We start from the raw sequence: 288,358 nt of genomic DNA, 5'->3' as shown, positions 1-288,358 counted from the left end.
TATAAATATTTGCATAAATGGCAAAATAATTTTCAAATAAATGTACATACATACATATACATATACCTAAAATGTAAAGCAACGTATCATCACTTTTGATAAGTTTACAGCCGAAGGAAAAACGATATATTAGAAGCCACTCATACTGAAACAAAATTTGGGTTTTGGTTATAAAACGGTTATATGTTGGTTATAAAATGGTTATATATCGGTTATTATATCTGACCGCGATTTTCAATTTTTTTTTTTTTTTGATGATACGCTGTTTTGCATTTTAGGTGACGTTATGTCATAAAAAGTTTCGAAGTTGAGTTTCGTTAACGATCTGGAATTTTGAACACGGCCTCGAGAAGCTGCTTATTAGTCGGAAGCGGCAGTATCAGACCACTATAGCATATAGCTTTCATACAAGCTTAACGATCAAAATCGTGTCTTGTGATGTGATAAACTTTGTTAAAGCCAAAAATTTTGTTGTAATTTCTATTTTATATCGTTTTTTGTTGCTCATGTATACTTATGAAAAGTGTTATTCCGTTATATTGCCTTTTAGGTAACGGTATTTATTTATAGTATATATACATTTTGCATATACAGACTTATGTCGATCTATTACACAAAAGTGGGCTCCTTCATACCTTCTTTGCTAATCGCTAATGATCCACATCCGATGTATCATTCGTCACGCTCAGTTTCCTGCAAGTCTTATTAAAGTGCCAACAAATTGGTCACTAATCTTTACCAACCGCGCCAAAGTCATCAGCAGTCGTGGAAAGCACAAAATATGTGAATAAAGTGTATTTGTCAACATTAGGGTGTGATTTGTCAAGCAAATTAAAATTTAAAAAATTTTTATAATTGAAAAAAAAAGTAAAAAAAAAAAAGAAACACTAACAACTATTATTATTTGCTAAACATTTTAGCGTTTGTAATTATTCATTAAATTATCGAGGGCTCAGGATTCGAATTTTGAGTGCAGAAATTTTTTTAAACTAACTTTTTCAGAACAAAAAAATTGTAGTAAGAAAAATAGTATAGTTAATAAAAAAATCTACGAAAATTTTACGAAAATATGCGGCCACTAACGGAAGGTTTTAAGACCGGAGCAAATTCTTGTAGAACGCCCAAAGGGGATCTAGTGACTAATGCCCAGAGCATACTAAAATTATAGGGCGAATACTTCTTCTGCCTGCTGAATGGCTGTGAAGGCATAACACCAGGAGAAGGCGAACCCGATTCCTGTCTGACGATGACGATGGAGCAGACGTTCCATTGACTGACCATTGAAAAGTCCGAATAGAAATTACCCGGCTGAATGGCAAGAAAGCTGAGGCGGTCGTAGAATGCCGACTGAGCTATTAAATACGGCGGCGAAGAATTGATAAGAAGCACGCATCAGCTTCTTTGTAGAATATGGTCGGACGAAAGCCTGCACGACGATCGGAATTTAAGCGTGCTCTGCCCAATCCACAAAAAGCGAGACCCACCAATCTTAACATTGCATATAAGGTTCTATCGAGCATATCGTGTGAAAGATTAAATCTCAACGACAACAAACTGATTAGTTCTTATTAGTGTGGCTTTAGACCTGGCAAATCAACGGCCAACCAGATATTCACCATGCGCCAAATCTTGGAAATACCAATGAAAAGACGATGGACACACCACTTTTTCGTCGAGCTACCTTTATCAATTTGGTATCCCCGCAAAACTATACGGTACGGGAAATATCCCTCCGAGCCGTTCGATACCAAACGAGGTTTCAGACAAGTTGACTCCCTATCGTGCGTTTGTTCTGCTTTCACCATACTGGATAAGGAAACAAATCAAATGGGTGAACAAGGGCAAGACTAAATATCTCCTGTCATCGACTAGCGCACTGTTGTAAACTCGGCTATAACCGCGTAGGCGGTGTCTATGCCAACAAAAAAGAAGAAGAACTGTCTCTTCTAAAAAAGGATAGCCATCCGCAGTTGGAAATTGGATTCAAATAGTTGTACATAGGTGCTATAAAGGGTCATTAGTCGTTCTTCGAAATTATATTTATCCGATCAACATTAAAAAAAAAAATCGAGAAAATCAGTGATTTTTCGGAGGGTCACACTGAGACGATCCCTTAACGTCCTTCTATAATTCGAGATATTATCAATAATTATTCTTATTATCAAAAATTCGATATAAACTAGAAGTTTACAGAAAAAAAAAGAATTATCCTAATATAATAAAAATATATGTATACACTCATGTAAATATATTGGCACCTATGCACTTGTATGTGCGTCCATATGTATAGTGTAATCACTCGCTAATGGGAGGCGTATTCTACGCCGCCGCAGCGTACGTGGACATTTTATTATAGCGCGTCTCAAGCAGAAAGCAATTATGGAGTGGAAGCAAACGGAAAACAAAATAACAACCAGCAACAACAACAGCCAGTTTACTAGAAGTGAGGAGAGACAAGCGTATCAACAGCGACGAGCACCGATTATAGGCAATTAGCTAACTCTTTAGCGCTATATAAACACGCACAATCGCACAAATTGCCATGAAATTATACACATGTGTGTGTGCGTGTGTTTATACACGCATATGCGGCAGCGACCAATGCCAATTGGTGATCACTAGCTCGCCGCTCTCAATTGTCTCGCTCATTGGCATACGCCATATTGGATTTAGTGTGCTGTTAGGCGGAGGCTTTACTCGTTGGTGGTTTTTGTTGTGCGCAATGCAATGAAGGTGCGAAAACAGTGGCACAAGCGTGATAGCGATAGTCACTCACACCATCCACCCCCGTAGAGCATAGTAAAATTGATGTACGCAGCCAACCAAATGCCTCACTTGGCTCGAGTACGTGATGTGTCTGCGGGGCCGCAAACAGCGACATTTATTTATTGTCATGTTTGCTTGCGTTTGGGCCCTTGGCAGTGTGTCAGCGCTGGGAACAGTCGCTAGCGGTGAGCGACAGTTAGTTTGCTGTCGACTTTTCAACGGTTCAGTGCTTCGGGTTTTACGGAGTAGCTCGTAATTTTGTTATTATTGCGGTTTATACACAAGGCATCTGCAATAGATTTATCAAATAATAGGAGATCTCTCGAAAGAATTGTAAAGTGAAGTGGAAAACCGTTATACTTATGCAAATAAATAGTTAATTTGTCAAAACTGCAGTCGAAAAAAGAATTGGTTTGTGCCAAAGTGTTTATTGTGCTGAAAAAAATATACCTACACATGAAAAAAAACTTATTGAAAATAATAACTGTAAAATAATTCCCTCTCATCTTAACTTAAAAGTGCCACTCTCCAATATGGAGAGCACTCGACCCCTGGCCGCGGAAACTGCAAGCAAGCTAACCAAATTTTCAACACCTTTCTCCATCGAGAGTCTGATCGCCAACCATCAACAGCAGCAACAACAACAACAAGAGCTCGAAAGGAGTACACAAATTTTAGCACCCACCAGCAATCGCGAGCAGGACGAGTTAAACGCACGCGCTTTGGTCGCCACATCGGCCTTGAGCCTCGCCAATTTTCCCTTCTACAATCCGTGGCTGCACGGCTACTTCGCACAGAATCACGATCGACTGACGCAGCTGATCTCCAGCGGCAGTTACCTGACCAATTTTGCCAAACCCGAGCAGAGCGTAGGCTCAGCGCCCACATCGCTACAGCCACAATTAGCGTCGAAAAACGCCACCACATTGCCACCAGCCCATCCGCATGCCTTGCCACCGGCTGCTAATTTCACGGGTAACAGTGATCATGCACGTACGCTGCCGTCGGGGTCTGCACATGCTTTCGAGCCACAAATAGCAACGCGCTTTCTCCTTAATCCGTCGGATGCGAATTACCGCGATAAATTATTGCTGAGTGGCTTCGGCGGTGGCCTGGTTGGTGGTACACATGCAGCACCAACAAATGTGGCACCAGCGGGTCTGGCCAGTGATACCACCGGTGAACAGCAGCGTTCAACCATGGAATATGTTGGCGATGATTATGTGCACAATTTAACAGTACATACGCGCCTGCATAGCCCCCCGTCGAGTAGAGCCAGCGCGTTACCATGCGAACAAACTGTAAATGATATGAGCATGGTGGCTTCGTCCGCCTCAAGTTGTGCGAATACGAATAGTCGCGATTCGCTGAAATCGCACACGTCCGAAGCGCTCTTGGATGTGGGCATGGATGAGGATTTCGACTGCAGCGGTGATTCCTGTAGCGATATTAGTCTAACAATGTCACCGAAAAATTACAGCACTGATATGGATAAGAGCAGAGGTAAATAAAATTGCATAGTGTTATATATTCGCATAAGAAAATAGTCTAACTCCGAGAGTCTTGTAAATGAATGAACGCAACGTTGTTTCTAAAAAAAAGGGGATTCAACTTTAATGCTAAGCTTAAACTTGCTTACAAACAAGTCTTACGAGCTCAGTATTTTTTCGATTTCAAGATGTAATATACAGTAGTAGATATAAGTGACTTTCTTGCAAGTGACCTCGTGCTTGGTGGGAAAGATCGAGAATCTGTAGAATGGTTGCGGTATAGTTGATTAATCTCGTAGGAATATTTTGCTCTCTAACTCATTCTGGACAAGAGAAAAATTATGGGAAATAAATGGAAAACAAAATAATATCTTGAAATGCGATTTCGATTATTTTCGTCATAAATTGTTTTTCACTTATAAAGAATGATTTGCATATTTTTGTAAATCTAAATTAAGATTTCTTCTTATTCGAGGTATACGAATCTATGCTGTGAGGAGAGACTTCGAAGTATGTCAGCATCTGTTCTGCAGTGTACTTATAAATGGACGCATATTACTTCCTCTACAGACTTCGTGTTGTTGTAAGCAGTGCTTGCTCGACTATTAGAAACTAGGGTTATGTTTGTAGTTTTGTGTTATTAATTTCACACATTTCCCAGAGAAGTTCGTAGAATGCCACAAAGAAATGTTTGCAAAAATAATAGAAAAGTCTTCACAAAAATCGGAGAGTAAAGAAAATAAAGCTCATTTCAGTAAGGAATTTGTGTGGAGCACCTTTCTGGAAGATTTCGAAAAGACTGATGTGTAAATAATGCATTGATCCATGTTCTAAGTCCAATGCATATATTGTGACAAAAAAGTACCGGGAAATTGTAAATATGCATTTTTTGTCGCCTTCAAAATAATCCCAACCCGGGTTCCATTCCGATGATTGTTGACTTGACCGGCAGTTATAATTGTTATACTTAAATCGGTCGATCAAGCATGTCCAAAGAGACATGTTTACGGTACTCTTTTTTTAAAAAAATCGGCTTCATCGGGGCGAGTAGAAAAAAAGCGCGTTTCATACCAAAAATATTCACCAAAATCACCAAAAAACGGACTCGCGAGAGAAGCTGCGCTCTCTTGCCATCTCTTTAAAAGTTGCCTGACGATTTTCAAGCAACACATCCTTCACTTCGTTAATATTTGCACCAGTTGAAGAGGTCGAAGGTTGTCCAGAACGATACATGTCTTCAACGATCTCTTGATCGTCTTTAAAGGCTTTGTACCACCGGTAGGCTTTTGATTTTGATAAAACTGAATCACCGTAAGCTTTTTCCAGCATTCGCAACGACTCCGCACACGAAATTTGGTTAGAAATAAAAATTTGCGACAAATTCTTTGTTCGATATTTTTATCTGTTGTTAAAATCGCAACGCACTACTGAGGAGTAGCGCCTTAAGCAGCTCCTATAAATAAACTGGTTGGCAGACCGCTCTCATATTTGGCATCGTAATTAAAGACAGTCCTACCAACTTAGCAAAACACATTTTTTAAATAAAATTTACCCGGAAATTACGAGTTCCGGGTGCTTTTTTGTCACAATGTATGTATGTATATGCCTCTAACATTACGTTAAAACCAAGCATAGCACCTGTGATTTATAAAAAAATAAATTGGTACATAATTTGAATTCATACCCAGTAAAATAAGGTCTATAATCTCACTTTTTTATCGCAATCGCCTTATAAATTCTATCCTTTCTTCTATTAACTGGATGAAAAATCTCAAGTTCTTGTATGAAAAAGTTTTTCATTTGATGAGATATATTCACAAAGTTCAAAATTGTTCAGATCGGACCACTATATAGCTGCCATACAAACTGAGCAGTCGGAATTAAGTTCTCGTAGGAAAAATTATTTATTTGCCAAGATATTTTTTTTATTTTTTCTGACCACTATCGCATATAGCTGTCATAAAAACTGACTGATGAAAATTAGAATAAAGATCCTTTATACCATTTATTTTTAATGCTTTAAAAAATGCAACTGTGAAGAATATTATAGCTTCACTGCAGCCGAAGCCTTTGAGGTTCGCATTGAAAATTGGCAGCGTTCGGGCTGTAGGTGTAGGATCAATCACTGTTTGTTAGCATTTAAGCCAGCTTTAAATAACTTATATTAGGGCCAGAACTAACATTTATTATGTGTCCACCTTTTCTTTTTACCAGAATTGGGTTTTAAACTTTCGAGAAATGAACCATTGCAACTCATCGAACACCTGAGCTTTTTCGTAACCACTAATTGCGGTGTTAACTTAAACACTTTCATATACAAATATACATATACTAATTCTGGCAGTCCACTGTCGCCACTTGTCCATAGAAATCACAATTCTAAGCGAGTAAGTTTTCAGTTCCGGCTTTCAACGCAATTGGCTTTCGTAGTATGCACCATTTCTGAACGATTTGTTGCGCGCTTCATGTATGCACACACAGGCACACACATCAACAACTTCTTAATTCGCCACTTCGCACTCGCCTTGCTCATTTGCATTTAAGCCAAGCAAGTACAGCTTGACTAGAAATGGTTATGGCTAATTAATATGAGAAAACACAAGCGCACAAACATTTCCATTAGATTTTCCGTTCCGCAAACAATTATGATTGTGCACGGGCATTTGCATAAAAGCATTTAAGCTTCAATGTTAGGCGTCAATCAAAACTTTCAACTCTTCTTTCAAACGACCACCACAACAACAATAGACAATAGCGTGAACGCATCACGAGCGGCGCAGGACGCGGCAGCGAGTGGACTTTTCATATTTTTAACTGACACTTTGACATTTGCAGCTCTGCTCAGTGTTGAGTGAGCGTACAAAGGCAGAGAGAGCGCATTTGCTATTGTGTGTCATTTTCTATTTCAAAATTGTGCTGTCGTCAGTCAGCGTCACACACACACCGAAACATACACATATATGTACATATGTACATATGTATGTACATGCATCCATTGGTGTTGTTCGTGGTGGATTTTCATTTCATATTTCTTTCTTTATCCTTGACAATAACAGCATAAAACGCGATTTCTCGCTCCACCATCAACAAGGCGAGGGGTAGGAGTGGGAGTCGTGATTATTGTTGTAATAAATTCATATAGAAGGCGTAACTAATCGCAAAGCAGGGGAAAAGTCATATGCATTAATATTTCATTTGACAGAGCAATCATCATCATCATCATCGTTATTTCGCCACTCCGTGCCGTTCTACTCTGCTTTGCTGCCGTTGAAAATGTGCATTAAATAGAGGGGAATCAGTTTCTTCCATCCAAAGTATAGTAAAATTGTGCGTTCTTAAAGAGCTTAAAATGAGACAAATTTTAAAATGAATGATTATATTGAGAACATTTTATTTAAAAACTTTCTTCGGTGGCATCAAGCCTATAATATCCTTCATAAACCCTAATGTTTGCATAAAAGATCTTCATTTTGATCGGCCAGTTTGTATGGCAGCTATATGCTATAGTGGTCTGATATCAATGGTTCCGACAAATGAGTAACTTCTTGGGGAGAAAAAACCGTGTGTAAACTTTCAGATCGATTTCTCAAAAATTAGACTAGTTTTAAAAACTAAGACATAACTAAATCGACTCAGCTCGTCACGCTGATCATTTACATACAAATGGAGATTTATTTTGAGATTCCCTACTTTTTTAAAGAAAAACATACACAAACTTTAAATTTAATGGGGAATCTTTATTATCATGCTAAAGAACATTATTTGTAATTTATTTTTTGAAGATTATTTCTTCCAAATGTATGCCACAGCTACATCTTACTAGTTATCACATGATCTTGGTAGCAAATCGAACGGCCTAAAACGTGAAAGTATCTGCTCACCGAAGTGTTCTTTCAATAGATCTATTGATCGATCCGTTGTGTGGGAAGTGGCGAGGTCTTGTTGAAACCAAATGTCGCCGAGATCACGAGCTTCAAATCCAGCGATAGTCGGTTATGATGGCACGATAACGATCACCATTGACGGTTACGTTCTCACCGACATCATTTTTGAAGAAATAGGGACCGATGATTCCACTGGCCCACAAACCACAACAAACTGTTTTTTTTTCTGGATGAAATGACATCTCTTGAATCTCTTCAGTTTGCTCTTCGTCCCAAATGTGGCAGAATTGCATTGGTCAATAAGGCGCATTAATATTGATTATTGCTTATTGTACCAAGATCAAGATCCCAAAACAGCGGTTGGTCTCAAGTGGGTAATGATTATCCAAGCAGAGTTGCCGTAACTCTTATCAAGGTTTAGCTTTGTATCAACTGTGATTTTTCCTCAATATGAACAAATGTTCTATCCAAGCACCTAATTCACTTTTTTCAATTGTGAAGAACAATAGCAAAGGAAACGTCATTATGAGACCAATAACTTGAGAACGATTGAATGAAATGCCATGAAAATTCGATAGTATTCAAGTTTAAGTAAGTATCTAAGGTCTTAGCACAATAACCCTAACTTCCGTCTTTTCTGTGTTTGTTGGACAAAAGTCTCTAAATATTTCTACAGCTTACTTTCGCTCAGTCTTTAAACTAAAGCTCTCTAGAAGCCTTAGTTAATTTTGAACATCGTTTTTTCCTTTTGAATACCTTTTCAAAAACCACATGCCTCGTAAAGTAGTAGATCTCTTCTCAAAGTTAACTTCCTCAAATTCTCAAATTAACTCAAAACACCGAATGCGGTCGACAAAATCGTGAAATCTTCAAAATCTTCACCGAAGACAAATCATAAAGCCCGTTTGACCTTATTTGTTGTGCTCTGATATTTATAGCATTAAGATGCAGGAACTTTTGTAAAACCTTTGTAGCTTCAGAACACAAAAAGATCGGATTAACAGTTGTTTCTAGCATACTCCATGAACCAGAAACATATGTATATTGCATCTTTGGTATGTTAGGGATATCTCAACTAAGTTTGCAGTCCAAAGTATTCCTTTTTTCCAAATAACGTAATAGATTTATAACTTGTTTAGGTTCTAAAATAGAGCATTTATCAATAATTTTGTTTACGAACAGACAAATTATGCTAGTCAAGGGTGATAAAGATGAAGATGGGAGTACTTGAACATCAAGAAGTTTTTTATAGTGCTATAGAATGTTTGGACCGATACCACATTTAAACATTCGGTCAAGAGAGTGTCTTTCTTACTCCTTACTCTTTACTTTGTTTGGTTTTGAATACAAAAGAAGAGTTTTTGTGTCAGAAATACATTTTGACATTCAAGGCTGTCAGTCAGAAAAGACCGCAATAAGAATTTTTTTTATTATTTTTGAATCTCGGCCGGTAAAAAATAAAAAAAAGCAAAACAAGCTCTATTTTTCAATAACCAGCCTTAGCCTTGGTATAAATTATACATCTCATTATGTAAGTAGGTCGAGTGGCTTTCTAACGACATACCTATGTCTTTAGCAGCCACATTGTGAAACCACCACAACTAAAATTCCCTCCTTCTATTGCCTCCTCTGTGAACCTTCGCGTGTTTCTGGTCCACCTCATTAACTATTCAGTAAAAAACTTCTAATCAATCAGTCGCCGGAACTCCTTACATTACACCCCAGAACTTCATAAAGCTTATCCATTATACTTTTCGGCAGATTTATGTGTGGCGCGTACTGCCTAATCGCTGTCTCTCATCTAAAATTAGATGATTTAAAGTTTTAATATTTTCTTTTTCAGCTAATACAATATCATACAGCATCTGTATTGTGCCAATTAATAAATTGTCTGTATTTTTAATTAATTGAGTCAATTAATCGATAATCTACTGTGGTACATTAAAATATTCCGAATATAAAGATCATCAAAAGAGCATCTATATTGAGGCAATAAATAAATTATCTGTATTTTGAATTAATTGAGTCAATTAATCGATAAACTACTCTGGTCCATAAAAATATTCCATATAAAAATATCATCTAAAGACCAACTTTATTGATACAATTAGTAAATTGTCAATTTGGATCAATCAACTTTGAATTAATTGAGTCAATTAAATAATAATTGAGTCATTTTAAAGTTCATAACATTATTTCGGCTTTAAGGATCAGAAAATGAGTAAGGTTTTTCTAACTGTTTGCAAATTGTTGAAGCTTTTAAGCTTTGTCGTTGAAGATAACATCAAAACAGATACATATACATTTACTTGTACTTATATATGCACATACATAGATCCTAATTCCTTAACAAATTGTGTACACAATTATTGAGCGGTTGAGCTCAAATATTTCACAGTTATTTTGCTTTCTTGAACTTTGTTGCTTTGACTTTATGGTCCTTGCGAACCACAGCGCGCTCGCTTCATAAATCAAAGTGCTGAGCAATTGTCTGCAGATACGCCGTCGCCACTCAAGCATACAAGTGTTAAGAAATATTATAAACTCGTGTTTGGAACGATTCAGTTGGAGAGCAGAGAATCACTACAACAACAAAAGCAATAACATGTACACTCGTGTCATCCGATTATGACTTCATTTGCGGCGATTTTCAACATTCAATTTGTTTAACTCATTTAAGCCTTGAAAAAAATCACAACAACAACAAGCGATTTGTTGATAATTTCGTAGAAGCAAATATTTTGCGCATTGTTTGTTGGGATTTCACGCTTAAGTGCCAGTGATTGTCGCAGAGCGTTTGGTTTTGGGGAAGTGCAGGGTGTGGGGGCTGACTGTAGTTGTTGTGTTGTTGGTTGTCGGCAAGTGGGTGTCATATTTCAAACTGCCGCAGCGAATTCAACCGAAATTGATGCGGCGATCGCCACAAAACAGTGTCACACACACATGCAAATAAGTACAGCTGCTGGCATTCCCCACTTGGCGTTGATGTTGTCTTTATTGCTGTCATAATGCTTGCCACAAGCTTTGACACACCCCATTAACCTCTCGCAAGCAAGATGTTGCCTTTGCCGTTATGTTATGCGGGTGTTTGTGTGACTTTGTCCATAATTTTATTTAACAGGATATTATGGGCGGTGCAATCGTCCGGCTGTTTGTGCGCACACATACTCATATACATATTCATATATAAATATGTGTATGTGCGTATGTATCTTCGTGTGCGCTCTCGACAAGCTTCAATTGCAATTCTCTGTAGTAAAAGTCATTCATTTCTTTGTGACAGCACAGATTACTTAACTGCGCTTAATTTAATTCATATAAATATTTTCGAAATTATTCGAAAATCCAGTTTGTGGAGTGGGTGCTTAAGAGCATTTCTAAGTTCATAGCAAGTGGTAGGGTGGACGGTTTTGAAGTATTTCCGTTTTGAAAATTTGCATATTTACGCTTGCGGTTGACAATATGTAGTGTGCAGAGATAATTAAGAGACTCAAAGACTGGAAGATAATAAGAAAGTTTGAAAGACGGCTTGTTATTATAAGAATACACATACATACAGACATATGTATGTGAGTCCAACCTATTTAAACCATTAAAATAGCTGAAACTGACTTTAGCTGTCACAACAAATTTGTGATAGGCTCAAAGCACTTTGCCGATTTGTAAGGGTCTTAAGATTTATTTTAATATATAGGAGTTTTAGGTACCCCAACGGACCGTAGTTCTAATGCTATCCAAGTGAGATCCTTGTTAGAATCGACATCTTTACCTAACCGAGTTCCAAGTGAACCTTTAAGCTGCTGGAATACTGCAGTATCTTCCAAGCAGAAGGCCATGCGGCAGCAAACCTGCTGAAATAGGCAAAAACATGGGAAACAACATAAAGAACATCAATTAGTATATAAGGAAAACGACTGCATATGTTTGTCCGAAAAATAATAGGAATGAGTCGATTTAAAAAAAAAATATTGCTTCTTACAATGTTTTAAAAACGTTCAAAATAAGCGCCTTCTGCATCGATGCAGCGCGATTTTCAAGCATTGAAGGCGTCACGGAGGGGAAATAGCCTTAAGAACTAAGGTGCATGCTGCTTGGATCCCCTCTGTCGTCTCAAAATGCTTGCTTTTCATCCTCCTTTTCAGGCAAGAAAACAACAACAAACTCCGGGGGAATCACATTTGGGCTGTAGGGCGACTGCGGAAGCGTTGGGATACCGGCCTTGGTTAGGTAGCTGTTCAAAAGAAAGGCGGTGTGAGCCGGGCGTTGTCGTGGTGCTACTTACAATCGGCTGCGATGTCTTGCCGGACCCGATTGACCATTCGTTTGAGTTGTTTGAGGACTTCCACGTAAAACTGAGCGTTGACGGTTTGTCCAGGAGGAACAAATTCATGGTGGACGATGCCTTTGGCGTCAAAAAAGAAACAATGAGCATCGTTTTCACTTTTTCATTCATCCGGTCTTCATCAGCGACCCTTTCCAGGCTCTCCAAAGGGGCTGGTGTCACCGAGACACACCACTCCTTGCTAAAGCAACATCTGGGTAAGCCAGCTTGATCATATCAAACATCTCTGTCGCAGACTTACGGAGTTTCACAAAGAGTTTACTCTCTACTCTAACGAACGTGCATTTTCGGTTTGCACCACTCACAGAAATACGTCGCGCGGTAATGTTTGTCCTGATGCTCAGAGACAACTGACCAGTCGCTCGTTCGTTAGCTAGGAGCGCCCTCTACCGAATCCAGTTGGTACGCGCACGCTCTGAAGTACAGTCGCGGCGGAAGAAAATCAGTCCCTTTACTTTCCGATCAAATCATGTACTTGTTTCTTCGCCAAATGGGACCGTCTTTTGCATTTCGACGTCATAATTCTTCATAGTGGAGCCCTGTGACCGTTCTGCCTTCCAATATTGGTCATCAGTTTTCTAGTCAGCGAGTGAAATTAACGGTTTCTGTTCCATCGATCAGAAACACTTCCGGACAGCGCTTAAACCGCTTTACATATGTACATAGTTGATGTGGTGTCATGGTTGTTCGTAGTAAGCGTGGATAAGTTCCTTGTGTACAATATTTCGTACACTAAATTAAATCCAACGTACTCTGAAAATTCAACTGTCTCAGCTATTTCTCTGCCAATGCGATACGTAGCCGTATCAGAAAGCTAATACTTGGTTGAAACTGGTTAACCATATTTTTGACCTTGTCGAATTGCCAAGCAATATTGCCCCATTTTCATTATTTTATGCGTGGATACGTCCACTGCTACATGTCCTCTTCTATAGATCACTAATAGTGAAAAAAGGCGATTCCCTTCATTTTAAATATAGTCTCGGATGAAACTTAAGTCTCTCTCTCTCCGTCGTATGTTAGTATAAGCTCATTCCCACAGAATTTTATTTAATTCCTCTTTTACTCACAACGATTTCGAATTATACGGATTTTGTTTTACAAATTTCAGGCTATACACACTCTGACAGTGAAGACTGTTCCGATGATGAAGCGACGAGCGGACCAAACGACCCCAATAAGGATTCCTCCAGTAATTGCGGAGGAAGTAGCTCGAAATCGCGGCGTAGACGTACAGCTTTCACCTCCGAGCAACTATTGGAACTGGAAAGAGAGTTTCATGCGAAGAAATATCTCAGCTTAACGGAGCGGAGTCAAATAGCGACGACACTTAAACTCAGTGAAGTGCAGGTAAGAACTTTTTTGTTATAAATAAAATATGATATTAGAAATACAATCGCAAAAATAGTAAATTTCAAATAGCAATTGAAAAAATTGGTTAATATAGGTTATACATATATTATATTTTCTTAGATTCTCAACTCTCTCATATATATAATTTAATAAAATATATAATATCCATACTTAATTAAAGCTTTTATAATAAACTATTTATCCCCTATCTTCCTCTCTCCCCTCACATTGGCAGGTGAAAATCTGGTTTCAAAATCGTCGCGCCAAATGGAAGCGCGTCAAAGCCGGTCTCACATCACATGGCCTCGGTCGCGGTGCTGGCGGCGGCACCAAAATAGTCGTGCCCATACCGGTGCATGTGAATCGCTTTGCGGTGCGTTCGCAACACCAACAACTGGAGAAAATGTGCCTGAGTGGTCCAAAACCTGATCTGCGCAAGAAAATGCCCACCGAACTGAGCGGCTTCGAGAAATTCAATGCCGCCAATGGCGTGGTCGCGGGCCTGAGCAATGGCAGCGCTGCCACTGTGCTCAGCGCGGCGGCGACGCCGGCAGCATTAATGGCGGCAGCGAATATAGCGGCGGCGACGAACACGGTGACGGGCACTTTGGCCTTGGCGAGGAGTATTTATTGATTGCTCGCCGTATTTATTCGCTCATAATTTAAGACTTAAGTTTCATGTTTGTTTTGAGATTATAATTGAATTAAGTGACTAATTTAATATTAATTTATTTGTTTTTTCCTTTTCAATTAAAGTCAGTTTTAATTGAAATTTTAATTTCTTTTGAAAAGTAAGTGAATGTAAATGAAAATTTTAATAATAAGATTAGTTTAAAAAATTTAAAATATTTTTTATTAATTTCGGTTGGTATGCTTGTCAAAAAGGAGGACGACATTGGCTATGAACTAACGGCTAGAATTTTTACATAGCTTCTTTTGTATAGTATTGAAAATATTATATAATTAGAATAAACTTCTTAGATAAACCGTAAGTAAGGGATCGTTAGTGCGGTGTTGAAGTTTTCAGTGGCACGACCAATTAATCCGTATAGCCAAGTAAATCTAGACAGTGCTCTGGATAAGATTTATTTTATATGGAACAATCCTTGGATTGATTTTAAGTTTATGTAACTTCTTCAGGGTGATGCTGCTTACCCTTACTTTAAAATCGTTCAAATATCTACAAAAATCAAAAAATCTCACAGATCTTTCTTCTACTAACATCTGCAAGTAAATTCGTGTGGTGAATGCCTCCAGTTTATTTTTAGAATACTAGTGAATCCTATTGGTGTTGTAATCTCAGGGCAGACCCGAGACAATTTACTCCCCTAGGTGAAGTTCTGCACTCTTTCTAAACCTATTTTGCCATAACAGCCTGTTCAGGGTGTTAATATATAAAGAAAATAAGTAAGGAAGGGCTAAGTTCGGGTGTCACCGAACATTTTATAAGGTTTTTGGTCCATAAGTGGGCGATGCCACGCCTATTTTCAATTAAAAAAAAAGCCTGGGACCGCTTCCTTCAGCCATTTCTTCAGTAAAATTTAGTGTTTCTGACGTTTTTTGTTAGTCGGTTAACGCACTTTTAGTGATTTTCAACATAACCTTTGTATGGGAGAGGGGCGTGGTTATTATCCGATCCACCCACTATCCGCCCACTTTTCCAAATAAATTACGTCCAAATATGCACCTTCCTAATGCGATCCTTTGTGTCAAATTTCACTTTAATATCTTTATTTATGGCTTAGTTATGACACTTTATAGGTTTTCGGTTTCCGCCATTTTGTGGGCGTGGCAGTGGGCCGATTTTGCCCATCTTCGAACTTAACCTTTTTGTGGAGCCAAGAAAGTTTTATCATAATATCTCAATTTTTACTCAAGTTACAGCTTGCACGGACGGACAGACAGACATCCGGATTTCAACTCTACTCGTCACCCTGATCACTTTGGTATATATAACCCTATATCTGACTTTTTTAGTTTTAGGACTTACAAACAACCGTTATGTGAACAAAACTATAATACTCTCCTTAGCAACTTTGTTGCGAGAGTATAATTAACCAAAATGTTGCCCTAAAAGTATTGCGCCCTCGCTATTCGCTATTCTCTACTTTACGGGAGAGCTACGAAACACTCCAACTGCTACAGGAGAAAGGTTGCTCAACCTACCACCAAGCGACACTGTAGTGGAAAGCTCTTCAGCAAAATCAGTTGCAAGATTGGCCGCGTTAGGGGAATTCTTCACGAGGATCATCGGGCATAGCCCAATAAGTGGGATAAAATAGACCAGCTGGAGGGTATAGCTTTATTTGGAAGAGAAGGTTTCAAGTTACACTAAAAGAGGTTGGATGGCACAGAAGCATGCGGATCGTCAACGGAACTTACAACATTTATACAGACGGTTCAAACATGGCTAATAAAGTGGACGCCGGAATTGACTCTGGCGACCCTTCAAGCTTCCAGAAAACCGCTGTATCTTTCAAGCAAAAGTCTTTGCGATCAGAAAACGACTGAGATAGCTAACAAAGCAGGAAACAACTTTAAGAACATTAATACAAGGGGCATTCCAAAGTAAACAGGACTTTTTGAATCTAGTTCCCCCTGGTGGCGCCATCTATATGTCGACTGGTGCGTTAGAATCTGCTATCTTTATTGATTGTCCAGTGATTGTCCTGATATTTCATCGATTAGAAGTGAAGTTATTGCGTTTTAAGTGTCAGTATGTTTGTGTTATCGGTGCGAAAATGAGCTTCGAACAAAGAGCCAACATTAAATTTTGTTTTAAAATTGGTAAAACTTTTACCGAAACGTTTCAATTGATGAAACAAGTTTATGGCGATGATTACCTATCCCGTTGCAGAGTGCACGAGTGGTTTCAACGTTTTCAAAGTGGTCGTGAGGACATAAATGACGATCAACATGTGGGCCAATCAAAATCCGTATTCAACGGAAATTCCATCGAAACTGTGCGTGAATTCATCAAATATTAGCCGAAACCATCATTAAAATTCATGGAAATGGAATAGAACATCTCCATAACATAGATTTATCGCATTTTGAGCGAATATTTAGGTTTACGAAAGGTGTGTGCATGGTTTGTTCCGCACAAATTGACTGATGAGCAAAAATTGCTCAGAATCTAACATTCGAAGCACATCATTAAAGAGGTCATAAAAGACAAAAACTTCCTTTATAATATTGTGACTGGTGACGAAACGTGGTGTTTCCAATATGATCCCGAAAAGAAACGCCAGAGTGCTGAATGGAAGGCACCGGACGAGCCGAAACCCAAAAAATTGCGCAGGGAGAAGTCAAAAGTGAAGACAATGCTGAGTTGTTTTTAAGATTTCAACTGCAATGTCCACAAAGAATTTGTTCCAACTGTCCAAAACGTGAATGCGGTATTCTACCTTGGAGTTTTGAAGCGTTTGATGTGCCGTATTCGACGTGTTCAGCACGAATATCGCGAAGATGATAGTTGGCGTTTGTTGCACGATATTGCGCCGTCTCAACGATCGACGCTTGTGACCGATTATTTGACCAAAAATTACATTTTAACCATTAACCACTCCCCGTATTCACGTGACTTCTTCCTTTTCCGAAAAATGCATTTGCCCATGAAAGGAAAGCGTTATGCAGACGTAGGTCATTCAAAAGGCTTGCACCGGCATACTGGCGGCCATACCGGCCAAGTAGCTAAAACACTCGTTCGACATGATTTTGGACCGTGCAAAAAGCTGTACTGAAGCAGAAGAAGGCTATTTTGAATAAAATAAATTGATTTTGCCGAAAAAACCATTTGTTTTGTTTTTTATTTAAGTCCTGTTTACTTTGGAAAACACCTTGTATATATTGTACATACGTCGATAGCCAGGCGACAATTAAAGCAAAAATCTCACAAAGAACTGCATCGGAGAATGTACCAGAAGCAGGGAGACAGTAGATAAAGTGGTTACCGAAAAACGGCTGCATAAATACTGGATTCCAGGCCGCAAAGAAATACCGGGAAATGAAAAAGCTGATGAGATTGCCAAAAGTGTCATCCAACTGGCTACCTAACATGTGAAAAAAATATGGAAGTCTCTAAAAACAATATACAATGAAACTTCCGAAAGGGATCAAGGTGAGATGGAATGCCTTAAGGATATATAGAATCGCCAAAATCATGTGTGGAAGCTGGGTTCAACTCCATGAGCTGTATCTAGTACGAAAATAAGGTCATGACTATAGGTGCTCGTTAGATAGGGTTTAAGGACCGCGATATACAATATTATAGTGAATTAGGGCAAGACAAAATATCTCCTGTCATCAAAGAAACAGTCGTCGCACTCGCGACTTGGTTCCCACGTCACTGTTAATAGTCATAATTTCGAAGTCATAGATAATTTCGACTATCATGGAACCAGTATTAATACCAAGAACAACTTCAGCCTCGAAATCAAACGCAGGATAACTCTTGCCAACAGGTGCTACTTCGGACTTAGTAAGTATTTGACAGGTAAAGTCCTCTCTCGACGCACAAAGACCAAACTATACAAGTCACTCATCATCCCCGTTCTGCTAAAAGGTGCAAAGGAATGGACTATGACAAAATCTGATGAGTCGGCTTTACGAGTTTTCGAGAGAAAGGATCTGCGGAAGATTTATGGTCATTTGCGCATTGACAACGGCAAATACCGCAGTCGATGGGACGATGAGCTGAACGAGATATGCGACGACATTGATATAGTTTAGCGAATTAAGAGATGGCACGGATGGAAACACTTCAACTCTGAAAGTATTTGACGTAGTACCCGCCGAGCGAACCCCACTCCGTTGGAGAGATCAGGAGGAGAAGAACCTGGCTGCAATTGGTATCTCGAATTGACGCCAAATAGCGAAAAGAAGAAAAGCGACTGGCGAGCTGTTGTTTGTTTTATTCGATAAATTATTGATTCAACCGACGGAGTCGCTAAGTAACGATGTAGAAGCTCGGTGTTGGCAGCCTTGATGCTCTAAAGGTGATATTTTCTAAATCATTTCTATAATTGACCCAAACGCTAACATCAATTAATCAGCCACTTTATCAAATTTATCACGCATAACAATTCAGCCCAACTGGCTGATAATCGGTAATTTCAAGTGTTAGAACAACATAACCTAAAACCGAATCCGGCAGTTGGTGCGTGTGAATAACTGAACGGGCAAAGAAAGGTGGAAAGCGAGAGCAGAAAAGTCAACTGTCAATTTCACACATCGGAAGTCCATGACGAATAATGCAATTTAACGCACCAAATTGTAACAATTCACGATTTCAAGAGCCTGAAGAGCCGAGAAATAACAAAAACGCATCGCTGCTAATGGACGAGAGGCAGCCGAAGTGCTTGGCAAGTATGTATGTATGTGTGCGCATATGAGGATAACGCTGGCACGCAGCAAAGTTTGACTTAATCGTAGGCAATTTGTGTGACATTATACACACACACACACAGTTATGTCGTATGTGGCATATAATTTAGGCGCTCATTTACAGCATCAGCGTGAGCAGCGGCAAACAATCACTCCAGGTGTCTCACGTGTCACGCCCCAAAACGGCACTAACTGCCAGGCGGCGGCGCAGCCAGTTGCCAGCCGATTAATAGGGTGCGCTGCAGCATTGACGACGAAAAGGGGGCGATTTCCTGTACACGCACACACACATACATATGTACATACGCACTTAGAGTGATTTGTAAGGAACAACTACAGCAGCTAACGGTGGCTTATAAGCGATTGAGGTTGACTTATTAGCTGCGTAATGAATTGTGTTTTGAGCGAATTGAGCGTACACGCACACATCCACATACTTTTATACGCAGTCACACACACACATTTCCTTTGAAACATTCAATTGTACTGCATGCCATGGAATTAAAGGACTATGCGCTGGCTGCTCTGCCGACTGCGCTGCCGCTTTCGCTGCATTTTGTTGTTGTTTCGAAAATTGTAAGTAAAGTGTCGTTTAAATGCGTCAAATTGCCATTGTTAGGCGAGATTTTTTTTCTGGCTTTCAAACCGCTTTTCATTTGAACATACAATTTTGTAATTGTTATTCTTATTGTTGCCGCTGACTGCAAAGTGAGCAGCATTTTTGCCATGTCGTTTGTGTTGGTCTGCCGACAAATTAAATTTGGCGTTAATCGTCAAACAACCCCCGACAGCTATTGCTACTGCTATTTGTGGCTGCTGTGTTATTGTTGTTCGCTGCGTGTCACGCACTGTGCTGTTTTATGTTGTGACACGCCTCCGAAAGCGCGCACATTTGCACTACATTTAAATGTACACAAAGCAAATTGTATAGAATTGCATAAATTGCTTTGCCATGTTGTTGTTGTATATTTGGTTCTTTGCGTGGCATTCCGGTTGCTCTTTGCCAGCAGCAGCTTAATGCAACACTTTGTTAATTTGTTTCATTTAATGATTTTCTATTTTTTTGGATTTTTTACTATTTGTGGCTTTAAATGTTGCACAGTGTGCGACAAAATATATTTCTGTGCACAGAACTTTTGAAATTGCTCATTTTGTAGCTTTATGCAACATGTTGCAAGTGTATTGTGACTGCGGGTAATTTCGTTAGTAACGTAAGAGCTCGGCTTCAGCGCGCCAAACAAGTCTTATAAGAATAATATGGAAAATTGGTTTAAGTTCTGTATTAAAATACGTGAAAATGTCAGTCCGGGTCAAATTTGATCGAGTGGTATAAGACATGCTATGGAGCTAATTTTGAGGGCAATTGTAAGGATTTGAGTTAAAATACAGGAAAATGTAGTTTTTTTTCGGTTCGGTTCAAATTTGATCATATGGTATGAGACAAGCAGCCTATAAAGCTAGTAATTTCACTTCTGGTCTTCAATAACGTTTATCATTGATTTCAGATTTAGCAAAATTATTAAAAAAAAATGCAAAAAAAACGTTAATCTCAATTACACCGAAGCTATAATACAGTTCACAAATATATACAACACCGCCTTAAAATAACTTGATTTTGATCGCTCAGTTTGTATGACAGCTAAATGGATCCGATCAGAGCAACTTCTTCGGAGATTCCATTATTGCCTTTGACAATAACCCATGCCAAATTTCGTGAATACATCTTGTCAAATATAAAAGTTTCTACACAAACAGTCGAATATCGGTGGTTCCGCAAAGAAGCAGTTTCTTGTGAAGAAATGGCCGTGAGCAAAATTTTAAATCGATATCTCAAAAACCTGAAGGACTAGTTCACATATATACAGACGTACGGAACTAAAACGACTCAGTTCCTCATGCTGGGTCTTCGTGGCTGTTTCAAGCTTCATGGCAAACTTAATATAGGGATATAAAACTTAATGAAGGGAATAAAAATTGCATATCTGATCTATTGGATTTTCAATAATCCATTTCCAGCTGAGAAAGACAGTCAAGACTACGGCTTAAGCATTAACGACTTCTACTTCTATAAAAGAGGAAGCTGCAGTAACATTGTAAAGCCCATCACTGGACACTCATCCGTGAAATCTCACATCTAATACCTGGTAAGAAATAGAGTAATCGCATAGATGAGCAGTTTTCTCTGTGGAATCAAACACAATATTTCATGATTCATCGATATTTTTCAATCCTACGATTTTTCTAGTCTTCGTATCACTTTTTATAAGAACTTTTTGGAATAACCTTCAGCTCCTTCAGCGAAACTTGTTTTATCTCTTCGATCCATTAAAACTAGGTTCCACGAAACGGCAATTTAAGTTTGGGGAACAAAAATTTCACACGAACACAAATCTGGTGAATACGATTTTTGATCGATGGTATTCATTGCGTTTCGTTTTTGACTTTAAATTCGGTCACAATGGTGGCTCGATGTTACATTATAAAATCCATGAATTGTTCTTCAACCATTCTGGGCAATTTCGACGGATATTCTTACGCAAACGCCTCAATACAGCCAAATCGGACTACATATTGACCGCCGGATAGGCGGAGGGACACTCCGGAACAAGTTCATTATGCCTTTAAAGCACGAATATCAAAAAAAAAAAATCAAAGAGCATAACCTTGATTTGTGCGCGGCTTTGGCGTGGTCTTTTTAATTTCGGCTCGTTTTTTCCTCCTTACCGATGATTGTTAACTTTTTTGTACTCAAACTCATACACCCATGTCTCATCGGCAGTTATAATGTTCTCCATGAATGTGGTATAGGAATTCGCACGACCAAGCATGTCCAAAGAGACATGTTTACGGTACGCTTTTAGAAAAAAGTTCAGCTTTATCGGGACGAATCGAGTAAAAACATCTTTCATACCCAAAATATCATTCGAACGTATACGCGAGAGATGCCGATTTTCCTTGCAATCTCTCTAACACCTGTCTGACGATTTTCAAATAACATTTTCTTCATTTTGTTTATATATTTATCAGTTGAACATGTCAAAGGTTTTCCAGAACGAGACATGTCTTCAACGATCTCTCAACCGTCCTCAAAGGATTTGTACCGCTGGTAGGCTTCTCAACGATTCCTCACACGAAATTTGGTTGGACAAATTCTTTGTTCGATATTTTTATCCATTGTAAAAATCCCAACGCATCACTGAGGTGTACCGACTTAAACAGTTATTTGGGATAGTAATTATGGACAGTCCTACCAACTTAGCAAAATACGTTTTTTTGAAATATCATTATCCGGGGAATTTAATTTCAATTTAAGGGTACTTTTTTGTTACAATTTATATGATAATCATTATCAGTTTCATGAATTATGAGCACAAATAAATCCAAAATTGATCTTGTATGCAGGGCAACAAAACCACTATAGAGCAGTGTAATCAGCCTTTTGAGTTTTATAAGGCTTCAAATTTTCACGATGAGTGAGTGACATTATTCAACAAAGAAGTTCCCATAAATTTTATGAGCGGAATCAAATTTCTGATGCCGAAACATTCAAAATGTTAGAAAAGGCCTTCGGTGATAATTGTTTGTCGCGAGAAAGTGCTTTTGATTGTTACAAATTATTCAAAGAGGGTCGAGAACGCGCTGACGATTAACCACATCCAGGACGGCCATCAACATCAACTGAGGATCAACATGTCAATAAAATAAAGTAATTGGTGCTTGAGAATATTGGAAGGATGAGTTAAAACCATTTTGTAAGATCCTTTGAGCTTAAAAAGGTTGAAAGCACGAGATTGATTCCGTAATCTCCCAATTTTTTCGAAAAACAGAGTTGCGTTAACGTCTGTGAAACTACCAGAATGTCATGAAACGTAGGGATTTAACTTTTGGTCTCTAGACAAAGTTGTTTAGAATGAACCGTAGAATATTTGCATTCATTATTCATATCATTTTTTTTATAGGAGATTGGACCTTATAAAGTTGGGTTGTTTTTTGACAAACACCAAATCCACTAAACCGAATTTTATTCAAGAACAAAGAAAGTATTTTATTCGTTAGGAAATTTCAATAAAATTACCATCAATATTTGTCACGATAATTGATCAAATGATGCCACTGTGCAGTAGATTTATGAACAGCTTTATTGCAGATTTGCTACTCCCCTTAAACTATTAGCATTTGTCTGTGATTCCTGCTAATGTATCACCTTGCTGCTTGTGGTAGGTATAACTCTACTATATGTATGCGTGTGTGCGTGCGTGGCTCAATGTAAAAGTGAATTATTTCAAGAATTATTTGTTCTTGTGGGAAATTAAAATGCGTTTATTCTTTAAAATGCAAATATGGCACATTTTCAATTGTTCTTATTGCCCTCGTTAACCGCCACCGTCGTGTATACTCGTAAGTTTATCGTTTTACATTATTTTGCCATTAATTATGGCAGCGTACGAGGCGATGTGGCAGCACTACTACCTACGGCGTGAGGAGTGTTCGTTAATGCCACATTATGTTGCACTTTAATTTTGTGCGACACATTAACACTACGTCAGCAACAACAACACACAAGAGAGTTTCGAAGGCGAGGCGGAAGGCTGATCAAATACATATGTGAATATGAAAACGGTTAAACAGAGTCACAGCGACGATTAACACGCTCCAGTCGACAGCGTCGGCACTCAACCGCGCTTCGGAGGTACTCACTCGTCCATTTTGGCTCGTTAAAAAGCAGTTTCCGAATGAACTAGCACACACCGGAGGTGCCATATGTGTGTGTGCTGCTGTGCGCGTCACTGGCCATATGCCCAAAATGTTGCAGCAAAGCAACGCCTTTCATCGCTCCTCTCTCTCTCTATGTCAGTTGTGCGTTTTTAAAGATTTTATTTTAATTTCAATTTTTTTTTTTAATTTTTTTTTATTCACTTTGCAGCATTTTCTATCGTGCCGCACCACCCAAAGCAATCGCTGCCAATGACAATAACAACAAAAGTAACAGCAACAACAAAAGCAAAATTAACAGCAACAACTTCAAGCATGTTAACAGCAACAACAAGCAATTTAGCAACAAGAGCATTAGTACCCGCAGCAGTGGCAATGGCAACAAAGTCAAGTCAAATCGGTCGTCAGTGTTGACAGCGACCGCAGCATCGACGCATCGCAACGGTGGCATCGGCAACGTAATAAATCACAACAAATGCGTGCTGTCATAATTTGTCATTGAGGCGTGGTAACGCCTTCCTTTTTGCTGCTGTTCCGTTCACTATATTCTCTGCTTTAGTGTTTTCAAAAAGACGAAACATCGATTACTCGTGCGAGCAACTTGGCGCAGAAGGGTGTGCGGCAGGCAAATGTTGCAAGATTTGTGCTTATGTTGCAAATAACAGAATTCTTCCATATGCGAATGAGTGAATGCATAAAGGGGTTTAGGTAAGAACAGGGGTGCGGAGAAAAAATCGGAGCTCGAGGAAGATTGTAGTCACTTCTTTGAGAAAAAAATCTACCAAATATTGTTGCAGGTAAAGTGTTCTCCCTCAGAACCCCATTCCCGGAGAAATAGTCCCCAATCCCCCCGTTCTCTTCTTCAATGGATAAGATCGCGTCGAAATTGCAAAGAGCTTGTGTACAAAGATTGTATTTTTATACCAAGTCCACACAGGTCAGCAGGTATCGTTGGATCCAAGTGGTCTAATACCTATTCTGGTGATACTACGCTCAAATACTCGTAGGTCTATGCTTCACTTCACCAAAGAAAAGGGCTAATATCAATTGTATTTGGAGGAACTGTGTATGTAATGATTTTAATTTGAAGTTGAAAATCTTTACAGATACCTGGTAATATATCTGCATGGAAGAGCAGCTCCGCTCCGTTTTATGTTTGGCACTGCCGAAAATCTGGTTGACGTGGTCGAAGATGGTGGATTTAGACCATATATAGCGAAAACCTGGAACTTGTGTACCATTAAGAATTTTTTATTCTACGTTGTTCCAGTGTTATGGTTGCGACATGTCCACTTTTTCCAACAAAACAAGCAACCATTTGCTTGGAAGTGCTTCAAGCGCGACAACTTTGGTTGAATTCGGCTCATCTTGAAAAATCCACACAATCGACGGCTGCTTATTTTAGGGCTCATACGCGTAAATCTATGATTCATAACCTGTCCCGATTTCATAGAAATGTTTCGAAGCATCGCTCTCGTATTTTTTTTTTTTCATATTTCTCTCGACCAATCGACACGAGCATTTTTTTGAGCGATTGACAAAATATGTGGGATCCATCGTCAACCATTTTTTTTACAGCCAACTGTTAAAGTAATATTGAATACATGCTCTCAATAGTGCCTCATAATAGTTCACAAAACGATCTTTTTGATCGAGTTGAATATTTTAAGTTACTGTAAGAAAAACAAACAGTGCTTATATGTCAAAACGTTCTGCGTATGTATAACATCAAAAATGCCAAACTTTGCGATAAAGTTGTGAGTTCCTGCAGTATTCTCTTCCGTTCGAACAACATGAACTAGCCAGCGTAGCCGCAGTCTCTCGATTCGCGGTACTTTCGCAATGTCGTCGTATATCTGGTACAGTTCATCGTTCCATCGACTACGGTACTCGCCGTTGCTAATGTGCAAAGGACCATAAATCTTTCTCTTCGAACACTCTTAAGCCCGACTCATCAGATGATGTCATTGTCCATGCCTCCGCCCCATATAGCAGAATGGGGATGATGAGACTTATTAGTTTGGTCTTTGTTCGTCGAGAGAGCAATATTTAAGTTGGCAAATCCCGAAATATAAAAGACAATCCACGTACTTTTCCTATCCAGGCCTATAGTGATAAATAACGGGCAAACCATTAGTGAGGCAGACCAAAACAATCGCGCAGTACTAGACAACTTTAATTGCTAAAATGGCAAATAGAAGCAAGAAAATGACATTACATAGTTGCAAGATCTTAAAATGCTCTCATTAACTGAATACTTTACACTCTTCCCGACTACTAACCTTTGGAGAGCTCTTGGGGCATGAATATAGGTGCATGTGAATGATATGATAGCGGAAGTATCCATCTATTTAAACTTCCGCAATACTGAATTGCTTTTAAATTCGGTGGCCGAACAGCTCCAGATGTTCAAAACTTCGGGAATCCTCTAATCATTGCGAAATCTCAAATAGTAAGAAGAGGTCAGATAAGCATACTTGGAGATTCTAAGGCCAAAACTCCGCAGAACCTTGGTCTCGAAAACTCATAACACTGACTGTTGTAATCGTCCATTCTTCTGCACCATATAGCAGAACGGTTACTGTTACTAGACCCCTTAGCTTCGCTTCCTTATTCGGTCGGGAGAAAACAAAACTAATTGGCATTGGCTGTTGAGGCCAGTGATATCAATATCACTTGTAGCAACTGTACACTCTACCTTCTTTGTTCAAATCTGCTGCTCGAATTATTTTCTCTTGGAGTGGATTGAAGAAATCACACGATAGGGACTCACCTTGTCTGAAACCTCGTTTGGTATCGAACGGCTCGGAGAGGTCTTTCCCGGTCCAGACGAAGCTTTTGGTGTTGGTCAACGTCAGTTTACACAGCTGTATTAGGTTTGTGGGGATACCAAAATAAAAGCTAGGTTTCTAATGAAGACTAGATTGATCTAAATATGCCACATACCATTCCTAAGCCTTAATAATAAATCTTTAGGTTTTTTCTTGTTCAGGATCCACGCTAGTCATCAAGGGTTACATATTTATTTTATGGATATCCGTCTTCAACATTAATTCTCTGTGTAATGACTTCATTACAAGCCATCGCATCATAATTGAGGAAACACCTGCTGGCTGAGCATCGGATGCACTTGTCATTATTAAAACATAAATAATAATAAGAATAACAACAAAAAATTTCCCAAGTATATCACCGATTAAACCAAGCTTCAAAAGTTATACCGACATATTTGCATTTCGTGGGGGAAATTTGTTTGTCGGCGTCGTCAAGGAAAATCATTTCACTTTTCTTCCAATGCACCGCAAACATGCATACAAAACCTCTTATGTATACTTATACACGATCTCGCGTCGTGTCCATACATTTCACATTCAACATTGGAAGGGTTCGCCAGACATCCGGACACCCGCTTTTAATTCCTCCAAACACATGACTCGCAGCTAGGTGAGCATTGTTTACCAAATAATTAATAAAAATTATAACCATTACATTTAATTGGCTTTCATAAACTAATGTGACGTATTTTGACAAATGGCTTCCGCGTCAAAATGGCAGACGAGAGTTGAAGAACCGACTATTGGCACTTCAATTTACTCGTGCAGAGGGTAAAATCAAATCAAATATTCACCGGCCATGCTTCGGCGATGGTGCCGATTCTGAGTAAGAAAATTTACGTGAAAATGGAAAATATATAATTTGCTTGCATATATGTATACATACATTTACACATATTAAAATGCAATAAAATGTACATGAGCAATAATACGTGGGCAGTTCGATAAGTCTGTGTTACAAGTGTTACCTTTTTCAGAAATACAGGTGTACTAGTTTACTCTTCTTGGCTGGATAGAGCATTGTACCAAGAAAGAGGGAGGTAAAAAAAAAGGTTGCACAGCCAGTAGCTCCTTTGGCTCTCAATGGGATATATTGGCTCAGTATTACTGAATATTTTGGCTCACTTGCATCCGCAAAAAGTTTTATAAAGAAAAAATCTTAAGGCTCCTCAAATTGTGTTATGTTGCGGCCGATAGGGTGCGTGTGTCAAATTTTATAGTGATCCTTTACGCTGAACAACCTTTCGTAAACCTATTATCTTCAAGTTCTCTAATGAAAAAGTGAGTTTAATTATCAGCTAGTTCCTAATAACTAGTGAATTGACTAGAACCACAGGATATGTAAATTGGCCCTCATAACAGAATCAAGACTTAGCTTCAAAAGAACGTTTCAACAGCTTTAAAATAGAAATAGATAACGGAAGATCTCCTGAATATCTTGAATCCTCAGTCTCAAACCTCTCAAAAAATCCAACTCCTTCGTTTTATTTCTCTAGATTCTATTCTGAATATTCTATTGATCTGAATTTGCCATTGTTTTTAGTCAATCTGAAGGTTACCAGTCTTAAACCTGTCGAAATAACCCAACTCTTTGGTTAGGTTTCTAACGGAAATTCAATTGATCTGAATAAGCCATTGTTTTTAATGATCCTGAAGATTCCCCGCCTTAAATTTTTCAAAAAATCCAACTCATTCGTTTGATTTCTTCCGGAGACTCAATTGATCTGAACATATCATTGGTTTTAGTGATCCTGAAAATTCCCAGTCTTAGATCCCTGAAAAAACCCAACTCTTTCCTTTGGTTTTTCTCAGAGATTCAATTGATCTGAATAAGCCATTGTTTTCAGTGATCCTGAAGATTCCCAGTTTTAAATCTCTCAAAAAAACTTAACCATTTGGTTTGGTTTCTTCCGTATATTTTGTTGATATGAATGTGTTATTGTTCTTAGTGAATTATCACGGTTCATCTTCTATCTAGAAACTCGTAGATACTTGAACAATAGTACAAAGTATTCAAACACTCTTTTATAACGAGCGTGAAAATTCATGAAGTCTATTGAATGGAGGGCACTGACACAATTCCCAAGACAGCGCGTTCTGCCTTACCCGAATCGACCTGGATTTTATCCGACCAATGGCTGTTATTTCGTCGATCTAACTCTGTTTGAACTCCGTCACCCTGCGTCCAGTCCGATGGAAAGAGAAAGATGGAGTAGGACCTAGCTACATTTGGAATCTCCAATTGGGGTCAAGCATTAAAGGAAGAACGACTGGTACGTTCTTGTAAACTCGGCTATAACCGGCTATAAGAAGAAGAACACTGTTCGGATCGGTGAGTTTTAGTTTAAGATCAGAGGACGTCCTCAGTTTTTTCTTCAAAAGATGTCAATTTCTATTCCTCTTAATCCTTCCAAAGAAACGTTTCACTAAGTACATTTTAGGAATGATACTGAGATTGTATTCTTTGGTAGGCTATAAATCAGTTTTTTTGTCCGTTACGTAAACCCAACTGCCTTGAGGAGGTACAATAATGGTGTCGTCAGGTAAATACTTTGTGGAAATTTCTAAAACTTTTCGAACCGTCCTCGTTGGATACGACATTGCGTTGCAGCTCGCTGACCACAACAGCAACACATTGTTGTAAATGGCAGGCGAGCGGTCGGCGGTTGTAAGAAGCCGACGTAAAGAACGTCGATCGACAGCGCTGATGACGGTGATCACGTGGAATTATTATAAAGCAATAATTGAACGTTTCGGCAGTTCTAAAAGAATACTATTTGTCATAAAGCAAATCACATAGATGACAACAAATACGAGCAAGCCTACGACGAGTACGCTGCACGAATGTTAGACCGCAAACGGGTAGGCAGCAATGAACGTAGGACATCAATGAGAACCACTGGAAGGCGCTGAATTGAGACATTAAGTCGCTCATTGGGGCATGCAAGCATTATAAGTATGAAAACAACTAATATATAATATTATTGTGTATGAAAAATGCATAACGGCAGGCGTGCGCATGCGTTTCAACAACTAGGGGACACACGAACGTATGTACGTGCCTATAAACCCTGGGAATGAGTGTCGCTTACAAGCAAGCTGAACACGGCGGAGCATTATGATCAGCGTACAAGTGGAGAAGCGGCAAGATTTTCGACAACAAAGGCATACACGCACACACATACGCTCGCCGGAGGCATGCCCGTCGCCGGCTGTAAGGAATTCGGCTTATGAACTGTAGCACAGCGCCGAAATTATGAATCGCTTGGGTTCCCATACTCATTTCGACTAATAAAACAATATAATGCCAGCAATAAAATTGTAATTAATTAATTCACGAAGTTATTGTGTGCGGCTCGTCGCCAGCCGACTGCCGATCAATGCAACAAGCGGCGCAGACAAAAACACAGGAGACACTGGCTAATTAGGGATTCAGGTGGGTGAGTGCATTTTTCGGATTTCAAGAGAATACCCGAGCGGCGGGTGCATACGGCAGCACGTCTCGTAGGTGGGGGGGAGGACGGTTATGGCAGCGCGGCGACTATTCAAACATGCACGCATCGATCGTTGATCGGAGATCATTGATCGCGCGCTTTGGGCAATATTGTGCGCGCGAGCGTTTTTGGCGGCGTATCGCAGTGGCAGTGACAGCCGTCAGGCGCTGCTACTGTTCCCACCTCGCCGCTGACTCTTACGGATCCACTTATACCATGTGTGTGTGTGTGTGTTTGTGTTTGCAGTCAGATCAATCGGCCGATCGGCAATCAATGAACTGCAGCGTCGTGAGAGCACCACAGCGTCGTCGATCGCGCTTGTCATGTGCAATGTTTGGGCTCATCATTCAGCGCAGCTGTCAGTGGTTGCGCAGCGTTGCATTCGGGCTGCTTTCTTTACGCTGCGCTTATCGCCAACATGATCGCTAACAGCTCGCAATACAAATTTATATATTTTTAGTATATAAAGAGACAGTTATGTGTATGTAATGGAGTATGTATGGAATATTTGTGAATATTCGCAAATTTGCATATGGCAATCGCCCAACCGCCGTCTGACATTTCAACATTAATGAGTTGTAATAATGTCTTCATGCGGCTCGCGGCTCTCGGCTTTCAAGTCGCAAATGTTCGTTCTGTGTAAATGATAATCGATAGTTTATTGCTGTTTTAAATGCGCGACGAGTGCAATAACGACTCTTGGGAATGATGTCGCGAATTCTCTCAATCAATAAATGGCAATTAATGTAGCAATTTGTATTTTTTAATTGATTTGGTTAACTGGTAGTAAGCTTGTATGCGTGTATGTGCAATGCAACAACAATTTCATTAGTTAGACGGTACTTTATTGACTTTATTTGCTGTTCAATTTGTGCGACAACTTTTTTCCTCAATTTCTTCACAATACCAACAATAAATTAAACATGTAAGGTAGGGTTAAGTTCGGGTGTGACCGAACATTTCATACCCTTGCAACCAACCATGATCAAAGCCCGAGAAATACTTTCAGGTGCAAAAGTTTGTAAGTCATATGAGGTATAGGGCCTCTCTCATTTCGACTACGACCCTGACAGCTTCGACCACCGCGCTGCGGAGCCTAGTCCTAGCGGAATCTTCTCTGCCTACATACCTGTGAGAGAGGGAGATATGTGGCTGAGATGGAGTCGCTGGAGAAAAGACGCAGTCAGTTTTTTCACAAATGAATCGAATCTCAAGCGAAAGGTTGGTGGGAAGTCTGCTATTGGGAGCTTTCAATCAACTCTTGTTTCAGATAGCCAGATCATTGTAGTGTCTTTCAAGCAGAAGAAGCAGCCATCAACGTATCAGCAGATATATTTCAACGAAGTGCAGCTTCTTTTTGGAAAGCAGAGCTGGTATACAGGCCTTGAGCTTATTGATAGTGAGCTCAAAGCTAATCAAGAAGTGCATAACCTTACTAGCAGTTGCATCAAGCTACTTCCATATGTATTAAATTGTCTAGGCGCCACAGCGGAATCGTCAGAAATTGTAAAGCCGATGAGCTACAAAGAAAAAACACCCCAACCCAAATTCCATCAGGATGGCAACGCGTTAGGGGTTCTCTGGATTCGGGTACTGGAACTACAGGCCTCGCGCGAGTTCAACCAGCTTTGGTCAACAACCAGTCCTTGTGGATTTGCTAAAGCCTTCTAGCCCAGAGTGGAACGTAAAAGGTCCAGTGAACTGCTATACCCTATCAAGACTCATAACGCCAAAGTGATAGGCATCCTAACTGGGCACTGTCCAATTGACACTCACGGCTAAAGATTTTGGAGTACGCAACTTGTCAAAGTTACAGAGAGGAAGTTGAGGTGGAAACATCCTCACATCGTCAGACTAAGGACTAGGCCTCAGTTGCGAGTCCTTTTTCGAACCCGGCGAATTGGCTGGAATAGATATTTGTCGTTCGGGATAAATGTATCTTAACAAGAAGGCGCAGGAAACGTGCTTTTCGATTGGATCGGATTATTAGGAAAATAGTATTAGATGAGTTGCTTTCAAAAAACATGTTAAGAGATGCATAAAGTCATGCGGGGACTAATTGAATGCAGGACATAAATTGGATAAGTCGGTGCGATTCTGGATAAGTACAGTTGCACAGGGCTCAGTCTGGATTCACGAGGCAACTCAAACTCTTCTTCCGCTATGTATGATGATTTTACTCCCAGCACGTCATTCACCACAGTTACGTTTGTACGCACAAAACGATCACAAGCTAATCACATTTCGAGCTATTGAACTTATATATCATTGGCAGAATCAAGAATATTGTACTTGGCTACGATCCAATAATATGTCCTACGGGTCTATAAGTAGCATTTGGAACGAAAATACGAGTCAGTTACGGTTACGTGTACCCGACTGTCGTCAGAACGAACAATCAGTCAGGTGCTCTCTTTGTGCAGGTGCTCTCTTCAAAACTTTGAAACAGTTCGTCATCAGACCACAGCGATCTCATCAAAGTCGCGTTGTTGTTTCACGAGGCGAAGAACTAAGAATATAAAACTCCGCGCCGTGGGGAACACATTTACATACCGACTTTTTAGCAGAGACGACTTTTGGTTCATATGTAATACCAAATTTAGACTACAGTGGAACTGTAAGCCGTACTTATATACAGAAGATTATTTTCTGAAGTTGGTTCTCATTCAACGTAAACTCAAAACTATACGCGAACTGATTTCTATTTCTTGAAAGAATTGCTACTTTTAATCTAGGTTCCTAAATTTAGACTCCAGAATTTTCTCCGCACAATAAATTTGAACAACATGATTTGATAGAACATGTTAGAGTTTGTGGGTTAAACTATCTGAGGCTAAACTGAACCGTAACTTGTAAACACTTTAAAGAGGGGATTTCAAACCCAGCGCACAACCTGGGGGTGGGATGTTTCGCTTTCCCACTTTAACTCGGCTTGTTTTTTGGCTACCCAGAGAATACTTGGTCTGAGACCGGAAGTCGTGAGCTGCTTGAGCCATTCATAAAAACTTGATTTTGGCCACTCCCAAGTGAATGGCGTTCAGAGGACTTTCCTCACTTGCGTGAACTTCTATACATGGACCCATCTTCGACACAGTACCCGCCGGGGGAAACAAGAAAGAGAAAGGCCTCCACTGCGTTGGAAAAGCCAGGTGGAGAAGGACCTGGTCACATATGAAATATCCGCTGTCTGTACCAATAAAGAAGAAGAAACACTTTAAAACTCATTTATTTAATCCAATTTAACCATTTAAGCTCGCTAACGTGTTTCCGATATGCCATTGCTCGAATTTGCTCGCAGCAAAAGTGAAAATTAAGGCATCAAACATATTTATGTTCGTAAGTAAGCTCCCCTTCGGCTGGCTGCGCTTTTTTATCCACACCCTCATCTCATTATGTTTTATTCATGGATTATTGTTGTCGATTTAGTTGTAGCTTACAAATTGTGCTCGCAGCGAAGTGGGCGGTGCCAACAGTTTCGACGTCACACGAACGTCATCACTTTTCCTGCTCCGTAAGTGCTTTTGTTGGAATGGTGGAAGTGGCATAGTATTGTTGTTGTAAGCGTGGCATTCGCTATGAGACTTAAGGTTAGCACTAGTGGGTGTCGCATTGCCGCTAAAGATGAGTGGAAACACATTTATGAGTGTTGGTTTCTTCGTTTTTTCTCGTGTTGGTTTGGAGTGTGAAAATTAGACAAGTAAATAAAGTGTGGTTATGTTTACACACTTATATCTTAATTTTTAGATGGGTGAAGAATAGAAGCCATAGTAGATATTTTAGTTGGACGGTAAGATCGCAGCTAAGTAACAGCATTGTTGTGGAACTGACTAGTCGTTTTATCATTTTTCTATACGGCCGATTGATCGTCTGTTCCAATCCCAGATTCTTCGCCAGTAATAATACGTTGTATGACATTCTGGTAGTCGGAAAGCATTGTTTCACAGACGTTAACGCGACGCTGTTTTTCGAAAAAACTTGGTGATTTTGGAACCAATCGTGCTTTCACTTTTCTTAGGCTAAAATGATCTTTAAAAATGGTTCTTCGTTCCAATGATTTCAGTAAGATCTCTGACTGTTAATCGTCGATATTGATGGCCGTCCTGGACAAGATTCGTCGTCAACGCGTTATTGAATAGTTTCACTCATCGTAAAAATCGCCGAATGCACTTTGTGTACTTCAGAAAGACACCAACACACCAAAGACACCAAACACCAATGATAATTTGATGCGACATTTGGCACAGATGTCAACGACAGCCATGTATGGCAGTCCTCAAGTGGGTCGCATTCGCGCGACAACCAAGAGCAAGAACCTGATTTGCAGTCAGGAGGTTTATTCAGCGGAGCTTTCCAAAATCCGGGCCGCATTGAGAAGTAACGGTGGTCTTTCCTCATCATTGGGGTTTAGCGCGGCAGCGTTCCTCTTTATAAACAATGACAACTCACCGTGATAATACAGATGGACCACATTACAACAACAACCACAAACAAATAGACAATGAGAACTCCTGTGCAGCTAAGAGTGACCCAAGAACTAAACGAAACGAGCCTCCTGGATGGGACTTCACCAGAAGAGCAAGCATCATTTGAGGAGAGTGTGAGACGATCACATGACCTCATGCAGCGGCGCTTAACAGACAGTATATACTGTAGCCGGAATATACAGCGCAATCCTCAGTAAAATTCCGCCACACGGGCTTGTACTGATAGTACTTAAGGCGCTTTCAGGATCGAAGAATTCCTGAGGAAGCTCGCTCGAAACAGAGTTAGAGGCAGCAGTGCTTCCCCTGCCTCAGAGAGACAGAATGTGCCAACACCATGTTCGGTCTATACGTAGCATGGCTGTGATTTTCAAGAAGATACGGCAAGCCATACGAGTTCGCTTTCGGAGACTCATTAGGAACCCAAGGGCATTGATATCTGGGTCTGCTGGATTGTTGGCAGCAACGTGGGGTTTGCCAAATGGAGACTCAATATCCGTGAGGAGGGGTTTAAGGGCAAAATAAATTCAGGGGAGGGTTTGAGCCTGAACTATTGGTTCAGCGCCATATGTAGTTATGAAGTGCTCAAGCCTAAGACTAATGATGAGAGTTGATACTAAACATGGAAGTTGATGCAAATCATGGAGTTAGTGTTCTTATGATGACAGCATAAGCCACAAAGAGTTTTAATTATCATGGGGAGTGCTAGTATAGCAATTGGAACGAACCTTGCAAGCTTTTAATTGACCATCTAATTTATGGTCCTGCTTGCAGCTTGAGGCAGTCTTCCCAACCTCACTAAACTTAGTCAGCGGCACTAAGTGTGTTTTTATTATCGTTATTTATACCACTTTCCCCCTCCACATTTCGATTTCTTCTATAGCCGCGGGTAAAAAATAATCACATTACATAAAATGTATGCAAAATGGAGATGCAGCAAACCGCAAGTATATCGACAGACAGCAGCAAAATCACCGAGCGGAAATCCGTGGGTGTAACTGGAGCAAACAGCGGTCGCAAGTGGCAGCCGCAGCAATCAACACATCTGCAGCGACAGCACGGCGCATGGCAAGCTGTTAACGGTCTCCGTCGTTGCCGTCTGTCTAGTAGGAGGTTTTCTTTTTTGAAAAACAAAAAAAAACTACAGAATATCCACAACAACAATATGTGAGCACAGCAGCCGTTGGTTACACACATAACAAGAAGTTGTGTATTTTTCTAGTGCCGCGGCTAACGGTACACTTTTTGGTGTCATACATTTTTGCGCAGTCACCAAATTGCGTGCAATAATGTCCAATCCAAACAAAAAAGTGAAAAAAATAAATAAATTTTTTTTGCTTGGTCGGGAAGTGTGCGTTGGTGGCATTTAATGCTGTTGTAATTGTGGGTGGACACCCACTGTGGCATAAATTGCGTCCGGTGCACGCACAACACGCCACATCACCGCTTGTTGTTGTTTTTTGTCGCATAGCCGTTTTTTAGCCACAAACGAAGCACATGCATGCGTGTTTGTATGTATATACAGTTATGGACAAAACAAAAGTGTCACCCAATGGAGTCATTGGAATTGGAGCGTTTCCATCCATTCGGACGACATTACCTAGCCAACGTAGCCGCTGTGTGTGTCAATCTTCTTTTCACAGATTTTTTTCAAAATTTGGCGCATAATGAAAATCTGGTCGATTGTTGATTTTTAGGTCTAAAGCCACACTGATAAGGTCCAAACAGTTTGTTGGCGGTGGGCTTTAATCTTTCAAACAATACGGTCGATAGAACCTTATACGCGATGTTGTCACGGCAGTTGGCACAAATTGTGGGTCTCCGTTTTTGTGGATTGAGTTTTTTTGATGGAAAGTTAGGGTTCTTCCGATATTAAGAAAATGTAAGGAGAAAAAATAATTATTTTCAATTGAAACAAGTAAGGAAGGGCTAAGTTCGGGTGTCACCGAACATTTTATACTCTCGCATGATAAAGTGACAATCGAGATTTCATTATTCGTCATTTACATGTTTTTTTTATTTTGCTGTAAAATTAATTAGAATTAAATTCTGAGAGATTTGCCGATATTTTCGGTGAAAAATTAGGTTAAGTTAGGTTAGGCACTGAGTTCTTCGTGTTCGATATCAGGGACCTTGAAAAGTTATAGTCCGATCACGACAATTTTTCCACAAGGGATACCTCAGCTCAAATACCGTATTTGTGTAAAGTTTTATTCCGCTATCATCATTGGTTCCTAATGTATATGTTATACAGAGAAGGCATCAGATGGAATTCAAAATAGCGTTATATTGGAAGAAGGCGTGGTTGTGAACCGATTTCACCCATATTTCGTACATGTCATCAGGGTGTTAAGAAAATATTATATACCGAATTTCATTGAAATCGGTAGAGTAGTTCCTGAGATATGGTTTTTGGTCCATAAGTGGGCGACGCCACGCCCATTTTCAATTTTTAAAAAAAGTCTGGGTGCAGCTTTCTTCTGCCATTTCTTCCGTAAAATTTAGTGTTTCTGACGTTTTTTGTTAGTCGGTTAACGCACTTTTAGTGATTTTCAACATAACCTTTGTATGGGAGGTGGGCGTGGTTATTATCCGATTTCTTCCATTTTTGAACTGTATATGGAAATGCCTGAAGAAAACGACTCTATAGAGTTTGGTTGACATAGCTATAGTAGTTTTCGAGATATATACAAAAAACTTAGTAGGGGGCGGGGCCACGCCCACTTTTCCAAAAAAATTACGTCCAAATATGCCCCTCCCTAATGCGATCCTTTGTGCCAAATTTCACTTTAATATCTTTATTTATGGCTTAGTTATGACACTTTATAAGTTTTCGGTTTCCGCCATTTTGTGGGCGTGGCAGTGGGCCGATTTTGCCCATCTTCGAACTTAACCTTCTTATGGAGCCATGTGTATACGGTACCAAGTTTCATCATGATATCTCAATTTTTACTCAACTTACAGCTTGCACGGACGGACGGACGGACAGACAGTCATCCGGATTTCAACTCTACTCGTCACCCTGATCACTTTGGTATATATAACCCTATATCTGACTCTTTTAGTTTTAGGACTAACAAACAACCGTTATGTGAACAAAACTATAATACTCTCCTTAGCAACTTTGTTGCGAGAGTATAAAAATACAGTACGTTTGGGACATAAGAAGGTAAGTTTAAACCAAATATCGTGAAAGAAAATAATGTTTGTACAAGATAACAATAAAGAAGCTAAAAACTAGGTTATGTGATTTTTTCATTCAAATTTTGAGATGATATGAAAAAAGACTGTATACAAAAGTCATGAATCTTCTCATTACTTACAATATAAATTTTTCTTATGGGACTTGTAGTTTTAGCAGAAATCGCGAAAACCCATTATTAACACTTAAAAATTGAACCACGGATTATAAAGAAAAAATGTAAGACGTTTTTTAGAAATAGAAATAAATTAAGGAATCCACCATGATCTAAGGGTCTAGTGTGCCCACCTCTATGTCACAATGAAACACATAGGCCCAGCATGCTGATAAATTCTAGTATCCTGCTGGGTGCTATTGAGATGATTAGCAACTTTGCCCACGCTCTTCTTCTTGCCGAGCAACTCCTTTATGGCATGGTGACCAACCGCAACGTAGGGCTTCGGCCCTTCCATCCTTTAGGCAGCTGCAGAGCGGGCAATATGCTTCAGCCATTTCATTCCCGATTTGATATCGTAAGCTAAGATCGCCCTAAGTACGACTTGACTATGGCTAAGTATGGCGATACTTTCATTGCGTTAGTTGCGTTGCAGTTTTATCGTTTCACACCATCCCATAGGTTTTGGTATGTAAATTTTGGTTCGCGGTTCTGCTTTCCGACATTCTCAAGTCGTCAGTGTACTACTTAATAATGCTGCCTTTTAGTAAAAGTCAAGCATGGAGTTACTCCATTCAGAGTTACGGACGAGACTTTGAATATCATAGTGAAGTTAACCCTTTTGATAATGCGTTCCCTCGGGAGAAGATCTAGTGGTGGTTTATCACATAACGTCTTAATTTGCTGGGATGTCATACCCTTCTGCTGTTCTTGAGTACCTTACCGAACTTCGTGAGATTTTGCACTGAAAAAGTTGGGGTATTCAAGTCCATAATCAGTATTGCCACATTTAGCGACAATCATCCGTACATCAACTGTTCTGCGAGCAGTAAGAGAAAACAAGCGCTCAGATGCTATTGCCTCAGATCCTTTAAGAGTATCGGCAGGTGTTGATGATATTTTCACAAGGTTATCAAATATTTCTGTCGTCTTATGTCACCTTCATCTGTTGGAATGTGGTTTTGCATTTATTTATCTTACCGCTTGTTTCGAGAACTCTCAAAAAAGTGTTTTTAATAACTGTGATGACTACTAATAACTTTCCAATAGTTGCCGTCCAAGGATCCAAATAATTGAACTAAATCTACATTTCCAAAAAGTGACCCTATTATTTTGACCATAACTGTATGCGTTTATTTGTGCATTTTTTGTGACTCTTCACTTTGTTGTTACATTTGGCAATCGCAAATTGCGTATCATAAGCGCCGCGGGTGGCATCTTCGGCAAATTCTTGTCGCTCTAATAGTTTCCGTCTGCAACGCCTACGACATAGTCGAACGGTAAATTGCTTGGACCGCTGTATTTGGCAAAACTAAACCCATGAATGTGTCTGTGTGTTTGTTTACATTTCTCCCCCGCATATCGACTTTTCTCATCAATACTCATATGTGTATGTAGTGACTTTTTTATTTCATACAAGATTAAAAAATAAGAAAAGGGAAAAAAATAAATTTCATTGCGCAATGAATTCTTAATATGCTTCCACTCTTCGTTTCCCCGAAATACTACGCGCCATTGTATCACCTGAACCTGCCGTGGGTAATTTGTGCGTTATAGCGGGTGGCTACCTTCATCATCGGGCAGCTCAGCGCTGTTCGTCATCGTCCTTGTATCGGCTAATCAGTGACGCGACCGTTCAACGGTGATTTATTTGTGGCATTTTTGACACTTTCCCTTTGTGGTCGAGAGATTAACTCAATGATACCCATTTACCTGCACCCCCGCGTGGCTGTGACCTCGTAAAGCAAAATACTACAAAATACTACCACCACATGGTATATATGTATGTATGTACATATAGCTCGTTTTGTACACGAACTGTCGGCGATATGTCATGCATGCCGCACACACCGTTTTTCGTACGTGTGATTCTAATCATTACAGTATTTAAAGTGCATTACTAAAAGGCAATTAATTTGTGACCAATGTGTGTGAGCACTTAAAAGGATACAATACACAGGAGAGCTTGGAAGGACAGAAAGAGAGAGATACAAAAAAATTTACTTTGATTGCAACATGGTGGCGATTATTATTTTTTATTGTATCGGCAAGGGAAAATCTCACGAATATGTACTTCCGTTAATTCATCCTTGGCAGGATATAAATCCGGTCGCTTCGGTAACAGAAAGCCGTCTATCTTGGGAATGAGTAACACCTGCTGACTGGGTTAATGCAAAATAAACTGATCAACTGTTGATTAATCACCAGTATGGGTTGTAGGCCTACCTAGCTAAGTCAAAAATCTTAGCTTTCAGTTAGTTTCATTGATTGCCAGGCAACCTTATAACACTTGAGTGGAAGTTTTTTTAATCTAACAGAAATATACGGTACGTACCTAGAGATTGAAGCCCATTGGTCGTTGAAAAAATTCATAAAAGATTATATTAAGATCGAAAGCTCGAAGAAATGTCTGGCGATATTCACACTTCTACAACATTTGGTTCTGCGTAACGGGAGGGAATCTATTTTTCCGGTCTTAAACAAGTTTTTGGCGGTGTTCCACTTTGGTCGCTTTGAGATTAAAACTATTACTACCCTCAGAAGTTATTATATTCATCATATTAAGACGGATGGAACAAGTTTATAAAGGTTTGTGCTAAAAACAGGCCTAAAATATTTGCTATATCGACTAATCTAATATACTTGTAAAAACAACCAGTGAAACCGAGATCCATATATTCGGATCATGGAGGTTATAATTGTATGCACTGTTTTCTATAATTTTAAAGGAGTTTTGCAATAAATATATATTTTTGCATATATGTATGTATACAGTATAATATACAAAATATTCATGTTTGGAATCGTAATTTTTGTAATTAACAATTTAACATACATAGGCAGTAGACAGAAGAACATTAAAGTTTATTTCACTTACCCTTACCCATTAGTTCGCAAAGTTCGTGTATGAATGTACGTATGTATGTATGTGCATACATATACTTCTAAAACGCAGCATGCAGTAGTAGGCAAGTTTCAACCTTCTTTCATTATCCACTCGACGTTTTCTCTAACATTATGGTAAAACAGCTTTGACCCAAGGCACACACCTGATCAATGATATAATTTTCAAGTATAAAGCCAACTTTTAAGGACAGGGTTAGCTGCTAACCAACATTTAGTATGTCCTGCATTCTTTTCTAACTTTCCGCAGACAATTTGTCATCCCAGCGTATATCTCTTATGGTAATTCTCATAAAAGTCCGTAGAAGATCGGATACGTCTTAAATGCTTGGATCATATTAAGATGTATACCAGTAACAATGGTGCAAGCGTTGATCACTATTCACTTTAAAATAACTATTTCCGGATTGAGAACATTCAAAATAATTTTCACTTTATTTCCTTCCGTCGCATAAGTTTTAAGCTTTTAAAATTCAATTTTTGACATTTTATGTCAATTCACTTGTGTCATATAGCAGCTGAGAGTTATTGCGCAATAATACTGAACAATATATTTCCTTAAATTTGAGTTAAATTTAACGAAAATCTAATATTTTGTAGCCCACTATATAAAATAGATAGACTGTTGTTAAAACTATTCATTTTATTATTAAAAACTATAGTAATAACATTAAAATATAATTATTTTTTAAATTACATATTTGGTATCACTAAAAGTATGTATTTAACTTGGCAATACTGAAAACTTTAGAGAAAGAAGCAACATTGGAAAGGGCGCAAAAATATTGGAAACTGCGAACAAAACAAAATAACAAAACAAAACAAATTCTGAAGAGAGAGATTTCTTTCCTTCTTGACGCCGCATTCCGAATGGCAATAATTATTGCGAACTTTGTGTTAGTTTTATTGCCAGATAGAACTTAGTAGTTAGATATAAAAATAATTGAAAAGAAAAAGGGTTTAAGAATTGGCCGCGCACCTTTTGAAATACAATTTTTTGAAAATTTCTTCAAAATGTGCAATGGCAGTTAGGAGATTTTAATAAATTTGCAGAAATGCCAGTGATAACATATTTGAGAAATCTTTTATTGCCTATGCAGGCAGCAAGTTATAGAGTCCACTGAAGTGCAGAATTCTTCCTCTGAGGAAACGTCAAACAGCTGCACAAAGCAACAGGAAACAATAACAACACAAATAACAACACGTTCAACAATTGTGGGTGCAGCTGCGGTTTCGGCCATAATATATTTTATATACATCTTCTTACTAATTCTCGAAGAAACATATTTGTTTGCAATTTCTTACTAGTGTAAAAAGCCGAAAATCTGAATAAAATAATATAATTTAGTAACTAGTATTAAGAAAAAGTGCTTAAAGAAAAAACAAGTTTGTAACATATTGAGTGTCGGAAGAACCTATTGAGTACGTCGAGAATTATGGTATAAGAAACAAGAGCTTAAGAAAAAAAGAGTATTAACAACAAAATATGAATACCTAGAGCGAAAGCATCAAAAGCTAGCGACCAGCGAGGCAGTGCTAGTGATAGAAGCGTCTTCAACAGTGGGTTGGCAAAAAGACAAAAATAATACAAACCGTTAATGTTGTTGTGCTACGAATTGAGATGGTGACGGTGACGGTGAATCGTCAGCTAGAAGTCATAATCTGTGAGTCTCAAACACTTGCGTTAGTACGTTTTGGCCACATCACGCAGACGGTCGGTTAACGACGGTTCAGCACGATCAATGCAAATACGCTAGGTAGTAGCGGTAAAACTGGATTTGGATTTCTACAAAATTGTGCCATAGCGAAAGAAGTACAAACTAAACGACGATTAAGCGCACTAGCCAAAAAGCTAATGAATTAACATTAGCATAAAATTCCATTTTCGATTGGTGTAGAATCAAAGGCGAAAGTTGTAAGTTACGACTGGAATTGTTGCGCCGCAATATACTACATATAAGCAACATAAATGAGAGCAGTTTATTTACTATCGGATTAATTTGTGCCGTGGTTGTAGCCTACGGTAATGCGTATACCGTTGACTTCGTTCTTACATCCCTGTTCCTTTAAGTTTGAATACGGCAACAAAACAACACCCACTCACCGTCATTATTGCACACTCAACCTCCCATCTACTGCACCTAGCTAGCCCTTAGCACGACACGATTAAACATGTTGCGTTCCTTGCGTCCCCTACGTTCCTGTTACGGCAAAACTATAATTTTCGCATTGGTTACACTCTGCTTTATACTTTACATTAAAGTGCTTCAAGTAGAGGACACCATACGAGAAGCTCAAAGTCAAAATGCAAAACTAAAAAGCTTACAGGAGCAAAACGATGTACTACCTAAAGAAGAAACATACAAACACAGAGCGCGCATCAATCCACGACATCGTGCGCTGGAACGTCCGCAAAATGAATTGGAACCTTCAACAGAATCAATATATGAGCTAAGCATACGTATGGATTTGCATAAGCAAGATCCAGCACTAGGAGCACTTGGAACGTCTGCACATTTGAGTGGTGAAGCAGCACGCCGTGGCGAGGAAATTTACAAAAAGATTTCACTAAATCAAGAAATCAGCGAAAGATTATCTTATAATCGAACTTTAGTTGATTCGCGCCACCCAGCATGCTTGCGACAGACTTTTGATATAAAAACGCTGCCTAGCACTAGTGTCATCGTTATTTTCTACAATGAACCCTACTCAGTGCTGGTCCGTACCGTGCATAGTACTTTGAATACGTGCAATGAAAAAGTGTTGAAGGAGATCATTTTGGTCGATGATGGTAGCACAAATGATGAGTTGCACGGTAAATTGGATTACTATATCAGTACTAGAATACCGAATGGAAAGGTGAAAGTGTTGCGTCTTAAAAATCGGTAAGTTTAAGTGTTGTTGTTGCAAGCATTGTAGCTATACAGCCTAAATATTCTTGCTTATATACAAATGTTTTTCTGTGCTTAGTATATGTACAAGTGTGTGTGTACTTTTGTGTTTTAGCGCAAATGAATATTTGCCGAATACACAATTATATTTCATAAGACGCTAAATTGTTGCGAAGATGTTGTTGGTCTCAGCTAACGAAGCATGACCACAATCTGTTGACCGATTGGACTTAGCTTGCGCAGTCAATGACAAAAGCGAACCATGCCGCTTAGAATGCGCAGGTAACGACTAGCTTGCTTAGAGCTGAAGAGAAGCACAAATGATTACAAAATTGACTTACCACATAAAAAGATAATTAATTGTAATTGCAAACGGAAGTGATGCTGAAGAGATTTCTAAAATAAACTACAGATCACATAAAATTATGTGAAAGTCGTTAGTCTGCTGACATTCAAATGTTCCTTTAATATATATGCATGTACATATGTATGTACATATGTTTTAAGTAGTTTTTCAGAATATTTGTATAATTAGTGGAAACATGTGTAAGGGACATTTCTCAATGTCTGGTTAGCAGCTATCTGTCTTTTAAGTTACAAAAAAAAGAACTGTTCTTTATTGAAAAAAAGTCTTGGTTAAATGAATTATTAATTCATTAAATTTAAATGCAAGTGTAATTTATATGTTTGTTGGAGTGATTTAACTGGAAAATTTTTGGTGAGCTCATTAAGTCCACAATATTTATTTTAGTTTAGATTTGTAAAAATTATATAAAACACAGAACTAAACACATACCACATTTAACCATATTTCTCAGTTGATTTTAAACACACAACAGCGTCAAGAATTCATAAAAGCCGTTACGCTACGTTACGTTAACAATCATATGGCAAGTCGCTTGTACAACATCTCGTTGCATCTTCCAAAGACTTCATGCCACATACATTTTTTTGTTAACTATAAAATAACGAAAAGTCATCTTGTTAAAGGTCAAAAAGCTGTTACCAGTCGTTTGGCCTAAATGCCACTTGTCAACATTTGTGGTGTTAAAAATGTGCCCATACAAAGTTGAACACTTTATGACCGAAACTGTCTCTGCTCGTAAACATACATTTTTATAGAGATTTTAGTTGTGTCTTCAGCCGAACTTAACCACTCATGATATAGTAAACATTTTCACAATTCAAACTTCAATTAAGGTGCGAGGCGTTCGTCTATACCAAGTTCGATAACACCAAAAGTCAAGCTTACAAGTTTTCTAAGCTGCTTTTCTATTAGCATCAACATAACTACTTGCATATCTATATACAATATTTTTGTAACTTAGCATGGTTTCGTGGCTAACTTGTTGCTGAGGTGTTTTGCTTAAAACTTTTCTTTTATTTTATTTTGTTTGTGTGGCTGCTTTTAATTTGAATACTTGATGCTGCGGAGGCTGAAACAGAGTTGATGTTGTATCATTTGTTTTGCTTTCTAAACGTCAGTGCACGCAACAGTGACCGCTTTACGCACACACACACTCATACACACAAGCATATCGCGTACAAGAACAGGAGATGTTATTGGCACAGCTGTTTGTTTTATTTTTAATTTTTCTATAAGTATCATATTCCAGTATTGTGTGTATTTTCGCTAATGCTGTTAGGTTTAATAATGAAATATAAGCCTTATAATATAATAAAGTCAAACATGATACATTGGCTGGTAATAGTTGTAGCCTGCAAGCTGCCCACTATCCACTGCTCTTTTGCGTAGATTTTGTTATCTGATATGCCATTTATTATAACTAAAAATAGCGCTCTTAACTATTTTTCTCCCATCCTCTTTCTAGTCTCGGTTTGATACGAGCGCGCTTGGCCGGCGCCCGCATAGCCACCGGAGACGTGCTCATCTTTTTGGACGCACATTGTGAAGCGAATATTGGCTGGTGTGAGCCACTGTTGCAGCGCATCAAGGAGTCGCGTACCAGCGTGTTGGTGCCGATAATCGATGTGATCGATTCGAAAGATTTTCAATACAGCACAAATGGCTATAAGTCGTTCCAGGTTGGTGGTTTCGAGTGGTCGGGCCATTTCGATTGGATTGAGGTGTCGGACCGTGAGAAGAAACGTCAATTACGTGAATGCGATCAACCGCGTGAAATATGCCCAGCCTATAGTCCGACAATGGCGGGTGGTTTGTTTGCAATCGATCGACGCTACTTCTGGGATAGTGGCAGTTATGATGAGCAGGTAAGTGGGGCTACACGAAAAATTTGTTTGGATTTATTAGACACAAAAACATATGTTTTATATAATAATTGGCAGTTTTTTTATTTGTAAACTTTTGGAATTACTAATGTATTTTTTTCGAGTCCAAAAATCTGTAATTTTTAAGTGTATTCATTATGTGATATAATAGCTAATGTAAACAATAATGTTATGATAATTTTATTATATGATTAATATTATTTTATTTCAGATGGATGGCTGGGGTGGTGAAAATCTTGAAATGTCCTTCAGAATTTGGCAATGCGGTGGCACAATTGAAACGATACCATGTTCGCGTGTGGGGCACGTTTTTCGCGATTTTCATCCATACGAGTAAGTAAAAAAAAAACACATTTGAACCGAAAGTATGCAAATTTATACGTAAATACATATGAAGATATATATGTCTATATTTTAATGCCTTTGAAACCGTTTATAGTTATTTAGGGTTAGTATAGCTTAACACTTGTTAAAACAGTGACTTCAAATGTTTACTCGTCTCAAAAATTAGGCCGACTTATATAACATCGTTTTTATTGTCAAGTGTGGCATCTAGTTTTGAGTCCAAATACGCAGTATAAAAAATATAACACATATGTAGCTCGAGAAATATTTTAAAACATTTTCGCCGATGTCACATACACTCATCCATAGACCTATTAATTGTGCATATTTCCGTGTATTTGATATAGTCGACCGTTCTGCTCATTATCGCCTGCTAAAAAGCTCACGTAGACTCTTTCTATAGACTTTTTGTTTTTTTTTTTTGAGTGGGAAAGGTTTTAAGGTTAAAAACACAGTAGCTATTATCAACTGTATAAAGAAAATATTGATTTGCAGTTACTTTTAACATATTTATTGTTTCTTTATTTATTTTCATAGCTGTATTTGGTTGAAGAAATTGTAAATATTTATACAATTGTTCTTTAGTTTTGTATGATGGGGGCTGTTAATTATTTATTATTGCCTAAAGCAAATACAATAACTTGACAATACACAGAAAATTTATATCTTTTAATAAAACATAAAAAAAACATTTTTCATAAGGCAATAAAGATAACGGAATGTTTGTCCAGCGGTTATATTACATATAGCGTTAATAATAATTGGATTTTTTTGCAATCCTAAATCATTTTAAAATTTTTAATCCCAAATATCGGATTAAAAAATGAAAAGTAAATTTTTAATTCGAAAAATCGGATTAAAAATTTAATTTTTAATCTTAAATACCGGAATAAAAGAATGTTAATAATTGTTTATAGCATTTTAAAATTAAAGAAATATTACACTCCAATTTGGGAATTAAAATTAAAATTTTCTTTACCCAATATTGAGAATTGATTTTTTTCTCAAATTTGAAATTAAAAATTGAAAATTGAAATTTCTTTTCTCAAAACTGGAATTAAAAATTTAAAATAAAATTCTTCTTCCAAAATATATCAACTAAAAAATTTCAACGCTGACAACTAGATAGTTTTTTATGAATTGTATTTAATTTTTGAATTTTTTTCTTACTTTTTTCTTTTTTTCAATCATTTTTTTTAGTTAACATTTATTTAATTAAAACTTTTCCATAAACATTAGTAATTACTCAGAACTCCATATACAGCTAATCATAATGAATTTCAAAATGTTTTATTTAATTTTCTTATTAAAAATTTTTTAATTATCATTTTTTTTAATTATTATTTAATTTTTTTTATTATTATTTAATTTTTTTTAATTATTTAATCTAAAATAAAATTGTTCTTAATTTGTTTTCATTTATTTATTATTTTTTTTAGTTTTTTTTTTACTTTTGTTAATCAATTTATTCTAATTAAATGTTCTCAATAAAAACTAGACAATAACCCGATTACTCACAACTGCGTCTGTAATTAAAAAAAGTAAATGATTTTTTACATTTATTTTCGTTTAAATGTTTTAAAATAAATTTTTTATAATTCCGTATTTTCGTAAGAAAAATAAATTTTAAAGTCTTAAAACTTTATTTTTTTTTGTTAAAATTTTTTTCATTTTTTTTCTGTTATTTAATTATTTAATTTTTTTGGTCTTATTTAAATATTTAATTTATTTTTTATATATGCATTTTTTAAAATATATTTTAAGTTTTTCAATTTCATTTAATTCATTTCAGAATATAGGAAACAAAACACAATTTTTAATTAAAATAAATGTGAAAACATTAAATATCTCTTTTATTTATTAAACATTAAATAATTGTGTACATTTATTTTCATTTAAATTTAAATTTTAAATTTAAGAACTAATTTTGAAGTCTTAACATTTTTTATATTAAATTTTTAAAACTATTTTTTTGTAATTTTTTTAAACATATTTTGTTTTTGCTATTTTTTTATATTCTGCTTTTGTTTTTGTTTTAATTTTTTTATATTTTGTTTTTTTTATTTTATTTATTTTTTAATAATTTTTTTCTTGTTATTATAATTTTTTTTATTTTTTATTTTTGTTTTTTTATTTATTTTAAGTTTTTTTATTATTATCAGAATAAAGCAAAAAAACACATTTTCACCCCCTATCCTCTCTTCCAGATTCCCCAACGATCGCGATACGCATGGCATCAACACCGCCCGCATGGCACTCGTCTGGATGGACAACTATGTAAATATCTTCTTCCTCCATCGTCCCGACCTGAAAAACCATCCGGACATCGGCGATTTGACACACCGCAAGCTGTTGCGTAAGAAATTGCGTTGCAAGAGTTTCAATTGGTATTTGGAGAATATCTATCCGGAAAAATTCGTACCGACCAAGAACGCGTTGGCCTACGGACAAATACGTGCGCTCAGTAAAGAGCTATGCGCCGACGATCTGTCGCAAAACAATGAGAAACCCTACAATTTGGGTATATTTTGGTGTGCCAAAAAACTAACGAAATCACAATTCTTCACGCTGACCGACACGCAAGTGCTGCGCAATGAGCTCAGCTGCGCCACTGTGCCACACGGGCGCGGCGATGGGCGCGTCGTCAAGATGGTGTCCTGCATGGACAACGACGACTACAACGAGCAGTGGAGTTACGAGAACGAACATCTGATACATCTGAATACGGGTCTGTGTTTGGATCATATGGGATTGCGCAGTTCCGATGAGTTACAAGTGACGCGCTGTGATAATGACAGTGAGACGCAACGTTGGACCATACAGCACGAAAAGTTGCTGTGAGGGCGTGTGGCGGCTGGGTAGCGGCAACAGGCCAACTAGTTAGTTCTAAGTCGAAAGTCAAAGCCATTGTGTAAATATTGAGTATAGCTTATATACATATTTATGTATACACATGTATGTATAGTGTGCACAAGTATACATATGTCTGTATGTCTGTTTAGCGCACATTTTTTTTTTATATTTTTTGATATTTATTTTTGACAACTTGACACTTTGTAAAGCAGTTAATGTTAGCTAATAATTTTGTGGCACTTAAGTTTTTTCACCTACACCGTTAGTTGCTGCTGAGGAAGCAGTTCTTGGTGTCGTGAAAATCTGTAATTATGTAAAAATAGCATTCCTAGCGGCACCGCTGATGTTGCAGCTTATCTAGCGGTGCTTATTCTGCATACACACACGAATGTATGTCTATCTCAGCGCATTGTAGTTAGCAAAAATATATTTTTATGTAATTTAAAGTAGTTAAAAATACCATAAAAATCACAAAAACTACAAAAACAATATTTCTTTGTTTCGAAAACTCAAAAACTACGCGAATTTTATAGTTACTATAACTCGATTTACTACATGACAATAAAACACTAATTTTTATGTACTATTATTGTTAATACAATATGTCGAAAAATATTTTTTTGTTTAATTTTTCATTTACCGCTATCTTTACCTACTAAGTAGAATGTTTATAAATATTTAGTTTTAATTATACAAAACTATAGCATAGAGTGTTTACTGTAAATTTAGCTATATATACACTGTAAGTATGTATAGTGCGCTGTGCCCGTCCTCGTATATATTTTAGACCTTCTCTTCATAATTTCAAAGCAAAGAATATATTATTGTTTAATAATTAGTTTATATAGAATTTTTTTGATGTTTAATAAAAGAAAAATTAAATGTGAACTTCTAAAGAATATTTTATGGTGTTAAATTTTTTTTTTCAACTTATATAACAAAAAACTTGAATGTAAAGTATGAAAAGTTCTATTTTTTATTATATTTTCGGAAGTTTAAAAAAGTTATTTGATTAATTTATAAAAAAAAAAAATTAATTGAAAGTATAAAAAATTGTTTTCGTGCATTAAAATTTTTTTTTATTATTAATTTATAACAAAATAATTGAATGTAAAGTATAAACAATATTTTCGGAAGTGTAAAAAATTCAGTTTTGAATTTATATAAAAGAAAAATTGTATGTAAAATATAAAAAAATATTTTCGTGCTTCAAAATGTTTTTTTTTATGAATTTATACAACAAAAAACTTGAACGTAAAGTATAAAAAAATAGTTTCGGGAACGTGAACTATAAATAATAATGTTTAAATTTTCATGCAACACATAATTTAATATAATTTTTTTTTAGCAATCATTATTATTATTTTTTTTTAATATATTTTTTTATATTTTTATAAAAATGTTAAAAAATAATTTTTGAATATATAAAAAAAAATTAAATGTGAACTATGAAAACTTATTTTCGAAAGTGTTAAATTTTGATTAAACAATTTACATGTGTATATAACAGAAATTCATGAAAACTATATAAAAATAATTTTTAAATTTTTAACCAACGCATAATTTAATTTTATTATTTTTTTTTTTATACAAAAAGTATACTTTTTATAAAGTGTTAAAAATTTTGTTATCGATTTATATAACAGAAAATAATTGTTTACATTTAATTTTTTATAAAAAGTGTCTTTATTTATATGTTTTTTTAAGTATTACAAATACTTTTATTAATTTATGTAACAAAAAAGTAATATTTCACACTTTATTTTTTTTTAATATTTTCAGAAATTATTAATTAAATTTTTTTTAATATTTTCCGAAATTCACATTTTTTTATTTAATATTTTTAGGTTTTTTTATTTTAAGTGACATAATATTAAATAATATGACAGATATGTCATATACTTTAACCCAGTGTTTGTTTTTAAGATTAATTTTGCTTCAAAACTTTAAAATTTTAGTTGTTCTACAAAAAAAAATATATAAATTGTATTATTATTGTTTATTTGTCAAGCAAAAAATATTTTATTTTTTATTTTTTAACATTATAAAAGAGATAATATTAAAAAATGTGACACATAAGTGCTAAAACTGAATTCAGTGCTTGTTTTTAAGAATAATATTTTTTCAACACTTTAAATTAAAAACAAAAACTTTATTCACACGTATTTTTCATAAAAATATTTTATTTAAAAAATCTAAAGTTCTATGCAACGCAAAATTTATTTTTATTTATTGATTATAATGTTGAAAAAATAAAAAATAATAAAAATTTTATATCAAAAATAATAATTTTTATTTTTAAGATTGTAAACTAAATAATATGAAATAACATGTCGCATAAATGATAAAATTTAACCCAGTGTTTGTTTTTTAAGCATAATTTTGTTACGAAACCTAATATTTCAATATTTTTTTGCGCATAACCTCAATTTTATTATAGACCTATAGCAAAATTTTGTTAAAGCAAATACTTTTTATTTACTTTTTTCATAAAATGTACCATAAAAACATTTGTAAACACGATTTATTTAAAAATACTCTGAAAGTGATTATGTAACCTAAAAAAATAAACACATAAATGTATATGATAACATAATTAACAAATCATAAATGTGAAAAAGTAAGTTTTCTACGCGAAAAAAACACTTAAGGCACTAAAAACTAATTAATTGCAACATTCAAACAGGCAAACAAAATCTATTGCATAAAGTAGAAGCAAAAATAAATATATTTTTTATATACAAGTGCATAAAAACTAGCTAGATATTAAAATAAAATAGTAACAAAATCAAATAAATAAATAAAAAATATTTATAGAACTATTTGGCACTGACAAAAATTTATAGAACTATTTGTATGTATGTATAAATTTTATTCAGATAAAAAATATATAAGAATTTATTTGTAAAATGTGCTTTAGAAATGCATATATATACATTTTCCTCACAGCAACAACAACTAAAATATTTACTGTATACACACATAAAATATATACAATGTACATGCATATTTACTGTTGTAATATATACTAATACTGCTCTAAGTTCCTTTTGATACAATTCCCTATAATAAAAATTGTAAACATTCATAATTATAAACATTAAAAAGAAATTAAAATATGCAATTGTGACAAAATTTAATGACAGTGACAGCTATAAATAAACCTAAATATATACACACATACAATATATGTATGTATATATTAATGTAGCAAAAATACTGACTTTTTTATATAAAATGAAATATAGAAAACTAAATTTTACTCACTCAAGCGTGTCCTATAAATATATCTATACATTGTACTTACGTATAAATGCAACACTGTGGTAAATTTTGTAAACTTGTCGAGTAAAATACAAAAAAAGTCAATTCATATGGCAAAGGGTCAGCGGTAGTAAATAACAACAAATTATGATATATTAATAAAATACAAAATAAATATACATATATACATATATAAAAAAATTAAATCTTACAAAAATTAAAAATTTCGGTATTTAAAATATAAAAAATAGCAATAAAATAATAATAAAAAAAAACTAAAAATTAAAATACAAAAATTAAAAGTAAAATTTAAAAAATAAATAAAAAATTTAAATCAAAAACTAAAATTAAAAATTAAAATTAATAAAGAAAATAAAATAAATTTTAAAATATAAAAAATAGCAATAAATAAATAAGAAAAAAACTTAAATTGAAATAAAAAAACTAAAAATTAAAATGAAAAAATTAAAAATTAAAATTAAAATTAAAAAAAAAATAGAATTCAAAAAATTTAAAACTAAAAACTAAAAATAAAATTATTAAAAAAAATTAATTAAATTTTAAAATATAAAAATAGCAATAAATAAATAATAATAATAAAAAAACTTAAATTGAAATAAAAAAACTAAAAATTAAAATGAAAAAATTAAAAATTAAAATTAAAATTAAAATTAAAATAAAAATAAAAATCAAAAAATTTAAAGCTAAAAACTAAAATTAAAAATTAAAAATAAAAAAAAAATAATCAAAACAAACTAAATTTTAAAATATAAAAAATAGCAATAAATAAACAAATAAAAAATAAAATAAAAAAATAAAAATGAAAATAAAAATAAAAAAATTTAAAATTAAAATTAAAATAAAATAATTAAAAATTAAAAACAAAAATAAAATTAAAAAAATTTAAAATTAAAATAGAAAAAATTTGAAAGTAAAATAAAAAAAAAATTATGATATTTTAATATATAAAAAAATTAAAAACTAAAATTAAAAATTGAAATTAAAATAAAAAATTAAGAAAATTTAGAAATTATTAAAAATTAAAATAAAAAATTAAGAAAATTTAGAAATTATTAAAAATTAAAATAAAAAGAAAATAAAAAAACTAAAAAAAAAAAATAAAAAAATTTAAAATAAAAATGAAAAAAAAAAATTTACAATTAAAATTAAAAAAAAAAATTTAAAATTAAAATTAAAAAAAAAAATTTAAAATTAAAATTAAAAAAAAAAAATTTAAAATTAAAATTAAAAAAAATTAAAATTAAAATAAAAAAATTAGGAATTTTTATTGCAGGTGAGGGGGTGGAAACGACTTCCGCATCATCAGAACTGTCATCACAGCAACGTTACGTACCACTTGCAGGCCACTAAAACCACCCCCGCACCCTCTAAGCAACTGTCGCCCACCCTGGAACCCCGTTTGCATTACTTCAGGTTCGCGTTACATTTTTCTCATTGAGAGTCTTACACCTGCTTTTTTCGCTGCGTATTTCTGGATAATCCCCCCTTTTTTCGCTTTCCAACAAGACGCTGATTAAATTGTCCTCATTTATTGGGTCAACCAGATCTTCTACGTCGTCTTCTGTCCCGTGGTTACATAGGCATGACGGTTCTTCGACGTTACCCATTCTATGAAAGTACTATCTGAAATATCCGTGTGCGGATAGCAACTGTGTTGTGTAGAAGTCAACTTCTCCAAATTTGAGACTTGTTCATAGGTTTAAATATCTTATAAGTCTGGCCGTCCATCTGTCACGACTCCCATTCTCCCATCTTTGTTGCCATGCGAGTATCGAGTCCTTTTTTATTCGGTCAGTAGCGCTCTTGTTATTTTCATCTGCTGTCTTTAGCTGCCACAGCTTTTTTCTTTGTGCGCAAGGTCAATGGTAGCATTACCACTTATCACCAATATTGCATCATCTGAGACAGTACGGTAAGCTGCTGCAAGTCTGAGGGCTGCGATGCGCTGTGCTCTGGCCTCTGGCCTTACGCCGGTTTTCCTTTTTCTAGCAGATCTACCCAAATCCCTGCCCCTTATAGTAAGATGCTGGTGGTTTTTGACGGTGATTTTCGCTTCCTTTCCTGTGGCGCGCTGGATTTATATCCAGAAGGTTATTCTGGGATTCAGTCTTACGCCTAGGCAATTCAGAGTTTTGAGCTTTTTGTGCCCTTAAAATATCCATAGTCGTTTGTATGCTTATGACGAGAGGTATGTGCTTGTTTGTCAGCAGCGGTACCTCTGTTTCTTCTGTAGCGAACTGCAGGTTATGTGAGTCATGCCATGCTTGCGTCCGATTCAGCTTTCTTTGGGCTTCCTTTGTGCCTCTTAACTTCTATTTGTCATGATCCTTTTCTAGTCTGGTACATAAGTTTTGAGGCCAGCAGTAGATTGAAGAAGTTTGAAACCTTGTTTGGTATCGAACGGCTCGGAGATCTCCTTCCCGATTTTGACGGAGCTTTTTGTATTGTTAAACGTCAGTTAGTTTACACAGCTTTATTAGCTTTGAACAGTGACTGCAGAAGTGTTCCCTACATAATTCCACCATGCTCTGGGCAGCGGTCATTAGATCATCTCAGGGGATTCTACAATATTAGTTATTGTAAAAATGTGTAAAAACATTGTGAATTAAAAATATATAAATCGGCAAAATTAACTAAAAAAAATTATATATTTTTTTCAAACTTTATTTTAATATAAAAATAAATAAATAAAAGCATTTAATTACAGTAATAAGACTTAAATCGGTGCAGCACAAAAAATAGATGCCATAAGTGCCAAGATTTTTAGAAAAGCATATGAAGAAAAAATAAAAAAAAAAATCCAATAATTAGTCAAATAAAAAAATAATTAAATAAAAATAATTAAATTAAAAATATTATAGTTAAATGACATAAAAAATTAATTAAATTACCAAAAATATTTATGTACATAAAAAAATCGATTTTTGGTTTACCATATAAACAAAAATTTTAAAATTAAAAAACAAAATCCCATAATAAAAAATAATCAAAAAAAAAACAAGTTTAATTATAAAAAAAAATAAAATTGCAAAAAAGAAAATAAACAAATATATATAAACAGCTGTCCTCCGTGCCACCACTATTGTATGTATACGCGCATCAACATATATGTATGTAAATTTATACTTGAAGAATATTTGCTGAAATGTCTACAAAAAGCACCTACTGTGTACTCACTCACCTAAAGAAATATTGAAATCAAAAAATATGAGAATATTTTCAATAAAATTCCATTTTTAGCAAGAAAAAAACGAGTGTGTGTTTTCATTTTTAATCACTGTATAATTTACTCTTTATTCTTCATATTTCATATTTTTATTTTAAGTTTTTGTTGTTTTTTTTTGGTTTTAATATATTTTTGTATTTATTTGTATGTATAATATTTGAGTTTGTTTTGCAATAGACTTTATTTTAAATATTAATATTTGACATTTTGTTTTTTTTTGTGTTTTTTGGGAGTTTTTGTTGTTTTTGCTTTCGCTTCTCTTTAAGACATCAAAATTGGAGTTCAATATTTATTTAAAAGTATAATGTATGTATAAGTTTTTGTTTTTTTTTAATTTTTCTTTAAATTTAATATAATTATTTTGTTAACATGTTTTTCAGATATTTTATTTGCGTTTGTATGTGTGTGTGTGTATTTATATGCTTTAAAATGCCAAATGCGCTGTCTTCATGTTGAGAATGATTGTGTGTGTGATTTATATGCATTTATGTGTGTATGTGTGTGTGTCTATGCTGGCACTTTGCGCTTCGTCCTTTGCTTGTGCCTGCCTTTGCTTTTGTTGTTGTTTTTTTCATATTTTTTTATGCAAACAACAAATAAATAAAGTGTTGCTCATCGTTGAGTTTATATGTAAGTATGTATGTATAACAACGGTAGTCAGTATTTCATAATTAATAAATAAATATTTTTTACATTTTATTTTTATTTAATGTTTTTTGTTCTGCTTTTTTTAATAATATTTTTTTTTTTAATTTTTATTTATTTTTCTTTGTTTTTTCTTTAGATATTTGCTTGGCTGTAGTTGCTGTTTGTTGTTGCTTTAGTTTTTATCTTTATTTTTCTTTGCTTTGCCGCTGCGTTTTAACGCCTATTTATCATATGTTTGTATGTAATATATTGTTGTAGTAAAATATTTTTGTTTGTATGTGTGTATATCAGTTTTTTGCCGCGTTCTTCGTTATACTTTTGTAGTTCTTTGCTATAATTCCAATCATGAAATGCAGTTGTATTCAGTTTTTAAATTTCAAACAATTAATTTTAAATAATTTTCTATTTAATTAATGCTTTGAAAATTTATTTTAATGTTTATTTTGCATATTTTTTTATTTCAAATGTTTTTTTAGGATTTAATTTTTAATTTTTTAAGTTTTTTTAAAAATTTTTTAATTATATGTTTATTAAAATTTATTTTTATTTTATTTTATTAATTCATTTTAGTTTTAACAATTTTATTTATTTTATATATACATATATGTATGTATGTATTTTGCATTTATTTATTTATATTTTTGTGGTGTTCAATTTATATTTTTAAGCTTTAAATTTATGTTTTTTATATTATGCTTTATTATATAATATATTTATTACATTTTTTATATTTTTACATTTAGTTATTTTTTTTATTTTTTATTTTTTTTATAGTATTTATTATTTATTTTTTATTTAGTTAATAAACTTAAAATTTTTTTATTTTGTTTTAGGATTTTGAATTATTATATATGTATATTTTTTTAAGATAAGTGTTTTTATTTTCTTCATTAATTTAGTTAATAAATTTTTTTTTTGTTTTTTTTTTAATCTTTTAAATTTTTTATGATTTTTTTAAAAAATATAGAAAATAAAAGTTAAATAGTTAATAAAAAACATAATTAATTTGAATGTTTATTTTTCATTTTCTTATTATAAATTAATTTTAATATTTTAATGCTTAAATTTTTAAATTTAAATTTATTTTATAGTTTTAATTTTTTTATTTTTTTATTTTTTTATACGTTTATACCTTTTAATTTTTTTATAAGTTTTTAAGAAAATTATTATTTTTCATTTATTTTACAATTTTTTTTATTAATTATAAAAAAATATATAAGTTAAAAAATTAATAAAAAAAACAGAGATTATATTTTTATTAATTTTTCAACTTTTATTTTTTTTTTAATATTTAAAACATCTTTTTATTTTTTTTCTATAATTTTTATTTAATATTAATAACATTTTAAGCTTTTACTTTTTTATAATTTTTTTATTATTACAAATATATATTATTTTATTTCACTTTTTTAATTTAAGTATTAATAATGTTTATTAATTATTTTTTTTTATTTTTAATATTAATAATATTTTAATTTATTCTTATTTTATTTAATTTGTTTGTATTAATAGCATTTTATTTTATACGTTCAGCTTTTATTAATTTTTTAGCATTTATATTTTTATAATTTTTATAGTATTTTAAACATATTTTTATTTAAACAATTGTTAGCCTTCATATTTTTTAATATTAATAATATTTAAATTTAACTTTATTTTGTTTTATTTTTTATTTAGTCTAAATATTTTTTAAATGTTAATATTTAAATTTATTTTTATTTTTGTATTTTAGCTTTTTTGTATTCATATTTTTTAAAGTTATATTTTACATTACTTTTTTTGTTTAAAATTTTTTATCTTAATTTTTATTTTTTATTATACAACAATTTTTAATTTTTTATTATGCTTCAATTTTATTTTTTTTTGTGTCATTAATTTCATTAATTTTTCTTTCCTCCAATTTCGCTAAAATAAATATTTATCTTCCTCATTGTGTTCTCTGCCTTTCTCATTTCTGTCGTCAAGTGAATATTTAATTCGTTTTCTCTGGCATCTTGTTATTTTTATTTTTGTATTTTTCTTCTAATTTTACTTTTCTACAATTGCGTGTTGCATATTTTCGTATCTCATCTATTTATTTTCATATTTCATTATATTTAGCAAGCTGAGCTACTCCAAGCCAAACGAACGAAAGACTTAAGCGACGAACTTGCTTTGCTCCTACACATTGTAAAGTAAATTATTTACATTTAGCGCTTATAGCCACTACATTTACACAACATAACGGTTAAATAAATTATTCAATTTTAATTTCATGTTTTTTTGCGCAAGCTTTCACTAAAAGCTTCAAGAAAATTTAATTTCTTATTTTTTATTTTGGAATTTACATAGAATTTGCTTTTCAACTCGCATTAATATTTATATTTTTTTGTATGTATGTGAATTTTGCTTTTTTCCAACTATATTTAATTTACTTATAATAAATTGCCAAATGCTTAAGCTTAAGTGCCAGTCTAATAAGGAGGAGAACGTTTCATGTGTGAGCGCTTGTGTGTGTGTGTGTGTGTCTAGGTGCTTGTGCGAAGCTGCTGTCTATATAGAGACAATAATCTACATATATTTATTTATACATACATATATATTATGTGTGTCTGATTTCCAAGCTTAGCTCGTGCAGAATTTGTTGTTGTTGTTTGCTTTGTTTTTTTTCTCTGTTAATTTCTTTATCTAAAATAATTTTAAGCAATATATTTACCTCTTGTGGTAATTTTTTCTTCTTCTTCTTTTTTCTTTTTCATTTTATTTTCTTTTTTCGTTATATAAATGTATATATGTATGTATATATTTAGTTTGTATTTTGCACTAAAACATTTCTACCATTTCTCATGTCCGCTAAAAGCTCGCAAAAACGCTTGCGTCCAACATTCACTGCTTGTTTGAGTAAAACTTTGTTGCTTCTTTTAACGCTCTTTTTACCATTGCTAGTTGCACACTGCTGCTAATCTATGCTAAATTCTAAGAAGAAGTTTACTTTATAAGTTTGTAAGTTTGTTTGTAGTTGTGTGTTAGATTTATTATAGCAACTTTATTATTTCATGGTTTCCAACGTGTGAACTTCTTTTATTCTAATTTTTACTTTACGCTTGTTTGCTGTCCGCATTTAAGTTAAGGTTGTTGGTAAGTGTATGTATGTATGTAATTTCGTCTAATATCTGATTATTTGCTTTGTTTTTGGTGCTTTATATGCTGGATTAATTTGCCTTAGTGGAAGAGACCAAGGCGCCTTAAAAAACACTAATATTTTGTTGTTGTGTTTGTAAAATAAAAATAATAAAAATGTCTTTTGTCGCTTGGTTTATGAGTTAGTATAGCATATACATAAAAAATGCATAAACAAATTTATGAAATTTTAACAGAATTTTCCAGAAAGCTCATTCCTATTAGGTTCACCTTCGTTTAGTTGGAGCATTAAGTTTTATATTACAATTATAAAGAAGTTATTGTGCTTAGAACTCGCAATAAAATTATCAAACCGCAACACAATGAGCTTTGGAAAAACTTTCCACTATGGGAATGAAAGCAAAAGCTTTGAAATCTGGAAAGCTCGTGGTTCAGAAAAGCTTTTCTGAACTCACTGAAGTTAAAAGTTAGCTGTGGAGACAGGTTGTTGGCTCGTTTCAGAGCCGCATGTTGCAAAAAACCTTATCATTAAAAGAATGGAAGCAAAAGCTTTAAAATCGGAAAACCTAGTAGTTCTGTAAAGCTTTTATGATTTAATTGAAGTTAAAAATTAGCTATGGACCCAAGTTGTTGGCTCGTTTCAGAGCCGCATGTTGCAAAAAACCTTATCATTAGGAGAATGAAAGCAAAAGCTTTGAAATCTGAAAAGCTCAAGGCTCAGAAAAGCTCTTCTGATTTTACTGAAGTTAAAAGTTAGCTATGGAGACAGGTTGTGGGCTCGCTTTATAGTCGCATGTTGTAAAAAACAAATTGTGTTTAAAAAATTTGTGATATGAAAAATGAAATTATCAGATCTAATGTCACCGGAATCAGCATTTATGCAGTCATAAGCATCAACTTTATAATTGTTAAAGTTACTTTTCAAATCGTTTAGCTGTCACTGAAATGAGCTTCAGAACAAAATAATTTGTGTAAGAAATAAACATTTTGACATACCCAATAAGTATTTTTCATTTACATTTTAATTTTTCAAAGCAAAGTTTTAAAGCTTTCACGCCCTGCTGAGCTTGATTAAAAAGCTTTCACTGAAAAAAAGCTTTTTGCATGCTTTTGGGTGTCAGAGTACAAGTATATAGTGATTTATTATATACATATTTCTTTAGTTCACACTTTGTACCGTTACAAATACGGCTGTGCTATTTAATTTATTGAACTGTTTATCGAAAGCTCTAAGTACGCGCATAGCAGATTTTTCATTACCACACATAAACAAAGCTTAAATTTCTTTAATACGTACATGGCTAATAGCAGTATTTAGTTTGTTTTAGTAATACTTTTATGTTATAGCAGGCTCAGGTCGAAGTATACGTATGGTTGTTGGTTTGTACATAAATATTTATGTACATATGTATGTACATATGTGTATATGGACCTCATCTGTTAAATGCATTGGAATTCATATGCTGAATGTACTTTTATATTTTAACTGTAGTGCAAGAAGTTGTTAAGATTTACAATATAGAACTTTGAACGTATTGCTATTAAGGAGTTTCGGGATCCCGATATTTTGAATTAGCAATCATAAATAAAAATTTACAATGAATGCATTTTTGTTAATATTTACTGGAAGTATAATGAAATTTCGCACGTTTAATTTTCGGGATCCCGATAGTTCGGGATTATTATGCTTTAAGCTCAAATGTTTCAATTTGTGTACTTTTGAATTTGCAATCATAAATAAAAATTTGCACATTTTTTATTATTTCGGGATCCCGATATTTCGGGATTGTTATTCTTTGAGCTCAGTTGTATGATTTTTTTAATTTCTTTTGAATTTGGAATTTTTATAATTTATAATATGTATTTTCTTCCAGTATTTTATTTTTCGTTTTTATATTCTGTACTTTACGCACACTAATGCTTCTTTTTTGAACTTCTATTTCGTGTTTGCAAAATTTAGCTCAAAGTTCATTGCACTCAAACTAGTGTATGCATGCATATGTACATAATGCATAATATATGCTTGTATACATAATATATAGTGCATTTAGTCGGTGTTATATAAATCAAAATATAGGTATATTTTAAATTACTCAAGAAGTAATGGAAAATTGATAACTCTAGAATTTTACATATGTACATACAAATATTTAAACTTTAAACTTTGCTTTTCGTTCAAGAGTTTTAATATTATTTTTTGTTGTTTGAAGTAAATAATTCTGCTTTGTTTATTTATTGTTCGCTTACTGTTGGTTTTTGCTTGTTTTTTGTATTCTTCAAGTATTCGTGTAAGTGTGTATAAAAAAATATCCATAAGTATATTATATACATGTATATATATACAATATATATGTATGTCTTCAGTAATTGTTTCTTCACATTTTGTCGTCTTTGTCTTTGTTTTTGTTTTTATATTTGTTTTCGTAAATTTGGACGTTTTGTTTGCAGTTGTTTATGAGATTTGTAGTTTTAAGGTTTATTTTATTTTTATTTTTTACAATATTTGTAAATATTTTCATGACTTTTGGCGTAGTATATATTTTAATTATATTTTATAAATAATTTTGGGCTTATCTTCATTTTTTACGTATTTAAATTTGTTAAATGATTTTTGAAAAAACTGAAATTATTATTTTTTAATTAATTTGTATACAAATACCGTTATTATATTTTCTTTGTAGTGTGCTTTTCCATTAAAATATTTGCTTTTTTTTGAGAATTTTTCCTGTATTTTTATTGTGAGCATTTTATTGAGATGAGATTTTAATATTTTTCTAAAATAATTAAACTTAAAAATTTCAAAATATTTTTGGCTTAAACATAAATATTTAGTATAATAAGTAAACTAAATTAAAATGAGTTAATTTTCTAGTGAGTCTGCGAAAACTTTAATACAATTTTATAAAAAAATGTTTTAATTCAAATTTTGAAAAAGCTTTCAAGCTTTTAAGAGGAATTAAAGCTTTAAACGCTTCCACATTTCAATAAAAACATTAGATTTTTATTTCATTTCAATAAAAAGCTTTTATCAACGCACAAATTCTAAAAGAGCTTTCATCAAAAATAATTCTACCTTCAAAATATACAAAAAAATATTTACAGAGTCTAAATGAATATATGTAGATACCAAAAAAGTTTTCCATGAGTTAAATTTATTAATTTAAAATTACTATAATGAAGGTAGAGAAATTATTTCAAGTTCATAGGCAATTGTAAAGTTTTTAAGCATTCATAATATGGGAGTAATAGTAAATATAAAAGCTTTCAAAGCTTTTAAACGAAATAAATTCAAGGCAAAATTGCCGAGAAAGGCTCTTAAAAAGCTTTTCTGAAAAACAAAACAGCAACAACCATTTTTAAATGAATTTTTTTTTAGAAATATGAAAGCTTTTGGAGCTTTTAATCGCATAAAAGTTCGAAGCTCTTTAGTACTATTAAGAAAAATTTTCCGAAAATCAAAATAGGCATTATTATAATAGAAAAAATTTTTAATACATTTTTTAGAAATATGCATAAAAGCTCAAAGCAAAATTGCTGTGAAAGCTTCTTAAAAAGCTATTCAGTAAAATTCCGAAAAACTTAATATGCTTTATTATAAATATTTTGAAAACATAAAATTTAGAAATAAAAAAGCTTTCGAAATTTTTTAAATTTAAAATTCCAGTGGTTGTCTCCAAACAAAAGCTTCTTAATACAACAATGATTGGTTAGATAGTCAGAATTTTCAAAAAATCAGTATTTTCTAATTCGGCAAATATTTTTCAACTTATTCGATAGTTAGCAGAGGGCTCTCGAACGCTCTGGAACGTCCGTGTAATCCTTCAAAATGTTCCTTTAAACTTTTTAAGTAGTAACTTCTTCAAAAGCTTGTGTGTCACTACAAATTTTGCAGCTATTTTGGTCTCTGTGAAAGATTTGCAGTATTTTTTTGTGTAAGTTTATTATAGTATATAAAGGTTAGGAAAGCTCTATACTCAGTTTCTGTTAAAAGCTCATGTAATTTATGAAGAAATCAGTATCTTTATATTGCAAAGAATTTCGCTCAGCAAGCTTTCACTTCGTTTACTGAAGCTTTCACTTGACTTATTTATTTGAATATTCCGTTTTCAGCAAACAAAACAAAAGAGATTATAAGACAATTTTTCTTCCTCTATTGAAGCTTTCACTTCGCTTAATGAAACTTTCACTTGACTTAATGAAGCTTTCATGCGCTTTTTAAACTGAATATTTTACTTAAAGCAAAAAAAATATTTAATATTGTATTTAAAGAAATTTCAATGAAGCTTATTTCAAGCTTTCGCTGTACCTAATAAAGCTTTTACTCGTCTTAATGAAGCTTTTAAGCGCTTTTTAAATTGAATATTTCGCTTAGAGCAAACAAAAAAACTAAGCGCGAGCAAAACAAAATACAAAGAGGTTTATTAAAAATTTTTAATTCACTTACTGAAGCTTTCACTTCGGCTAATGAAGCTTTCAAGCGCTTTTTAAATTGAATATTTCGCTTAGAGCAAACAAAAACTAATTGCAAAGAAGCTTATTTCAAACTTCCACCTTACTTAATGAAGCTTTCCCTTCGGCTAATGAAGCTTTCACTTGTCTTAGTGAAGCTTTTATACGTTTTTTAAATTGAATATTTTTTGCAGAGCAAAACAAGAAAATAGAAATAAAATTATTTCAAATTTTCAAAATTATAAATTAATAATAATAGCGTTTTTGTTGTTGTTTTTTTTTGCATCTGCTTTCTTCAGTAGGAAAAATGTTCTTTCAACGCAACTTCTTCAGAGTATTACATATGTATAGACTAGTTTAACAACCTTTAACATTTCTTACTTAACTTTCAGAATGTGCTTTTCATTTAATCGATTTACTATGAAAAGAGTAAAAGTAAGTTTTTAATTTTTGAATATTCTTTTATTTTAAATTTTATTATTTACATGTATTTGAGTGTGTCTGTGAGCCTTTGAATACTTTGTCAGTTGAGTTGAGTCTGTGTATTGAGTGGCATAATTATTATTTTAAATAAGTTACATGTCTTTTTAAGTTTTCACAACTGTATGGTGTCATTAAGATGGACAGAAATGTATGTATATATACATATATATATTTATTAGTGTGTGTTTGTGTCTTGCAAGTAGTTTAAGCCAAAAGAAGTACATATGTACATCTGTTTATTCAACAATTAAATATTGTCTGTCGGTTGGTCATTTGTCAAAGGACTGGCAAGGATACAATTTTCTTTGAGATATTTAATACAATACTCACACATATATTTGTTGTAATTTATTGAAATTTTTTATATTGTACGTGAACGTGTTACAAGTGAGCTTTTGAGCTTTTTTTTGTATACATATGTACATGGTTGTTTGATTTGTTGTTAAAAGCATACTTCATTTTTCGAAAGTTCAGAAATCATACACAAGTTCAGCTTATCTTCCATAACTTTATTATTCTCTTTTCTAGCAGCAAATACTACATATTGTATGTGTGTGTAGGCATATTGTGACAAACTCTATTTTCAAGTCTATATTTCTAAATTTTTAATTCTGAAATGTTCGGTTTTTCTAATTTTACTCGCTTTCATTGCTGCTTTCGTCTACTGTTGTTAGTTCATGCGCCCTAATATTTTTTTTGTATTTTGTTAGCTTTTCATGAGCTTTTATATTACTGCCACACTTATCTGGAGTCATTTTTAACTGTTTTGAAATAAGTATATATTTTTATCTGCTTATTTTCTTACCTGCGCTATTTTTTACATTAATCTTTTTAAGCACTTTTAATAGTCACACAATACACAATATTTATTGCCTTAGAGCTTTTGAATAAAAACTGGCTCAAGCCACTGCTTGAGGTATGTTTTCACATAAATCTTTCTAAGCCCGCCTTTTAAACTTTTACTAGCCTACGTAATATTTATTGCCATTGAGCTTTTGAAAAAGCTTCAAAGTTCACTGCAGCTACCGCCTGAGGTTTTCACACCAATCTTTTTAAGCCCACCTTTCAAACTTTTGCTAGTCTACACAATATTTATTGCCATTGAGCTTTTGAAGAAAAGCTCTCTCAAATCACTGCTTGAGGTAAGCTTTCACATCAATCTTTTTAAGCCCGCCTTTCAAACTTTTGCTAGTCTACACAATATTTATTGCCATTGAGCTTTTCAAAAAAAACTCACTCAAGTCACTACTTGAGTTATGTTTTGACAAGAATATTTCCAAACCCACCTTTTAAACTCTTACTTATCTGTGTAGTATTTATTGCCATAGAGCTTTTGAAAAAGCTCTTTCAAGCCACTGCTTAAGGTATGTTTTTACACCAAACTTTCTAAGCTCGCCTTTCAAATTTTTACTAGTCTACATAATATTTCTTCCCGTTGAGCTTTTGAAAAAAAGCTCTCTCAAGCCACTCCTTAAGGCATGTTTTCACACCAATCCCGCCCTTTCAAACTTTTACTAATCTACATAATATTTATTACCATTGAGCTTTTGGAAAGACTCTCTCAAGCCACTGCCCGAGGTAATCGAATGTCACTGCCGTCATTTTTAAGTATGACATACAAGATTGCTACATGATTTTAAATAATTTGTGGCAAAAGTCATTTAAAGCTTTTAAACTCCATGGAGCTTTAGCCAAACTTTGCCTAATTTTTCCATAGTTTTTAAACTTTTAATTAATTTGTGGCTAAAGCTCAATTAACACTTTTTATTTAATATTTACTGGAGTTTATCTGAAAATTTTAATTTTTACTAGAGCTTTAGCTAAGCTTTGCTTAATTTTTCCGCAGTTTTTAAAAGGCTTCCTTACACTTTTGAGCCTTTCCGACTCATTCATGCTTTTTGGTTGATTTTATCTTATTTCGTATTATTCTTCGTGCTTTAACCAAAGCAATTTTTGTTATTCCACAGTCATTTCTGGACATCAAAATTTCTATTTTTTCAAGTAGCTATATTTCAATGACTAGAAGTTAGTTTAAGCATACATTTTTGACTTTAAATATATTTACATATACATATATTTTTGCTTACAAAGCATAAACGCCAATGTCGAGTTAAGCTTTTTAGGCTACTACCGTTACACATATATTCCAAATTGGACATTTGTTTCAGTGTTGCTCCAATAGCTGAATTTTTGAGAGGGTTTCATCAATTAAAATCATAAAATTTGGCTATAGCCAACAAATGACAAGCTTTTAAGCGGTTTATTCAGTAGTTCTATTAAAGAGATTTCACTGTTAATGTTCATATGTGTATATATGGACTTTCTTTTTTCATTTCAACGCTCATCTTACTTCTTACTTTTCTCTTAACTATTTTAGCTCATATTGTACAGTTTTATTTCCATTTATTTATTGCACGATAGTTTAATTAATTAAATTATAATAATATTTGAAACAAAATGGCTCTTCTTAAAAAAATAGGAAGAAAAAATTCAGCCTAAAACTATGCTATGCTTTACCCAACCAATGAGCAACTTGCTTTAAAGAAATTATGAATTGCTTTGAATTCTATATTGCAATGCTGAGATTAAATTAATTCAAAATAATTATTTAAATACACAGAAAATTTTTGATGTGCCTAAAAGTATGCAACATTTCCGATATTTTTATATCAAGATAAATATTGTATATACATATGTATATCCATACATATGAACATATATAAAATTTTCCAGTAGCTTGCAGCATTTTCAGCTTCAGACAATATAATAATTTTAAATTGCGCCTAAAAATATGCACATTAATTTTCAAAAACTGCAAAACATCCTCTAAATGTTATTAAAAAAATTTTATAAATTAAAAAAAATTCTAAATTAAAAAAAATTGTATTAGATTTTATAGCCAGCAAAAAGCTTTGAAAAAAATTGTTTAAATATCAAAGACGCTTTGCGCTTCAGTAACACCCTTTAAATTTTGTTACGCTCAAAAATTCTCAGTAATATAAAACTTTACTCCGAGTACACACACTTTCAGCATAGAGTACAAAATCAACCTCAAATTTGGACGGATAAATTTATGCAAAATAATAAATTCTTCATTTAGTCGGTGTTTTGAGTTTCGTTAATGCCACAAAGTTGGCACTACGGACTTACAATTAGCGCTTGAGGCCACAAGTTGAGCAAATCTTGTACATTATTCTCAATTATTTTCAATTGCAGATATGTATGTATATTTGTGTGTGAGAGTGTGGAAGTCAATATTTTTATATAAATATATAATATTGTGATCTGAATTTTTTTTGTTTTTTCTTTATAAAAGTTTTGAAATTTTGGACGGGAATGCGAGAGAATAGATAAGTTGATATAAAATTTTCATATTTTTTAAGAAAATATATGTAATTATTTAAAAATTATTTTAAGACAAAAATATTTTTGAATAATAAAAATTATATGATATAAAAATTAATGAATTAAAAAATATTTTCATATTTAAATTTGAAAAAAAAATTATAATTTAACTAACATCTTTTGTTGTTTTTTACAATTTAATTTTTTTTAATAATGCAATTTTTTTTTTTATTTTAATATTATTTATTAAATTTTATTTAATATTGCTTTTATTTTTTTATTTTGGTTGAACTACTTCGCTATATAAATAATCAGTAGTAAAGTGGAGGTTTTGTTCCGTAAAATATATAAAAAAAAATAAGAAAACAAATAAAAAAATGAACAAATAAATTAAAAAATTAAAAAATAAAAAAAAAATTTTAACTGAAAAAAATAAATTAAAAAATTAAGAAAAGTTGATGGTAAAAAAAATTAAGAAAACAAATAAAAAAAAACAAAATTAAAAGAAAAAATAACAAAGTTAAAAAAATTTAAAACTGAAAAAATATAAAAATACAAATAAAAAAATTAAGAAAATTGTTAATTTTTGCAGTTGTTAATTATTACAATTTTTTAATCTTTTTTAGGTTACAAAAATGTCTGCGCTAAAAAATAAATAATATGAATACTTTTTTTTAATTTTTAAATTTGTGGGTATGAGTTCACGAAAAAATTTTCATTTCAAAATTAACAAAATTTATAAATGCATATATAAAATTCTTAAATATATTCGCTATTTTAGTTTTAGTTTTGAGGTTCTGTAAATGATCTTCGTTCGTAACAGATTTTTCTTATATTTTATAATTTATACTTTTTCTCGTAACTTTTTTTGGAGTTAACAAAATTAATTAGCATTGAAAAATATGTTAAAAAATCAGATTTTTTTTTATTTTTAAATTTGAAATTTTGAGGTTATGAAAACTTTTTCAATAAAAATTAAAAAATATGAATTTTTAATAAGTTGAAATTTCTTTTTAAGTTAAAAAAAATATATTGTCACTGAAAAATAAATAAATATATGTATTTCTGACTTGTTAGCTTTTATTTTGAGGTTATGTATACATTTTCGTATTTTAATCATTTAATTTTTAACTGGTTACAATCAAAAAATTTTAATTTATATTATTTGTTTTTACGTTTCCGAATTAGAGTAATAGCATTAAAAATAAATAGTATTTAGTTTTTTTTTTTTAATTTGAGGTTATGAGAAAATATGCATTGAAGAATAGGAAACATTTTAGATTTTTATATTTTTGAGTTTTTAAAATATATTTTCATTGCAAAATTGTTTTAGGTTATGAAAAATTTTTACTAAAAAAACAAATTTTAAGATTTTTGGTAAAAAATATTAAAACTTATTTTCATTTTAAAATATTTTTTAGTCTTTGTTTTGAGGTTATGTAGGTGTATGTAGTTTATAAAATATATTTTCACTGAAAAGTAATTATATCTCGGGTCCTTTAGTTTTTGTTTTGAGGTTATGTAAACATTTTCCTATCATGTATATAATCTTTTAATTTTTAACGGGTTAATTTTTATTGTTTTAATTTATGCAAAGTATTTAGCATTGCAAATAAATAAAATTCACATTTTTATTGTTTAAATTTGAAGTCTTTTTAAAAATGAAAAAATTTCACACAAAAAAAAGAAAAGAGTTTTTAGAGTTTATAAAATATATTCTCACCAACGAATAATTTTTTTTGTTAATTTTTGTTTTAAAAAAATAAATACCCATTTTTAAGTATACGAAAATATTTTTTTTACTGACAAATAAACAAAGTTTAAGATTTCTGTTTACTTTTTGAGTTTATATTTATTTTCACTGACAAATAATTTGAGGTTATGAACAATTATGTTTTCAAATCAAAAGAATTTTGAGTTTTTATTTTGAGGTTATGTAAAAAATGATTTTGATAAAAAATATAAATAAAAAAATTAATATTTTTCGTAAACATTTTCGTATTTAAGATTTTTTGTAAAAATATAAATTGGTTTTTTGGTAAAAATATAAATTTTTTTAATTTTTCAAAAATTATTTTTTTTTTTATTATGGAAAAAATTATTTTGGTAAAAAATATAAATACAAAAAAATTAAAATTTTTTGATAAAAATAATACTTTTTTTGGTAAAAATATTAATTTTTTTCATTGCCAAATAATTTTTAATATTTGTTTTGAGGTTATGTAAAAGTTTATAAAACTTATATGCATATTGCTATGCATTCTCAATTATATTAAAATTATGTAAAAAATCAATAAAATTTAAAATAAATACAATTAATTTTTATGTAAAATTATGTAAAAATTAATAAAATTTAAAAAAATACCAGTTCAATATTGAAAATAATACAATTAATTTTTGAAATAAAAAACAACAAATGGATTTTTTTCAATTACTGTCTGTTTATTTTGCAAAAAAGGGCAAATTAAGAAATACATCACATTAAATTAGTTTGCTTTAAGTTTGATTATCGTCGGTTTTACGCTATATGCTTTAACATTTTGATTGTTGTTGTTCATAATTCTTTCTGCTAACATATTTACGCTACACAACTTAGGCAAATTAAATATATATATGCTAAAAATTGATTTATTTTTAAGAAAACTACATAAAATATTACACAGAGTTCAATGTACAGCGTATAACGGTATTAAATTTAATAATTACAATTAATTTAAGCTAGTAAAATAAGAGTTACTGTAAAGTAGAACAAGCGCTAAATGTAAAAATCGTAAAATAATTGGTAAATGTACAATTAAATTAAGTTAAATTTTAATTTATTTAAAATTAATGGAAAAATTTATTTACTTTAATTAAGCATAAACACTTTCGATCTGTTTAAAACATAATGCTAGTGGAATTTGTTGTAATTTAAAGCGCTTGTACGGCGCTTGGCTAACTTTGTGGCATTACAAATACGGGGAATAAGTGCAAGAAGGCGCAAAATTGCAACAAGAAATTTACAATAAAAAGAAAACAATAAAATTTTTATATATAAATAGGCTACATTAAAATATTGTCAATAAAAAATGATATATTTTGAAATGTTTTTATTTCTGCTTTAATTTTAGTTGCTGCAAAGAGAACTGTTCTCTCTCTCTCTCACACACATTCTCTTTTGGGACAAATGTGAACAAATACTTGAGGGTACGACTGCAGCAAAAACAATTTGTTAGCTGTTGCTTGGTCATATGTTGGCAGCGCTTGCCATTGACAGCAACAACAATTGTGTAAATATGCACAAGACACGTGACAGCAGAGCATAGCATAAATATTGCATTAAATAAATCACACACTTTATTATTATTAATTTACTTAAATATGCGGCAACTAAACTAAGAAACATTTACAATACAATTATATAATGAAGTATATAAGTATGTATATAAAATAAACTTAATGTAAAAGAATTTAAATTTTTAAATTATTTTAATTATTATTTTTTTATACAGTTTATAGGAATATTATAGTAACCTGAAAGCAACACTAAATACAGCGTACAGCAACAACTACAACTACACTGCCGGTTTAAAAAAACTGTTATACATGTAAATATGTATAAATATCGTTTCAATACATACATAGCAACGTTACGCACTAAGCCAAGTTATGTAATAACTGTTTTGCACTACTTGCACACACACTTTTCGTAGTTACAGTTATTTGAATTTTACACTTAAACACTTTTTGCGGGGCGTAGGCGGCTGGTGGACACAAAATTTACATTAAATGGAATTAGAATTGAAATTTCTATTGCTTTTGCAAATATTGTTCGCCAGATATGTGTTTTGTTTTGGACGTATTTTTGTTGTATATTCTTTTCAGTACAATGATTTTCAAAATTTGAGCAGTTTTACGTACACATACATATACGCACAAGTACGTATGTATGTAAATATGTATTTATTTAGGTATATCAAGCGCAGCGAGAAGAGCGATGTTTTTAAGACGAGAAGGAAAAAATATTGCAAATAAAAATAAAAATAATATAAATATAGAAAAATTAAGAAAAAAAAAATTAAAAAAATAATAATTAAAAAAAAAAATAAAAAAAAATAACAAAAATAAATGAAAATATTGTAAATATAAATAAATATAATTAAAAATAAAAATTAGAATAAATAAAAAAATAAATAAAAATAAACACAATAAACTAATTAAAAATATACGTATAAAATAATTGAAGTAAATAACAAAGGGTAAAAATAGAAAAAAATATACAAATTAAAAATTAAAAAATATTGTATAACTAAAAAAATTTAATTAAAAAAGAATAAAATAAATAATAAAAAAAAATAAAAAATTAATTAAAAAAAAAAATAAAAAATAAATTAAAAAAAAATAAAAAGTAAAGGAATAAAGAAGTAAAAACAAAAAAGATCACAAAAAAAAATCAGCAAAATACAAAAACCAATTCGAATAAAATAATAACCAAAATTAATATTACTGAATGATTAAAATTAAAAAATAACAAAGAAGTAAAGGTAATATAAGAAACATAAAAATGAAAGATATAGTAAGAAAAAAATAAAAACAAATAGTTAGAAATAATAAATAATTAAAAAATTATTAAATAATAAAAATAATATTACATAATAACACGAAATATATATGTATATACATACAATTAAAAATAATTTAAAAAAATATTAATAAGAAGAAAAAAATATACATATAAATGTAAAAATAACCTAACCAATTTACATAGAGCTATGGAAAAAGATAATAAAGAATTGAAAAAGTATACCGTATTGCTTAATTTTTTCGAATTAGAGTTGTCTCCCAGCTTTTTGATAGCTTCTAAGAAACACAGCTTGGCAACAATTTTTTATAGATTTTTGCTCCAACAAATTACTATTACTACTTCAATCCACCCCAGTCCCTTTTTTTCTTCGTTTTTGTTGCTGTAGCGACAGAATTCTGCCTCCCGGTTTTCTCTCTACAGCACTGCAGTTGGGTAACGGTCTAAAGAACGGATTGTTCTTCATGCTAAATTTAGTTCCCAAACAAATGCTTTCCAAGTAAGTTGTTGCTGTTAAAACGCTACTAATTATTGCCCGAATTCTTGTAGTTCTAGCGATATATAAATCTATTTCTCAAACAATTTTTTAGAGTGCTAACGACTTGAAAGTGTGTCGGTGGATAAGAATCCGAATTAGATAGCACAGAATGCTGTGAGAAAGCAACAAGAAAAGCTCCGGTTCCTACGACAAACGATTTCTATCCGGTAGAGGTAAGCTCCGCAGCGTTCTTTATATTTATTTCAGGAATGCTTTCGCTACAACAACGACAACCACTGCAAGAGAGGCTCAACGGAGGCATTTCTTTCAAAAAAACCAGAACAATTACTATTTAGTTTAACTAATTTGTAGGCCTGTTATAGAACTGTCGGATTTATAGCACTTGGCTGAATATAAATCCTGGCCGTTCGGGATATTTACACCCTGAACAAGTATATTAAGCTTGCCACGATATTCGTAACCTCCAAGATGAAACGTCAGAAACCCTATAAAGTATAAATATAAACGATCAGCGTGACAAGCTGAGCCGATTTAACCATAACCGTCTGTCTGTCTGCATATAAACGAACTAGTCTCTCAGATTTTGAGACACCGATCTGAAAATTTTTCACCCGTTCTTTTCTTTCAAGAAGCTGCTTATTTGTTAGAATGGCCGATATCGGATCACTATAGCATATAGCTGTCTTACAAACTGATTGATCGGATTGAGGTGCTTGTATGGGAAACTTTTTTATTCGAAGAGGAATATTCACGAAATTTTACACAAATTATTATCCGAAGTATAGCTACTATTTCCGAAGAAATTGTTCAAATCGGACCACTATAACATATAGCTGCCATACAAACTGACCGCTCACAATTCTTGTACGGAATTGTTTATGATTGCGAAGGGTGTTATAGAGTCGGTGCAAGCGGAGTTAATGTTTTTTTTATTATTATTATTGTTGTTGGTTCATTTTTTCCTTACTTTTATTATTTATTGAACCGCCTGTCAAATGATTGTCGTAAAGACATTAAATATTTTAAACAACGCAATTCCCGCTGAGGACAACTCAATAAGCAACACATCGTTCAATATTGAAAAAATAAAAGAATATTAACAGAAGAAAAGGTATTTTATATACAGTTATTTTCCTTCCGCGCCTTTTAACTTCGCATACTTTACTTATGCACAAACACACACACAAACAATAAAAATTAAAAAGAAATAAAAAAAAAAAACAAATGGGAAAGAAATGCGCGTACTAGAAAGCGCAAAATCAACTTTACTTGTTCAAACTACAAAACGCACAGATTTCATTAAATTACGGTACATTTAATAATTATTTGCTTTTTTTTTAATATTTTTTTAACTGCCCAGGACAGCACTACTACGACGGCAAACACGTTCTAACGAAATGGGCGATTTTTGTTTGTTGTTTCTTTGTTTTTGGATGGAATGGGGTTGGGCGGAGTTTGGGAATGTGTGTGGAACGTGTTAACTACAATAAATTACAATCAAGGGGTCACAACGTGGCTGTACAATGTGATTATTTTTAATTTATATATAAGTATGTATGTATGTATGTATGTATGACATATTATATAATATAATACGTAATTATGTAATATGTATGCAATTGCAATTCGTTTGTTCGTTCTATGAAGCATACGTGTTCTTGTTGTTTTCTTTTTTTACGCATATAACTGTATATGCGTGCTGCATGACTTGGCGGTTTGTGATTTCTATGCTTCTATCTCTATTTTTTTAACCTCAAAATGTTTACTCCGTTCGAGCGTTCGTTGCGCACGCTACGCGCGGCATTTTACCAACGCAGCTGACATACAAACATACGCCTCGGTTGGTTGCTGCTGTCGCTGCTGCGTTGCCACTTAAAATGCTGTTGAGCGTCGCTTGAAACGTCTCGTGTTCGCATCGACGGCGGTGACGTGTGCCGTGGCCGTGGCCGTCACCGTCGCGACATTTGCTACGGCTGCTGTGCTGGTTGCACGCAATTTGGTGCATGTGCGCGTTGGTGCAGCAGCTCCTCTGCCGCCATGTGCTGCATTTGTTGGTGTCTTTGCTGCTGCTGCTGCTGCACCAGCTGTTGTTGTTGTTGTTGCGTTTGCAGTTGCTGTTGTTGCTTTGGCAGCAGTGGCTGCTGTCACCAATGTGGATTGCTTGCAATTAGCCCAGCGGTGCATTTGATGCGAACATTTTGGATATAATCATTTGCGTGACGACGCGGCGCCACCGACGCTGGCCAAGGATTCGCCGCGACTCTTTGAGCGTGTCATCATATTTGTGTCTAGGGAGAGTCAAGAGAAATATTGTGTGTAATAACTGTATTTTAGTTAGCGTGTGTGAGTGGTGGGAGTCTGCTGCTTACCTTTGCTGTTGCTTTTCTCCGCTTTGTAGGCGCGCATGGCCTTGCCACGTTTATCCAATATCAATTTGTCGTAGCGCACAAAGATGCCATGCTTCGGTTTGCATTGGAAATATTGTATGCCCTGTACGGTGCCGTCATTCTTGCCCGTCGGCGTGTCCAGTTCAACGCCAATCCAAGTGCCAGCTTGGAAGTGTGTGTTGCCGATGTAGCTGATGACGCCGCTCGTGTTGTAGGGACGTATTAGCACCGACTCGCCAACTAGCACCCAGTCGGGTAGAGAGGCTTCGGTTTCTGAGAAGAAACAAGAAAAAACTGTTTGGTTAGATAAAAAAGTTTTCCATACGAGGACTTGAGTTGGACAGACATGGCTAAATTAACTCAGTTTGGATCATTTATATGTACATATATATACTTTGGAATCTCTGACGTTTCCTTTTGGATAATAATAATGCAAAAACAAAAGCTCTCCACTTCATACCTGCATCGAGTTCCATGCTGCCGGTCATCGAAACATTCAACCGATCATTGGACGCCGTCAATATGCCCTCCATTTGTGCCACAGAAGCACGTTGTAGCTGCGCACGCGACGCACCGCCATTGTTGTTGGTGCTTATGACACTGCTGGACATGACGTTGGCACCACCTTGTGGTGGTGTCTTTTTGCGACGCACCACTTTGCCGGCTGGCAGTTGGCCGCGTACAATACCATTACCTTCTAACGGTTGTTGTTGCTGCTGTTGTTCAGCTTCGTTTGTTGTTGCTGTTGTTGTGTGATTTATCGTCTCATTGCCATTTTGATTGTCGGTAGCAATGTTGTTGCTAATTAATGTTGCTGTTGTATTTGTTGTATTCTTATTATTCTCACTATTGTTGTGATTGTTAATTAACTTGGCCGCTGCTGTTGTTGTTGTTGTTGCGCAATTGTTGTTGTTCTTCAGTTCAACAACATCATCATCGTTTATGGTGTTTGCCACATAATCACCGTTATCCGCAACAACATCTATCTCCATATCCATCTGGGCATTGGCAGCGCTGTATTGTGCTTTTGTTGTTATGTTTGGCAGCTTTGCATTAGTGTTGTTGGCCTCATTGTCGTTGAGTGTGTTGCGTGTTGTTCTGATTTCGTTAGTCGTCTCGGCGTTTGTTGCGCTTTCTGGTGCTGACTTCTGTTGTACTGGCGATGGATCGCTTTGCTCGTCGTTTATCGTCGAATGTGCTGTCGTTGTTTGCGCTGGCTGTTGTTGTTGCTGTTGATTCTGCTGTTTGTTATTGCCATTTGCCTTTGGCATGTCTTTTAGGAATGGATTGAAGCGTGTTTGCCGGTTGGGTGGTGAATTCGAATGAAAGTCTGCATGGAAAAAACATAATAAATATGGAATTTAGAGACGTAACGGTATTCTTTAATCAACCCTTTTCATGCATTACGGATAACTTATGAGTTATTAAGAACAAGTTGTCATATCCCAAAAAGAGGTTATGTTTTCAAGAGAACAGTGAGGTTAGAAACAGGCCCTATTATTATAAAAAAAACTGTTGTGGTTGTTGTAGTGGCAGAAATCTGTCGACTTGACAGTCTTTGGGTAAATAAAAATGCGGATCCGTTCCGGTTACATAGACCCGACTGTCGTGGGAAAGGACACTCGACTGTCATAGGAATAATTTTATACTATTTTTATGCTCTTGAAACATGTTGCTACAGAGTATAACAGTTTTGTTCACCTAACGGTTGTACATACGTTTCACCTAAAGCTAATCGAGATAGATATAGGGTTATATATACATATCAAAATGATCAGGATGACGAGACGAGTTGAAATCCGGTGACTGTTTGTCTGTCTGTCCGTCCGTGAAGGCTGTAACTTAGCAAAAATGGAGATATCTTGATGAAACTTGGTAAGCAGGTTCCTTAATACAAATTACGAGTTCGTAGAAGGACGTAATCGGATCAGAGCTAGAGTAACTCGGACTGACGTATGGAACGACTCGGCACATTTTACGTCGAGATCTTGATTTGAAAGCGGAGAAAATACATGTTGTGCACGAACTAAAGCCGCTCGATCTTTCCAAGCGACAGCGCTTCGCCTTATGGGCTCTTGAAAAGTTCCAAGAAGCTTCGACGTTTTCGAGCCAAATTTTGTTCAGCGATGAGGCTCATTTCTGGCTCAATTAGTATGCAAAATTACCGCATTTGGGACGAAGAGCAACCTGAAGAGATTCAAGAGCTGCCATTTCAGCCAGAAAAAAACAACGGTTTAGTGTGTTTTGTGGGCCGGTGGAATCATCGGTTCATATTTCTTCAAAAATGATGACGGTGGGAAAGTAACCGTCAATGATAACCGACTATTTGGTGCCTGAAATTGAAGCTCATCATCTCGGCATTTGATTTCAACAAGACGGCGCCACTTCCCTCACATTGCATCAATCAATGGATTTATTAAGAGAACATTTCAGTGAGCAGACTATCTCAAAATTTGGGCCGGTCGATTATCCACCAAGAACGTGTGATATCACGCCGTTAGACTTGCTCCTGTGGGCATATGTAAAGTCTGAAGACTATGCGGACAATCCCGCTTCGCTTCAGGCCTTGGACCAAAACAGTTACCAGTCGAAATGCTCGAGCGAATCAACGAAAATTGGACTTAACGGATAGACCAACTGAAACGTATTCATATTAACTTAACCCCGCTAACGACTCACCTGGTGTCTCATCAATGCTCATTGAACGCATAGAAGCGATATCATCATTCGTCAAATTGCTGCACGAAACCGCCTAAATTAAAAAAAAGTAGTTAGTAATTCGCAGCTGGGAAGAATATAAAATAATATTTAGTGCAAAATTCAACTAACCTGCGAACCATAGCCGCTCGATGTGGACGAACTCATGCTGGGCGTGGCCAGTCCGGTTAAATGCTTCATATTCGCATTGGCACTGGACGTATAACTTAAGTAGCTGTGATTGGAATGATTGCTGACATCCATGAATGAGTCCATGGTCTTCGAGGCTGTCAGGCGTGAACGTGTATGATAATTATTCTGTTGGTTCTTCTCCTGCTCGTACTCGTTATTGGTGTATTCCGAGTCGCTATAGCTGTCTTCGGGCTCCTCGGCGAGTGCACGATGCACGCCGAGCGGCTCTTCGTGTAGTGTGGTCATGCGCATGCCCAATAGCTTGCTGGTAGCCGGTGAAGCTGTGGGTTGTATGGGTGTAAATTAGCGGTATTTATTAACGAATGTGTGATAATTTGGTGCAAAGTGGCAAGTGTGAAAATTTAATACGATTTTTGACTTAAAAGTAAATATTTATTTTAAGTGTTTTGTTTAATTTTTTGTTTTTGTTTGACACCTACGCTTGGTCGGCGGATTGCGTTGATTGAAATTCAAGTTCAAATTCAAGAAAGTTGGACGCGCTGCATTCCGAAATGAAAAATTGCATTTGTTATTAGTATTTGCTTAATATATGCATGCATACATATGTACATACATATCACATATGTATATATATACCACATATATATGTATTGTTGTTGGGGTTATGGCGATTATTCTTCATATGTGTGGCAGAAACACAAAAAACTAAACTAAAATCACTTTGCTTTTGTTGCGGTGAACTGCAGTGGCATCGACAACAACAACAACAATAACAAGAACAGTAACAAACTAAAGATAACACACAACAACAATTCAAGGCGAAATTGGTGCGTGCTGCAAACAAACGCTAGGAAATGTTGAATATTAACAGTGTTCAAGTAAATTTCCACTAGAACTCAATGACGATAAATTAGAACTAAAAAATCTAGATTATAATCCTAAGTAATAACTAGAAATGCTAGAAACGTAATGCTACAACAATTAAAAATGTATGCGCATACTCAAAATGGTTAGGTCTTTGCTGAACGGCTAGAAATAATTTGGTGAAATTGAATTACAACACCGAGGTGAGTTTTAAAAATGAGGCGAAATGATGCTCGATGTGTTTGGAACAAGAAATTTTTTTAAATTCAAATCATAATTTTGTTTATGCACAAAATATAGCGCCAGAACATATTTTAGCGGCTGACCTTCAGTATTGACCTTTCTCCCAAAACAACTTTTAAATAATCTCGAAATGTTATTCAAAATAACATAATTGATTAAGACAACATAAGATGAGATAAGACAAGATAATATAAATAGATGAGGATTGCACCGCGACCCTAGGTCTATTGTGCCCTCTCCTAAGTCTCCAACGACCCAGCTGGCTCCAGCATCTTGATAAATTCCAATATACTGCCAGGTGCTAGTGAAGTGATGTGATCTCTACTTGGAAACATGGATCTAAAGGGTTTTATGTTTCGTCTGCAGACTGTGCTGTGCAATCAATTAGCAGGTACACTGTAGGTTCAGGCTCCCTGTCGCAGAACCGCCAATTTGCACAAGAACCTAAGCCCATGTTATACAAGTGCTTCTTGAGCTCACAGTGCCTAGTGTAGAATGCGACAAGTAGCCTAAGTTTGTTCCTAGGGAGGTTGATTACATATTTAAACCTGCTGCGGTCTGAAGACAAGACCACTTTATTTCAGATCTATACAGATCTTTCCATGTTTTTCAAAAGCAGATTTTGGTCAAAAATATTATAAAAATTTTCGAAATCATTTTGGTTCACTACCGAGATAATTATCTACAGCCTAGTTACTATATACATAGCTACATTGTAGTTCGGTGTTTCGAAGGCACAGTGATGTATTTTTGCACCAATTTTTCCAAAATTTGTTTATTACAAGCGAAGACCATAAAATTTAGATTTGCACGTGATGAAAACGAAATTATGGTCGACATATGTAAAACTAGTAAGAGCGATATTAACCCGTGCTTAGGTTAAGAGGTCGATCCCAACAGAAATCTAACTTTGACAGCTTAGAACAACGGAGAACGCGTCTATGGCTTCTGGTTTGGCGAAGGTAAGACTTCTGAGATGTTTTAGCCTCAGTCGTGGAAAGGATGGACAATGGAGGAAAAAGTACCTAGATCTTGCCACTATAAGCTCTTCCATACAACTTTGACAGCTAGCGTTCGGCTATTGTACAGTGTCCAGAACGAACCCAACGATTACGGCTAAATAACTTTTGCTAAAGATAAGTAGTTTAGTTTAGATCTTTTGCCAAAAGGATATCGCAGTTGCATAAGAGCCAGTGACTGCTAAGCGAATTCTCATCTGAGTAAGGCTTTGCAGTTGCCAGTCATTCCGCTGTGACCAGACATTCAAACAAGTTTATAGATGAAGTAACTTGATGTTATTTCTAGCGAGAACAAACACTCCTTGATTAGCTTTGAGCGCGCAGTTAGCAAGCTCAGCGCCAGTATTGATAGCCATGTGCGGAAGGATGGAGCCATGTGTTGTAGTTCATGGGAGTGAGTGAGGAAGGTGCCGCTGTCCAGCTGATTGATGTCCACGTTAGAGTAAAGATTGACATCACCCCCACCCAAGAAATGCGATGGACGGGATAAGGACTGAGGCGAGTAGGTTCTTGTGGCATTTACTACAGTGGCCATATAAAGCAGCGCAAATTCACTGTGGGATTTGTGGTGGATTAACGTCTAGCCACAATCCGCATCAAAGCGCAGTTTTTCAACATATCTCTGATTTGCGTCCACGCTTGGACGGAGGAGAAGTACGAAGTGACTATGATGAGCGCTTGGAGCGCACCTATGACAGCTTTCCCCGCCACGATTTTAAAATCGTGTTTGGCGACTTTAACGCCAGGATGGGCAAAGAAAGTACCTTTGGTAGTCAGTAAATTCAAAACGGGTTGAAGCTGATCGACTTCGCCGGGGCCCGAAATATTGAAAAAGCCACGTACCATATCGATCATGTTGCGATAGACGGAAGACACGTCTCCAGAGTTTTACACATGCGTACGCTTCGAGGTCCTAGCATTGGCTCGGGCCACTATCTTGGTGCAGCGAAGATACGCACCCGTCCCTGTGCAGCAAAAGCACTTCAACGAACGCAAGGGCGGTTCGACGTCGAAAAGCTGCAATCACAACCGACAGCTAAACGGTTTTCTACTCGGCTTGCACTCCTGCTCTCTCAGAGCACTCGTCAAAAACTCGGTATAAGGGAACTGTGAGACGGCATTTCAAACTCCTTACGTACAGCTGCAGACGAAACCATTGGTGCGTGAGTACGAAGAGCTTAACAAGCTGTCCGACAGGGGTAATGTTCGAAAATTCTATGAAAAGATGCGGTGGCTAACAGAGGGTTTCAAGACCGGAACATACCCTTGTCTGTAATGATCACCCAGTGTTGATCTAATGACTGATGCCCAGGACATACTGAAATTATGGTTTGAACGAAACTATGAAATGACATAGCAAGATTATAAAGGTTCAACGATATTGAATCAAATCGCAGATTAGATCTAATTGAGGCCAAAGGGGCCTACCTACAACCTAATCTAAATTACCTAGCATAAACCCTGCCTGAACGTGAAATCTTTTGACAAAATTTTACAGGTTTAAAGTTTTTAAAACCTGTCAAATTGAAATTAAAAATTTCAACCGTTTCAAATTTCCCGTTAAATTCCCAGGTTGATGATAAGGCCGCACGACACTGCCTACAAGTGTCATTTACAATGTCGACCTTAACATTCCATACTCACATAAATCATAATCAATCAACATACATAATTTATAGAAATGAGTAATTTAATACACATAACGGTATGTACTAATAGATGTAGTTCTCGCTTATTTACATCGATGTGTGAACTGACATTAATGGTGTAATGGTGAATGGAGCTAACAGCAAACTAAATTACCGCAAATCAATAACGTTACAACTCGGTAAATACGAAAAGAAGAGGAAAATAAATTTAGTTGCATAAATACATATGTAAGTAAATTACAAAAAAATGTTTCTATGTTTAACGGTAATTTCTATGATTTATGAGTATTTCGATTGGAGTGGAAAACGAGTTGGACAAGACGACGTTTGACTGCAATTTCATTAATAACGGTATTTGCAGTGTTGATTGCTGAATGGACGCTGCAATGTAAGATTTGTTATTGTTTTGTAGATAATGGTAGACTGGGCTGGACTGGACTATCATTGAACGGCATTTGTTGTATGCTCAACGGCACAGGTGGACTGCCAGGTATGGCTGTTGCTCGGGTATGTTTATAATTTCGGAATTATTTATCAATTTGTGGCCAAGTAATTGTTCGTTTATGACACTGACAGTGACACCGCAACCCATTAACCGTTATAAAAATGGTTTTTCATTAATAAAAAGGCAATTAACGTCAGCTATAATTAATTTTATAGCAAAAGCGTACACTATAATATTTCATAAGCGCTCGTTTTCGCCGTTACACACACATACAAACTTATATGGTGCCAAAGGATTTTGGGTTGCTCGTAAAAATTGTATAGCAATTGCTGAATAAAGGGGGAGGGGTGTTTGGTGGTCTTGTAATTAATTGCTGACCCATAAACGCACACACATTTACATTTTACAGGTGCGTGTGTGTGTATGTATTTGCATGTTTGTTTACAGTTATGACTGATTACAGTTTGCGCAGCTTGATTGGCTGGACTGTCGTGTTGATTTGCCTTTGTCCACCTTTTTTCAGGTAAATAAAACTCCGTAGCACTCATTTCACAATGATTAATTGGCGCAGGAAACGCAGGAGAATTGAAGGGCATACTAATAACGGGGGTTTATATGCAAGTTTATATGTATTCGTGTATATAAAAGATGTCATTCAGCTAATATAAACGTTGACATTTAAAAAAACACAGCGAATTTAAGTTGAATATGGTATCGGGTAATCCAAGTAGAGGTTCTTTTTCCAAAGCCTTTTTTTAACAGATAAAGCGTGAGTCGTGTCAAGCTGTGAAGTTACTTTTGTTCAGTATTCTTTGTCATTTTACAAATTGTTCAACTTTATTATGAAAATTCACGTTCATCTATAAAGAATGTATTTCGCACGCAGTGAAGAAAATATAGCAGCCGCAGATGAGAGTGTACACGAGAGGAGAGTCGATTCGACGACGTTCGCAGCAACTCGGACTGACGTATGAAACGACTTGGCACATTTTACGTCGAGATCTTAAATTGAAAGCTTTTGTACAGCTTATACAAGAACGAAGACTCTCGACTTTCTCAAGCAACATCGCTTCGCTCTATGAGCTCTTGAAAAGTTCCAAAAAGATCCGACGTTTTCAAGCCAAATTTTGTTCAGCGATGAGGCCCATTTATAGCTCAATGGATATGTATACAAGCATTTGGAACGAAGAGTAATCTGAAGAGATTCAAGAGCTTTCATTTCATCCACAAAAAAAAAAAAAAAAACGGTTTGGTGTTGTTTAGGGGCCGGTGGAATCAGCGGTCAATATTTCCTCAAAACTGATTCCGGTGAGAACGTAACCATCAGTGGCGACTGTTATTGTGCCATGATAAGCGACTATTTGGTACCTGAAGTTCAATTAATTTTTGATCTCTGCGATTATTGGTTTCAACAAGTCGGCATAAATCAATAGATTTATTAAGAGAACACTTCGGTGAGCAGATAATTTTACGTCTTGGGCCGGTCGATTGACCACCAACATCGTGTGATATCACACCCTTAGAATTTTTCCTGTGGAAACTAATTCTGTTTCGACTCAGGCCTTGGAGCAAAACAGCACGCGTGTCATTCGCCAGTTACCATTCGAAATGCTCAAACAAGTCATTGAGAATAGGACTCAACAAATGGACCATCTGAGACGTAAGCGTGACCAATATTTGAAAGAGACACCCCTCAACAAGTAAATACAAAAAAATGTTTTTTTTTTTCGAATAATAAACATTTCCCATTAAATATGAAGTTTCCGTGTTTTTCCTTTAAAAAAGTTGGGAACCTCAAAATGGATCACCTTTAATGAATGAATTTAAGTGACATCTCAATTGAAACCGAGAGACGTTAAAAAGCGATTTTGCATGCCAGAAATGATGCTTGAATGCTGAAAGGTTAATAGGTAGGGTGGCTGTCAGACGTCGCATCTAAGCATTTAGAAGGCTCATTGTGAAACTACTGGGACTAATATCGCCTCACTCTGAATTCTTATATGAACGAAAATTCTTTTCCTAAACAATTCCCACGATAGCCGGTTGTAGGTTACCGGAATTGACCCGGATTTTATGCGACTAAGGGCTGTTTATCCGAAGACCTAACACCGTTTGGAACGGTAAGTTAAAGATTTTATATTATTTTACCATAAAAAGCTTTTCATTTGCAAGATGTTTTGTAATCTCCTCTTTTTCTACCTTGTGACAGCTTCTACAATTAGATATTAGATAGTCGAGTTAATATCTAAAAGTAGCCAGCGGCATATAAATTCTCCCCTCCTACTGCTGACTAAGAGCAGCTAGAAAAAAGTTCCAATAACAACAGAGGTAAAAAAAAGTTGATACAAATTGGACTATTAGCTGAGCGAATAGTAGGATAAGCAACAAGTCCGTTCCCACGACAGTCGGGTCTACGTAACCGGAACGGAATCGGATTTTTAACAGGCTAAGGACTGTCAACTCGCAGAATTCCGCCACTACAACAACAATAATATAAGCAGCAAGTAAATGTACTTCTTGGAAGAAATGTTGAGATGGAAGTCTGTTGTTAGGCTTTAAGCCCGATTGGAGCTCATCAGCAGCTAACTACAATTCACAGTAATAAAAAAAAGAGTCGAAAAAGCGGCTCACGTGTAGTCCATTGTATTTTGTAATCAGTAAGGAGAACATCAATGGACTAGAAGCGGATTTCTTCTCCATACGTAATTATTTTGTAGTCATTTTACAATGAACTCCACTTCACATGATAAAAAAATTATTTTAATGTTAAAAAAATACATAAAACATTTTTAAAAACTAAAAATATTTACACGAAAACAATATTTCAAAAAAAAAAAATAAATATTTACAAAAAAAAAATTAAAAATATTTGTAAAAAATATTAAAAATATTTGTAAAAAATAAAAAATTGGTGTGAACAAAAAACATTCGATTTTATTTAGTTAAAATGCAGCTATAAAACAGAGTTGCCAACTAAAATGTGCTACAATCAACTAACACTAATTCGGCTAAGTGCTCAAATAATCAATGCAACAACATTCATGAGATGAGATGATGGAGGCGAATAATGCATAGACACCAATGGGTGATGAAATGACTCGAATGCGGGTACGAACGAAAGGCGTACGAAATGAGCGGGAATTAGAGAACTCGTATGTTGGTTATGTAGACACTAGCTTGCAACTGCGATAACCTGCGCTTCTTGAGGTTAGTTTCAATACGGATATTTATAGTATTTTTTTTTGTAATTTTTACACTGACAGTACATACAAACGCTTGTAGACAAGTGAGCGCTAAAAGGCTAGTGTGATTGTGTTAATTTTTTTTTAAATATATTTTTACGAGTGTGTCTGTGTGTACGAGCACGATGACGCGCACAACTCGGGAGGATAACTAGTTATGTACTAAGTATATAGCAACTGGAGTTATACACATACATACATATTTATTATGTTCAATGGTGTGTATTTATATAAGTTTTAAAGTTGTTTGTAAGAAAATAACGGTGCATTAGTATAGAAAGAAGAAAGAGATGGCACAACAGACGAGTGTGGTTTTTTACAGTTACGACGCGTTTGATTTGATTTGAGTTGAGTTTGTTTTGTTGTTATTATTTTTCGTGTAATTGATTATCTACTAGTAAACAGTTAGTATGACATGTAATGTTCAATTTGTTTTTGTTGCTTTTAATAATTTTCGTTTTCTTACGCAAAAGTTGAATATTTTGCAAAAAATGTATAAAAAATTAATAACTGTAAACCAACGTTACAACAAATTCAAATCAATTCAAATTAGTTAATACTGTTATTTTTGCATTGTGAACGAACGAACGAACGAGCGAGCGAACGAATGAACGTACGAACGATTGACGATTGTTGTTTTCGTAACTAATTGTTTGTTGCTTTTTTGCTAGCTGCACGCTAATAATTGCTTTTGTTGTTTACCTGACAGAATAGAGCCTGATGTTTTGGGTGAATTTATGCGTTTGATTAGTTGGTCGATTGGTTGGTCGGTTGTTTTGGTTGATTGGAAACAGAAACAACGTTGCATTAGAAGGAGGTTTCAGGTTTCGAATGAGTTAAACGTACAAAAACAACCAAAAGTGCGTTAGATAAGCGAGTTGTAGTTACATAGTTGTTGTAGTAGTTGTTTTTTGATTATTTTAATTTTTGTTTTGTTTTAAAAGTTGGAGCGGAGGAGCAGAAGTAGTAAGTACAATTGCAGAACGCGTTTAAAGAGAGCGATGTTAAGCGGTAACAAAGAGATAGAAAGTAATAATGATAAAAAATAAGTGTTAAAAAATTTCAAATTAATTATTTGAGCATTGAGATTTGCTTAAATTTTAAAATTAATGCAAAGAAAAGCGAGTTAATGGAAAAAAGTTAAATGGCATATAATTTTAGTTTAAGTTTGCTGGGTTTGAACAAAATTTTTTTAATTAATCTAAATATTCTATGTACTTATAATGTTTCTGATTATAAAAAAATAATATTTTTTTTTAACTTTTTTATAATAATACTTTTTTATAATATAATATTCTAATTAAAAAAAATATATTTTTTATCCCTTTTATAAATAGACTTATGACTATTTCTTATAAACAAAATATAGCACGAAACTACAGCTAGTGATGTTTGGAATATGACAAATAACAATTCGCTGGGACTTAAAGGAACTTCGTAACAAAAAAAACATAAAAAAAATAATAAAAAAATAAAATTTAGTTTTGACATCAGCTAAGCAACTTATAGCAAATATTTATAACTATATTATACCGATAATCTCTGCCAAATTTCGCGAGGATATATTGTCAATTGAAAACGTTTTCCTTACATTTGTATGGCAGCTATATTCTATAGTAGTTCGATCCGAACAATTTATACGGAGGTTACAGCTTTCACTAAAACAATGATCTGTGCCAAATTTCGTGAAGAAATCTTGTCAAATGAAAGTTTTCCTTGTAAGGACATGTTTTTGGTTGTTCAGTTTGTATGGCAGCTATATGCTATAGTAGACCGATCCAAACAATTTATACGGATATTATAGCTTTCACTAAAACAATAATTTGTGCCAAATTTCGCGAAGAAATCTTGTCAAATAAAAAAGTTTTCCTTGCAAGGACATGTTTTTGGTTGTTCAGTTTGTATGGCAGCTATATGCTATAGTAGTCCAATCTGAACAATTTATAAGGACACTATACCTTTTCATAAAAGAATAATCTGTGCCAAATTTCGTGAAGAAATATTGTCAAATGAAAAAGTTTTCCTTGTAAGGACATTACGCCGCCTAAATATAGGCAACAAATTTTTGTAATTTTGTATTATTATCAGTAAGATAAGACAAATGATAAGAATTGCACCGCATTCATCAGTGCTATGAATTATTATTTTTTTGTGTGGCTAATTTTTTTGAACTATAATTAAAGCTTTATGCCTACATTCTGATTTAAGTAGCTCCTAAATGTAGGCAACGATCTGTTTTGGCAGTGTTCAAACATTTATTTACAGCAATAATGTAGATTATATGGCTTTTTAAAACGAGAAAAATATAAATAAATTTATTTTGAAAATAAAAAAAATCGGTGGTCTCACATATTTTTTGCGAAAACTTGTAAAATATTATTTTAGAAAAATTAATAACCTGCAAATAACTCGGTTATATATATTTGGCGATGTTATGAGTCTATAAACTTTAGAAGACTTAAGAAGTGACTTATTTATTACTTTTTAGCAAATGCGCCTGAGTGTAGGCAATACCTTATATATTACGGGTGTATTAAACTTAGAAGAAAGTGGCTTGTTTATTATTTTTCAGCAAATGGGTATAGAGGTGGAAATACTTTATATGTTAGGAGCCTAAAAGCCTAAGACATAAGACGTGGCTTATTTGTAACTTTTAAGCAAAGGCGCCTAAATGTAGCCAATACCCCATATGTTATACATAAACCTAAGAAGACTTTAGAAGTGGCTTATTCATTACTTTATAGATGATGGCACTACCTTACATGTTGTGAGTCTTTAAATCTTAGAAGAAAGTGGCTTATTTATTACTTTTTAGCAAATGCGCCTGAGTGTAGGCAATACTTTATGAGTCTATAAACCTTAGAAGACTTAAAAAGTGGCTTATTTATTACTTTGTAGCAAAGCCGCCAAGATGTAGGCAATACCTAATTTTGTTTCACTAAATGTAGTATAAAAACTTTCAAAATGAAAGTTTGCCGCATAAAAAACTAAATCGAACTAGTAAATTACGGTTTCGTGTAGTTAAAAATAATCTTAAAAAGTGTACTTATATATAAAATAATTAAATAACTAGCATTTTTTAACTAAAAAAAAATACTTGTACAAAATATATTATAAATATTTTGACCTCATTTCTTGAATATCCTTAAGCATATAACATAAACATTTTTTTTTTTAATTTTAAATTTTTTTTATAAATTTTAAATTTTTTTTTTAATTTTCAACTGCATCGTTATAAATGTTTTTGGAAATATATATTTTTGCTAATTTTTCGATGAATGAAGTAAATGTTTTGAGATGTACGATTTTGATGGACTTGATACGTTAAAATAATTACTTTTAATTATAATTATTTATTTTAGTTTTTTTTTTTGTTTTTATTTGCAGAACAAGAAAGCAATTCATCAAATGCTTTAGCGAAATTTGGAAAAGCTGCATAAAAAACGGGGAAGCGTGTACATAAAAAGTAATGATTTGCAAAAGCACGTTAGCTATATATGTATGCATATATTATAACGGTTATACGTATAAAGTATGAAAAGTGAAAACGTACAACTCAATTACAGAGTGTTCTTACGGCAATCTTAAAAAGTGATTTTTTTTCAATACAAATTTTTTTACTTTCAAAACTGCTGTGGCAGGAAAAATGAAGGGGGATAAGGTAATTGGTTGACAGAACTGTGTGTAGATTGGTTGATAAACCGTTAGCAACTACAAATTGCATTTAAAATGTAGGATATATATAGAAATAGCGCAAGTAATGGTTACTACAGAAGTTGGGTTAGGTTGGGTTGTTAATGAGCGCATATTACTAGTGTTGATAATCGAAAAGTGGGGTTAGATATTATTTTGGCAGAGATTTCGACTTAATCTTCGGCTTATTAGATAAAGTGTTTTGTAGGAAGCAGGCAACACAGGAAAAGGCAAAATTTTTTAAAATTCGAACTACTGCAGCGACTCAAACTACCATGAAAGTGTTGCCAAGTTAAATAACTTTACAATAAGAAGAGTACGAGCTGGTATGAGAAGTCAAAATCTCGCTAAGTAATTTAATTAAGAGTTATTTTTTGAATTTTTGACATATAATCGACTAACTTTTGAAGAAGGAAATGTTTTTTTCTCAACTTTAGAGATAATATACGAAAAAAAATATTTTGTAAAGTTACATTTACAAAAAAAAAAATGAATGGTAGTACTTTAAAAGGGTGGTTTTGGGCTACTTTTCAAAGCTTTTTAATTTTTTCGAATAGGCAATAATTACTTCTCTACCATTGCCACTGACATTAATTAAATTGTATACAAAAAGTAGACTTTGAAAGTTAAATTCTCCAATATTGAACGGCCGTTACATATAAAAAATCTAAATGACGCTATGACCTGGTTGAAACCGACTAGAACACGCTAGGTTTTAATGAATACTAACATGATAAAAAGCAGTTTTACATTTAAAAAAATACTATGGTTACTAGGTTGGGACCTAATATTAAAAAGGAGAAAATCTAAATTAAGAAATTTGCCAGCAATTTTTTTTTTGTCGAAAAATGCAGTTTAAATTTTGCGCACAAGCAAAATTTGTAGCTACAATTCTTACATAATAAAAGTGAAACCAGAAACTAATACGTTAAACTAAAAATTACGCAAGTGGCATATTTTTGTAGAGTTGCTTGTCAAATTATGGGTGAAAAAAATACAAATTATGCACGAATTTGCGTGTGAGCAAAAGGTGTCAGAAATGACAAAAGAAAATTAAAAAAAAAATTAATTAATTAACAAAAAAATTAATTAATTAACAAAAAAAAATTTATTAATTAACAAAAAAAATTACAAAAAAAATAATAAAAATTTCTAAAATTATAAAAAATATTAAAATTTGAACAGCGCTTGCGTAAAGAAAAAAATATATATATAACTCGACTACAGTTAAAATATTGTAAATTGAAAATAGCGCTGTGCTTGAGCGCACATAAAGCCGTTCTTACCAATGCCAAATGGTTTGCAAGGCGGCTCGTCATTGCTGCCCTTGCCGCCAAAGCTGTGGCGATTGCGTGTGCCAAAGTCGCGTATGGCTGGATGTGCTGAATGGAAAAAATATAAAGAAATATGTAAATATATATTTCATTCCACTTATATAGCTTTTAACTACCTGGAAACTTGGAGTTCAGTGTTTGATTGTTGAGATCGGCGAAGGACTCGGAGCGTCCCACATTCAGCAGCGACTCCATGGACGCATCGAAACGCATAAGCTGCACAAGAAATTTTCAAATGGAAACAATATTGAATTACATATTATTTATTATGTGGTTTCCTTCAATAAAGTACGCTATTTATATGTGACTACATAATATAAGTTGACTACTTGCTTGGTAACATTACTTATAAAAAAAAAACTAAATACAACTAAAAAAGGAAACGGGTATCTAAAAAGTTTGTGTACCAAAGTAATTAGTAATTAAATATAGTTAAAAAGAATGAAACAAACACATACATACATATAAAACACACACATTTAAAAGTGTCACATAAAAAGTGGATTCGAAAGTGCACCTTTTGGGAACACTGAAATTTTCGAAGTGTCGATTATCAGTTTGTGGTTGTTTTTCCCACACTTTTTTCTTTTTTTTGTTTTTTGAATTGGTGATTAATGTATCATTTGCATTTGTGCTGCTGTGGTGAACACTTACGGGTTAAATTTACAACTTATGCCGGGTGTAATTCAGTAAACTAAGTAATTACGAGTATGTAGATAAAGTAAATACTTACGGTTTTTAATCATTTTTAAAGCTTTTTTTTTTCAAATTATTATATATATTTTTTATTCTTTATTTGCATAAACACCGCTTCCCGGTTATAGCCGGTATATACGATTTAGTAAATAATAAAAAATTAATGAAAAAGTCTCTGTATATTAAATTTTTTTGCTAACAAAAATTATAGAAAACAAAAAATGCTAACTTCAGTAGCATAAAGCTTTTGTACACTTCAGAAATACAAAAGTTTCCTTATAAGAACTTGATTCCGATCGTTCAGTTTGTATGAGAGCTATATGCCATAGTTGCCCGATCGGAATAATTTTTTTAGAGAATTTAGCGATGCCTTCGAGAACAACTCATGCAAAATTTCGTAAAAATATCTCGTCAAATAAAAAAGTTTTCCATATAAGGACTTGATTTTCACCGTTCAATTTGTATGGCAGCTATATGCTAGAATTGTCCGATACGAAACATTTCTTCGCAAATTGCACCATTGTATTCGAAAATAATCTATGTCAAATTTTGTGAAGATATCTTCTCAAATAAAAAAAATTTCCATACACTTTGTTCTGATCATTCAGTTACTATGACATCTATACGCTATAGCGGCCAGATATCGGCGGTTCCGACAAATGAGTAGCTTCTTAGAGAGAAAAGAACATGATCACAACTTCAGTTCGATACCTCAAAAACTGAGTGACTAGTTCCCATACGTAAGGACAGACGGACATGGGTAAATTGGTTCAGCTCGTCATGCTGCTCTTTTATATATTAACTTTATAGGAAAAATCACCAATTGTTGTTGTTGGAGCAGCAAACGACATTCTATATAATAATTTTGAGGAATTAAACCGAGTGAACAGTCAATGGTCAGTGAAAACTCAATGTCTGTTGGAGATTACTTTAACTCGAGTGTCGGAAAAACGGTACTCTAAGTGTGCATATACCAAGTCACCTGATAATTTGTATATTTTTTCAGTTAGCAAAATTAATGTATAATTAATTTTGAATAAAAAAAAGATAAAGAAATTTAATTAAAAAAAAAAATAAAAAGAAATAAAAAACTAAAAAAAAAAACAAAAATTATTTAAAAAAAAATCAAAAATCATTTATTAAAAAAAAAAACCAAAAACACTGTAACGAAAAATTAATAGTAATAAATGTATAAAAATTATTTTAAAAATTCAATATTCAAAGAAAATTACTCAATTTATTTAATAAAAAATATTTATAATAAAAATTTGGTGATTACCTTGACCCGAATATCGGGAAAACGGTAGCCTAAGTGTGTATGTAAGACACAGAAACTTTATTGTTCAATATTAAAAATTTAGTAGAATTAAATTTTAAAATATTTTATAAAAAAATAACAACAAAAATATTAAAAAAAAAATTATCGACAAGTTTTATGAAAATCTTAAAAAAATGATTGAGAAAATATATATAATAATTATTAAAAAAATTGTAATGAAAAAATAATAATAGATATATAAAATAATTAATAAAAATTATCAATTCATTTAATAAAAAATATTTGGAATAAAAAATATAAAATCATAATAATTAAAGAAATTTTTATAAGTAAAATTATAAGTAAAATTATAACAAAAATTATTAAAAAATAATTTTAAAAATTTTATAAAAAATAAAATATTAAGAAAAATTTATTCAATTTATTTAATAATTTTATAAAAAATAAAATATTAAGAAAAATTTTTTCAATTTATATAATAAAAAAATCATTTAATAAAAAAATATTTTTAATGAAAATTATAAAAAAAAAAATAATTAAAAAAATTATAAAAGAATTTTAGAAAATAGAATTACTTAGAAAAAAAATATATTGAAAAAATAATAATAGATGTATACAATTATTAATTTAGTAAAAAGAAAAATATTTATAATAAAAGTTATAAAAACATTTATAAAAAAATAATAATTTAAAAATATTATAAATAATTTTTTTTTAATAAATCCGAAACTAGTTTATGAGAAAAAATTATTAAAAAATTTATACAAATAATTTATAAAAAAATATAATATTAAGAAAAATTCATTCAAATCATTTAATAACAAAATATTTATATTAAAAATTATAAAAACATTTATAAAAAAATAATAATTTAAAAATATTATAAATAATTTTTTTTTTTTAATAAATCCGAAATTAGTTTATGAGAAAAATAATTATACAAAAAATGTATACAAATTATTTATAAAAAATATAATATTAAGAAAAATGTATTCAAATCATTTAATAACAAAATATTTATAATAAAAATTTTAAAAATTAATGCAGATGAAGAAGATTATTTTTTAAAAAAATCCAAAAATAGTATATAACAAAAATTATTAAAAAATGTATCTAAATTATTTATAAAACATATAATTATTAAGACAATTTTTTTCAATTCATTAAAAAAAAATATTTATAAATAAAATAATAAAAGGAGTGTAAGTAATCGAGCAGATTATTATCGAGTAGAAAAAAAATGTAACATAAATTAATTTTAGATTACATTTTTATACATATTTGCTAAATTTTATATTAATTTTGTATTTGTTAATTTTTTTTTTTAACTCAGCACTATTTTAGACATTCAAAATCCAAGATTTTTTTTAAAATTATTTGTATTTTCAATTGGAAAAATTTAGGTATAATTAATTTTTAATAAATTATAAACAAAATAATAAAAAAATATAAATAAATATTTAAAAAAAAATAAAGAAATATTTTAAAATTAATCAAAAAAAAAATTTATACTGCCGGTTTTGGATCACAAATTCATATATTTAAGCCGCTAAAAATTATTACTTTTTGTTGTTGCCATTAGAACGACACCACAGCGGCGCTAAAATGCCACGACAACACAGAAAAGCAAAAACAAAATAATAAAAATTTTTATCTTATTTTTGCCTGCCTTCAAATCCACTTTTAATGCTTGACTTTGTTTTTGTTGTCAAAAATGTTTTCAATTTCGTTTTGCACACTTCGCATACTTACACTTGCAGTTGTTGTTTCTTTAACCGTCTGTTGGACAGACGGAGAGTTACAAATTAACGGTACATTTACGTTCAACGTATATCGAATGTGTTTATGTGCAGACGGCGGTTATTTCATAATTTTTACGCACCAATTAATATTGCAACAATAAATATTGTTTGTTTCAATAATTTTTTTGTTGTTTTGATTGTTTTTTCAAATTTTGTTGTTGGTGGTTAATAAGTTTGTTAATAATTGTAGTACATAGGTGAGGTGGTAGAATTCAAATTTTGTTCGACATTTGGTGAGGACAATACACACATATTGATTCAAATTTGTTTGGTTAAGTTTTGGTTATTTGTTTTTGTAAATATTTTTTTTTTTTAGGTGAAAGCGCAAAAAAGTGAGAAAAAAGAAGAATTTTGTTTTAGAGCTTGGTAATATAGTTCATAGTTACGAATTCAAATTAGTAATCGGTTAAATAATTCATATACACACACATACATATATGCAGTGTAGTACATATGTATGCGTATGTAGTATAGTAGAAGCAGCTAAAATTGTGATACGAGAATTTGGCGGAAAATAATAAAGCTTTTGTGTCGAAAAACACAACTAACTACGATGTGTCTGGTAGTGACTGGTGGCGTAGCTACGAATAATTGTGAGCCGAAAGCTTGCGTGGCATACAGTACCTGTGAGAAGTTGGGCACGCTGACCGTCTTGCGCATCGATAGCGGCTGACCGTGCGCAGTCTCCAATTCTTTGACGGCGACGCTTTGGCGCAAGCGATCGAGCGTCAGTATGCTCTCCACGGCGGAAACGCCACGCGTGTATTTTTCTAAGCACAAAAAATTAAATTTAATTAATATATAACATAACAACAACAAACGACCACTCACCGATGTAGGTTTCGCCATCGCTTGCGGAGCAATCGTCGCCGCTGGCGGCCAGTTGAGCCAAGGATTCGCGATCCTCCAGCTCTTCGGATGCTTTTGGTATGTTGGAGACCACTTCGTAGGTGACGCCCGTCTGCAGTATGGCATTCTCGCCGCGCACCAAACGAAACTTTTTCAAGCGATCGGTAATACTTGGACCTTTCTTTATGTTTATGCTAATGCGTTTGCGCAACACCAAATCCATGGGTGCTGGATGTGAGAGTCGCACAGTGGTGCGCAGGATCAGGTAGACGCGCTCGTTCGCTTCGGTGACACGATTCAAAGCTTGACTGTCGTGCATGGACGAGTCCCAACTGGCAATCGAGCAGACATCCTTTTCGAGGTGTTGTAGTATTTGTAGCGTGTAGAATTTGTGTCCATGCTCTTTGGAGAGTATCGAATTTTGACCGGCAACAGAGAATTCGTCATTGGTATTTTGCGCCGACATATCGTCGGCATTTAGATCGAGAAACAAGACGGGCACGTGCGGTTCCATGCCAGCTGGTGGTTCCCAAGAGGCTGGCGCACCCGGTATGCCAGAACCGGGTGCGGGCACCAAAACGGCATTGCGTTCCTCGGTCAAGGAGACCCACTGGTGCACCAAACTCAACTCACGTTCACGTTCCTCCTCGGTCTTTTCCTCTTTCTTGATTAGTTTCTGTATCTGCTGATCGAGGTAGGAGCGTCGGCGGCCGAGCGCTTCACTCCAACGCTCACGCAGTACGGTGAGATCTTCTTCTTGATACGAGTCGAGTGGTCGCTGTAGACGTGAACGCACACTTATGCTACCGATTGCAATATTTACTATGGACTGACAGATGATCGGTAAGGTGCCGGAGTTTTGTACCGGCTTGACGCGCACATTTACGCGTCGTTGTTGGCCCTGACGCAACTGATAGATGCCACCGGTGAGCACTTCGGTGCGATTTGTCACCTCCACCGGCGAGTATTCACCGTTGTCATTCAGCTCATGTATTTCCACCCACAATTCGATCTTACGCGACAATTCCGCCCAGCGGTCGACTAGCGAACGCGCTTTAGCCTGCTGTTGCTCCACTTCCCAGCCTTTGGTCTTGGAGAAACCGGCGCTGCGGTGACCCCAAACCTCAACCGACAGCGCACCCTCAATACAGTGCTCTAGGAATTCCTCATTTATGGCGACGGTGAAGTCCTTGGTGTGCTCAAATTTAAATACTTTATTCTGATCGTGTGAGGGCGCTTCGGCATTGATTACTGGAACCACCGTCTCTTGGTGGCCCCAAAAGGTGTACTGGCAAAAAACGAAGTTGGATAGCGAGAGCGGCAAACCGGTGGCGCTCTTGATTGAGACACGGCAAGTGATTTGATTGGACATTGGATCGACGGGATCATCGTATTCGTCGCGTGAATCGGTCGAAGACTCGGAAATCGATTCGCACATGCGATCTTGTGGCATTTGACCGGCAATGCGTTGTACCTCGACCTGAAGTCGGCCAGCAACTTCACCTTGTTGACTTATAATGGGCGTATGATAATCCAGCTTAACATCGTGGAAGAGTACCTCAAGGAATATATTGGCGACACCGATCAGATTGTGATTCTCCTGCGACTCGTAGAACGGATCCAACGATTTGGAGTTTTCACTCTCCTGTAAATGGAGCAGAAGTTAGTAAAAGGCTTCAATAAATTTGTAGTTGTGTGTGTTGAAATATTAGGGGTATGCAAAGGAGAGAGAGAGAGAGTATTTGGTAGGCATATTCATGTGGAAGAGTATGTAGTAAGTAACAATTACCTCATCACTATCTTCATCGTCGGAGTATGTTTCAACGACAGGCTTTATTATTTATTTAGTTAGTTTTTTCGAGCAGTGTGTTTTGAGCGAATGGCAATGGGTTAGTTAAAATGGAGAAATGCAGAAATGTTGAAATGGAATAGCATTGTTAGCATACATACATACAAACTGGCTTATTTATTTATACAAGCTTTGAGAGCGCATAGAAGAAAAGAAATGCGTGGAGTGTGGCGAACTTACCAAGCCATTCAAAAGGCGCTCCTTGTGCTCCTGATACATTTCGCGCATGTCAATCAGCTTGTTCTCCAACTTCTCCATGGTCCAAATTTGACTGCCGGAATTCGTGCGTTTCACCAAAATGGCTGGTTCGCTGACGAAAGCGCCGCGCTGTAAAGCAAAAATAAATGAAAAGGAAACATTTAAATAGTTGTTGGAGAGAATTAAAGAAATATACACACAATATGTACTATATATAAAGGAGCAAAAATTCGTTGTGGGAGAAAGACTTATTCGTCGAATCCCAACAGTTAACTCCGGCGGATAACCGTCTAGCCACAATCCGCATCAGTTTAAATTAGTAATCGGGAAGGCCCTCTCCGAGCCATTTGATACCAAGCGAACTTTCAGACAAGGGGCCTGCCTATCGTAGAATCACTCTTGCCAACATGTGCTACTTTTGACTGAGTCGACCTTAAGAGTGTTAACTTCGAAGTCGTAGATAATTTCGTCTATCTTGGAACTAGCATTAACACAAACAATAATATCAGCCTCAAAATACTACGCTGAATAACTCTTGCTAACAGCTGCTACTTCGGACTGAGTAGGCAATCGAGAAGTAAAGTCCTCGCTTGACGAACAAAGACCAAACTCTACAAGTTACTCTTCATCCCGTCCTGCATTATGGTGCAGAGGTTTAGACGATGACAACATCTGATGAGTCGCCGTTACGAGTTTTCGAGAGAAAGGTTCTGCGGAAGATTAATGGTCCTTTGCGCATTGCCAACGGAGAGTACCTCAGCCGATGGAACGATGAGCTCCGCCAAATAGCGAAGAGAAGAAACGACTGACGGGCAGGGACCCTTGGAAAAATCTATGAGTACTTATAGATCCTACCTTACGATACCAAACAGGATATGTTCGGGAAATAATCATATACATATAGTTTGTATACGAAAGCTTCTTGATACATTAAATATTTTTCGGTATATAATGTTTAATGATGAAACAAATTTTTGTAAAAGCCCCTAACCTAATTAAATTTATGCGTGTATTAAAATTTCCGCTAAAAATTCTACACTTACCCGCCGATTTGGACTTAGATTGGCTGGCGGTATTTGTAGAGTAACTGAGAATTTTGTCTTCTTCTCCATCTCTTCGGCGAGGAAGTTGGCCTCCTGCACCAAAGCATTGGCGCGCATAATGTCGTTTTTCAATTGGCCCAGCGAACGCCTGAACATTTCATCACGCTCCTAAAAAACACAAATTGCCATGTAAATATTTATGTGTGTCTATACTTTTTGAAATTAATGTGTAATAAGCTAATAGCTGTTAATGAATCCAAAATAAATAACGGCATAACGGTACATACCTGTGCCCACTTCTCAACGCGCATTTGCGATGTGGGTGTGTTCGGTGTAATCTTACCCAAACGCAAGGGATCGTATGGTGTGTACGGGGCATAGGGTGTGCTGGGCGATAGGGTGTTACGCAACTGCTGGAACTGGCGCTCATACTCCTACGAATGGGTGTTAAAATAAATTAATAATAATAACGGCGTACACAAGTGTGTTGTTGGCTCTCACCTGTCGCTGCTTCTCCAGTGCCACTTGCTTGTCTTCCTCGTGTTGGCGCTCGAGTCGCGCGATGGCCGTTTGTATGGGATCATTGCTCAGTTCGTTTTGCATTATCTCATCGCGCGCAAAATTATAATCGATCAGCTGGGCCGGGGTTTGTGGTTCCGAGATCATGTTGGCATTGGCGCTCTTCGGACAATTAACACGGAAGAAATGATGATTACCCCAGAGTATGCGATCGCCATTGTGCAGTGGAATCTTCTCCAGCACCGCCGAGCCATTTACGAAGCAACGGGCACCCTGTATGGGTTCCATAAAGAGGCCACCATCTTCGATGACAATGACACAATGTTCAGGTTGTATACCAAGGCCGGATAGTTGTATGTCTGGTTGTTGGCCGGAAATGCTATGACCACCGATTAGGGTGCGTTCCTGGAAACAAAAGGAATGAGTTAAAATTTTTGTTAAACGGTTAAAGACTACATCAAAGAATATGCGGCAAATATTTAAGTCGAGATTTTCGAAGGTAAAAATATGAGTAACAGAGGTTCTTGGGGCAGCGTTCTCAAAGAATTTGAGGAATGTTGTTGTTGTTGTCCGGAACGGACCTGGGTTTTTATCCAGCCAAAGACTGTCTACTCGACACCATTTCTCGAATTTTAGGGATGTTTTCTGCCGCTACAAAAACAACAAGACTATTACGCCAACACAAAAAAATACTGGAACAATATAGAACCAAGATCCAATTGGAAGACAGTAATATCTATCGTTGTTGTTGTTATTGCAACGTTAGGTCTATGTAACCGGAACGGATCCGTATTTTGGTCCGGTCAAGGACTAACAACTCGGCAGAATTCTGCCGTACAACAACAACAACATTCTCAGAATATGTCTCGAGAATGCTGCGTAGGTGGAAATCTACGAACGTAAAGAGCTCTGAGTATGTTTCGGTTATGCGAACCCGATTGTCGCAAGAAAGAGACATGACCAACTCAAAAATAACTGTTCCGAATTATAATGCTCATATGACGACATATCCCCGCAAACCCAAACTTAAACCCAACAAAAACTACACCAACACAGCCAACACTCACCTTTAAATAGTAAACCAACAACTCATTCAGGGACGGATCAGCATTCAAATTGACTAAATAATATTTGTTCTTCTCCACTTTAATGCCGCTCGCCTGCACACTAATGCCCATCTTTTCGAGCGCCTGCTGACGTTCGTTTTGTATGCGTTCGGTTTTCACCAGCTTCTCCTCCCACGTTTGTGAGATTTGCTTCATCAGATTTTCACTTTCCGCGAGCTTGTCGTGTATATCGACGCGTTGTACATCGCCCACTGGCGAACCGGTCGCATGTTTCAGCATATTACGTAGCGCCTCCACTTCCAGACGCAATTCGCGTATGATGCGTGCGTTCGGATCCTCATTGACGACAGCATGATTGACAATACGCTTGGCACGATCGGCATAGCGCAGCGTCGAGAGTGTTTCTTCGTAATTATCGGCCGATGGTGATATTGTGGCAACCATAACGGTTTTTGAATTACCACCCAAATTGTCCTTCAACAGCCATGTGAGTACAGAGTCGCGATAGGGTACGAATTTGTCGTTGCCACTTTTTTTGCCATTCGATTGATCGGCCAGCTTCGAAATGACCAAACCCAAAGTGGTGAGTGATCTGGAAAATGTAAATTGAAGTATGCAGTAGTATATACATATAAGATTTTTAATAACTTGAATAAGCTTTCTGATACATAATGCCCCCTAACCCAAAAAACACAAAGACACAAACTCACTTATTAATGTTGGAGCCCTCCTTGAGTCGATCGCCAACAGCACCAGTCTTCACAGCGCGTTCGGAACCAGCCAAATCCACCAACGACATACGTGACACCTTCTCACCGCTCACACCGGTCGCCTGATCTGTCAGTATTTGTGTGAGCACCACCGAGAAAACAGCATGCGAACGTGACGATTCCGCATTCATATTCGTTGCGGCGACAGTACGCGATTTATTGCCCTCGGTCATGAGATTGTCAATATCCTTGTATGAGGAGACCGCCAGCTGCGACAGACCATCCACATATGGACCCAACACATTGTGTTCACGCACCTTGAGTGATTGTTTATTTGGTTTCGGATCGAGCAGATCGTGTACTTTCTCATTGTAGATCTCCATGTAGGACACCTCGACCTTGTACATGAGATCCTGTGTCGTTTTATTGGCTATGGCTGAGAAGAGCTCATCGCAGAGGCGTGGTATGATGCCTTTGGACTCAAGCGAACCCATCATTGTGTATGATTTGCCGGAGCCTATGAGGAAGGGATGGAAAATAAAACAGCAAATAAATAAAGTATTCAATATGTTAGTAAGAAATAAGTGTGTGTGTGTGTACTCACCTGTTTGGCCATAGGCGAATATGCAGGCATTGTAGCCTTGGAATGCATTATAGAGTATATCACGTCCCACACAGTCGAAGACGGACTCCTGTGAGGCGAAATTCTGGTCTTCGGGATTTAACGAGTAGAAGCAGTGATCGAATGCAAATGTCTTGGGTGGTTTTCTGCAACAATAAAAAAATATATAAATATAATTTATCCGAAAAAAGAAAGCGTGTACAAGCGCAAAGCAAGCAGCGACAATTTTCGCAATAATTATGGTCAAATAGGCTTAGTTATGCAAGGGAGCACGTGCGCGAGCATTAAATCAGAGACAGACATTACAATTATGTGCTGCAAGTGGTGTATACCCTGTAGGAAAATTTTAAGCAGATGCATTCAGAGGGCCATGCGTGGTAAGAAGGAAAATCAATCTAAGAAAGAATCTGAAGCCTGGATTAACCTCAACTAACGAAACGTCCCGGAGGTACTCTCAACCGTTAGGGTTATTGTCCAAACGGTCTTGCGACCTACTCCTAAGCCTATCATTTAGAAGCCTCTTGCTCCCTAGATATACCTCTCTCTCCACATCATCAGCTGCTTTACATTAATTTTTATTTTCTCCATGGATAAAATGGTGAAATGAACTAACGAAAACGGAGCTTCGAATTTGATTTTTTGCAAGTTTCTCCAACGACGCCGATAATATCAGAAGCAAAACTCTAAAATTACAAAACCTCCCATAGAATCTCATATAAACATATAGCCGTTCTGACACCTTTGTCAAGTCCTTTATGTGGTGGGGGGCTCAAAATGATACCACACTTGCAAAGAAACTCGAGAGCGTTCAACGGGCGGCGCTCATCAGCAAGTGATGAGAGTTAATAGTGCGTTCACGGTTTGTCAAAGACTGCATAACCTCGCTATCAATAGCATCGGATGTCTTTGTCATAAGACAGGGTGCCAGGCACCCTAGAACTGCTATCAGGAGAATGGGAGTGGGTCGGTGCTCTCGTTTCCTTTTGTGTTCAACTACTAGATATCTAGGCTTTGAGGGGGCTTGGTCAGCGCTAATCCACCATCGGTACATCTGCTTTCGACCCCAGATCAATCGAAAGAGTGATCTCTAGTGATCTCTTTGCCCTCAGTAAGGCTAGTCTCTCCCTAGTTGTGGGACTTTGATCCAGACGCCATTTGCAGAAGCTGTATGGAAAAATATGAGGTAGAAACAACTCAACACTTCCTTCCTGACTGTCCCACGGTTGGGAGGTCAAGACTTCAACTTGGACTTGAAAGCGCAGACCTTCAGACATCCCGAACTAACGGGAAAGGGAATTAAATTGTAACTGTATTGGCTACTAGGCGTTATGCTAATTTATAAGATCAAACTCAGGAGTTCTTTTTTATGACTGGGTCCTTTGTGACTTCATATAGCACTCCACGTGCGATCTCTCTCTAGGTCAGCCATCTAACCTAACGTAACCTAGTCTATACAAAATCTACATATTTTCCTAAGAGGTAGCTACTCAAATTTTCTACTAGATACATATATACTACTAGACCTTTTATGTATATATAGATACACATAAGAATATGCATATAACTAGAAACTGCATAAAAGCCGCGCTTACCTCTCCAATTTGTCCAGCGATGGCGGATTTTGCAGAATTGTCTGCTGTTTTTCCATCTCCACGATGCATTTTGTGCCCAACTCGATTTCTGCAAATAAAAGAACACAACATGAATTTCAATCATTTTGCAGAATATTGAATATTATATGTCATTTTGCGGACACTTTAATGGGCTGTTCTTGGTTTGTGCGGAAGTGAGGATGATTCATCGATAAGTATATAAAAATAAGTTATTTATGTTATCCTAGTCATAACCTAGTGCATGCGCCTGCAGTATATAGTATGTATATAAAATAAAATATTGATTATAAACGGGCACTTGTGATAAAGAAGATTATGTAATAATAAGGAAAGGAAAATTGCTTAAATGAGCTTATTAATAATAAATATTTATGTAGCTATAATTCGACTATTAATTGTAAGCGACGAATATTAGAGAGCACATTTTTAGACGTTAAGCATAGGCATACTATACATATGTATTTTAATGCATTAACTTGATGAGAATTACAGAAATATCGCATGGTTTTGTAATTAAATAATTTTTTACAAATTAATACGGTCGGAGCGGGAGCGAAGAAGAGTATCAAAGCATTAATTGCAATTTATAATCCATAAAGTTTCGAAAGTTTATATGGAGCGAAGTGACAGCCATCTCTCTCGTGAATTTTGAGACACTTACTCTGTAAGGGAGCAATATTGTACCACACTATCAGTTTAAAATAAATTTCGATACCTTGGAGACCTTGCAAAAGCTGAACACAGATTCCTTAAATCTCTTACAGTATCCAAAGTCAATCATTGTTAGTGCGAGTAATAGAAGATATTTCATGACCAAAGCTTCTGAGGTATTTAGGTTAGATTAACCTGTTTGAAGCGTGAGCCACGCTTGGGCCAATTTTGATCTTTAGTAATGCCATCTGCAGGCGTATGTCGCCATCAGACTGGAATCAGTGAGTATTCAAATCATTTTCCAATCATCTTCCATCAGGAGCGAAAAGGAACTTTGTGTATTTTTGATCTACCTCTTTGCATGATGCAGTTTAACATTCTAATAGATTATTCCACAGAATTTTAACCTTTCTTGTCTCAAGCTGCTGTCCAGATCGTGTTGGGTTTACAAATATCAGTCACGTTATCGAATGACAGACGACCACCACTCTTGGCAATCTCGTCTACTATCTCATTGCCATTGTTACCTGGAATCCGATGGAAGTAAAGTCGCTTGCTTCTGGCGACACTCACCACTGCTGTCCTGCTTCCCAAGACACTTCTGGCCGATATGCGTAATGAGTTTACCTTTTTGTCGCTACTTGGCGACTGGGAAGGTGCCTGGTGCTGCATTAGAGGCTAGCTCCGTAGGTTTCCCCCCAAAAACCAAGACGTATGCTTGAAATATACTGCAGTGGTCTGGAAGCATAAAAGGCTGACATCTTCTTAACGGTGGACAGTATATACATGCATCAACTCCTTGTATCTTGTAGTCAAAAAAATTTACCAACCGGCCATTATGCACCGAGGTTCTATATGTAAATTCTCTTGCAGCCAGTAGTCACCCCGCCGTTTTTACTGCGCAGTTTTTAGCGAAGAGGTCTATTGGTGTCGGTTTAGCAATAGTTCAAGAGCCATATTTGGAGTAATTCTTAGCGCTGCCGTTATGCACAGGGCAACGAACTCCTAAACCATTTCCATTGGCTTGCGATCAAATTTCCGTACGCCTGTCTACCATACTACTGCACAGCAGAGAAGAATTGATCTAACAATAGCTGTATAGCACCAGTGAATGAGACAGGGATAAAGTCCGTTCCTTTGACAGTTGGGTCTACGTAAGCAGAACGGACCCGCATTTTTTATCCGGTCCAGGCTTGTCAACTCGGCAGAATTCTGATGCTACAACAACATAGTGAGAAAGACTCCAGGTTGTGCCATTATCTGCCAACATACTTAAAGCGGATTGCTGGCCTTTCTTGCTCTTTCTTCCAAAGCAGTTTGCTGTCCAAGAATACCCGAAGGTGCTTGATGCAGTCCAAGAGAGCTATCTCCCATCTTCATCAGAAGTATTTACTATATATAGAAATTATTTTCCGAAGAACTTAATAAGCAATTCTCTGGAAGAAATGATACCTCTAAAGCCTTTGCGTATGTGTCTTTTTTATACAATTAAAAAATTATATATTTAATGTTAAGACTTTGCAAATTTAGTAAATTTAGAACAACTTTCAACATTAGTCCTCTTAAATGTGTCAACATAAATAAAGCGAAAGCGTGACAAAGTTCCTAAAAGTGTTCCATTTCACCAGGCTAACGGAATGTGGTGCGCTCCTTTTGTGTCCATGCAAAAAAGTTTAGAACATTGAATAATAAATCCTACATAAATTATTCTGCAAAAGAAGCACAATCTTCTTATCACATGAACACACTGCGCTGCGCTGCATACATGCTCGTTCCACGTCTCGTGCATACGAAATTGAACATTCGCCTTCGCTCAGTCTGCAGCAAAATGGTGACCCGTTAAAGTGGAGCAGCAGAATATTGATAAAGCAAAATGCATTTGAATTGCATAAGTGGCATCTTTTGCTGGGATTTCGAGAAATTTAATTGATAATTAGAAATCCAGCTTAGTTGAAGTAGAAAAACGTGCGATAAGCAGAAAGCGAATAATAGAAATTTTAATTGGAATTATGTGCATAGATAGTAAAATTGCCTTAATTGATATGAATTGATTTCATATTGAATAGCTTTGTGAAATTAGTACTGGAGAAAAGTAAGTGCCATTTAATTTAATTGATAATATTTGTGCGGGATTAACAGAATTTCTATTACACAAATGTACTTTGAGACGGTATTCAGCAGAAGCGTTTTTCCTTCTTACTCTATAGTACTTATTTCCAAACAACGTTAACTACTTCAAATCGATACTACATCGCCAATAATAATACGTTTCATGACGTCGTGGTAGTCTGAAAGCATTGTTTCACAGACGTTAATATGACGTTGTTCTCCGAAAAAAATTGAGTGATTTTGAAATCGAGATTTCATCTTTCTTAGACCGAAATGATCTTTCAAAATAGTTTTCACTGGTCCTTCCGATATTGCAGTAAGATCTCTGACTGTTAATCGTCAATTCTAAAGCAGCAATTCCTTTACCATATTGACGTATTGATCTTCAGTTGAAGTTGATGGCCATCCTGGATGCGGTTCGTCATCAACGCGTTCTCGACCCTCTTTGAATAATTTGTATCAATCCAAAACACAAAAACTCGCGATAGCGACATACGAGCGCTATTTGTGTTGTTTACAGTAACTTAAAATATTCATATCGGCAAAAAAATTGAATAAAATGGCGAACATTTTCGCTCGATTCTTTTTTACAACTTTCGACGTGGCTTATTTCAGCAACACAGCATATGAGCTTAATTAAATTTTTGACTTTGAGGCCCCTTTCTTAACCAGTGTTTATCGAGGACATAGAATACTCTAAAAGGGCTTTCGTGAAGGTCGTCCAAAAACCTGTTATTGTTCCAAAAACTATAGCATGCTGGGCGCTAGCTGATATTGCAAGATCGTAATGTGAACTATCAAGAGATTGAGGCATCTATAGGAATTAATGGGACAAGCATACGTTCAACCTTTCAATTAAAAAAAATGTTCGATTGGTCGAGTGAAATTTAAAAAAAATACGAGAGCGGTGCTTCGAAACCCTTTTAAGACATCGAGACAGGTGAGGAATCTTAAATTTACCATACCATAAGAACAACGCCGAACAGCAAATCCAGAGATTTACATAATCATTTGCAAGTTGTCTTTCAATAAATCAGGAAAACCAATCGCCGATGTAGGATCACTCTTCACCACGACAATACGACAAAACATCGATTTGATGAGTCATCGTATAGTCTTCCCTTGGCATCGAATGACTTTTTTTATTCTCTCTCATAAAAAAAAAACTAGCAGGTCAAGGTTTTTCGACACCTGAAAAAGCTGAGTGAAAAGAGTGGCACTACCTACTCTAAAAGTACAATGCTACTGGGATACGTACATATGTAGATGAAATCGCAGTTTTTTCAGCATAGAAAAAGAAAGGAAAGTCTTGTGATATATGATGCCAAGACAAAGTATCTGGATACCACACACAAAGCTTTCTCCCGTCTTGGGAACTATGTCAGTTGGCAAGCTGGTTTGAAAGCGTGAAGGACTTTACATATCTCGGAACTAGCACGAATTCCACTACCAATCTAAGCCTAGAGATCAAGCACAAAATAACTCTTGACAAAAGGTGCTACTGTGGGATCGATAGACACTGGAGAGGCAGATTCCTCTTTCAACAAACAAAAATTGCGCTCTAAAAGCCTCTTATTATTCCAGTCCTATTAAGTATACAGCGCAGAATCATGGACGAGACAAACCGAGATGAGAAAGATCTTGGAGCATTCGAGAGAACTGTTCTCTGCAAGGTCTTTTGAGCGATGAGAATTGAAGAAGTTGGAACTATGAACTGTATAAGCTCTGAGGCGACATAGAAATAGTTAAGCACATACAAATCCAATGATTAAGTCTTGCTGTATGCACTGAACCGCACAAACCGAAGTAAGTGCGCCCACGCATCCAATGGAAGAACCAAAGATAGCGGCAACTGACGAAGTTTTTGTGTACTCGTTCCTGACCGACCCACAATTGTGGTGTCAAAGTGGAAGAGGAGAGAATAATTAGGCATTTTAGTTTAGTGTTGAGCAGTTGAGAATAGAAAGTTCAACGTCTTTCCATACCAATGGGCACTCCCTACATTATGAAGCTTATTTCAGACCCAGTGAGCTATTTTCGAAATTTCTCAATCAATAAGCCATGCTCAGATGGTCCCTCCATTGAGGGGGGACAAAAAATCGCCGATCTCACAGTACAATTTTGAGAATTGTGTTTGAAGTTTTTGGGAGTAATAAGCTCGTTTGGTCGAATTATAGCTCACATTAAAGTTGTTTTAGTACCAGTTTTCTTTAAAAGAACTAAGGACAGCTGGGATTTTTTTGAAAGCTCCAATGACTACTGGTATTTAGCTCTGAGTATTTTAATTATGTATAAAACAAAAGACAGTGCATACGTGTGTCACAATTTTGAACTCCATTACAGCCTCCAAATACAGCCTTAATTAATCACACGATTAGATATGGTTTTTCCATTAAAAAGCTAAACAGGGTAAATTTTAAAACCTTCTAATTCGAACAATTAGTGTAAACAAAACTTGTCAAGGTTATGTATGCAACAACAACAATACGAGGAATGTGTTAATTAACTAGACTTTGTTCAAAAAAAGAATAAAATATATAAATATTATTTATTATTATTACGTACTTCCTTTTCGACGTATATACGTAAATATTTATGAAGGGCGAAAATTAACAAACGCTGAAAAATTCGATTTCTCTGGCGTTCAGTGTTGATTAATTTCGCATTACACGCTCGTTTAATCGCGTTTCGTGCGAATTCGCATACAGTTCGGTAAATATAAACAATGCTTGAGATAATACATTATATTCGCATTAAATATAACAAAATATTTCAATACTAAAAGTAGAACAAAAGGAGGGAAAAAAGGAAGGAAAAAAGCAACTGAAGTTCAATGTGCAGGCAAGATGGGGCCGAACTTAAATTTAGTCATGTGCTATCGCCGAAATGTAAATATGTATGTGTAAATGAGCTTATTTGGTACAAAATATATGTGCTTTTGGACTAGTGGATGGCACTCTCGAATTTATTTATAATTTTTTATTTCAGAAAATTTGATGAAAATAGTAAGACTTTGTTCATAATTTTAAAATTCTCAATTTGTTCTTCAAAGTCTTTCAAAGCCTCGAAACAGTTGTTAAGCTCGATTTCCGGCGAACCATCCCTACTCAGTGTTGTGCGCTGGGTTTGGGACCCGCGATGTAAAAAACGCCCCCAATGAAAACTAAACAACAGCCTCGGGAGACCCCCCTTTTGATGACGACCATGGCGAACGCATTAAGGATTACTATTTGAGGCCACGCACCTGGAATGTTCGGTCCCTTAATTGGATAGGTGCCGCTGTCCAGCTGGTTGATGTTCTCGTTAGAGTAAAGGCTGACATCACCGCCGTCCAAGAAGTGTGATGGACGGGACAAGGACTGAGGCGAGTAGGTCTTTCTGGCATTTACTGCAGTGGCCATAGAAGGGAACGTAATTGCTTACCAATGAAAACTAAACGACAGCCTTGCTGTTGTTAACACGGCTATAATCGCGAAGTTCTTCAACATATCGCTGATTTGCGCCTACTGCTCCACGGAAGAGAAGGACGATGTGACCAAAGATACCTTTTGTGTGCACTTGAAGCGCACTTATGAGAACTGTCTCCGCTATAATGCCAAAATTGTGCTTGGCGACTTTAACGCCAGAGTGGACAAAGAAGGTATCTTTAGCACAAAGGTCGGGAAATTCAGCCTCCATGATGAAACATCCCCAAATGTTTTGAAGCTGAGGCTGATCGACTTCGCCGGGAGCCGAAATATAGTTATTTAGTACTTGATTGCAGCATAAGAACATTCATCAAGCTACTCGGCTGTCTCCGGATCGAAAAGCCACCAACCAGATTGATCATGTTGTGATAGACGGAATACAAGTCTCTAATGTTTTAGACGTGCGTACGCTCCGAGCTCCTGACATCGACTCGGACCACTATCTTGTTTGCAACCAAGATATGCACTCGTCTCTCTTGAACAAAAAACGCACGTCAACAAACAGAAGTAAATGTTCGACGTTGAGAAGTTAATATCACAATAGACAGCGGAACGATTTCCCACTCGACTTGCACGAGCTATTTAAATATGGCGGCGAAGAACTGATAAGAAGCATGCATCAGCTTCTTTGTAGAATATGATCGGACGAAAGCATCTGCGCCAACTACCCTGGGGTAAGCCTCCTCAACATTGTATATAAGGTTCTATTGAGCGTATTGTGTGAAAGATAACTTTTATTTTTGACGTGTTTCGGCTTCGGCTCACCTTTGCCACGATATTTGTCCAATTGATCGTCTGTTTGCTGGTTATAATACGTTTCATGACATCGTGGTAGTCGGAAAGCGTTGTTTCACAAACGTTAACGCTACACTGTTTTTCGAAAAAATTGAGTTATTTTGGAATCAATCGTGCTTTCACTTTCCTTGGGCCCAAATAAGCTTTTAAAATATTTTTCACTGATCCTTTCGATGTTCTAACGATACCAGCAAGGGAGCCAAAAACCCTTAAAAATCGCGTATACGGGAAATGTGGATCATTCTAAACAAGTTTTTCCAAGAGACTATGGGTCAAAAACTGGTTTCGAGCCAAACATTTTTAAGGTGAAGGTTTTAAGGGACTATATATGTGTTCGCCAGTTTGAGAGATATTGCAATGAAATTTAATACGTAGGTGCATTTTGATATTATATTGATCATTTGTCGGAATCGGCAAGATCGGCCCACTATATCACATACATATCTCCCATAAAACCGACCATATCAGCGGTTCTGGCAAATGTGCAGCTTCTTCACCGAGAAAAAGTGAGTAAAAGTAAATAAAATATTTGTCAATTTAAAAAGATATATTTTATTTAAATTTACTTTAAAAATTGGTAAACAGTTGAATTATTGAATCCGTTAATTGTACTAAAGAAAATTGCTTTTTATTGCTCGCGTCATAAAATGCGAAAAATATTGGAATGCAGGCTAAACCACACATATGTACATACAAAATTAATCTTGCGTTTGTGTGTGTGTATGTTTGTTGTGCGGCAATAAAGTTTATCAATAGTCAGTTTATATGTCTGTCTGCACACACTGTGAGTTCATCGCAATAGCTTTGTTGTGCTTGTTGTTGTTGCTGTTGTCAAGTTGAGCTGTTGCAATTGTTTCGTTTCATTTCGTTCGTTTAATATCCAAATATCATGCAGCGCACGCGGCATAAATTGACATTTGACCTTCTCTCAGTGTGTTGCTGCAACAATCAACCAAGCAACCAACCAGCCAAGCAACGCAAATAGCCAAACAACAACGTAATAAATAAGTACAATAAATCACCGTTATTTTTTCTTCAATATTTTGTTTACTGCAATCGAATTTCTGTGCTAACTTGACTCAGTTTTTTATATTTACACTGCTCATATATTATATATATGTATGTATGTGTGGCATTATAATATTATTTCGAAAAAGTTGGGTCGTAATTGCCTACTGGGTATATGTCAGGTTATATGTGAAGACTGCATAATTATTATATTTTAAATACGATCCTTAGCTATATAGTTGGAAATTGCACGGGGAATCGAGATGAGCTCCAAAGGAACCACTCTCAAATTCATCGGATCAAAATTGATCGAGATTTGTTCACTGACCGCGTCAACTAAATCGATAAACTGTCCAACAATCTAAGCGTATGACGCTCCAAAAATAAGCCAAAACCAAAATTCGCTGATGGCACTGGGGGCCATCCCTGACTAGGCTTATAAGAAGTGTATGGAAAATTAGATAAAGCGTTGGCTGTATGACCTCACGGCCTATTTTGAAGGTGATATTTCAGATATATCTTGAAATTTAGTTTTTTTTTGGCAGTATAGGTTAAATTTGATAACATACGAGTATGGTAGGGGCAGAGATGATTCCACTTGAGAAATGAGAACAAATTACATATAACAAGCATATAAGAGCAGCCAAAAAACAGTTCATTGTTCCAAGACCGCTAGATGAACATAGATATTAAATATTTGTTACAGAGGTATTGCACTGCGACCTAGGGTCTATTGTGTCCTCTCCATCCTGGCATATGTTCACCAAGGTCCAGCAACCTTAATAATTTCAGGAGCCTGCTGGACGCTACTAAGGTGACGTGATCCCTGTGTATGTAATTGGAACCCAGAGCCTTAAACCTTCTGCTGCAAATTGCTGTACAATCCAGAATTAGGTGTGCAGGTGTTTCCTCGTCCAAGTCGCAGAACTTGCAGTTTGCGCAGGAGACTATGCTCATGTTGGACAAGTGCTTCCTGAGCCTGCAGTGCCCTGCGTAGAGCGCGACGAGGAGGCGGAATTTGTCATGGGGGAAGCTAATTAATTCCTTGAACCTATAGAGGTTGTACCCTCGTAGTAGCAGCTTGGCATGGCGCATTCCTGTTGCCAGTGCTGATCTCTCCCCACTCTCTCATCCGTGCGGAGCAGCTCCTTAAGAGTGTGGGATCATCTTGGACGCTGCCGCAGAGTGGGCTAGTTGGTCGGCTAGCTCATTTCCTGCTACTCCTTTATGCCCCGGCACCGAAATTAGGTGTACCGGGTTACACAAAGATAGGTTGTTCAGCCTTCCTATGCATTCCTCTTACTAAAAGCGATTTAGTCTCATATGCTGACATCGCTTTTAGTGCGGCTTGACTGTCGCTAAGAATGGCGATGGGCTAGTTGCGGTGGCGATTGCTTTCTACGCACTGACTTATAGCAAAAACTTCTGCTTGAAAGATACTTGGAAAGCGTCCCATTCGTATGGATGACTTGGTATACGGTCCCGCAATGCCTGCTCCAATGCCTTCCGGTGTTTTTGAGCCGTCAACGTACCACAGGATAGTACTGTCTCTCAGCAGAATGTCTTAATGTCTAGAGTAGCTCTAAAGTGCTTTGTGAAATTAATCCTCTTTGTAACGCCGCCACTTGGGAGTAGGGCCAGTGCTGTTTTTTCCCTTAATGCCTTCACCTGTTGAGACGACATTAGCTTTCCTATGCCGAAACCCTCTGTTGACATTAGCAGCGTGGTATGTTTCGCTTTCTGTTTAATCATTAGATTCAGCGGTGTGAGCTCTAGTATGACTTCAAGCACCGTAGTGGGGCATGTGCACATTGCCGCTGAGGCACAGCTTCAAAAAAAAAACTGTTAAAGGAGTTGAATTCTCTGATGCAGCTTAGGGGACTTGTGTTTCCAGCTACTCCTGAGCGGGCCAACTAAACTGCCTTTTAATTCCTTCTATTGATTAAAGCTACAAAAAGTCTAGTTATTGCCTACTCGCCTAACCTAACACAGTGAGGCTTAGTATTTGCGCTACGGATAGCTCCAATTATTAGATTAGAATCCGATTTAATGGGCGTGTCTATTTTTGTTGTTTCAAACGAAAACTGTTTAGTAAAGTATTGTCTCATGGACGGGCAAAAATTTGGGTGCAAAACTAATAGAGAAAAAGATACCGTTTTTTAACCACTTTCAAGATCGAATTGTGTTTATACGACTCTCTCTCACGGCGTTTTACCATTAAAAACAACTTTTAGTGCAATAAAACTGCAATCCCCATATATTATTATTGTGGGGACTTATAGAAATACAATAAAATATTATCAGCTGTTAGTGTAATTTCCATTTATTGTAAGCTCGACGCTAAAATGGTGTTGGGGAATGGCTACGATAGCGGAATGTGTGCTACACGAGCATATCGTACAGCTACTTAACGCAGCCGACAGATTAGCGCTTTGTCTTTCAATGTATTTGTCTAACCGTCTGTCTGTTTCACTGCACCACTAATGATCCGATCCGCCGGCTTGTCTATCAGCTTGGAAGTGCAAGCGCATGTCAACTCACGAAGTCAACTAGGCGTTCTAACTGTGTGCTTGGCGTTTGCTTTCGCACTCTATTTACGATGATATTTTTCACATGCACTTTTTACTATCTATATACATACATATTTGTTAGTGTGTGTATATATGCAGGGATATATTGTATATTGCCGCTGACACAATGTGGAAACCTTGAATTTGAAATATGAACATATGAAACAGAAAACAAAAACAAAACAAAGCAAAGCAAATACAAATGCATAAATATTACAAAAACACATATGTATGTACATATCTATACATATGTATATATGTGTGTGTATATATGAATGCATATAGGATAAGTAGAGTCAAATTGATGCATTGAAGGTTGGCATGGCAAAGCTGTGAATTTTAGAGCACGGACTACCGCCTGTATGTATGTAGTATATACATACATACATATGTATATATCAATGTGCGTACGTGTGTGGATGGGCCAGTGTGCTCGTGTTTTGATGAACGCTAGCGCTTAATCAAATAACAATGCCGCGATGCGACACTTGGCTCTGGAATGCTGATATTGATTTCAGCCGCTGAAGCCGGAAGGCGGGGCGGTGTGTGGGCTCCCTTGCGAGTGTGATAATTGCCATATTAGCGGTCGCATAGTACTATCAACAAATTGAACATATGTAGGTATGTGTGTGTGTCGGTCGCCTCCATGGTGGCAAGTGCGAACGACTCCGCGCCGTGCCGCGACTCCATGATAAAATCTACCAAAACTGCTGACACGCGCAAATAATAACGAAAAGACGTAGAATTCTATCACTAACTGTGAATTAGTATTCACAACAACTTTTCACTTTTTTGTTATGTAATCAAATATTTAATGTTGTTAACTCCGTTGCGGCAAACGGTATAAACAATGGGTTAGCTTAGTACCATGCTGGATCACTGCTTTCGAGACTATGTTGACCTAGTTACGAGTTTCTAGAAAATTTATGGCATGTGCCTGAAGAGTTAGTTAAAATCTCACCGAGCGAGAATCAGAAGATCGCCTACCAGAAGATATTTCTTAGCAAAAAAATAGTGGCCTGCTTGCCGGAGCCTACGCTGCAGCACTGTATATTTCAAACCAAGAGTTGCCGCAAGAAACGAAAGTGGCCCGTCCTCGTTCTGGAAAATGTAGCAGACTAAACTCCTGCTAATTCAGAATACACCCTGACTTATCAAACATATGTCCAGCGTGAAAGGATTCTCCGCGTGACACTAGCCACCTCTTTGCATGCTCTGCTAATCCTATACATCTGACACCCTTCTCCCTGTGGTCCGAACCCATCGAAACAGCACATTTCCTGGGCCTACCGTTTGGATCGCGTCGATGGCACCTTATCTAATCTTATCATCTTAACGGGGTTTAGGTACCCGTTATGACAACAACAACTTTGCTACAAACTTTCGCTTTCTTCCATCCCGATCGCAACAAAACTTCTCGAACCATCCGATTACCAATTTACCACCACGTAGAGTTTAACGAGCCGCCATAATACACCGAATATCCTATGCCCCGTAGCAGTAACTTTGGTCCGAAACTCACATCTTCTTCTTCTCTTCTCTGGCACTACAACTGTGAGTCGGTCAGGGTCGAGAACGCAAACCTTCGCCAGTTACCTCTATCCTTTACCACGAGCTATACGCGCTTCCTTCGGTTTTTGCCGAAATATCATCTTCCATATGTACGGCATGACCTAACCAGCACATTCGTTGGATTTGTATGTGCTTAACTATATCCATGTCACCGTAGAGCTCATACAGATCTTAGTTCCATATTCTTCAATACTCATCCCTCACCCAGACAGATCCAAAGACCTTGCAAGGAACAGTTCTCTCGAATGTTCCAAGTGCTTTCTCATCTCTATTCGCCAACGAACATGCTTCTGCGCGGTATAATACGACGGGAATGTAATATTAAAGTTGCCTTAGGAAAAAAATTTGAAAGATATTGACTTTTTCTCTAATCTATGAGTAATCCTAGAAATCCTCACCAAATAAATGAAAAATTATACAAAGCCTTGCATAAAAAAATTCTAAAAAATCAAGTTCTTGCTGGGCTGTTACGGTTTTTCAGTTTCCTTAGGGTCGAAGTTGGTTGTTAAAACTGTTCGAAGAAACCTACATAACCTCAAGGTATCGAAATTCTGCGAACCTTGGGGCCTTCCATTAACCATCCACGTCCAGTACACAAAAAGCAATTTCCTGCAAATTTCAATTATTTCGTTTGCCTAAAGACCGAAGAGACTAAGTAGGCTTAGAAGAATACATACCGACCAAAATTCCTAGAACTGTTTTAATAAATATTCAGACGAGTGCTAGATTAGTAATTGAAAGCAAAGTCACGACACATGCAAACCGCGCTGCAGATCCTCGCTGCACGTCATTGAGGACGAGCACAATCACGACACAATGGCAAAATGATGACAAAAGCAAACACGTCAATGTGATTTGTGTCAACATGACTCGGCCCATGCCATATGCCTCTGTATGTATGCCATGTGTGCACATGCGTGTACCGAGCCAACGCATTCAAGCGAGTTTCAACGAATTCAAATGGATTACCAAAGGATAACTCACACCAACAAGGACAAATAATAAAAACTAAAACTGTAGCAAAGCACGTTCCAAATGTCGGCGTGGCATCGAGTCTACACGGGCATTGAAAATAAAACGGATTTGAGCACACGAATACATACAAGGGATATCCTTAAATTTAGAACTTGTTTTAGTTACAGTTTTTAAGATAGCGATCTGGCATTCTGCACACGTCTTTTCCCCACCCAAGAAGCTACTCATTGTCGGTACTGTCGATACTCATATCCGACGTTTTCGAGCTGCATTTTGTTCAGCGATGAGGCCCATTCAATTCAAGAGCCGCCATTTCATCTGGTAAAAACAACGTTTTGGTGTAGTTTGTGGTCAGATGGAACCATCGGTCGATATTTCTTCAAAAATGATGCCAGTGGAAACGTAACCGTCAATGGCGACCGTTATCGCGCCAGGATAACCGACTAATTGATACCTGAAATTGAAGCTCAGGATCTCATATCAACAAAACGACGTCACTTCCCACACAATGCATCAGTCAATGGATTTATTGAGAGAACAGTTCGGTAACAGATAATTTCACGTTTTGGCCCGGTCGTTTGGCCACCGAGATCGTATGATAACACAACGTTCAATTTTTTCCTTTGGGAATATGTAAATTCTAAAGTCTACGCGGATAATCCCGCTTTGATTCAGGACTTGGAGCAAAACATCACGCCAGTCATTCGCCAGTTACTAGTCGAAATGCTCGAACCAGTCACAAAAAATTGGACTCAACGAACGGAGGGCAGAACTACAACCTAAGAAACCGGCGGCATATCGTTTTTTGAGAGAACCAATTTTGGGCATTAAAATACTGAGCTCTCTCTTCCAAAAAAATCCCTCGTAAACCAAACGTCTTCATATTTATATATCATCCAACCAACGACTGTTACCCAGGTAAAAATATTCGCAGTTTAGAAGAGGATGACAGCTCAGCCGCAGATGAACGATCAACAAAAAAAAAACAGATCACACGACAGTAGGCTCTACGTAACTGGAAGGGATCCAAAAGAAAAAGCTAAAAAACATTGTATACAGCCAGCAGGGATCACTTACACCAAAAGGTCATCCCTATAAGTACCGTTTAGAGGTATGCTCAATATAATTTGAGATTTTAAGATTCTAGGGTTTGATAGTGATTGCCGAGGGACATCCAAATTTAAAAAAAAACATTATTTCAATAATATTCTTAAAATTCTAAGGAACTTTTACTTAACCTAACTATCCATTCTAGCTAAATCACTATAATTTTGTGGTTTTCTAAAGCAAGAAATTGCTTCGTTTGTCGCTGAAGATTTCTAACAAAATAAAAAAATATTTAGATATTTTGAAAAAATCCTAATTAATTTTAGAAATCGATAAAAGAAAATAAGAAAAGAATTAATAAAAACTGACACACCCCTAATATACAAAACACCACACCACCTCCTCCATTCAAGCAGCCTTAAGCCAAAAGGGAGTTGGCCATGTAAAAAATGCATAAAAGTTATAAATAAGTCAAAACAAAAACAGAAACAGTCCAAATGCAAAGTCGAAAGAAAAGCGTAGCGACATTGAAATGTTAGACTATACGTACAAAAACAAAGAAAAACATGTGCACATAACCACAAAAAAGCTGTAAACTATGCAAGATTATGTGTGCGTGTGTGTGTGAATTTGTCATAGAAATGCTTGTGTCACCAGCCTAACGGGAAAATTCTACTAAAACACGCTAGTAATTAATTGACCCCAACTTCAAGGCATGACTAGGGGTCAGCGTTATGATACATAATATAAATGAGCTAGGCTAGTCGTCTACAACAACAGCAACAACACATCAGCTGACCATCAGCGCAGCAAAAACTTTAGTCGCTGGCACGCTGAAGACGAACGCTTCTACTTGCTCGCGCATTAGCATATAAATTATATTACTGAAATTGTTGCAATGAAACCCCCTCGCGCGCCCGCCTCTGCCGCGAAATTGTTGCGTGTGTTACTGTGCCTAATATATTTATAAGTACATTCATATTTGTTTGTATATATGTATGTAACGGTGCGTAAGTAAATAAGTGGATATAAAGTAGGCTTAACCAACAAGTTGGTGCGCCACCGCGTCGGTGAGTCAGAGTGCCAGTGCGTCGTTGAGCCACAAATGAATGTATTACACCTTAGAGCTCATTCATTACTCATACCAGGGATGTATTGTATGTGTATGTAAGTGTGCTTGTAGCACAGGTAAGACACATTTAACAAATTATGCTTTTATTCCTGTTCGATTTTTTACAGTTACTTTTGTGCGACTCTGAGTGGATCATTCTCGGCCAATTCCTTAGTGGGCCGTACAAAATTCGCTCAACTTCGTGTGGTAGGGGAAAGTTCGTGCAAAGCAGCTATCTGGCGACAGACATAGCTACCTGCTTACATACATAATACATATAGATATACAATTCTATATACCATTGCGGTTTGATAAGCGCTAGACTTACCAAGAGGTAGAAAAGATGTAGCATTGCCAAAAGTAAGGTAAGAAAAGAGAACTATAAACGGCTAGGGTAAAGATTTTGTGGTTGTTTTTTGTAACGGTTATCTGCGATCCTAATTGTGGACCCTTGACAAACAGATCGACACTCATTACAACTTTGTCGGTTCCAAAGCCGCTTTCGACAGCACTGACAGAAGCTGTCTATTCAACATCATGTCTAAATTTGATACCCCTCCGACACTCATACGGTCATGCAGCATGACGTTGAGCACAAACATCAGTTCAGTCAAAATCGGGAAGAATCTCTTTGAACCACTCGATATCAGACGAGGTTTAGACAAGGTAATTAATTTCTCATGCGTTTCTTCAATATAATGCTGGAAAAAATGATCTGTAGAGCTAATCTAAACTGCAGTGGCACTGCTGACTCTAAAAGTATAATGCCACTAGGATACGAAGATGATATTGACAACCTAGGCTTTAACAACAGAGCTGCCAGCGCCGCCCAGAAAAAGAGGCTAAAGAGGTTGGTCTTGTGATAAACAATGGCAAGGCAAAGCTCTTAAGAGCACACACAAAGACTCCACGCGTCGTAGAAACTATGATAGTGTTGGCAGCTATACATTTAAACATGTTAAGTACTTTGTACATCTCGGAACCAACTTAAATTCCAACAGTAATCAAAGCCTGGAGATTACGTGTAGAATAATTCTTGTCAACAGGTGCCACTTTGGGCTCGATAGGCAATTGAGAAGCGGATCCCACTTTCGCTGAAAATTATGCTCCAAAAGACTCCCATTATCAGCAAGAGCGCCAGTGCATCCAATAAGTGGATAGCGACCTATCTAGACTGGTACAACTGACATTATCTCTCAAACGATCAGGCAACTGACTAAGTTATGTGTTCTTGGCCCAGGCCGAGCCACGGTTGTAGTGCAAATGATATGAACTGTCTCGAAGGGGTCGTAAAATGGAGAAAGTCAGATTTCACCGATGACACTTAGTGTTATTTGGTGATCCCGTTATTGCTAACCCCACGACATGTTCTACATTACCGAAACTGACTCAGATTTTGATCGGCTCAGAGGTGTCCTTTTAGTGATATAACCTTATTGATATTGCTGAGCATTAAGCTGGCAAAAAATTTGTGTAATTTCGTATTGTGTTACAACAACAATTATATGCAGTAAATATATATTTTTCTAAAAGACCACTATTAGACCACCAAATCTCTTACTAACGACGAATTTCAACAGATATGTTACTAGACATAGTCGCTGGATGGTTCGTATGTAGAACATACTGTCTCAAGGAACGTGAAATTTATTCACTTACTCCGTTAATTTTTACTTCAAAGACATATGTACCGGTGAAATAAAACTATTCGTTGCATGTTTTATCAAGGAAGTCATTGTGAGTTGGACTTCGGGTTTCGAAAGAGATTTCAATTACTTACTTAGCAAATGAAATTGAAAAATCGATTGTTCTATTATTCCCTGCCTGTTGGTGACTAAAATCCAATATGCACTTTGTTTGTTATTTCGCTGGCCAAGAAATTTCAGCATAGTCTTGTCAGAAAAAGTGAGACAGTACTCAGCTTGAACCGATATTATAGACTTTGAATGAGCTCCTTTCTGATTGAGTTTGCTGGTTGCTCAACTAGTAGTAGAAAAAGCTACAAGGTCTGATCGGAGACTTAAATCTAGTACAACGGGGAGCTGTTAGCCCTTGAAGTTCGCAGCAATCAGCTCATTGGGTTTAGCCCTTTGGGTAGATTCGTGGGGCCTGTGGTTTAAACCCAAAGGTAGGTAGAATTTAATATAGATAAATTCCGTTCAGTGTGGAGTCGCACTGCGGCTGGGTGCCGGACACTCAGCATGACAGAGGTTTTAGATCGGCCTCGCACCCGACCAAGGTGAAAAAGGTGTCCCTTCCACCTCATGATTTGGGGCGCTGATCCACGCATTGTTTTAATCTACGTATGTACTTTTATGCACCATGGGTAAGGCTGTTGTTCTATTATTCTTTAGCATATTGGTCATTCTGAGGTAGCATAACAGGTTAAAAACTTCTTAAAAACTCAGTCGAACAGAACTAAACACACATTTGAAACGAGCTCTGTGTTCAGATCCGACGTTTAACTCTTTTGGTTGTTAACTTATAAAAAATGCAAAGTACGACTTCAATGGAAATACCTATCCTCTAATCTCGATAATTCATCATTAATGGACAATATTACATTGTATGTACGTATTTCTTGGTCGCATTCCGACCCGGCGACATAAACTTCTGAGCTAAGACCTTAAAAGAATTCATAAAATCGATTTCAAATATTTTTACAGCGTTTTCTAAGCCTCAGCTTAATTTTTTTAATAAAAATTTTTAAGGTTGCATCTTTCTAATACCTATCAAGCTTAGCCCAAATAATTCAGTTTACTAAAAATTTGACATAACTCAATTAACTGTTATTTTTTGACAGTAACAGAATTGCATGCAAATTTATCGCATGAGCAATGGAAGAAAGTCACTGTGCTCTCAAACTGCTTTCGTACTTTTATTCGTAAATCGTACAATTTGGTGTGGGAATATCATGACTAATTACAATATACATTTTCGTTGAGACTGTAATAAAAAGCACAAATAACCTTTATGTATATTCATTGTTAGCGAGAAAAGAGGTTAAATTGCTTTGGCACACAAGCAGCGGTGAACAAGAGGATAATAAAGCACAGACTGACACAAGAGAAAGACGAGGCGGCTAAGGGAGTATGCCGGTTGTAGGCTTAGGAGATTTGAATTTTGATACGCATATTTTCATACATACATACATATATATACAGTGGTATATATCGCATAAGAGCGGCGTAAACACCAAGGAATATAAGTTGTATTAAAAATAAACTTTCTCGAACCAGTTTCGCCGCACCGAAAGATCTTACGCTTTATAAGTTTTGATCGTGTTTTTTGCTTTTATTGTGATTTTTATAATTCGGCCTCTTGCTTTGTATGTCGTAAAAGGTTTGGCCGAAGAAGGTAATTTCGCATTAAGTACAAGTCTTTATGTAAGAAGCTTTGTGTTGAATGAGTTCATCCGCTTTTCTATCCAAATATCGACAGAGCAATTGCGTCATGGCATAAATCGGCTTCAGCAATTTGATAAATGTCGCATGATTATACTCAAAAGCAATCTGAGCACGCTGATTGAAGGGCAACCGATTTTAGAAATCACAGCCGAAGTGCCCAGGCATGAAAAAAACCACAAAAAATTGGGACAGCTATGACAGTAGCTTCGGATTCGGGCTCTTAGAATGTGGTCTTTCGAACGCAATAAATATTAGAAGTGATCATAAATATATACTAGCTAATAGGTCGAACTGTAAAGAAGATCGTTAGAACGAGCATACCAAACCATCAAACCCGACTCTCTGGTGTTCCAAATCAAAGCGACCATTGCCGGCCTTCAAAAAAGTGTCCTATCGCCTGGAATTAATTCGAAACAGCCGTGGGGATCACTTGCCCGAGAGTGATCCGTTCGCACGATGTAATCGGAATGGATCCGCATTTTTATCCGGTCAAAGATTGTCATCCCAGCAGCATCTCCACAAATCATCTCAGATATTTTTTCATTTGCTACAACAACAACAACGATAAGTGATAATAATTGTGGTCGTAAAATGGAATGGAAAAGGAAGTACTTGTTGTCATAACGGGTGATACAAATAGAGGTAAGACCGAGCATTCATTGTTGGATAATATTCGACCGAATAGATCACGAAATCTTAAATTAAAAACGTACAAAATACATCTTGTATTAGAACGGAAGTCACTCGATCTTCGAAGCGGCATTGCTTCGCTCTATGGTCTCTTGAAAAGTTCAAAGAAGATCCGACGTTTTCGAGTCAAATTTTCGGCTCAATTGGTATGTAAACAAGCAAAATTGCGACATTTGGGACGAAGAGCAACCTGAAGATATTGAAGAGCTGCCATTTCATCCAGAAAAAAACAACGTTTTGAAGCCCGTGATCTCGGCGACATTTGGTATCAACAAGACGGCGCCACTTCACATACATAGCATCAATCAACGTATTTATTAAAATATCACTTCGGTGAGCAGATAATTTCACGTTTCGTCTAAAGTCTATACGGACAATCCAGCTTCGATTCAGGCCAGTTACCAGTCGAAATACTCAAACGAGTCATCGAAAATTGCACTCAACGGATGGACCGCCTGAGACGTAGCCGCGGCCAACATTTGAAAGAGATAATTTTCAAAAAATAAATGCCAAAGAATGTTCTTTCGAATGATATTAAACATTTCCTATTAAATTTCAAGTTTCTGTATTTTTTCTTCAAAAAAAGTAGGAAGCCTCGACACGGATTAGCTTTTACTTATTCTTCATACATTCAGTACAGCTTATAGTGAATTAAGGATATATAGTAGAGCTGGTAAGAACTTTAATTTTCTTCTATAAAGGTCATCTTCTCTTCCTGGTATCACTCATTTACCCACCGGGTTTGGGTTCATTAACTAACGGCAACTATGTAACTCTACTACAATTCCCACGACAGTTAGCGGTATTGACTTGGATTTTATCCGACTAAGCGCTGTTATTTTCTAGAGTTCTCACCACATTTGGATCAGTTTTTATATAACTTTACTACAAAGGTCTAACATTTTTCCTTCTGTTAGTTCTAAATAACTGTAATATTACAACTATTTACAGAAAATCCAAAATTCTTGAAACCTGTGAGTATATAATTTAATAATTTCCTGCTGAATCGCGCAATTGTTCGGCGAGTAATTTTCGTATAAGCCCTATAACATCTTATCACTGTTGACACTGATATGGGTTATCAGCGTAAAAAATGCCTGTTATTACTTGCTATATGTATAGTATATGATTAAGTAATAATAATAATACAGACTAACTGCATGCGTAGTTAGTCAAAGGTAACTGTTTATATGATATACCCTGGTACACTCACTGCTTGCTACAATTACCGTCAACAAATTGGCTTAATTATTTTCCCGTGAAATAAATATGCAGCATAATAATAAAAATAAACAATACGTAGTTGTTATTAAGCGAACAGTTCCGCTCCAATACAGGCGCATATGTGTAATCAGCTGATGTGTCAACGATCGCATTAAATTATCTACCTACCTACTGACTTATGGCGAGGTATGTTTGCTTTTCGCGGTGACTGTGACTGTGAGTCGTCGCTAATTGTCTCTCTCTATCTTTACGCTCTCCTCCTCCCGCCCGCTCTTTGGCTCTTACGTTGTGAACTCGACGCTACGGTCAATATTTTCTCGCCTTACCGGTTTTGTTTGGTGTGGAAAAAATGACATAAGATCCATTTTGAGCAAACGAAAATAAAAGCTAGCAAAAACGCCAAATTGGCTAAATGACGGTAGTGAAAACATATGATCGGCCAAAGCAAACGAATACGAACACGAACAAAACAAACAGCCGAAGCAACGAATGCGGCGGCGACGCTCACACGTTAGTTATGTTGCTTCGTTTGTTTGCTGGCATATTGTTGGTGTTGTGCGTTAGAAGGTTAAGTAAATTGTATGAAATATGCGAGGTGATGATGAGAGGGGCGAGAGCGATTGCAGCGAGGAAAAATACCAAATATAGCTGAAAAATAGATAAATGTGCCGCCGAGTGTGCAGGTTGGTGATTGAGAAACCGCAAGGGGGCGGTAGAGTTGAAGCCAGTGGCGCGCACATACTGACTTACTCACCCATATGTATGTATGTATATAAATGCATGTCTGTCTGTCTTGTCAACGCTTATATTTGTGTGGCAACTGCAATGCAGTCGGTGCAGAGTGGTGCGAGCCGATGGCAGGCAGTGCCATTTGGCGAATTTGTAATCAATGACTCATAATAACTTTGCGACGAATAACCGTTAAGTGCTCTTTTCGCTGGCTTTTATAATCGTATACTGTATATACAGATATATGCAAGTGAAATCATGCCATTATGTATGACTAGTGGCAAGTCTCCCCCAAATTTGGCCGACTGGTTGACATATCGAATGTTTTTCGGTTCGCTTTTGCTGCAATAAATAATAATAAAAAATCGCTGCTTATTATGGCGTGATATTGAAAAGTGACAATAACGGTCTTAACCGCAATTGCAACTCTGCTGTTTTGTTTTTGTACGCTGGTGGTTGTAATTTATGCTCGACTATGACGACATTGGCTTTGGATCATGAAAAGGCGACCTTTATTTTTGCTACGGTTGAGATAATTATATTTTCACGTATAGTATGGTTAAAAAGTTAAGCAGCATTTGGCATAAAACTGTTAACTTCAGATGCACCGAAGCTACAATAAAATGGCAGCTATAAGCTATTGTGGTCCGATCTGAATAATTTACTCGGAGATTTTAGCGATGCCTGAGATAAGAATCAAGCCCAAATTTCATGAAGATATCTTCTCGAAATAAAAAGTTTATGTGGAAAAATAGGACGTGCGCAAAATTTCGCATCGATATCTCAAAAACTAAGGGACCAGTTAGCATATATACAGACGGACAGCCGGACGGATAGAAAAATATTTCGACAGCCTGTGTTCCTGCACTCTTCACACGACCGCGATTATTGTCAAAGTACAGAGTCGCAACAAAATCCTCAAGTCGCTGGCCGGCAGTATATGGGGAAAAGACAAAGAAACGTTGTTGGCAACATGTCCAGTATGACTAACCGACTCTTTGCAGACCCTGCTATCTGACACCCTTCGCTCTATGGTCCAAGCCAGTCGAAACAGCTGGTTTCCTGGGGCTACCGCTGGATGACGTCGATGACATCTTTTCTAATCCTTAGCATCCTAACGGGGATTAGGTCTAAAATAGCTAAGACGATTATTGTGTGTTTGCAAGCTGTTTGTTTACGAAGGGAGAAGTTTTTCTAACGATTTGAAAATGTTGTATTTCCAATGGAATCACGGCGACGACATCGTTGAAAATGTTGCAGAAGTGTTTTGAGAAGACTACTTTTACAAGTACTTGAGCGACAACTTGCCTCATTCGTGTTGTCCATAACGATAATAACGAACAAATAAAAAAAATAGTGACTCAAAATCGTCATGTTAGGTTCAGAGAGATAACAGAGAGGAGCTCAACATATCTTATGGAACGACTCAACACATTCCGGTTAATATTTTGGGTATATAAAAGACCTGCATTTTTTGCGATGGCGACGTCAAGTAGAGGTAGCAAAAAAGAGATCAACGTGGCTGCGAACTCTAGATTCATCAAACGACGAGACGACGACGAGAAGTTGGTTTCTGATAATGACATCGAAACTGTACAACAATCTAATGAATTGCGCTCCAAAATGTGCGGAAAATGAAAAAACCAAAATGCACTGCAGGTACTGAAAGCCAAGAAGGCCAAGGCGAAAATAAAGATTTGTATTAAAATACGTGAAAATGTAGGCTTTTTTTCGAGCCAAATTTGATCAGATGATACGTTTGTCAAGTCTAATAATCCAAGATAGTCTCGTAAGACACTTTCATAGAAAAAAGTTATTATATTTTTTGTTTCGTAGTCCCTTGAACAATGGATGAGCTCTTTAAGAGAACTCGAACTTTGTGTTTGGTTCTTCCTATACATTAAAACCCACCGTAAGTCTCTTAACTCCAAACTAATTTTGTTCAACCTCTAAACGTTAGTGTTTCTTTTGCATGCTGTGCTTTGAGAAGCTTTTATGAAGCTTTCGATATTATCTTGAACAAAACTTGTTCAGAACAAATGCTACAGGTGCTTTAGGCCGTCATTCTAAGTCATTAATATTCTAGTGTCTGATAATTTCCCTGATGTTTTGAGTGTGACGTGACATTCACAATATTTTCGCTAGCACTAAGGCTGTTGAACTTTGAGCCTGTTCCCAAAGATCCGTTTGAGCGACAACTTTGTCCAGATGAACTCACATTAATGATGAAAGAACAAAACCCGTACCATTCACGATCAACCCTGAATTTTCTCGCTTTGGCACAAACTGATCTTACCCGAGACAGATTCAAATGAAAATAAAACTGTTGTGATGATAGTCTTTAGATAAATATATGTATGTAAAAAGGTTCTACAGTTCCTTATTACTTACGATTGGAACAGCACTGAAAAGAGTGAAGTCCCATACAATTCGGTAAAATTAAATTAAGAAGTACTTGACTTCACCTTTAAGAGGATACTAACTAATGAAACTGGTTATTGGGACATTAAACTACAAGTATTTTAATAAGATTCATAAGATTCATGAACCTTCGGCGATCAGTGGTTTTAAAAACTAGTCGAGTCAATATTGGAAGCTATAAAAAAAGAGTAGTTCAAAGATGGAAACTCCTATTGACTGAGGGTTTGCGAGCTTGTTTATACCCTGAACCTGGTATATTAAGTTTCAAGCGATGTTTGAAACACCCCGAAGGAACCTATAAAAACCATGAATTAAGAGCGTGACGAGCTCAGTCGATGTTCTTTTCACCCCAAGAAGCTGTTTATTTGACGAAATATCTTGAGAAAATCCGGCACGGATTATTGCCTAAGGTAATGGTGAAATCTTCAAAGAATTTTTCAGATCGGATCACTAAAGCATATACATAGCTTTCATACAGACTGGACACTTAGAACCAAGTACTTGTAGGCAACGCTATTTTATTTGACGAGATTTCTGCACGAAATTCGGCACGGAGTATTGTAGAATGCAAGGCATAATCTCAGAAGAAATTTTTCAGATCGGGCCAGCATAGCTTATACTCGTACTATATTTAGTCAGAGCATTATAACAAAAAAATTAATTATGTTTTCACTTTTTTCTTCTAAAAGAAACAGAAAATTATCAGTGTGAATGAGCTTAACTTTTGAGCAACACTGTAGCTATGCAAGAAGGCAACGAAGGCAAAATATGTAATTAAAATAAAGTGCACAGAAAGCTAAAAACAAAGAAACAATATACATTTAATAGTAAAGAGGTGCCACAAAATGTGTTGCAAGATGCTTAAGACGCTTGTGAAACTGCTTTGTTGTAAGACAGCGACGCCAGCCGCCGCAACAAAGCATTTGAATAAAGCAGAGTAAGGAAAAGCGACAAATGAAAAACAGAAAAATAAAAGTAAGCATAATTTAATATTTCATATAAACCGCTATGGATGGTAAGTAATAAAGGCAGGCAATAGACAAAGGTTGCAAACAGCATTTTGATACTGTTATAGTTGAATATATAGACACACATACATATTTAGACGTAAATATATAGTACAAGCATATAGTCATAGACTAAATAAGTGCGCGCTTTGGCTTATTGTCTTTGAGTAAGTAGACTATACTGTGCTATCATGCGCCTCGTATGCCCGCCCCCTGGCCCATCAATTATCCACTAGCGAGCCCTGCGAGGTCATCTCCACATTCACACTCCATTTACGGGTAAGTCGTTTATTGTTTTCGACATTTTGCTGCAATATGAAGGTAAATTAAAATATTGCCGCCAGCAAGAAAAGTGATAAACAAAATAGAGAAGATGGAAAATAAAATATGATGGCCATGGCAAAGCCAGGCGGCACTTATGACGGTGCGCAACGCTTAAGCGGGCGAATTTTCGAAGCGTTGAAAGATGACTTGGTAACCCTAGCAACAAAATTGATTGTCGTAACTTTCGTAGCAAATTTGTTATGACAGAGTTTTCGCATAAATTAGTTATGGGAACCGAAAAACAATCGAATTATTTTGTAAATTTCCTCGGAATAAAATGAGTTTTCAGACTAATCAATGAATGAAGATCGAGGTTAGCTTTAGCGTTTGTAATTCAAAGGAAGAATATTACCGAAAAAATTGGTCAAATTTTGCTGAATCCACCTTACATTCGGCCACATTGAAAATATATACCCTACACAGGTTCTTTTTCTTTTTGACATTAAGGGGTATAAAAATTATCTTTATTTTGAGTTTGTATGACAGTTATATGTTATAGTGGTCCCATCTGAACAACGTCTTCGTAGATTACATTATTGCCCTAGATAATAGTCCATGCCAAATATCTTGAAGACATCTCGTAAAATGACTAAGCTTTCCGTACAAGCACTTGATTTCGATTGTTCAGGTTATAGGGCAGCTTCTGAGAAGCGCCTAGGTGAAAAAAAGATTTGTGCAAAATTTTTGATCATTATCTCCAAAACTGAGTGACTAGTTCTTATATATGTATATAGACCGACGAACAGGCGGACATGGCAAAATCGACTCAGTTCTTCACGATGATGAATATTTTACATACTTTGTATGGTCTCCGATGTTTCCTTTTGGGCGTTACAAACATCATGCTAAACTTAAATAATAATAATTTATAGCGTCTTCATGAATCTTCAGCCATGTTAGATTAGTCAGGCAGGCATAACCTGGTACCATGCTCTTAACATTTCCGGCAATTTTCTCGATCTGTCAGTCCGATTCTGCAGGCCTGTGCGGCCACCAGACTGTAACCAGTCAGTATTACAATCATATTTCCACAGCCTTTGGTCCATTACCAGTAAAAACTTAGTATATTTCCGATCTACACATAACATGTGTTGTCTTTCAGCCAGTTCCATCACGTCTTCATCCATGTTAATATGCTTCAAAGGTAGTTCTTTTTTTAAACAAAAGTGTTTGATAAAAGTCTTTGAGAGATTGTTTTGAGATCTACGGGGTATGACTAAAGAACGACAAATATAAAATCCGATGTAATTTTCTAGCTGATCAAAGAACTTCCACATAAAACTTGAGAGCAATTCATTTCATATTTAATACTAAAAAAATTGTGAATGAAGCGATCTCTCTTATGGAATCGGATGGTATAAGCACATGTCACAAGACCTAAAAAGGTCCATCGGAATTTCGATTTAGACGTAGTCGAGTTGCCAATCCGTGGACTATAAATATATAAACGTAAACATTCCAGTTACGTCGACTAAACTTTCAAAGGAACGGGCTATCTATGGTATGTAGCATGACTATGTTGTTATTGTTGTACCGGTTACCCAGGCCCTGTTAGGATGGCAAGGTTCAAATAAGTTGTCATCGAGGCCATCCAACGGTAAGCCCAAAAAACGTGATCTTTCGACGAGGTCGGACCGTAAGAAGAGAAGTGTCAGAGGTTTAACAGCTTAGTATATGGATTTCTCGCTTTCAAAACGGCAATTTTTGATTGTCTTATTTAATTTCATAAAATCTCTAAAATATTGCCCTAATTACAATTTCCTTGGTTTGATTGACCTCAGAAATTTGAATTTTGGAAGGACCTCAACGAGTCATTTGACAGCCAACGAGGTTTCGGACAAGAAGACTCCCTATCGTGCGACTTCTTCAATCTACTCCTGGAGAAAATAATTCAAGCTGCAGAGCTGAATGGAGAAGGTACAATCTTCTAAAAGAGTGCACAGCTGCTGGCGTACGCCGATGATATGGATACCATTGGCCGCGCCGTTAGTTCTACTTTCTCCATACTGGATATCAAAGCAAATGGGTTTGGTAGTGAACGAGGGTAAGACGAAATGTCTCCCGGCATCAAACAAACAGTAGTCACACTCGTGATTTGGTTCCCACGTCACTGTTGACAGTTATAACTACAAAGTCGTAAATAATTTCGTCTATCTTGGAACTAGTATTAACACCAACAACAATCTCAGCTTCGAAATCCAACACAGAATAACTCTTGTCAACAAGTACTACTTCGAACTGAGTAGGCAAATGAGAAATAAAGTCCTCTCTCGACGAACAAAGACCTCTGCAAGTCACTCATCATCTACGTCCTGCTATATGGCACGGAGACATGGACGTTGACAACATCAGAGGAGTCGGCGTTGCAAGTTTTCAAGAGAAAAGTTCTGCGAAAGATTTATAGTCCTTTGCGCATTGACAACAGCAAATACCGCAGTCGATGGAACGATGAGCATTATGAGATATTCGACGACATACGACGACATTGACTTAATTCAGCGAACTAAGAGATAGACGCTACACTGGCCAGTTCAAGTCGTCCGAATAGATAAAAACACTCTAGCTCTGAGAGTATTCGACGTGGTATCCGTCGGGGGAAACCGAGGGAGAGGAAGACCTTCACTACGTTGAAAAGGTAATGAAATAATAATAGAATAGCAACTGATTACGTGAGTTTAATGAGTTATACACATTACATAACATACTCTAATTGTAATTAACAGCTTTCTTTCTATTTTTTGGCATGTTGTTTCGTTGCATTAGAGAAGGAGAGAGAGTAGCATACAAACATTGCGAGTAAGAAAGTGGCGAACCGAAGACGCACTTTAATCAAGCACCACTGAATTCGATACACTTTTATCAATACTATTGTCTTTACACACACAACGAAAAAAAAAACAAAAAGCAAAGAATAAAGAATAAAGAAGACAAAAAGAAAATAAAAAAATTGCAAGCTTTCATTTGTGGGAAATTATGGAAATTCAATGTAAACACTCTTGTAGATACTCACTCAAGAAGCCAACAAGAATGTAAATACAAAGAAGAAAATGTTGCTGAGAAAAAATAAATAAATTGAATAAAAGAAAATAAAAATGTATATTCACAGAGGTGCAGCGTTTATCCCACCACAACCAACCCACCCAGCAGTAGAACCTGAAGAAAGAACGCTGAATTGACTGCTTACCGACAAACGCTTTGCCCATTTGTTGCAATTGTAGTTGTTGTTGTTAGCGGGAGACATTGTCAGTTTTTAGCATTTTATAGGATTTGTCGTTTGAATTCCCCCCCCTCGCTTCACTCATTGCTTCTCACTTCACTCATAATAAACTTTGTTTTCATTTGGGGTTCGCTTTGTTTGGCGAACGGGAACTTGAGTGGCGCATTCAAATAACAAAGTGTGTATGTGTTACAGCGGGGAGACGAGCAGTGCTGAAAGCTCAGGCTCCAGCCGCCACAGCTGCGATCTGCTTCTGAAGTCATTGTTGCGCTTATAGAGCGGCAAGGCAGTCAGTCAGTTCGTCGTCGACACAATAGCAGCTAGTTTACTAGGGATTACAATGCCAGCAGCAAGCACAACAGCAACAACATTTACAATGACAATAAGGCTAAAATACATACAAATAAAGTTAGAAAGCAATAGAGGTCACGAAGCAATAGACAAGGCGCTTTGCATACAAATCTACATTGTTGTTTGAAAATGTGGCACAACAGTTCGAAACAGAGTTGTAATTCTACATTCACAATAGTGTTACTTAAAAATTAATGAAAAATAATCAACAGTGAGATTTTTCCATATTTGCATACCTGACTAGACCCTAGTTTCGACTCATCCGTGAAAAAGCTGTCTGCGCCGCTTCGCCAGTGACTCCTCCCCATCCACATATCCCTCGGCGGTATGTGAGCAGAGTAAAAGCCGCCACGATTAGCCTCTGTGGCGCAGTGAACCAAGTTTTCAAGAATGCAGTTGAAGGAGGGAATTTCGGCGTGTCCTTGTTGTTGTTGTTTTAACTGTTATCCAATCTTCGTTAGGTTGGTCAGGTTCAGATAAGTTGTCATCGAGGTAATCCAGACCCAGAAAACGTGCTGTTTCGACGAGGTCGGACCACAGGCAGAGGAGTATCAGTTGTGTGGGTATGCAAAGAGGTGGTTATGGTGGTCATACCGGGCTCGTTGCAAGCTGGACATATGTTTGATATGTCGTGGTCGTTTCTGGATAAGTAAGAGTTTAACCTGCTACAGTATCCAAAACGAAGATGCGCAAGGGTCACTTTTGATTCTCGCCGCAACTTGAGCTCTCAATGGGTGGTGGTTTGACTCCAAGTACGCTATTCACTAAGGGGGAGTCGATGAAGGTGTTTATGGCGTCCGAATTCTATTCGGCGTATTGTCTTATGTTGTCGATGTAGTTGAGGAAATACCTCTTGAGGTCCCTAGGAGGCGACTCCGCTTCAAGCAGATGTTTGCAGAGATAATTTCTACGAAAACACCCCAGTAGAAACTGCTTGTAGAAGAGTTCATTATGCCCCTTAACTGGGAACGCGCGGGCCTCACTGTGCAAATGGTCGATAGGATACATCAAGTGGCATACCGTAATAGTTCGGAGTGCAGTGTTCTGAAATGTCTGTAGCTTCCTTGTCTGCGTTTCACTGCATCCAGGCGACCACATTGATTCGGCGTAGTTAACGACCTGCCGGCCAATTGCCTTGTACGTTGCCAACAACGTTTCTTTGTCTATTCCCCATGTGCTGCCGACATTCGGACCCCTTCATATGGTATGCCTATGTAGCTTCGCACTTCGCAGTAATACACCTGCGGGTCACACGGGTGCTATGTGTAAAATAAAGGTAAGATGTCTATGAAAGCCGCTCTTTGAACACGTTCAAACTTCTTAGCAAATTTAGCCTTTTCGAGCTCCTAACAATCACCATAAGATGGTTTCGTAATGGCAAAACACCACCTTTGTTGCGTCTTCATTTTTTCCTTATAACTTCTCTACAGCGATATACGGTAACCGATGACTTCCTTACCCTCTCCGTAGTATTTGGTCTCTATGAAAGCTTCTTATCATTTTTTTATTCAATTCTAAGCGTCTTCTCTGCGTAAAATTTTGCTCACAAGTGCAGTTTAATCTGCATAAAGCAGATGCGCATAGATACCACCCGTGTACAGAGAATAGGAAATAGAAAAATAGAAAGTTGAAGAAAGGTGCGTACAAATAATGGAAGCGGATTGTAAATGGTGCCGCAGCTAAGGGGTGCCTGTGGGCACACGAAGGTAAGAAACTAATCAAAAACGGAACTATGCTTATTTGTTGCTTTTGCTGGTATTGTTGATGTTGTTAAGGCGCTAGAGTTGATAGCCACAAAACCGGTGGAAAATGGAATCGTGTACGCGATTGTTGAGCCGGATTGATTAAATTTGCCAAAGACACGAGCGAGCCGAGAAATCCATAGACACGAACACGCGCAACTAAATGCAGAAATATTTGCACATACACACAAATATACATGCAAATATATAAAGGCCTTGACAGACTGACTGACAGCTGAACAGTCGGCGTTAAATACATATGTGGCAGCATTTAATTTGTTGACATTTAAAGCAGCGAATTTACACCTTCCATTTTCAGGCACGCTAATAAATAAAAATCACTCTCGCTGCCGTTCTTGTTGTTGCATTATTGGCAAGTTTACCTAGATAACTTTGCTCGCATTAAATTTGCGTTTCTATTTTCTTTGTTGTGTCCAAATTTAATGGCAGACACAATAAAAGATAAAAACCGCACACAGCACGTAACTGCAGATAAGTATGCGTGTGTGTGTGTTGTTGCAGCGAAAACTGGCGCAAATGGCTGAGCGAAGTGAAAAAATTTGAGACGTGAAATTTACAACTTGAAATTAAGCAAAATTTTGACGTGTGCATGCATACACACAACAACAAAAATAGCAACAAACTGGAAGTAGTGCAATAAAACGAAATGAAATTCGGTCAAACCGCAATTGAGCGCTTGGGGGAAGAAGCCACAAAGCTTCTGCGAAATAACAAAGAAATGCAAAACATGTGAGAACACCAAAAGTGTGGAGTGCAAGCAAAGAACTTGAGCTACAAAAAACAAAGTGGCAAAATAACACGCGATATGGGTAAATCGGAGGTGCTTCAGGCTATACATACTTATGTATGTATATATACGAGGGCTTTATAACAAATTAGTGGCTTTACATGGGAATGATTTTTTCGAATTAAAAAGCCGTCTAACTTCACTATTTGGAGCAAGCTACAATACATTCACTTATGTAAACTTCGGTAATCTACACGACTGTTTTACAACCGAGCCGAGTCGAGTTCCCCAAGTTTGTAGATACATATTAAAGTGTTGTAAGGAAATAATCAGATTGGTTTCCACGATGGAAAAATATTTAAGTAATCTTTTCTGCCTCAACCACAACAACAGCAACGAACTGAAGTTGGATATTGGTTAGCAAAAGCGGAAGAATATTTTTTTCTCCACCAATGAGGAAAATTGAAATATCCTTCGGGTAGCCGAAAAACATCCACTTAAAGGCCAGTACAAAAGAATGCAAATATAAAGTTGGTGAGGAAATTCTTGGATACAAGTTCGAGCACATTTCTTATCTTAACAGTGCTGGACACCTGTTTTGGAGAAAACTTGAGACCTTCTTTTATAAAGAAGGCATGGAGGTAATGAAAAATTTACTAAAAGAAACAAAAGACTACATTGAGATAAAAATGTTTGATCAATTTTTATTACTTTCCTTTTACAGCTCAGATTCCTCTGCATAGAAATTTCAATAGCCCAAAGACGCCTTCAGCTACAAAACTAGAAGAACTGTTATTTGCCCCAGTATTTGTGTCGTCTTTTTAAAGCGTACACCTACCTGCACTAGGAAAGCAAACAATATTTGTATTTATAAGCTTCTAATAAACCAGCAAAGTAAAAAGTTTCGAAAAAAACGAAGCACTACTTTAGAGTGCGCCGATTTGACAGCTGAAAAAGTAAAGCAAATCTCAAGACACAAGTTGTTTGTGAAAGCTAAAAAGTAACAAAAATTCTGCGCCAACAAACTGCCGGAAATAAATGTTCGCATTTCCCCCGACTGTCCGCTCACGCTTTGGCTTATTGGCTCCTTTGTATCTATCTACCCTTCGGTAGTGCAAAATGAAGTGGGCATTGAACTCTCAAGTGTAATATATTACTTCGATGCCAATCGTGACACGTACAAAAAGTACATGTGTACCATTCAGGCAGCATGCAGACAAACTCACATGCGATGGGCGAGTTATCTAGCATTTCATATTTGGAGCAAAGCGCCACGATAAGCATAAAGAGTTGCCAAAAAGCTGGAGCAAGAAAAATAGACTTCTACGGCGTAATGGCACACACATGTGTTTTTTGTGGAAAAGGAAGTGAAGAAAAATTGTGTTTGGTTTTCGGCTCATTGAGCAATTGGTGTGCATGAATAGAAGAAATCTGGAAGCAGTAGGACCATGGTAAACTACACTGTTGTGAAGTATAGTTGCAGAGCTGCGAGAGCTTACGTATTCGGAATTTTAAAAATAATGAAATTAAGTAAAAAAAAATTAAATTAAAATTAAAAACAAAAAGTTAAGTTTAAATTAAAAAAATTAATTCAATTTAAAAAATCAGAAATTAAATAATTAAAATATAAAGAAAATATAAAAAAATTTAAAATAAAAATACGAAATGAAAAATAATATAAAAATTAAAGAAATAAAATAAAATAAGAAATATAAAAATTAATAAAAAGTTAAAATATTAAAAAATATATATAAAAATTCAAATAAATAGGAAATTTGGTATTTTTTGTGTGTCATATTTTGTAACAGAAAATTAAATTATATTATATTATTAACAATGAAAATATAAAAATAATGAAAAACAAAAAAAAAAAACAAAAAATTAAAATAAGAAAAAAGAAATTAAAAAAAAATTAGAAAAAAAATAAAAGCATTTAAAAAAATTTAAAACAATATGAAATAACTGTTTAACTCAAAAAAAAAATCAGTTAAACAATAAATTTGGTTACTTTATGATGAAATATTTATCACCAGAGTTATAATAGGTAAGTGGAAAAAAGTTTATGATTTAATACAATTTCAGCTGTAATGAAGAAAGCAAACAAATCAAAGTAGAAATAACGTTTATTTTCGTTTTTACTTCGAATAATTCACTTGAATGCTTACAAAATTATTATTGTTTCAGCGAATACTAAAATTTTTCACAAAACTGCAAACGGAAAAACACCAAGACAGTGCTTTGGCAAGACATGCATATTGGTTTATTGTTCAATTATAGAGTAATAAGAAATGTTGCCAAATATTTATAGTCGTAACTGTAAAAAAACTAAAAAAAATTGATAATATGTACAAGGCACCACCAAAGAAGACATCACAAAAGATTTTGAATGGATTATAGAGTCCGATCGGCTGTATACGTATTTTTGGATCGTTTGGATTTGTTTGGAGATTATAACGTTGTCGAGGAGAATTGTATGTCAAAAATTTCATGAAGATTTCTCGTCGAAAGAAAAACATTTCCATAGAAGGACTTAAGTTTTATCGGTCAGTTCTTATGGCAACTATATCCTATAGAGGTCCGATATAGGTGGACAAATGGTTGGCACATTGGGGACAAAATGCGAAATTTCAAATCGAAATCTCAAAAAGTGGGAGACTTTTTACAAAGGCACATACAATATTCTTTAAAAAGTAGCCTGCCTGACAAAATTTCTGTATTTTGTAACGCAAAACTACACACCCTTCCTTATCGATTGATTTTATGAGTTTACCGCTTTTTAATGACAATTTCAGCACTCATTATAATTACGTACACTTTTGGGATCCTTTAACCTTTATTTTTTATGACTTAATTATCTATGAACAGGTAAACATTTTTGTCCTCCCAGCAAATTACAAGTGACATACGCAAATCAGCTTTAACTATGAATTCTAATTAAGCGTGACAAGGCTTTAACTTATTCATGGTGTAAATATTGCACAAACCAACAATAGACAAGCGCCTACAAGTCAGCACACAAAAATATTTACACCCGTCTACCTTTAGGGCATATATAAAAGAATGTAAATATAATTTGTTAATGAATTCCTGCATGTACATATGTAGTTGTGTGCATTATATTGCAATATATACCTATATTTATTCAAATACAAAGGCATATATGCCAACATAATGGATAATCTTTATGGTTTAGTCGTTTGGACTTACCGCGACGATTGAAGGGTCGCACCCTCACAGCAACTTTGATCTTATCAGTTGACATGGTGTATACTGGCGTTTGTAAATATATTTCTTTATGTATATATTTCTCTTAGTGCGTATGGCTATTTACAAGCGCTATCTTGTTGTGTGGTTATCGTTGCTCGTCACTTAGTATGTGAATATAAACACACACCGTACCGAATTTGGGAAAAAGGGCCAAGTATGCGCGAAACAATTTTTTTAAGTTTGTGAGTCGCGTTGCTTACTGGTGTCGCGTAAAACCAGGTCGTTCGACGAGTATGCCTGTTTTAACGACGTTACACTATGGGTGTACGTTATCCTTTGGCTTAAGCGTGTTTCAAAGTAGTATGCCTTTTTCCAATGTGTCGTGTGTTGTCGACTTTGACGAGAACGGAAACAGCGACGTTGACGTTATGAATGACGGTCGCGATAAAAGTGTACATACACAGCGGTTCGCACAATGTTGGTAACAAACAAAACAACAGTCACAATGACGGTGTTGGAGCCTTGTGACGCGTTCACAACTAGCTAGCGAATTTTTATTAACTTCTCCTTCGTGTGCGCCACAAAGCGCTCTCTAAGCACTGCGCCGCACCTTCAGCCCTTTCCTATTTCGCACAACTCAAGTAGAACTTGAATGGCATACACTTTGTGTGGCTGGCTTTATGCACTCTTCACTCTATTTATTTTGTTTTGTTTCTTTTAGATTACTTTTTTTATACGTGTGTGCTTTATTTGCTTATTTTTTATATTATACACATACACATTCACATGATTTACTTTGCTACCACTCTGTAAATTTGTAAGCAGTAAAATCTATTTAGAACTTTTATAATGAATATTATATTAATAATTTCTAACAGTGTGTACCACAAGCCAAAGCAAGCGAGGATTCATTCATTGGCTTTCAAAAGCATAGCACACCAGCGCTGCACAAACGAAAGCACACGAATATCAGGTGTATTAGCGCCCACTGTTGAATGGTGGGAACTGATGGTGATGGTTTGCGCGTAAAGCCGACCCAAATTGGATATCGTATATCGCGCTGTTTTATGATCTTAATGATGATGGACAAGCAAATAATATGACAACTTTTGTTTTACAATATTTACATTGTTTGTTTTTACTCTATGAGTCAGCAGGACGGCTTTTCAATTAAATTAAAAGCGTTATTTTATCGAGTTAAGTGGTGAGAAACAGGGAGACAAAACATACTTAAATTGTGCTAAGCTAAATATAACTATATAGAAAACTGTATAGAAGAACAAAACAAAATATCATATAAAATAATGTGAATACAATTACAACTAAAATTCAAGAAGTCTCCCCATTAATAATGGATTACGCTGTGCGCAATTCAATGGTCGACTGCAAAGATATAATATAATTGCCAAATTAAAATTGCATCAATATTTTAACATGTACATAGGGTTCTTCTTCTTTAGAAAAACTAATCCGAAATTTAAATTTGTTGCCTCATGGTGTTTTTCGCTAAGACCCTCGTTCTCGCAGCAAGGTGCGCAGTTCGCGTGTCAACACTAGCACCCAATTCGTTTTGTCTGCATATTTCCTTGATTTATTATAAATAGTTGCCGTAGTTCGTGCTAATATTTACTTGAAATTAGAGTGTTTTCCCATTCATTACCATGGCGCTAAAATATTTACAAGGTAAATTCTTTTAAGCAGGTTGATTGGAAGTAGACATTCGTCATGCATGTATGCTACTTTTCCTTGAGGTTATATGCATGTGCGATTCTCTACACATATACATATTTACATATGTGGTTAAGAATAATGCGGTTTTCTGATTTAGCAAAAATGTCAATATTTATAAATCCCCAAGTTTTTCATTCATTAATTATACTTTTACTTTGTTTCAACTTAACTTCTTTTTAACGCACACTTTGCATATCTTTATAATTGCTGCATTGGTATCTAGAAATATCACAGAGCAGCTCAATCTTGGTGACAAATAAAATATGTATATTACGACTGCAGTGCCATCACCACCATCACCCATCCACTAAATACTTGCAATATAAAATATTAGCGAATATCAGACTTTAAGCCTTAAAATATGGATGAGCGGGTGGAAGGAATTGGCATAAACGGCAAAACAGCGCATAGAAATCGCAATGGTCATTCGTGCAAATACATCCACATGTATGTTTGTGCATACACATATACACAAAATCATTTTACTTTCTCCCCCTCTCTTTGCACGTTCTTTTATTATTGCTTTATACTTTGTTTCTTTGTTGCTATCATTGATGTGTACTGCAGCTAGTTGCCCCTCACCTTTCGCATAAAATTAAACCAAACAACGATTCAACAAAAGAATGAAAACCACATCCCCCACCACGTCCCATCAGTTCCAAACCAACAACTATCACTTTTCTGCTGTTTTGTGCGAACTTTTGCTCTTGCTGCTTCTTCTTTCACACAATTTTCTCATATTCCTCCATTGGCTTTATGAATCGATTTTATCGCTGCATTGGCAATTTTTTTCTTATTTGTTTCAACATCTAAAATTGGCTAATTTTCACATTAATTTCTCACATCAACACTTTACGCATAATCTCACAAAGTACCCGCTTATTTCGGCCGCGTTTTTAGTAGATTTTCACAAATTATTTTGTATATTGTATTGGACTTTTCACAAATTTTTAGCAGGTAAAATAGCGATGTATAAAAGAAAAACACTTGACACGAGCGCCATATTTGATGGACAAACTCATTCTGCTTTGGCTTACTGGCTGGAATTGCAGACGGAATTAAATGAAAAGTTTGGAGCGCGGCATCTACTGGCGACACTTAAGGCACGAATTTGACGTAAAGAAGAATGACGAAGTGTGTTCAGTGATTAATGTAAACATTAACCGCAAGGTGTCGCTTTATTCACAATTGCTTTCCAGTAGGGCATTCACTAATAAGCAAAATTTGTAAGATTACCTTTTACTATATTTGTAACCTAACAAGATATTAATAGATATCATAACCGTTATATATTTTAATAAGAAAATAAATATTAAATAATAATAATAAATATTTTAATAAGAAAATAATAAAAATTTATTATAATTAATAGAGCTAATCATTTCGAAAAGTTTTAATTGCAGCTTCTGAAACCTCAAGAGTTCATTTTAGGCCCAGACCTGTGAAACATTAATTATGGCGACATACTAAAACTTGAAATGCCAGACGAATCATACTTAATCGGCTACGCGGACGACATATCAGCAGTTATCAAAGCCCAAGACACTGACTATGGATATTCTAAGGACACAAAAAGCTGTGAATTCCCTACAACGAGTCGTAAATTTTTACCAGTCGACCTCTGCATGACACTGTTGCTATCCGGACGCTATCTTTCACCAAGTATCTTCATAGATTGGATAAAGTCGAAGAGACGACGCAGAACACACAATCTTTAAATTTGTGCGATAGCAACGGGAACGTACCTCCTGATTGGTCCAATAAATATGGACAAATTCATTTTATTGCTGGGTGTTTTAGAAGGTGTGATAAAACCGTTAAACAGTACTGTATTCGATGAAGAGCATTGGATCTTCCAACAAGATTCTGCACACGAGCATAAAATCACCCAGTCCCAATACAGTGGCTTAGAAGCAATAAACTTGGTTTCATAGCGGAGATGATTGTCCCTCTGGAAATCCAAATTTAAACCAATTGGACTACAGTTTGTGATCATAGTTGGAGAATACGGCCTGCGTAATACCCTACAGAAATTTGAAGAGTCTCAAAAAATCTTTGGTTCGAGCGGCGTCGTAAATATCAATGGAAACTGTGCGTACCGCTATTGATGTTTGAGTAAATCGTTTCAGGGAAAGGAGTGAAAACAAAAGTTAACCATTTCGAATACAATTTTGCTCATCGCCCATTTAATATATGCATTATTAAATAAAATAAACTTGATTAAAAAATTTACTATTGTGTTAGATTTTCGGATTTTAAAACGATCTGAACTTGTAACAGAATTTACTGCAGTTCTAAGCATTTAGGGCAAAAAGTCACAAACTTATCAAACTACTCTCGTATAATTGAGCTTAAAATTTATTTTAATTACAAATATGATCAATGAACTACTTCCTGACCTATAACTAAAAGTCTGTGTGATAAAATAAAGCTAAAACGATTGAATTTTAAAAATTTTCTGTTTTAAGTAAAAGCTGCAATAAAGTCATATTAGAAATTAATAACTGGTTCAAGAAAGTTACATTGATAACAATTATTACAGCGCTAAATACTGCTATAAAAATTGGTGAACGAGAAAAATGAATAAATATTCATGGGTGTGTGCATCGAAATACAACAAGCCTAAGGCTAAGTCGGTTAATACGACCACCAGATATCCTTCGCACGAGGCTTATTCGTATTGGTAGCATATTTAATTAAGCTTAAACATAATATTTAGTTTGTAATTCACTCAATGCAAACAGTATTTTATGCAATTTGCCAGTGATAAGCGGGTTTAACGCTCAATTATAGTCAATAAAATCAAATAATAATCTTTAAGCGCTACTTTGGAACAGGATTTCCAAGACCTACATTTTATGGTGGATAATGTTCGTTTGTTGGCACAACAAATAACTGCTTACTGGTGAATGAATACCAATGAAACAAACTTCTTCGATACGTTTTAGTGATAAATGAGGTACCTTTCGAGGTTCCCTAGTTTTTTAAAGAAAAATACACAGAAGCTTTAAGTGTAATAGGGAAAGTTTATTATCATTCGAAAGAACATCCTTTTCCAAGAACTCGTTCGAGCATTTCAATTGGTAACTGGCAAATGACACGCGAGATGTTTTGCTCTAAGACCTGAATCGAAGCGGAATTTTCCGCATAGATTTCAGACTTTACATATTCCCACAGGAAAAAGTCTAACGGTGTGATGTCACACGATCTTGGTGTCCATTCGACCGGCCCAAAACGTGAAATTAGCCGTTTACCGCAGTGTTTTCTCAATAAATACATTGATTGATGTGTTGTGTGGGAAGTGACGCCGTCTTGCTGAAACCAAATGTCGGCGAGATCACGAGCTTCAATTTCAGGCATCAAATAGTCAGATAACGGTCGCCATTGACGGTTACGTTCTCACTAGCATCATTTTTGAATTAGTACAGACCGATGATTTCACCGACCCACAAACCACAACACATCCTTGTTTTTTCTGGATAAAATGGCAGCTCTTGAATCTCTTCAGGTTGCTCTCCGTCCCAAATGTGGAAATTTTTGCTTTTATATATACCCATTGAGGCAGAAGTGGGCATCATCGCTAAAAAAAATGTTGGCTCGAAAACGTGGGATCTTCTTGGAATTTTTCAAAAATTAATAGAGCAAAGCGATGTCGCTTGAGAAGCTCGAGGGGCTTCCGTTCTTGCACAAGCTGTATTTTTTACACTTTCAATTTTAGATAACGACGTGAAATGCGCCAAGTCGTTCCATACGTCAAGCCAAGTTGCTGTGAACGGCGCCGAATCGACTCTCGAAAGTCTTCGTGTACACTCTTAGCTCCGGCTGCTATATTTTCTTCACTGCGTACTGGACATAGTCTATTCGGTCGAATATTATCGGATATCGAATACCAGGTCTCAAGATGGATGATGTATTCAGCTGATCAGTGATCGTGGACTAATCAACATAAACCACAGAACTGATAAACCTCCCCGACAAAAAATAGTCTAATGGTCACATACATTTATTTCTTTATAAAGAAAAGTTTATTTTAATAAAATGATAGTTTCACGATCTGGTCGCAGGCCATCAAGGACTACAGCTTGGAGAACTGAAGTCGACCTAACTCCTTAAGTTAATTGTGACTACGCAACTCTCCAGAGGAGGTGAATAGATGAAGATCGAAATTAGCATGCACATGCATAGAAACTGTCTCGAAGGAATAGCTAACAATGGGAGGAAGACAAAACAGCAACGCGGTACGTTACTACGAAAACCGCGAACACGCTCCCATTAGAATTGAGACCAGTAAGATCTTGATTAAGGTATGACGGAAAAATTTGATATGAACAAGCAATGGCATCTCCTATAGCACTTTCAAAATTTAATTGAGTATGTAGATTTGAAAGCCAACCTCTGAAAACACTCTTAGTAATGATCAATCAGCTAAAAATCTGACGAACAACCATTTCTGAGGTGTATGGTCTTTGAAGTTGTAGAATCTCGTTGAATCAGTCTTGCCATAGGTGAAGCTGGAAATCTGACGAAAATTCTCGTCGAGTCAGTCTGGCCATAGGTGAGCGAAAGATTGTATTTTCAAGCTTGCTGTAATTCAAAGCTCTCCAAGTGGACATATAAACCGAAGTTCATAACTCTCTTTTCTAATTGATTGGGGATTTGAATGATTCCAGGTGTTAGTATGTCTACACTATTATCAGAATATATCCATAAAGCGTGTACCAAAAGATGGTAATCAATGCTCAGCGTCTTCACCTGCAGCTGCGTTAGCAACTCTGAGGCTTAGGGCGATCAATCGTTACCAGAAATAAATCACCCAAATGTGATGGGCACGCATGCGACGTAACTCTTCACTGACGCATGTTTAACACATATACATACATACATACATACATATCCATATGAGCATATGTAGGTAATTATGCTGCCGACTGATTGTGCTGCTGCAGCTTGCTGCTCTTCTCCTGCTTTATGCCATTCCACGCTCGTGGGTAAACAAAAGGCCGAACGCGCTGCCGAAAATCAAGCGATCGAAAACCAAATCGCTGCACACAAATCGGTCTTACACAAACAAAACAAATAAAACGAAAAATACAAACGCCGTCCAGTTGAGAGCTCAAATGTCGATGGAGCCCAGCTCCGGGTCAGCTGTGAGGAGCTACAATTGAAATGTAGTCAATCTGCGTATGATTGAATGCAGATCGAAATTTTTAGGTTTTTCAACGCATGAGCATGAGCTGTGTGATAGCTGCGACTGCAAGTGCCCTACGGTGGGTCAAAGCCGAGCAGAAGCTGTGCTGCGTGGAGCGGAGCGTAGCGAACGAACGAGCGCGCGAGCAAACGAGGACGGTACCAACGAGTCGGCAAGTGCTCCACACACATGTGTTTTGAGCTGTTGCTGTAGTATTGGTATCTCGGCACATACAAAGTCGAAGTTGCGGATCTTGACGCGGAGACCTTTTTTAATTGCGCGCGCAACGCACTGCTTATTACTCCCTACGCGGCGACGCAGCGACACGGCGCCGATGGAAGACCGAAACTTTATAAAAGTTTGAGCGCAACGATAGTGCACAGCATTTGCACGGAATAACTTACGGTACGCGGTACGCGCACGAAATACCAGTCAATGAAGAAATAATAAAATCAAAAGTGAAAAAAAAATACTGAAAAAAGTCGTTGGCTTTTTGTACGTGCGAAAAGAAAATAAAAGTGTTCGGAATTCAGTGTGGTTGTTGTAGAAAAGATACAAAAAAAATATTGGTATATTTTGGGTAGTGAAAGAAGTCAAAATATGCAATGCATAAGTTTGTCCAACGTTTGAAGGCCAAAGACAACAACTAAAAAGTTATAGCTATGTAATAATTACAAAAACAACAAATAGAAATAACAAAAACAACAATAAGCCGACTCTGCTTAGTGACCAACTATTTCGTTTGCGTTAATTTGTGGCAAAGTAAATGGTAATTGTCATAATAGCAATACCAAAAACAACAACAACAGCGACAATAGCAGCAACTGTCAAAACGGCTTTAACGCAACACAAGCAAACCCATCAGCAATGATAAGTGAATAAATATTTATTTAAATGAGCGCACAATGAAATGCTGAAGCGCGGCATTGCTTAATCGATAACTACGGGGAAAAAAGTGGAAATAAATAAAAAAGTAAATAACTAAACCACATAAATAAATTACGAACAGTGCAGGCGGACAGAGTGCCGCGCCGACGTATGTTTGGGAAAGACCAAAAAGACACCGGAATGTCTCATCAATTGCGCTAATATTCGGAACTATTAAACGCTTGTACATAGACACAAGTATATAAGTGGTACATACAGTATATACATGCTATATACATATTTATGTAATACATATAACAAAATATACCGCTATTGACGAAGAACTTTTCGGCCAAACGGCTTTTAGTCCTCAAAGCGAACGCCTGCTGCCTAGTTCTTGCCAAACGTTAAGCGGCAAACAGTTTGAGCGCCACTGTGCGAAGAAAGCGAAGGAAATTGAAATCCTTTGTGTTATAGCGCCTTGTAAGAAAGTGATTTAGCAGCTAATTGTCATAATTTGAAACTTGATTGAAAATTTTCAAAATAAATTGAATATTTCTAAAAATATTTAAAATAAATTAAATTATCTAAAAAATCAAAAAATATTCGAAAATTAATTTAACAAGTGCCGGCACAGTTTTATGTTAAATTAAATTGTTTTTGCAAAACAACTGCTGCCGAGTTTGCTGTTTGCTTACATTTTCGCTAGCAGCAGTAACGGACAACGTTTGTAAATACAAAGTAAGTTTCAAAAATTTTTTTTAGAAAAATATTTTTATTTAGTTGCTAATATTTAAGCAATTTATCAAATACTGCAAATTATTGTTACTAAAATTATATTCATACTCGAAAAGTGTGAATTGAAGGGCAAAATGAATTTAATAAAAATAATAAATATTAATAAATAATACATTTTAATTAAAATAATAAAAATTAATAAAATGTAAATTTTAAGAAATATTAAAAAAATTTTAAGTTTTAATAAATAATAAAATTTAATAACTAAACAGAAAATAACAAAAAAAAATTACAAAAAAAATTAAACAATATTTATAAAAAAAAAATATTTTTTAACTTTGGTTAAAATAAAATTAATTTCCTAATGATTGTTGTTAAAATTATAATAATACTCGAGAAGTGTAATTTCAAGCACTTTCTTAATTGGCGTAGACACCGCTTACGCGATTATACAGTCACCCGGATTTGAACTCATCTTATCATCCTGATCATTTGTATATATACATATAACCCTATAACTGACCCTATTAGTTTTAGGTGTTACATACGACCGTTAGGTGAACAAAACTATAATATTCTGTAGCAACATGTTGCAAGGGTATAAAAATAAAATAAGAGAAAATAAAATTGCATTTAATTTCTGATTTTTGCTGACTACGTTCAATCAATGCAATAAAAAATATTAAATGATTAAATTCTAATTTGTTTTTATAAATCACCACTAATAACGGTCGCACGTGTGGCACGCTTGACGCAAACAAAGTAAAGCAAAACAAAAAATGCAAACCAAATGTAATCTAAAATTGACTTTGAACTGAGAATATAGCAATAAACATTACATTGTAAAGGGTGATTTTTTAAGAGCTTGATAACTTTTTTTTAAAAAAAAACGCATAAAATTTGCAAAATCTCATCGGTTCTTTATTTGAAACGTTAGATTGGTTCATGACATTTACTTTTTGAAGATAATTTCATTTAAATGTTGACCGCGGCTGCGTCTTAGGTGGTCCATTCGGAAAGTCCAATTTTGGGCAACTTTTTCGAGCATTTCGGCCGGAATAGCCCGAATTTCTTCGGAAATGTTGTCTTCCAAAGCTGGAATAGTTGCTGGCTTATTTCTGTAGACTTTAGACTTGACGTAGCCCCACAAAAAATAGTCTAAAGGCGTTAAATCGCATTATCTTGGTGGCCAACTTACGGGTCCATTTCTTGAGATGAATTGTTGTCCGAAGTTTTCCCTCAAAATGGCCATAGAATCGCGAGCTGTGTGGCATGTAGCGCCATCTTGTTGAAACCACATGTCAACCAAGTTCAGTTCTTCCATTTTTGGCAACAAAAAGTTTGTTAGCATCGAACGATAGCGATCGCCATTCACCGTAACGTTGCGTCCAACAGCATCTTTGAAAAAATACGGTCCAATGATTCCACCAGCGTACAAACCACACCAAACAGTGCATTTTTCGGGATGCATGGGCAGTTCTTGAACGGCTTCTGGTTGCTCTTCACCCCAAATGCGGCAATTTTGCTTATTTACGTAGCCATTCAACCAGAAATGAGCCTCATCGCTGAACAAAATTTGTCGATAAAAACATTTCGAACCGAACACTGATTTTGGTAATAAAATTCAATGATTTGCAAGCGTTGCTCGTTAGTAAGTCTATTCATGATGAAATGTCAAAGCATACTGAGCATCTTTCTCTTTGACACCATGTCTGAAATCCCACGTGATCTGTCAAATACTAATGCATGAAAATCCTAACCTCAAAAAAATCACCCGTTATTTACTTTTTATATAATTTAGTCTAGCAGCAAAAATGCATTTCAATATTTCTTTTTATTTTGCAATCTCGAAAATCTTACTTAAAAACAACTTTCGAATTTGAAATTTCACAAGCAGAAAAAGTTTATTTTTCAATATTAAGATAAATAATTAACATATTGAATAAATTTTAGTAACATTTAAAAAAAAGTTATTAAAAAATTTATATGTAAAATGTGTAAATAATTAAAAAAAAAACAAAAAATAATTAAAAAATTTTAGCTAAAATTTAAAAAAGAAATAATTAAAAAACGTATACAAATTTTTTCTTAATTTTTTGAAAATATTTAATTTTTGAAATTAATTTTTTTTTAATTTTAATAAAATATTTAATTTTTAAAATTAATTTTTTTTGTAAATTTTAATAAAATATTTAAGAATTTAAAAAAAAAAGTGTTAATAAAATATTTAAAAAAGTTTTCAAAATTAAATGTTTTTGAACAATTAAAAAAAAATTTATTTAATTTTTTAATTATTTCTTTTTGTAATTTTATATTTATACAAATTTTTTCTTAATTTTTTAAAAATATTTAATTTTGAAAATTTTTAAAATATCTTACTAAATTAAAAAAAAAATTTAAATAAAATATTCAAATATTTTTTTTTTTAATTTTAATAAAATATTTAAAAAAATTTTCAAAATTTTTTTTTTTTAATTTTAATAAAATATTTAAAAAAATTTTCAAAAATAAATATTTTTAAAAATTAAGAAAAATAGTTACATAATTTTTTTTATTATTTCGTTTTTTAATTTTTTTTTTAATTGTTTACCATTTTTATATAACATTATTTTATAATTTAATTTAAATTTGAAATTAAATTTTTTTTACCAATTTTTTTGTTTTAACTTTAATACTTTTAATTTTTTTTTAATTTTATATAAAATTTTTTAATTATTTGTTTTTAATTCTTTGAAAACATTTGCTGCTAAAATGTATATGCCGAAACCATTTTTAAAACATAATGGCAAACCCTTATCTTTATAATAAAGCTAAATTATTGACCATAACCTTAAGTTATATGCCCTTTTCTTCTTGAAAACTGCATGTCTAAAAACACTCTTTAGTATATCATATGTACTTAAAATAATATGTATGTATGTATTCCCAAGCTTTAGCGCCGAATAATCATTTCTAATTAACTTTTCCTGTGCTTCTTTAAACATTACTTAATTGCATTTCTTAAAGAAATGTGTAGGAACCACTTATTGGTTTTGCAATTAGTGAAAATAAATTTTTAATGTGTTTAAGACTTATGCGCCCTTGGTGGTTACATTAGGGCAAGGCTGTAATTAAGGGATTAAAATAAAAAGGAAACCAAAGAATATTTCGACAATAAAAATTATTAAAAAGGGTTTAAGTAAATAATTGTCTGAAAATGAAGAAATATAGGTGATAACTGTGCATTTTATGATCATTGTGCTTTAATATAAATTTTCAATGATCTATATATGTATGTACAAATTTTATTTCAATATGAGTGGTTTCTGTAATATCGCTTTTCCTTCGCCTGTAAACCTTTGAAGATTGATGTTACGTTATTTTGCATTTCAAATGACAATATGTAATTTTTTCATGTTTTTCAAGGTCAAACGCAAAGTCTAGAAACAATAACAGCATACATTTGTGTAGAGACCACAGTAAATAATATTTTTCGTTTTCATTTTTTTATTTATTAAATATTTCTCTATGCAAGTGGACCCTTCCTAATGCCTACGCCGTACTTTGCTATGCTTTTCGGCGACAAATAGAAACCAACTTTTATTCCTTTATATTTAAAGCCACTTAGTATACTCAATATTTAACTTCTCAAATGGTATATGTACATATTTGAAGTAAATTTTTTAGAGTTCAAAAGTCAGACGGGGATGACCGGAGTACTCAAAATCAGATTTGTGCGTGCCCAGCGCGAAAAATGTAAGATGCTTAAGTAGTTGGTTAAAACTTCGATTAAGTTGTAATGAAATAACTAACCTCAAATCTTGAAATTGAAAATTATAGACAATAACTTTATCTCCAAATGGGAAATATATGAAACGATTTCAACCGATTTTGTTAGGGAGTCATAATATCATAATGGAAGTACTTCCATCGAATTTCGTTGAGGTACATGGCTGTCCGACCTATAACTGTGTACATTTTAAAGCCAATCAGATGGAGCAGCGATATCCATAATATAAGGCATAAAGGCATAGAGGAATATTTGAACCGATTTCTTCTATACCTGATATCGAAACAGATTATTTCTACAAACTTTTTGAGATATCTTCTATATCATATATAGTACTGATGATAATGATATAAACTTATATGAAAAGAAATTATTTTATTTTAAGTACCGGTCCGTAAACGACCGACCATCCATTCCTTATACGAGTATCATATTCTCGTTATTATTTTTAAACTTATCTACTAGAATATCTCGATAATCTTAATTATCTAAATTTGGCTCCAATAAAACCAATCCATATATTGGGTAGTCGAAAAAGTATTTTCGTATTTTGTCAATCGATGTCGTTGCAGTCATATATCTCCAGTACTACCAATCACATTGTGTCATACCATATAGTGTTGGAAAGGTGAGATTTTAAGCACTTCATTTAACCAAAATAAAATTAAATTCGGGGAAGTTGATAAAAGTTGCAACTGTTCAAAAATGAGTGAAAATAATGAAAAAATGCGCTATATTTTGCAATTGTTGTATAAAAATGGGAAGAATGCCACGCAAGCCACCAATGAAATTTTTAAAGTTTACGGAGACGATGTTATATCAGTTCGATGTGAAAGATGCATCTCGCTCTAGTGGACCTAACCTTGAAAAAGTCGATGATATTATGGAAAACATTGACCAGGACCATCACATAAGCAGCCGTGACATTGCTAAGGAACTTAATATTAATCATCAAACGGTTTTGAACCATTTAAAAAGGGCTGGCTACAAAAAGAAGTTCGATGTTTGGGTACCACATGAATTGTCTGTGAAAAATTTAAAGGACCGAATTAACATCTGCGATTCTTTGCTGAAACGAAATGAAATCGAACCATTTCTGAAGCGAATGGTAAATTGAGACGAAAAATGGATCAAATACGACAATAATGTGCGAAAAAGATCCAAACCTGGTGAAGCTCAACAAATGGTCGCAAAACTAAGATTGACACCTCGAAAGGTTATGCTTAGTGTTTGGTGGGATTGGAAAGGAATCATCCACTATCAGCTGCTCCAGCCTGTTCGAGCTATTAATTAATTGATGATTGATGACTGTCTACAACTGATGAGATTGAAGCAAGCAATCGAAAAAAACGGCCAAAAAGGATCAACAGAAAGGGCTTCGTCCTCCATCAGCACAACGTTAAACCACACACTTTTTTGGTGACTCGGCAAAAACTGGAAGAGCTTGGCTGGAAAGTTGTGATGCATCCGCCATATAGCCCTGAGTTTGCACCATCGGACTACGATTTGTTTCGATCAATGCAGAACTCCTTGGAGTAAAGTTGGCTTCAAGAGAAGCTTGTGAAAATTACTTGTAGCAGTTTTTCGCCGAGAAACCAGAAAAGTTTTACACTGATTACTAGCATATACGTCTTTTAAGTCATCCTTACCATTAAATTTCACCTTTCCTGTTTTTCTATATAGAGTATTACGTTCCCGGTCACAGAGTTCAAACATCATTTATATTTTCGAAGAATTAATACAATCCGGACCATTTGAAATATAAACCAAAAGCATATGGCGTTAGCAAAGTATTATATCGTCAAGCCTAAGTCTTACGATTATTATCTTATGACTTCATATCTATCTTCCATGCTTTTTGTTGTGTACAGCTAATTCCGTTATACTATTGTTCCTCATATTTGTAGGGTATAGAAATTAAAAACATGTCTGAATGAATCTAATCTATATCCGTGATTTTTATACTATTTCAAATTAAAAATTCAAAGGGTCAACGGAGAGTTGTTTGAATTATTTGGTTTTTGCCGTATTGGGTAGACAGTATTCAGACATTCTTATGACAAAACACGTGTAGACGTCACAGATGCTTATAAGTGCTCGTACATACATACATACATATTTCTACGTGCCCAGAAATTATACGTCGTGACGTAAGTATGTTTGTGTGACTTCTCGCAATATGCTTTACATTTTAATTACTTCTCTTTTGGTCAGTCACCGATTTTCGTAGACACTCTACATAATTTTTTTTTTATTTTTTTATGGATATGGTGACCAATTCACCTAAATTATGGACTCCACAGTTTTCTTCCTATACCCTTTTGAGGTTTTTGGGTGCAAAAATATAAATGTTGAATTGGATGCTTTAACAATTTTCACGAAGGCAAATATAAATATATAAATATATACTCGTACATATGTAAATAGGTGTGTGTGTATCTCACTGCAACTGCAAAACCACGTGTTAATTGAACGACCACGTTTTAGCCTGACTTGGTACAATGTAATCAAAAACGAAAACTTTACTGCTAATTGCTGTAATATTTTGTTGCAATACCGTTCTTCTTATGTTCATTTGGTTATGTAATTGCAGCGAGTAAACACATGTTAAGTTGACCGAAAACTTTGGGCGTACTTTAGGGTCTACCGCGCAAAGTACTTCTTCACTTTGACATTCGAAAGCAAAGATTATTGAATGTTCTCCAAATAACATTGAAGTATACTGCCGAGTGCATCATCTTTGGCTTGGTAAAAATTCGGATTCTTTTTGGTTACGTAAACCCGACATTTGTGGGACTCAACGAATAGACAACCTGTACCTTCAGTGCCAAAAATCATATGTACAAGTTCAAGCAAATGAGGAAAGTTCTCTGACTGCCATTCACTTTGGAGTGGCCAGACACGATTCTTTCACGTATGGCTCAAATAGCTTACGACTTCCGATCTTAGACCAAGTCTGGGTAGCCAAAACACATCCGTTTGAAGGGGAGCTAAAGTGAGAAGGCGAAACATCCCTTCTCAGGGTTGTGCGCAGGGCTTGGGACCCGCCACGTATTTATTCCTGTCTCTCAACTTCTCGGACTCCAGACAAGATCGCTGTTAGATGTGATCCACATCGTCTCGGTATTTGATTGCGGTAAAGTGGAAATTAAGCTCCGAAGAGCAATTCACTTTTGAAGAGTGCACTTAGAAGTAAAACTCTCATTTGTAACTATCCGAATGATCTCTTATTTATAACTAAAAGGGGTTTCTTTTGTTTTTCTTCCTACATTTACTTAGGCTCTTATAGGCAATTAAGTTCTAAAGTATACTTTTACAATTTTTTCAAAAGCACTTCGTGTGCGAAGTGTTTGTAATTTTGTTGCTAAATGTTTTTCCGTTAATTAGCTGATCACGTGCGCTTGAGTTTATGTTGACACGCGGTGGAGTTTATGTTATTCCCTACTTTGAAACGTTTTAAAAATTGCGAAAGTGAAAATAAGAAAAGTAAGAAGTGTTCAAATGGGAATTGAGCTCCTAGTGACGGTATCGATAGAAGTCGGCCGCTCAATGCAAGGGATTACAATATAGATATCGTCACTGAGACTTTAGGTACTGTTTCCGGAGATTCCAACTCACGTCTGAAGATAATTACAAGCAGCTGGATTAAAATTTTAGACTTTCTATTTAGGACGATAAAAAGGTTGTGATTCTATTATTACATAAATTTTATATATGGAGTACGGATGATGATTTCGAAGAGTAGTATAGTCCATTGATTTAATGTTGTCAAAATATACATCAAGACGTAATTGTGTATAAAACTTCACCGTAAATATATACAGTTCTATCAAAAACGTTTCCAATTCTTCAATGTACAGTGAGCGAGAAAATGGAGCTCATCTTTACAGGTTGTATCTCAAAGAAGACGGAGGAGACGTATCTTGATATATTTTTTTTAAACCGTAGGGAGCATCATCCTGCGTGAGTAGTATACCCACTAAAACTCTTCCCCCTATATCATCGAAATTTATCTTACCACGGAACCGCTCCCGCATTACTACGGGGCAGATCAGTTTCTACTCTGCCTGCGTCCAGGAAGGTCTATGATTTTGTAGCCAGCATTAAGCTATTTGGTTCAACTTCGATTAACTCGAATTCTCAGGGGTCGGAGAGTTTTTTTGCTTAGTGCGTTGTACATACTCCACATTCGTGACAATTTTCCACCAGTTGTCATCCATTGTTTCAACCAGATTTTCCATAATGCGTTCTTAAAGCTTGTTTTGTAATATTCTCTATGATTCTTTCCATCGATGGCTCTGAAAAAGGTATAATTTGCGCCGTCTGATAGTTCATCTCCATCCATACCAAGAGGCCTTTCGGTTTTCTCCATGTTGCACTGTTATTTTTGGAAATCTCCATGATCGAAGAGCATCTGCGTTAAATAGCACTTCACCTTGTGGTGTTTTCTACTGTGCCACATCTCTATATACAAATGTCTTTGATTAGTTTGGCGGTCCATGTTTTTTGCACTCCATTGTCCACCAAAATTGCCAGAGTTCAAGTGTTTGCTGCTTCGTTGTTGTCTTTAGAACAAGTGCATTTCCATTCCATTCTGCATCTATATCTAGAACTTTCTTTTCTCTTTTGGGAGTGGAGCTATTACGGGTTTGGAAACGGTACGCCTAGACGACCCTCAGTGCTGCTCTTCTCTACCCCTTAGTAACTACTTTCCATCTATGCTTCACGTTTAATATGTCGGCTCACATATCGCTTCCTAAACTGACTGTGTTGTGTCCGTGAGCAGGTTCCTTCGAGTACTTGCAAGCGAACCTCCGGTATCGTCAGAGATCGTTAAAGACCTGCCTCGTTCTGGACGGCCTTGGTCCTCTTCAACTGATGAAAATAATAAAAAAGTGAAGGATATGGTGCTTGAGAACCGTCAGGCAAGTGTTAGAGAGATAGCGAACAAGCTCAGATCTTTTGGACATGCTTAGCTTAATCATGCGCATTCCGATTTCACATTCATGAAGAGCATTATAAATGCCGATGAGACATGGGTTTATGAGTTTGTCATGTAAAAAAGTCAATAATCATCCGGATTGAGGGGAAAAAACCAGCCGAAACCAAAAAAGCCACGTCAAAGCCCCTCAAAGATCAAGATGATACTCATTGTTTTTTGTGATATTCGTGGTTTGGTGCATCATGAATTTGTTCCGGAGGGACAGACGGTCAATAAGGAGTTCTATTTGGCCGTATTGAGGCGTTTACGTGAGAAAATTTGTCCGGAAATGTGAAAGAGAAATTCATGGGTTTGCACACTAATAATCCGTATCACCAAATTTGGATCTGTGTGATTTTTTCTTGTTCCCCGAACTGAAATTGCCGCTCCGTGGAACTCGTTTTCAGTCTTTCGAAGAGATAAAACAAAGTTCGCTGAAGGAGCTGATGAATAATTAAATATTTTTTATTTACAATTTCCGAATACTTTTTCGTCACAATGTATATAGTCCTAACAAAGAAAATATTTTAAATTACAAAAACAACGATTAACCGAAACTAAACTACTTACAACTGCTTTAACTTCTAGCTTTAGAACAAATAAATTCAGCCATGAAGGTCTGGATGCCACGACGTATACGTGATTTTATGCTTTGTTAAGCAAGTCTCGTCGACACCATCACTACATATTTAAGTACTCTCTTTTAGACACAAATAAGAACTTTGTTTTAGTTATTAAATAAATGGAAAAAATTGAATGAATGCAAAAAATAATTATGTGCAATCATCGAGCATTGCTAAAGCGTGTCTGGAATTTTTTTGAATAAACTTGAGGAAACATTTATGTAAAAATATTTATAGAAAATAAAATCTTTTATGATTTCGACATCATAAATAGTTTCATGCATTCATGTTGGCTAGCAAATGTTGAAGTTCAAACCATATTATGTAAGCCAAACAAGGTGATATAGAAAAACCAATCGGAATATTGATTTAAAAAATTAACCGTATTTGCATGAACCAATATGTTGGTATGTACGTACATATGTAAATATCCACATGTATTTGTACATATGCATGTTTATGTACATATGTATATATGTTCATGCATGCTTACGTATTTATGACCACCTAACATGAATGTCTTATGCTCACAATCACTCAGCCTCTCTTTCTTGACTCATCTCATATTTAGTTTTCTCAGCTAATATCGAAAAAGTATTGCATTTGTTGTTGTTGTGCGAAATTGGACACAAAAGAACTATTTTACTTTAATATTTAACACATTTCAGGTTAGTGAGGACAGAAATGGTGCGGTGTAAGTTACTTGATAATTAAGGTGAGAATTACAAACGCAGCAAATTTCGATTTGAAAAACTCTGTTAGGTGTTTATGACGGAACCGGTGATCGAACTCAAGTCTTGAGCGCATATCTGTACTTTAGTTTCGATATATCGATCTGGTATTTAGCATACGTAATTTTCTCCACAAGAAGCTGCTTATTTGTCAGAATCGCAGATATCGGATAACTATAGCATATAGCTGCCATACAAACTGTACAATAGGAATCAAGTGCTTGTATAGAAAGCTTTTTCTTTTGATGAGCTATCTCTACGAAATTTGGTACAGATGATTTTCTAAGACAATGCCATAATATCTGAAGAAATTGTGCAGATCGGATCACTATAGCATATAGCGGCCATACAAAGTTACTTATCAATATTAAGTCAAAGATCTTTTTATACTCTTTCATGCTTTAAGTCCCTGTAAAAAACACGTTTGAAAGATATTCTGACTTCGGTACAGGCAAAGTTAACGCTTTTATATTTCATAATACCCTAAAAAAAATTAAAATTGGAGATGTTTTTTTTTTTTGTTATTTTAGTATAATACATCTTCTTCTTTATTGTTGAAGACACCGCTTACGAGGTTATAGCCGTATTTACAACATAGCATCAGCTGTTCTTTCTTTTCGCTTTTTGGCACCAATTGAAGATTTCAAGTGTAGCCAGGTTCTTCTCCCTCTGGTCTTTCCAATGGACTGGAGGTCTTCCTTTTTCTCAGAGCTGAAGTGTTTTCATCCTGAACTATGTCAATGTGTCGTATATATCGTACAGATCATCGTTCCATCGACTGCAGTATTCACCGTTGCCACTGCGCAAAGGACAGTAATATCGGTATTCTGCTTGAGACGATTGTCTCATGTCTCTAATTGTCACAATAGTAATTTAGTGACTCTGTTAGTCAGGAGTCTCATTTTGGTATTCTGGCAGATACAGTATACTACTATACAGTATACTACTATACTGTATATGCCAGAATACCAAAATGAGACTCCTAATTAACACAGTCACTAAATGAAGATTGTCCGACCATGTTGTATAAAGTACCCGATCCTGATAAGGAGCATTATCAGTTCTTCACCGTCGTATTTTAATGGCTCGGCCGGCAATTCATCCACCTCTTTGATTTTCAGACGGGTAACTGGTGTTCGAACTTCTTCATGGTAATGCAATATAACGTTTGGATTGGAGAATTGGGTTCACCATCTCCATATGTTATGTTTTTACTGTCATTCAACAGGCTCGAGAAGTGTTCCATCCAAAATTTAAGTATGTTCTGAGCATCAGTCACTAGATCACCTCTGGGAATATGTTCCGGCCTTGAAACCTTCTGTTAGTCGGCGCATCTTTTCGTAGAGTTTTCGAGTATTACTCCTTTCAGCCAGCTTGTCAAGCTCTTCATACTCACGAGTTTCGGCCTCTCTCTTTTTTTTGTCTGTAAATGCGTCTCGCTTCCCTCTTCAGCTCACTAAAGCAATATTTTTTGCAAAAAAAAAAAAATTTTTTAAATATAGAAAAAAAAATTATATTAAAAAAATTAAAAAAAAATAACAAAAAATAACAAAAACTAACTTATCTTACAAAAATAATAAAAATATATTTCTTTAATTAAAACACTCAAAATGCACATGCATTCTCTTAATATTTGTATGTATGTACATGTAAACTTTTAAACTACCATTTGGCCAATTCAGTCATTAACACATACATACATACACACACTGCTACTAAGGAAAACAAGTGCTGGTATGTTTTACAACATCAGCGCTTACATCTGGCTTTATGCAAATTTGTTTTAGGTCTGGCATCTTTTAGACGACTCAAAGTTATGCAAAGTTAATAGACGAGCATTGTGCGTAGCCGGTTAGTTGAGAGAGTTTAACATCCAACAAGCGATTGATATAGTAGACTTTAACTGCCGGCCTACTTTATGCTTAATATTTGCGCTATATTACACTTGCTAGTTTAAATGGTCTTGAGGGGTGTTAAAAATAATAAGAGTATTGCATAGCTCTTTCAACTTAATGTGCGTGTAAGAGGGCATAATACGATATCACTATGCAACAGATCTCAAACCATATAGTGGACTTCTTTGCTAAGCTTTTTCCTGTGAATTATTCTCATTGTGATTAGCTCGGAGGAAATTGTATACTCTCTGTTTAAAAAAATTTTAGCACGACTTGCTAAAAGTAGCAATTCAATCTAGGCTACACTTGTTTCTTACACTTTCGTTGACTATACGGTTTTTACGGTTTTGACTTGGAAGCAGCTACTTGTATCAGCTCCAATAACAGCATGAATCAGTGAAAACAAAATTTTAACGTATTTTAATACAAATCTTTATTACTTATCGCCTTCCAAATAGGATCGTGACCCAAAACTTCTTCTTCGTCTTTATTGGGGTAAACACGTAGAGTGCTCAAGAGTGCAAGCTCAAGTAAATACTCGTTCGACTGTCTGTTATGACTGCAGCTTCCCGACGTCGAACCTTCCTTGTGTTTGTTAACGTGCGTATCTTCGCTGCAACAAGCTAGTGGTACGAGTCAATGCTACGACCTCGGAGCGTATACACTTCTAAAATACTGGAGACGTGTCTTTCACAACATGATTGATATGGTTAGTGACTTTTCGATCCGGAGACAGCCAAGTAGCTTGATGAATTTTCCTATGCTAGGATCAAGTACTACAGATAATCATATTTCGGGCTACGGCAAAGTCGGTCGGCCTCAACCCATTTGGGAATGTTACCTCATGGAGGCTGAATTTACTGACCGTTGTCCCAAAGATGCCAACTTTGCTCACCCTGCGTTAAATTCGCCAAGACCGATGTTGACATCGGAGCGGCAGCAGCTCTCATAGTTGTGCTCCAAGCGCTCATAGAATACATCTTTGGTCACATCGTCCTTCTCTTCCGTCGGGGCGTGGGCGCAAATCAGCGATATGTTGAGGAACTTCACTTTGATATGGACAGTGGCTAGACGTTCATCCACTGGGGTGAATGCCAGGACTCAGCGACGGAGAGTCTCTCCCACCACGAAACCCACACCGTATTTGAGCTCCTTTATATGGCCACCGTAGTAAATGTCACAAGGACCTACTCGTCTCAGTCCTTGTACCGTCCATCGCACTTTTTGGACGGCGGTGATGTAAGTGGCACCTTCCCAATTAAGGATTGGAAAATTCTAGGTACCAGTCCTTAAATCGTAATCTCTCATCCGAGGCTGTTTTCTTCTTTGCATCAGGGATGTTTCTTACGTGACGGGTCCTAAGCCCAACGCACAACTCTAGTGAGGGATGGTCCGCCTTCTCACTTTAGCTCGCCTTCAAACGGATGTTTTTTTGCTACCCAGAGGATAATTGGTCTAAGACCGGGAGTCGTGAGCTGCTTGAGTTACACATACATAAGTCTGTATGTATGTAAAAGAATCGTTTCTGGCCTCTCCCAAGAGAATGGCGATCAGAGAAGTTTTCTTACTTGCGTGAACTTCTGCAAATGGCGCCATCCTTCTTCATTCTCTTGCGCCAATACTACCATCGTTTAATATAATTTTACATTCGCATTCAGCGAAGTTTGTTTTTTTCGGTATCGGCTCATTCGGAGCCCATTCGCTTGGAAAGTATAAATGTCATATTCATGAATCCACGTCTCGTCACCAGTAATATCTATTTATATGCTATCTCACGGATACCAACTCCATGACTTCCAAGCACTGTTTCTATAACTTTTGCGATGTTATCGTCGTTAACGATGTTGGACGGATGCCTGTTAGGAGACGATGACTTCGCGATCTTCGCTGAATGCTTTGTGCTCATGATAAAGTAAAGGTCCCAAAACACGTCTGCAACTTCATCAATGATTCTGTAGTCGTGACTTCACAAAGATTTAACCAATCTCGTTTTCTTAAATAGCGGACATTCCGTGCGATCTATTTTAAAGCATGGTTACTCCCAGCAGGGTAATATAAATTGAAGATCGGCTGGCTGGACTTTACCATTCCTTCATTCGGATACTGTAGTCGAATCAAATAAGCGAAAACCAATCGGTGAGCCGTACTACATTAAGATCTAAGAAAGAGTGTCATGAAAAGTTGGATATCTGACATTTCCAACGAAATAAATAGATCTTCACCCTAGTCACGCCTACTTGGTGAGCCTTTAACTTATGCAGTGGTTTCTCAAAGAGGCACAGACAACGTGGGGGCAACCACTTGATTATGATAAATAGGCATTTTAGATCACATTTGATTGTGTACTTACGTGTATCAACTCAGCTTGTACCGGTATCCAACAGCCGTCTGGTGGAATTCCGTTCCAAGATCATTTTTTTTCGATTTAGACAACAAGAAGAGATATTCAAAATATTGCCTGTATGCATTTCCAACAATACAACAAGTCGAGCAGACTCGCATTGTGAACTTACAAATAACCGTTATGTGCATGCAACTGGATTACCTTTGTGCAGTTATGTTGGCGCTTCGGAGAAAGCCTCTCATAAGCATCTTACATTCATATATTATGAAATCTTTATTTTTAACACATCTTATGTATTGTTGTCGTTGTTGTTGGTTGCATGCTTGCATGCCCGAAAGTCATTGCGTGGCGTTGCTGTCCAAAAAAAGAACAATAAAACAAAAATGTGAAATGAAAGAGTAAAAAATGTGCGGTGCACTCATAACGACATACATACATACATACAAACAAGCGTAGTCAAGTGACACGTTTTTGCTACCTCATGCTTCCCAGCTTCTGTCAACTATCGGCAGCAGCTTTGACACTGTCTCAAAAAATAACGGTTGCATTTTTTGTTTTTGCTTCAAGCGACTCATTTCCACACGGTTGCAGGCGTCTTAGCGGCTTTCTTGTCGTTGTTAAAATATTGTTTTGTTTTTATTGCAATTTCTTATTTGTTTGGATTTGTTGTATTTTCAGTACAGTTACATTCGGTCCCGCGATTTTGATGAGTTTGTCATGGCTCTCTTGCATGGCCACCCTACTGCTTTGCTCTCTTATTTTCACCTTACTGTAACTGTTTCTTATTCCTGCTTCCTCTTTACAAAGTTCTCTAAAATTATGCAAAATTTTTTCAAAAATTAAATAAATATTTTTTGTACTTTTTTAAGGTTTTTATGCATATTTTTATTTTTTTTTTGCTTTTAACTATTTTTATTTTTTTTTATATTATTTTTAAAATAATTTTTTTAAATAATTTTCAATATTTCTTTATTAAATTTATTATATATTTTTTAAATATTTTTGTAACTTTTTAATTAAGTTTTAACCTTCTTAAGCATTTTTAATTTTATATTTTCTTAATTTGTTTAAAAATATATTTTTCTTTAATTTTGTGTTATATTTTTAATTAAGTTTTAATCTTTTTGAACTATTTTTCCTAATTTTTTTTTTTAATATAATTTTTATTTTAATAACTGTTCTTCTAATGATTCATTTCTTTAAGTTTTTATAAATATTTTCTTTTTAATTTCGTCTAAATTTTTAATTAATTTGTAAGTTTTTTAAACTATTATTTTAATATGATATTTTGTACTTTTTTCTTAGCTTTTTAATATTTTTACAAAGTTTCCTATAATTTTTTATTTAATTTTGTATAATTTTTTTAATTAATTTTATACTTTTTAAGCTATTTTTTAATTTTTCCTTTTAATATAATTATTTATTATTATTTTTTTTTTAATATTTTTTATACATACATATTTTTTTTAATTTTGTTTTCCCTTTTCTAATATTTTTTGTGTAATTTTGTTAATTAATTTTTAAATTTTAAAATAGTGTTTTACAGTTTTTTCTTTGAATGCAATTTTTATTTTAATATATTTTTAATATTTTTTTTTAGTTTTTCTAATTTTTGTTTTCAATGTATTGTTTTTGTACTGCGAAATTTGTAAGTAGTATTTTGTATATTTTCTAATTTTTTTAAATATTCTTTTTAGTAATTTTTCCAATTCTTTATTATTTTGGGTTTAATTTTTTAATTAAATTTTAACATTTAAAATGATTGCTTAACCTTTTAGTTAATTTAATTTTCATTTTAATTAATTCTTTTTTAATTTTTTTAATTTTTTTTTTTTTAAATTAATTGTATTTAATTTTTTTTAGTTTTTTTAATTAGTTTCTTTTAAAAAAGCTTCTTATTTTTTATTTAATTTTGTGTAATTTTTTAAATAAAATATTAACCTTGTTAAATTATTCTTTAAATTTTTATGTTAATTTATTTTTTATTGTAATTACTTTTTTTTTATAATTTTTCTAATTAATTTTGTTTACAAAAATATGTAATTTTTTATTTAGTTTGTGTAATTTTGTTTAAAATATATTTTAATTTTAATTTTAATTAATTTTAAATTTAAATAAATTAATTTTATTAATTTTTTTCTTAATTTTTTTTGTTTATTTTTTTTTTTTTTTCTTTGTTTATAAAAAATATTATTAAAAAACTGTTTCAAACTAGAAAAATAAAATGTTTCATATGTTTGAATTAATGACTATCGTCATCTGTCTTAAATTTGCACTGTCATCGGCTTTATGGCGTCACTCAAATTAGGTTAAACACCAACGCAATGCTACAATAAAAAGTGAATCTGATTTTCATTGCTCTCGAATGTGAAAAAAGTTATACACGCGTACACACACATATGTACATATTACAGATTTTGATATATTAACGTGCAACTGCAATGCATTTTCTCTTGTCATCTTTTTACTCATATATCATGATTTTATTTTTGTTTTTCTTCTTTCTTCGCCTTTCCACTCATTCGCGCTCTTTCTCACTATCGTTTTTCCACTTTTTCGGCGACTGGCGGTTAATGACAACAATGAAAACCGGCTTTGCCCCATGACAGCGCATCGATTGTCTGTGGTTATGGCCATTGGTCGCCAGCGCCCCCGACACTCCCCCTCGGCTCCAACACACGTAAACTTTGGCGTTAATAGCGCTTGATTGCCTGCGCAGCATTTAAGCTACAAAAATATAAAAATATGTATAAATTCAAGTGCATTTCGGTGCGTGTGTGAGTGTGAGAGTGAGCGCATGTGATTATTTTGTAATACTTACCTTTGGCGTGTATGACGATGTTGATGTTGTTGCTTTTGTCATTGCTGTTGTTATTATTTTTATTGTTACTGCTGTTGTTGTTATTGTTTTGTTGTTGTTACTGCTGTTGTTGTTGCTGTTGTTGTTCAGTGAGTCAGTAGGCCAGGTTTGTTTATATCGTTCAAATGGCAGCCACTCGTGATGTGGATAGAGGCGCTATATATAGCACCGTATATGTATGTACATATGTATGTATATATACATATGTGTGTGTGTGTATGTGTGCACAACCATTTATGTTACACCTATTGCAACGCATCCGATTGTTATTAAATTATGGTTTGTGTGTCAACTAGTTATTTACTTCTTGTTCCGCGAACTGTTTGATAAGTCAGTGACTTTCCGATAAATAGGAAAAGGGTGTGTTCGAATTTTATTTTCTGACTCCCTGAAGTTTTCACTCAGTTTGTGTCACTCACTCAGCATTGTGTTTAATTTTCAGTTACATGAGCAGTTTTTCCATTGTTCAATACGATTTCAACTTAAGTTAACTGTCGAAGCTTTACAAGAATTCCAGCCAATATTATCCTTGTTGTTTTCTTGGCATTCTTAGAATGAACCCCAGTTGGTTTCTGCGTTCTTTACGGTTCCTTGGTGTTCCCTGTATCTTAGAGGAAGGCCATTGACCATACATATTGTTAATTATATTCGAACCATTGTTTTAAATTGAACGTTCGCTTTGGAAAGAATATTCAACTATTCAAAGTATTACCGAAAGCTATAACGAAGCTATAACGTTTTCCTATCTTTCTAGCAATTTGTGAATATCATTCCAAAAGGACTGTGTCGGCTTGGTGGCCAAGAATGAAACAAGCCAATAGCCTGTTGTCATGTGAACCGTTTTCCAGTTAGCGTGTTCCTCATCGAACAGAAGAAATGTTATTTCGAAGGGGCAGCATAAAGTCTATACGACTGGTGAGCTGAAACTTCGTAGCCGGCTTTAGAAGCTCATAATAGAGTGCTCCCTTCTTTTCCCACTAAATACAGAGCATTACCTTCCCACCATAGATATTTTGCTTTGCCGTTGGTTTGGGTGGTTGCTTAGGTTTAACATCTGATATCTAAGATTTTTTGCAGTTAGATTTGTCATAATGGATCGATTTTTCTTCACCAGTCACATTCCTATAAAAAAACGGTCTCTTTTTTTTGGCGTTCAAGCAGCATTTCTGCTATGCAAAATCGTCTTTCAAAGTATCTTGGCTTCAATTCAAATGCAACCAAATTTTTTCCTTTTTATTGGTGCGAGCTCTTTTTGTGTAATGCTTTCAGTTGTTTAGCACTTTTGAGACGTTCAGACAGACAAACCTAGCATTGTTTAAAATTATTGCGCTTAGAGCACTCCTCCGCATATCCCGCCCTATAGATCTCCTATACTATCGAATTCTATGCTTGGTCTAACTGAACTAGTACAGACCACATTCCATAGTTCGTTCTTCGATATTTGTAAAGAACACTCTGATCTCAGTTACGCATTGAAGAATGTAAACCCCTTACCAGGGTGTTGCTGTTAGAAGTGTTCTATAAATGGAGCTCCATTGCACGAAAATTTCGGAATGTCCCTTGGGAGAAATCTTTATTTAGATAATTAAAAATGGTCTCAATTCATAAGGATCTGATAAATGGATTGCCTACGACGTCTAATCAAAATTCAATTTGGAACCAACTGCCAACTAAATCAAATTGCGAAAATGGAGATGGATCAATCAGATGAATGCGATAGGTTGCTACAGAAGTTTCCCGACCATCTCAGCATTGACACCCTTAAGAAAGTGGTAAAAGCGGCCATCCTAAGATCAATCGGCGGAGATTTTTATAAAAAAAATCGATGAATTCGGAAAATCGCGAAACAAACTAAAAATGGAAAATGGGAACAGATGGAAATGCTTTATTGAATTTCTATGCTCGAGTAGAATATATAGAAAATGATGATGATTATGACGCTGATAAATGGACTAATTTGGAAAATTGTTGCTAGGGAGACAACAAATTGATCTATAGTATAAACTTATTTAATATTAGAAGAAAAAATTTGTAGTACTAAAAGCATTTACGAAACTCTTAGCTACACCTTCTCTTATATTCTTAATTAGGGTTGAAATTTTGTTGGTTGGTGGAAAATAGAGTCCGCGTGAGCGCCAGACCTGAAGCGGCCGCATTTAGGCCAATATTAGGCCCATTATGCTTTCGGGTTATAAGTAAAATAAGCTTTAAAAAAAGACCTGATTCTTTTCCACCCCAGCTGTCTTAAGTTGGAGCATTGAGCACCGTGTAATATGTATTTGGTACCTAAAAGTGAATACTAAATATTCTTACAGGGAATACACTCCACTACAAATGTAAACGTAAGAGAAAATAGAAAAAAAAGGCGTTCGTAGATCACCTCACTCACATATGAACCGACGAAAAAATGCTCAAAATTTGCGAACTTATTATTGTTTGTCAAATCAATTAGCGGTAAATGGGTTTTCTTCTATTTTGTTGTTATTAATGTTTTCAACGGCATTGGCAACAACCAAATAACACACAGAAACCGCAGTTGACAGATCAATGTTGGGGATTTTAACCGAAAGCTTTCCGCTGAAAATGCGAAAATAAATAAAAACATTCAACAATACAATAAGCACATACATATGTACATACATAAATGCGTTTGGTGGCAACGCTAATGTCGAAAAACGTAACAAAACCAATAATGCATTACAATATCTTTTTTTTTAATTGTTTTTTTGTACTTTTGTATTTGGTAAAAAGCCGCTAACTTAGAAGTGGCTGTAAAGAATACAGGGCTCTCCAATAGCAATGTGCCGATGGGAATGTGGCGGACAAAAGACAAGAAATTATTGAACATTTTTGTGGAAATTGAATGCAGACACTCAAAGATTTTACAGTTGACTAGGGCTGAAGAACACTACAATATTAAGCCCTACTCTATCTATTTTATATAAGACCATAGTTTTTGGAATATGGGATATGTAAAATTATCCGCGATAACTCCCGCATAAGTATAAGACAAGGTGTGAAGAATCTTTCAAAGCTGTTCTTCTCTCCCGTAATTTATTGAAATAACCGTTAAGTCACCTTTTCTTTGGTAGGTTTTTTTACGTGTCGGGTCCCAAGCCCAGCATACAACTTCGGGGAGGGGATGTTGCGTCTTTTCACTTTAGCTCGCCTTCAAACGGATGTTATTTGGCTACCCAGAGGATATGTGGTTTAAGATCGGAAGTCGTGAGCTGCTTGAGCCATATGTAAAATAATCGTTTCTGGCCATTCCCAAGTGAATGGGACTCACTTGCGTGAACTTTTACACATGACTCCATCCTCCGGAGCCCAAAATACTGGCGTAGACACTGCTTATGCGGTTATAGCGGAGTTAGCAACAGCATCTCAGTCGTTTCTTCTTTTCGCTATTTGGCGTCAATACCAGACACCAAGTGCAGCCAGGTCCTTCTCCAACTGATTTCTCCAACGGTGTGGAGGCCTTGCTCTTCCCTCTCTGCTTCCACCGGAGGGTACTGAATCGAAAAACTAGCCAGCGCAACCGCTGTCTCTTGATTCGCTTAACTAATCAATCTGGCCGTATATGTCGTACAGCTCATCGTTCCATCGACTGTGGTACTCGCCGTTGCCAATGGGCAGAGGACAATAAATTTTTCACATAATTTTTCTTTCTCGGGACTCTAAAGCTGAATTATCAGATGATAGTTTCGCACCATATAGCAGGACAGAAATGATGAGGTCGAAAGCGGCTCTAAAATCGACGGACAGGTGGTGTGTGTCGATCTTCTGTCACGGGTGTTTTCCCAGATTTTACAGGTCTAAAGCCGCACTGAGAAAGACCAATCAGTTTGTTGACGGTGGGCTTCAGTCTTTGCAATTAGACTTTAGCGAGCCGTGACCGCAGGCTGCATACGGGTTGGCTACCACATCTTATACAAGGGTTACTCGCGTTTCATTGCCTGAGAGAATGTCTCGTTGGTTTCAAATATCGAGGTGTCTTTGCAGAAGAACTCATCAAGAGTAGGCATTGAGTATGTGTGTATGGGATCCAACTAGTTTTAAGGCCAATAGTCGTAGACAAAAACATGTGTGAGGTGTTTAGAGTTTAAAAGTTGTGAAACTGTTTGTAAGGACTTTAGTTCTTCTCTGAAATTTTATTTGCTTGGAAGATATTTCGAATAGGTGACTACATTTGTCATAATATCGGTACAATTAGAGGACGGCAACTCACAATGCAGATTTCCTGCTGCTAAACGATAATGTTTGGCGTGAAGTTTGTTTCGAAGGCGAAAAAAAAATCTTAAATTATTCAGCGAAATATGTTGATTACGTCATAAATGAACACAGAAAAGTGTTTAGCTTTCCGAAGATAACATTGATACTAAGGCTACCGTATTGTTGAGATTTTTTGGTTCTAGAAGTGTCAAAGTGTATGACCGTTGAATAATTTGGGCCTAAATTTAGTGTTATCGAATAAGCGAGTAAGTGGCATCATTTGAGAAGTCATACTAGTCATATCGAAATCCACTTTCTTACCTGCTCAGAAAACTTTTTATATGCTTAAAAGAAACCAGAGATTTGAGACGTAATGCTTATCGAAGGTAGATGTCTCTAGTATTTTTTTACTCTTTCTAGACTCCTTCGCAATAAAGCGGCATTCCACAAGCAACTTGAAGTCCGCAAAACCCTTAATCAAGTCGGAGTCAATAACTCAAAGATTCATAAACTTTTTTGTATCGTCAATCTAACCCCTTGTAACACCCTTTGCAGTCGGCCGGCTGCCACGTGAATAACACGTCGGATGATTTTTTTAGATTTATGATACCAAAACCTAAAAGCAAGCTGAAGGCAAAGCTCATGTTGAGCCACTTACATGTGTACACATTTCGGCGAAAGACGTTTGAGCATTTAAGACGTACTTCAACGCCTTTGCAGTGACCTTAGCCAAAGTGTAAATACAAAAACATGTGTATTGTAGGTTTGTGTCTTGTTTTTGCGGTCGTTTGACTAGTTTTCTTATTTTTGGTGCAGGTCTTGTTGTTGCTGTTGGCTCGAATTAGATCGCTCCAACTCTGCGCATGCACCCAAGTAACAAGCGTCAAGGTCGAGGTGCCGCTTGCCAGCGGCGAAGTGCGCGCTCAAAGACAACGGAAAATTAATGTTATAAAAAGTAAAAAAAAAATAATAATAATAAAATCTTTGAACAATAGATATGTATGCAAAGCTGCAATGAAGCGAATCTTCCTTTCGGCACTGATGCGTTGCACCCACACGTTCGTATGTACATATGCGCATATATGTATGCATGAGCCTTAGTGTTTTGTATATTATGTAATTCGCCAATCTTGCCGTTCGCGGCTTTCATTCATACAAAAGCTTTCATTCCAAAAGCGTACCAAATTGGTGGCACCAAATTCGACTCTTGGGCCAATTCTTGCGTAGAGATTGTCGTTTATGGCGTTCGTTTCCATTTGAAGGCATATAGTGTGCGAACTAATTGACGTTTCTTCTATTGAGATCGGCAATCTTATTTAACTGCATATAACGGGTGACCCAAGCAGTACTACTTTTTTCAATAGCTTTTTTTTCACACAACACGGGGGTCGTGTCAAGCTGTCATGTTTCATTATGGACGCCTGAAAAACGTCTACAAATCATTCAGTTTATTATGAAAATTCACATTCTGTAAAGGTTGTGTTTCACGGGCTTCGCTCGACTTATGGCCAACATAATCGGCATACTGAGCGTACTATTCGCAATACCATTACCCATCTTGAGACCCAACATTCATTATTGGATAACATCCGACCGAATACACCACGTCAAGCACGCAGTGAAGAAAATATAGCAGCCATAGCTGAGAGTGTACACGAAAAGCGTGGAGAGTCCATTCGTTGCCTTTTGCACCAACTCGGACTTACGTGTGAAACGACTTGTCCGCTCGACCTTGCCATGGGACATCGCTTCGCTCTATAGGCTCTTGAAAAGTTCCAAGAAAATGCGGCGAGCCAAATTTTGTTCAACGATGAGGCCCATTTCTGGCTAAAAGAGTATATAAACAAGCAAAAATGCCACATTTGAGACGAGGAGCAACCTGAAGATATTCAAAAGCTGTCATTTTATTCAAAAAATAATGGTTTGGTGTGGTTTGTGGGCGGTGGAATCATTGGTCCATAAATCTACAAAAATGTTGTAGGTAAAAACGTATCTGTCAATGGCGACCGTTAAAGCGCCATGATAACCCACTATTTTATGCCTGAAAGTGAAGCTCGTGATCTCGGTGAGATTTGGTTTTAACAAGACGGCGCTACTTCCCACACATCGCAACAATCAATGGTTTAATTGAGAGAACACTTCGTTGAACAGATAACTTCACGTTTTGGGCCAGTCGATTGGCCACGGAGATCGTGTGTAATATCACATCGTGTGTAATACTTTAGACTCTCTTCTGTCGGGTTATGTAAAGTCTAAAGCCTATGCGGACAATCCAGGTTCAATTCAGGCTTTGGAGCAAAACATCACACATTTAATTCGCCAGAAATGCCAGTCCAAATTCTCGAACAAGTCATCGAAAATTGGACTCAACAGTTGGACCATATGATAATCTTCAAAAAATAAATGCCAAAGAATGCTCTTTCGAATAATAATAAACATTATCCGATATTAAGTTTTGCGAACATTGGCAAGTAAGTCTCCGGTTTTTATCCTTGCAAGTGACAAGCGTATTAAAATATTTGGCTACACCTGAACTTAGCCTTTCCATACTTGTTTAATATCATTACGCTTCATTGGGGTTCATTGAGCCAATTTAAATATTTTGCCTTTTCGCTTTTAACGCCTTTTCAAATAAAATTTCCCATTAACACTTTTTCGTTTTACATTTTCGCAAATTAATTTGCATTTTGCAATTCATTGTCTGCGCATAGAAATTTGCTTACAAAAAAATATTACACATTTTTGAATAGAAAAAATGCAAAACAAGAAAAAAAGCTTCAACATTTCGCAAATTTAATATCAAGGTCAATGAGGTTGGACCATTTTTTTGCTTGTTGGCCAACTTACTGGACTTAATTTTAAAGTCGCAGGCCAGACTTACTTATAGCGATATGTATATACATATATATACATTTGTGCATACATGTACATTTGTGTATATATATCTATAGACATACATTCATTCATATATACATATAGTACACATCAACATGCGGTACATACATATTTCGCTCGAGCGTTTCAATCTTGCCTTATGGCCAATGCTGTAGGGCTGATCTATTCCATTGAGCAGCAAATGACCAAATCAACTCAATCTGCATATTTTACAAACCAATAACGCTTGCTAGTTTGTTCGAGCAAACATTTATGAATTTATTTTCTTTTTTTATTTTTTTTTTCGAACGCTTCGCCAGCATTGCTTGACATCATTAGCTTCACTGCACTCTTTCCAATTTTCAAGGGCAATCTGTGCTTTTGATTGACTTTGGTTGGGCGCAAGGTGCAAACAGTGGTCTAAAAAAGTATTTACACACAAAGGCTCAACTAGATAAACAAGTTACACTCCATAATCGCGTGGTATTAGAGTTTTCAGTGATTTCATGCAGCCAACAAAAACTATTAATATACATATGTATAAACAAACATACTTATTTACATATTAACATGGGTCTTCAATGTCATAACTTACAAGATGCGCTTTTGTAGTATTTTATATCAACTTTATTGTTGTTTTTGAATATTCAATTAAATATTAATCAATTACGCTGCCTTCACGGCGTAGCGCTTGATTTGGCACAGTAGTGAACTGCAAAGGATTGCATTTGATTTTATAAATATTCCATTAGCTTATGCGTATCACAACGTGGGTTCAAGTAAGTACTCGAACCTTGTAGAAAATATAGTAATATAATTTGACAGCTGAGCTAAATAAGTTCCGCTATTATACTACAATATAAAGTGAATTAGTTAGATAATTTGGGTAGATATTTCTAGATCTTTCGAAACAAATGAAATTGCTTACTGGCAGAGTCATAACTTTGAGATTTATCTTGGAATTTGAATTCAAACCAACAACAATATCAGTCTTAAAATCCAATGCAGAATTACTCTTGCCAACACTTGCTACTTCGGACTGTGTAGGCAATTGATATGTAAAGTCCTTCTCGACGAAGAACTCATCATTCTCGCCCTGCTATCCTGATGCGTCGACGTGATGAGTTTTCGAGATAAAGGTTTTGTGGCAGAGAAGAAACGACTGACGCGAATGATTCCTATTCACTTAATCGACGTTTTTGCGGAAGAAAATTCTTTGCAAGCTTACAAAATTTACTTTTTGTTTGAATGGACCGGACGACATTTGGTTCTAATAAGACGGCGCTACTTGCCATAAGGCCAACGAAGGAATCAATTTATTAAAGCAAAGCTATGGTGTGCGCATTATCTCGTGTCATGGGCTTGTGGCGTGGCTTCCAAGATCGTGTGATTTAACTGCGCTGCACAATTTTTTGTGAGGTTATATGAAGTCGCTTGTCTAAGTAGATAAGGCCAATATAATTAACGCCTGGGTAGAGAAGATTTGGCTCGTTATTGTTGACATTCGGCCCCAATTACTGCAAAATTGGGCAAAAATTGCATCTCTTGTAGGAAGTTATTGTAAAGTAATGAAAACCACACGTTTAAAAAAACACCCTTTATTTCAATACAAACGCTCTCCTAGTTATTACATGGGCGCGTAGATAAACATAAGTAACGGTAAAGATTTTGGACTGATTTCTGGGGTTATGTATAATGGTAATGACCTAAATACATTGCAAGGACGATTTGGGAGGATGAAATAAATGCGAAAAAAACCGGAATACTACAGATTTTGCGTCAGATCTATAAAATTACGAAGAAACTTAGGGGCCCTATTCTGTAACTCGATTCGAAAATGTATTCTATTCGAAATTCGGATCTAATTTATAATTCGAAAGTTGTACTACCCTGTGCCAAAATAAATACGTACAATTTTCGATTTTGCTTTCCACAACTCAAAAGCTATCGAATATTTTATCCGAAAATGGGCTTGAAAATCCGAAAATGGAGTTACAGAATATACAAAATCCGAATTCGAGTAATTTTGAATTGAGTTACAGAATAGGCTGCCAGAGTTTGATGTACCTTGTAAACGCTTTTATCGAAGAAACAAGAAAAAATATAAATCTTCTCTATGCCAGTGTCCATCATTGACGCGTGCTCAAACAATATCTTGGCTCAGTAATAAAACTGTCTGCAAAATTTTGTAGTACGAAATTTTATCTTCCGATCGTCTTTATATAAGGCGAAATAGAGATTTTAAACCAGTCTGTTGGATAATAATGGATTTCTCTTTATTAGACTTTATAAGATATGTAACTAAAAGAAGAATGAAAGTAAAGGAGTTAAGAGAGACTGTCACACAATTCAAATAATTATTTGACGATCCAAACAAAGTTTACTCGTAGTAATGCCAAAGTGCAAACCGGCAAAACTTATTCAGTTTTTAATAAATTTGTAGATATTCTTAAGAATATACCATAAGAATGAAGAAAAGTCATAATGTCGAAATGTGTACGAAGTAAATGAAATCGTTGTTTTTCATTATGACCAAACCCATACGATCTCAATGGGATCTATTAAGTGCTTTCGGAATATAATGTTACAAATCCATAGCTGGCATTTTTCAGACTCAACTTCTACACCGATTACTTAACCAAGATCTATTAAACGAAATGTGTGAAAAATATTGCTTGAGGACTAGAACCAAGTTTTTTTTTTTAGAAAATTAATTAGACCATTTAAAAATATAATTTCCTTCTCACTTTTTATAAAACAAATGTTTCAATCTCTAAACTTTCAAACGACTCTCATATGTATATACTTAGAAGTTGTTACTATCGTATGCTCTTCCTAAAAAAGTTATTTTGGGTGAGTCAGCTTAGAGTTTTCAATATGAACCCAATGGTTAAACTGAGGAGAAGACCACATAAGTCTATACCACATGTGCCTTATAAATGTTTTCTAAGATCTTATGAAAGTACTACACTTGACTCAATGGAAAGTAAGAAAGGTTCAAGGTGTTTTATGAGCTCCCCACTCGCTAGCGTGCCAATTAAATGTTTTTGCTACGAAGAAAGCTGAATCAAAGTTATTGAACTTTGTTACAAATCAACTTGGAATTGATTTTCTACCATAAAAACCCATCTCATCTCTCTTTAATGCTAAATGTCATTATTATAGAAAAAATTAAAATTACATTTCAAACACACAAATCTTTTTGACTTCTTCAACATTGTTACCAGAGTCTGCTACCTTAACATTATTGCTGGCGTCTGCTACAAGCAGCGCCGAGCGCCTGCGCCATGCAGCATTGAAAAGCGATTGAGTGCGAAAAAGCTTTAATAAAATACTTTGATGTTGCTTTTTAGACGAAATCGCACACGTGTATACATCAATGAACAAGTGCGTGTAAAACATTAATTGCATAAGGCAAATGGCAAAAAAATTAACTCGCCTTTGGGAGGTTATTAAGCTTTTTTGCCTCAATCACCAAAGTCAATACACAAGGTTTTCCTTTTATGCAAGATTACTTTGCAGTTTCATGTGTATATATACATACATACACACAAAAGTATATATACATATATATGTGACGAATTGTTTTGTTGTTGTTGCTGTCATAAAAAATCATTTTGCTTTGTTTAATCGATGTGCAGAATTATGCAATGCTGTGTGGTTAATTTTGCCAAAAGCACAATGAAATTGTGACGCTTAAAGAACAATAAAACTGTTAACGAGTGCATAAATATATACATACATACATATGTACATTTAAATAATATCTGTACATGTTTTTTACATACTCTCTCGTTTTTATGTAAATTTGCGGTAAAGCCATTTGTGCGGTTTTCATTGTCAATGTCAATGCAAGAATGATTGACAAGCAAGGTCTAACAACTGTAAATATGTATGTACGAGTATATATGAACGAATTCATGTATGTAGTACAATGGTTAAATTTGACATTTTGCTATAAGCTTTAATGTGTTACATGCACAAATGCATATACTGGCGAAGGAAGGCGAAGCTTAACCATTTCATAACTTCAACTTTATGGGAGAATGTTAATCATTTGAAATGTCATTCCTTGACATTTATTTTTTTACGATTATCTCTTTCAAATGTTGGCCGTATCTAAGTCACAGATGGTTCTTTCATTGAGTCCATATTTCGATTGGCAACTGGCGAATGCTCCAATGCCTGAACCGATGTCATTGCTGAATCGAAGCTGGATTGTCCGCATTGACTTTAGACTTTATCCATCTCCCACCGGAAAAAGTCTAACGGTGTGTTATAACACGATCTTGGTGGCCAATTGACCGGTCCAAACTGTGAAATTATCTGCTCACCGAAGTATTCTCTTAATAAATCCATTGATTGTTGCGATGTGTGCGAAGTGGCGCCGTCTGATTGAAACCAAAAGTCGCCGGCATCACGAGCTTCAATTTCAGGCATCAAACAATCGGTCGGTCGGTCGACGCGATAACGGTCGCTATTCACGGTTACGTCCTCACCTGCATCATGTTTGAAGAAATATATACCGATGATTTCACCGGCTTTTTCTTGAAGATATGGCAGCTCTTGAATCTCTTCAGGTTGCTCTTCGTCTCAAATGTGGCAGTTTTTCTTGTTTACATATCCATTGAGCCAGAAATGTGCCTCATTGCTGAATAAAATTTGCTCGAAATGTCGGAGCTTCTTTAAGAGCCCATTGAGAGAAGCTTAGTCACTTTTGAAAGTCGAGTGGCTTCAGTTATTGCATAAGCTGTATTTTGTACGCTTTCAATTTAAGATCTCGACATAAAATGAGCCAAGTCATTCCACACGTAATTCCGAGTTTGTTGCGAAAGGCGTCGAATGGACTCTTCATGGTCTTCGTGTACACTCTCAGCTACGGCTGCTACATTTTCCTCACTGCGTGCTGGAAGTGGTCTATTCTGTCGAATATTATCCAACAATGACTACTGGGTCTCAAGATGGGTGATGCATGCTCAGTAAGCCGATCATATTGACCATAAGTTGAGCACAGCGCGCGCAACACATTCTTTACAGACAGTGAATTTTCGTAATGAAATTGAAATAAAGTCTTTCCATAATGAAATGACAAACAATAGTGAACAAAAATAACATGGTAACTTGACATGACACACGGGTGATCTGTCAAAACAGGCTATTGAAAAAAGTATCTCTAATTGGATCACACTTTATATAATTTAAACATAATTTTTCGCATAGACCTTAACGCTATATGAAAGATTTACTATATATTAGTCTGCATTTTCGTAGGAAGATAATCAAAAGGTGGAGCTTTGTGTTCTTCTCCATACTTTAACTCTGGGTTTCATATAGCAAACTCCAAGCTTGGACAACCAAAGTGACTGTTTTAGTATACGAGTACAAGTTGAGTAGACGTGTGTTTGTAGTGCTCGTCACGAAAATGGAAAAACGAAATCAAGAGCAACGCGTCGCGATAAAATTTTGCGCCAGATTGGGCGAAACAGCTTCGAAAACGTAACCTGAAATTGTAAGAGTGTATGGTGATAGAGCTTTTAGTCGAGTCCATGCTCACAATGGAGTCTCCGCGCGCCCCCCGCCCGGAAAAAGCTCGCATGAGCAAGTCGAAGGTGAAAACGATGATTATTGCGTTTTTTGATAGCCGTGGAATCGTCCACAAAGAATTCGTTCCACCGGGGAAAACTGTGAATCAAGTCTACTATTGCCAAGTACTCGAAAGATTGCGAAAACGTGTCAACAGGGTGCGCCCAGACATCGCTCGTAACTGGATCCTTCATCACGACAACGCGCCGTGCCACACCGCCCTCAGCGTGTCCCAGTATTTGGCCTCTAAAGGGATGGCCGTGTTGCAATAGCCGCCTTATTTCCTCGACATATCACCCTGTGACTTTTTTTGTTTCCTAAAACAAAATCGGTGGTCAAAGGAACCCATTTTGAGTCGATTACGGACATCTAGGCGGCCGTGGCGAGGGCACTCGCGGTCCTCCCAGTCGCAGCGTTCCAGATATGTTACGAAGCAAGGAAAACGCGCTGGAATCGCTGTATAGCTGCTCAAGGGGACTACTTTGAAGGGGATGGCAGAGTTGTAGAATAATTTTCAAATGCACGGTTTTTATGGAATCAGTCTCATTACTTAATTGTCATACCTCGTATTTGGCTTGAAGAATGCAAGGTATCGATTCTTAAAAAAAATTTCAAAAAGCTCTTAATAGTTTCCATGGAGGTCGTATGAGTTTGGTCATGATGAAAGACAACGATCTCATTGACTTTGTACACATTTCACCGGTAACATCGGCACTGTGACTATTCTCCGTTCCTATGGTATATTCTTAAGAATTTGTTAGAAGTGATTTAGTTCTTCCTCATTGTGCCTTAGTATTACTAAACTTTGTTTGGATTGGATTTAAGTACATTATAATGATCAAAGTGTATTCTGCGTCTTTTCAAATCAAAGATTATAGAAGCCCCAAAGTAAATTACATAATTATGCGACAAACCTGATTATTAAGTTTTAACGAAATTTTGATAAGTTTAATTCCTAATCAGTATATAAAAATTAGCATAAAATCTGGATTCCGTAATGAAATTTTTACAATCCCGAAATTTCGGGATTATTAATTTAATTGAGTTGTATCATATTTTTTTAATCACATTATAAGAAGAAACTAAGACACGAAAAAATTCGGGATACAAAAGTATACTATACAATCCCGAAATTTTCGGGACTATTAATTTCATTGAATTACATAATATTTTTTAATCACAATTTCGGTGGAAAACAAATGCCGAAAAAATTTCGGGATAAAAAATTAAACTTTTACAATCCCGAAATTTCGGGAGCTTAATAGGAATGAGTCGTATACTGTTAAGTTGACTTACGGTTTGAATATGAAATATAGTTCACAGCAATTCATTTACTTTAAGTACGTGCATATATAGTATGTACATAGGTTTATTTATAATTTTGACACCCTTCATAAAGATTTATGCGTTGGTTTTGACGCCTTCTCCACACTTCGCGTAATTCTATTCTACTAAGTTCTACTATGCATTGTGTCAACAATAATTGCTTGATATTTGACAATTACCCAACAATGGATACAAGCCCCCAAAGATGATTAGTTCATGTGACTTGTCACAGATTTGAAGAAAGAATATACATTAAGGCAAAAAAGTACCCGGAAATTGTAAATAAAACGCAAAATATTTAACTATTCATCAATATTTATTTTGCCGATTTCAAAGTCCCCAACCGGATGTAATATACATATGCCAACGATTTTCCCAGTCCTCGAAACACTTTTCATAGCACTTTTTGGGATAGCCTTCAGCTCCTTCAGGGAATTTTGTTTTATTTCTTCGATCGACGTAAAATGAGTTCCATGGAGCGGCAATTTCAGTTTGAGGAACAAGAAAAAATCTGACGGAGCCAAATCTGGTGAATACGCTAGTTGACGTATGGTATTCATTGCGTTTTTGGCTTTAAATTCGGTCACAATCTCGGCTCGATGGGATGATGCGTTATCGTCGAGTAAAGTCCATGAATTCTTTTTCCACAATACTGGACCTTTTCGATGGATGTTCTTACGCAAACGCTTCAATATGGTCAAATAGAACTCCTTATTGATCGACTGTCCCTCTGGAACAAATTCATGTTGCACCAAACCACGAGAAAACAACGAGCATCACCTTAACTTTTGTGGCTTTGGAGTTCTTTTTTTGGTTTCGGTTCGTTTTTCCAACCATTCCGATTAATGTACACTTGTTTGCATGTCAAACTCATATATCCATGTCTCATAGGCAGTTGTAATGGTCTCCATGAATGTGGGATCGGAATTCGCATGTCGAGCATGTCCAAAGAGAACTTTACGGTATTCTTTTTGAAAAAAAAATTCAGCTTTATCGAGACGAGTCGATCAAGAACGCTTTTCATACTCGAAATATTCACCAAAATCATTCGAATGGACTCGCGAGAGATTTCGAGCTCTCTTGCCATTTCGCTAACATTTGCCAGACGATTTTCAAACATCATATCCTGTTTTAATATTTTCATCAGTTGAAGAGATCGAAGGCCGTCCAGAACGAGGCATATATTCAACGATATGTCGACCGTCTTTGAAGGCTTTGTACCACTAGTAGGCTTGTGTTTTTGATAAAACTGAATCAACATAAGCCTTTTCCAACATTCACAATGATTCCGTACTCAAAATTTGAGTCAAAACCTTTGTTCGATTTTTTTATCCATCGTAAAAATCGCTACGCACTGCTGAGGTGTATCGACTTCAGCAGCTGCTGTAAACAAACTGGTTGAAAGGTCGCTCTATCTTTGGCATAATAATTAAGGACAGCCCAACAACTTAGCAAAATATTTTTCGAAATATCATTTACACCGGGAATCTATTTCCTGGTCCTTTTTTGTCACAATGTATGTAGTTGTAAAACTTAATATAGTACACCATACAAATATACATTTCTTTTGCAATCGACCGATTTATCAATGACTGTAAGCTGTCACGAGAACTTGTGACACATACGAGTCACTAATGATGCTCAGTAGAATGGCGTTATTATTGTTCTTTTTCTACTTTGTGTGCGAAGGGGAGCTTAAGCGTATTTCTTACAAATAAAAGGCAGTGAAATGCAAGCGTAAGAACATTTCTATTTTGGATCTTCAACCGTATAGATAGGGAACTCTAGAAAAGGTTGTGTTTTCAGGGATAGTTATCATATAAAATAACTTAAATTCCTTTTTTTAAATATTGCAAAACATTAACACAATATTTGTATTATCCTTACAGAGTTATTAACTTCCTGGACAGTGTACAAACACAAAGATGGCCCCCAACGCGCGGAGATCGAAGAGCAGCGCAATGCAACAAATCTTTCTAATCTTTACTTGTTGCATTTTTGTCTGCTTGCCACTTGTTGTTGTTGCACAACATAATAATTCCGTTTACTATGCAAACGTGAACAGTACCAGAAGTTCAACAACATCACATGCCTACAACAACAATATAAATGCCAGCGATAAAGCATTTCCAGAGGATATAGCGTTAACGCGATCTTTGAACGCCAGCACTTACCGTTACGATGAGTATGAAGACGAATTGGATATGAACTTTCGAGATAAGGATTACGAGTTGTACGAATATCTGCGACGCACTTCGGTTATTTTCGGCTTGGCGAGCATGGCGAATGGCAGCAATGTGAATACAGTTTGCAGTCGACAAATGAGACACATCCAACAAGGGATACTGCGCAAGGAGCCGTGGGCCATGAAAGGTGAGTCCCATATGGGTTGCAATTGAGTGATCGTTGATTCAATTTTCAGTTGCCAAACAAATATAGAAATGTCGTTTGGAAACTCTACGTGTAAATTACAAAAATCTTGTACTAAAAGCCTTGAGGATAAGTTGTAATGACTACTCCTTCATTCTATCCGTATAGTGAATTAGCTATAAATGCTAAAAATGAGGCACAAAAAACATCTATTTCAGAGAAAATTGGCTAACCAGCCTTTTCCAAATATTTATATATTGATCTGGCGCCTTGGCATTATCAGACTAATGAAAGGGTCTAAAGGTGTCGGAGTTGAACGACTGACAGATTTTATATGCTTTTTTATGTAAGAAATATACTTGTATTAGGAGGTATGGCGGATGGGCGAGATCCTGTCAGTACGGAGGATCAATGATATTCTTTTTCAAATCCGGCTAAAGCCGATTTCCACCTAAATTCCGATAGTTCCTATAAGCTTTTATACAAAAAGCAAATAGTGGTCATGGAAGGTGTAATCTCAGTTCGCACAAACCTCAGTGCCATGCACTAATTTTTACGAATAATCCGGAGACCTTTTGATTTGAAGAGTTTAGACTCAAGTCCTTATTGATCTACAGAAATTAAAAAGCCATTAATTCATGTAATTGACGGATTCCATAAGTTGGATGAATTCTTTGTCAATTGAAGCCATCTATAACTTATTCCGTAAGTCTATGCTCTTCGACACAAATGAGCTTCCGAAAGATTTTTAAGCATTTGTTTAGATGTTCCTTATTACTAAAGGCTCCTTAGCATTGTCCACTACTGAAAGCAAAATTCTATTGACATTTGTGTCTATAAAACCGATACCGGAGGTTCTGAGTTCATAGATATTTCTTATTTCTTAAATAAGACTCAAACCAGAGTTTGTGTCCGCGGTGGAGACTTGTGTCTTACGTTTACCATCAACGACCTCTCTCCAGTTTATGGAAGACATTTTTTATATATTACGATCGCTACATTTGATTAGTTCGAGAAGGAAGCCTATTGCTTTCAAAGCAGGGATCTGATCGCTTTTCCTAGTATTCTGTTGCGATGTAATTAAAGTAAGCCTTATAATGTATTACGTAATAATGATTCTTCAATTTTACCCTCAACAACCAACTCTTACTATTTTCCAGTGCTCGACGCTTCGGCAACCAAACCTTCCGGCTTTGTATTTGGTCAGAACTTTTGGCTGGGAAGCCGTGAAGCTTGTGGCGCTGTCAAGAACCCCGTCGCCATTACACTCTCAAAGAATTATCAACGTATTATGCATTATGCCATCATCACCGAACGTGCACCCTTCGATGTGGACTATCGTGTGGTCTATTTGCGTCATCATTCTCCCTGGCAGGTGGAGATCAAAATGATGTCGGAGGAAATCATTCACGTCGGACTCTGTTTGCCCAGCGTTTGTGCATCGCATGAAATCGAAGAATTGACGCGCGCGTACTTGGAACGAGGCCTCTTCATTGAGAATGACATCTACGATATTCGACCACAGTTGGTTTATGTGAAGGATCTCAAGTTGAATAAGAGTTTCTTCGAGAAACGCACATTCAAAATGATGTCTGTATTTCTGGCATTCACAAGCTTAATGCTCTTAGTTGCGGCATTTCTGCGCGTGAAACCAGTTGTGGAGGCGAAGAGAGAGCAGAACTCGTCGCAGGTTTCGCAAGGAAGTTCGGTTGATGTTGCACAGCAGTTGCTACCTACTAAAGACAGCAAGGAACCGCCGAATTCAGCTGCAGCTTCTACTGATTACAGCGCGCACTCGAATTTACGTGACTATGTTAAATGCTTTGACGTCTTGGACAATTATGATAAAATGTTTACGGTGAGGGAAAATGGTAAGCGTGAGATTCCCGTTATAAATGGTTTGCGTTCGGTTTGTGCAATGTGGCTCGCAGCTTTCCATGTATTCTGGTATATGTACTTCACGGTGAACAATAAGGCCTTCTTGATTTCATATGCGGAACGGATTTTCTTTCAATATGTCAGTTCGGCTCCGCTCTTGGTGGATGTCTTCTTCACTATAAGGTCAGTGTTAAATGAAGTTTTAAAGGATTCTGTAAATAACTGAAATTTTGTGCTATTTTAGTGGTTTCCTGCAGGCTTACAACTTTATACGAAACACCAAACAGATGGAGACGATCCGTGCCAATAATCTTCTGCAAAATGTGAAATACTTCTTCAAGTTGCTCTTCCATCGCTATCTGAGGTATGTATGGCCTATGTGTCCAAATTAATTTGAAAAAAAAATGCACTATATTTAAATATCTCGATCAAATCAAAATACTGTAGATGACTTCCATTAAGTTCCTTACAGCAGTTCAACAAACGCTTTATGAAAGCCAGTTATATACATACGCCCTTAGAGCTTTGTTGGGCCGTTCGAGGTAAAATTTACATCTCCCATATTATTCCTCACTGTGACGATTAAGAAAAGCTTATAAATTACAATTTCGGTTAAACTTTCTGAAATCGAATACTCTACTAAGTTAGCATATCTGTATAGGTCAAATATCTACAGTTTACACTCTATAAAAATTCATGTTTCATAGAAGGGATCACACCACAAATGGAAGAGAAACTCACTGAAATTATATGAAGGTGTTTAAGGTCTCGAAAGTTCGAGAAAAGTTGACTGCCAAAAATGGTTTCCACTGTCGTCAAAGTCCGAAAACGTTGCCTAAAAGGTAGAATCTGTTTGCTTTGTCGGAAAGGTCAAATATAAGGCATCGGTTCCATAGAAGTGAGGTAGTTAGGTTTGGCCATTTTTATAAACCACGGGTTTCCTACTTAACGTTATATTTTAGATAAGCCAGGAAGTAAATGTGACAGACAGCCTGAAAAAAATCCTCATAGCTCATCAGCCTGCCAGACTAAACTAACCTAACCAATTAGTCCATACGCTTTCTGAAGATACATGACCCAATTTCTAGGGGTATATTGTGTACATTTCAGAGTTATTAATGTCTTTAAAAATTAAATTAAATTAATTTGTATTTACCATTTTTTTCAGACTCGGCCCGCTATACTTGGTGATGATGGGCACAGTGGACTTATTTTTCGCCTACATCGCCGACGTATCAGTTTACCATATTAGCGAGCGTTTCGATGAGAAATGCACGCAATATTGGTGGCGCAATTTGATCTTCATACAGAATCTGTTCGATCACAATGACATGTGCCTTAATTGGACCTGGTCATTGGCATGTGAGATGCAATATTATGTGTTGGCGACAATACTACTCTTCACCTATGCCAAGTGAGTTATTGTTTTGTTGTTTTACATTCGTAAGCTAATGTGTTGTATATTTGTTACAGAAACCCACGCTTGGTCAAGGGTTTTACGGCGGCCATTTTAGTTGGCACCATTGCTTGGAGTTACTCCATTGGATTGGATACCAAATTTCAACTCTCCTTTGACTCTGTACTTGCCACTGGCACGGATATCTACATCAGTCCCTTCGTACGCATTTTGCCATATGTACTAGGCGCCGTTACCGCCTGGTATCTGCTGCAGCGACAATCACAGATCGACATCAGCGAGTTGAAGGAGAAATGCTTTTGGAATTTAGCTATTTTCATATTCTTTACCTGCATCTATTCGACAATCAAACGTGATATGTCCGTATTTTCGGCGATTACTCTCTTCATTGTTGGACGTTTGCTTTTCTCGCTAAGCGTTTGTTGGATGATTGTGGGCAGCGCGACCGGACGTGGCGTTTGGTGGTCGCGCATTTTGGAAGCCAAGGTGTTCCAGCACATCAATCGGGTCACTTATGGCATTTATTTGTTGAATCCCTTCGTCATAGCGTTCTTCTTTAGCTTGACGAATGCGAGTACTAATGCGGATCCGCTGATGATGGTGAGTAAATAAGTTTAATGTCTGGCATCAATACGGAGTTAGTTTCATATTTAGGCGTCACGTTGAGCCTAGACGCATTAAATGGAAATTTAATTACAAAAAGTCTTTGAAATACCATTCAGTCAAAATTGACCCGGACTGTAAAATACACCATAAATATTTTTCCTTAGATTGGTGCAACTTTTTTTATGTTCGTGTGAAGTTTGATAACCATGCATTTCTCAAATAGAGTCTGTTTGGAAGCTTTTGGTTTACTACGTGCAGTTTATGTAAACCAGTCCGGGCCAAATTTGATCTTGAGTGTTTATGTTGTCGAAGGGAATTAGGTCTCTTAATAAAAAAGAACATAATTGAATGCCTTAATAATATGTCGAACAAAATTTTGTTTAGTCAGAATTATCAAGTTCCAGATATTAGGAATTCAACCCTTTCTGAGTATCATTTAATTTCCGAGTATGAAAGTAAGACATGTGAGAGTTTACCATTTCCAGTACAAGGCATTCTGCGCCATAGAAAGTTGGATGATGACGACCTGAGGTAAGAAAGCAATTGGAGCAAATCCCACAACTACATTATCGCAATTGACCCGTCTTTTATCCAGCCAAGTACTGTATTTTCGGGGATCTAACCTTGTTTGGTTCCGTACGTTTTAGTTTAAAAAGAAATTGGAGCAATCTAGAGAACTGTTTCTCGCAAAAGAACTTTGAAGCCGTCCGCGTGAGCAATGAATATCGAAGATTATGGAACCACGACCTGTATGAGTTTAACAGCAACATGGATATAGTTAAGGTCATAAAAATTCAACGATTGCGCTGGTTAGACCATGTCGTTCGCATGGAAGATGTTGTTTCAGCGAAAAGCTCCTGCAACTCGAGACCTTAGGGTGGACAACGGAGGCAAGGGCGCACACGTATCTAATGGAAGGACAAAGTGCATAGCGAACTATCTGCACTTGGAACCTTGCAAGTTTCGTGTTCTTGGCGACCCACAGCTGCAGGCCAAAAAAAAAAAACAAGTTCGAAGCATTAAAAAATTATAACTAGATTGCGTAGGAATAAAATTTTCAAGTCTAAGAACTTTCAGTGAGCTTTCAGTTAAATAGAGGTACTAACATTGGAAAGTTTTAAAAAATTACTAATACCTTTACAGTTATCCTTAGCGCATACCTCTTATCTGCCATTATTGGCTTTGCTTTTAATTCCCTTTCTCTCTTTAATTTATTCTTATTTTTCTCTTATTATAATCCTCTTTCTCTCTCTATTTTGCAGTGCGTAGTGACATCTGGATTTGTTGTTATTATTTACTTAGCCTCGGTGGTGTTCTCGCTAGCTTTCGAAATGCCCTACTGTAATTGGTCCAGCTTGATGCTTAAAGGTGGCCGCAGCAAGTCGAAACGCCTATAACTATACCCCTAATTGCTGAGCTTCAGTTTTAAATCGTGGATTTTGTATATATATATTTGGCTATTAGATAGACGGTGTTATTGTGGATGCAGCATGTACACGAAGAGTGTTGTATAGTATATGCTTTGTTTTTTTTTTTGTTTTCGAATACTCTGTATCCTTGAAATGCCTTGGGCCACTTAATTTAGTCTCGTTTTTAATTTCATATTTAATTCATTGTGATCATAATCCATCCAATTGGGTAGTTATTTAAGATATTGATATTGTACATATATCATTTATATATATACATACATATATATGTATAGTATTATATATGGTATATGTATATAAGCTTAATTTACATGGAATAGTTTTAAAATGACGACTTTAAAGCCTAAAATAAATAATAATTAAAATTTGCTCTCTCATTAAGCGCTGCAAATGACATATGTATATACATATTAATGTAGGTATACCTGTATATACTTCTTATATTCTTATATAATTTGATGCAAAAAATGTAGTTATAAAATTTTTGCGATTTTTCTTAAATATCTTATTGCCAAAATTTTATCTTATAACCGAAAATAGGCTTATGTTAAGTTAACTCCGTAGAAGGAGAATATTTGTGGTATGTAAGCAATAAAAGGCAAATATATGTACAAATATGTGTGTATAAATATATTGCTAAATGGTGATTTAAATATATAATAAATATAAAATTGTATATGCGTTGTAAATTTTCTTTTAATTGGTCTCTTATACGAGTATATGAATTTATTTCATGGGGTCTGTAAGTTTGGAAAAATTTAGGTAGATTATTTGGTCTATAATGTCTATTATTTTTTCTGAATGAAATGACAGTTCTTGAATCTCTTCAGGTTGCTCATCGTTCCAAATGCCGTAATTTTGCTTGTTTACATACCCATTGAGCTATAAATTGGGCTCACCGCTGACCAAAATTTGTGTCGAAAATGTCGATTGTTCAGGAAGTAAGTCTTTCGTTGATGAAAGGGCAAACAATACTGAACAAAAATGACATGACAGCTTGACACAACTCACGCGTGATCTGTCAAAAAAGAATGTTGAAAAAGTATCTATAACTATCACTCGTTATGTAGTGAATGGGAGTTGGGGTAGTATCGACCCTGTTTCATACCATTATCATGGCACATACTATAAAAGTGTTTCCTGGGTTTCCTTAACGTACCTCACAAACAATCACCAATTATATGGAGTAAAGCCGACCGGATGCTCTAAAATCCTAATTCTAGTTATATGGGGGCTAGGTCAAGTTTTCGACTAATTTTATCTATTTTCGGCACAAAGCTACACTGTTATGAGTAAAACACGCTCTGTAATTCTCACTGAGATATGAATGAACTCAAATAATGGACAATATAACCAGTACATAGAAAGTGTGGAAGTTTTCTTACTCTTTTCGAGTATGGAGGCTCCTGGAAGTATTGTTATTGGTCAATCCCATTTGATACACAGCATATTCTTTAAATGGACAACACCATATTATGGTGGCCTATAATGTACACCTGGACCTATTTAGTTCTTGTCTTATTATATTTTATTCATACCTTGTATTTTGTTGTCAATTTCTATCTGTTTCTGAGTTGCTCGTTCCTAGTGTTCACCGTATTGTCTCTGCCTTAGACTCGTCTAGAGAGGCTTCTGACTCGGCCAACTCGTCAGCTTTATTTTGACTTTATATTAGGCCACGATAAGGCTGGCAATGTCGCCTGGCTATCTGTGTATATGGTAGCACTATGTATCCTCCCGTAGTTATTCAGTAGTAGCAGTTCTGCTTAGAAAATGCTACCTGAGTTTGGTAGATGAAGGAGAGAGAGATATCAAAAACCTCGGAGTATACCCAGTTCCTACTCACTTGAAAACCACTAATTAAATCCAACCTTGGGAGGATATAGTCTGATCTATTTAGATTTTCTGTAAGCTGGTTCCGGATATCGAAATTGCATCTTCCAATTTCTTATCTCCTTGATTCTCTTAGCAGAAAATGTTGTACCTTATGAAAACGTCTATAGGCAGTTCATACACGAGTTTGATCGATCAGTTTGTAAGGTAGCTAATATATCATAAAATAGCCCGAAATCGATGGTTTGGACAAATGAACTACTTCTTGAGGGATATACAAACAGAGGGACAGACAACTCTGTTCTACATGTTGTCACTACGATTAAGCTATTCACAAAATATGCGGCTCAACTTTTACAACAGAACTCACCCACCAAAAATAGTAGAGACCGTTAAACTCTGTTGTGGTGTTTCGAAAATTTAAAAAATATGTTTTATTTTCTGTAAAATAATATACTTATTTTATATATTTGTAAAGACTTAGCAACCCTGATGCGATCGTCGGTTCACGTACTTGATCGAGTGCCTACAGCGCCATCTGTGTGTGAGTCTTTTAAAGCGATATCTTCAGTACTGTGCTACCACATAATTTAAATATTTATTTTTTGCACCAAAGTGATTTTTTTATTTTTATAATTCTTGCATTTTCCGTTAACAAGGAGACATAGTGCGGTTAAAGAACGACAAAGTCGAGAAGAGAAGGTTTTTCTATTCCATTATGGTGGCAATTGTTCCAGAGCGAATAGTTTGGTTTACGAATAGTCTACAATCCAAATATCTCGGAATCGTACTAAATACAGCAAAAAGTTTTCTTCGTACGCCCGTCAACGTATTGATTTGACGAAGTATGAGAAGAATATTATCTTGCTATCACTTCATCTTATCCCTTCAATGTACATACATACATCCTTATGCATATAAAGAGGAAAGCATAGGCTTTCTGCAATTCGAGTAATAAATAAGTGCTTTCCGGACTATATCAACCGACGATGCTGACTTATTAGCCAATATGATGCCTATTGACATCAAGGGAGATGAACTCGAGCGTTTATATATATTACTTAGCAGCGCAGAAAACAGTGTCGGTAAAGTCTGAGGAAAGGCACAAGAGCATTGAAATGTGGCAGAAACGGTGACATTCCTCAACCAAAGGCCGCTGGATGTATCGGCTTATACCGGACATACATTCGTGGATAGACAGACGACATGGGGACCTATTATAGATTTCCATCTGACCCAAATACTTAGTGGACATGGGTGCTTTTGATGCTACCTTTTCAGATTCCACAATGACATTAGTCCGAACTGTCCGACATGTAGAGAGTATATAGAACACTCTGAATATGTATTATTTTACTGCCCTCGCTTTTCGAATAAAAGGGAAAAACTAAAAACCAGTCGACTGATTAATGGAAAACTGTTAGCGAAGCAACATCATTCATAATGACAAAACTAAGCCATTTTCAACAAACTATGCAATAGAGGAGACTTAAATGTCTTGTCCCTCCCACGAAGCAAGACTTAATCGGTGGTTCCGTGGGAGAGTCTCGAGTTGGGAGTAGCTTAGGTTTAGCGGATTAAAATTCCGCAGTCCGCCTTTTGATGCTTCACCCTACTTTAAAAAAATGCATGTAGAGTGACTGATGAAAGCATTCATGCCTTTCCCACGACCGTTGTATCTACAGATGCAATCGGCACGGACGCGGATCTATATCTCGCCAGAACTGTCATCTTTTGTGCTACTAGAACAGTGACAGAAACGTTGGATAAAACAGCTAAATTTGCTTTCGAACGAAAGATCCTGCGAAACAAATTAATAGAGCAAATGAGAGTACGTGAAATATTTTTCACATGTGAAAGAGGTTTCAGACAGGAGACTCCCTATCGTGTGACTTCAGCTTCAGGGTGTACAGCTGCTGACTTACGCCGATCATACTGGCCGCAACAACCGCGCCGTTGGTTTTGCTTTCTTTGTCATCAAACAAATAGTCGTCATATATGCGAAAGATTTAAGGTTCTCCATCATTCCTTAACCGCTATATGGTGCGGACGCGTCGGTCTTAGGAGTATTCAAGAGAAAAATTTTGCCGAAGATTTAAGGTTCTTAAATGATAAGCTGTACTAGGTATATAACCACATTGACATAGTTCAGCGAATGAAGAGACAGCGGCTACTCTGGCTAGGTCATGTCGTCCGAATGGATAAAAACACTCCAGCTCTGAAAGTATTCAACGCAGGAACCGCCGGGGAAGGCAAAGGAAGAGGAAAACCTCCACTCCGTCGGCAAGACCAGGTAGAGAAGGACTTGACTACACTTGGAATATCTATTTGGCGGATACAGCGATAAAAAAGAAGGACTGGCGTGCTGTTGTAAACTCGGTTATTACCGTTGTCTACGCCAATACTAGTAAAGCAGAAGAAGTATTAGAAAAATGTCGCGTTTGGCATAGACATTCCATACTGGATACATTGTTTAAGACTACGAATTACCTTCTTTTTAGAACTTTATTTGCATTAATATTATATCTGAAACTATAAAAACTTTTTTTTCAGAAAAGAAGTTGTTCATCAACAATAAACGTCAAGTTTATTTTAAACCTGAAAAAACCTCTTCTAAAACCGACTTCTACGAGTCCCGCTTAAGTTTTGAACCCTCTTCGATCGGACAGCATGATGAGGCGCATTTCAAATATGCGAAGAAATTCGGCTTGGTTGGCTGGATGAAGAGGTCATCAGTGGATCGTTAGAACACAAGCCAAACTTATGACCTTCAATAGGAGTAATAATGAACTAAAATATATTTCAATAAGTTTTGATCGTATTAATTTTTTTATTTTGTAATTTTATAACTTTCCATATTATATATATTTACAACAATTTTTCTAACAAACGGCATAATTGTATAAATCGTACTGTCTTGAACCTTTTCGGCTCAGCTCTTGAAAATTTCGACCACTGAGCGCAAATGCATAGCTTACAAATATGTTTCGAATTGGTTTTGTAGGCATTTACAAAAACTAAAATATATAAAATTCATCTGCTTTGCAGACTTACTAAATGCACTTCTTAAGTAGATAAATATTCTAAAACAAAAAATTAAAACATTTCCAACTCAGGAAGTTCGTATTGTTCTGCGACGTCCGCGTGGATGTCGATTTGCTTCTTTTGAATCGCTCTTTGGTATTTCGAGTGATAAATTTCGTACACTAAGAGAGGGAGGGTGTGGCTTATGAGAGTGGCACCTCCTCCATTGCGCGCAATTTGTTATTGACCTTCTCCTCAACAACTTCGCGTCTGAAGATCACCTTATAGACGATAGCACACACCGCTGAGCCGGCTAGTGGACCAACCCAGTATACCCAGTGATCCTGAAAGTCTGAGTTCCACAGAGCAGGAGCGAAAGATCTAGCTGGATTCATGCTGGCGCCAGTGAATTGACCCTAAAGCATGAGAAAAATATATTAATTTTTGGTACAAACAAATAGAATATTAATCTATTACCGCTGTGATGGCAAGACAAGCGATGGCCAAACCGAAACGTATTGGCACTGAGTCATGGAATTTGGCGTTACGTGGGTCCCAGACACCGCAGCAGGTGAAAATCAACACACCGGTGATGATAAACTCAATAGCACAGCCCTGCCAGGCGTCAATGTCACCATGCACAGTGGTCACGCAGAGATTGTGTGGTCCGTCCAATGAGACGGCATTCTGTGGTATGAGCGCCTTCAGCAGACCATAACCAATAAAACCGCCCAACATTTGTCCGACAAAATAGATAGCAGCCATTGGCAAGGAAACCAAATTGTAAATGTAGGCAGCCAAGGTTACGGCCGGATTCAGATGTGCACCGGAGACACAGCCGAAACATTGGATTATCACCAAGACGACCAAACCGAAGTTAAAAGTCATTTGGTAGTGATTATTTTCGTAGGCGGCATTCTTTACGCAACCCATACAGCCGAGAAAGACCAGCAGTCCGGTGCCGATGAGCTCGCCGAGGAAGCTGCAGATTTTATCCAACGTACTGTTCTTCATTTTCAATTTGTCAAGGCAACTGAAAGATGGAAAATAAAAGTGGGTTATTAAAATGTCGCACAGTTGATACAGTTTACTTTGGTATGATTTAAAGAGAAATTTTAATTTATTGGGACTTGAACGCTTTATTAAAAATCATTTGTTTAATGCAGATACGAGAAGTGTCTATTCCAGAAAAGTACTGAAGTTAGAACTGTGGACTTTTCTAAATGTTGTCCAAGAACTTCAAAACTTAAAATTTTTTCGGAAAATAATTTTTTTTTTTACCGAATAGGCATTTTTGGACTTCCAAATCGACATGGATCCATGTGATCGACTTACTTTCCGGACCAATTAGACTTAAAGACAATAGTTAGATTTTGATCGAAACACATTTCTTTGATTTGGAAGTCACTTTGTCTCAACTTTTTATAATCCTGGGAAAAAAGGGAATACATTCCATGCACTAGAACTTTAGTAGCTCCTGCAGAATATCGCTGGACAGACTTTACAATAAAGTACTGTTCTGAACTTGCCAGACCCTTTTTTGCAGGGATTTCTGCAAAGGCATCTCAGATATTTACGATTTCATCGACGAATAATTGTACAAATCACCGAAACGCTATATATCAGATGAACGGACAACTTTAAACTCAAAACAAAAAGTTTGCGTTTCTTTTTTCAAACATCACAAAACGCTTTCCGTTTTCATTGGCACACCAAAAGCCCACAACACACCTTTTGGAAGACTGATTTGGTATCGGCACAGTTGTCGGATCAGGCGTGGATTCAACGGTCATATTAATTTACTCCAGTTTAACTCTAAACGCGCACGTCCTTATCGAACGGAATCAAACCTCATACTGCACAGTAAGGTTCTAGAATATACTAATTTTATTTGACTCCACCTAGCATAAACCCAAAATAATATATATAAATTTCTGAAGTACTTAAAATATTAACTAATGCGTCTTGTTCTTTCTCATTTCCGTACTTAAGTAGATATAATCTCTCCATTGTCGTTAGAAGTGTCAAAGTGAAGTACGACCACTTATGGACGAGTACCTTCATAAATCCCTAACTAAATTACGTTTTAAAATAAAAGTATTGAAAGCTATATATTGTAGCTTATATTCATAAACAAAGTGGCAAATACAAATTGTGTCTACGTAGGTTCCTGCTCTACTCCAGTGCTCTTGTGAATTCTAAGAGTTGGCATTTGGGTTGTCCATACTTCAAAACATTCGATCAGCGAGCTACGTGATAGATAACTATGAATATTTTATATATACATGTATATTATATTACATACGTTCATTGAAGGACAAGACCAACTCAGAGCGGTTGTAGACATCGAGGTTATGCAGTAATGAAGAGAGTTAGAAAGTAAAAGTAGATCTGTTGAAATAATGGCATGAATTAATAGGCGGAATCTGAACATAGGCGCAACTTGAACGACGGCTGTTAAATCGACAAATAAGTTAGTGATAGATGTCAAACTGGTCTCTTCTTAAATGGCGTGATGGTGGATGTTAGAAAATAACTGACCTATAGCGTATTTTGGAAATCTGAAGGAGGAGGAGTGAACTTTGTTCTTTCATACAAAATTAATATGAAATATTAATGATTTGTAAGGCCCCACATTACGGAACCTGTCTACCAGTTGAATGGAGTAGTGGGAAAAAATAATAAGACTTTTTAATTTAAATTTCGCAAGGAATACGTGTTTGAATCAACAATTAACAGTCAGAGATCTTACTGGCATCGTTGGAATATCTGAAGGATCAGTGAAAACCATAATATGACAACAAAAATCATACGTTGTTGACTGAAAGGAGGTTTTCGAGATAATTTTTTAGGATTTTTCAGATTATTCGGACAATTTTAAAAATTTTTGAGCAATATAAAAATGATCCCTGCTTCTACCATAAAATTATTTTTGCAAAGTTCATGTTCAAATTTTTAACTCAAACAAAATCTGTATCACAAAGTGTCTTTTTATGTTAACGCCTTGGGTCTGTGTGCGGCCACATTCTCCCCTAAACGATTAACATAAAATTTCATAAAATAAAATCTTCAGTCAAATGAAATTATATTCTGATAGAATTCATCGTCTCTTTCAAGGCCCCTGAAGCTAATTTTCAAGCAGAAAGTAGAGGGTCGAAGTTGTTGTGATAGCGCCAGACAGTAAATGGCTGCGTCTACCATAAACCCGGGTTCGTTCCGGTTACATAGACTCGACTCTAGTAAGAACGCGTGATTAAACTTTACGCAAGATTTTATTTAAGTATTTGTCATCGGTACATGCGCTGTCGCAAAAGTCTTTTGGCCCAAGAACAATCGCAACAGACCTAGTGATCTTTTTGTCCTCAGAAAGGCAAGCTCTTCCTAGTGGTGGGGCTTTTAACAGGCCGTTGACCTATTGGTGTCCATGCAGTAAGATTACAGAAGCTCTATGGAAGAAGATGAGGTGGAAACAACTCAACACTTCCTTTTTGACTGTCCCTCGTTTGGGAGGTCAAGACTTAAACACTTGGCGCATATCTCCGTACCACGGACGCACTTTGATCAGCCATCTTAACTAACTGAACCTCACCTATTTGACAACGAACTTCTTACCAGAATTCACTTGCAAACATTAACGACCAGTGCGGATCATTGACTGAATGTTTACCAAATTGGTTGTTATAGCTTATCTTTAGCGATATCAGATACCGCAAGTCATTAAAAATAAGCAAATAACTTCCATATTAGTGGATTTGCTTTTTCGATTAAACTTTACGCAAGTCATGGTATTATGTGAGTATGACCATTGCCTTTCCAACAAATAACGGACCTTGCGTACTTAGAACTCAATTTCGGTATAAATTTGACCGGAATTAATGGCAAACTTATCAGCGCTGCCGGTACGATTCACAGAAACACTCATACAAGTATGTGGATCTACCATCTACCAATAGGGGTGACGTGATCTTGACAGCTGGTGGCGGCCATGTTTGTTTACGGATTTGCATCAAATTTGGTTAATATGTTCAGTAAGATTTGCTTGGGAATTGTACAAGATTATTACGCAAATTGAAGATAAGCGGAAAATCTGGAAACCCAAAAAATCATCATCTCAGATGAGAACCATTTCTGGCATAATGGCTACGTGAACAAACAAAATTGTCGCTATTGAGATGAGTGAAATGTTTGTGTGGTTCCGGAAACGCAATTGCATCGTCAAAAATTGACCAGTTTGTGCGGGTCCAAGCGTGGTCGTGTGGTATAGTCAATAGCGAGTGTTATAAATGGATGTTGATCGACTCTTTTTCCCGTAATCTGATGAAATTGACGCGGATGATCTCTATTTCCAGCAAGACGGTGCGGCACCTCATGTTTCAGGCCTAAACTAGCCAACAGCCGTGCAAATATTGGCGACTCGTTAATTGCTAGAAATGGCTCAGACAAATGGCCGACAAGATCATGTGATTTAACGCCCCTAGGTGGTTTTTTCAGGGGTATGTTAAATCAAAGGCCTACACGAATCAACTAGCCACGAGCTCGAAGACAACTTCCGGCGCTCTATAGTCGAAAGTCCAGCCGAAATACTGAACTGGGTCATCAGAAATTGGCAGAAATGTGTGGAGATATGAAAATAGAACAGAAGGATATGTCGTGGACCATTTAAAGTATATAAATATATGTGTACAAGTGTAACTGCTCAGCGTGGCGAGCTGTGACGATTAAGCCTCATCCGTTTGTCCGTCTGTCTGTCAGTCTATCTGTCTGTCCTTCTGCCAATAAATATGCGAACAAGTTTTTCAGTTTTTGAGATATCGATCTGAAATTGTCCAAATATCCTTTTCTCTTAAACGAGCTACTCGTGTGTTGGAACCGCCGAAATCGGAGCACTATAAGATATAACTGTCATAGAAAATGAACGATCGGAGTGAAGTGTTTGTATGGACAACTTTTTTGTTTGGCAAAATATTTTCAAAAAATATCTCAAAGATTATTATTGAAGGTAACGCTACAATCTCCGAAGAAATTGTGCCGATCGGACCACCGTAGCATATAGCTGCCATACAAACCGATCAATCAAAATCAAGTGCTTGCATGGAAAGCTTTTTTGTTTTATAAAGTATTTTAATAAAATTTGATACAGATGATTTTCGAAGCTAATACCACAATGTCTGAAGAAATTGTGCCGATCGGACCACCGTAGCATATAGCTGCCATACAAACTGAACGATAAGAATCAAGTGCATGTATGGACAACTTTTTTGTTTAACGAGATATCTTAATGAAATTTGGCACATATTATTATCGAAGGCAATGCTATAAACATCGAATATATTGATCCGATCGAACCACTATAGCATATAACTGCTATACTAACTGAATTTTATGACCCCTTAGCTATAAGAAATGCACCTGTGAATGATATTATAGCTTCGATGCAGCCGAAGTCACAGTTTTTTTTTTTGTTTATTTACAGTTGCTTTACTAAATAGTTCGACACACCCCCATACGCCCACTAACACGCACCTTTGTGTCTGCACTGACGCCAGCTCGTCCTCAATTTTGATGCTCTGCGCTGCGTTGTTTTTGCCGCTCATTATTTGCAATTATTTGTACGCAATTTACATACACAAACACACGTATATACATATATACAACTGCAGTAGTTAATATTTTTTCGCTTTCGGCTTTTTGGCCCTTGGCTTCACATGCACGTCTGGCCTACTTAGCAGCGCTTAGAAGACTACTTAAACTGCTTTCGAGATGCAACACGCCCAGTTAGCGGCATAAATATATATACTACCGTTTTAATCAAATAATTTCAGTATTTATGATTGTGTGCATATACCATACATATGTACATATGTATGTTCGAGCTTCACTTCAGAAATTTTCGTAGAAAAAAAATTGCTAAAAAGCCAGATCTTACATCAGTCTGCCACAAATGCTTTGTTTACCTGCACACAAACGCACGGGCTTGTTAGCCTAGGTGTATGTGTGAGTGTGTTTAATGAAAACAAATGTACATACATATGTATGTATGTATGTGTGTGTTGTATTTATCAATCGCGCGATATGCAATCTTTCATGTATTTCGCGTCGTTGTGGTTGATTTCGGTAGCATATCCGTCAATTGGGCGCTAGTTTTTGTTGTGAATTCAATGTTTTAGTTATTGTTGTTGCATTGAAGGTATCTTATCGACAGCCGCGGTGGTCTGATTGACTATTGAAAGGTCGATAATGTTTGATTTACAGGCACAGATGTGTCTTTGTGTGTGTGTTGTATGAGAATACCATTATATTTGTTTTTATTTGTGTCAGAGTGTGTATTTGTTAAATTTTTGCTGAGTTAATTGCCTCCGAAAATTCCGTTTTGAAGCACTTCCTTTATAATTTCCAACAATACTTTTGAATTTATAATTATATATGCCTTCACTTTCATTCTAAGTGCCTTTATCCGCTAACTTCGCGATTTTTCGTGTCGTTTACTTGCGCCTAACGGTATTGAATGAGATTCGACAGCGTTGCTGTCAGCCGTCAAGGTGTGAAAATAGCGTCTTTACACCAACGCAGCATCCACAAATCACTGTTGAGCAGCAGCAACAACAATAGAACAAATAGAACTAACAAGTAAGGAAGTACCTTGTTCGGGTGTAACCGAACATTTCATGCCAACTCGAAAAAGTCAAAGTCGAGGAAAATTCCCTTCAGATTTCAAAAATACTTCTGAAAGGTTGACCGATTTTTTGGGTAAAAAGTTCGCATTGTGAATTGAGGTCCACATATTCGGTAACTGGGGGCTAGAACAGTTTTGTTCGTATTTTAACAAACATAGGTCAGACTACGTACAATGAATATATTGAATTCCTGGATCGTAAATTTAATGTCTCTGACGCATTTAGTTATTGATTTATCTCGCTTTTAGCAGTTTTTCAAAAAACCGTTACATAGACAGTGGGCGTGGTTATCAACCGATCTCACTTCTTTTAATGCTGTCGCAAGAAATGTTATGTTCCGTATAAATTTAGGTGATAAGCTTGAAAATTTTGAGAGTCATCTACGTTAAACATATTAGGGAGCGGGGCCACGCCCATTTTTTAAAAGATATTGTAATTTTTTCTTCAAGTTAGAATTTCAAATCTTAATTTAGTGCTTAGTTGTGGTACTTTATAGGTTTTCGGTTAATGGCGTTTTGTGGGCGTGGCAGTGGTCCGATTACGCCCAACTACGAGCTCGTACTTACTTACTACCAATGAACGCGAGTATAAAGTTTCATTAAGATATCTCAATTTTTACTCAAGTACGGACGGACAGACAGACAGACAGTCACCCGAACTTCCACTCGTCTCCTGATCATTTATATCCGTATATGCATATATAACTCCGTTTTACAACTCGATTAGTTTAATATGATACAAACAACTATTAAGTGAACAAAACTATTGTACTCTGTAGCAACATGTTGCAAAGGTATAAAAATGTTGTTGTGTTGTTGTTGTCTTCCTAAGTTTAAATGCTTAAGCACGCTTCTAATAAATTATGACTAAGTTCCACAATTATTTCATAAAAGTGTCCGAAAAATTTATAAGCAGATTTGTTGTGAACTTGGTGGTACTTTGGCTTATCAAAAACTAACTTTTGTTGTTGTTGTTTTAAAATGTCTGAACGTTGATGGTGTGACAGACCAACGTGATTTGGTATGTTGTACTTATAATATATTCATATAATTTTATCTTGTTGGTAAACACTTGTCGCGAATGCCGTTATATTTTTGACGTCTGCGGAAAAACACACAAAAATAATATGCGTAAATATACATATACATACATATACATATATATTTTTATAAATTTCATCATTTTATTTTATTTGTTTTTATACTATTTATTTAATAGCCACTTCAATTGAGTGCTTACACATATTTCTGTGTGTTATATAACAAATAAAATAGATAACTGTAATCCGCATAGACGTAAATATTTATAGAAATATCTATTTAAATCCTCAACTTTGTTGAAAGCCTTGAAAAGTAGGATTAAAATGCTTTGAGTACTAAGTTGCGCCTTTAAGTGGTAGATATTGTGCTTTGAGGATCTCCATTCCACCAATTAAAGTATCCAATCTACTCATTACTTATTATAACGATGTACATACTTTGCCAGTTTTGCAAACACTTACGATTTCGTGAAGTGGCATTTAAAATCTTTAAGGCAACACTAAGAACTATCTAACATAATAATTGTTATGGTTCGGAAAAAATTGCGTCGTGGCGTATCGAACAAGCAACTGGTATATGGGTAATAATTGAAAGTGAATATTTTTCATAATATTTTGCAATACTTTCCTAAAACAAAGACTATTTTTTTAATTCTTTTTATTTAAAAGTTTTTTAAATCTTTTGAAAATTTTATTTTCAGAAACTTAAAATATTATTCAGTTTTTCAAAAAATGTTTGAAAAAAAGGAAAACTTAAAAAACAATTTTAATATTATTTTTTTATTTTTCCATAAATTTTAAGCCATATTTAATATTTTTTCGATGTTTTATAAATTTTAATAAACCTATTTTTACCGAATTTTTGAGAAAACAATTTACAAAAAAATTATTTTTACTTACTGAAAACTATTACAAATGTTTGTTCATAAAATTGTTTTTAAAATAAAAAAACCTTTTTTTATAAAATTTTTGAACAAACAATTATAACAATTTCAAAACTTTTTAAAATTTTCCCTAAAAGTTTTTTAAATTTTTATTTTTATTTCAAAAAATCTGTAGCATTATTCAGTTTTTCAAAAAATGTTAAAAAAAAGAAAAAATTAAAAAAACAACATTTATTATTATTTTTTTCCACAAATTTTAAAACATTGTATACATTGCAAATTTATAAATTTTTACACCCTGAACAGGGTATATTAAGTTTGTCACGAAGTTTGTAACACCCAGAAGGAAGCGTCGGAGACCCTATAAAGTATATATATAAATGATCAGTATGTTGAGCTGAGTCGATTTAGCCATGTCCGTCTGTCTGTCCGTCCGTCTGTCTGTATATATGCGAACTAGTCCCTCAGTTTTTAAGATATCGTTTTGAAATTTTACAAACGTATTTTTTTCTTTAAGAAGCTGCTCATTTGTCGGAACTGCCGATATCGAACTACTATAACATATAGCTGCCATACAAACTAAACGATCGAAAAAAAGTCCTTGTAAGGAAAACTTTTGCATTTGACAAGATATATTCACAAAATTTGGTATAGATTATTTTCTAAGGCAACAATGTAATCTCCGAAAAAATTGTTCAGATCGGATTACTATAGCATATAGCTTCCATATAAACTGAACACATAGTTACTAAAAGATATGCACCTGTGAAGGGTATATTAGCTTCGGTGCAGCCGAAGTTTACGTTTTTTCTTGTTTTAATTAGTTTTAATTTGTAAAAGATTAACTGGACTTATTTTTTTTCGAAGTTTTTTTAAATAACTTTTAAAAATATTTTCAAAAATAATAATTTCAAAAATTTTATTAATAAAAATTAATTTAATAAATTATTAAAAAAAAAAACATTTTTTTTTAAATTAAAAATAAAGTTATTTTTATTAAAAAAATTTTATATAAAAAATATATATTTATTATATATATTATATATTTTTATATAAAAAAATGCTATAGTATTAAAGTTTGGAACAATTTTATTCAAACTTTTTTTCATACAAAAAAATAAAAATTATTAAAAAAAACTCCGAAAATCAAAAGAAACCCTGAAGTTGCTTTATTTTCCACAAATTCAAAATAGTTTTTTTATTATAATTAAAAGTTTTGCAAAAGTTTTGTTGACCGAATTTTGTATGCGGTGTTGATCGTTCCCCTCCAATTAAATAGGAAAAAAAGTTGCCTACCAAAAAAGGAACATATTGATACAAATATTTTTATAAAATACATCTAGTATACATATACATCCGTACGAGCCTTCAGTTTTTGTATTAAAATTACATACTCAAATAGATTTACTTTTAATGTGGCATATTCCTTAATTAAGTGAGGTTAGTTCAAAAATAGCAGTTTTTTCTCGTTTAATTTTATTTTGCATATTTTAATGGACATATTTGTGACCTATGTATTTATAGCATTTTTTATTTGTAATTTTAGACTTTATCTAAAATTTCAACTAATTTGTAGACAAACATTTTCTTTCCACCATGGGGTTTGACCACTTGATAGCTTGCCGTCTTCGCAAGATAACTCTATGTCAATTGTTTGCTGTCAGCTGCTATTTTACAGTTTACCTCCAATGTTGTGACACAGCGCCACTTATCTGACACTCTGCTACTCCAAATGACTTTTGGAAATTTTCGCACAAACTTTGCATACTTTCTAGATAAGCTCAAGTATTTGACGGCAGAGATTAAAACTGCACATATACATATATACAAATATACATGCTGTTTATAATTTACATACATATGTGTGTGTGCACTTAGGATCAGGATTAAAGAAAGCTAATAGCTCGCATTTAACGAGCGATTTAGGGCAATTCCAAACAATAAATCTTTGATAATCATCAGTAGTAGGAAATCACGCCATAAAATGCCATTTCGAACAGTAATCCTAAACAATAAACACAAATCTATACATATACACTCATGCATATATACACCCTGAAGTGCTTGCTTTCAAGTGTTTGATCTCCTTGACTTTACGGCGCTTTTCTATTCCTCAACTGATCAAAGCTTATCTATCTGATTGTAAACGCGTATATTTTTGTGTGATTATATGTGTGTGTAAAGTATGCAGGCCGTATAATGTACATAGCTACACTTGCCAATTGTTTGCGTATGCAAATCCACACACATACTATACACCTATAAATTTAAATATATACCTGTGTACTTATGCAATTAGAAGCGTTAATTATTGACGCCACGCGCATTCCACAGCTGAATTGACAGTTACACACACAGCAAAACATACATATTCATATGTGTGTGTGCACGTGTGCCAACAATTCCCGTTGACATTTGAAAAATGCTTAACTAGAAGTATACAACCAATATTTATTATGGCTAAATTTGCACAAAAGAGGGAGTGCTTCACAAAATAAGGCTGCGCACATAGTGAACACTTTTTTCTTAGTTAAATTGAAGTAAATTAAGAAAAAACGTTAACTACGGTTACACCGTAGCTATAATACGCTTTACACGTGAATTTTTCATAGCAAAAAAGGGTATAAAAAAAAATTTTTTTGATTTTGTTCGGTCCGTTTGTATGACAGCTATATGCTATAGTGCTCCGATTTGAACAATTTCTTCGGAGCTTACAGTGGTGCTTTAGATAATATTATATACCAAATTTCGTGAAGATTGCTCGTCAAATGAAAAAGTTTTCCATACGAGGGCTGCAATTTGATCGACCAGTTTGTATGACAGCTATATGATATAGCAGTCCGATTTGAACAATTTCTTCGGAAATTGCATTGGTGCATTAGATAATATTCTATACTAAATTTCGTGAAGACTGCTCGTCAAATGAAAAAGTTTTCCATACAAGGCCTCCAGTTGGATGTGCTTTAGTGGTCCGATTTGAACAATTTCTTCCTAGATTGTAGTAGTGCCTTGCATAATAATACAATATATGCCAAACTATATGTTTATGTGTGCGCATGCGCCTAGTAGATAGTGCAAATTAAATCGTTTGACATTGCTGATTGACTCAATCAGTGACACAAATTGCAGTTTAAACGCAATTCACACTCATTGCCCGTCTATCGATCAATTGATCTCACGCATTTTTGTTGTAATGCGATTTTGTTGTACTCTAGTGTTATGTTATGCGTAGTGGATGCCGTTGCGCTTTATTATTACGCCTTCTGCAATTTAATTTGTTTTGCCTTGCATTAAATTGCCTATCATGCGGGCAATTATAAAGTGATTGCGTAAAATTTTCCATCAACTTGACGTTGGATGCCGTCAAGTGCGTGTAAATTGGATTTTATAATGTAAAAATGTTTTTGTTGTTGTTGTTGAGGAGCGTGAGGAATAAGGAAAATGCGAGCATGTATGCTCGAAAGCATAGACAAATAAACTAAAAACCAGCTTAGATCACTCGCTAAGTGCTAGCATACCTTTCATCTAAAAAGGTCGAAAATGGTCAAATTTACTTGAAGAAAGTTCTTTTAATTTTTTTTAATTACATTTACACTTAAACAAGTATTTTAGCGGTTGTTAACGGCACCACTGCGCCACCATCTAATCACTTTCAGCTGGTCATCAGACAGTTCTCATGGAACATGTTGCCTACATTTCGGCACCATAATATGCTCTTGGGAACAAATGCGCACAACAAACGTTTTCGGTGTCTTATGAACCATCTTCAAAGGTTTTAAGACCTTGATAATGATCGCATTATGTCTCCAATAGACCACACTGCAGACTAGACTAATATATCGTCGCTTTCAACCAACAGCATTATAGTTCTCTGAAGTAGTTTCTCTTTAGAATTTCGATGCCGGAATGATTCGTAAATAACTCTTGATATATTGCACGCTCTTTAATCATAAAAAATATATGTATAAGCCGAAATAGCAATGATGTTACAACTGTAACCAAAATCGATTCAGTTGGGCGGCTACAGCATTTTCCTACTGGGTATGTAAGCAAAAAAGTATCAAAAAATATCTCTTCTTTAAGTTCACATTTCTTGATGTACAATAAAAAAGCGAGCAATAGTAATGCCTAAGCTACACGTTGGACACGTGTACTTGATACAAAGCAAACAAATCACGCAGCGACAACAACAAAAACTGTAAATAAACAGCTGAGTGGTGTATAGGCAGCTATTGTATGTGTATATGATGCAAAGTTTAAGTGAGAAACTTAAGGGCAACAACAACAAAAAGAAACTTGACAATCAAACAACAAAAAGGTGACAACACAAGTCTGCACGCACAAGTTTGCCAACGCTGACGTGAAGCCTGAAAGTTCGTGGTTATTCCAATATCAGTGTGATAATACATTCCTATATAGACAGGCACACATATATGCATATATACATATATAGTATATATATACATATTCCCGTGCCTGTACGCACTTATGAAAATACACATCAGACGCGATGTTAAGAATGCCTTTAACTAAGCCTATTGGCCCCATATAATAAAAGGTCTTTATCTAAAGAAAACACCGCTCTCTTTGCTGAACATCATCTCCAACTTACTGTCAGACAGGGTACTTCTATATGACACAGACGAAGGACCACAAAGCTGTATAGTGTTGGGCGGAGTTCCACAAGGCACAGGCCTGGGCCCACTTTTGTGGAACAACTGATTTGATGGAGTGATGCGAATCCCATTACCCAAGGAGGTTCAAAGTAGTAAGTCAGTCCATAGTTATGTACACTGCACCTATATTGAGGACAGCGTTGCAGCAGAAAACGTACTCAGAAAAGGCGAAGTCGATCAGGGTTGCATGTGCCTACCAAACTGTATCACATCAGGCGACTGGAGTCATAGCAGGTCTCAAGCCATCAGACATAATGACCACAGAAATTAAGCGAATGTTCGATAAAACAAAAAGCACTGGGAAAGAAGCCTAAATGAATGGCAGAAACTATGGGACGAAACAACCACAAGGAGATAGATGCACAGACTTAATAGAAAGCGTACAGGCAGGTGTAGAACGGAAACGTGAGGAAACTGATCTCTATCTTACGCAGTTTATAACAGCAAATGGTTGTTATATAGCTCTACAAATATGGACAGGATGACGAAACAAATTGCTCCTTCTGCAGCAATAGCGCATAAAACGCTTTGCATATCTTCTTAACCTGCACAATGTATGAAAAAGAAAGATTTAAAATAGAGAACCAGCTAAACGATCGAGTGATGGCGGAGAATATAGTGCCTTACATGATCCAATTGAAGCTGGTCTGGGACAAGAGCTAGGAAAGAAGAGTGGCAACACAGCGAAAATGGAAGGATTAACCGGGCTTAGGGCAAAATGTGGGGGTAAAGAGCCGATGGCTAAGATGTAATGCCTGACGGCAGTCTTGTGGGACGAAAACAAGCTTTTGACGACGAAGTTCGGGGTTTAGTACGTAGGCCTATTGAGCCGCAAGCCTCTCTTGAGCGTGGTACCAAAGGAGGGCTATCTTTAGCTGCCAATGTGAATCGTACAGATGGTCCAGTACAATGACTTTATCGTTGAAGATTTCCCCTCCGAGAAAAAAATCAAGTCCTTCTATGGAAAGCTAATTAATTTAACAATATTTCTTCACTAAATTCGCCATGGATTATTATATGAGGCACCACTTCATTCTTGGAAGAAATTCTTCATATCGGATCATTATAGCATATAGCTGCCATAGAAACTGGCCGATCCAAATGCAGTCTTCGTATGGAAAACTTTTTCATTCGACGAGCTATCTTCGCGAAATTTGGTAGAGATTATTATTTGAAGCATCACTACAATCTTCGAAGAAATTGTTCAGTTCGAACAACTATAGCATATACCTTCCATACAAACTGACCTGCCACATTCAAGATCTTTCTTTTTATACCCTTTCATGATATAAAAAGTGCACCTGTGAAGGGTATTATAACATATATATACATACATTCATATTCATAAGAGAATAATCAAATTGGCATTTTATATGGTAATATGGTAATGTAGCAAAAATTGCTGAGTGTAAATAAGTGTCATTTTATTATTCAATTTATAGATTGATAGCTTTCATTAATTAATGGGTGAATGTAGCGGCGTCAATAATTTGATTTATATTGAGTGGTGATAGTGAGGAAATGATATGGCGCATAAACTCTTACATTAAATGGAATAACAATTAAAAACGAATAAATTTAATTAGAGCAAGCGGAAATATTAAATTATATTAATAAATTTCTTATAATAAATAAGTCAATAAATTTATAAAAGGTATAAAAATAATTTAATTTTTTTAATAATACAATTTATAAATTAATTTTTATATTTTATGTATAATTTATCGCTTTATTGCTTATGAATATTCGCTGAAGCAGATTTTTCGCTATAAAAAAGGAGAGAAATTCACAGTATGTGAATTAAAATACATTGGAAACAAAAGATAAATTTAGGATAGGGAAAGAAAAATTTATTGAAAGAGAAAAATAATTTACAAGCGATCTGAGTTCGCTAGGAAGGAAGGGGAGGAACGTGATTGGATTTTTAAGAGTTAAGAACGATTTATTTCGATTTCCAGTAAAACTACGAGTGCTATAGAAAAATGTTATAAGCCAATGTTGTAGCTAATGAAACGAGCTATAACTTTTGTGCAAAGGTTTTTTCCACATAACCTCAAAATGTGTGTGAAAAATTCATTTAGCTAGGTTTTTGAAATTTTTGTTTTATTTCTTTTGAGAAAAACTTCGACAAAACGGCGGAATAGATTAATGTGAAAATTGCACATGACCTGCTTACATATATTAGTCAGGTAATGATGGATAATTAACACCAATCAAGAAAAAGAATGATCGATTGAATACCATTTTTGATAATAATTTCGATTTTTTAAGCCTCTCAGAAGCGTAAATTTTTTCAACAATTTTTGTTGTTTTTTTTTGTTTCAAATCACAATAGTCCTTCTATAATTACCTGCATTCAGCTATTAATAATATAAATATATATTTTTTTTAGATTTTCAAGTAATTTTAAGCAGTAAAATCTCAGTCACGCTGGACACCTTTTTCGTAGGTCCTACTGAAGATCGGCTACAGGAGCATTAAAAATAAAAAAATTCAAAACTAACCAAAATGAATAACAATCAGTGATAGTTGATTAAAGTAGTGGTAAATTCAATTTTGTATTACATGTTCATTATTTTTGCTTATTTAATTAATAAAGCCCCTCCCAAAAAAATTACAAAAAATGCGTTTTTTCTGACTTACAGGTGGATGGCCAAGCTGTGCCTAATGTGAAATTTCGAAAAAAATATATATTTTTTCCATATATCGATAGAAAATTTCTTGAAAAATAACATACAAAATATTAAATGAATAATTCAAATAATTTTTGGGTTATGGCCTTATAAAGTTTACCCGTTAATAGTCAAGGTAGGCAAACTCTAAAAGCATTTTTCTCTAAACGGCATTATTTGAATTAGGTTACTTGGCGACAAATGATCCAATCACTAACATATTTTTTACATATGCTGTATAAATGTATGAAATAAAGAAGTATACTATATATGTACGCAGTTCTGCAAACAACGACCTACCTGTTTACTCTGACCAAAAATCGAATTTAGGCAGCCAAAACGAGCAAAATTTTGAACAATTTTTAACTTTTATTTTAAAGACCGCCATTTTGTTAATTTTTTAAGACCGTAGAACATTGTATGGACAATAACTTTTTTGTTTCATTTAAGTACCATTTTTATACCGCTGTCGAAGATTGAGTATAACTCAAAAAATATATATATTTGTTTTCAACAATTGTACATATTCTTAAAATATGTATAAATATATTCTCACAATTTTTAAATAATTGATAAAGATTTTGTATTTTTTTTTTAATTACCCAAACTCGCACTTTTTGGCTGTCATACTAAGTATGCTTTGAAATGTTCAGCATTTAGGTTACTTATACGCCCTGTTAAACCCATAACACAAAGCAAAGCACTTACAGAGAAATGTGTACAGTTCATCGATATAAAAAAGCTACAGCAGCAAAACCAAACAACAATTTTAGAGGATAACTGCATTAAAATAATTATAACAGTTATACGCACAAACAAACGGCAGCACCACTTCCACTGCAAAGGACTACAAAAGCAAGTTAGTTTTAGTTGTTAACCAAAAAACCGGAGGGAACCCTCAGTAAATAAGCTTAGATTTCATCACCTGATACTCTTTTCACATTATATCTATATTAAAGAGACCATGATTAACGCTACCCTTAGTCTTTGCTATGTCGCAAGTTCCTTTAGCTCAAAGTGCCTCCCAAGATGTGAGCTCTCAGTAAGGTTTAATATTTCTTAGCTGTATGGATTCTACACCAGAGACCTCACACTTTTAAACATCCCAGTGAGCTGGTGGCAAATTCCTACGAATGGGATGGGATTGACCTAACCAGTCCAAATTTGAAGCAATAGCGACAGTTTTAGCAAATAAATGCGACGACTTGTAACTATTCGATCACAGATAGTATATAGCTTCCTACAAGAAAGTTCAACTCGGAATTTCGACGACTAATAAATTTTCGAAAGTGAACCGAAAGTGTAAAAAATAATGCCGCTTGGGATAACAATAAATAAAACTGGTAAAATTAAAAAAATATTACAATACCGGGTAATTTCTTGAATTCATCGGAAAAGCGGTTCCAGTGGACGTCAAGAAGGCTAAACCCTCCAGAAGGCTGAAACGCTATGATTCAAAAGGAATAAAGCTAACTCCCTAATTTACTTAGGAATACTGGGCATCTAAACGGACAAGCGTCTCTAACAGTCCACTTGGGATTATTCGAGGCCTCACGACAAACCAGCCTATTTACCTAACCTAAGATAACGCCCTAATCTAATTAACATTCGTGCGTAATAAGAAGAGTGAAATCAATATTGACACCTTTTGTAGGCTCTGCCGTGAAAACAGCGAACGAAACCTACTTTATATTTTTTTTTATTGATCAGACCCTTAAATCATAGGCACTTACTTAACGAGCGGCTAAAGCAGCGATAACCAGAAGAAACAGGTTCATATCTTCGCTAATCGCACTCAGCGCAAGTGTCCTATAAATAATGAGAGCCGTCACCTAGCACTCAATCAGTACCACGTGGCGTATGATTAATCTAAATTACTTCATATACATACATACATACATACAACGCTTATGTTTGCATATAAAGTAAGTACACATGTCACATGACGTGCTCAAATTCCATACTCATTAACACACTTGTGGAAACTATAAAATGTGTACATATGTATGTAAGTGTAAATATCTGAGATTTAAAGTCCGAAAATCTCTTAATAATCCCGTCTGCATGCCTCAACAATGTAGTGTCTAAAAATATCATTGTCATTTTATCTATTTATTTGCTCGGCCATAAACGTGCCAACCAGTTACCGTTTATCAAAGCAGTTAGAACTAATTCACACAAATCTAAATAATTGTGCCTCCTATCTTATTTGACTACTAGGAAAGTGCAACTGAAAACAGTTACAAACACATACGCGCACAGATAAACACTTGTAGGCATTTAAACCATTCAAACCAACAATCAGCGATATTTTGGACTAACTCGGTACTAGTCTGATTTGGACCAGTAGTGGTCCAAATATAATGAGTCTCAGTTTTTTTAGTTCCTCCTGCCTTTTAACAATGAAAAAGTTTTCCATACAAGTACTTGTTGCCGATCATTTTGTTTGTATGGCAGCTATATGCTATAGGAACCTACATATATGATATAGTAAACCGATTTCGGCCGCTTAGACAAGTGAGCAGCTTCTTGGTAAAAAAAGGACGTGTGCAAAATTTCCGAGTGATATCTCAAAAACTGAGAGAGACCTGGTTATATCGACTCAGATCGTCACGTTGATCTGTCGTCTTTGCGACATTGAGCCGGCATCTTCTGAAAACGTGATTCAAGACTACACACAATAATCTGTAGAAGCAGTTTTAAGGCCATTGGTTTTATATATCCAAATAGGGATCATATCGCCACAGTAGCGTTCAGCGTGTTACTGGTTAGGTTAGGTTCATCTAGTAGGCGATACCAGATGGAAGTTAGGATGCCTACGCTTGACGCGAATTTTAACAAACTCTGCGGTCTCCCTGTCAATAACTAGTCCAGTGTATTGTACCGTAGGGACCCCAGATGCTCACAGCGTAGTCTTGCCAATGGGCGACAAGTGCAAAAGAGACCCCTGGCTCTAGACATTTCCTGAAGTCTTCTGAATCTGTTTTTTTAATGTTGATCATGTTTTCGGACAATAGCCGTACACTATTCTTAGCAATGTTGTCTCCTATTTCATTGTACTCAGAGCCTTTAGAAGTGAAGTTGCTTGCTTCCGTCAACACTTTTCACTGCTACCCTGCTTCCCAAGAAACTTCTGGCAGATACTCGATACTGCCTTGATTTCCGCTTGGCTGACTACGAAGACGTTGACTCTGGAATTGCCTGCCGGTGCATAAGAGGCCAGCTTGGCGGCTTTCGCAATAGCAAAGACCTCAGTTTGAAATAAACTGAAGTGGTCTTACAATTTAAAAAGCTGCCTTATGCCTAAGTGTGTACAGTATATTTCCACACCAACTTCATCGTTCATTTTCAAGCCATCCGTAAAAATATTTAGATTGTTGCGCGTAGCTAACATACATACTTCTACGCCAGCCATCTTTTTCTATGTTTTCTTTGAACCTTCTTATACATGGGTTCATGTCGGTGTTTGCCTAACTACCATTACCCATCGAGCTATGCCCGAAGATTCTATATGTAAAGCATGTTCCTGAAAGTCATCATAGTTCTGTGAGCAAGAGTGAAAGAGGATATGGCTCTCGTTCTATCTTTTCAGAAGCTTTCAAATCAAATTTCTCTAATGTTGAGTAGAAAATCAGAAAATTTACTCAAAAGTGCTCAAAACCATTACAGATCAGACACTAAATTTTCACTAGTTTCACATGAAGCCGAAACTGATTTTTTATGCTTGGTGAACTAGGCGCTCCTAAGCAGCACTTACTTTTACCACCGGAAGTTAAAGCTTTTATTATTTTATGGGCTAAGAGTGACAACCGCAGAAGGCATGCAATTAGCACCTAAATAGACAGTAAAAGCTGGCTTGATAAAGAAAATGTTAATGTGTCATTAAGTGCATAATAATGATCATGAATCAGGTCATAAAAATAACCAAATCAAATTTACTGATTTCACAGTGAAATAATGATAATTATGTTTTTCGGCGAATGAAATTGCTCAGGCAATCAATTCGCTAAATTAGTATTAGATTAGCATTAGAGTAGAAATGGAATTTTGACTTTTTGAGTGCGATAAAATTTAGCTGAAAGATTAGAAATTTCTCAACCCAACTACCTTGCATACTTTTAGGATTAAACAAATACACTTTCGTTTTTTTAAAGATGATTTGGGAGAAGGAAAAAAGGAACGATAGAGCCGCTAGCATAGAATTATGCACTCAGCCTCAAACACGAATTCAAATTTTTATACATTTGAAGCGAGGCAAAAGCAGAAAGCTTTGCAATTTCATGCAGTGAGCATGGAGAGACATTTTACAAGTGGAGATTAGGTTCTTAGAATGACTTGAGCTGAGAACATAAGATCTAATCATGCTAAGAACCTAACCTCCATTTTTTACTTCCACTTCTCACAAAATTTAATCTCACAAAATTTAATAACTGTATGGCAACGCTGTTAGTTGTAAAATTCAATGCCATCGCACTTTTCACTTACAGTTAAAATGAAAAGTGAGGTCACTGCTATCAATTAAGCAAATATTATGCTAAGCAACTGTAAGTATACAAAAATCACTCCGCAAGTTTGGAATTATCTTTAACTACGCTACATTTATCTTATCAACCAAAATATTTGATATAAGGAAGCTATTATTAACTAATAAAGAATAGTATTAGGGTGGTTCTAATGAAAATTAATACCACACTTATTTCGTTAACATTAAGTGGGTAATAAATGTATGCCGCCCGTTATCGCAGTCGACAATAAAGTTATTTTAACTTTTTATTGGCAAAATAAGGTAAGATTTAGGCCTATTAACTGCTGATAAGCGAACGAAGTCAGACTGTTGGAATCATAAAACGTGTGCCTAATCGATTCACAGATTGCATAATATCGACTATTTTATGGACGTTACTGTAGTGTTGTATTTATAGAGGATAGCCACTTGAAAGTTGTTTATTTTGAGAGGGCACTGAGTGATTAGATCTACACTGAAAAGTATGCCGCAAGTTTGTTCAAAATGTTGATTCGGTTAAGAAGACTTCTAAGGAGCTAGAAGCCGTTTAAGAGAAGTAAAAATATATACCTGTAGTGCGACGCTAGCAGGTCACGTTAGGTTCGGCCGTAGGGTTGATCCCAAAACGATGGATCTTACTTGGACAGACATTCGCCCTTTACGTTGCTCATAAACTCCTAAAGGTGGAGCGCCAAATACTCATAGTTTGACGAAGCTTCTTGAGCTTATCACAAACTTATTAAGGCGGTTAATATCAATCTCAGCAAATCTGCTAAGTTCGCCAAAGATGTGTCTTTCGATATATTCGAATGGGCAGTATTCAGTCAAATAACCTACAATTGCTACGACATTGGTTTTGCTAAATGCCAGTAGTTCGGAGAACAGCTTGCGAATCACTTTGAGCCGGAAGGAACTCGTAGTCACACAAATTCTGGTTGCTAAAAAGCGCTTGCTGAGCTCACAGAAGATCCATCGGTACCTTGATGGTAGCCATCTTCGCTTGCAAGACGCTAGAGTCCATTCCATTCCTGGCAGTTCGGTGGGATGTCTGAAGTTATGCGCTCCCAAGTGTTTAAGTCTTGACCTCCCAAACGCGGGACAGTCGAGAAGGAAGTGTTGAGTTTTTTACATCTCACCTTCTTCCATAGAGCTTTTACTTCCGATGGTGGTCCAAGGCGGGCCAAGCTTACAGCTATCTAGTAGTAGAACACAAAAGGATACGGGAGCACTGGCCCGTACTACTTCATACTACCGATAGCGGTTCCAGGGTGCCTTTTCTTGGTAGCACATCAGCTTCTCAATTTCCTGCGATTCTGACAGGCCATAGGCATCCATACCAGTCCTATCACAAAGACACTCGATGCTATTGATAACAAGGTTAGTCACTACGATTGGAAGACACTGCAATACATTGTAGTCAGGAAGTCTGAAACTGGAGTTGATAGAGAATTCCTAACAGTAAATCCTCTCATCAACCTTCCTACCAAGTTTTGACTTATCCGTAAATAAGTTCACTGCCTCTCTTCTCAAACGGCGTCTTCCTACCCACAACTCTCTCGTCGTTATATGGACAAAGAGAAAGCCGCCTGAGTTTGGTTTGGCGACTCCATGATCCAAGTGAACCGGTATGAAGTCAAAGTGTGTGAAGATATCCAAGTGTTCAGATCCGTTTTCTTTTAAGAACCTAGATTCTCTGTATTTAATAGCCACTTTCGCAGCCATACATCTGATGACGATGTCTACAGGCACTATGTGCAAGATGGCGTTAGGTGCCATGGTTGAAGTGCAACAGAAATGATTATGAGCGCCGCTCGCGTCTCACGTTTCTTTGCAAGTGTGATCTTCTCTAGAGCCCCTCACCACATAAAGACTCCTTAGAACATAATGGGCTTGACTATGGTATCGTAGAGCCAGAGGACCACTTTCGGACCACCTTTTGACAATGGCTCCATAAAAAGTTTCGGCCACTAATTGTCAGAAATGCTATTTTAAAATCAAACGTTATAAAATTTGGGAACTAATAAGGTCTAAGAATAGAACATTACTTTTATTTTTAAGTGCTTTATAAAAGTTTTAAGCGCCGAAAAAAGCACCCTTTACTAATCAATTATTGGCAATTTTCATGCAATAAAAATATAAATCAAAAATAAATCAAATGCATAATATGCACCCACTCGGGCAATAAAAAGCACTTCAAAATTGGTATAAATATTTGATTATCACGGCTGTTAATTGATTATAGTGTCAGTGCAATTATGTAATCACAATGCAAGCAACGTTACACACACATTAAGTAGTAAATTGAATTCCGAAAGCAAACCAAATAACAAAATGAAAATCTCGTGGTGCTTACAACTGAAGGCAAACGCACTTCATGTCCGTCCACTTCATTGAAAAGTTTCGATTATTAACTACAAAGTATTAAAATCTTAAAGATGAAGGCAAATAGACGTCAACAATTATATAAGAAATATGCACCATAAATAAAATAGTCAAGTGTAACCACTCGTTGACAGCTAAAGTGTGATATTTTATGCACAAACTGTATCGATAATCAGTTGATAGTGTGAACGCTAATAACAATAAGTGGCTGCCAGGCAAATAGGACAAAATTTGCAAAATAAGCAAATAAATAACGAATTAAATGTATTTATTTTATTGGCAAAAATCTTGACGACAACAGTTATTAAACTAAATTAAATCAATTACATACAATCACTATGATTAAGAAACGCTGAGAATTGCCGCGGAAATTATTTAAAACGTGAAAATTGGCTTTGTGCCTTTTAAAGTGAGCTTTAAGCGAAAGGCTTGAGTATATAATTTTTTTGTTTTGTTTTTTATAGATGGGCGCTTATTTAAATTTTTAGCGTAGTCTGTAATCAAAATGCAAATGCCGAGTCTAAGTTCGTCGAGTACCCACAAACGCGCCGATATGTATATATAAGTACCCTGTTATGTACTTATAAATACTTATGCAACTGATTTAGGTGCAATTAATGCGGAATTGCGAATGGGAACTTACTTTCCAATACATAAATTATACTAAATGTGCTGTAGAAGCTATTCATTGTGCTAGTATAGAGTACTTTTAAATATTAATTAGTTTGCTATTCAACAGAGAATAACTGTATGAAGTGTCTAATGCATCAACAAGTGACTAATTTATTCAATAAAATATCAAATGGCTTTAGGCACTAAATACAGTGATCTGAGCTGCATCAATTACAGTTTGACAAATAAGACCGCATAACTCAAGTATTAAAAAAATACAATTTCATGCATTGGCAATTAAATTTTAATGAAAGGTATTCTAGCTACGGTGCAACCGGTTAACGTCTTTTCTTTTTCACAATAATTTTTATTAATAATAATTTTATAAATTTTATAAATATAAATGGTTATATGCCAAGCAAAGTACTAATCAAAAGAATTTTCGTAACTAATTTTAAGTGTAAATGCAAACGATAAAATTTAATCAATAATGTTATCGATATTTTTCCCATTTTATTTAATCGATATTTTTCTATCGATATTTTTCAAATCCAATTTAAAGCTAGAAAATACTGTCCTTCTCATATAAATTTTAACATTATTTCAAATTCCTTTAAAGATTAAGGATTTTTGCTGAAAAAGAAGAGACATTGTTATCGATATTTTTATACATATTTGTTAGAATTCCAATATCTTTTTAGTTAAAACGTAAGATAAACAATACTACCAGAATATTTGTTGTTCATAAAAGAGACATTTAAAGATCAAGTATATTTTAGAACATTTTCGATATTTTTTAGCGATATTTTCATTATTATGTGAACATAAATTTTTGCTCGCATTTTAATAAAAAAAAAAACTTGTTCTTTATAGCGCTTGAACATTATATTTAAAATTTCCTTAAAATTATCGATAACAACATTTTTATCGATAGCTGTAAATCGATATCTGGTAATTTTTAATTGTCACTAAGAAATTTTACTTTTATAACATGCTCCAAATTATTTCAAACAAAAGATACTAAATATTATCTATATAAAATAATGATTAATATCGATAATTCTCCATTTCATGAGCACTTATATCTAATTCCCATTTCCCAGCTCGAATTTTCAAATTGATATCCGCCAATTTAAAATTGAGAACAAGAAATTTTACTTTTATAGCATTCTCCAAATTGGTTCAAATGAATGACTAATATCGATAATTTTTTTAAAACTAAAAAATTAATACGATCAATAACTTATTATTTTTGGCATAAAAAGATTCTTGAAGAATATTTTACATAAATTTTGTTCAAATTACAAATATCGATAATTTTTTTCGATAAATTTTGGACGATTTTTATTTATCAGCTTGAGTTTGCGGTTAAAAACTTTTTTGGTTAACATATTTGAACAAAAATTCGAACTAAATTAAAATAGCTCTTATTTCAATGGAGCCTAAAATATTAATTTTATATTTTTTATCGATAATTGAAAATCGATACCAGGATTATTTTGCGTATTAAAATATACAATAAGCATCAAAATGCATATCTCTCTCTTTTTAAAATAATAAATTTAGTTCAAATCAAAAATATTTTTATCGATAACTTCTTCTTTTTATATAAATTTTGGTCAGTTTTTATTCAATCAACTCTAATTTTCGGTTAATAAATTCTTTTTTAAATATATTTGAACAAAAATTCTAGCTATTTAAAATATCTACTATTTCGATTGAACTTAAAACATTAATTTTAACTGATTTATCGATAAATTAATATCGATACTAGATTATTTTTGCATAAAAAGCTTCTTTAAGAATATTTTACATAATTTTAGTTTAAAACATTTAAAATATTTTTACCGATAATTTTCTTCTTCTTCGATAAATTTTGAACGATTTTATTTATGACTTGAACTTTCGGTAAATAACTTTTTTAATCATATTTAAAAACATTTAAAATATCTAAAATTTCGATTAAACTTAAAAGATTAATTTCATTTTTTTTATCGATACCCGATTATTTTTTACATAGAAAGTTCCTTTAAGAATGTTTTACAAAAATTTAGTTCAAATTAAAAACATTTATATCGACAACTTTTTATTTTCGATAAATTGTATCGGTTACCACCGGGAAATCCATTTAGCTGTCGGCAACATCTAAAGCTGAAGAAATAGAGGTAAACATTCGAAAAGATGCATACACCTATGGCATTTGATATTAAAATCCAATACTAGTCAGATAAGTGTCCTAAGCTCCTACTTAGCAACAGTATTGTAATGACAGGCGCTGCAGTCATCCAGGAAACAACAGTTTAACGGAATATGCAAGTGCATGCTTGCCAATTATCTGTTTATATATAATCTACTAATATTTTGCACATCATCTAGCTCCAAAAGTACATCCCCTTAGACAGATAATTTACTTTAGACGCTGATAAGCAAACAAATACTCATATTATAAAAATATATATATATATATGAAATATACGATCTTATTAACCTATATTGCTGTTATCGCCGACAAATGGCACGAGGAGCTATTTTAATCGATGCAAATATAATAAACCAGATAATTAGCTGTGATTTAGATACAAACATATTTGGGGATTGTGCTGGCCTTATGTGAATCGCACTAACTTTACTTGTGGTAAAGTTATAGCTTGACGGGAAATATACTAAATATATAATTTGGTGCGATTATATTCACTTTATAACGGTTAAACGTGATGTTTTCCAGTTTTTATTGCTTGCTTATGCCAAATTTGGAGCAATCTGAAGTCATTTGTTCACTGGCAAGAAGCTATAAAATACACAACCGTTATGCGTACGAATAAATGTCATAAAAATATACATTTTGACAGCGATTTGTTTTCACACACGACAATATAATGTCAAAAGATTAAAAGAGACAATTTTTTTTAGCAAACAATGCCATACTTAGACTGCACCTAATTAGCTACTTATCAAATATAATAATAAAAGCAGAGTAAACACTGTAAACGTATTTTTAACAGCTATTTGCAGAACAGCCAAAGTAAGCTATTTATTTTTTGAATATACGATTATAGGAGTACACACATAAGCATATAAAAATAGTGATAAATTTATATGGCTCAATAAGCATTAACCAAAGCGAAAAGTGTGTACATATAGAGGAATTTGCTGGCAAAATTTTATAACAAAATATTACAGATACATCAAAAAATTAAAATAAAAAAATTTATATTTATAAAACTTTAATTAAAAATTTTTAACTAAATTTATTTGGTAAAATTAAACAAAAACTACCTAAAAAAATAGTATAAGAACTAAATTCAAAAATTTTATTTAAAATTAAAAAAAATTTATTTGGCAAGATTAAAAAGAAATTAGTAAAATTATGAATTAACATAACTTAAATTAATTTTTTGTTTAATTTCATCTAATTTATTAATTGAGGTTATAAATTTTTTCAATTTTTAAAACTTTAATTTATTATCTTTATTAATTACAATACCTTTTATTAATCACAAAAAATTTTAATTAATTTTTTGTTTCAAGTTCTTCAATTTATTTTTATAATTTATAACTTTATTCAATTTAAAAAACTTTAATTCAATTTCTTTTTAATTAAAAAAAGTTTAGTTATTTTTTTGTTTTAAGTTATCTAATTTATTTTAAAAGGCCATTAAAACTGTTTCTTGATTCAATTTTTTAATTAAATTAATTAAGAGAAATTAAAAAGAAATTTATGTTATTAACAACAAACTTGTAAGGAACTGTTTTTTTTTTAATTTACCCAATTAATTTATTTAATTAATACATTTATTCAATTTATATGAATTTAATTAATTACAATAAATTTTAATTAATTTTTTATTATTTATTCAATTTAAAAACTTTAATTAATTTTTTTATTAATTAAAATAAAGTTTAATTATTTTTTTGTTTTAAGTTATCTAATTTATTTTTATAATTTATTTAATTTATCAAACTTTAATTTTATTTTTTTATTAATTACAATATGTGGTTTCAAGAATTTGTTTAATGTTTAATTTTTTTATAATTAAAAATGTAACGACATATTTTAAACTGTTTCTTGAGTAAATTAAAATTAAATTAAATAAATTAAGGGTAATTAAAAAAATTTAATTTATAATATCTACTTAAATTAAAAATTTATTCTATTTTTATGAATTTAATTATGTTTTTTTTTAAATTAATGACAATATTATTTAACAATAAAATAATTAACGAAATATTGAAAAAGATTTACTTCAAAATATTTCTTAATTAAATTTAAGTTAAATTTATATAAATAGCCAAAACTAATTTTGATTTTTTATGTAATTTTAACCCCTTTTTAATATTTTATATCTAAAAAATGTAATGAAATATTCAAAAAGGGTTATATAAATTTATTTTTTGATTAAATTTTAGTAGCTGAAATTATGTAAGTAATTAAATTAATTTAAGATCATATAGTTCAAATTTATTTACTTGCATAATATATGTTTTGTAATTATTTTATTTATTGTTTTAATTATGTGGTAATTTTAATTAAATTATGAATTATCTAATTAAATCTTTTTAATTTTTTTAATTAAAAATTTCAGCGATAAATACTATATTTAATATATAATATCTTGTCTTTAAACAAATTTATTTTTTTTTCCTTAAAAGATTTTTTTTAATTAAAACCAATACTTAAAATTATTGTTTAATTATGTTTGACATTAAGTTTAGATTATATAGTTAAATTTATTTGATTAAATATTTTTAATTATTAATTTATTTAATTAATTAAAAATCTCACCAATAAATGCTGTATTTAATAAATGGTATATTGTTTTAATTCAATTTATTTTTTTTTTAATTATAATATTAAAAAAAATTAAAATTATTTATAAACTCTTATTGATATTAATTTTAGAGTATTTTTAGTTTATAATTAAATATTTTTTTGTTTTAAATGTCTCAACAAAAATACTTTATCTAATATTTAATAAAAGTAGTTCAACAATATTTATGATTTCTATAAATAAAATTAAATATAATACCAATTTAAATTGCATCTTAAACCTTTAAAAGCCATAAAATTTTAATACAGTGTAACTTTTCCACAGCTGCCCAAAATCAGCACCAAAATGCCAATATTATAATCATGCAATAAAACAACAAAAAAACATAAAAGAATAACAAAAAAACAAATTTATAAAAAATAACAACAAAAAATCACTTCTAGTTAATTCCTGAGTTTTGTTGATTACTTTGTCACTAAAAAAAATGCTGACAATATTTATATATAGCACAATTGATAACGGCCGCACACGTTTAGTGACCTGATTGCCACTAATACATATAATGGAAAAATCTAAAGTCGTAACAAAAAAATAGGAAAATAACTTAATCTGACAATGACTTTGAACTGAGAATGTAGAAATAAACATTCAATAGTGTTTCTTTTTTTAATTAGAGCTATCTAGCAGCGAAACTGAAAACAAATAATAAATATTAGCGAAAATAAATCAAAGTCTTGCACATTGATTGGCTCATGAGTTCTTTAAAACATTTCCAGAAATCTGTTTCCTTTTCTACCAATAATGGCAAACATAATTAGGAGACGCAGAGTCGGTTTATGGAGGGAGACAAATGTAATCTAAACGAGTTGATTGCTTATTTTTCAATCCTGTAGCAACAAACGAGTCTGTGCGAAATCGCATAGTCGACATTACCAAAGTGAAATCTATGCATACACCACAAATATATATATATTTAGTTAAATATTTTATTCACAATTTTATATATATGTATGCATATATATTTATTTTCAAGCCAAACAATCTCTTTGTTTTCATTAGAAAAAATGTGTCAACCAACAAATGTGATCCCGAAAACGTGGAAAATTTTTGTCGTGTGCGTTTTCAGAAGCCAAACGAACTTTAGTCATTCTTTTTGACGGCACTTAAACACTGTTATTTGTTTTAGCTAAAGAAAATATTGCAAATTATAAATGTTTCGCTCGCGTATTAGCTATATATTATATATTTATGTATGTGTGCGAATGGTTGTCGAATTCTAAAGTATGTTGACCTTTGTTCGTTTTGAAGATCACTTAGATCATGTGAGAATTAGATAAATTATTTGAAATCCATAAACATCACAATATATATAAATATTTTGTGTTATTAAAAGGGCTTGGATAACACGGGAATTTAAATTAATTACCATTGTAAATTATTGACAAAATAATAATTTCATATATGTTAAACTCGATGGTTTTTCTACTCGGGTCTGATGAGCGATAAGCCTGCAGAAAAGATACATATAAGCCAATATCGCTAAGTGATTTCATTTGATGATAACATCTGACCTTATTGAGTTTTTCCGCAGCTAACTTCATACTTAACCGCTTTACCGTTATAACTGGTGATCCAAGTAGAGACAATTTTTCCAATAACCTTTTTTTGACAGATCACGCGAGAGTCGTGTCAAGTTGCCATGTTATTTTTTCCCTAGAAAGGTACTAGGAACAGTAGATTAAAGTTCAATTTGAGTCTTTACTAGGAACCCAGGATTGTATGAAAGGATTTAAAAAACTTTTCAAACCGAACTTCAGTCTGCAGTTTGATAGAAATATATTAGGATTTTCTACAAACCTCTTGATACAATCCTGAATCGGTCAGATTCAATTCGACCGGGTCTACATATTACCAATATAAAAACAGTTGTAAGATATTATGCTTTTATGGCTTTGGAATTGTGCAGAAGGAATGAAGTAAGTGTATTCCACCAAGCTTTCTACATTCGCCTCAATTTTGGGTTTACATAATACATTGACCGTTCTTCAAACATTGCGAAATCATAGTCAAACATAGCATAATACTACCCGAAAAAGAATTGCCTTGGTTAGCAGAATTTTTCAGAATCAGAACACTGTCCGTAACACAATCCGTGAAAAATATGAATTTTTGAATAATTTTTTCTTAATACTTACCAAGTTATTGGTCACATTCAGAAAAAAAGATCAAATTCAATGAAAATTATTTTCATCGTTGCATTTTCATATTTCTTTCTTACTTCGGCGTCATACTCAGTATTTGGGTTCGTAGTAGGTATTCTCAGTGGATATACATACATACATGAACTACATATGTATGTATTTTTAAAGAATCAAGATAAGATGCTCATAAATAACATATAATTAAGCAGAATTAAGAACAACAGAACAAAAATAATTTCTTAACCAGATTTACATACGAACTAAAGTTCCAACAAAGAACAGCGAAAATGAATTGGTGTATTTCTGAAAATATCATACGGTTATAGATGAAATTAATTAAAAATTAAATGGAGCATTTGTTTTTAATAAACGGAATTAAAAATTTATGGTCTTCATAAAAGAAAAAAAATATTTACAGAAATCTATGCATTTGTAGGCCAATGGAGCAATCAAAGTGTGAGATCTTTTTTAACACACAAGCATGCGCTATACAAAAGACCTGTTTGTTGTTAGCGATTAGCAATAGAACACTCAACTCGTATTATTTCGTCTGCGGAATCGTTGCGAATGTTGGAAAAGGCTTACGGTGATTCAGTTTTATCAAAAACATAAGCCTACGAGTGGTACAAAGCCTTCAAAGACGGTCGAGAGATCGTTGAAGACATGCCTCGTTCTGGACGACCTTCGACCTCTTCTACTGATGAAAATCCTAAAAAAAAAAGAGACTCGTCCCGATAAAGCTGATTTTTTTTTTCAAAAAGAGTAAGGTAAACAGGTCTCTTTAGACATGCTTGATCTCTCGAATTCTGATCTCACATTTATGGAAAGCATTTTAACTGCCGATGAGACATGGGTTTATGAGTTTGACATACAAACAAGTCAACAATCCTCGGCATGGAGTGAAAAAAAGCCGAAACCAAAAAAACACGTCAAAGCCGCTCAAAAATCAAGCTGATGTTTATTGTTTTTTCGATATTTGTGGTTTCGTGCATCATGAATGTGTTCTGGAAGGGCAGATGGTCAGTAAGGAGTGCTATTTGGTCGTATTGAGGCGTTTGCGTGAGAAACTGAAATTGTCGCTCCGTGGAACTCGTTTTCAGTTGATTGAGATAAAACGAAATTCGCTGAAAGAGCTGAATGCCATCCCAAAAAGTGGTTATGAAAAGTGTTTCGTGTATTGGAACAATCGTTGGCATAGGTGTATTACATCTGGTTGGGGACTTTGAAAGCGGCAAAATAAATATTGATGAATAATTAAATATTTTGCGTTTTATTTACAATGTCCGAAGTTTTTAACTCGGCTATAACCGCGTAAATAGTGTCTACGACAGTAAAGAAGAAGAATACAATAGAAGGTGGCTTGTAATACGAGTGGATGAATATATGTATGTACTTATGTATAATATACCCTTATACTTTCGCTCATGAATGATGGCTAAGCAATCAGTAATGGCATGTACACAGAATAAATTCGAAGTTAAGTCGCCTACTAAATGAACACACAAATATACATTCATAAGTACGAGTATATATAGGTACACACCCTCACTATATTGTACAGATTAGATATCTGCAAGCGAAAAACTAATTCTGTGTATTTGTGTGCCCCTAAGAGTCTCGTATATTTGTTGGACAAGGTCAGGCTTTCGACACCTTGCGTTTGGAAAAACTAGCGTTACTTACTTATGGACAAAAGAAAACAAGAAAAAATAAAAAAACAAGAAAAAATTTAAAGAAAAACAAAAATGTATCGAAATATGTAGTAAAAGCGAAAAAATTGGAAGGAAAAAATAGTTTGAAGGTAGAGTGCGGCGTCTGTGCGTTTTAAGTGTGGAAGTTTCGTAAGTTTTCGGCTGTTGAAATATTTGCTTGACATTGTGCTCTCTGTCGCGATAAGAGAATCAGAAATATTTTATTATTATGGACATACATACATATTGTAAATGTGTATAAACAGTTGCTTAGGCGTTTTTGTGTGCGAAAGAAAAAAAATTCTGTCGAACTAATTCTGGAAATTAAGAGTAATAAGGTAGCATATACTTGTACATGAGTACTTATAATATAGTGATTTTTTTTAGAAAGTACTGGAATAATGTACATACATATTCATATATGTATATTCATCATATTAAATGGAAAAAATTATGTGGATTTTTTTTATTGCTTAAAACCATTATCTAATAAAGTTGTGGTGAAATTTAAACATGAGTATGCAAAGCAACACAAAAATGGTAGCTAAACTGATTTGAATTGTCCCTAATTCAAACAAAAAAAAGTTAAATAGTTGCCAGCAGTTTAAAAATTAAAGCAAAGTTATATAAAGGAAAAAATCTTCACTCTTTGTATCAAACTAAATTGTTTGCAGAAACTTGCTGTTGAAAATATATTTTACGGAGAGCTGCCATATGTTCATGTCTATATGTAATATGACTATCAAATTAAAAAGGTTCACGAAACGATAGAATTGTAAATATTGTTTGGCCAGAGTTGCCACCTTCACCAAAAGATTAACTTAATAAAATCTATCGAATTGGGTCTCGACTTAAACTAGTTTAAGAAAGCTTAAAATTAATACAAATTCATGTGGAGTGTTGCCAATTAATTAAAAATACTGTGACCTCTTAATTTTATAAAAATGAGGCCTATATTATGACTATCAATTTTATAACTATCAAATTAATTAGGTTAACAGGAAACGATAGATTTGCAAATATTTTTTGGCCAGAGTTGCCACCTATACCAAAATATTAACTTAATAAAATCGATAGAATTGAGACTCGAATTAAACTAGTTTAAGAAAGTTTAAAAATAATAATATTTCGTGAGGAGTGTTGCCACTTAATTTAAAATATTGCGTTCTCTTAACTTTTTAAAAATTAAGGCATATATGCAATATGGCTACCAAATTAAACAGGTTCACGAAACGATAGAGTTTAAAATGGGGGTAGAGTTACCACCTGTATCAAAAAATTAACTTGAATAAAATTGATTGATTTTATATATTACAACGTGGAAGTTTTGAGAAAGTTAAAGATATTTTTTTAGGAGTGTTGCTTATTATTTTCTAAATTCACCAAAAAATACATTTCATATTAAGATTAAATAGAAGTTATTTGGAAATCTGTGACGACCGACATAAATAGTTTTGAAAGTATCAGCAATTTTATTATATTTAGCATATACTTTATTATTTATTTATAATTTATTCTTAATAGTGAAAACTAAACCAGCCATCAAGTTTAGCAATGCCCAAAAGAAAGAAAAATACCAATGCAAGATTAGAAAATATGAAAATTTTAATGTTTTTTTGGAATACTACCTATTCTATAGAAGTTTCAAGACCGCCATTCTAAGCCTCACTATCTCATTACCTAGTTAGGTTAGGCTCTTCATGTAGATAATGTTACAAGATACTGCAATAAAAGGAAACGTCGTAGACCATATAAAGTGTATACAATATCTACCAATAGAGATGACTTTCTGAAATTGAAGATCGCCATACACCACCTGCTTGTCGGTTTCTGACAAGAGGACTCCCTACAGTGCGACTTTTTCAATCTACTGCTGGAGGGCTGAATAACTCATAGGCAATTGAGAAATAAAGTACTCTTTCGTCGAACAGAGATCAAACTCTTTAAGTCACTCGTTATTCCCGTCCAGCTACATATATGTATAGTGCAGAGGCATGGACGATGGCAACATCTGATGAGTGGACGTTACAAATTTTTGAGAGAAAGGTTCGGCGGAACATTTAAGGTCCTTTCCGTATTGGCAACGGCGAATATCGCATTCGATTGAGCGACGAGCTGTACAAGTTATACGACCATACGACCACATTGACATATAGGTTAGCGAATTAAGAGACAATGGCTGAAGGTATCCACTACTTTGGAGAGATCAGGTCAGGAAGGACCTGGCTCTACTTGATATCTGGAATTGGAGCTAAACTGCTGTTGTTAACTCGACTATAACAGCGTAGCGATGTCTATGCCAGTAAAGAAGAAGAGGTAGCAATACGTGCTCGGAATAGATCTTCGAAAAATTCACGATAATTAAAAAACTCTTGGGTAAAAACTCAATTTTGCTGTGTCACATCGATATTATTATTTTATTAATATCTTAATTTATTTATTTATTTTATTTTATATTTTCTTTTTAGAGAAATATAATAATTTGTTGGTTTATTATTATTTTACCATTATTAAATTATGTAAAAAATATTTAGGAGTAATTATTGATTTAAGTCTTCAATCAAACTAAATACTCCAAAGAGTCATAGAATATTTCTGCAGATATAGCCCGATATTGAAAGATCATACATATGTATGTAAATCAACACTTCGTGAAATGCTCAGAAAATGTTTACATTATTTTTATATGTACAAAACCGACGAAAATATGCCCCTTATTTTATAATAAATAACACATCAAAAAAACCAAACATTTTTGTTTTTTTTTTGTTGTAATAAATAAAGAGGGGACAATTTTTGTGTATAAAATACAATATTGAAAAATAAAAACAAAAAGTCAAATTTTGGCAGCCAACACAAAACACTGCCAAATGCGTCTAATTTTAAAATTGTATGAGAAAAACAACAGCAATCATAATAAATGTTATGTGTGTATATGTACATATGTTTAACATTGCCGAACACTGCATGCGCGCGGAATATCAAAGTGGCATTGCACATTGCCACACTTTTGATTCCAACACTTGTCCGCTCAGCGAGTAAACTCATACGCAATGCCATACGTCGAAAGCGCCAGAGCACAAGCGCGTCTAAATAGTTTGTTTATATGTAGTACTTGTACTAACTATGGATATCAATAAATTTGTCATTATGTATGTAAATACATACATACATAGATGCATGAGTATGCAGAATGCACACCCACCTTTTATGCAGAAATTTGCGTTGATAAGATACACAGTGAACGCCACGGTTTAAGGACAGTGGGAACGAGTTGTCATGAACGATTGCACTTGATACAATTTTTTTTTATTATTTAATTGTTTTAATATTGAAATATTTTAGTGAGAGTAAAAGATAGTCGAAAAAAAATTTCAAATAATATTTCAAAAAAGTTTCGAAAAAAATTTATTTGAAAAAAATTTGAAAAATTTTTATTTCGAAAAACATTTGGAAATTTTTTTTTATTTCGAAAAAATTTCGAATTTTTAGAATATTTTTTTTTTGTAAGTTGTAATGATTTATTAAAAAATAAAATATTTAGAAAAATTAATTACAAAAAAGAAAATTTGAAAAACACCGTTTAATCAAAATTTATAAAATTTTTTCTTTTCTTGTAAGTTTCCAAAATTCTAAAGAAATATTGTTCTATAAAATTAAAAAAAAAAATCAGAAAGACATATTTTATCATTATCGATTTTGGAAAAAAAAGTTTAAAAAATTCATAAAAAATATTTATTTATTTTAAAATCATTTTATTTATTTATTTTAAAAAATATTTTTTTCACCAGCAAATATTAAATAAAATTGTTTTTCTTTCATTTAATTATATTAAAAATGTAAATATTGTAGTAAAAGATAATGGCAAAAAAAATCCAAAAAGCTTAAAAAAGTAGAAAAAAGTTTATTGGGAAACAATTTCGAAAATTTTTATTTTTATTTCGAAAAAAATTGTAAATTTTTTATTTAAGTTTTTTTTTTAAATATGTCATAATATATTTTTCAATAAAACTATTTGAAACAAAAAAAATTCAAAAAAGAAAATTTGAAAAACCACTTTAATAAAAATTTATGAAAAAAAACATATTTTTTAATGTTCAAAACTTTATGAAATCAAAATTTATGAAAAAAACATATTTTTTAATGTTCAATTTTAAAAAAATTAATTTGAAGAAATATTGTTCGTTAAAAATATTAAAAAGACTTCAAAAATAAATATTTTTTCATCAATTGTAGAAAAAAATTGTTTGTTGAAATATTGTTCAATATTTAGATAAAAATTTTGGAAAAAATTATTTAGAAAAAAAATATATAGAAAAAAAATTTCCAAAAAAAATTAAGAAAAAATCATTTAAAAGGAGTATAGACAATTTTTTTTATTTTAATAAATAATTTTTTCATCAGCAAATATTAAAAAAAATGTTTTTTTTTAATTTTTCAAATTTATTTCTTAGTTCGAAGCCACAAACTGCAACACCAGCTATGCACATACATATGTATGTATAAAAGTCTGTTTGTAATAAATGCACCGCCAAATTCCTGCCGTGCAACAAATGGCCTGCACAACCCAGCAAAACATGAGCCCCTTTCAATGCAACAAAGGGAAAATAATTTACAGCACAAAACTCACCGAAAACCGCACAGAAAATTTGGCGCACTGAGCACTGAATGTACTGAATCGAATTCGAACCAAACCGATACTGTGGCGGTTGATAGTATTAAGAAGCATTTTTGATTTACTTTTCGAAAAAAAAACGCAAAATAAAAGCAGAAACAACAACAAAAGCACAAATAAAAAAAAACTGCAAAAAAATACTACAAAACAACAAAAGCAACGGTAAAGCAGCACTTCTGCAGGCAATATGCAAATGTATGTGTAAGTGATTATGTGTGTGTGTGTGTGTGTGAGCACGTGTGAGCGTTTGTTTAACAAAAAATGCCAACCAGCGCGCTGTTTGTCCACCAAAATTTTATATACATATGTATGTACATATATAAAAACATACAAAAAATCGTATATACTGTATACTTATATACGTTTGTGTGTCTATGTGTGTGTGCGAGTGTATATATAATAAATTTTCGTCTTGTGCTTTTGCTCTTCGTGCACTGATATGATCGCGCCCAATAGTAAATACATACATACATACATATGTATATATGTATGTCCTCTTAGCAAAAAACAACAACAACTTAATAGCAACAACATTGCAAAATATAACGCAAATGCGGTGGGTGGTGGGCGGTGGCAGGTTGAACGCCGAGTGGTGAATGAGCTGGTGTTTTAGTAGCAGCAACTAAAGCAACAACAACAAGAAGCATAACAACGACAACAAATTAAACAGCTCTAATCACTATAAAGCCAAACATACATATATAAATATGTACATATGAACATATGTATGTATATGCATACATACATACACAAATATATAATTATATATGTATGTATGTCTGCACTCGAACTCTGCTGATTTAGAACTCATAGTTGATAAGAACTGCTCTATATACATATGTATGTATGTACAACGATTGCGCTCTTTCCTAATGAGCTCTGAATATTTGGTCATACTACTCTAGTAAACGGTACTCACAAATACAAATACTATGTATTAGCCCAACATGTTTGTATGTATGTATGTACTTGTAGTATAATGAAATAAATTAAAGCGATAAGCAGAGGGAGAACGCATGTTTAATGCAGCGGTTCAGACGATGTCGCCAGTATGCAGATTAAGAGCCTTCATATTATAAACGTAAATATTTATACGTACATACATACATATATACATATACATATGTACATATGTATGTATGTCTGTATGTCGGTTTCACACCGGGTGCGAAGTTCTTATGTTTTTGTGGATTTTGTTGTTTCGTATGCGTTCGAGAGTGTGATAAAGATGACGGCAGAGACACGTCAAAACTTGGACTTATCGTTAACATCAAGCAGATACCACGCTGGGGCAGTTTTAGTTTTGAAATATTTAAATTAAATCTCAAAAGGTAATTGTGTGTGGAAGGGAAGGACCCACTAAAGTGTCCAGTTTTCGATGACTCGTTCGAGCATTTCGACTGGTAACTGGCGAATGACACGCCTGATGTTTTGCTCCAAGGTCTGAATCGAAGCGTGATTAACCGCATAGACTTTAGACTTTACTTATATCTAGAGGAAAAAGTCTAACGATATGATACCACACGATCTTGGTGGTTAATCGATCGGCCCAAAACATGAAATTATCTGTTCACCGATGTGTTCTCTCTATAAATCTATTGATTGATGCGACATTTAGGAAGTAGCGCCGTCAAATTGCCGATTATTATGACGCGATTACGGTCGCCATTGACGGTTACGTTCTCACCGATATCATTTTTGAAGAAATATGGACCGATTATTCCACCGGCTCACAAACCACACCAAACCGTAATTTTTCTGGATGAAATGAAAGGCAGCTTTTGAAGCTCTTCAGGTTGCTCTTCGGCGCAAATGCCGCAATTTTGCTGTTTCACATACTCATAACAAAATGTGGCTTCAATTCTAGCACAAGCTGTATTTTGTACGCTTTCAAGTTAAGGTCTCTTGGCGTAACGAAATGCGCCAAATCGTTCCATAGGTCAGTCCGAATTGCTGCCAACGGCGCCTAATCGACTCTATAACTATACGTGGAAGTCCTCAAGAGGACTCAGAAGAAGGGTCAATTGGGTCCGACAAGACAGCGCAGCCGATTGGAAGTTGCCCCGGCTCACACCTCCTTTCTTGTGAACAGCTACCTAACCAAGGCCGGCATCCCAACGCTTCCGCAGCCGCTCTTTAATCCAGATGTGGCCCAGCCGGACTTTTTTTGTTTCCTTGCCTAAAAAGGCCGAGGAAAGGCAAACATTTTGAGACGACAGAGGGAATCCAAGCAGCTTTCACCTAGGCTTTCAAGGCTATTCCGGATAATGCCTTCCGTGACGCCTTCAAAGCTTTAAAATCGCACTGGCAGCTCTGCATCGAAGCAGAAGGAGTGTATTTTGAAAGTTTTTAAAGAATTGTAATGATTGGTTCAAAAATTTTTTTTTAATCGACTCAATCCTATTACATTCCGGACAAAAAACTTTTATTGTCATATTTAATTCAATAACCTCTCAAATTGATCCAAGTAATAGTTTTGGACATCCTCTTATGGTAGGACTGGATAGCTCCAAGTTGCTTTGCAATCACAGTCAATGACCTTCTGGTTAGGTAGACTCTACTCTGGTGAGAACGAAGGTTTTTTTAGTTTGTTTGCGGTGATTCTCATTAAAAATATAGCAGATCCCCAGGACTTCGGAGCACAGTGGAACTCTTAATATAAATGTGTCACTACCACGATTATCGTAGACGGGAAGTTAAGGAGTCAGAGAAGCGGGTTTATTCACGAAAAGTTATTATCTACAAGTAGCAACAAAATAAAGGCGACAGGTTTACTCATACTCGATCAAGAGCATGGAAAGAGCATTTCGGCTAAAGCCTGGAGAGTTCTCAAATAGTTTTGTATAAAACAATGAAATATTGAACTACTTCTTCGCTTAGTCAGATTTTAAGAAACTGCCCGAAGCAAAAAATTTCGTCGCTTTATGAAATTTTAAATGCCGTTCGCTATTTTATCTTTTATAGCAAAGCCACATGCTTTATCAGAAGTCAATATCAAGCTATATATATTAATAATAAATTAAAATTTTATGCGCAGGGGATCAATCAATTTTTGCTATCAGTCAAATTTTAAATTAGAACAAGTAAGGAAGAGCCAACTTCGGGTGCAACGATCATTTCAAACTCTTGTAACTTGCGAAGCTCAAAACCAGGAAAAATTCTTTTCGAATTTCAGTTGTACATCTGAAAGGAGAACCAACATTTTCGGTAAAAAATTCGCAATCGAAACGAATTTTCACATATTCAGTATCTGGGAGTTTAATAGTTTTGGTTCGGTTTGGACAATTTTGGACCATAAGGTGGCACACCTCAAAGACGCGATTTGTGAAAAGTTCGCTTTCAATTTGTATTCTAGAAAGTGAAGTGGAATTTAAAATTATGTTACAAGGAAGTAGGCGTGGTTGTAGTCCGAATTTCATTTGCACACCGTAATGTAGGAATGTCAGGATAATATTTCCTATATGTTGTTCTATCGATAGAACAGACGGTATGAACATGATGGGAATACTAACTTGTTACTGTCTGGTGGCGACTTACGCTCGCATCATGGCTCTGGCAGATCGGGAGGACTGAGGATATGTCAAGAGCAGGGCACTAGGGGAACAACGGAGCATCTCTTATGCAGTTGTCCTACATTGGCAAGGCTACGCTATAAGCATCTGGGTTCCCCGCAGTATGATACACTGGAAGAGGTATCGATAGTGAAGTCGCAAAGTTTGTTAAAATTCGCGTCAAACGCAGGCATTCCTAACGATGATTACTCCTCTTGGACTTAGCAAGTGAACTCCATCTGGTATCGCAAAGTACAAAACTGGTCTATGCGTGGTATATTGGCCTACCAGATTAACCTAACCTAATATTGCCAACGAATTTGTTCGAAAACAGTAGACTAGGTCTCGAGATATGGGTTTTAATCTAAATGTAGGCGGTGCCAAATTTGACACCGATTCCTCTAAAGCTCTTTCATGCCAACTCTGCTGAATCATTTTATGTCTTTGTACTCGTCCTCGTTTTTATCAAGTTTCATCTAAATATCTTACTTTTTACTGAAGTTACAGCTTGCATGGACATTCAGACGGACAAACGGAAATACAGACAGTCATTTGGAATTCAACTTGTATAATCAGTAGCAACATGTTGCAAGAGTATAAAAATTAGAATTATGGGTCAGAATTGGCCTAAGATAAGCATAGCAGCAGTTAAATTTAGCACAGAGGAGTAAGAAATAAATATGTGTGTACAAAAGAGCTATGTATATGTATATGACAATTTTGATAAATATAGCTTACATATAAGAGATTTCAATTTTGAAAGGAAGGTTTCTGAAGAAGTGCTATTTTTAAGTATGTAGACAGATAACCTTATTAATATAGAAAATTAACGTTGAATATAATATAGAAAAAATATTTGCAAATTAAAATTCGATGAAGTATTTGTTAATGTTCATCAAAAAGTGTAAATACTTCAACTAGAGTGTAGGATGTTTATTTCAGATTTGAATTTGATAATATAAAACATCTGGTCTTGAAGAGCCTTACAAAGTCATAACTATAAATAAATAAATATAACGGGTTATCCAAGTAGAGATACTTTTTTAGAAGGTTTTTTTTAACAGATCACGCCTAGGTTATGTCAAGCTGTCATGTTGTTTTTATTTGGTATTTCATCATGGAAAGACTTACGCCTAAACAACAGTTACAAATCGTTCAACTTTATTACGAAAATTCATATTCTGTGAATAATATGTTTCAAGCGCTTCGCTCTACTTATGGTCAACATAATCGGCATACTGTGTATACTATTTGCAACAACATCACCCATCTTGGGACGCAGCATTCAATATTGGCTAATATTCGACCGAATAGACCACGTCCAGTAGCAGTGAAGAAAATATAGCAGACGTAGCTGAGACTGTACACGTGGCAGATGAGACAGACCGTGGAGAGTCGGTTTGGCGCGGTCCGCATCAACTCGGAATGACGTATGGAACGACTTGGCACATTCTACGTCGAGATCTTAAATTGAAAACGTACAAAATGCAGCTGAAGCCGCTCGACCTTCCCAAGCAACATCGCTTCGCTCTAAGGGCTCTTGAAATGTTTCAAGAATATCTGACGTATTCGAGCCAAATTTTGTTCCGTGGGTAAGTAAACAGCAAAATTTCCGCATTTGGAATGATGGGCAACCTGAAGAGATTCAAGAGCTTCCATTTCATCCAGAAAAAACAACGGATTGGTGTGGTTTGTGGGCCAGTGGAACCATCGGGCCATTTTTCTGCAACAATATCGCCGGTGAGATCGTAACCGTCAATGGCGATCGTTATCGCGCTAATGATAACCGACTATTTGATGTCTGAAATTGGAGGTCGTAATCTGGGCGACATTTGGTTTCAACAAGACGACGACATTTCCCACACATCGCATCAATTATTGGATTTGTTGAGAGAACACTTCGGTTAGCCGATAATTTCACGTTTTGGGCCGGTCGGTTGGTTGGATCGTTAAACTTTTTCCTGTGGGGATATGTAAAGTCTAAAGTCTATGCGGGCAATCCCGCTTCGATTCAGGCCTTGGAGCAAAACATCACGCGTATCATGCGCCAGTTACCAGTCGAAATTTTCGAACGAGTCATCGAAAATTGGACTAAATGGATGGAACATCTGAAACGTAACCGCTGCCAACATTTGAAAAAGATTATTTTCCAAAAATAAATTCCATCCATTAACAGACTGTAAATGAAAAGCATGTAAATGAACAGTATGTGATCGAACAGTATACAAGAGAACAGCATGCAAGTGAACAGCATCACTGTAACGGAAAGCCAACTGCTTTAGAATAATGCATACCGTTTAAAAACTTGACTTGTACCAGTTAAAATGGTAACTAGTGGTAAAGTAACCATTACTGCACATTGAATTGAAATTAACTTTTGGTCGATTTATATTTTATAAGCCCATCATTAAATACATGTCTAAGGTCACTACATAAAAAGAATGCCAAAGAATGTTACAATATGTATGTATATAATATTTTTGTTAAAAATATTGTTCAACAGCTTTCGAGCTTTCAGAAATATGTAAGCTCATTACTTCCTGTATAAATACTACCCATCTACGTTAACGTATCCGAAAGCGGCAACTACTGAGAGCAAACACTTGAAGAGATCGAGAGAGAGAGACACACAAAATAAGTTGAAATTTCAAGCTCTTTAATTTACTGGTATTTTGCAAATCGACTAAAAATAGGAATGGGTTAGTGTACTTTTAAACTTGAGAATCCTTGCTGACTTTCATGTAGCTTACAGGAAATTTTCATATAATTATATTATTTTTATATTTAATCTAAATCGGATCATTCTAACTAAACATTCCAGTTCAACCTATGCCACTGCATCGTGGAAACTTCGCCTGGCGGTTTCTTTTTGGCTCGCACACCTGCCATGGATTTTTGGATTAGACGAAGTCCTTTGGAGAAGATGTGCATTAAGTTAAGTTACTAAGTTAAAAGGGAGTCGAGGAGTTGGAGTCTTCTATCGGGAACTCTTCATCAACACTAGTTTCAGACTGCCAGAGCACCGTAGCGTATTTCAAGCGAAGGTGGCTGCCATCAAGGTAGCAGTAGATGTGATGTAGAGCGAGGCTATATTGGCGTTGAGCTCTAAATTTGTTAACGAGTGCATGACCTCATTAGCAACAGCTTCAAGTCGTTTCAGTTAAGACTTGTACGGATGGATACCCATTCACAGCGGAATCACCGAGTGGAGTTCCATTTTATCCGATTGAAAGCAAGTCGGTTGTCCGCTGTTCTCTTGAGCTCTAACATTGAACCTACGGAATGCCAGTGGGCTTAACAGACGCTGGTAAACAACCAGAACTTGTGCGACGGCGAGATCCTTCTGACTCAAAGTGGACCGTAAGAGCTCCTCCAAACTACTTGTACTTAGCAAAGTTTAATAGGTATACACGTATACATATAAAACTTTATGGAGGAAGACGTGCTGGAATCATCTTGTTACTTTCTGGTCTATTGCCCGGCTTTTGCCAAAGTGAAAATAAAATATATCGGTAGACATATGTTTCGAGAACCTAACGAAGTGGCTGAGATTGATATTAATCAATTTAATAAATTTGTAATAAACTCAAAACGAATAATTGATCTATGAGTTGATGCACTTTAAGAAAATCTTGGATAACATAAAAGACAAATATTTGGCTAAGTGAGGTCCATTCAGTTTGGACGAACGTTTTTTTCCGTATGGGACTTCTACGGGTACCCAGTGACCGCGGAATCGCCGAGTGGAGTTAAATTTCATCCGATTGGAAGCAAGTCGGTTGTCCGATGTCCTCTTGAGCTCTAACATTGAACCTACGGAATGCCAGTGGGCTTGACAGGTGCTAAAACGATTCATTGACTACGAGTTGAAGCACTTTAAGGAGTTTTTGGGTAACACAAAGGACAAATATTTGTGATATATATGCATTGATTTTTTATGAAATCAATGACCTAACCAAACTTATCATACTATACAAAGCAACGCTATAATTTCCGAAGAAATTATTCAAATCGCTGCCTTTCAAACTGATCAATCAAAATCAAGTTAAAAATTTTTAAGATAGTTTTGCACCCTTTATCATATGCACCTGGTTTTATAACTTCGATGCAGCCGACATTAACTATTTATCTTGTTTTTTATATTTTTATTGACTCCGAATTAATTAGAATTCAAATGTGTGTGCATAACTGATTATCTGAATTAATTAATTCAAATTAAGTAATAAAGTATTTTAGTATTTTATAGTCTGTAATAGCTTCACAGCGAAATAAGTGACTCTTAGACTTCATTTTTTATTTCCATTATTTTTAATATAATTTTTTATGTAATCTTTTTATCAAGTAATATATCTTAAATTATCTTTTGCCTTTCTTAAATCAACTAAGAAAGTATTAATATCGAAGAATTATACTTCGCCGTTTTTATTATTTTATTTATTATTATCATTAGTGACAACAACACTGTAACTAAAATAGTTGCCTGAATCAGTAATTTAAAGCTTTGAAATTGTATATATTAATTAATTTATTCATACACACATATATTTCTCACGATTAATGACAATTATATGCTTGTCTGTAAACATACATATACAGACTTACATATATTAGGGTGGAATATTTTTTTTGCGCATAACTTCCACTTCCAACTACTTAAAAAATATATATTCATAGATTTTGTAGGAAGTTGAATGCTCTATAAAAAACGCATTTTGAGATTTTTTCGTAAAAGTGTCTAGGTATCCATTTTTCAGGGTGCAAAAAAAATTTCCTCTTTTTGACACACCCTAATGTCTAAATAACACCTGAAGTCTTTCCTAGAGGTTTGTGGGAATCTATTTTTCAGAGTAAAAGTCGAAAAAATTTCATTCTTTTTGACACACCCTAACGTCTATGTTACTGCACTACAAAAATTATTTTTTATTTTTTCAAGTAGTTGGAGAGACCTTCTTTGAGGTGTCTAGGAACCCCGTTTTTCAGAGTACCAAGCGAACCAAATAATATTTCTTTAGAGGTGTCTAGGAACCCATTTTTCGGAACCCTCTTTTTGACGCACCCTAATGTCTAAATAACAGCTGATTTATTTTTTAGAAGTATCTAGGAACCCATTTTTGAGAATACCAAGCGAAGAAAGAAAAAAACCCTTTATAACATACCCTTATGTCCACATCAGAGTATATAGGGCTCAACTTACATTGTGTCAGTAAAAAATTTATCCGTGATTTCGATGTTCCGGCTGCCTTGGAGTTGTCGTTATATTCGATTTATTTATTTTTTTTGTTATTTTTTTTTTATTTCCGGTTCACACTGCCCTTTGATTCGTTTAAAATTTTAATAATAATTTAATGAGAACACATTAATTTTTACATTAAATTATACTTTCAAATAGACCTGGCGGGAAAAAAGTACACTACAAAGTTATACCGGAACGTAGATAACTGTATGTTGGCAAGTTTGTAACTAACACACTACGCAACTGTCATTTTTTTTTTTTTGTAACTGCACAGTTATTAACTAAATTATGAACCTATTTTGGTACAATCAAACTCATTAAACATAAATCGGCTATTCTTTGTGCGATATTTTCGATGTGAGTGTTATTTTTGGGCGCATTTACACTTGTGAGATTCGTTTTTTTATTGTTGTTATTTTTTATGATGTGTCGTTGTGCACTTTACTTATGATAAAATAAGCGGGAAACACTTTTGAGGGCAGATAAAACACAACTCGAATACAAAAAAGTTATAGAACAAGTTTATAATGCATACGATTATTTAGACATAAATTTCTGCGTAGGTAAAAATAATTAATAATTTCGTATTTATGGATTCTCGATTCGATCTGCGTTCGCACTGTGCGGATTTGTTGCACTTCATTCGCTTGTTTGCTTTGTATTGACAACAAAAATCTTCAACAACTTGTTTATCATAGCACTGCTATAGCAGAGAACACAGCGCTGCACACTAGCAGCAGCAGCAAAAAGCGACAGCTCCCGGGAGCTCCACTGCTAATGTACAGCTTTGCGCTCCATTAACAGACTGTCAATGAAAAGCATGTAAGTGAACAGTATGTGACCGACCAGTATGTAAGAGAACAGCACGTAAGCGCACAGCATCACTGTTACGGAAAGCCAACTGCTTTAGAATAATGCATACCGTTTAACAACCGGACTTGTACTAGTCAAAATGGTAACTAGTGGTAAAGTAACCATTACTGCACATTGAATTGAAATTAATTTTTGGTCGATTTATATTTTATAAGCCCATCATTAGATGTCTAAGGTCACTACATAAAAAGAAAGTTTTCCTCGACCGATAAGAACAAGCAACTGCTTTTGATATGTATTACCGAAGGCTAGATTTTAGAACTTTTTTCACACAAAAAGACACAATTATTTAATGGTATTGGTACAATAGTATAAACTAAAATGAACGCTATCCAAGATATCTCACTCTAGTGATTCTTATACCAATCTTGAGCAGGTCAATTAAAAAGTAAATTAGACATTAATTAACTCAACGTATTTATTGTTTAAATATATTCCATTTAGTTTATAAAATAAGTGCTTGAGAACTATCCATAGGTAATTTTACAACATAAATATATAATACATAAATGATCAACAAGTCGATTTAGCCCAGTCCGTTCATCCATCTGGTCGTCCCTCTGCATATACGCAAACTTGTCCCTCGATTTTTGAGATATCGATCTGAAACTTTAGACGTGTTCTTTTGTCGGAACCGCCAATATTGGACCACTTCAGCATACAGCTGCCACACAAACTGAACGATCGGCATCATGTCTTTGTATGGAAAACTTTTTATTTGAAGAGGTATATTGACGACACCTGGCGTGGCTATATGTCCAAAGTAGCGTTTAAGTCTCCGAAATGTTTTAGATCGGACTACTATAGCATATAGCTGTCATACCAACTTAATGATCGGAATGAATTTCTTCTTCTTTTTTTATGAAGGGTATACTAGCTTCGGTCACGCGAACTTAAAAGGCACCTTTCGGAAAAATTTTGAAAAAAATGGGCATGGACCGTCCCTCTAATGGGTTTAATATGCATATCTCTCAAACTATTCATGCTAAAATAAACAAATTCGCTCAGATTAGGTGCGTAACCCCTACCGGCTCTAAAAACTGCAGATAATGAGGTGGTAATCACGCCCACTCCCCAGATAACGTTACTGTTACAAATTACTGAAAGCGCATTAAATCAATAACTAAATATAGAAATTAAATTTTACCTCACAGATCGTATGAGTGGTCTTTCAAGGAGCCGGGGTCCAAATTGGACAATGAATGTGGCACTGCCCTCCTTTAGATGAAATCACGAATCTTGGGACTTACTAAGAAAACAATTTTTTTTTTATTTTTTTTTTATTTTAAATAATTTTTTTGGATTTTTTATTTTATTATAATTTGTCATGTTTAAATTTATTAATTTCAATTTCAATATTTTCCAAATAATTACATTTTTTTTTCAAATAGTTTTAATAAATGCAAATTTTTTTTTAAATTTCAGTTATTATTTTTAAATTATAAAAAATTATATTTTTGTAATAATATATTTTTCTACTAACACTACAAACGATATATAGATAATATTGAAACATTTTGTAGTAATTTTTAAACTAATCACCGCATTTTTCCTAGAAAATATCGCTATATACATATGTACATATGTTTACATAGTATGAACAATGTAACAGAGTTAAGTGTTACATTCAAGTAGAGGCTGAGTAAACGTATAAATTAATAAGTTACTACTACTTTGTACATAAACACAATTAATTTCAAGTTTTCTTTGTTTACCACAAGCATATTTACTCGCTCAGCTGCTAAATGCTACTCTTAGCTCCGGTGTTATTTGCATTTTAACTAGATAGTCGTAACAATCCCTCATTTAACATACGCTCATTTAACATTATCCCGCAATAAGCGATGCTGTTGTTTAACACAACAGAAAAGTGGTTGCAGTGGCTGTTAAATGAGCAACATTTTTTAACACTGTGAACGTTATTTAACATAACTGATTTGTGTCAATTAACAAAAACATTTGATAGAAATGTTTAAATTCACTCACTCAGAAAATATATTTTTTTTAGAATAGTTATTTTTTCATATTTTTTCCCTTATGGAATGTCATGTATTTATGCGATTTAGGCCCATGAAATTCATTTGAGCGCAAAACCGCAAGTATATGACCCCATTAAATTAGTTATTTTGAAAATTTGCGATTTTGCTTATCACGGAATGTGTTCTATATTTAAGTAATTAGATACCCACAACTGTAAGCGGAAAACCACAAGCTAGAACACTAGAAGCTAACGACCTCCCAATTATTAATGAGCGGAAGTAGCGTTCGTTTGCTAAAAAATCAAATAACGAAGCAAAATGCAAGCCGAATACAGTTTTTTGAAATCTATACAGACGTTAGATCCCGATAAGTATAAATAGGTCGTGTTCACTTGGTTCACTTGCTAAGTCCAAGAGGAGTAGTCATCGTTTAGGATACCTGCTCTTGATGCGAGTTTTAAAAGACTCTGCGGCTACACTATCAATACCTCCAGGGTATCATACTGTGGGCACCCAAGATACTTACAACGTAGTCTTGGCAATGCAGGACAAGTGCACAAGAGAAGCTCCATTGTTTACCTGGTGCCCTGCTCTAAGCATTTCTTGCAGTCTTCTCGTCAGCCCCATGAATGTAATTGTAGAAAATTACGGTTGATATTAGGGCTGATAACTTCCATATACATTTTAAAATTTTAGGCTCAGGAGCTTTTTTTCGAACAATTTTATCCCCACGGCACAATATACCAATTGTCCAAGTTATACCTCATATTAATGTCAACTATTTACCAAAATTCATTATAGAGACTCTCCTTTCACTGTACATACGAGTTGAAAGCATTACCATCCGAGGAAAGTCTGTCGAAACTAGAAGAGGAGTTAGACGTGGGAAGAGTTGTACTGCTTTTGAAAAACATCCATCATCTCGAATACCAAGTTTCACTGGATGACAATTATGGGTAAGATTCCAAAGATTCAATACAATTAAGATTGATTTTTTATAGACATTCGAGGGCGTTCCGATAACGACTTAGCCTCAGCAAACTGCAAGAGAAATTTGCAATGCTGTGGTACAATGTCGTAGACGATTACTGATAAAATTTTCCGAATCGGACGCATAATTTGGTTTTAACTGCGAGTGGACGACATTATGTCCTTGAATTTTAGCAAATTGGTCGGTTGGATTCTCAGCTTTGGTATGGAATTAAAGAGTGCTTAGCGACCGTCCCAATTTGATTTAGGGTTTGAGTTTCAACGTCGGTTTTTGATGACCCATACTCATAATACCACATAACTGACAAAAGTTCTCGATGTTGAATTGGTAGACCGCCGGTTGAAGGTAGCTGAGATAGTATAAAGATCTAAAATGACTGCGTGGGTTATATCCTGTATGAAATATTGAGCATAAGAAAGCTGTCGGCGAGATAGTTTTATGGTGGTGCTGATTCGACTGACACTAAATTATGGAAAAAAACCCCTTGACAAACACTGAATCAAACCTCTTTTGTAACCACGGCCACATCAGTAAAATCAGGCTACGAACTAATCCACCGTATTCTCCAGTTTTTACTTTGAACGACCTTTTTTTTATTGCAAAACATTGTCGGAGGTATACTTTGAAGACCAAGATCTCCAAAAACATACTTTTCAGACGAGTTAAAGAAGTTGGAGAATCGTCAAGTATATTGAGCTATATTTCACTCTGTTGTGAAATAAACACTGATTTTTCGAAACTCTTCGTGTTTCTTTTGTGGGCTAAATATCAATCGACCACAACATCTCTGGGAGTCTGGGTAGTGAACTAGAGGGACAAACAGTCGTCGCACTTGCGACTTGGCTCAGCCTCGAAATACAACGCGGAAGGAAGCGGAAAACCTCCACTTCGTTGGGAAAACCAGGTGGAGAGGGACCTAGCTACACTTGAAGTTTCCAATTGGCGGCAAACAACGAAAAGGAAGAACGACTGCCGCGCTGTTGTAAACTCGGCTATAACCGCGTAAGCGGTGTCTACGCCAATAAAGAAAAAGAAAAAGGCTAAATAATTATTGGACCCTCCTCGTATATGCCATTCCGCGTCAATCAAAAAAATGTACATTTCGTTGAAAAAGCTCTTCATTTTTTATGCGAAACCGGCTCTTCATTTCTAAGCACGATTTGCATAATTTAGCTGTTTATTTATTTACTCACTCATTGAGGTTTTGTTTACATACATACACCATCGCTGCACACTTAAATATGCATGAGGTTGATGGAAATTTTGCAGACATGTCTGTTGACCAATGAGTTAAATATCAAGTGTTGTGTGAGTATGAGGGTACGAGTACGAGTATAATTTACGAATCGAACAAACACTGCAACAGCAATTTGAAGACGAGCAGCTTATTTGAGCAACAGTGAAAAACAAAATCAAAATAAATACATAAATATGTATGTTTGAACCAAAGAAAAATGATTATCTTGGTATTAGACATGTTTTACTAGATCTTCATTTGTTTTTTTTTTTTTATTGTTGCCGATGTCTCATTTTCAAATCATGTGACTTTAGAAGTGATATCCCAGTAAACGTAGCGATTGTATTTTATTAAATAATATAATTTTAAGATTTTAACGGTTTACTGGTTAGGTCAACTCGGCACGATTAAGTATTCTTACTCGTATAGTATAAGAGGTTTTTCATTTCAAACATACTACACGGTCGGAGGCTTACCAACTTTTATGAGTAAAACTTTTTTACTCTGATACTGCACAGCCTCTGTTCTCAGAAATAATATCTCCCGAATGAAGATTACGTTTTCTAATAGTATCGCGGTAGAATCAAATATGGTCGGTTTATAAAACCTGCGAGGCGTACGAGATATAGAAGCAATCAGAAGTTTATGATCAAATCAACATAGATCTCTTGAAAACATATCTCACTTCGATTGCCCCCTGATAACTTAGACCACTGCGCCAAGGAACCTACTCTTAGCCGTATCTTTTCCGCGCACATACTTCGAGAGATAAATATGTGGGTGGGACAGAGTCGCTGGAGAAGTATAAGGGAAGATTGTAGGGGGAGCCTTCTATCGGCAGCTCTCATTCAACTTTTAGTTGAGACTGCCAGACCACTGCAATGTCTTTCGATCAGAACTGATAGTCACCAAGGTAGAGAAGGATGTAAGTATTTCTCCGAAGTGCTGCCTCTTTTAGGGTGGTATGCATCCATTCCGAAAACAAAGCTGCTACACAGGCCTTAAGATCGCTGACTGTGAACTCAAAGCTAGTCAAGGAATTCCTGACCTCACTAGCAGTAACATTAAGCTACATCTTTATTATACTTTTCTGTCTGTCAGGCCACTGTGAAATCGTTGGAAATCGTAAACACGATGAGCTTGCCAGAAAATGCACATGTAAACAATTTCCATCAGGATGGAACGAGGAGGCGTTCTACAGTCTTCTTGCATTCTCGCGAGCTCAGCAGCCGTTGATCAACAACCAGCACTCGTGCGGCCTTCTGAAAATTATAGCATAAGTTCTTGGCTTCATAAGGTGGGATCTATAGATATCCAGAAACCGCAAATGACATTAATTGAAAACTTAGAGGACCAAACTAGTTTTCAAAACACTGACCATTCTCAATCTTTACTGGGTACACTTAATTTTATACCGGCATAGTACTTACATGTCACTGTGCCCTTTAACTTGACACATTATAACGTTAAGCTTTCAAAGCTCTCGGCTTGCGCTTGAATTTAAGTACATAGCGCTTTTGTTTGCTTAACAGGTGCGATCGTGAACAGTGGGCTGTTTTATTATGAAAATGAAACAATAATTACCTGGTAATTTGTACAACTGAACCAAACAGTAAATATTTGTTTTAGAATGAAACGCAAATATGGGTTTCCATTCATAGTTGCAAATTGTTCAATAGTTATTTTGAGTGGCTGATTACGAGCATTGTAGGCGGCAAAGTTCGACGAGTGCTTCGTTTTAGTTTTCCAACGTAATTAGTTACAAAGATACATTAACTAATGACAATTGAGCTTAAATTTCAATTTGCTGTTTTTGTCACTCGAGTAATACGAAAGCAGTTGAGTTAGGCAGGGACCACTGCCACTTCCACAAAACGACAGTGTAAAAATGGATGAAATCGGATGATAACCCCGCTGAAACCCCATATAACGGTGCTGTTAAAAACTACTTAAATCGCAATTAATCAATAACTAAATATGAAAGAGACATTCAATTTTACCTGCGAGATGGTATGAGAGGGCTTTAATGGAGCCGGAATATGTTGACTACAGTATGTATAGTTAACTTTTGATCGAAAATATCGGTCAATGTGTGAGATATATAATTGAAATGCAGAGAGAATGCTTTCCTGACAATGGTAGGTCAGTGTGTTACAAGTGGATTGAATAGGTTCAATACTTCCTTTAGCCCCCATATACCTAATATTGAGATTTTCGAACTTTATACCGCATTTATCGGTCAATATGTGCGTTATATTAACAAAATTGTGTTTTTTTTTCTTATAACGGTGCATATTTGTGCTTACAATTAATAAAATTGCGTGAAAACTCATATAACTAACAAGCCTTGTGTACTTGAAGTAGTATTTCCCTGCCTTTAATACTTGAAAGTTGCAAGAGTATAAAATATTCGCTTATACCCGAACTTAGCTCTTTCTTACTTGTCATTATAAGATATTTCATTAATTCATATAGTGAAAAATTAGGTTATGTTAAGAGAAGAAAAGAATTTTCACCAAAAATTCCTAAGTGGAGAACTCACTGGCAATTAGTAGTGATAATGGTTTAGTTAGGTAAAGAGGTCGATCCTGACAGGGGCCTGCATAGCTTAGAACATCGGTCCATTTTATAAGCTAAAAAACTCCTATATAATAGATCTGAGACCCATACGAATCGACGAAGTGCTTTGAGGCATTTTTTAGGCAGCCAATGTCAGTTCTTGGTTCGCCGAAGGTAAGCCTGCCGAGATGTTTCATTACAAAACTTACAAATGCTGAATAAGGGGAGAAAAAAGTGACTGGATGTTACCAACTCATCCTCTTTCATACAACTTTGACAACTTTCGTCCGTCAAGATTTTTAGCCTTACGACATGAATGTCTATTGGGCAATGTCCAGTAAGTATCCCTACGCTTGTGGTATAATGGACTTTGCTAAAGGCTAAGGCCTAGTAATTCAGAAAACCTCTTGCGTTCAACTTTAGCCTAAAATGTTTATTTAGTCGCAGCAGGAGGTCATCAACCAGCGCCTGCTGAGGTCGCACAAGATCCATTGGTACAGTGTTAGAATATAAGATGCCAGTGGGGATCCAACCCGGTCCAATACCGATGTAAGCGTGGCCACTGTGGCTAGCTAGTGAAGTTTGGAATAGGCAGCGATTCTGCTATGACGAGGCACTTAAGGCTATTTCTAGTGAAAATAGTCCTTTAATAGCTTTCAGACCACAGTTAACGAGCTCAGCGTCGGTATTGCCGCTCTGCTGTCAGTGTGAATGTGCCTCTCTGAAAAAGGCTGCTCTTGGTAGCAGTATATTTATCGCCAACTTAATAGTAGCCACTTCCGTTTGAAAAACACTACAGTGGTCCGATAGCCTAAAGCTCAGATTGACGGAGAGCTCCTTACAGAAAACTCCACCTCCAACCTTCCCTCCACATATCCCTCGTCGATATATGAGAACCTAAAGAGCCGCCTGCGAGGCAGTTTGAGGAGCAGAGAATTTCGGTGTATTCCTTTTCGGACCCCTTTATACACGCAGCTTCCCTCAGCCTTAGAGCACACTTCGCAGCAATACACCTGCCACCATACGGATGCTATGTGAAAAGTGAGATTAGTTAGTGTAGTCCGAATGCACCATAGAACATATTGGCTTGACTACTGTTTAATAGAGCCAAATCACCACCTTTTCCCTATAGCTCCTCTACAACAATATAAGGCAGCCGATGCCTTCTTTGATTGATTGATTGATTGAAAGATGAGGAATGCACCGCGACTTTGGGTCTATTGTGCCCTCTCCTAAATCACATAGACTCACTTAGCCCCAGCGCATTAATGAAGTCCAATAGACTACCGGGTGCTAGTGAGGCGATGCGATCCCTATCCGGAAACATGGATCCAAGGGCCTTAATCCTGCATCTACAGACTGCTGTGCAGTCGATCAGCAGGTGCTCCAGGGTTTCAGACTCCCTATCGCAGAACCGGTAGTTAGCGCAAGAGTATAGGCCTATGTTGTACAGATGCCTATTCAGTTTGCAAGCGGCCAGTATACCATGCGACCAGTAGCCTGAGTTTGTTCCTGGAGAGGTTTATTACAATTTTGAACCTACTCAAGTTATATCCTCCAATTAGCCACTTGGCATGTCTCATGCCTTCCTTACTCTCTCATCAATGTTTGGTCACTATGAAAGATTTCTATCAAGGATGAGCAAGAGGTTAAAGATGCGAGCCTCCAAATGAAGAGAGTGATAATGGAAGTATCTATAAACACACTCGTATATAACTAGTAAATGTTTATATATTCACCTGATTTCTGACATATCCGAAATATTGTCATCGGTCATTTTTAAACAGTTTTGAAAGCACTGGTTAGTAATTGAATAACTTTTTCCCACAGTTAATACCAAACAGTCTGAAACTGAAAACACAACTTACAACTATTGCAATAATTGACAACCTATTTATTTTGAGCAAAACCCATAACGTCTGACGCTATTAATATACGAAGTGTATATGTGTGTTCGTAGAGTACGCGCAATTAGGTTGCAATTAGTGAAGAAGCTAACGAAGCTGCTATCAATTCTATACAGACATACATATGCAAATATTTACCAAATTTTATAAATCAATTAAGCTTTTTTGATTACGCCGCCTGCCATTAAAATGACACATAAAAGTTAAGCATATGTAATTTATTGTGGGAAACCTACACGAGAGACTCTTCCGGTTTGTGGAGCAGCATTTGAAAAAAAACGCTGAGTTAAAGTAATTATTTATTTTCTCACATTGTAGATAAATTAAATTTTTATTTCAAATAGCTCATAAATCAAAGGTTTTAATTAATTAGATCAAAAGTATGTTCTATAAAATTAAATGCTTTTCAATTCCCATGGAAAACAAAGGTGTAAATAAGCAGGAATTATTTCATGTGAGATTCGGGTTTATTGAAAGCATTAAGCAGTATTTAGCCAAATTATCTAAATATGATAAAATATTGTTAAACTAAATTTTCTAATATAAAATATTGGAAAATAGTACATTCTTTTTCCACAAACTCGAGTTTAAGACCTTCTGTTGATCAATAGTGACCAAGTTTCATTAAGGTTTGGTTTAAGTTAGAAAATCTAACCTATTTTTAAAGGGTGATCAATTTCGAGGTTTCCTAGTTTTCTAAAGAAGAAACTCAGAAACTTCAAGTTTAATGGGGAATGTTTATTATCATTCGAAAGAACATTCTTTGGCATTTTTTTTTTGAAGATTATCTGTTTCAAATGTTGGCCTCTAAGATGGTCCATCCGTTGAGCTCAATACTCGATAACTCGTTCGAGCATTTCGACTAGTAACTGGCGAATGACACCAGTGATGTTTTGCTCCGAGGCCTGAATTGAAGCGGGATTGTCCGCATAGACTTTAGACTTTACAAATCTCCACAGGATAAAGTCTAACGGTGTGATATCACACGATCTTGGTGGCTAATCGAACGGCCCAAAACGTTCAATTATCTGATCACCGAAGTGTTCTCTCAATAAATCCATTAATTGATGAGATGTGTGGGAGTGGCGCCCGTCTTGTTGAAACCAAATATCGCCGAAATCACAAGCTTCAATTTCAGGTGCCAAATAGTCAGTTACTATGGCGCGATAGCTGTCGCCATTGAATGTTACGTTCTCACCGGTATTGTTTTTAAAAAATATGGATCGATAATTCCACCGGCCCCCAAACCACATCAAACCGTTGTTTTTTCTGGATGAAAAGTAGCCTTGAATCGCTACAGGTTACTCCCAAATGTGGAAATTTTGATGTTTATATAGCCATTGAGCCAGAAATTGGCCTCATCGCTGAACAAAATTTGGATCGAAAACGTCGGATCTTCTTGGAACTTTTTAAGAGCCCATAGAGCGAAGCGATATTGTTTGAGATAATCTAACGGCTTCAGTTCGTGATAAAATATTTCTTTTTGAAAGGGAAAAATATTGTTGATGACGAGTTTTCGAACACAAAAGAGGCTGTCATCGACGAAAACATCAGAAAAGTCCAGAAAATCGTTTTAAACAAACGTATAATGAAATTCTTCGAGATAGCAAGCTCTCTAAAGATATCTACAGAAAAAACGCTACAGTCGGCTAGGCAAGGTAATGGCTTCTGTATTTTGGAATGCGCGTGGAATAATTTTTATTCACTACGTTGAAGGAGAAAGGACCATCGACAGCGGATAGTACATTACATAGCCTTATTACATCGTTTGAAAGAAGTGATGTTTCACGAAGACAATGCATCATGCATTATATCTTACCATCTTATACACTTATTAAGTATATCACTAATAAAAATACAGTAAATCTCCAGTAGGGTTGCCACCAATAAAGACTCAACAATATAAAAATGTAAATTAACCTTTTTTAGTGGCACTTTCGAACAGAAATGTTTTCCAATAGAGTTACCATATTTTTTATATTAATTTACTTGGATTTATATATGCTTATATAAGAACGTGTAAATAGAAAAAATACCGAGAAATAAAAAATATCTTTTAAACAGTATGCAAATATTAATTTATGCGCAACAGAATTACTTTTCTGCGCATCCCATTAACACACCCATTTTACACATTCCATACACGACCCGAGAACATTTAGGAGGAACTAGTATATAATTTATAGCATTAAGCTTAATAGCAGTAATTATTTTTAATTTTGACATAATGACAGAGTATTTTTTAATGAAAACTTATTTAACCTTTCAAAACGCCGATAATTGCATTTACATTGGTTTTTGTTGGTTTAATCACAACAAAGTACAGGAACTTTTCGTGATTGAGCAATTAAAGCAGCATTCTTTTAAACCCACACATATTTTCTCTCAGTGTACTGTATGCAAATAAGTCGCAAATATTTGCATATGTTCTTTGAACAAATGACTTCTGTTCGATTAGCAAACAATTACAAGTTAAACACGACTATCAGAGCATTCCGATAAGATGATATATTACAAATATATCAATTACACATGTGTGTACATATGTATGTACATATGGAAAGACCAGCATTCCATAGCTATTAAGTACGGTTTACAATAAAATATGTCAATATTGAGGAATACATTTTTGTTTTAATAAAGAAAAATAAATAATTTGTAGATTTTGTACCAATTATGTTCACTAAGGGTTAAATTAGAAATTCTGTCTTTCGAAAAGCTTCCAAAGCTTGCTATTAAGTTCGGTTTATAAATAAAATCATCGGTGTTGAGTGGTTTTAATTGAATTGTAATAACGATAAAATATATATTGTCTACATTTTGTATAAATTAAGCATAACAAGGGTTAATTTAAAATGGCTGTATTTCGAAAAGCTTCCAAAGTTTGCTACAAAGCTCGATTTATAATTAATATTGAAGAGTTTAAGTTTAATTTGCATTTATAACCATACCAACCAAACAAGGGCTAATTTAAAACAATTTTTAATCCGAAAAGCTTCCAAAGCTTGCCATAAAGCTCGGTTTATAAACAAAATTATTGACGTTGAGTGGTTTGAATTTAATTCGAATAAAGAGAAAATATATATTGTCTTCATTTTGTATCAATTAAGCATGCCAACGGTTATTGTAAGACTTTTTTTACTTCCAGAAGCTTCGAAAGCTTGGTTTGAAATTCGATTTGTAAATACAATCAACGATATTAAGAATTTTAAGTTTAACTTGCATAAAGATAAAAGAAAGCTTTATAGATTTTATACCGATTCAACATGCCTAGGGTTAATTAAAAGCTTTTTCATCCGAAGATGCTATTAAGCTCCATTTAAAACAAAGTACACAAATATTTAGGGATTTAAGTTTAATTGCAATAAATTACACATAAAAAGCGTTAATTTAAAATGTTTAATTCAAATAACTTCAAAAGCTTGCTATAAAGCTCGATTTATAATCCATATTGAGGAATTTAAGTTTAATTTGCATAAAGAAGAAAAGAAATATCTATAGATTTTATACCAGTTCGACATTCCTAGGGTTAATTAAAAGCTTTTTTTATTCGAAAAGCTTTCTAAGCTTGCTATTAAGCTCGATTCGAAATCAAATTTATCGATATTTACGGGTTTAAATGTAATTTCAATAAAGAGAAATGTATTTTGTAACATTTTTTTATTTAAAACTAAATACAACAAGAGTTAATTTAAAATTTTTAATTCGAAAAGCTTTAAAGCTTGCTATAAAACTCAACAAAATAATCAATATTTAGGGGTTTAACTTTAATTCCAATAAAGACAAAACAGATATTGATTTTGTACCAATTAAGCATACCAAGGGTTAACTTGAAACCTTTGTAATTCTAAAAGCTTCCAAAGTTTTCTTAATATTCTCGATATGTTTACATATCAACCACATAAGAATGCAGATGCCCTTAAATTGCAGAAAAAAACAAACACAATGAACCATTAACATAAAATATAGTTTCACAACTCTTGCTACACCCTGTAATATAAGGGAGTACTGTAAAAGAAATAATGTAAAAAATGCTTGTACTTGGAATGCCCCCTGTGTACAGTTTAAATAAGCGTCATAATTTGTTGTAAAGCAACCACGGTGCCATTAACGGTTTTTTTGTAGTTTAAGAAATGCATAAATAAAACATAAAATATTCAGAATATTCCACATGCAAACAAAGTGAGAAAAAAGCCATAAACTTACCTGTCAAACGCCGTGCGGCACCGGTTCAACGTGTTTTCAAACATCATTTCTGAAATTGCAGCGCTTTTCCAGGTACTGGTACTAATGTGTGCATGTAGTGTGCTCGTGTTGGGTGTGAGTACGAGTAATATGTACGCGTGTGTCTTATGTTTTACGGCGTTGATGATTGCAGGTCGCTTATATTAGATGACTGTATCGAAATTTGCGACTTTTCAAATTGCTGTCGAATAATAATTCGTTTGCTGTTTTGCTTTTTTGTTTAATGCAATTAAATATTTTTAAGTTTATATTTTCATTGTTCAATTTGCAGGAGTGAAAATGAGTTCGCTGCAAAGAAATTCAATTTTAGATTAAACAAATCTATTCAAAAATTTTACTCTTGTAATGTTTATTTAGCAGTTGTTTAAGTAATTTTATTTTTCAAATGTTCATTTTTTTTATTTACTTTTTTATAATTTGAATGCTTTATTACACTTTTATTTTTTTATTGTACACATTCGTAGTCTTATTTACTTTATTTTTACCATTTCTGGCATAATGGCTTTTTCAGCAAAAAAACTTTTCGCTATAGGGTTGAGTGAAATACTCTTATGGTTGAAGGAACGCAATTGCATCCCCAAAAAAATTTCCGTTTGATGTGGATTGTGGTATAGCAGCATCATCTCATCATAACTGTTACTCACTGTAACTGCCTTTCCCATCAATAGCGAGCCTTATAGCACGATGTTGACCGACTATTTTCACCCGAAATTTGATGAAATCGACGTGACGATCGCTATTTCCAACAAGTCGATGCACCGCCTCATGTTTCACGTTTAAACATGGACACATTGCATGCAAACTTTGTCGGCTTTTTAATTTTGAGAAACGACCCAGTCAAATTTATTTTCTCTAGAGATATGTTAAAACAAAGGTCTATGCCAAGCAACCAGCCACGCTCAAAGAGCTCGAAGACAATATTTGGCCCACTACAGAAGAAATGGCCGACAGTTTGTACAAATCACAAAGAACAAAGACATTTTGACCAAATTTGGGCGTTTTATTCGATTTTAACATGACGTCGTGTTTGTTTGTAAACCCTTTATATACGAGATTAGTGTGACAAGCATGAAAGCTCGGGATCAATGCAATCTACGACGAAATTATTCTGTTCGGACGACTATAGCATATGGCTGTCATACAACCTATAGTATAAATATATGTAAATAATCAGCGTGGCGACCTCGGTCAATTTAGCCATATCCGTATGTCTTTCAGTATATACGCAAATTAGTCCCTCGGGTTTTGAGATATCTCTCTGAAATTTTGCACACGCGCTTTTCCCTCCAAAAAGCAGCTAGTTTGTCGGAACCGCCTGTATGGGACCACTGTAGCATATCGCTGTCGTACGAACTGAACGATCGAAATCAAGTTCTTACATGGAAACATTTTTTATTTGACGAGGTACCTTCTTAAAATTTTCCATGGTTAATTGCCCACGGCATTGAAACAATTTTCAAAGAAAATGTTCAGATCAGACCTATTTAGCATATACATATATAACTGCCACACAAACTGACGGATCTAACTCCAGTCCTCGTATAGAAAGCTCTTTAATCCGAAGAGCTATCTTCTCGAAATTTGGCATAGCTAATTGTCCAAAATATCGCTACAATATTCAAATAAAGTCAAAAATCGGACCTATATAGCATACAGCTGCCGTACAAACTGAACCAAACCAAGTTCTTGTATGGGAAGCCTTTTTTTTGACAAGGAATCGTCGCGAAATTTAGCACAGGTTATTATTACAATGTAATTGAATAATATATCAAAAAAGTTTTCAGATCGGACCGAACAAAATCTATTTCTTGTATGGAAACTATTCTATTTGTAAAGGGTATTCTAGCTAAGGTGCAACCGAAGTAAACGATTTTCTTGTTTTTTATTTATTTTATACTGTTTTAGAGTAATCTAAATTGTTGGATTATTTTTTTTTTTACTTTTTATGATACGCCAGTGAAGAAGAAGAATATTATATTTTTCATAATTTTCTGAATATTTTATATTTCTCTTTTTCAAACTTAAATATTTTATTTTTTTTTCACTTTTAATGCCTTTACCTCGAATAAATACTTATATTTTGTTTTATTTTTATAATATATTTTTTGTTTGTTTTTTATTTATTTTTTATGGTTTTAACTTAGTCAAAATTTTTTGTTAATGCATTTTATTTCACAATTATTCTTATTTTTATTTAATTTAAAAAATAATTAATTATTTGAATACTTTCTATTTATTTATCTTTTTAAGCTTAAAATTTATATTTTTTCATCATGATTGTTTTTTACCTCTAATAAATAATTATATTTTGTTTTATTTTTATCATTTTTTATACTTTTTTATTTTTATTATATTTACTATTGTTATTATTTATAATAGTTTGAATATTTTTTATTTATTTATTTTTCAATCTTATTATATTTTGCACTATTATTGTTTTTTACTTCTAATAAATGATTATATTTTGTTTTAATTTTTTTGTATTTTTTTTTAATTTTTATTCACTCCTACCCTCTAATCCTATTTGTACACTTCACTCGTTTGTTATTTTTACAACAGCATCAACAAATCACTGACCGATTCGTTCACAGCACAACCGTTAATTCTGAATGCATATTCATTTCTGCAAAAATGGAGGTAAATAAATGAAAAGCGCGCGCCCAGCGGCCGATTAAGGCATACATATTGACAAACATAAATACGAGTATATACATACATATGTGAATATGAAGCGCCGTATTCGCGCAGTTGGCATTAGATGCCATATCTGGCTGAAATATAACAATAAAAACAACAACAATGCAACAATAATAGTTAAGTAGATAGACTAAGCTATAAATAACAGCAACATGACCATCATAATGTCTAATAAAATTGCTATATTAATTCCCACAGCCAATCCTCACTTCAAAGTCGAACATCGTGCATACACATATAAATTTCTTCGATTCCTAATGTATACATACATATGTACTATGTATGTGCATATGTGCCTCTATACTTGTATGCCAGTAGTATTTTATTAGAGACTAGAGTTGTTCAAGCAACAATTTTTCTATTTTTATTTATATTTAAGCGACACAATGAACACACGACACAAATTCTATTGATTTAATTTCAATTTTTATTTTTTTTTTATAATTTAGTTTTTTTTTATATTTTTTATATTTTTTTATTTTTAATTTTCTTTTTTATTCTTATTTTTATTTTTTATTTCACTGTTTTGTTTAACTTCAATTGTTTTTACTATTTCCTTCTCGAATTTGGTTTTGTTTTAGTTTAAACTTCATTTTTGACTCTTGACACACAACTAGTACGTGGCTCTCTCGCTCTCTTAGGCACTCCAGTCACATTTTTTGCATTGTCTTCGCACTCAAGCCGGTCTTTCAGCCGCGCATATTTATATTTGTTATTTCAAATTCTTTTACTCCACTTTTATCAATTATTTTTGTTTTCATTTTGGTTAGCTTAAGACGCTCCGCATTCAAGCTACTGCTGCGGACTCGCATCAAGTCTACAACTGCCAACTCGTCTCACTGATTTGACTCACTTTTGGCAAATGCTATTAACAAACGTACATACAACTCTACATACGTAAATGCAATAAATAATACGTATATATAGGGTGATCCATTTCGAGGTTCCCTACTTGTTTAAAGAAAAAACCAAGAAATTTCAAATTTATGTTTATTATCATTCGAAAGATAATACTTTGGCATATATTTTTTGAAGATTACCTCTTTCCGATGTTGGCTGCGGCTACGTATGAGATGGTCGAATTTTCGATTACTGGTAAATGGAGAATGACACTCGTGATGTTTTGCTCCAAAGCCTGAATCGAAGCGAGATTAACCGCATAGACTTTAGACTTTACATAACCCCACAGAAAGTAGTCTAACGATGTGATATAACACGATCTTGGCGACCAATCGACCGACCCAAAACGTGGAATTATTTACTCACCGAAGTGTGCTGTCAATAAATCTATTGATTGATGCGATGTATGGGAAGTGGCACAGTCTTATTGAAAGCAAATGTCGCCGAAATCACGAGCTTCAATTTCAGGCGTCAAATAGTTGCTTACCATGGCGCGATAACGGCCGCTATTGAGGGTTACGTTCTCACCGGCATCATTTTTGAATTTTCGTAATCAAGTTGAACCATTTTTAAAATTTGTTTAAATCTTTCCATGAAGAAATACCAAACAATACTGAACAAAAATATTAGGACAGCTTCACACTACACACCTGAAAAAATTACCTCTATTTGAATCACCCTTTATATGCACACGCAACAGCAATAAAATTTGCTACCTGACGTTCGTCATACTTTGTTTGGGCCGATTATTGACGGTTTGTTTCGTATTTTGACTTAATATTCGGCAATGTGTCGAAATATGCACCAATACACAGCTGTGTGTCTACTTGCATAGATATTCAAATTGTATGGCGTTCCTCATACAATTTACTCTCCGCATTGCCTTCCAAAAAAGCTTCCAACTTTATTGTTAACACTCAGCTTTGCTACACGCTTCAGTCTTCAGCTCGAGCTCACAGAAGCGCGGCAGATTTACTCGTATTGTGAATTCGAAGCAGGTGCCGAGTTTTGTCGACATTGACGAATTGCAGTTGAACACTACACCTGTTGGATATCAGACTTGAGATTAGTTAAATACTTTTGTTGAAATATCATTTTGAATTCTTATTTATATATCTTTTTAATTGCTAATATGTTTTCGTAAAAGAGAAATATGGATTTTTTTTTAAATTATGTACAATTAAGGAAGAGCTAAGTTGCCGTGGAACCAAACTTTTTGTACTCTCGCTATTTGCAACGATCAAAGGCAGTGAAATTTGTACATTCAGGCGTTGTTGTGTTATAGAAAGCATATAGTATAAAGTAGGCGTGGTTGTAGTTTGACTTCCCATATTGACAAAGAAATGTCAAGATAATGTTAACTACCGAGTTCGGTTGAAATTGATATAGTGGATCCGGAGATATGTAATTTCAAATAAATGTGGGCTCATCGTCTAATTGTGACCCGCTTCCTATAAAGCCCTTCTGTTCCATTTAATGTTTGAAATTTAATATCTAGTAGTTTTTACCAAAACCGTTATATGGAGAGTAGGCGAGTTTAGCATCCGCTTTGGCCTATTTTCACACTGTCGTAAGAGGTGACAAGAATGGAGAAGCCTATCAGGTGGCGGGGCCACGCCCATTTTTTAAAGATTTTAAAACTATAGTAACCCTTCTTAATACGATCCATTGTATCAAGTAACCGGGCTTTATAGATTTTCAATTATTGGCGTTTTGTGGGCGTGTCAGTAGGCCGATTACTTGGTGCCAAGGAACATGTGTAGCAAGCTCATAAATTTTTACTCAAGTTACATTATGCACGAACAGATGGAAGAAAGAATGAACCGACAAAAAGTCACCCGAATATCCACTCGTAGCATGATCCTGACCATTTATATATATTTATATAGTACATAACTCTAGATCTAAAGAAAAGAGAGACCTCTACTCTGTTGAAAAGACCAAGTGGAGAAGAAACTGGCTGCACTTGGAATCTCCAATTGGCTCCAAACAGCAAAAAGGAACAACGACTGGCGTGCTGTTGTAAACTCGGCTATAACGTTCTTTATTCAGATATGCAGCTCGAAATATTTTCTTCCATGAGTAGGTTGAAGAAGTCACACGATCGGGAGTCGCCTTGTCTGAAACCTTGTTTAGTATCGAACGGCTCGGAGAGGTTCTTCCCGATCCTGGCTAAACTTTTGCTCAACGTCAGTTTACACAGCCGTATTAATTTTGCGGGGATACCAAATTCAGACATCGCGGTATAAAGACAGCTCCTTTTCGTGCTGTCAAAAGCAGCTTTGAAATCGACGAAGGGGTGATGTATGTCGATCCTCTTTTCATGGATCTTTTCCAAGATTTAGCGCATTGTGAATATCTGGTTGATTTTCCAGGGCTAGAGCCACACTGATAAGGTCCAATTAGTTTGTTGACGGTGGGCTTTAATCTTTTAAACAATACAATCGATAGAACTATATATGCGATGTTGAGAAGGCTTATTCCACGGTAGTTGGCACAGATTGTGCAGTCTCTCTTTTTGTGGAATGAATAGAGCACACTTAAATTCCAATGATATATAGAACATGCTTTCGTCCGCCCATATTCTACAAAGAAGCTGATGCATGCTTCTTATGAGTTTTTGAATAGCTCGTCTGGCAATCCATCGGCCCCGCCTTTTTGTTATTCTTCAGAATAATGGTAATTGCTATTCAAATTTCTTCATGGTCGGGCAACGGAACATCCGCTCCATCGTCATCGATTGGAGAATCGGATTCACCATCTCCTGACAACAAGGAAATAGATAAATGGTTCGTCTTCGAACATCAGTTAAAAAATCAATATTCAAGGGCGTTTCATATACATTGACTTGAAGAAAAATATTAAAGCCCTAAGCAGAGAAATCCATATTTTTAAACATTGCATTTTAGCCTCTTAATCAACTGCTTTCAAAGCGGATGCAGTTTTTTGCTCTTTAATTTTTTTTATATGTCGAAAATGGAAAAAAATCAGAAAATCGCAACAAATGATCAAAGGATTTTAATAACTCACAAGAAGAAGCATTTATTTCGAGCATTAAGTCTTGGCTATCAATTTATGAATTCTAGATTTTAAAAGTCTTTAGTTTGAAAAAACATATCAAAGAAATATCAAACGCTTAAGCTTTACTTTTGAAAGCCCATTCAAGAACACAAAAGGAAAAAAAACAGTTCTGACTTCAAATATAGAAAATCTTCTCTCATGATTTTTCATTTGAAACAATATCTTATTTTTATTATAAGTACCATGCGAACAATAATAATAAAATCAATATTTATTTACAGTTATATTACAAAGTTATCGCTCGCGATACAATAATGTTCGACTTTGCACAGAAATATTCCGAATCGATCATAAGCCAACCTAAATATAAAATAAATAGTACAATAAATTAGATATTGGGCAAGTTATTGGTGTTCCTTTACATATTGTCATCCATTTATTGCACTTTCGTCATGCAGCAATAAAGCCATAAATGTTTGTCCCATATACATACATATGTATCTCTGTATTTCATTAGGGACCACACGGCGAATACGCGACGTCGATGAAAGCAATGAAATGCAGTGTGAAGATAACGAAGATATTTTCGTATGTTGACTCAAATTTATTACACTTCCGTTTAAGCTTATGTGTATTATACAAATCAAATGAAATGGGTGTGTCCTTTATAGTTATTCTATTACACCTAGGCTCAGTACATATTTACTTGCAATTTAAATCTGTATGATAATGAGAAAGCGAAGAACTAAATTTTACCTGAATGAATTCTGACATGGCTTAGAAAACGAGTTCTGTATGATAAAAATTAATCTTTATGAGCTTGTCTTTGATACATCGATAAGTATGTATTTAATCGCATTTCATCATATTCAAATCGTTATCTTAAAAACTAAAGGATTAGTTCACATATGTATAGTATATACAAACTGGCGAATATGGCTAAATCGACTCAGCTTGTTTAAAAACCTTCGTGGATGACTTAATATATCTTCTTTTGGGTATAATAATAACCTAAAAATTACATACATACATACATATGTACTTGCATTCGGTAATAATAAAAATTTGAAGCGAAAAAGCGAAAGCTTTGCTCGAACAAAATGCACACGAAACAGATTTGTCTACGCCTAAAAGTATGCAACAGAAATGTCATACTTTGTTATAATAATTCTTTGTATTGATAGACGCCTGCGTACAAACATACATATGTACAAGCATTTTTACATCACAAACATGTAGCTAGCAAGTTCTTAAATGCTCTGTCTCAAGCTAGAGAAGATTCGATAAATATTATATAAATAGAAGAATGCTATAAATATAATTTACATATATAAAAACTGCTCGTTATGGGGATATTGTGTATTACCACAGCTAAAAATATAGTCAAATACAAAATTTTAATCGTTCGATATCAACTCCACATATAACGATTTTGTTAAAAACTACTAAAAGCGCGAGCCCCAGTACCTACAGTTGACTTTTGACCGAAAATATCAATATGTCTGATATATAATTGAAATTATTAGAGAATGTCATGCTATTAACGACTGTTGGTCAAAAATGGGTTGACTCGAATCAATACTTCTCTTAGGCCCCATATAACTAATATAAAGATTTTCGAACTTCCGGGTGACTTAATGCTGTATATATCGGCCAATATGTTAATTATCTTTATAAAATTGCTAGGCCGTATTTTACTCCTTTGTGCCCAAAATAGTTAAAATCGGACCCAAACTTGACCTAGCCCCCATATAACTCACCTCAGGGTTATCGAACAATGGGCTAATGTACTCCATGCAATTGATGATTGTATATGAGGTACCTTGATGAAACCCTGGGACCATTTTGTTAGTGTTAAGTTAGTTGTATATGATAAATGGAAAAATAGATAAAAACTGGCCAATACTACCGCTAGAACTCACATATAATCTTTATAATGATATTCGTTGCTTTAACAGATTTTAAGCCAAATTTGTTAGTCAGCGAGTCAGTATTTATAGATAAAACTGCTCTAGAGCTTGTCCTTAACCTTATATGCCTAATATTATAGATTGCAATCCTTTGGTGGACATTTCTTTTCAATCTCTTCGGTTCAGTTAATTTCACATATCAGACATATCTCATTTGAAGAGGTCTTTAATATAATTTTAGCTGACAGAAACTAAAATATATGTAGTAATAAAACTAAGTTTAATTCTTTTGCCACATATTTTAATATAAAGTTTTACCACCACCTGAAGGAATTTCCCAAGCTTTGATGAGTATAAATTTTTCGGTTTCACCCAACTCAGCCCTTCCTTGCTTGTTTTTTACTATATTCTTAAATACTTAACATTGCTATGTACTTATGTATATAATGCTATGAAAATTTACTTAAAAACGTAGACGCAAAATTTACACAATTCTTTAATGCATAATTTCAAAATTTTATTTCTTCCAACCGCAACTCAAACATTTCTGAGGCAGAATTGAAAATGTCAACCACAAAGGTTAAAGTGTCCGACATGCAATCGGGTTTCGCTTCGCTTAAGCCATAAGCTATGTGAGTCTAAGTAAAGGGTTATACAATTATTCTCTGAAATAGCAATTCACTATAAATAAGTTTAAAAAAAGAAGGGTCGATTACTCAGGCAGATTAATAAAATTACAACTTTTCGGGAAAAAATGAAAATTGTGGAGTATGGTAATTCGTGAAATAAAAACGTAGTATGCTTGAACTTTTCAGAGTAATTCGAGTATTTCATTTAATGTGTATTAGTCTGCGAAAATCACTGTAGTGTTTTTCAAAATATTCTTCATGAAGATCTGCATACTGTTGCATGCGTTTGAAGTAATTGTCGAAGCACTTCTGCCACTCTGATTGAGTATCTTCAAAATATGCGATGTGAACACTTCTTCAGGTGTCGAAAAAGTTTCATCTGTTCGTTTATTTTTTACGTACGCGAATAAAGGGAAGTTAAACTGTGCCAAATCAAGATTTTATGGTGAATGGCCAATCAAAAGGATGTTTTGACTGCTCAAAACTACAGTTGCTTTAGTCGATGAGTGAGAGCTGGCATTGTCGTGGTGAAGAGTGTCCCGTCTTTGGCTGCTGAAACGAAAGATAAAATAACAGACACTAAGAGAAAATAATTTACAAGCGATCTGAGATCAAGGAAAGGAAGGGGAGGGGCGTCTCTTTGGTAGTTACGCTCTACCAAAAAAATGTCATCAACAAGGAAAAATCGTCCAAATCAATAGACCCCGATGGAATTAACATGCTGATGCTAAAGCACCTAGTCTCGATGGAAGTAAGCTTTCTCACCCAGGGTCCACAACCTGTCTACGACCACTTTTGAAATAACGGTTTTGTGGAAAATCGGAAGAGTGGTCCCACTACTGAAACCAGAGAAACCCTCAACATAGGGGCATCGTTGGACTCGTCAAAAGCCTTTGACACAGACAATCGCACAACGCTACTTGCGGACATCGAAAAATCTACGCTTTCTCTAGGGCTGTAGAGGTGGACTATGAACTATCTGAGCAGTCGACAATCAGCCTACTTTTTCGAGGTAAAAACTCTAAATTGAGAAGAATTCAACAGGGGTTTTTGAAGGGTGTTGTCCTCTAACCGTTGCTGTTTAACTTCTACATCTTGAAACTACCTCAACCACAATAATGACGTCAGGCAAAAGAATAGACAAGGTGAGCTCAAACATAAACGGTTATCACTCTAAACCTTCTCGCTTATCCGCTGCATGGGACCTAACACTCTCCCCTACTTAATCCACAACAACCATACTCACTAACTGGACGAAGGAATACAAAGTTTAACTCAATATTGCAGTTGTTGGTGTTAAAATTCTGTCTGTCAATAACCCTTAAACCTTAGATGTGACATTTGACAGCCTGTGCTTCTTCATTTCTCACACGACTGCGATTATTGCCAAAGTACAGAGCCGCAACAAAATCCCCAAGTCGCTAGCCGGCAGAACATGGGTAAAGTCGTTGTTGGCAACATACAAGGCAATCAACCTGCCGATCCTTAACTACGCCGCGCAAAATGGTCGCCTGGATGCAGTCAAACGCAGACGAGGAAGCTACAAAAATGTCAGAACACTGCACCCCGGATCGCGACAGGATGCCACTTCACGTCTCACATCGAACACCAGCAAAATGAGGCCCGCAGCTCCCAGTTAAGAAGCATAATTAACTCCTGTCCAAGCAATTTATGCTGGGGTGTTTTCGCAGAAATTATCCCCGCGGTCACCTACTTGGAGCAGAACCGCCTTCTAGGAGCATCATAAGGTCCTTCCTCAACTACGTCGATGACAAAAAACAATACAACAAACATCAGACATGCCCTGACCGCCATTCACAGTGGGTGCATAAACACTTACACCGACTCCGTCTCAGTAAATGGCGTACTTGGAGTCAAACCACCACTTATTGTAGACGAAGAGCTCGAGTTGCCGCAAATTGAGGGTGACCCTTGCGCAACTTCGTTTTGGATGTTGTAGCAGATTAAACTCCTACTTATCCAGAATCGACCCAGACATATCAAACATATATCCAGTGTGCAATGAGTCGCCGCATAACACTAATCACCTCTTGGCATGCCCTGCTAACCCTACACATCTGACACTCCTCTCTTAATGGTCCGACCCAGTCGAAATGGCACGTCTCCTAGATGATCTTGATGATATCTTATCTAATTCTTACCATCCCAACGGGATTAGGTATCTGTTACAACAACAACTACTACTAAAAAATTTCATAAAAACCTTTTAGACGTATAGTCTAAATATTAGTCTGCATTTCTGGAATTCCGATGCATTTTCAATCATAATACAAATATCCCCGTAAATATGTTTAAGCAGCTTAAATCGACATAAGCTAACGGAGGCTTATGTATTTCTAAAAAAAAATCGGTTTACTTCTATTTTTCTATTATTCGATACTCAAAAATCAAATTAACCAAAGTTGACTTAAGCCATTTTAAGAAATTACCACATTTATAGAACACTGCAGTCCATACTTTTTTCAAATATACCCGCACTCAACGCGCCTTTTAAGTGCAGACAACGGCTCTGTCTGCTCCTTCCGGCACGAATAGCGGTTCGATAAGCAATAAACCAACAATATTTCCTTAACAAAGTATAATGCATATTTATAGTCTGATTAAATATATTTTTTTACACTCCGCCTAGATTTTATCTATTTTATAACTTCAATGAAAATGGTGAGCGCTTCCTCTGCTAACAATAGAAGGAGCACACATACATATGGATACATATTTGGATAGCTACAAGTTAGGTAGGCGATTCAAAGAATTCTTACAACACACAAAAGAACAAAAATACTAAAAAAAAGTTATATTAAAAAGAAAAAAATTATATTAAAAAGCAGAAAATAAAAATAAGAAAGCAAAAAGTCAAACTCCCCTTGTGGTAGAATTTCAATAAAACCGCTAAAACACATTTCCCGCAAGTCGTCGATGTGTGCTTGTCATACAAAATATTTAATTAATATAAAAATATGTGACCATGCCGCCCTATAGACACACACACACTCATACACATGTACAGGAATTTATTAGTCAACGCGTATTCAAATGTTTTGGGAACACGTTAAGAAAAATAGCAACAACACTTTGGCGGGTGTCTTACTTTGACTCTTTCTCCATTACATACTTGTCCACAAATGTATGTGAATGTGTGTTTGATCAAACGACGATCAGGATGGCGGTGGCTCGTTTCAATAGGCTGCTTGTGCTCGATCGCCGGCCGATTCAAAAGCCTGCACACTTTTGGACACATGACCAAATACAACAAAAACTTTTATATTTTTATTTTTGTTGTTGTTTATTGATTTTTGTTATTGCATATTATTATTTTATTTCTACTCTTTTATTTGCTTACTAGTTGTTGTTAATGGCTTATAGTAAAGGGTGATTTTTTAAGAGCTTGATAACTTTTTAAAAAAAAAAACGCATAAAATGACGCATGACATTTACTTTTTGAAGATAATTTCATTTAAATGTTGACCGCGGCTGCGTCTTAGGTGGTCCATTCGGAAAGTCCAATTTTGGGCAACTTTTTCGAGCATTTCGGCCGGAATAGCCCGAATTTCTTCGGAAATGTTGTCTTCCAAAGCTGGAATAGTTGCTGGCTTATTTCTGTAGACTTTAGACTTGACGTAGCCCCACAAAAAATAGTCTAAAGGCGTTAAATCGCATGATCTTGGTGGCCAACTTACGGGTCCATTTCTTGAGATGAATTGTTGTCCGAAGTTTTCCCTCAAAATGGCCATAGAATCGCAAGCTGTGTGGCATGTAGCGCCATCTTGTTGAAACCACATGTCAACCAAGTTCAGTTCTTCCATTTTTGGCAACAAAAAGTTTGTTAGCATCGAACGATAGCGATCGCCATTCACCGTAACGTTGCGTCCAACAGCATCTTTGAAAAAATACGGTCCAATGATTCCACCAGCGTACAAACCACACCAAACAGTGCATTTTTCGGGATGCATGGGCAGTTCTTGAACGGCTTCTGGTTGCTCTTCACCCCAAATGCGGCAATTTTGCTTATTTACGTAGCCATTCAACCAGAAATGAGCTTCATCGCTGAACAAAATTTGTCGGACGTAAAGCGCGAAACACATTTCGAACCGAACACTGATTTTGGTAATAAAATTCAATGATTTGCAAGCGTTGCTCGTTAGTAAGTCTATTCATGATGAAATGTCAAAGCATACCGAGCATCTTTCTCTTTGACACCATGTCTGAAATCCCACGTGATCTGTCAAATACTAATGCATGAAAATCCTAACCTCAAAAAAATCACCCGTTACATACATATAAGGAATTTGATCACGCCAATGGTATCTAAATGTGGCAATAGATACATGGCATATTAATAACGAAATTAAAGAAAATACAACAAAACGGAAATAAAATTAAAGAAAAAAAATTTTAAAAAGTATATACATACATATGTATGTCTATTTTTTTTTTTAATGTTTGAAACTTTTTTCTGAGGAGACACGAAAGGAATGTCTGCATTTCTGAACCCATACATAGGTACACACATACATACCATATATATGTATATGAATATATATGTATATGATCTATAAATGCGTTCATATGTTCACTATTTGATAAAATATAGCAAGCCCATATGAGAACTATTGAAACTTTGAGATTTTAGGTTAGGTTAGGTTAATCTGGTAGACCAATAATCCACACATAGACCAGTTTGGTCCTACATAGAAGAATTTTGTGCTTTCTTGTGAGCACGGGCAGATCCGATTTCTCCGGATTCAACCCCCAGACTCGGTTCCGATGCACAATTCTGGACTGTATTGAGAATGGAGGTCATAATATTGCTAATGGTCTGTAGATACCAACCCGTTATTAAGATGGCAATGTCGTCCTCATATGCCAATATCTTAGGGGCCTTGCCTTCCAAGTTCCTTAGCAGTTTATTCACCACTAATGTCCATAGAAGCCGAGATAGTACTCTACCTTGCGGTATATAGACTTCCTTGGTCATTTTAGCGTAGCTCTTATTCGTCTAGAGACCAAAAGGCTTCTGATCCAGCATTGTATAGCAGAATCAACACCTATATTGGCTGGATACTGTTGTTGCTCCAGGATTGTCCAGAAATGCGTATTCCTTATATTCAAGAGTCATTTCGATTTTAAGTACCAGTGTATGGAGTGCAGTCTCTACTGATCTATCCTTCGTATATGCGTGCTGAGCATTGGAAAAGCTTCTATGAAGAGATGCGACCCTAATGCGTGCATCCAAGATTTCCTCTAGCGTTTCAAGCAGGAAGGTAAACTTATAGGCCTAAACTCTTTTGAGTAGGTTGGATTGTTTATACCTGCCTTCAGTATGAAAATTACCCTAGGCTCTCTCCATGAGTGTGGCACATAGCTGAACTTCAAGCATCCCCTAAAAATCTCGTTTAGCTAAGGCACGGATAGACAGAGCGTACTCTGTAGCATTGCTGGAATGATTTCGTCCATACCGGTCGATTTGCACGGGTCGCATCAGCAAAAAAGTTTCCTATATGAGCACTCCGATCTTTCAATTTTTATGACAGCTATATCAGCAGTTCCGACAAACGAACAGCCTCTTGGAAAGAAAATGACATGTGCAAAGTTACAGATCGATATGTCAGAAACTGAGGGACTCGTTCACGTATGCATAGCCAAAGGATCTGGACTAAATTGACTCTGCTCATCACGCTGATCATTTATTTACAAACTTCGATGCGATATAAAAGTATTTACCCTCCAATATTTACATCTACATCACCCCCAATCCCTAAAAAAATTCATCAAAAAAGTGGTTTAGAATCAAGGCCCTCATCTACACCGCTTACGAATTCGTAACAACAACACTGACAGACTCTACATGACAGTGTCAACGTGCGACCCAAACCGAACATGCATCGGGCAGTCGGACCAAGGAAATAGTAAGCCAGTCAGTCAACCAGCTAGCCGACTGAGTGTTAGACTCAAGCCGCTGTCGATGCCAAAACGGTACCATCACCGACTCACCAACGGTTTCATGCAGACGCACCAACCATTAGTCGTGCATACGTTTCTCTGACGCCGCCATACTTACATATATGCTTATACGTAGTTCTGCCAAGTCGCGTCTACTTCAGCGACACACGTAAGAATGGCTAGAACTTTTTTTGCTACTGTAATATTTCCAGCGAGGCGAGTGTCTCAGCGGCACGTGAGTGGGGTGTTAATCATCTCAAATGCAGGTATGATATTACAAAAGCCGTCGTCTTCTTCTACGTCTTCGCCGACGTTGTCGTTGTCTTTTTCGACCCGCATGCAGCGCCGAAGAATCTAAGCGAACAATTGGTAGACAACAAAGCAGTAACGAAGAGACATGTTCAACAAATAGTTATTGACTTAAAAAAATAATTTCTGGAAAAATTTAGAGGGACAAGCACTGCAGACTACTAGACCAAAAGCTAAAAAAAGTAATAAGAAAATATAATATAATATATTTCTGTACTTGAGAAGCTATAGCTCTATTCTTAGGAAAAATATTCATGTCAAAAACTCTTCGGAATCACTCTTATAATAAGACCCACATTCGCATACTGCTATAAGTTACAGTGGTAGGGCTATACCCACTTCCTACTGTTGTGTCCTTACCGAGCATCCTGAAAACGTGAACAACACGTGTGTAGGTTCAGGGCTAAAATAGAGGAAGCTTAAGCGGAGTCACTCCGAAATATTCGGTTTAAGGGTTCGCAGAAGTTTAATTGCATCAGTGCAAAAGTCTTCAACATAACACGGATTTGCTCCCAAACCCAAATGGGTGGGTCGATCCCAATACGAGCGAGGTGAGACAAATACCGAGATTGAAGAAGAAAGCCGAAATGCTTCAGTATAAAGAGCTTGAGAAGCTGCTGACAGAAGAAATGACCGAAAATTCAACGAAAGAATGAGGCGACTAACAGAAAATTTCAAAACCAAAGCATACTCTTATAGGACCCAATGTTGTGATCTAGTGGTTGATATTCAGAACATGCCCCCCTATGGGTTCAAGGGGGAAGAGAATATACCCGTGGCAAGGCATGTCTGTCGTAAGAGGCGACTAAAAGCCATATGCACTGTGTCTGACATTAAAGATCTTGTTTTATCTGTCAGCATGGTCTAAGTCAGAATAGTGGTAAAATATTCAGCTGGTAGTCAAATTCTAAACATCATATTATATCACATAATATAAAGCATTTGTCACAGCGACAAATGCAACCAGCCATTGAGTTTTTGGGGACTCAACTGGTAGTAGCAAAAGTTACAAAAGTCACACCAAAGACTATAACCTGGTACCACGGGGAGCAGTTAGTCCTTGGAGGTAACTCCGAACTGCTCATTGGGTTTGGCCCTTTGTGGAGATTCGTGGTGGCTGTGGTTTAAACCTAAATGAAGGCAGGGCAGTTTGTCCAACGTGGAGTCGCATTGCGGCCGGGTGCCGGACACAGAGTACGGCAGAGGTTTTAGATGAGCCTCGAACCCAACCAAGGTGGCTAGGGAGTCCCTATCTACTCGAACCAATTGGAACCAAGGTATAAGTGCAAAATGCGTTTATGCTTTGGGGCGCTGATCAACGCATTGTATTAATCTACGTGCTTCTAGAAATAGAAAGCACCGAAGTTAGGCTTTCGTAGGCAGGTATTCACGTAAAACCTAACGGATTCTCTGCCCATTTCACAAAAAGGGGATAATTACAATGAGATAAGCCTCCTTAATATCACATATGAGGTTTTTCTCGAGCGTAGGGTGTGAAAGACGGAAGCCTACTGTCAACAAACTGATTGGACCTTATCAATGTGGCTTTAAACCTGAAAAATTTACTATCTGCCAGATTTCCACCATGCACCAAATTTAGGAAAAGACCCGTGAATGGAATATTGTCCTCCTCTTCGTCGATTTTAAAGCACGACAGCACGAAAAGAAACTGACTCTATGTCGCTGTATCTGAACTTGGTATCCCCAAAAAGCTAGTACGGCTGTGCAAGTTAACGTTTAGCAAAAGCTCCGTCAGATTCGGGAAGGACCTCCCAAGCCGTTTGATACCAAGCGAGGTTTCAGACATGAGACTCTCTATCGCGTGACTTATTCAATTCCTCACTTCAGTGACCTTCTACACATGACTCCATCCTCTATTACTATTGTGATCATTCAAGGGAATTTACAATGTGTGGAGATCATATGGAATATGGAATTTCACTAATAATTCACACATAAATTATTTGAACACCGCAACGCTCCTATTGGCAACCCCTTTATATGCTTCATATGGCTTTGCAAGCATGTTAGGCTGGAAATATGTCACGAACATTATGGTCTAAAACGCACCCACCGGAAGAGGTCGATGGGATACGCGATATGAGACACTCACACACACAAAAATACATGAATATATATGTACATATACATAACAACTAAAACATATTTATAAGCATATTTATATGTAAATATGCAGTTTGCGGTTGCAACATCGAAGTTTTTATACATTTTTTTCTTTCATTTGCTTCTGTTTAATTTTAATTTGCTTATATGTGGATATGTATGTGTGTGCTTTCCTTTGACGGAGAGTTAAATATTTTTGTGCTGTACTCACGCCAGTGCTTGGCAGGCACTTGTTGCTCAGCACTTTCATTCAACTATTCGCTTACGAATCATAGCCATACGCCTGCCTTACTTCAATTATGTGACGATTATTGTAGCAACAACAACACGTACATACAAACAAACATCGATATTTGCTTACTTGGTTTATGGCTAAAGACGAAATGAAATGAAATGAGTTTAATTAAAATTCAACTCAGGCGCCATTGTGTGGATGGAACGCACACATGCGCACAGCCCTGCTTATGTGTGTCGTGTAAATATGTGTGAGTGTGCGCGTGCGTTAGCCACGGCTTGCTTACCTGTTGACCGGAATTGCTTTGTATGATTGTGTAGGCCTCATTTTCCCTGTGTTGGTGTAACACCCGCACTTTTTTGTTGTATTGGTGCTTAAAAAATCATTTACTTAGCGTTTGGTTGTTGTCTACAATTTCTTTTCTGCCATTTCACGTAGCAAATCGCCAGCGTTTTCGAATATCTACGAGTTCTAACCACCATACAAGCCGTTTGCACACACACATGCATGCGTGATTTTAATGCCGTTTACATATGAAACATATACAGACATACGTATGTACATATATGGCATGTACATGCAAATGGCGCACGCATACAACAACAATGCAACAATTTGTATTTTCGTAAACTTCTTCGATAAATAAATTTGTGTGTTTTTTACTTTATGTTTTCAGTGAATTTCTTGAGCCGGTGAGAAGGTGTGGTGCTGAGGTCGTGCAGGGTCTAACAAATCAGTTGCCAATCGGTCACCACGACTGACGGATTTATACTGGAGATTAGCTGTGCGTAACGAGCTCAATATTTTTGCTCCTTTTAGATAAAATAAAAATTAAACAAAAAATATAAAAAATCATAAATTATAAAAAACAGCAAAAATAATTAAAAAAATGTAAAAGTAAAAAAAAATATCAAAACTTATAAAATATATTTAATAATACAAAAAAATTAAATAAGAAAAAAATATTAAAAAAAAATCATTATTTACAAAAAACATCCAAAATGAAAAAAAAAATTATAAAATAAAATATCAATAATTATAAATTTTACTAAAAATTATAAAAAAAATTGCATAAAATAATAATACAAAATATTCATTAATTTAAAAAAAGACACCAAAAATTATAAAAAAAATTGCATAAAATAATAATAGAATCATTAATTTAAAAAAAAAAAACATCCAAAATTATAAAAATATGTAAAAAAGATCATTAGTTATAAAACACCTCAAAACTAATAAAAAAAATTATTAAAATAAAATATCAGAAATTATAAAATATACCAAAAATCATAAATCTATCAAAAGTTACAAAAAATATTTTAAACATTACAAAAATATTGTTTAAAAAATTATGCTAAAAAATATTTTTAAAAATTTCATAAAAAACAAATATAAAATTCAAAAATATCAAAAGCTAGAAAAATTATTTAAAAACACAAAAACATTGACATTTTAAACAAAATAATATATATATATATATATATAAATTTAAAAAAGTTTCAATTAAAAACAAAAAAATTAAATAATTTATTTAGTTAATTTATTTAATTTTTTTGTTTTTAATTGAAACTTTCATTAAATTTATATATATAATAAAATAAAAAGTTAATAAAAACCAGATTCAAATAAAAAATAATAATTAAATAATTGTAAATATTTTGAAATTAAAAATATCTTAAATTCAAAAATTATTAACAAAAATTTAATGGCATAAATTGAAAAAATAAAATCATATTTTAAATAAAAATATATTTTTATAAAAAAATTTTTAAATAAAAAAAGTAAAAAAAATATTTCGGTAAAAGTAAAATGTAAAAAATTAAGTTGGACAAAAATTAAATTCAAAAATTATTAGAAAAAATTGATGATATAAATAAAAATAAAATGTCCAATTAAAAAACTGAAAATTTAATTTTGTAATTTTTTTTAATAAAAAAGTATTTCCAATATTATATAATATAAACAGATTTATATTGCTAAGATTTAAATTAAAAATTAAAATAAAAATAAAAATATTGCTGATTAAAAACATATTTTTGTTAAAATATATTAAAATAAAAAAGCAATTTAAAAAAGGATTGTATTTAAAAATAATAATAATTGAATTCAAATATAACAAAATATATTTAAATAGTAAAAGCCTCGATGTACAGCAAAAAAATGAAATAAAAACTGTTTAAATTTAAAAAAAAAAATTAAATAAAAAAAATATGTATTAAAAAATATTTAAATAAAAATATATTTAAATTAAAAAATATATATTTAAATAAAAAATATTGAAACTGAAAAAAAGTTGAATAAAAAACTATTTGAGTTTAAAAAAATATTTAAATTGAAACATATATACATATAATCAAATTTAAAAAATATGTATATATTTAAATTATAAAAAAAATGTTCATAAAAAATTATTTCATAAAAAAATCAAGCTAATTCACAACGTCCTACCAAAAATTTGTTCATCAAAAATCTGTTGATCAGTTGGCAAGATGTCGGCATAGCTGAAGTTAGGCTTCGTGGGCCATTCTCTATGAAAGCGGCTATGCCTCATCTAGTCAATTATTTCAACGGTGCAAGCAACATTATATGAACAAAATATACAAAATAACGGTAAAAAATATATTTTAAAGTACAAAATAACAGTAAAAATATTTAGATAATATTTTAATACACAAAATAACGGTAAAAATATTTGCATATTATTTGAATATAAATAATAACGGTAAACATATTTAATTATAATTGTAAAAATATGTACATGCAATCGAAGCACATTCAACTTCCAGTGAAAAAAATGCAAAAATCAAAAAAAAAAAAAAACAATGCTGTGCTAAATAATATAAGGATCTACTTCGAGCGTCAGTACGGAGGCATACCTACATATGTAAAATAACACAGATTTACATTAAGCTAATTTTATTTAGGCTGCTGAGTATAATTAGTAGAAAGTTTTCTTAGAAGAAGTTGATTTCAATCGTTCAGTTTGTACAGCGGCTATATGCTATAGTGATCCAATATTAGCCGTTCCGACAAATGAGCAACTTCTTGGGGAGAAAAGGACAATCAGCCAAGGCTAAATCTACTCAGCTCATCATACTGATCATGAATGTCTATTTTATAGCGTTTTCGGGTGAGCACTACTAATTCCCACTATTACCGTTTTTTCCTAGAGAACCATAAAAATGTGACGGCCAAACACTTTTACATTTCGCACGAAATTTAAACCCGTCTACACAGGAGCAGCCGCGTTGAAAGTCCTTCACCAGATAAAATCCAGTTCCGTTCCTCTTACGTAGAGTCGAATATTTTGGAGATGGTATTTTTCTATGAAATTTCGAAACTATTATAAAACAACAATTCATGAGTGAAGCCTTATCTTATTTCTCACTTCTAATATTAGCTTTGGCTACAGAAAACAAAGTAGGTTCTTCATTATAAGTTATCTTAAACAGGTTGCAAATGAATTAATTATTTTTTAATTTGAATGAATTTCAAATGGAATTTTACCCGGAAATTGTACAAGGTTTTTTGGTCTTGGTTTAATAAAGACATTCGTTTTTACAGCAAATCTGATGCCTTTAAAATTTATACATATATATAATAGTATATGTATACAAGATTTCTAAAAATTTTCATATAATTTTATAATTCTTCTTCTTTATTTGAGTAGACACGACTTTCGCGGTTATAGCCGAGTTTACAACAGCGCGCCAGTCGTTCTTCCTTTCCGCTGTTTGGTACCAATTGGAGATTCCTAGAAGAACCGGTTCCTTCCCCAGCTAGTCTTTCTAAAGAAGAGGGGGCCTTCCTCTTCCTCTGCTTCCCCGGCGGTTACTGCGTCGAGTACATCCAGAGCTGGAGTGCTTTCGTTCTTTTGGACGACATGACCTAATCAGCGTTGCCGTGTTAAGAGACAATTCGCTGAACTAAGTATGGCAATGTCGTCGTATATCTTGTACGGCTCATCGTTCCATCCTCTGCGGTAAGAACCATAATCCTTCCGCAGAACCTTTGTCTTCGTCCATGCCTCTGCGCCATGTATCAGAATGGGAATAATGAGTGACTTTTAGAATTTGGATTTGTTCGTCGAGAGAGGACTTTACTTCAAAACTGAATACTCGGTCCGAAAGAGCACATGTTGGCAGGAGTTATTCTGCGTTGGCTTTCGCTGTTGGCTGACGTTGTTTTTGGTGTTAATGTTTGTTCCAAGATAGACGATATTATCTTCTACTTCGAAGTTATAACTGTCAACAGTGACATGGGAGCCAACTCGCTAGTGCGACGACTGTTCATTTAATGACAGGAGATATTTCATCTTGCACTCGTTCAGTACCAGACCCACTTGCTTCGTTTATTTATCCAGCCTGAAGAAAGCAGAACTAACGGCGCAATTGTTAAAGCCAATGTTTTGTTCAGTTTATTCTGAGAAAATTCGATTTCGGATCCTTACATGGAGGACTACATAAAAGCAAAAGCAATTTGGTAGTCATCAGATCATTTGTTTCCGAGTAAACATTTTGGGATTAGAAAACATCTCACGCTTACATATACAATAATACAAGTATGGGGAAATAATGGCGGCAACATAATTTTATTCTACAAAGAATCTAGAAATACTCTTTATAAACTTTGAATACTTATGATACGGATATATAAAAAATTCCGAAAAGCATCAACAACAATTTTGAAACCATGACGCCTAAAAAAATAACGCCACAAGTAAAGCGGAAAGAGAAGAATTTAAAGAGGTCTAGAAATGGGGAAAATATCTCTGAATCAGATTTATGAAAACACTGTCGAAATATACTCGAAATAATACTAAAGTGCTTGCCATCAAATTTTCTTCAATACACAAATGTATATCTGTATGTAAGCGTTATAATTTCAAGTTAAAAACCGCAAAGTCGGCAATGAGTTTCTTAATTAAAGCCCTGTTTCAAATAAATGGATATGTATGACAGTTTTGAGTTGTTGGAAATAAATTAAGCTGAGGCAAAATAATATGTTCATATATTTAAAAATGAAAAATTATTTCCGAATATAAATATGTATGGAATAAAAATTTCTAAAAAAAAACTTGTTTTCTATATTTGAGTTATGACATTATTGAGGCAACGCTTGTTGTATTAAAACTATGCATTGCTTTCATAATGTGAGTGAACGTGTTGGAATTTTTATATTCACCTTAGCCGTTAAATTGGCGTTAGCCATTAACTCACTGCACACATACAAAACACTATAAATATAGGTGCGCATAATAAATTTATTTCCACATACATTTAAGTACATAATTGGAAAGCAATAAATATGGTACATACATTCATTAAAAGAAACCAACATTGAAGACGATGAACAAATTCCAACAATAAATAGAAAGTGGTAAGTTGGCTCATGCCAAAACTAAGACTGGATTGGTTTAGACTAATTGCCAAAAAATACTCGTTGTTAACCGAAAGTAAAAGCTAATGTATAAAAATATGTGACAATGAAGTAAAAATGTATATATGTATCTACAAATATTTATATACATATATATAAATATTATATACATATATTTGTATACAAATATATAAAAGATTTTCGGAGTCAGAAGCATTTTTGGTGGAAAGAAGTAAATTGCCATAAGAATTTAGTTCAAATATATTTTCCATATTTATTTTAATAATAATTATTTTGTTTAATATATCGCTTTCTAAAAACTCCCTATAAAATGTGGCAACACTTAATTTATAGAAAACAATCTCATATTTAAAACACTGCTTCATTTTCTCACTCAGCATTTATTGCACTTAAATTCCTCAAATAAAAAGTTTAAGTATTAGTGTTGGTCTGGCAACTACAAACAAACGAGCAGCTGATCAATAATCCGGCTGTCAAAAAATTATAATTTACAACGCTAGCGCTGAAAAAATTATTATTTCTTCAAGTTAATTATTCTAAAAATCTTTTAAGAGAAAATAGTAAAACTACAAAATATTATGGATGCTGATAGCGAGCTAACTGAGGGTGTCGGTGCACTGCGTATGTCTTTGCGTGAACGACCACGCAAACAACAGTCAGATCGGCGGCTACGCGAGCGCTCGGAAGATTTGAAGTTCCTAGAGGATTTTGATCCTGAAAAATCAAATCGTGAAAAACGCAAACTGAAACGAAAGCTTACTAATTCACGTTCTACTGTTTACGATGAGTATGGTCAAATGCGTCATAATGGCATGGATATCTGTGACTGCTTGGATGAGAAGTGTCCAGGTTGTTGGTTTGAGTGCAAAAATTGTGGCTCAACGCGTTGTGGCGTACAGTGCCGTGTGAATAGAAAACAGTTCGTGGATGAAATCACATTTGATGGCAAAGATGTGGTGATAAAAAACAAATTTGTATTGTAGTCGATAAAAGTGGGGTATTAAAAGAGAATTGTGTGATTTTCATGCAAACGGTTGTAAGAGACTGCTTTTTAATATTTTATATTTCATTGAGTTTTTAAGTAGTTTATTCTGCGTATTGATTTTATTAATTGTAATATAAGAGTATATGTAACTGTATTGATTATAAAATAAATTATAATACCTTTTCTATAAATGTAATCATAAAACTATTTTAATTAATTGGAATCAATATAAGACATTAGATAAAGTTTTAAAAAGAAATAATATTTCAGTTGCATTTATAAGAAGTAAAGGACTGACACCTCAATAGAATTTTGTTCCAAGGACTGTAAATTTGACGCGACCGGAATGACACAATTTTTACCCAACCAAGGCCTGCTTGTGCGACAGCGTTTTTCAAAATTATTTAGACGCCATTAACGACAACAATAACAAATATTTTCTATTTTCACCATTTTCGAATAAACATCTGTCAAGTACAGTCAAATTAATAATGCGATATTTAAAATTATTCTAATAACAATAAAAAAAAACATTTGTGTGCAATTTAATGCTTACTTTTCATTTACTTCGGTCATTGTGCACTCAAAGTGTAATTTTTGGGTTAAAACGTGAAATTCAGTTTAGGTGGCAGCACGATTGTCATTGTTTCCATCAGCTGACGATTTAAGTTTTTTTTATGTCTTGCAAATGTTTGTGTTTTTATTTGCGAAACATTGATTACAATACATATTTCTTTTGCTTTTATCTATATAATATTGATTTTAGTAGCTCAGCGTCTAGATTTGGCATTGTGTACACGAAAACACCAGCAGTACGAAGTGAAATAAACAATACGTAAAATACGCTTGCGTGAGTAGACACAAAGAACAATATTTTTAGAGAGCTGCTCCAGCTAGATGTATATTTGAGATAAAACCAACGACGACGACGGCTGGTTTATCAGCAGTACGGAAAGTTTATCAATTAAGTGTTATCTAAAAGTGACAGTTAACTAAAATTAGTGCACGATGTCAGACCCAACCGTCCTACAATACGCACCACTGCAATCCTTTGTGAATCCAACATTTTGGCACAAATTATCTGATATTAAATTGAACCATGATCGACTATCGGATGCGCCAAAGCCCATTTTTGCTTACTACACTAATTTCAACGCAAAGGCATGTCTGCTGGAAACAGATTATGCTGCTTTCAACGGGTAAGTTCATATATGAGATGAGCCAAACAAATAATAATCTAAGATAGCTGTGCGCTAATTACTAATGTAAATAAAACACTTGGAAAATTCCAGCGACTTTATGGCGCCAAGACTATATTACCCTGCCGTCGGTACGCTGTACAACAAAAATACAATTGAAGACTTCAAAGCTTGTGATAAAAATGAGTTGTTGCGGTTAGAGGGACGTAAATTGGTGGATGATTTTCGAACTGACCGTGTACTGGATGACCCCAAATTACTTGCGCGATTCTTTGTTCTTTCCTTTGCGGTAATATAAATTTGATTAAATATGACGTCACTTGTTTTTGAATATTCGGGGTGGATATCTGCAACCGTTGTATTCGGTTACATATGTATGTAGAGATGAACTAGATTATATTTACACCCTGAAAAAATTTAATATTAAGTGGCAAAATGATATTTGTAACACCGAAAAGAAAACGTCGAGGGCCAATATAAAAATTATATTTATAAATGATCAGACTGACAAACTAACTCGATTTAACAATGACATCTGTCCGGTATTATAACTTTTTTCTCGTTCTTCTTTATGTTTTGAAGTAATAATATATTTTATAAGAATATATGATATTATTTTAACTAATTTTTTTGTTAAACCGTACCATTAATACCATTTCAGGATTTAACTACTTACAATTACTACTACTGGTTTGCATTTCCTTGCCCACTAACACCAACACTAAAAGTTGAAAATGGTTCCTCGCCACAGTCGTTGTCAGACATTCCAGAATTACAGCATTTAGAAAGTTTGCTTAAAAGTCAAACACAAAAGCCAAATTTTTTTATAGTCAAAAGCAACGAAAAGGATACTATTTATACACTGAAAGATTTACTTGCAACTAGTACGGCAATAGCAGAGCAAAGTGATGAACTTTATTTCGGTTTCGCCGACCCCAGTGAATACGAGCATCCCTCATGGCTGATGCGTGTATATGCGGCCTATATTTTTTACAAATGGTTAGTTAAATTTAAACCCGATTCTCATTAATAGTTTTAATTTTTATTTTATTACATATACAGTCCCGATCTAGTTGGTAAAACGGTGAAATTTTTGGGTTTGCGCTACGATAGTAAAAATAAATGTGACAAAAGCCTTGTTTGGACGGTGCTACAAACCGAGCCGGTGAGATTTGATGAAAGCACGCCATTCGTTGGTTGGGAACCTAACCGCAATAATAAAATGGGTCCACGTATGGTGTCGATGCGGGACAGCATGGATCCTAAAATGTAAGTTTGGCATGTGGCAACACCGCAAAATTTTAAAATATGTAAATATATTTCTTTTTTATAATTTCCAGTCTAGTCGAAAGTGCCATAAACTTGAATTTGAAACTGATGAAATGGCGTTTAGTGCCGGATTTGAATTTAGACACAATTGCGAATACGAAATGTTTACTGTTTGGCGCCGGCACACTCGGTTGCAATGTGGCGCGCAATTTACTCGCTTGGGGCTTTAAGCATTTAACATTTCTAGATAATGGTCGTGTCAGCTATTCAAATCCATTGCGGCAAACGCTCTACACGCATGCAGATGCCATTGCTGGCAATGCAATGAAGGCGGTTACGGCGGCCAAGCGTGTGAAGGAAATCAATCCAACTGCTGTGCGTAAATTTAGTAGCTATGTAGTGGTGATTTATAGTTGTAAAACTATATATTTCACTTTTTAGGTCTCTACGGGCCATGTCATGCAAATACCTATGCCGGGTCACACCATAGGCGCATCAATGGAGCAACAAACCAATGAGGATTTGAACACTATCAAAAGTTTAGTAGAAGAGCATGATGCCATTTTCTTGTTGACTGATTCACGCGAGAGCCGTTGGCTGCCCACACTGCTGGGCAATACTTTTCAAAAGGTGCGTGTAGAGTGATACGTTGCAATTGCTTAGTTGTTGATGATAGTTATTTTTATTACCTTTATATATTTTTTTCACAGATAGTTATCAATGCCGCGTTAGGCTTTGACAGCTACTTGGTGATGCGTCATGGCGCCGGTTCGCCAAACAACGCAGCAGCTGGCGATGCTGCGCAACCAATAGATGTGGGTGATCTGAAGTGTATCGGTGGTGGCAATTTGGGTTGTTACTTCTGCAACGACGTCACAGCGCCAGGAAATGTGAGTACAAGTATTGAAAATATGTATTATTCGTAGGCGATTTTATTTCGTATTTGAAATACTAGGCATAACTTATAGTTTTGTACAAAAAATATTTATACTTATATTCAATGTGTGAGACAAGAAAATTTGGTTTACGGAAAGGTTGGTACTAAGCACATTCGTAGTCGTGCTTTGAATACTTTTCGAAACCCGTGCAAGAGGGGTCACCCATTTGCAAGTGGTCCACACCCGTCACATGCATATGTAAGCCATTTATGCATGTCACCTTAAAGCCGACAAGATTTTGAAATACATTTGTTGTGCGATAGGCATAGCTGCAGAAGTTATAGCCGTCCACGGCGGTGAGGAATTCGCGCTCCGTAAAGGCGATGGCAAGCTTGAATTGCTGATTAAAGACAAATGGAAAACCGCCATGGCGCTCCTCCTGTCCAAATCTGCGTAGACACAATGTGTAAATTTAAAAGAAAGTTTTAACTTTTTATAAAATTTAGTAGACTCACTCAAAGGCCTTATTCATTGAATTGCGCACCACAGCTTTCTGATCGAAACGCACACTGAAATGCAGCTCCTCACGTTTCGTGTCGCTATCCAAAAACTTAATTATAAATTGTCCCTTCTTATTATCGAAACAACGCGCGGTTATCACAATCAAATGCCCGGGGCTGAACATTATCGGCGAATCATTGCTGAAAGCTTTGCCAAAATCAGACGATTGTATTGCTGGCCAGGGATAGGGGAAGACAGCGCGATGATCCACCTGCTTAATCACCTGTATTTGCTCGCTTATTTCGATGCTGCGCAGCGATTGGAGTGGCATGCGATATCTGAATGTGCAAAAGGGTCGATTGTTGATCGCTATGTGAAATTTCTCCTCACAAGCGAGTATGTAAATTACGAAAAACTCTCCCGACTCAATGGGATTCTGCAATGAATGACCTTCAATGTCATGTATCTCCTCCGGACCCCATACGCCACCGATACGTGCATTACGCACAATTATATCCTTGCGAAAGTAGCAAGCGAAGCGCAAACCGATGTCGGCATTCGGATCTATCACCGATTTGGCCGTCGACAAACTGATTTGAAATCTTGAAGCGAATTAATTATGTTAATTAGTCAAAAATTGCACGATTTATTTACTTACATGTATGTATGTATACAAACAAACGCCTTTTTTCATTTTTCTAACGGTTAAATTTAGTAGTTCACAAAGCATTGCCCAAGCTATTTGCGTAAACTGCTAATATTTGTTGGAATCCATCTTCCCGTCACCTATTTTTTATTCATGCGCCCAAATGTATACTACAAATTAAGTTTATACCGTTGATTGTTACTAATTACAATTACAACAACCACCAATTAACTAATTTTGGTTAATTAAGAGATAACAATATTTTTTAGCCCCTGATTTCCTTCAGATTTTAATTAGTTATTCTCTATTTGTAACTTATATAATGAAGTTCAAATGAAAACCCGACTCAATGCTGTTACAACAATGTGGAAAACGTTGAGGTATAATCATCTGAGTAGCTTATTAGCTGTTGTCAGTAATATTGAGCTCTATTGTTTGGTGTTGTTGTAATGCCTAACTAAAGATTGATATTTGTATAATTAGCTGGGTTGTCTGAAGGGGTTGGGATTTTACTTTGTTAGAATTAATTTATTAACTATCCGAGTATTGAGAGAATTGTTTTTTCTTCCACAAAAAAAAATAAAAATAAAAGAGAGAGAGAGAGAGCCGTTAGTCTCCTAACATTGTCTGGCAAGAAATAGCTTTATTACATTTGTAGTAACTTATTTGAAAGTTTTCGTCCAAATTGAAATAAAAAATTTTTTCAGCATTCTAAAAATACATTTTATATTTTTAACATTAACAACAACTATATTTCATTGCTCAAACTCAATTTTATGGACAACAGTTAAGTGTTCCAAAAGAAGTTTTAAAAATACTCTAAGTTGTATGCAAATTATTACATTAATTAAATATATTTTTTACTATTATACCCTGAAAAAGGTATACTGAGTTTATCACGAAGTTCGAATCACTCAGAAAGAAACGTCGGAGACGTGTCCGTCTGTCTATCCTTCTGTATATACGCAAAATAGTCTCTAAGCTTTTAGATATCGAACTGAAATTTTGCGCACGACCTTTTTTAACCAAAAAGCTGTGTTTTCATGTTTTTATAACTTCTATATTAATAAGGCTTTTACTTGAGTTGCGAGTAAAAAATGTGTAAATAATAACCCAAACATTACTCACACCGTCTAAAAATTTATTAATAGTTAAATTCAAATATTTGCGGTCAATAAATTCATAAATGTGTATATAATCAGTGTTGATTATTCATTATTACGAAAGTAGATTACACTATCATTACTTTTGTTAAACGCTCACAGATGTTTGCATGTATTTGTCTAACACGTCACTTAGCGTATTGCTCATCACTGATAGTTGATAACGATACGAATTTTTGAAAGCACCTCTAATTAAAACATTGATTGTAATTACAAATGAAACGCATGAAATTATATTCGCGTGAGAAAATATAATACATGTATTGCCAAAATTTATGCGTGTCAGCTAATTAAAATGGTCGTTTGTTTATGCATACATACACACATACATATGCACATATGTTGAACTGGAGCAAGCACACTCGCCGTTTACCTTGAGGCGCTGTCTATGGTCTTCGCCACAATCTCCAAGGCATGACCGAATTCCAGGTGATGTGCCAAATTGCCCGCGAATTCTGTTAACATTTTTGCTTATTTTAATTTCTTTATTTTTTTTAAATAATTTATATTGATTTTATTATAAACCCGCACGTTCTCACAACAAAAAAAACGGTTTCGGCCGCACTTCGCAATAGGCAAAAATCAACTGCGAAAGGTAAAAACCGCGAATCTTTTCAGCGTATTGCCTAGATATTTTAAAGTTTTAATAAGTACATATTTACAAACATACATATGTACTTTGCACGTATGTGTTTAAGTATCTGCTTTAACGTTGATAATGTTTCATTTACTGCTATTGCAGTATGTGTAGTCGCCACTAGGCGTATGTGTAACTTTTGTGCTTTGACTTAGTATATTTGTTGTTGTTTTGACTTTTATCTAATCATTAAATAAACAGTTGCTGGTATATTTTAGTGCTGCGGGAAATTTTTTTGGTATTAATTGTTGTATTTTCGATTATATTTTATTTTTTGTTTTGTTGTTGAGCTTTTAACTTAGTTTAATTCTTAATTTTTCTATTCTTTGTTGCTCTTTATTTAATTTATTCCTGTTTTTTGCTCTCACACCTTAGTATCTGTTTATAAATCTGCTTCAATCAAGCTTCACACCAGTGGTCGGCATTTCATAGCAAAATTTTGCAAACTAACTTCACACGTACGCTTACGCTCTATCGTTCAGTCGTTGTCGAGCCATCAACGAATTAACGTCACGCAAGACTATAACGCAAAACGAAATATGCCCTGCGAGAAATATTTTATGGTTCTAAATGCCTTTGATGCCATGCAATGCCTTTTATGTTCCAAGTCTTTTAAAGATAACAGGGAATATATCCTCAAAAGACAATTTGTTAATTTTCATTATACTATTAATTAATAATTAAAATTGCTTAATTTTAATTCCAATTTCTCACTGGGCTACTTTTTTTTTCGTTCTCACCAACACAGTGACAGATCCTCTCATGCCGACCACTGCTCCACACACAACTGTTGCACTTGTTGTTACACTCCGTACTCATAAAAATACTCAGCTGTTTTACCAGCTTTATTTATTTACTACACATACTTTTCCACAAAACAGATATTTAAACACACGTCTTTTGTTATTTTTTTTTTAATATTTTCCCACCGGCATTTGCTGCTCAATCGCATGCTTGCAAATTCCACGTAGCAGCACCTCCGATAGCGTCTGCAGTCAACACAAGCGCGCCAGTCAATGTTTTCTCGAGTCGCAATAGTTTCGCTTGACCCACAGCGACTGCATACGAAATTAAGTATGCAAACATTATTACTCTCATTTCCGATTATAAAAATAATTATTATTTTACGCGAATTTATTACACTTATTGACACAAAAATACACCACAAGCATTTTTTGCCATTTCTACATACCATATTCGCATTTGTCTGCGACCTGCGTGTTGTGCGTGCTCGCTAACATATTTAATTAATTAAATTTTTGTAATTGTATGTTTTTATTCAATTTTTGTTTGTTTGAAACTTGTTTCTTCTTACGTCACATTTAACAATTGTCTGTTTTGGCTCTTTTCACGCAGCTTAGCAATTTATTAACTCATTGCTATGTTGCTCACCGTTTGTTATGAATGCCACGGCGCTCTTCTCTCTGTTTTGTCTTAAAATTTTACACTTTCGTTGTGTTCACCGGGCACTTTTGCACTCAAAACAAACAAATAATAGTCACTCATACTAAACATTTACAAATTGCAATCATATGCATGCGCATTCATTTATATACATATGTAGGTATTTACATTTACATATGTATACTTTTTTCAGTATAACTTAAATGCAGCTTCTATTTTTATTTTTTTCAGTGCCGTGTATTTTATAAAAAAAATTCACCGAATGTATAAATATGAATTAAACGTCATTCTGCTTAACTGTTAAACAAAACAGACCATAACACTCAATAACATGGCGCTTACACCTGTATCAAATGTTAAACGAACTCCACTTATGTATAGTTTTGAAAATTTTAAGTTTTATTTTGAGGATCACACCCCCCTACCTTTTTTATTTTTTTCTTTTTTGTAATTCTGATAAATTCTTAAAGCTAACTAAAGGATATTTTTATGACTTCTGATTCGTCGAAGGAGAGACTACCGATATGTTTGAACCGCAGTCTTACAAACGCTGAAGAATGGCAGAAAAAGTGTCTCAATTTTTCCTCCTCAGCTCGTTTTGGATGAACAATACTAGTGGTCCTGCAGCTTAAAGCTAAGATTGATTGAGAGCGAACTTTCCCTTTTTTGAGAGTCCCCATATTTTCCCTATAGCTCCTCCACAGCAATATAAAGTAACCAATGTCTTCTTTACTCTCTCCTAAATATGTGGATATAACTGTACTCTAAACCATATCAAATAAATATCAATTAAATTTATATTCCGAATTAACATTCCAAATATTTTTCTAACTCCAGTCGCTCAAGGATCGCACACTGGATCAGCAATGTACCGTTACACGACCAGGTGTATCGTGTATTGCCGCTAGCTATGCAGTCGAACTGTTGGTGTCCCTCCTGCAGCATCCACTGCGCGACCACGCACCCGCCTACTATTGTGCTAACGGCAAATCGAATTTCAAGGAGCCAGAGGGATTACTCGGCGTTATACCGCACTCGATACGCGGGCAGCTGAGCAATTTCGAAAATATTTTGCCGGCAACGCAGAAATTCTCCCAGTGCATTGCATGTTCGGAGGTAAGTAATTTTATAAATAACTAACTGTTTGTATACCTTTGTACATGTATGTAAGTATATATTTATGTAATGAATATTTCACATTTTTGCTATTCGCAGAAAATAATTGCGGAATATCGCGCGCAAGGCAATGCATTTTTATTCAAAGCGTTCGAAACGGCCAAATATTTAGAAGACTTGACTGGCATCTCGGATTTTAAGGCATTGGATAGTGCGGTAAGTGTGAAATAAATAGAAATAATAATTAAAACAAAATATATTATATATGTATATAAACAATTGTTAAAAAAAAAAATATTTAAAAAATATTATTAAACAATTTTTATTTTTTTTAGATCATCGACTTCGATGACTCCGACTTGGAAATGTCCGAAACGGAGGATATGTAATTTTTAGCAAAGCAATTTCTTATACATACTTGCTGTCTTAACGCTTGAAAGTGGTTGTTTGCTTTTAGCGTCAGTTAATTGTTGTGCGCACTACCTAATTGTATACATATTTATATTGTTCAAAGTCAATTGCATGTTTTAACAGTAACCTTAAGCATACATATATTTTGTAAATTCGATTTTATAGCATTTATAAAATACTGAAATTATTATGTTTAACGAAGATTTTATAAAACGAAATTTCCTTATTTTTTAAGCCCAAAGAATATAGCTTAATTTTAAACATAGTATACATATGTATATACTATGTATATGTACTAGTTCATTGTAGGCTTATTTGTGCTATGTTTTATGTTTAGTTCTTTGCATACAATATTTAAACGAGTATAAAGTGTAACAGTAAAAAAAAAATAAAAATTACATAATTGATTAATGAAATCACAATACAAAGAAATTATTACCAACGATATTTTATGTTATATAGTTAATGAGCTTGGAAACTAATAAGAGGGCTGAGGTTGTTTTGAGAAATGTTAAGCAATGAAATTCCAATACCAACTAAATAACTAAAGTTTTACATTAATTGTAATAAAATGATTTGATTAGGGGTTTCAAAATTCTTGTATTAAAAAAGTATTTCAATTACCATAACCGAATATTTCTACAAAATGAAAACGGCTTATATTTGTATATGTATGTTGGCTAAATAAAAATTATAAAAAACGAAAAACTAATTTTTTTTAATCATAACCCGAACTACTTAAAAAAATAAAAATACAAGCAGTAATATACTCGTACATGTGCATTCTTATATGTTTGTTTGTGTGCACGCTCGGTTACATATACAAATGTATTTATTAATACACCATGTGCAGCTAATTTTTTTTCTTCATTTTTCCAATTCCAAGTTATTTTATAATTAATTTTATAAAAATATTTACCGAATTTATAAACATGAATGAAACGTCATTCGACTTTACTGTTAACCAAAACACACAATAACACTCAATAACATGGCGCTTACATCTGTAACTAATGTTAAACAAACTCCATTAGTCCCCATTAGTGTGGACTTAATGAGGTTAACAGAGAAATTGCGCATAAGGAAAGAAACATCTTCTCTCCGAATGAAATTATTGCACAAAATATTTCAAAACTTACGTAATTTATCTTCTATATGAAAATATATACTTATTCTTTTATAAATTAAAAAAATGTGTCATATTTGCAATAAATAAATAAAAAAATGAGTTAGTATATTGAAAAAATGTGGTATTAAAAATAAATAAAAATCTTTTGCAACGAAAAAAATATACTTCTCGTATTCTCCCCGACGGGGAATTGAACCCCGGTCTCCCGCGTGACAGGCGGGGATACTGACCACTATACTATCGAGGATGTTGAAATGAGGTTGTCAATATGTGTATTAATGATAAATGACAGCGAATAATTCTTTGTTCGGAAGCAACAATTTTTCAATGAAAGCTTTGTTGATATGTACACAACGAACGTAAACGATGGAGCTTTTGAAAAAATCAAACGACATGGAAGCAAAATATACGTTGAAGAAAAGGTTTTAAATTTATAGGAAATCATTGTACACACTTAAATATGTAAAATATAATAAAACAACCGAAAGACAAATAAAAATCACAATAAAAGAGTAGAAAAATAATAAAAGCATGCTAAAAATATTTATTTAAAAAAACATTGATAAATAAATAAACATATTTATTTAAAAAAATATTAATAAATAAATAGAAATATTTATTGAACAAAAATAAATAAATAAAAATATTTATTTAACTAAAAAAAATAAAATTATTTATATAAAAATTAAAATAATAATAATAATTTAACTACATTTATGTACATACATATAATACAACTATACATATGTGTTTATACATGTTTGTAGTGTCTATTGTCTCCTACCCTTACCCAGCAGATTGTGTAACATACGCAGATTGCTTTTATAATATATTTCGAAATTTGGGAATGCTGGTGTTGCAATCCGGCAAATCACAACTTTATCGAAAAGTTTGACATTTTTAATGTTAACCCTTTCAGCCCCAAAGGACTTTTTAAACGATGTCAAACATATATAGAAGTTGCTTATAAACAACTTCGGGGCTGAAAGGGTTAAACATACTGAGAACGATTGTCACAAGAGGGCTCTTTGTGTTGTTTACAGTAACTTAACCCTTTATAGCATCATGTGACAGATATGTTACAAACCCTTTTAGAGGGTACAAAACATAGGAAAATTAATTTTTCCCTTTTTAGTATGATGTAGTAGCACTGTCACACTCCGTATTTTTCAATTTTAAAATTCTCTGGTTTTTTATGTATTGGCATCACTTATAAAACGGTACTTTCTTTTTCGCTGTGGTAAAGTTAGTGAATGCAGCGTCCAGGATGTGTTGAAGTATCACAAACGGTATGTGAAAAATGTGGTGTGGCTTTATGCTACAACAAGCAAAACAACTGCTTCAAAGAATTTCACACTTCTTAAAAAACATGTGAATATTCACGAAATACAAATATTATTATTTAGTGAGCTTAGAGAAGTTGTTACATAACTGTCACATACCCTTTTTTGTTGCTTTTGACCCGAATAAAAAAAAATTGTTTAAACTATAAAACACGTATTTCATTTCTATCCGAATTCTATTAGAAACGATACAGTTTTTCCGTTTTTACTTAGTTGAGTTATAAAGGGTTAAAATATTCATCTCAATAAAAAAATGGAATTAAATGGCGAACATTCAACGTGGACTATGTCTGGAACATTTCTTTGGATAAACTTAATTAAATTTTCGGCGATGAAGCTCTATCAATAACCAGTGTTTATCGATGGTATGGTAAATTCAATCGAGGCCGTAGATCACTCTAAAACGAATTTCAGGAAGGTAGACCAAAATCAGTTGTTCCGGTAACTATTGATATGCAAACTACAGGATCGTCAGGTGACCAGTCGTGAGATTAAGACAATTAGAGGCATTATTGCGATCAGTATACATTCAATATTGCATGAACATTTCACTGTAAATTTTTAAATCCCTTTTGTTGAAATAAAGCCCTTTCAGACACTGTTTTAAAGAAGAATGTGCAGGCCACAGTTAAACAGATAAACATTTCGCCAAATATTTTGATCCTGTTGGCAAAAACGTTGGAGGATTCCTTTGAGCGACACGACAATAAATTAAGAATTTTTAAATTATGAAAAAAGTCTTACTATTTTTTGCTAATAGTATTTTACGGATTATTTTTATAGTTTGTATATATCTACATACATATAATATATAATATAGGTAAGTACATACTCGTATGTCTTTAGAATACCATATTAAGGTCCTAAACCGAGTTTCTAAATATTAATTTATTTTCTACTTCTTCAATACAAAATAAATTTAATATTTATTCATATTAATTTGCAAAAAATTATAATTTATTTTAAAACATTTTAATATTTTAACTTCACTAACTTCCTTAAACAAAAAATCTTTGCCCATTGACATCTGGCCTAAGCCATTGTTATGATTAAATAAACAAGTCTTCAGATTAATTAATTTGTTTATAATGATATTCTGTTATCATTGTGCTAATATAAAATGGTAAACACATACATATATAAATACAATATAAGTATGTATGTACATTTGTATGTAGTATATAAATTTGTACATATTTAATACTAGTGCAGATTAATGCCAAAAGACATGTCAGAAATATAAAAAAATAAATAGAACAAGTAAGGAAGAGCTAAGTCCGAGTGCAACTGATTATTTTATAATCTCTGCAACTTGCAGCAATCAAAGTCAGGGAAACAACTTACGATGTAAAAAGTCAGCCAGAGGATCGGATTTCAAGCAATTTTATATATACATATATCACTATATATATAAATTATACACTGACCGACATAATGTTTGTTAGAAAAGCAAAAATCATTATATGTAGTATATGGGAGTTGGGGTAATATCTACCCGACTATTAACTATGTGGCATGACAACATATTAAAAAATGTTCCCTGGGTTTCATTAAGGTATCTTACATACAATCACATCGAGTAAAGCCAGCCGTATGTTCTTAAGATATTAGTAAAATGGGAGCTGGAACAAATTTTCGTCCAATACAAAGATACACTGTCATGTGTAAAACACGATAGCTCATTTTCATTGAGATAACATAAATATTGGCCGATATATGCGGTACAAGGTCACCCGTAAGTTCGAAATTCTTTATATTATGTATATGTGGGCTCGGGGAAGTATTGATCCGATTCAACTCCGACTGACTGTCTGTCTATCCGTAAGTTCATGCAAGTGATAACTTGATATAGAATATCTTAATGAAACTTGGTACACGATCCATGGCAAAAAAGTAAGGAGTTCGTAGAAGGGCGTAATCGGACCGTCATTAATCGAGAGATTATAAAATGACATAACTAAGTACCAAATTGACATACTAACCTATAATTTGGTACAGAAGATTACAACAAATGCTGAGAGCAAATATTATGAGAACCCCCGATAATGTGAAAATAGATAAAAGGACTACTGCGTCGAATACTCTCAGAGGTGGAGTGTTCTCATCGATTCGGACGACATGACCCAGCCAGCGTATGCGCGCTTTCTTTCGCCGTATATCTCGTACAGCTCATCGTTCCATCAACTGCGGTATTCGCCGTTGCCAATGCGCAAAGGAGATAAATCTTCCGCAGAACCAATCTTTCAAAAACTCGTAACGTACATGGAATCAAAACTTTTTTTTTTAACATTCGTCTGGCTTTAGTCCATATATTCCTTGAGAATAAGTCCTCAAGTACATTTAGGCAATGTCAAAAATTAATGCAATCAGCCCTTTCATTGCTTTGCCCCCCACTATATCCTATTGCACTTGACCCCAGGTTGGTCAAAATGTGGGATATTTTAATGAAAAAAAGTACACATTTTAAAAGTTATTAAATTATATTAATGGTTTGGTGCTTAATATAAATAAATGAAATTGAACCTCCCTAATACAAGGTGCGTTCCAAAATAAATAGGTCTTTTTGAATCTAGCGCCCTCTGGGTGGCGCCATCTACGAGTATATGTCGACGGGTGCGTTAAAATCTGCTATCTTTATCGATTGTCCATTCGAAAATGAGCGTCGAACAAAGAGGCAACATTAAATTTTGTTTCAAAATTGGTAAAACTTTTACCGAAACGTTTCAATTGAAGAAACAAGCTTATGGCAATTATTGCCCATCCCGTAGCAGAGTACACGAGTGGTTTCAACGTTTTCAAAGTGGTCGTGAGGACATAAATGACGATCAACATGTGGGCCAATCAAAATCCGTTGTTACCGGAAATTCCATCGAAACTGTGCGTGAATTCATCAAAAATCAGCAGCAATATCTTTTGAAATTCATGGAAATGAATTTGAACATCTCCAAAACATCGATTTTTCGTATATTGACCGAGCATTTGGGCTTACGAAAGGAGTGAGCACAGCACGGTTTGTTCCGCACAAATTGACTGACGACCAAAAATTGCTCAGAATCCAACATTCGAAGGACATCATTAACGTCGTTTGTGACCGATTATTTGACCAAAAATCACATTTTAACCATTAACGACTCTCCGTATTCACCCGATATGGCACCGTGCGACTTCTTCCTTTTCGGAAAAATGCATTTGCCCATGAAAGAAAAGCGTTATGCAGACGTATAGGCCATTCAAAAGGCTTGCACTGGCATACTGGCGGCCATACCGAGCTAAAACACTCGTTCGACATGCTTTTGGACCGTGCAAAAAGCTGTATTGAAGGAGAAGGAGACAATTTTGAATAAAATAAATTGATTTTGCTGAAAAAACCATTTGTTATGTTTTTTAAGTCCTGTTTACTTTGGAACACACTTTGTAAATTAATCTAATTAATCATTATAATGATTTCCGATCCTTTGGTGAATCGGTGCTTGGTTTGGCTTGGTGGTTTTGACTCGGAAGACAAAGAACGACCTGGGCGGCTAAAAAAGTTTGAATATGTCGAACTGGAAGTAT

At 35.0% G+C, this 288,358-nt stretch overlaps 8 protein-coding genes and 1 non-coding gene across 30 annotated transcripts; 5 read left to right on the top strand and 4 right to left on the bottom strand.

Moving 5' to 3' along the window:
• Positions 1–2,858: 2,858 nt before the first annotated feature.
• On the top strand, positions 2,859–14,681 carry LOC105228934 (homeobox protein unplugged). The gene is made up of 3 exons (XM_049452364.1): positions 2,859–4,269; positions 13,594–13,832; positions 14,071–14,681. The coding sequence occupies exons 1-3, from the start codon at positions 3,300–3,302 to the stop codon at positions 14,467–14,469; spliced, it is 1,608 nt and encodes a 535-aa protein (XP_049308321.1). The 5' UTR covers positions 2,859–3,299; the 3' UTR covers positions 14,470–14,681.
• A 27,353-nt stretch (positions 14,682–42,034) lies between these two features.
• LOC105228935 (polypeptide N-acetylgalactosaminyltransferase 1) lies at positions 42,035–50,077 on the top strand. The gene is made up of 4 exons (XM_049452015.1): positions 42,035–43,887; positions 45,726–46,125; positions 46,355–46,476; positions 48,696–50,077. Exons 1-4 carry the CDS (start codon positions 43,175–43,177, stop codon positions 49,327–49,329), a joined length of 1,869 nt encoding a protein of 622 aa, XP_049307972.1. The 5' UTR covers positions 42,035–43,174; the 3' UTR covers positions 49,330–50,077.
• Positions 50,078–73,898: 23,821 nt separating this feature from the next.
• Positions 73,899–140,100, bottom strand: LOC105228936 (kinesin-like protein KIF13B). 16 transcript variants are annotated; one of them, XM_049450666.1, is made up of 23 exons: positions 139,616–140,100; positions 137,303–138,109; positions 102,910–102,997; positions 101,300–101,463; positions 100,696–101,212; positions 99,986–100,577; positions 98,901–99,323; positions 98,687–98,833; positions 98,400–98,567; positions 97,339–97,485; positions 97,099–97,140; positions 95,292–96,954; positions 95,085–95,230; positions 94,411–94,437; positions 90,800–90,899; positions 90,636–90,731; positions 86,359–86,373; positions 78,674–78,733; positions 78,174–78,514; positions 78,024–78,096; positions 75,805–76,674; positions 75,327–75,617; positions 73,899–75,245 (listed from the first exon to the last, which is right to left on the bottom strand). In XM_049450666.1, the coding sequence occupies exons 2-23, from the start codon at positions 137,355–137,357 to the stop codon at positions 75,166–75,168; spliced, it is 6,105 nt and encodes a 2,034-aa protein (XP_049306623.1). In that variant the 5' UTR covers positions 137,358–138,109; positions 139,616–140,100; the 3' UTR covers positions 73,899–75,165. The 16 variants fall into 16 exon arrangements, with proteins under 16 accessions (XP_049306623.1, XP_049306625.1, XP_049306627.1 ...); XM_049450668.1 differs by having other exon boundaries at positions 139,762–140,100; XM_049450670.1 differs by having other exon boundaries at positions 139,864–140,100.
• Positions 140,101–144,585: 4,485 nt separating this feature from the next.
• On the top strand, positions 144,586–185,414 carry LOC105228937 (nose resistant to fluoxetine protein 6). The gene is made up of 7 exons (XM_011208958.4): positions 144,586–145,829; positions 178,914–179,397; positions 180,555–181,455; positions 181,517–181,636; positions 182,441–182,686; positions 182,746–183,289; positions 184,558–185,414. The coding sequence occupies exons 2-7, from the start codon at positions 178,950–178,952 to the stop codon at positions 184,690–184,692; spliced, it is 2,394 nt and encodes a 797-aa protein (XP_011207260.2). The 5' UTR covers positions 144,586–145,829; positions 178,914–178,949; the 3' UTR covers positions 184,693–185,414.
• Positions 185,415–189,364: 3,950 nt separating this feature from the next.
• LOC105228938 (aquaporin AQPAn.G) lies at positions 189,365–248,959 on the bottom strand. 7 transcript variants are annotated; one of them, XM_049451820.1, is made up of 3 exons: positions 248,898–248,959; positions 190,060–190,615; positions 189,365–189,998 (listed from the first exon to the last, which is right to left on the bottom strand). In XM_049451820.1, the coding sequence occupies exons 1-3, from the start codon at positions 248,942–248,944 to the stop codon at positions 189,786–189,788; spliced, it is 816 nt and encodes a 271-aa protein (XP_049307777.1). In that variant the 5' UTR covers positions 248,945–248,959; the 3' UTR covers positions 189,365–189,785. The 7 variants fall into 7 exon arrangements, with proteins under 7 accessions (XP_049307777.1, XP_049307778.1, XP_049307779.1 ...); XM_049451821.1 differs by lacking the exon at positions 248,898–248,959 and adding an exon at positions 244,524–244,576; XM_049451822.1 differs by lacking the exon at positions 248,898–248,959 and adding an exon at positions 235,107–235,787.
• A 23,613-nt stretch (positions 248,960–272,572) lies between these two features.
• Positions 272,573–273,303, top strand: LOC105228939 (ARL14 effector protein). The gene has a single exon (XM_011208961.4). It carries the CDS (start codon positions 272,701–272,703, stop codon positions 273,103–273,105), a length of 405 nt encoding a protein of 134 aa, XP_011207263.1. The 5' UTR covers positions 272,573–272,700; the 3' UTR covers positions 273,106–273,303.
• Positions 273,304–273,712: 409 nt separating this feature from the next.
• On the top strand, positions 273,713–282,763 carry LOC105228940 (ubiquitin-like modifier-activating enzyme ATG7). The gene is made up of 10 exons (XM_011208962.4): positions 273,713–274,306; positions 274,400–274,595; positions 274,968–275,305; positions 275,369–275,575; positions 275,647–275,950; positions 276,017–276,205; positions 276,286–276,465; positions 281,642–281,920; positions 282,020–282,136; positions 282,256–282,763. The coding sequence occupies exons 1-10, from the start codon at positions 274,116–274,118 to the stop codon at positions 282,307–282,309; spliced, it is 2,055 nt and encodes a 684-aa protein (XP_011207264.2). The 5' UTR covers positions 273,713–274,115; the 3' UTR covers positions 282,310–282,763.
• LOC109579748 (32 kDa beta-galactoside-binding lectin) lies at positions 276,488–280,784 on the bottom strand. The gene is made up of 4 exons (XM_049451816.1): positions 280,330–280,784; positions 279,137–279,389; positions 276,969–277,556; positions 276,488–276,902 (listed from the first exon to the last, which is right to left on the bottom strand). Exons 2-4 carry the CDS (start codon positions 279,226–279,228, stop codon positions 276,617–276,619), a joined length of 966 nt encoding a protein of 321 aa, XP_049307773.1. The 5' UTR covers positions 279,229–279,389; positions 280,330–280,784; the 3' UTR covers positions 276,488–276,616.
• Positions 282,764–283,635: 872 nt separating the features above from the next.
• Trnad-guc (transfer RNA aspartic acid (anticodon GUC)) lies at positions 283,636–283,707 on the bottom strand. The gene has a single exon. It is a non-coding gene; the product is annotated as a tRNA-Asp (tRNA).
• Between the last annotated feature and the right edge of the window lie 4,651 nt (positions 283,708–288,358).

Source organism: Bactrocera dorsalis, chromosome 3 (genome assembly GCF_023373825.1).
Source record: "Bactrocera dorsalis isolate Fly_Bdor chromosome 3, ASM2337382v1, whole genome shotgun sequence".
NCBI lineage: Eukaryota > Metazoa > Arthropoda > Insecta > Diptera > Tephritidae > Bactrocera > Bactrocera dorsalis.
This window is presented reverse-complemented; position numbering and strand designations above follow the sequence as displayed.

Coding starts and splice junctions, on each gene's coding strand:
- LOC105228934 (XM_049452364.1), top strand. CDS start 3,300: ATGGAGAGCACTCGACCCCTGGCCGCGGAAACTGCAAGCAAGCTAACC. Junction 4,270..13,593: donor TGATATGGATAAGAGCAGAG/GTAAATAAAATT, acceptor TACAAATTTCAG/GCTATACACACTCTGACAGT. Junction 13,833..14,070: donor TTAAACTCAGTGAAGTGCAG/GTAAGAACTTTT, acceptor TCACATTGGCAG/GTGAAAATCTGGTTTCAAAA.
- LOC105228935 (XM_049452015.1), top strand. CDS start 43,175: ATGTTGCGTTCCTTGCGTCCCCTACGTTCCTGTTACGGCAAAACTATA. Junction 46,126..46,354: donor GTGGCAGTTATGATGAGCAG/GTAAGTGGGGCT, acceptor ATTTTATTTCAG/ATGGATGGCTGGGGTGGTGA. Junction 46,477..48,695: donor CGCGATTTTCATCCATACGA/GTAAGTAAAAAA, acceptor CCTCTCTTCCAG/ATTCCCCAACGATCGCGATA.
- LOC105228936 (XM_049450666.1), bottom strand. CDS start 137,357: ATGTCAACTGATAAGATCAAAGTTGCTGTGAGGGTGCGACCCTTCAAT. Junction 101,464..102,909: donor TCGCTGGACAAATTGGAGAG/GTAAGCGCGGCT, acceptor TTATTGTTGCAG/AAAACCACCCAAGACATTTG. Junction 78,515..78,673: donor ACGCAATCCGCCGACCAAGC/GTAGGTGTCAAA, acceptor TACAACCCACAG/CTTCACCGGCTACCAGCAAG.
- LOC105228937 (XM_011208958.4), top strand. CDS start 178,950: ATGGCCCCCAACGCGCGGAGATCGAAGAGCAGCGCAATGCAACAAATC. Junction 179,398..180,554: donor GGAGCCGTGGGCCATGAAAG/GTGAGTCCCATA, acceptor ACTATTTTCCAG/TGCTCGACGCTTCGGCAACC. Junction 182,687..182,745: donor CTACTCTTCACCTATGCCAA/GTGAGTTATTGT, acceptor TATTTGTTACAG/AAACCCACGCTTGGTCAAGG.
- LOC105228938 (XM_011208959.4), bottom strand. CDS start 195,176: ATGAGCGGCAAAAACAACGCAGCGCAGAGCATCAAAATTGAGGACGAG. Junction 190,616..195,105: donor GCGTCAGTGCAGACACAAAG/GTGCGTGTTAGT, acceptor TCCATCTTTCAG/TTGCCTTGACAAATTGAAAA. Junction 189,999..190,059: donor CTTGTCTTGCCATCACAGCG/GTAATAGATTAA, acceptor CTCATGCTTTAG/GGTCAATTCACTGGCGCCAG.
- LOC105228939 (XM_011208961.4), top strand. CDS start 272,701: ATGGATGCTGATAGCGAGCTAACTGAGGGTGTCGGTGCACTGCGTATG.
- LOC105228940 (XM_011208962.4), top strand. CDS start 274,116: ATGTCAGACCCAACCGTCCTACAATACGCACCACTGCAATCCTTTGTG. Junction 276,206..276,285: donor TGGGCAATACTTTTCAAAAG/GTGCGTGTAGAG, acceptor TTTTTTTCACAG/ATAGTTATCAATGCCGCGTT. Junction 281,921..282,019: donor AGTGCATTGCATGTTCGGAG/GTAAGTAATTTT, acceptor TGCTATTCGCAG/AAAATAATTGCGGAATATCG.
- LOC109579748 (XM_049451816.1), bottom strand. CDS start 279,228: ATGTTAACAGAATTCGCGGGCAATTTGGCACATCACCTGGAATTCGGT. Junction 277,557..279,136: donor ACCATAGACAGCGCCTCAAG/GTAAACGGCGAG, acceptor ATTCGCTTCAAG/ATTTCAAATCAGTTTGTCGA. Junction 276,903..276,968: donor TCAATGAATAAGGCCTTTGA/GTGAGTCTACTA, acceptor GTGTCTACGCAG/ATTTGGACAGGAGGAGCGCC.